General features: G+C 51.7%; 5 protein-coding genes and 1 long non-coding RNA gene across 22 annotated transcripts in view; 4 read left to right on the forward strand and 2 right to left on the reverse strand.

Moving 5' to 3' along the window:
• Positions 1-364: 364 nt before the first annotated feature.
• Positions 365-38,200, reverse strand: RNF4 (ring finger protein 4). Its single transcript, XM_059166840.1, has 8 exons — positions 38,022-38,200; positions 20,052-20,221; positions 16,345-16,459; positions 14,230-14,309; positions 4,450-4,459; positions 3,869-4,028; positions 3,180-3,228; positions 365-2,580 (listed from the first exon to the last, which is right to left on the reverse strand). The coding sequence occupies exons 2-8, from the start codon at positions 20,058-20,060 to the stop codon at positions 2,431-2,433; spliced, it is 573 nt and encodes a 190-aa protein (XP_059022823.1). The 5' UTR covers positions 20,061-20,221; positions 38,022-38,200; the 3' UTR covers positions 365-2,430.
• A 3,640-nt stretch (positions 38,201-41,840) lies between these two features.
• On the reverse strand, positions 41,841-77,258 carry CFAP99 (cilia and flagella associated protein 99). 4 transcript variants are annotated; one of them, XR_009351845.1, is made up of 17 exons: positions 76,926-77,258; positions 68,933-69,060; positions 58,785-58,929; positions 57,865-57,959; positions 56,237-56,349; positions 54,949-55,126; positions 53,437-53,517; positions 53,211-53,285; positions 52,071-52,142; positions 51,812-51,900; positions 50,939-51,143; positions 46,711-46,852; positions 46,389-46,540; positions 45,332-45,537; positions 43,430-43,601; positions 42,981-43,306; positions 41,841-41,971 (listed from the first exon to the last, which is right to left on the reverse strand). XR_009351845.1 is itself a non-coding variant. In XM_059166819.1 (16 exons), the coding sequence occupies exons 2-16, from the start codon at positions 69,041-69,043 to the stop codon at positions 43,190-43,192; spliced, it is 1,905 nt and encodes a 634-aa protein (XP_059022802.1). In that variant the 5' UTR covers positions 69,044-69,060; positions 76,926-77,258; the 3' UTR covers positions 42,961-43,189. The 4 variants fall into 4 exon arrangements, 3 of the variants coding, with proteins under 3 accessions (XP_059022802.1, XP_059022789.1, XP_059022812.1); XM_059166819.1 differs by lacking the exon at positions 41,841-41,971 and having other exon boundaries at positions 42,961-43,306; positions 56,237-56,301; XM_059166806.1 differs by lacking the exon at positions 41,841-41,971 and having other exon boundaries at positions 42,961-43,306.
• Positions 41,860-46,862, forward strand: LOC131827012 (uncharacterized). The gene is made up of 3 exons (XR_009351851.1): positions 41,860-41,948; positions 44,956-45,051; positions 46,733-46,862. It is a non-coding gene; the product is annotated as an uncharacterized LOC131827012 (long non-coding RNA).
• An 86-nt stretch (positions 77,259-77,344) lies between the features above and the next one.
• ZFYVE28 (zinc finger FYVE-type containing 28) lies at positions 77,345-180,812 on the forward strand. Of its 12 annotated transcripts, none has more exons than XM_059166732.1 (14): positions 77,352-77,758; positions 128,835-128,975; positions 137,168-137,305; positions 139,107-139,309; positions 140,889-140,978; positions 142,731-142,820; positions 151,550-151,651; positions 158,079-159,353; positions 168,557-168,589; positions 175,385-175,500; positions 176,575-176,691; positions 177,996-178,100; positions 180,029-180,132; positions 180,585-180,812. In XM_059166732.1, exons 1-14 carry the CDS (start codon positions 77,720-77,722, stop codon positions 180,714-180,716), a joined length of 2,685 nt encoding a protein of 894 aa, XP_059022715.1. In that variant the 5' UTR covers positions 77,352-77,719; the 3' UTR covers positions 180,717-180,812. The 12 variants fall into 12 exon arrangements, 7 of the variants coding, with proteins under 7 accessions (XP_059022715.1, XP_059022723.1, XP_059022734.1 ...); XM_059166740.1 differs by having other exon boundaries at positions 142,731-142,805; XM_059166751.1 differs by lacking the exon at positions 168,557-168,589.
• Positions 180,813-190,018: 9,206 nt separating this feature from the next.
• MXD4 (MAX dimerization protein 4) lies at positions 190,019-204,279 on the forward strand. 3 transcript variants are annotated; one of them, XM_059166867.1, is made up of 6 exons: positions 190,336-190,518; positions 190,622-190,721; positions 194,158-194,187; positions 199,546-199,660; positions 200,571-200,733; positions 201,045-204,279. In XM_059166867.1, the coding sequence occupies exons 1-6, from the start codon at positions 190,455-190,457 to the stop codon at positions 201,200-201,202; spliced, it is 630 nt and encodes a 209-aa protein (XP_059022850.1). In that variant the 5' UTR covers positions 190,336-190,454; the 3' UTR covers positions 201,203-204,279. The 3 variants fall into 3 exon arrangements, with proteins under 3 accessions (XP_059022843.1, XP_059022850.1, XP_059022856.1); XM_059166860.1 differs by lacking the exon at positions 190,622-190,721 and having other exon boundaries at positions 190,019-190,518; XM_059166873.1 differs by lacking the exon at positions 194,158-194,187.
• Positions 204,280-206,030: 1,751 nt separating this feature from the next.
• POLN (DNA polymerase nu) overlaps positions 206,031-281,573 on the forward strand; it is a 160,226-nt gene continuing 84,683 nt past the window's right edge. Inside the window, 14 exon segments of the mRNA XM_059166889.1 lie at positions 206,031-208,872; positions 209,663-209,776; positions 225,863-226,006; positions 237,009-237,088; positions 239,140-239,640; positions 241,767-241,960; positions 247,708-247,820; positions 253,400-253,557; positions 255,940-256,008; positions 258,668-258,728; positions 259,423-259,487; positions 272,853-272,936; positions 273,422-273,517; positions 281,370-281,426. Of these exon segments, the coding sequence (XP_059022872.1) occupies positions 225,868-226,006; positions 237,009-237,088; positions 239,140-239,640; positions 241,767-241,960; positions 247,708-247,820; positions 253,400-253,557; positions 255,940-256,008; positions 258,668-258,728; positions 259,423-259,487; positions 272,853-272,936; positions 273,422-273,517; positions 281,370-281,426 (1,617 nt within the window). The 5' untranslated portion in view covers positions 206,031-208,872; positions 209,663-209,776; positions 225,863-225,867.

The following is a 281,573-nucleotide window of genomic DNA, read 5'->3' on the forward strand; positions in this document are numbered from 1 at the left end:
CCAGAGTGGACAGCGACCGTGGTTTGGGTAGCTGAGATAGGTGCACCGCACTGTCAGAATCCCAGCTCCATCTGAGTCCCCGCTGCTCAGGGCTCCTCTCCTGAGACGGTGCTGCAGACAGCCTCACGGCCAGCCTTGCTTCTTAGGGCTGAGGTGAAGATTCTGCTGAAGGATTCCAGGGGCTGGACTTGTAGTTCCACTCCAAGAATGACCTCTTGCCTGGTTTTTGGATCAGTAGCCAGACAAGCTAACTTTCCTGCACACACTGATAAAATGTGCTAAACTGGAGGCAGACAGGAAGCACACACCTAGGGCAAAGGGGGAGAAGATCCATCCCAGAGAGCAAATGAACGTATGAAAGAAATCTGGTTCAAATTAATGGTTTTATTTCCACCTGTAACACTAGCAGGAGTCCCAAACAGACTGATGTACATGGATATAGTTTAAATGTAACAAAGAAAGATTTGAACTATGTACAATGAAGAAAAGAAAATGATTTTTCTTACCGATCTTTTCCTATTTTGCAGTTTCTAAATAGTAGAAACTAAACCTTTTTTCCCCAATTTAATTTAGTAGGAAGGAATACAACCTTTACGATCAACCATCTGTCCTTAAGCACAAAACTTAAAGATTCTGGCTGCACAGCTGTCTTGATTTCTGAAGTCTGGGTACTGCTGGAACACAACAAAAGAGTTTCCATGAAGCCCAGAAGGAACTTAATGGTAATGATGTCCAAACAGAGGGCAGACACACCCAGCATCGTGCCAACGAGAAGTGACGTCCTGCCCTCCTCGACTCCACGGAGAAAATTACTTTCATCCAAATTAACTGGAAGTGAGCCAAACAGTGAAAAAGTCAGAATGAAGACTAAAACAAATTTCTTTTCACATAGAGGAGGGACACTCCTTCAGCCCCGTTTAAAGTGAATTCTGTGCCAAGTCCCTGCTCCTTCAGAAGGGGGAACTGAAGGTCAGTTATTGCTAGCAAAGCCAGAGGAGGCCCCCGTTCCTGCCTTGAAGATGTCGCACACGAAGAGGCTGCTGGTTTGGCCTAAAACCCTCTGAGAAAGTGGGATGTGGAGACAGAAGCAGGCTGACACTGCAAGGTCTCTCCCCCATGAGCTGCCCCAGACCCTGGGCTGTGAGGGGCAGCTCAGGCCACCCCACAGCCTCCTCAAGGACCAAGAGGCTCAAACCCAGAGACTTAAGCAGAGCGTCTTATCTGGCTGCCTTGGGGAGGAGAGGCCACCATACTTGGCCAACCCAATCTATGGAGCAGTCAAAAGCCCAAAGGATCAGAGACTGGAAGGCCAGAGGAGCAGCTTCTAAAGTGAATGTCAACTGCGTGGGGATGTGGGTGAAAGCCAAAGAGCCCAGCTGATGGCAGGTGGGCCACACTCACTGCAACTCTGGGCAGCCATGACTTGGACACCAGCATGGACATGGGTGGCTGGTAAGGCCCCAAGGACTGCCATCACCTCCCAGTACTGATGCTTGAGTAGATATTAGGCAGTGGGAACTGAGGACCCAAGGGCATGTGGCAAACAGGACACATCTTATCAGAAAAGAGAGAGGATACCCGACCACATGTCTGCCCTGCTTGCAGGGCCTGTGCCAGGTGAAAACTCTGGGACATGGGTTAAGTTCCTGAGAACAGGTGGGAAATAGGACGGGGTGTGACAGGCACTGCTCCACAGGCAACGTGAGGCCTCTGAGGGGACACTAGGAGTGCTACATCTCCTGGGCTGCTGAAAAGTAGGCCAAGAACAGGCTTTATTGCACATTTCGTTCTTAGGAACCTGGGAATTGCCCTGTAGAGATTCTCTTGATCTGTAGAAGTCCCCGCACATCAATGCTAACGTGCAGGTGGGATCACGGGTGACCTTTGACTCTTGAGGGAAAAGAAATGTCCAGTGGTGCGTCTTTGCAGGGCTGTGCTCACACCTGGGATCCTCGGGCCGGATGGACCTCGTGTGGCTTGCTCACTGTGGCAGACAGACGCCTGAGTCGATGTCACTTGCCAGGGAGAGCTGCGCAGACCCACGTGCTCTCTGACCGGGGCCAGTCCCTTGACGACATTGCCAGGAGGAAGCTGGGGCCAACTTTCCAAATGGGGAAAAATTTCTTGGCAAACATGCAGGTTCCAGAAAGATGCTAGAGCCACGATTCTCAGTTCCAATGTGTCTAACTCCCTCTCTCCTGCCCTGGAACCAGACCACCCAGAGGAGCAGAGAGGAAGGCCCTAAGGAGGTACCAAAAGGGCCTAAGTGGGGGCTGGAAACGAAAGAGCAGTTTACATATCAGATGTTGATTTTGAAATAGTCTTTTCGAGCTCAGGAAATTGAGGCAGAGAACCCATGAATGGCTGTGTGGAGAACCCAGCCAGGCTGTCTGTCTGTTAGTCCACCTCTCCTGAGCAGCTCTCCACAATTCATATATATATGGGGTGGTATCGTTTGTGGTTGATCTTTTTCCTGCAAGTTGGGCAAGTGTTAGCATTCTTGAGGGAGTCACGGAGGCACTGGCTACAAAAGACGTGGCCACATTCTGTAGAAACAATGAGACGTCCATTCTGCACAATCTAGAAAACAGAAGAAGGAACAGCCTTCATGTCTGCTCTGGTTCCCGTGCAGCAGCAGTCCCCAGAGAACCTCACTTCTGCTGAGATAAGGGGAGGAAGGACCAGGCAGGTCTGGAGAACTGAAGATCCCTACCTGCTCTGTAGTGTCAGACAAGTATGAGTGGGGTCTCTGAAGCCAAGAGCAGAGGCAGGAGCCACTCTCCTGGTAGCAACAGCCAAAGAGTACTGGAGGAACCCCAGACGCCTGAACCACAGGCCAATGGAGTCTGGGGGCTGCCATGGGAGCACACGGCGGGCAGTGCTCGATGGCTCCAGGGGGCCACAGGAAGCACTAGTTGCTTCTGCTGAGGCTGGGATGGGAACACATGGGATGGACACCCTTCACGTGGAAGCTCAAGAAACACAGGGGCTACAGGTGAAGGCTGCAGGGCCCAAGAAGAAGCTAGCACAGAGATGTGTGACAGGCACAGGCCAGCCAGGCCTGACTGTGGAAGAGAGGGGTCAAATTCCATCGAAAGAGAAGACCCTCTCTCTGAAGACCCTTTCACTAAAGCCATGTGGAAATCAGAAGCAAGGAAGACACAGCTAAGTTAGCTTACCTCAGAGTACCCGTCCATGCAGATCGGACAACTGACAGTACCAGAGGGCCTAAAATCACAGTGCTTCATGTCAGTTCCTTGGCAAACTTAAACATTCAGTTACCCTAAGTGGCTTCACAGAAGCAGCCCGTATCCCTTAGCACAGGCACCCGGAGACTTATAGAAAGGCCAGCTGCCCCAAGGGAGTGCAGCAGGGAGGTGAAAGGGGAACTAAGGAGCAGACACCCAGAGGGGCCCTATCCTCCCGAGCCCCCAGCCTGTGCAATCCGCCTCCCTTGTCTGGGGCAGGAGCTCTGCCTAGCACCTCTGAGCATTCCTGCTGCAGATCACAGAGAGCCACTGGGTCGGCTCTAAACAGTAGGTGGTGGAGTGTGCCACCAGCCCATGGCTAGTCATACCACCCTGCCAGTGCCACACACAGTCTTGTCCCGCTGGGATTGGCTGATCTGGCTCTAAATCCAGACCCACCTGTACTCAGCTGTGGTGCAGCTGATTAGACAAGACCTTCTCGAGCTATGGGCTCCCAGAAGTTGTGCAAGGTCCGGTATTCCTATTACCCTACCCCTGAGAAATGCAAGTGGGGGTAGGGTGGGGAGTAGAGGATCCCAACTCCGGGGGACAAGGGATGCAAGGGGTCCCACGTGACCAAAGGTATGTGGTGAGGCAGCAGGGCAGCGGGAATGTGATACCTGAGTCCCGTGGCTGCCTCCTCTCTGGTATTTCGGGGAGTATGGGTGGTCACATACACGTCTCTGTCCCTGGAGAGCTCCTCGTCATCACTGCTCACCACACAGCTGTCAGCGTGCTCCTGGCGTGGCCGCCTCGCATTTCGCCTTGGCCGCCTCCTTTCTAAGGTGTGAGTCCATGTTCAGAGCAGGATCCCCAGCCCTGTCTCCTCACCACCCCTTCCTGCCTGGGAAAGGCCAATCCCAGGCCCAAGAGGCACAGCCACCACACCCAGCCACGCCAGGTAGGTCCTGCCCAGCTCGGTAAAGGCCACTCTTCTCTCTTCCCAGAAGCCCCATTCCTGCCATGAGCAGGTATCTGAGTGGGAGGCCACCTAAAGTCTAAGGTGGCGAGCTTTTTTCAAAACCCAGTGGGACCATAGCTCCGCAGTGAGTATGCGGTCTCCTCAGCAACCACAGAGCACTGACTATAGACGTCTTCCCGCCTGGCACTGTCACAGGCCTGGCAAGGACTTCAGCTCTGTGCCCCCCACCCACTGCCATTCTGTATGCAAACCCAATGAAAGAGAGAGGAAACCACTCACCGTCAACAATCTTTTAAAAAGGAGAAAAAAGAGAAAGACACAATCAGTATGACATAATATACCCTGTATTTTTAAAAAACTTATCTTAAATGGTAAAATTGAAACATTTCCTGTCTCAAATGCAAACTCCTCAGGGGCCCCGTAAAACCCTCCCGCAGGGCAGGAAAGGTACAGGGAGAGGACCTGCCCAGGTAGCACCAACAAGACATCTGTACACCTCTCCTCTCCAGTGAGGCCCATCCCAGGCACCTCTGCCTCCCGGCAGCTAACACACTGCAGTGTCCACCTGGCACTGAGTGAGTCTGGGAGTGGCTGGCCTCGTGATCTAGGGAGGTTACTTACCCTCTGGGAGTTGCCAACTTCCTCTTGTGGAGAAAAGAGGCACCAGTGCCCACAGCTCAGCATACTGCTGCAAGGACTAAGTAAGCCAACAACCGTCACAGGGCCCTGGGGACACGGAGCCCAGGACTGGCTCCATACACTCTCCTGGTCTGGTGGGGCCAATGACAAGAATCCTATATGTCATGTAGGCTATGCCAAGGGCGGAGCCTTACTGTGAAGAGGGTTTTCAGTGCTTATTACTGGGAACAATTAAACAAAGTAGGATGTGCAGCGACTGGTGAATGGCACACCAAGGACCAAGATCAATCTGATTCCGTGTTCTCTGGGCCTATGAAAAAGTTACAGAGAACTTGACCAGGCCATATCTAATGACTTGGAACTTACATCAGGACTATTTTTGCTACAATAGTTTCCCGCCCCACTTCGTCAACCCCCTCTGTGCTCATAAACCTGCCTATGCCAGCACTGGGAGCACCCCCTTTCCCTCTTGCTCATCACAGGCCATCCACTTCAGGTAAGTGCTCCTGACTGCCGCTCCAAGGCTTGCTGCCCACCCCTCCTTGGCAGATGCCCACATGGGAGAGCATACCAGCCTGCCCTGCAGAATCCAGAAGCTCCCTTCAGCCCAACTCCCTCGTGGCAGGGATTCTGAACACGAACTAAGAAGTTCCCCTCAGTGAGACACTCAGAGGCCAGTTTCAGGGGCTGTCAGTGTCAGTGGTGGCGGACAAGGCTGGTGTCATGGCAGAGGCCCCTCCTCCCTGACGAGGGGCTTGCTAGTGTTTCCTTGAACCCAAAGAGATCAGTGCAGATGGTGGCTTCCACCTCCTACCCTTCTGCTTGGGGCAGAGGTAACAGCTCTTATGGTAGGTCAAGGCTGAACTGTCTAGAGTTATTCCTGAAGACCTGCTCCTTTAGCCTTTTCAGTACCAAGCAGTAGCTCTTCTCATGTATTAAAATCCATTTATACTTTAAAGCAATTGGGTGGATTCGGTCTTCCAACCTGAACCCTGACAGATACAAAGAGCCATCCTGGGAAGAAGGATGGTCTAAGCATGAAGACCTTCCTTTTGCAGATGAGAACACAACCCACAGAGGGAGCTACCAAAGGTGCTCCCTCTTCCCTATAGAGGAGGCTAGAGTGTGGGACTATGAAATTGGGAGACTGGCAATCTCTTCATTGGGATTATGTACTGGAAAAAGAGCTTGGGCTGTCAGGAGGTTCAGTCCCTATGACATCTATACAAGGGAAGCTCTGAATTTAGCCAGGAACAGAAGAAAAATCTGCTGTAGGCAGAGATGATCCTAGCTTTCTAGCACTCCCAACACAGCCTCACCTCCCTTTACCACAAGGGGTCATCTGACTGGGTGTGGAGACACCTGGAAGGAACAGGATGCTGCTGGCTCCCTAATGAGCAGTGTGTGAGAACTGGGTCTCCAAAGGCTCCTGTGAGTCAGACCCAGCTCACTCCCAGGCAGTGCTGAGGTCGGGCCAGACCTGACCCCTCGGGGTGGTACCTTTGCTGCCTTGTCCCCAGGCTCAAGACAGGTGCTCATTACATAGCTACTGAGTAAATGAATGCGTACTGACCAGAGAGCTCCCCTCACTGGTGATGACTCTGTCCCCATCTTCAACACAAAAGCTCAGAAAAGAAGCTTCTTGTCCAAAGGGCAGAAAAAAACAGTGCCACAGCCTGGTTGAGGGGCACACAACACTGTGACTGGTGCTCCCTCCAGCCAGCAGCTGAACTACATCAAATTCCAGGACCCCTGGAGGTGTCCACAGGCACTTTGGAATGGCCCTTCTGCATGGATGGGACCCTGAAGGTAGCACAGCACTTCCCAGGCACAGGAAACAGAGGTGTGCGAGGTAGTGGGTGCGCTCTGGGGCCTCTGATCTGACTGAGAGGACTTTAAAAGAAACAAAACCCCTGGCAGCTGAGTTAGTACTATGGCAAGTGGCCCGAGATGAGACCCGAACATCTCACTTCACCTTTCGGTCTGCCTTCTTGACTATGGGATAAACTGCAGGTCAGAGAGACAAATGACACGTATGGAGAATGGACAATCCACAGCAGGCACCCAGCTGTCGCCTGCTTTCACATTGGGGCACATGGATTTCAGGTGAGTCACAAAGGCCCTCTGAGTTTCTGAAGCACAGCTGAGCCTCAGAACACCCGAGTAAGTGCTGATACCCATGTCACAAGCCCCTGGTAAGTGGGGGAGGACAAGTCCCTCCTCTACCAGTGGACTTCACATTCTAGGTCCCTCCTGGGGCTGCAGTCAATATGCTGGGGGAAAAAGTGGGACAAAACCAAGCAGGAGTCTGGGGTCCTCTGTGGCAAGTGGACCCCTTGCACTTCTAAGAACACCCCCCCAGCCAGAAGAAACCCTGCAAGCCACTTGCTTTAGAGGACTCCCCACATGGCTTCGCATGTTGCTGCCCTGGAAAAATCGGCCACCTCCAACCACTTTGAACGTGAGTGGCTAGTCTTCAGCTCCAACAGCGGCATGCAGCATGCAATTACAGACTCTTATTCCTGTAGCCGCGCTAGGAGTACCAGGAAAACTGGTTCTGAGAGTCACATTCCAGCTAAAGTTAGCGCTCCCTGCGTGATTCCACGTACAACTAACGGTTTCCCCGATTCCTGGACATGGGGACAGAGCCCTTCTTTCTTCATATAGAATTATACTGGTTCACTCATTCTAGCAGTCACTGGGTACCCCTCAGGCCCTCGATTATTCCCACAGAGATGGACAGGACTCTGCTCTTAGCTGCAAGGGAGCTTCCATTAAAGCACACCCTTTCAACAGGCTCTCGAATGAAGAGCTAGGAAGATACGGAGCGTAACACAAGTAGCATGACTCACTGGTCCACCATGGAGACAAACCAGAAAGACATTCCAGGGAAACCAACCTGACTTTAAAAGAAACACTCTTTGAAATAACAAAAATAATACTTTTTTGAAATTCAGTGAAGGAAAACAGTGTAAGCAAATACCACTTTCAATATCTTCCCCCTAAAACAAGCAGTTTCTTAAAGAGAGGAGTAAATCTTTTCTACCAATGAGTCACCCCTGGGAGCTAGGGCAGAGGCTGAGATGCTGCAAATGCTAATGAAAGGACGGGCGCCTGGGGGGCTCGGTTAGCTAAGTACCTGCCTTTGGCTCAGATCATGATCTTGGGGTCCTGGGACTGAGCACCATGTCCAGCTCCCTACTGGGGTGGAGTCTGCTTCTCCCTCTTCCTCTGCCCCTCCCCTGGTTCTGTACTCTCTAATAAACAAATAAAATCCTAAAAAAAAAAAAAAAAAAAAAAAAAAAAAAAAAAAGTGGTCTGAAAATCTTACTTCACCTGTTAAGCCAGGTGAAAAGAGGATGGGAAATACAAGCAGAGGTTTCCAGTAAATAGCACGCTAGTATTTCAAAACAAGATAAAAATACACATTTTTAAATAAAGAGGTATCCAAAAACACACTCAGTCAAACTGAAGGGACTACAATAATTCAGAGGAAAAAAAAAAAGCACAGAAGATTCTTGAAAAACTGAAGCTTACTTGTGAAACCTTCACCAAGAAACCAAAGCCCAGGCAGGACCTGGGGGGCCAGGTCATTCAATGAAGGCTAGCTACCTCGTGTAGGCCAGGCTCAAAGAAAGTCTAAGGAATTATCAAAGAACTTGATACATACAATGTATTTTCTGACCAATAATGCAATAATTCAAAGAACTAGTAAAAATACATATGCCTGGGTGGCTCACTTAATTAAGTAAGCATCTGCCTTTGGCTCAGGTCATGATCCCAAGACCCACTGGGCTCCTCTGCTCAGGGAGGAGACTGTTTCTCCCTCTGCCTGCCACTCCCCCTGCTTGTGCACATTCTCTCTCTCTGACAAATAAATAAATCTTTAAAAAAAGAAGAAGAGGGCGCCTGGGTGGCTCAGTGGGTTAAGCCGCTGCCTTCGGCTCAGGTCATGATCTCAGAGTCCTGGGATCGAGTCCCACATCGGGCTCTCTGCTCAGCAGGGAGCCTGCTTCCCTCTCTCTCTCTCTGCCAGCCTCTCTACCTACCTGTGATCTCTCTCTGTCAAATAAATAAATAAAATCTTTAAAAAAAAAAAAAATAAAAATAAAAATAAAAAAAGAAGAAGAAGAAGAAATCCATAACCGCGACAAAAGGAAATAAAACCTCCATATGTTTGGAAGTTAAAAAATACTAATTTGATAAATACAAGGAACTGAACATAAAATACTAGTAACAAAATCTGTACAATACAGCTTAAAAGAGATAATCTTAAAGGTATTAGAAAAGAAATGATGAAAATTAGTAAATTAAAAAAACAGCAAAATAAACTCAGGGAAAAAAAGCAGCAATCCTGAAAGAAAACAAACTTACAAGAGAAAGGCTCCACAAAGCTAAAAGTTGTTTCTCTGAAAGATCTAATAAACCTCTGGTGATACTAATCTAAAGAGAAAGAAAACACAACCAAATCAGAAGAAATGAAAAAGGAGCCATCACTACGGATTCCACAGAATTAAGATATCACAAACAAATGTACACCAACAAAAGTAAACTTTTTTTTTGGGGGGGGTACAAAATGGTGATTTATTAAGGCACGGGGACAGGACCCATGGGCAGGAAGAGCAACTGCCAAAAGTAAACATTTTAAATGAGACTCACAAATTCCAAAAAATTTGAGGCTAGGTACCTTCACAGTGGAGTTCCACCAAACTTGCAAGAAAGAAGTAACTCCAAGATTACAAATCTGGATGATAGAAAAAAGGATGCCCAACTCACTTAACAATAAAGATACCAGTACTCTGATATCAGAAACTTCCTAAGAGGGCGCCTGGGTGGCTCAGTGGGTTAAGCCGCTGCCTTCACCTCAGGTCATGATCTCAGGGTCCTGGGATCGAGTCCCGCATCGGGCTCTCTGCTCAGCAGGGAGCCTGCTTCCCTCTCTCTCTCTCTCTGCCTGCCTCTCCATCTACTTGTGATTTCTCTCTGTCAAATAAATAAATAAAATCTTTAAAAGAAAAAAAAAAAAAAAAAAAAAAAAAAAAAAAAAAAAAAAAAAAAAAAAAAAAAAAAAAGAAACTTCCTAAGAAAGATGTATAAGATGAAAATTACAGACAAACCAATCTTACTCACAAAAATAGAGGCAGAAGTCATGTATAAAATAGTAGCAAACAGAATCTGGCAATATATAAAAAGACCACAACATTTAATTAGTTTAACTCTGTTGGAGTGTTAAAATTCAACACTGATTCTTTAAGAGGAAACATGTTTTTATTTTTTATTTTATTTATTTGAGACAGAGTGCATGCTTGTGTGCACAAGCATGGGGTGGACGCAGAGGGAGGAGAAAATCTTAAGCAGACTTTCCTGAGATCACGACCTAAGCCAAAATCAAAGATGGACACTTAACTGACTGAGCCACCCAGGTACCCCAAATTAACACTGATTCTTCAATTTGCAGTCCAACAGAAAACAGAGGGAAATGAATTTCTCTAGTCTGAATAAAGGGCATAAACAATGACAGCAATAAAACCTACCACAAAGAACTTATTTTACGGTCCAAATCTGAAAGGATTCCTTCAGATTTGGGATGAGACAAGAATGTCCAGGACTGTCCCCATTTATTCAGCGAGTGATGAATTTTCTTTAGCCAGTGTGTTAAGGAAAAAAAAAAAGGTATAGTAAAGAACCAAAATTTATTCTGTGTACACAGAAAACCAAAAGATTTAGATTAAGAATTGCTACACTGAAAAAAGAATCAAGAGATAAAATCAGCTGCATTTCTTTATATTAGCAAATAAAAACAAAAAAGAAACAGAGACTTTATAATACCTTTTCTTTTTAAGATTTTATTTATTTATTTGACAGACAGAGATCACAAGTAGTCAGAGAGGCAGGCAGAGGGGGGGGGGGGAAGCAGGCTCCCTGCTAAGCAGAGAACCCAATGTGGGGCTCGATCCCAGGACCCTGGGATCATGACCTGAAGCCGAAAGCAGATGCTTTAACCCACTGAGCCACCCAGGTGCCCCTATAATACCATTTTTAAAAAATGATTTTATTTATTTGACAGAGTGAGAGATCCAAGTAGGCAGAGAGGCAGTCAGAGAGAGAGGGGGAAGCAGGCTCCTCGCTAAGTAGAGAGCCCGATGTGGGGCTTGATTCCAGGACCCTGAGATCATGACCTAGACCAAAGGCAGAGGTTTTACCCACTAAGCCACCCAGGTGCCCCTATAATAACATTTTTAATAGCTTCCTAAAATACTATGTATTTAGGAATACATCTTTTTTTTTTTTTAGTAAAGATTTTATTTATTTGACAGAGAGAGATCACAAGCAGGCAGAGAGGCAGACACAGAGAGAGGGCTCAGCAGGGAGCCCGATGCAGGACTCGATCCCAGGACCCTGAGACCATGACCTGAGCCAAAGGCAGACTTAACCCACTGAGCCACCCAGGCACCCCGGAATACATCTTTTAACAAAAGATTTGCAAAACCACCACAAGGAATACTGTTAAGACTTCACTAAGAAGAGCGAAATAACCTGCTTCAAACCACACACGAAAGCCAATTCAAGTGGGTTACAGACTCACTTATAGAAAGCAAAACAGTAAAACTCAGAATACAGAATGAATTTTTATATGGATTATTTTCAACAAATTGACAGATACAATGGTATTAAAATTAAGAACCTTTATAAATTGAAATGAAAAAGGCAGACCCCTCAGAAAAAGACACAAAACCTAACTTGGCCAGTGGCACGCTCATACTTAATCACTTAGAAAGAATTCCTCAAAAAAAAAAAAAAAAAAAAAGCAAAAACAAGGCAGAAAGGAGTGCCTGGCTAACTCAGTCAGTGAAGCATGCAATTCACGTTGGGTGTAGAGCCCATTTAAAAGATGTCTGGGAAACACACAAACACATACACAGCACACAACCAAACAGATGAGAACTCAAGGGGTTGTTCCATTCTAGATCAATTTGTTCGGCTACTGTAAAAGCTGTATACACAACATGTGTGTAAAAAGAACAGTTAAAAAAAAAGATTTTAGGGGTGCCTAGGTGGCTCAGTCACTGGATGTCTGCCATCAACTCAGCTCATGATCCCAGGATTCTGGGATGGAGACCCGTACTGGGCTCCCTGCTCAGCAGGAAGCCTGTTTCTCCCTCTCCCACTCCCCTGCTTGTGTTCGCACTCTGGCTATCTCTCTCTCTCCATCAAATAAATAAAATCTATTAAAAAAAAAAAAAGATTTTAACAGGCACTTCACAAAAGACAAAAAGAACTACCAATGAACACGAGAGGTGTTCAAAACCATCAGACTGGCCAGAAGTGGTAGTGAGCACCGCAAACACCGGTAAGAATGTGAACAAGCAAAACCCCTTTAGAAAAGTTAAGCAAAATTCAAAGATACACATGTCCTGGGATCCAGCAGTGATGGCCTTTTTTGGCTATGTAATGCCCAAAATAGAAGTTAATTTGGAGAGAAAATACCTAAGCAGAGATGTATAAAGCCTTATTGCATCTCAAAGCACTGTTTAGTTCTTTTAGTTCACTGGGCTCTAGAGTCTTTTAGAGAGTTGGAAAAAGAATCTCAGAAGTTTCTCATCAGAGGGCTCCCTCAAGTTCTGAAGTCAGGCCCTGATCAGGCGATACACAGATTCTGGTCTTTAAGATACAGAGCTAGCTACTCCCAGCAGGGCCAAAGGGGTGAAACATTCATCACTGTTGCAGGCGAGGCCTGCCTGACTCAAAATTCACCTGATGGACACTCCCTGTCCTGACTTAATACTATTAGGTTTTCCAAGTAGATATGCTTAGAGTGAGAACTTCAGCCTCACATGTATTTCTTACTGTAAATTTAAAAACTGGCATTTGAATTTATGAACAACAAAAAGTAGAGAATGATTAGAATCAGGAGTGCTTTAAAGCCCAAGCCTTATTATATTTTTATAGCTGGGAACCTTAGACCATGACCAAAATGACCAATGTATCTAAGACCGGAAAACCAGGACTCCTACCTCCCAGGCCAGCACCCCCTTGCCCCATCTCCGGCCTTGGCCAGCCATCCATTCCCAGGGCAGCTCCCCAGACCCTAGCAGTCTTGTTCTACATCCCCTGATGACTTTCCATGCCCAGGGAAACAAAGAAGGTAGGAAAGGTCAGGAAGGAGAACATTAGAAAGGGTAGTCATTAAAAAATAAATAAATAATCCAAGGCATGAAAGAGATTTCATGATGCTGGTACATCACACAACAGAAGCCAATCACTGTCTCCTTGAGGGCTAGAAGGTCTTACAAGCAGAATCTTGGCTATCCCCCTGGGGCTGCAGGTCGGGGACTGAGTGTCAGAGAAAATACAGGTTTCAACTGCCTTTCCTTTGGGGGGTGAGGGGAGAGGTGTGCAGACACACAACAGGACTGGTGGTTTTCAACCAAGACCAGAGTTTAAACCTCTAAATCTGTCAAGACAGATCCCCATCATTGCACTTCTTTTCTTTTAAAGAAGTCTTGAAGCTTCTCAGCACAACCCTACTCTGCAATTATAACCACAATCAGAACAAGCCCAGAACCAGTGGGCCCCAAAGCCAGGGGGACACTCAGCTACTACCAACCCCCATCCCCAGCAGCACCTGCCTCCCATCTGCTCCACTCTACAACTGCACATCAGATCAAACAGCACTCAAGAGTCATCCTGGAGAGGCAGACGCAGCCTTAAGGTGCAGGTCTGTGGGCTGAGCGGCCACCCGGACCCACACACAGGTACGGACCCCCACCCTGTGAGGCAGGTCTCCTTCCCTGAGGGCAAACACGGCGGGCAAGTGTGCTCTCTGTGAGGGCCCACAGCTGGTGCCACAAGCAGCTTCCAAGCCCCATCGTCCCTGGAATCAAGGAGGGACACAGGGTGCCTGCACCCTCCAAGGCAAGCTGCTTGTGTGCCTCCAGAGACCCCTGGCAGCAGTGCTGGCAGTGCTAAGCAAGCATTCTCGTCCCCACCAGCTGGGAGGGTGCAACTCACACCTACTGGGCACCACAGGGTGCCCGGCACTCAGATATAAGGTGATTCCTGACCCTCCCAATACCCTACTGGCATGAAGGGCATATTCCTCCATTCGGAGCGAATGAGCCTAAGAACTTTCCGGAAGTCACACAGCTGGTATAAAGTGCAGAACAGGCAACTCTGGGGGCTCTCCCCAAACAGCTTTAGTGCCAGCAAGCCAGGGTCACATAGATGTACTGTGTCCACAGGAAACAAAGCCCTAACAAAGGATTTTCCAGAAACACTTTCTGTCTTGGGCTCTATCTAGTCACTGAATGTCTGAGTTTCTTCGGCATAAACCAGAACCTGTGACTAGCGCCTTCAGAAGCTGGTGCTGGCTAAGGGTCCACAGCCAGGAGGGATCGCCCATCCCGCTCTGACACTTACCACAACAGAGTCATTGTGAGTCAGGTCAACAACCACAGGCTCTAATGATTCACAGGTGAGATCCACTATTTCGTCTCCGGCTTTAAAATAAAGCATTTTAACAAGCATTAGCAGGAAATTAATGGCATAACACTCGAAGCTTCATTAAATGATTAAAAATGGAGCACGGGCTTATACCAAACTAAAGCCCCCTCAAAGTATAGAATGCAGAGCATCAGGTCCAATCCCCTTTCAGGGGTGACAGCCAACGAACACCGTTTCAGAATTCTGAGTGGAGGCCTATGGTTTACACCTACACCAAGGAGAGAGGGGATCATGTCTGTGCACATGCAGACCTCATCCCTGTGGCCTCACACTGTCACACAACTAGGCCTCAGTGCCCCCACCTGCCCCTGCACAGGGAAGAGGCAGGGACCTACCTAAGAATACTGGGGGACATCCGGGGAAAGGACCAGGCATGCTCACCTCAGGGCCTTTCTCTTTGGCATGGACCTGCCTTAAACCTCCTCCTCGAGGCTGCCGCTCACCCTCAGACCTCATCAGACTCAGCTCTGCACCCTCATCAGTGAGATAGTCATCCTCATGTGGCTCTCAAGCAGGACAACAGGTTGGTGTTTACTGATCCCTTGGACTCCCAGCACACCAGACTGGACTCAGCCTGTTCCTTTGCGTGCCTCTGAGCCCTAGGATCTACTGTGGTGTCCTCGTGAGCACAGGACAGACTGGGTAGAAGCACTTCTCTGTGGCAGGTAAGAATGAACCGCAAAGGACTACTTCCATTTATATGAACTAAAAAAAGATTTATGATCATTTATGCTTCTATTATAGCACTAAAGACATACGAGAGTAGGATTTTTAGAAGTAGTACTTGTTTGGGGCACCTGGGTGGCTCAGTGGGTTAAAACCTCTGCCTTCGGCTCAGGTCATGATCTTGGGGTCCTGGGATTGAGCCCCACATCGGTCTCTCTGCTCAGCGGAGAGCGTGCTTCCCTCCCTCCCTCTCTCTCTGCCTACTTGTGATCTCTGTCAAATTAAAAGAAAAAAAAAAAGGAAGTAGTACTTGTCTGGGGATAGTTACTCGTAATACATTTAGCAATTCAAATTTGCTTTATTTTCTTTTATTAAAAAAGATTCACAGGAGTAAAACCCACAATATATCAGAGATGTTGAATATAATTTATACAAAATGACCCCGTCCTTTTAAAAAAAATAGTCCGTATACTGATATAATCTAAGTCATAGAGCCACTCTCCTCCTGGCAGACTTAATTTCTGGCTCTCACAAACAGAAGCCACAATCCCACAGGCCGTGTGTGCACAATCTGGCTTCTGCCTATAGCAGCTCCCTCCAGCACAGATGGCTCTCTCCACAGAGATGCCTTCTGGGGGAGATTCTGTGTCTCAATGAAAAAGGGAAAAGGAAAGCTGACTACTTCAGGAGGCCAAGCGAACTGGATGTACAGTTTCAAATTGAAAAGGTGGGCCCATGGGGCGCCTGGATGGCTCAGTGGGTTAAGCCACTGCCTTCGGCTCAGGTCATGATCTCAGGGTCCTGGGATCTAGTCCCACATCAGGCTCTCTGCTCAGCAGGGGGCCTGCTTCCCTTCCTCTCTCTGTGATCTCTTCCCTTCCCCTCTCCTACTGTGATCTCTCTGTCAAATAAATAAATAAAATCTTAAAAAAAAAAGAAAAGAAAAGAAAAGAAAAGGTGGGCCCAGGGCAGTCTCATCTCCCCAGCCACACATTCCAGGAAGGTTAAATGGTTAGCCCTCCTAAGCGGCTGTCAAAACCCATGGAGCTCTTACACCACCAAGGAGGGCAGGTCTTGCTCAAAGTCAGCTTTCAGTTCTGAGCAGCAGGTGAAGTCTGAGACTATGTAGGTCTTATAAAGACAAGGACAGATGCTAACTGGTGTGCAGTAAGTGTTAACTAACAGGCACTGAGCTAAGCATTGACCTTAATGACAACTCTACGCAGGGGGATTAGGACAATTCCATTTGGGAGGGTAATGGGAGGCTCAGATGGTACAGCTTGCACAAGACCCCATGGCTGGGCCCACCCATGCATGCTGCACCACTCCAGCATCCCATGGTCACAGCATTCCCGGCGATCTTACCACTTTCCACAAGTTCTATGGGTTCTGCTTCCAAGGCCATCTCAGGGGTGGAGGCTGCTTCCCGAGTTCGCTTCTGGGCTTGTCTAGAATTTACTGTGCCACCACGACGCTTTCTCTGAGGGTATCCAGGTAAAGAAACAGTCACATGAACTCCCGACTGATACAACTTCAAGAAGAATAAAAGGTCAACATGGGAATGGCTCAATTCATCAACAAGAGTAAGGACCATGGGGCACCTGGGTGGCTGTCAGTTAATGCTCAGGTCATGATCCTGGGGTCCTGAGACTGAGCCCTGTGTTGGGCTCCCTGCTAAGCGGGGAGCCTGCTTCTCCCTCTCCCTATGCCCCTCCCCAAGCTTCTCTCAAATAAATAAAAAAAAACCTTAAAAAAAAAAAAAGGTAGAAAAAGTAGGAGACCAATGAGGCAACCTGAGATAATGGGTCCTTTCAAAACTTGACATTCTAGGAGCACCTGGTTGATATAATCGGTTAAGTGTCTGACTCCTGATTGTGGCTCAGGTCATGATTTCAGGGTCGTGAGATCAAGCCTGGCATCGGGCTCTGTGCTGAGTGAGGAACCTGCCTGAAATTCTCTCTCCCTCTGCCCCCTCCCCTCTTTAAAAACAGTAACAACAAAAACAAAACTTGACATTCTAGAATACTGAATATTTAAAGAGAAATAATCCTAAACATACAGTGAATATAAACCCTATAAAATAAAACTTCTGTTGCATCAAACTATTGGTCTGTCAAAAGTACCTGACACACTATACTACACATCTCCACAGGAGCCTCTGACCCCGGTCAGGACTTGGCCAGAAACCCCTTCTTTTCACCAAAAGTCGCAGACCTGTCCTCCTTGGATGTGTATTTGGTCTCATTGAGGCCTTTTTGTTGTTTCAACCCCAAGACCCTCAGTTTCCCACATTTCCAACCACTGTAGAAAGTAGGTCTTGTCTTTGGGAATCCATCAACATTTAGGGTACTCATCAGTGCAGTTCACAACCTCACAACCATGGCCCTGAGCTCAAAGAACCAAAGTTCCCAGTGGCCACCCAGGAGCCCTGCCTTCTGGAAGGCTCAAGCTCTCAGCCAGCGGATGTGCAGTCCAAACTCCCTGCCAGCTGCTCCCCACACCCTTGGGACCTGCTTCCCGGCATGCACCGGCACTTCTGACCAGGCTGGCCCTGAAACGCAAGGGGAGAACACGCCTCGTATGGCCTTCCTCAAAGGAGAACCAACCGCCCACCTGACCCTGTCACCTTGTTGTTCCCACCCTGCATGGCCCCGGCCAATCCCGGCCCTCTGTGTTTCTGGTTCTCACTGCCACTGGGCGCACTGATGCTCTGAACTGGGGTGGCAACTTCTCAGCACTCGGAAGTGCCAAGTACTGAACACAGACACAGGAGGCCAGCACGACCCAACCTCCTTGCACACTCTACTAAGCACTATGTCTCCAGAAACTGTGGAAGGACAGACACTGCTGGCAAGATGTGCACAAGACCTAAGGGCACCCACCACTTAGCACAACACGTACTGCCCAGCCAAGAGAGAGACGCCTGACTCTTGTTGTATTCCAGCCATGCCTCAGCAGCAAATGGCAGCTTGGGGAGTGTTGGAAATTAAGATTTGGGCTTAGCAACTTTCCATGGATCTAAGGAGCAGAGAACCATCTCCAAGAGGGCCCACGGACAAGCGGCCACAGTAGTTCTAAGTTCTCCCTCCAGGAGCTGCTCTGTCCAGAGAGCTGCCACTCCAGCCTCAGCAGAGTCTATGGCCCAGTGTCTACCGGCAGGCCGAGCTGCCACCAGAAGACCAAGGCTACTTAAGTTTCCCCCCTTTCTCTCTGAAGTTGTCCTTCTATTTTCCTTCCTCTGCAAAGGACCACATGTTTCTTAGGAGATACTGCTGAATAGGACCCTTCATGCTCTGCCACAGCCACCTGCATGGTTTCTGGTCCCCTCTGAGGGAGGCAAGCAGCAGCCATGCACCCTGACCAAAGTCTAGGTGCTGGACTCGGCATATCCCGCCATGGGCACTAGAGCAACGTGTGCTCTCAAGGCCACGACCCCTACCCTACACCTCACAGCAATCCTCTTCCCCAGCAGCTCTCTCGTCCCTTCCATGACTGGACTACACAGTTCTCCCTCTCCTCAACTGGCCAATTCTTACACAGCTTTCAAAAACCTATGCAAATTTGATCTCCATTATAAGGCTATCCCTCACCCTCCTAGGACGACCATCTCAGGATTCAGGACCATCTCAGGATTCAGTACCCTCCCCCTAGCCCTCCACCCCCCACAACCCCACCTCCCTCTCCATCCACATTCCCCAGAGGGCAAGGGTGCAGGGGACTGCTAGCTCAGGGCCAGCCTCCAGAAACCCTAAAACACTGGCGGACATTTTCCCCGCTGCCCTGTTACTCTCAGTGTGGCCATCCCCCTCTGCACTAGCAGGAGAGGGTCACAGCTTTCAACTCAAACTGACCATGTAAGTGATTTATGCCATTCTGAGGAAGTTTAACCAATTTCTTAACAGTCAAGTAAGAGGTTACATTGCTCTGTCTAACCAGATCCTACCTGGGCAAGGCATGGGCTTCAGAGAGAAGGTGCCCAGACTCAGGACATCTGTTTCCTTACAAGTGAGCTGCAGGGGCAATCTGCAGATAAGGAGCCAAGGTAGGGAGTCACCTGCCTTTTAAAAGGGCAGGTCCAGGGAAGCAAAGGCCCTTTTGTATAGAAGTATCAACAGCAATCTCCGAGCACATGAGGGACTGGGACTGGTCAGGATGAGGAGCACCTGGGGGCAGTGAGTGGAAGCTATAGGGTTTCTATGGCAGTTCAGTTTCACCTGCGTGCACACGCATGGCACCTCTGGAGCCTGGGGAGAGAATACAAGTCTGCCTTTTCACAGCTGGGCCACCTGATATGAATCAGTATCTCAGAAAACAGCTGTTTTGAGTTTAGATCATCTGAGCAACTTGATCAGCAGGGAATAAGCTACAGAGGAGACCTTCAGGCAATCTTCTCTGGAGCTCAAGGGGCTCCAGGGAACACCTGTTACAAGGCACGGCCTCTGCAGTCTGATGAAAGCTCACAATATATGTACCGACTTTGGTCACTTGGTGTAAGAAAACTCTCACGAAGGATCACTAATTACCACTGTGCTCATACTGGGCCAAAAACTACACAGGGGGAAAGGAAAGAGAAGGGAAAATGTACACTAGGTTGTAAAGGATTCAATAAACCAGGGTCCTGACATTTCCACGACACCAACAGCTGCTCTGGGGATAGAAAATTCCTGAATCCGCAGCTATTACTGTGTCTTTAGGACACCACCCAAAACAGCAGACTCCTCCAGATAACTACATCTGTAGCTGCCCACAGCCCTGCACACTTTCCTTCGAGAACAAGGGTTACTTAGAGCACCTTTATGATATTCTCATTAACGTGCCCTAAGGAATAAGGTAGCTGCTTAGCCTCAAAAATAAAATTCACAAGTGGGCACCTTGGTGGTGCAGTTGGTTAAATGTCTGACTTGGGCTCAGGTTGTGATCTCAGGGTCCTGGGATCAAGCTCCATGTCTGACTCCCCAAGCAGGGTCGAGTTTGCTCCTCTGCTCTCCCCCCCACACTCCTAGGCACATTCTCACAAATAAGAAAAACAATAAAATCTTTAAGAAGAAAATTCACAAGCTGATAAAACTCACAGTACTCATTGTGCTCTTTGACTCCACCCTACAGAGAAGGAAGGAACCTATACAGAGGTTAGCAAGGAAGCTGAAAGTTGCCTGCTCTCAACTTCTCACACCCGTCGATTAGTCATCCTCTGGTGAGCATAGCTATTTGCAGCCAAGTAGATTTCCAGTATCTCGAAGTCCTGAAAAACAAGGAAAGTATTAAGGTGATAAATGCTCCCATCTGCATCATCAACAACAAAGCTCAGTCTGACCCTTTACGAGTACTTTGCTGAATACTCCATGCAAACTCACGTGCTTGCTTGAGGTTTTCTTGGGAAGCAAGCCCTCTTATAGAGCACTGGGCCACCGGGTCCCGAAGCCTGAGCTCAGACTCGTTATGCCCCCACCTCTCTTCTTTCTAGCTGTTCACACCCTTCCAGAGTCCTGTGCCAGCTGCTGGGAAATGGCAAGAGAATCTGAACTGCCACACATAACCTCGTGGACTCCTTGCAACCAGGAGGGCATGGAGTTTGAGGCCAGAGCAGAGCCCAGGTCCTCTGGCTCTTTCCACAACTTCACCACTGCCCTCTGGAGGAGCTGATAATTTAAAGGAGGAGACGAGAGTCACCTGCCCTGATTCACTCTGCATGCCTAGCTGAGACTTCTGTCACTGGCAACAGGCGAGTCAGGTAGAACCAAGAAACTGTGGACTGGGAAGCTAAGTGGGAGGTTCCAGGAAGGGCAGACAAAGCAGCAAGTGAAGAGGCTGCTAGAGAACTAAAAGGCCCTTGGACTTCAAGGGCCTCCCACTGGGAAGTGGCAGCTACCTACGTTAAGTTGTGTCAGAGATGCAGTGGAAAAGGGAGCACATGAGAAGCAAAAACATGGAAGTCAGAAGCTAGGAGTCAGGGTGTTATCAGGGTACAAGGGGCAAAGCTGGCTTCTGGTGGGGGAAGCCCTGAGCACTGGGCAAGGCTAGGGACTCAGGGAGAATCAGAACAAGGAGGAGGCTCTGCAGACACCCACCCTGGGCAGTAGTGCTCTGGACAAGGACAGGGGTTCTCAAACTTCTGCACCAGCCTCAGCAGGTCTGGGATGGGACTCAAAATTTTGCCTTTCTCACAAGTTCTGAGGCAATGCCAGTGGTGTTGCCAAGGCCCCACCACAGGAACCAGTGGACTAAGACAAGGGCCCTGGACAGAAGGAGGTCTACTTGAGAGGCATGAAGACGGCAGGAAAGACAGGACCCCTCTTGAATCCATCCACCCTGTCATCCGCGCAGCTGCTACCTCTTCCTATCAGATCTCCCGCCTCCCAGTGCCCCTTCAACCCTACCACCAACACAGCTTTCTAACACACACACAGCTGACCACAGAGCATGACAGTTGGGACTGGTCAGGCACCTCCAAACCCCTACTTGTGCCCTTGAGCTAAGCACCAAACTCTGTGCCCTATTTCTAAGACGACAAAACAGCAGCACCTATCGCAGCAGGTGTGTGTGGACTATGGGAGCTGGCAGAGCACCCAGAATGGTGCTGCAGTCTAAAGGCTCAATGGCTGTGGGCTGATGTCCCTGACTCACTCCTCGAGCACTGCCTGGGGCACAGCTCCACCCCTCTGCCCCACCCAGCTCGGGCCTGGCCTTAAGGACTGCTCCAGCTACTAACACAACACACCTAGTCGTCAACTCCCAGCCTAGCCTTGTGGAGGGAGGGAGGGAGGGCTGGCAGACAGCTCAGTACTGTAACTGTGGTACAGGAGCTAGGGGTAAGGAAACACACAGGCAAAGGCCAGGTTTTTCAGAAGCCTTCCTGACCCTACCCAGCCCCAGCCCGGCCTTTTTTCCCCAGAGAAGCCCCTCTAGAGGGACTACTCAGCCAGCTGAGCCTCCTTCTCTATTACCTGGTGGTCATCTGCTCCCCTGCCACCTTCTTTTCCACTGTGACCCTGGCTGCTTCACAGGGATGACCTCTTCACGATGTCACTTTATTGGGGCACGTGTGGCTGGTAGGCAGCATGACATCTCCTGATGCCCACACCACAGGGCAGCAGGTGCTTCCACTCAAACCGCACACATGTTCCCAAAGCAACATCTCAACCGGTAAGCCTTCCGCAGAGACTGGCATTCTGGGTAGAGGCTCAGGCTGGAAGGGACCAAGACTGCCCTCCTGCTGTGAATGGAGGGGGAGGTGCCATGACAGCCTCTTAGGACTCCCAGACCACTGAACTTTCTGGATTCTAATATCTGCGGATGTTTCGGATTCTAAGAAATATCTTACATTTGGGTATACATGCATGACGTAGCTATTTTGGCAAGTTATCCTTCTTATCTACCTCATGGTGTGTCTTAGAATTGAGAATCTTTGATAAAAATGTCACTGGCAGAGAAGGCAATCCATCTGCTGAACAATGAGAAATAATTTAATGCAAATCTCTGGCTTTGCCATAAGCCTCTTGCCTCCCACTTGGTTAATTTTTAGGCTTTCAAACATGGTTGTTAAAACCTAGTCTATGACTGTCCCAGAGGCACCCCAACTCCTTGGCCTGCACACCCTCTCTGCTCTCCAAAACCCCCCTCCTGCAGCCCCAGCAAGACCGCCTGGGAGCTCCCCTGGTGCGTTCTCACACTCCACGCCCAGGCCAGTCCAGCAATCCGTTCCAAATCCATTTGCTTCTTTTGGTTCTAGTAAGAGTTAGTGGTTAGAGGGCACAGGAAGTTGGAAGGCTGGCCTTAGAGAAATCTACCAGGGGGCTGGATTTCACCAGAAAATGGAGGTGGAAAGAAGAGGGTATTCCCAGATCGGTGTGGGGACGTGGAAATGCCATGTCTGAAACCAGGGTTGCAGGAAAGGTAGCCTTCACAGACTACAAAGTGTTCTGGATACTGCAGGGGATAGAGGACACCAGAATAACAAGAAGACTAACCACAGCTGAAGCCCAGACATTCCTTGAACTATGTGAAAATACTGCTTTCCAACACAGTTCATGTAATAGTTCCATCACCCAGTAAGAGGAAAGGTATTATTAAGGTTACCATTTTACTTTTTTAAAGATCTGAGAGAGAGCACACACCAGCGCACACACACACAAGCATGAGGACAGAGAATCCCAAGCAGACTATGTGCTGAGCGCAAGCCCAACGTGGAAATCAACCTCACAGCCAAGATCATGACCTAAGCCGAAACAAGAGTCAGGCACTTAACCCACTAAGCCACCCAGGCACCCTAAGGTTACCATTTAACCTGCCCAAAGTTCAGAACTACAGTGGCCTGGATTTAAACCAGGACAGTGTGACAGCAGAACCCACACTATTAAATAAATACCATGCCAGAATAAAATGTATTATTGTAGAAACAATTTGGAAAATGGATGTTTTCCAGGTTTTCAAATTTATTTCGTGCAGGGAGAAAGTCCTTCCAACAATAATACCATCACTCCATCTCAGCAGATGGCCCACAGTCCTTTGGTTTCCAAGGCAAACCCTGTAGTTATTCAGCATGTCCAAAGTGTGAGGGCAGGGCACAGTCTACTTTGTACCTAGCTAATCCTGTGTTTAGACACTCATGTTTACTGAAGCAAACAATGACTCAGAGATGAGAGTGGGGGTGGTGAATGGTGTCCCTGCCACTAAGAAAGACCCAGGGTAGCACATGGGACTAGGAATGGCCAGGAAGACCAGAGGCTAGGAATTCCGAAACCTCTGATAGGAGGGTTAAGAACAATTCACACCAAGTTATCTAGCTGATTAAAGAGCAGGAGTGGGGAATCTGGGTGGCTCAAGTCTGTTAAACATCTGCCTTTGGTTCAGGTGGTGATCCGGGGGTCCTGGAATCAAGTCCCATGTCAGGCTTCCTGCTCAGCGGGAAGTCTGCTTCTCCCTCTCCCTCAAATAAATAAAACCTTAAAAAGAGAGAGAGAGAGAGCAGGAGTGATGCAATAATGAACCAGGGAAGGGAGAAAACAAACAGGTTTTGAGGGTAGATGGTTTTAGTCTAAGAAATGCTGCCTATGGGATATCTAGGTAGAAAGGTGTAAAGGCAGCCGCAACACTCAGAAGAGAGATAACTGAGTAAAGGAAGAGATTTCAGGATCTGTGTGTGAAACTGGGAAGTCAGGTAGAGCAAGATGAGCCTATGAAAAGAATAAAAAGTCAGAGAAAGCTTTGAGAGAACCTTGAAGGCACTGGTCAGACAAACCTGGCATACCAAGGAGGTAGCAGCAATCAACCGGCAGAAGAGCTAGAGTGAGGCCGGTGAGGCAACCACAGGAAGCCAGCCACTGGTGACCCAGCAAGTGCAGGCCCAGTGATAGGAGTTACTCAAGAAACAAACAGGGTGGGGAGCACCTGGGTGGCTCAGTTGGTTGGGTGTCTGTCTCCTGCTCAGGTCATGGTCCCAGGGTTCTGGGATCAAGTCCTACATCGGGGTCCCTGCTAAGTGGGGAGCCTGCTTCTCCCTCTGCCTGGTGCTCCACACCTGCTGGTGTGTGTTCTCTCTCTCTCTGACAAATAAGAAAAGAAACAAACAAATAAACCAACCCAGGTGGTACTGGGGTGCACAGAAGGGAACAATGCCCTAGATGAGGACTGTGTGGGTTGCGTGAGAGAAGAGAATACAGTAAAGATGAATGGTTGGATCATAACTTGCTTCCTACCCCACACCTCAAAGGCAAGACAACCAGAGGTTTCAGAGATCTGTGTTTAGAGATCCTGTCACCTCTGGGCTCTGATGGCCAATGGGAGACTGATCAAGTCACAAGGCAGACCAAGAGGAAGAAGGGAGACCAAAAGAATCCCAGGCAAGAAGAAAGCTGTGTGGCTCGGAGCAGGCGGTGGCAGAGCGTGAGAGCCCAGACTGCCCTTCAGGAGGGAGCTAATGAGGCCAGTGCAGACTGAACGGTGCACTCAATCATTCTATCCCTGTTAGACAGAGATGAGGTTTTTCCCATGAAGTCATCACAGACACTACAGAGGATGACCCCCCAACTCTCACAAGAGTGACACACGTCATCACGTATGTGGCACATGTCTACAGACAAAACAGCTAGAAACAGTTCAAAAGGCAGGAAGTGTGGGACTGGAGCTGGTTCTCCAGCAACCGAGGAAAGGGACTAGTCTGCAGGGTGCCCAAGAGAGATCTAGGATGAGCAGCTCTGTCCAGCCCAGGCACAAGGAGCCCTCCCTCGTGACACGCAGGGCAGCCAAGACTGACACAATTAACCACAGACACCTGAGACCTAACTCTCCACATGGGTTCCACAACCACCAAGCAATTTTTTTTTTTAAGATTTTATTTATTTGACAGACAGAGATCACAAGTAGGCAGAAAGGCAGGCAGAGAGAGAGGGGAAGCAGGCTCCCTGCTGAGCAGAGAGTCCAATGCGGGGCTCGATCCCAGGACCCTGAGATCATTACCTGAACCGAAGGCAGAGGCTTAACCCACTGAGCCACCCAGGCACCCCTCTGTGAGTCCTTCTGTGGGGATAGAGGATGTACAGACAATGACAAGGCAGTTCTCATTATAAACTCGTAAATGGCCACTCTGAGACACATGGGCCGTCTCCTCTGAGTGTGAATGAGCTAGCCAGGGCAACCTCTCTATGCCAGCATGGTTAAAGCAGATAGAAGCAAAAATCTATAAAATTTCATCAGGAAATGCCAATTTATCAGATACTGGTTAGTATGATTGCCTATCCCTCCCCTTCTAAAACCATAAACACATAATCATTACCATGTTATTTTAAGTACTTCCCTAAATGGAATTTCAAAAAGTAGAATTACAAAACGTGTTAAAAAGGAAGACTATAGGGGCACCTGGGTGGCTCAGTGGGTTGAGCCTCTGCCTTCAGCTCAGGTCAGGATCTCAGGGTTCCGGATCCACATGGGGCTTTCTGCTCAACAGGGAGCCTGCTTCCCCGTCTCTCTGCCTGCTGCTCTGCCTACTTGTGATCCCTCTTTCTCTGTCAAATAAATAAATAAAATCATTTTTAAAAAAGACTATATTAAAGGCTGTTGTGTACTGCCCAGCTACTTAAAAAAAAAAAAAAAAAAAAAAAAAAGACTTAATAAGAGAGAGAGACACTTTATTTGAAAGACTTGGGGAGGGGCAGAGGGAAAGACAGAAGCCAACTCCCTGCTGAGCAGGGAGCCCGCCAGGAAGCAGGCGGGCTTCCCAAAATCCCAAGATGCTGAGATCCTGACCAGAGCCAAAAGCAGACACTTAACCGACTGAGCCAACCAGGATCCCCTCCCACCCAATTACTTTTGTAAAAAATGTCAAAAACACCCAAAGCTGGGGTGCCTGAGTGGTTCAGGTGGTTAAGTGTCTACCTTCAGCTCAGCTCACAATCCTGGAGTCCCAGGATGGAGCCCAACACTAGGCTCTCTGCTCAGTGGGTAGTCTGTTTCACCTTCTCCTCCTTCCCCCTCTCATGTGCATGATGCACACACGTGCTCTCTCAAATAAATAAAATCTTAAAAACAAAACCAAACAAACAAAAAACCCCATAAACCCAACCCAAGGCTGTTGGCAATGTACCACTGCCCAGTACAGCCTGCCCTCCTGGGGAAGTGAGCATGAGCATTAAAAGTTGCCAATAAACTTTGACATCAAAACTTTTTTTTTTAAATTTAGAGATTTTATTCATTTATTTGACAAAGATCACAAGTAGGCAGAGAGGCAGGAGGGGTGGGGGTGGGGGAGGAAGCAGGCTCCCTGCTGAGCAGAGAGCCTGATGAGGGGCTCAATCCCAGGACCCTGGGATCACAACTTGAGCCAGAGGCAGAGGCTTTAACTCACTGAGCCACCCAGGTGCCCTGGTCAAAGTTTTTTTTTTAAATACAGTAAGTTCTACTCCCAATGTGGGGCTTGAACTCATGACCCCGAGATCAAGAGTCACGTTTTCTACCAACTAAGCCAGCCCAGCGTCCCTCCAAAGCTTTTTATTTTTAAGATTATTTTAGAGAGAGAGCAAGAGAGAGTATACATGATGGGGGTGGTGCAAAGGGAGAAGGTGAGAATCTTAAGCAGTTTCCCCACTGAGCACAGAGCCCAACACGAGGCTCAATCTCACCACCCCGAAGTCATGACCTGAGCAGAAATCAAGAGTCAAAAACTTAACTGACTGAGCCACCCAGGGCCCCCCTCTGCCGAAGCTATCAACCTATCTAATAATCTGTTTATTATTAATTTTCAAAAGGATTTTATTTATTTGAGAGAGAGAGACAGAGAGACAGCAAGAGAAGGAACACAAGCAGAGGGAGGGAGAGAGAGAGGGAGAAGCACGCTTCCCACAGAGCAGAGAGCCCAATGTGGGGCTCTATCCCAGGACCCTCAGTCTCTTTTCAACCGGAGTTGAAAAGAGACTTAATGACTGACAATCCAGGCGCCTCTGGCCGAAGCTTTTTAAATGGAACCTTGATGTCACTCTCACATCAACAATAAGGCCTTCGTACTTAAGAAAAACATATACCTCTTGCTTGTCATACAATTGAGGATGCATGGTAAAGAGCCAGCAAACGCGTGGCTGGCTGTACAAGCCCTAGAGCCTGGCACAAATACTTGATCTCCCTGACTCAGTGTCACCATCTTTAATGTGGGAAAAATATCCTTTATTTTTGCAGCTCTTTTGCAAAACAATGATGCTGAATGAAAGTGCCCAGTACTGTTGTTCCTAGGACCCTGGAGACAACCCTGTTAGCCATTTTTTTTTTTTTTTAAGATTTTGTTTGTTTATTTATTTGACAGACAAAGATCACAAGTAGGCAGAGAGGCAGGCAGAGAGAGAGGAGGAAACAGGCTCCCTGCCGAGCAGAGCCCGACGTGGGGCTCGATCCCAGGACTCCGGGATCACGACCTGAGCCGAAGGCAGAGGCTTTAACCCACTGAACCACCCAGGCGCCCCCCTGTTAGCCATTTAATTAACGATTTATAGGTACCTGCTCTAGATCAGGCACCTCTCCAGGGACCAGAAATGCAGCAGTGAACAAAGAGAGACACTCATGGAGTACATATTCTAAGTGGAAAGGCAATCAGTAAGTTATGTAATAAATATGTCAGAAGAGCCAGAAACTGCAGTTCTTCCTACAAGTGGTAAGTGCTAGGGCGCCTGGGTGGCTCAGTTGGTTAAACCTCTGACTCGACTTCATTTCAGCTCAGGTCATGATCTCCTGAATGGTAAGATCAAGCCCAGTCTGAGCACTGCCTCAGGCCACATGCTCCATGGGGCTTCTGCCTGAAGAGTCCCCCTTTGCCCTGCCTCTCACTCTCTTGCCCTAAATTAATTAAACAAATCTTAAAAAACAAGCAAATGGTAAGTGCTACTGGATGAGAGCAAAGAAACCTTAATCTCAAGAAGAACTGAAATGAGCGTTTCCAGCTCTCAGTCATTTCCAGGAAAAGACTTGCTTGGTAGGATATAGCTTATCACTCCGCTTAGCCTTAGAGGGGGCTGAAAAGCCAGCACAGGGGTAGTAACAGGGCAGTCCCCTCCCAGTTATTTATTCCCAGAGGAGGCGTAGCAGCCTTGACTACTGGTCTCCCCTGAGATTTTTGCAGGAACTAGATGAAAGAAACTGACAAAAAATAAAGCAGCAGATTAGGCTTGGGGAGACAGTACTTGGGTCTTTTCCCAAATTTATCTTATGACCCTGATGAAACTATGCCCAGCAATCAGCAAAGTCCCAGAGACCTGAAAGGAGTATCAGAACCAAGGGGCCATCACACCTGCTTGGAAGTTTATCAAAGAAAATTCTTTCCTTTTCTCCTAACACAGAGCCCATCAAGGACAGCCTTTTGTTTCTACTAGAGAAAAAGAACAGCTGTCCGGATACTGAGATGGATCTACTTCTTTGATTCAGGCCTTGAGATGCAAGGGTCAAGAATTAAGAGGGAACTGGGTGCCTGGGTAGCTCAGTGGGTTAAGCCACTGCCTTTGGCTCAGGTCATGATCCCAGTGTCCTGGGATCAAGTCCCACATCGGGCTCTTTGCTCAGCAGGGAGCCTGCTTCTCTCTCTGCCTCTCCCTGCCACTTTGCCTGCTTGTGCACTCTCTCTCTCTGACAAATACATAAATAAAATCTTAAAAAAAAAAAAAAATTAAGAGGGAACTTCAGTTTTTCAAAAATCTATGAAAAAAAAATCAACAAAAAGATTATTATTGAGCCTTAAAAATAAAATTCTGACACAGACTCCAACATGGATGAACACCGAAGACATTATGTTCGGGGAAAGAAGACACAATAGGACAAATAGTGTATAACTCCTCTTATCAGAGGTACTGAGAGGCATCAAATTCAGAGACAGAAAGTGGAATGGTGACTGCTAGGGGCAAGTAAGAAGGGAGAACAGGAAGTTGTTGTTTAATGAATACATAAGTTTCTGTCTGGGAAGATAAAAAAAAAAGATTCTGCAGATGGATGTGGTGATGGTTGCACAAAACTGTGAATTTATTTAATGCCTTAATGAACCCCTAAAAGTGGTTCAAATGATCTGTTATATGTTTTACCACAATCAAAAATTAAAAATAAACTTCACTTAATATTCTTTTTCTAGACACTTTAAATAGCCAAGGTTTAGTCCATTACTCAGAAATGCTCTGCAGTGGACAGAGGCCCAGAAATATCTGTAAGGAATTAGCCTATACCTGGGTGGCTCAGTGGGTTAAGCTGCTGCCTTCGGCTCAGGTCATGATCTCAGGGTCCTGGGATCGAGTCCCACATCAGGCTCTCTGCTCAGCAGGGGGCCTGCTTCCCTCTCTCTCTCTCTGCCTGCCTCTCTATCTACTTGTGATTTCTCTCTGTCAAATAAATAAAAATTTTAAAAAATCTTAAAAAAAAAAAAAAAAAAGGAATTCGCCTATAGCAGGATCTCAGTCTCTCCTGAAAGACCCGCGGATCCCCTTACCCAAGAATCCAACACTGCCACTGGATGCAATCAGCAAGAGGTTCTTTATTGTTACGCAGGCGCCTGCGGGTGGTCAGCGCGCGCCTGCGGGTGGTCAGCAGCTCCTGCTAGCTGAGCACACCTGGCTGGGGTGGTGCAGGATTTTTATAGACAGGTACAAACAAGTTTCGGGTGGGGCTGAGCTGATTGGTTGACAGTTTGAACAGGCATACTTGGGGTCAGTGAATTGGGTCAGGGGACCGTGCGCGAAAGCAGACAAAGCAATCTTACAGAAGCAGAACTGGCCGATTAGCCCACGCATGCGAATGAAAGCACTATCAGGATATTTAAGGCCTGGTTACTATCAAGCCAAGGCCACTTTCCCTCTAATGAGGCACTAACATAAAGACAATTGGGAGTCTCCTGGTGGAATGTTACATTCCTGCTATCAAATGTCCTTGTTAGTGAGATTTAGGTCTTTAAAAGAAATTTAACTTTATTTACTTTTCCTTCTACCTCCATCTCCTTCGGTTTTTTATGGAGGGGAGGGTGACGTTAGGGCTTGAGAAACTGAGTTATGTGTCTTTGGAAATTGAGCTATTGATAAGGCTACTTCTTTGTTGTAAATCTCAAGGACATTTGTAAACCAAGAGAGACTCCTGCCTTGCAGGACTGTGATCTCTGCAAGATAACCATTTGCTCTTCTTGTAGGGCAGTCAGGGGTGCCTGTGAAATGTCACACATGTTACCAAGGGGTGTGGGTGAAGGGGGGGTGCAAGGCGCCAGCTTTTGCTTTGTCCTCAGCCAGCCTCTTGCTCCTTAGAGTTGAGGGTTTAAGCAATTTTTCATTTCTTAGCAAAGCATTAGAAGCATTATTATACAGAAGCCAGAAACAGCCGGGTTAAACACAGATTTTCGCTATTCGTTATCCTGCTATGCTGCTTGCTGACTCCCTTATCTATCGTCAGCTAGCTACAGTTTCTCAGTTAGCATAAGCTGGTCATAAAAAGAATGTTAAAACTTATAGGCTATACTATAGTTCTGACCTGGGGTCCTTCACTCCCATCCATGCCCTGGGATCCCCAGGACACACCTATGTTTCCAACACAGCCAAAGCAGACCAGGGCTCCTCCTCTTCACAAAGAAACTGTTCTTATGAATTTCTCCATAGTTTTACATGCAGGATTATGAGGAACTCCCTCCAAACACTAGATTGATGTGTTGATGAAAACCCTGGGAGGGAACACCTTAATTCTCTAACAGCAGTGTCCGATAAGGTTTTATCACTAACTGATTTGGAGGATCTTATCTTTAAGACAAAAAGCTTTGGCAGGGCAAACGAAACATTCAAAAGAATGAAAAGACAGCCAACGGAATGGGAGGAGATATTTGCAAATGACAGAACAGAGAGCTGAACTAGTATCCAAAATCTATAAAAAGCAGATTCAACACCCAAAGAACAAACAATCCTATCAGGAAATGGGCAGAGGACACGAACAGACATTTCTGCAAAGACACACAAATGGCAAACAGACACATGAAACAATGCTCAACATCACTCAGCATCAGGAAAATACAAACCAAAACCACAATGAGATGCCACCTCACACCAGCCAGAATGACCAAAATTAACAAGTCAGGAAACAACAGATGTTGGAGAGCATGTGGAGAAAGGGGAACCCTCCTACACTGTTGGTGGGAATGCAAGCTGGTACAGCCAATCTGGAAAACAGTATGGAGGTTCCTTAAAATGTTGAAAACAGAGCTACCCTACGAACCAGAGACTGCACTACTGGGTATTTACCCCAAAAATACAAATGTAGTAATCCGAAGGAGCACATGCACCTTTATAGCAGCAATGTCCACAATAGCCAAACTATGGAAAGAACCCACATGTCCACTGACAGCTGAATGGATAAAGATGTGGTATGTGTGTACACACACACACACACCCAGGAATATTATGCAGCCATCAAAAAATGAAATCTTGGGGCGCCTGGGTGGCTCAGTGGGTTAAGCCGCTGCCTTCGGCTCAGGTCATGATCTCAGAGTCCTGGGATCAAGCCCTGCATCGGGCTCTCTGCTCAGCAGGGAGCCTCCTCTCACTCTGCCTGCCTCTGCCTTCTTGTGATCTCCATCTGTCAAATAAATAAATAAAATCTTAAAAAAAAAAAAATGAAATCCTGCCATTTGCAACAAAGTGGATGGAACTAAGGATATTATGCTAAGTGAAACAAGTCAATCAGAGCAAGACAATTACCATATGCTCTCACAAATCTGTGGAATTTAAGAAACAAAACAGAGGATCAAAGGAGAAGAGAGGAAAAATGAGGCAAGAGGAAACCAGGGAGGGAAACAAACCATGAGACTCTTAATCACAGTAAACAAACTGAAGGTTGCTGTAGGGGAAGGGAGTGGGGAATGGGATAACAAGGTAATAGACATTAAGGAGGGCACACATGATGCAATGAGTACTGAGTGTTATGTAAAACTAATAAATCAATGACCTCTACCTCTGAAGCCAATTAATACATTATATGTTAATGAACTGAATTTGAATTTAAAAACAAAAACAAAAACAAAACATGGATACGTGTGTGAGAACAACCAAGAAGGTGTCAAAAGAAACCAAATCCAACCAACTCCTTCGACTATTGCTCTGGGATACCCTCAAAGTAAAACTGAGTGGCTCTCTCCACCTGTCTGACCCCTAACCTAATATTTTTAAAAAATATTTTATTTATTTATTTATTTGACAGACAGCAATCATAAACAGGCAGAGAGATAGAGAAGCAGGCTCCCTGCTGAGCAGAGAGCCCAACTCAGGGCTCGATCCCAGGACCTTAAGATCATGACCTGAGCCGAAGGCAGAGGCTCAACCCACTGAGCCACCCAGGTGCCCCTAATTTTTTTTTTTCAGCCTTGGTGGCCTGGTGATACAAACAAGGCAATTCCTAGAGGCCAGGAGCAGGGGTGTGTCACAAAGGAAACCTAAGGATCTATCCTTCCAGAGGCTGCAAACATATCAAAGACCAATGAAGCTATCAACCTCGGGTGCCAAGGCCATCAACAACTTCCCCCTCTTCCCTGGGACAAAAGTAACTGGCCACGTAACTCACAGGGGGCAGGCATGTTGGGTCTGTGTGGATGGTGCCTGAACATAGGGCCTACCAGAAAAAGCCACTTAGGAGGCTCAGATGCTTGTACTGAATCATGAACCTGGTTGGGGGGAGGGGGTGGAACTAAGAATAGCCAAGGCACAGGCCCTCCAGGTGGAGGGGGGGCAGGTGGTCAGAAGCTTACAAATGCGATTCCATGGTCTATAGGACAGCAAGGAGATGCAGAGCAGTGCCACACTGCGGCAGCTCCCTCATTTGCATACTTGGCTGGTCTTAAACAGCCCTCACCCAGGGATCCTCAACACAAGTCCTTCCCTTCCCCTCAAGGCAGATGCACAGGTGGGCTGGCTAAAGAATGCATGGACCCTGTCACCGAAGGGCTCGTCAAACCCAATTCTCTGGAGACACCAATCTTGGCAGTGGGATTCCATACCTGGGCCTGTGAGCAGCAGAAGCCCTAATCTAGAACTTCAACTCTCCTCTGACACTCTACCTAGGAAGTAAAATAGAAGTCAATGGTCCTTGTCCTCCAGGACAAATGTGGCAACTGGGATGCTTCATGAAGTATAGCAGGTTCCTGACTATGAAGGTAATGCTCTAACAGAGATGGAAAAGGGAAAAGGGGCCAGGGAAGTTAAAAGGCTTCACATGGGAGCTTAAAAAAATGACCAAGCTCCAAAAGGCCCAAAAAAGATTGCAAATGCTCCCAAAAGATCACATCCATCACCTTCAGCATAACCTCCCTTCCCTAACCCAGTGCTAACCCTTCTGGCCTCACCTGAAGTTAGACAGGTGTATTCCTAAATACACCACACAAAACAAAAAACCCACAGGACTTATGGGAAAACAAAGAAATTAGGGGTACGACATTAAAAACCTTTGTCAATGTTACACACACACAAGTTAGCCTAACAGAAGAGAAGCACGCTTCTGCACATGTTAAATGGTCAGGAGATGCATGAATACTTTATAAGGTTTGCAGTTCTTCTTTCTTTTTTTTTTTTTTTAAAGATTTTATTTATTTATTTGACAGATAGAGATCACAAGTAGGCAGGCAGGCAGAGAGAGGAGGAAGCAGGCTCTCCAGGGAGCAGAGAGCCCGATGTGGGGCTCGATCCCAGGACCCTGAGATCATGACCTGAGCCGAAGGCAGAGGCTTTAACCCACTGAGCCACCCAGGTGCCCCATAAGGTTTGCAGTTTTCGAGTTACTGGGAAGTAGGGAGAATTTTTTTTTTAAACAAAACATGTGTAACGGTGTGGCTCATACCACACACAGTCATTGAGAGAGCTGGGGGATGCTTGAGGTGTGTACTGTCTACAGTCTACGTGACTTGACTCGACTCAGTTCAATTTTTTGGTTCGTCTAGTAGTTCTCATAGGTGAAATTATAATGCACAGCAAACTCAAAATCCCCATAATGTTCAAACTGTTCCTAGTATATAAATCCTGTTGGAACAAATCATGCTTCCAAACAAGTGTTTAAAGCAGAACTGACTGTACTTTACTCTGGTATCCTGGCTGTCAGTCTCCTCCTAAGACCAGGGGCATAATCTGATCCACGCAGTCCCCTTGGCTAAAAGGGACCCATACCCGCTCCTGCTCATCCTTTAAGACCTACTTCACAGGTTCCTTACATTTCTCCTGCTCCTCCTGGTCCTAATCTAACCATTTCTTCCTGTACTCAATGTGGTCAACCTGTCTTAAAGGCCAATATCTATTGCAGTGTTCCCTTCTCTTAGCACAAACACGCTGAAATCACAACTTTCTTCCAGTGAAATTAAATGATCAAGGTGTGCCTTGATCGACTGAGGTATGCCTCAGTCGATGAAGCGTCTGCCTTTGTCTCAGGTCTCCCTCTGTCGCCCTCCCAATGCTCTCTAATAAATAAAATCTCTAAAAATTAATAAAATCTTTTAAAAAAGAAATTAAACTATCAAGCTCATTAGATGCTTGACAGAGATGGCACAGACTATCTTGAGGTGAAATGAAAGATGAAAAGGGGATATGGAGCCTTAGATTGCAAGTAAAAATATAGTCACCATCAGGAAACAAAGGAAGACTTACAAACATCATCACCATGGGAGAAAAGTAAAGAATATCTCATTTCCACATACATAACAGCTAGAACGGATCTTGGTGTTGTGGAGTTTGAGCCCCATATTGGGTGTAGACATCCCTCCAGGAAAGCCTTAGGGTCAAAATTTTATTTTACACAAGGAAGCTACTATTTTGAGACATTTTCAGGCCTTTCCTACCCTGCACAGTGTAGGTAGGAATAATAAACTTGACAACCTTTATTTATACATGGGGGAAAAAGCCCTTCCAAAGGAAATTCTGCAGCAGCACTCTACAGCCCAACCTCACCAGCTTCCTCATACTTGAACTCTGACTTTGAGATGCAGCAGTACTTGTGCTGTGGGCCTTCCTCCTCAGAGAGGAAACCTTAAAATGCCTTGCTCTATAATCCCCAAAGCCCTGCTGAGAAACAAGCTAGTTAGGAGTAGTAAGTTACAAGAGCATAATATGTGAATTATCCCTCCAGAAACAAAGTCAGCCCTGTCAAATCTACAAGAGCCAGCTAACTCGAGGACAGTGAAAGATGTACATAAATCATTTCAAAATAAGACACTAGTAACATACACACACACAAAGAACACACAAAGCAATGTTCATGCAGCATAAAACCAATGACCTTCTGCACATATCTGCATTCAGTAGCACCTCAAATCTTTTCCAGAAACTGGCAGGGGTATAAACTACTGCACATGAACCTTGCAACAGCTTTTTAAGTAAAAATCCAGTGAATAGCTCCCACGACTGGCAATCACTGGCCCGAGTTCGGTTCCCACTCCTCACCATGGTCCAAGCCATACTTCTCTCTGCCTAACTGGTCCAGAGGCCACTAGTCTCACCCATCTTTCTAAGCCATCCTCACAGTATGGTGATTTTTTAAAAAAAAAATGCAAATGTAACCATGTTACTAGAACTTCATTTAGTGATTTTTTCCCCCACGTGGTCTTAACATAAATTCTGAATTAACTTGGGGCACAGCAAACACCTTGTGACCGGGTTCCTGCTTACCTCTCCAGTCTCGTCTCTCCTACAATTTATATTTCAAACTCAGGAAATTTCTCACTCCCTCCACCCACCCTCCTCAGTTCGAGATGGAGTTGTACCATGCCTGTTCTGTCCGTGGCTATATCCCAAGCAGAAAACTTGGCACACAGAAGACCTTAAAACAGTGCTGACTTAGAATTTTTAAAGTATCCACTCTCAAAGGGGGTGAAAAAAAAAACCTTATTCTTTTTATGATCAAGCCATAGCTACCTAAACAGTACATAAGAAGACCTACGGTATTTAGGAAGCATTAACATTTCATGGAGAGGACAATTAAGAAAAACTAAAAAATGCCAGGGGAGGTCACTAGGGAGAAAAAAGGTTAATAAACACTGTATTAACGTAAGATTTTTATTTTTATTTTTTTTTTTTTAAGATTTTATTTATTTATTTGACAGAGAGAAATCACAAGTAGGCAGAGAGGCAGGCAGAGAGAGAGAGGAGGAAGCAGGCTCCCTGCTGAGAGAGAGAGCCCGATGCGGGACTCGATCCAGGACCCTGAGATCATGACCTGAGCCGAAGGCAGCGGCTTAACCACTGAGCCACCCAGGCGCCCCATTTTTATTTTTATTTTTATTTTTTTTAAGAAAGATTTTTAAATCTGAGTTGGAAGCTCACGTTTAGGCAATACAAAACCAGCAACACCACCTCTTTCTACTTGAATGTTCCCATTTCACCTGCAGCTCAGATAAAACTGAACCCAACATGTCTCCCCACACAACCAGTTAAAGCGATTCCCTTGAACGTCTCTGTCCTTCATCACTAGTGGTCCCCAAACGCCCAGTCACTGAACTTAAAGGCCTAGTCCTACACCCACAGGAAAGCGAGGTTCCAGGCCGGCTCTGCCGTCACCTAGGTAGCAGGCTGCACGACCTAGGGCACACCTCCTCAGTCTCCCCAACCACCCCGCAGCCTCGGCTGGGAGGCAGGACCACAGGTCTGCCTCCGAGACCCTAACGCAGAAGCAGAATTAAGGTGTGACTGTAAACGTCGATGGGCACGGACAAGAAGATAAAAGCCAAAGCCTCACAAAAACGGCTCACGCGGGGAAGCCCGACTCCGAACTTTACCCTTCTCCCTTGACGGGTCAAAGGACGGACAGCGGTGCTCGCCAAGCCTTGTGCTCCGGATCTCAAGCCTCCCCCGAGCCCCCGCTCACTCTTCAGGCTCCGGGTGCAGGCGCCCGAGCCGGTGCAGACGCCCGAGCCGGTGCAGACGCCCGAGGGGCGGGGCCGGCTGCAGGCCTCAGCGCTCCAGCGCCCTCCCCACCGCCCCAACGACCGGAAGCGAAGAACCTACTAAGCTCAGTCCCGGGTGGGCGCCGCCCGGGCCAGCCCCCGCCGCCCCCAGCGCCGTCAGCCCAGGAAGCTCGGCCACGCGGCCCGGGCGCACTCACAGGCCCGCGATGGCGGGGCGGCGGCGCGAGCACACAAAGGAGGCGGCGTCAGCCGGGAACAAAACCCCGGCCGGGGCCTCCCCTGAACGCCCCGCACAGGCCGGCGCCCCGGAGCGACTCCCGGCGTGACCTTGGGCGCGTCCGTCCCCCTCCCCAGCCCCCGGCTTCGCTGGCTTCGCTACACCCGAGAGCCGGGGCCGCAGCCCGCTGGGGCAGTCGAGGCTCTAGGCGAGGCGCTCGCACATCCATCCCTCTCGCCGAGCCGGGCCCGGACGGCCACGCGGACGACGTGGCGTGGCGTGGCGGGCGGGCGGGCGAGCGGGGCCGCGGTCCCGATGGAGGCCGGCCGGGCGTCCGGCCCGAGCTGGCTTGGCCACGCTACGGCGGGCCGCCGCGCCGCGGGCCTCCACAGGCCGCGAAGCCGCCCGAACCCCGCATCCGCTAGGCCCTGGCTGGCCGCTTGCTCTCCGCGAAGCCTGACTTACCGGGAGCGAGTTCGGCGTGGCAGGAGTCGTCGCCGACACACTCTGGCGAGGAAGCACCCCCGGAAGCCACCGAGGAGAAATCCTCGAGCAAGACGCCGCCGCCTCCACAGCGACCCACTTCCGCTCCTGAGGCCTGGGCTCCACCCCCGCGCACTCCCATTGGCCGTCGTCGTCTCGACTCCCGCGGTTTACCGGTCCAGGAGGTATGTTTTCAATCCTATTGGCTAAAAAAACCATCTATTACCGCTTTGAAATGCGCTTCTTTCCGGCCCCGCCCACACCCTCAAGCTCGAGCTCCCGCTTTCCCGCGAGACTCGCGGCCTGCACGCCCCCCCTCGGCGCGCAAGGCCTCTCGGGAGTTGTAGTTTACTGGGCGACTGCGGCGGTGGGCTCCTGACGTTCTGAGGCGACCGCGCGAAGCCGTATGTTATCTCGGGTCAGCGACCGAAGTTCCTCTCCTGTTAGGCTTGGCCTTGGTGAGCTGTGCTTCCGGAGTCTCTGCTGTCGGCCAGAACCCGGGCCCGAATCTGCACCAACTCCGGGGCGCCCGCGACTCGGCGTGCCAGGCTCCGGGCCCGGCTTCTGGTGCTGGCGATCCCCGACCGTCTCCCAGGCTGGCGGCGAAGACCAGAGGGACGCACAGCCTCGCCCGTCTGGGAGGGCCCGGAGGAGGCACTTAGGCGGAGCCTCTGGGAGGGCTCCCTGGAGGAAGCGACCTCGGAGCTGCGACCCGAAAGGGCCGGAAGGGAAGAGGGCTGTCTCTAGAGAGGGAGCCGGAGTGCGCAGAGATAGGCCGGCCTGTCCGGGAGCCCGCAGGCCTCCCGCTGTGCGAGGAGCAGAGCCGGGGAGTGGCGGCTGTGGGGGGACGCGAGAACCCTGTGGAGGGACCTAATCTCGGGTTGAGTCTGGGTTATCCCGAGGGCAGTGGATGTGAAGAAGGGAACCCCGGGCGGGGGGGCGGGGGAAGCACAGACCCCTGTTTGAGTCCCGGGGGGAGACTGCGGCCAGGATTAGTCCTGGGAAAGGCCACGATGCGGGCAGAGGGCGGCGCGCTCTGGGGCCTCGGGCCTAACTGCGGGCTCTGGACCCCGCCTACCTGAGTGTGAATCCCACCCAGCTCTTGCGTCTGAGCAGGTCTTCCCCAGTCCCCTCACCAGGCATATGGGGAGAGTAACAGTCCAGTGCCTGCTTCAGAGGGGTCGGTGGGGAGAGGGAGGACGCCACACAGAACATCACAGGTGCATGCCGGGCAGAACCTCAGCAGAAAAGCGGGCGGTGGGTGCCTGGAGTTGAGTGGCCAGAACTGCACTTGGACATGGATTTGGCAATAGAAAGCCTAGCCTGTCCCTCCTGTTCTGAAGGAACCCAGATCCAGGCCACCGCTGTCATGGCTGCTCTCCAGACATCCTCAGAAAGGCTGAAAAATAGGTTTAGACTCTACATGTGTAAATGCAGTTTAAAATGAGAAAGGGGAGGCCCTTGGGTGGCACAGTGGGTTAATCGTCCAGCTCTTGGTTTCAGCTCAGGTCATGATCTGACTGGTATTGGGATGGAGCCCTGTGTCTGGCTCTGTACCCAGCAGGGAGTCTACTTGAGATTCTACCCCTCTGTGCCCCATGGGCCCCCCCACCATGCTTGTACACTTCCTCCCTCCCTCCCTCCTTCTATCTCTAAAATAAATCTCAAAAAAAATGTTAAAGGGGATTTCAGCTTGTGATGATAATTAAAGATTTAAAAGAGATTAATAACTTGAATTTCACAACCTAAAGAAAAGCTAGGGTTTTCTATTTGTAACTTTATTATTTTTTTTTAAGTTCTATTTATTTCAGAGAGAGAGCCTGCGCACAAGCATTAACAGGGGCATGGGCAGAGGGAGAAGCAGGCTCCACACTGAGCAGGAAGCTTGATTCAGGACTCCATCACAGGACCCTGGGATCATAACATGAGCTGAAAGCACCCACTTAACAGACCGAGCCACCCCAGGTGCCCCTCTATTTGTAACTTTAATCACACTAAACATGTGATGTTGAGGGGCGCCTGGGTGGCTCAGTCACTTGAGTGTCCAATCCTTTGATTGCAGCTCAGGTCATGATCTCAGGGTTGTGACCTTTAAGTTATTTCTGAACTTCATTTGACACTGAACTTAGGATGTGAACATTCCTGGCTCCCTCACAGATGATGCCTTTGGCCCTAAATGTTTCCAGCTCAGAGAAAAGACGAACCTTTTTGCTTCCAAGTGGCACATAGCTGATGTAGATTCCTGGGCATCACACCAGAACCTGACTCTGTGGATGAGGTCGGAGAGTCTGCTTTTTAACTATTTGCAGAGAACCTCTATTCAAGTGAGTTTCAGGTACTGTTAGTGAGAGTTTTCTGGTTGCATTTACACAGAAAATGCACTGAAGCAGAATGTCAGATTCCTGGGTGGTCTAGAGAGAGCTTTCTTCGCCTCAGCTGCACCTGGCTTCTCTTGGCTGGCCCACTTTCCAGGGGCAGTTGGACTCTCTCAAAGGGTTTGTGAAGGGGGCACCTGGGTGGCTCAGTCGGTTAAGTGCCTGACTCTTGGCTCAGGTTATGATCTCAGTGTCATGGGATCAATCCCCAGGTCTGGCTCCAGGCACGCCTCCCCTCCCCCAAAATAAATAAAACCTTCTTAAAAAAGCTTCTTGCAGTAGGGGGAAGCCTTGGTAAGTGAAGGCCAGTTAGCCACTTCTTTTTTTTTTTTTTTTTTAAAGATTTTATTTATTTATTTGATAGGCAGAGATGACAAGTAGGCAGAGAGACAGGCAGAGAGACAGGAGGAAGCAGGGTCTCCACGGAGCAGAGAGCCCGATGCGGGGCTCGATCCCAGGACCCTGGGATCATGACCCGAGCTGAAGGCAGAGGCTTCAACCCACTGAGCCACCCAGGCGCCCCCAGTTAGCCACTTCTGAACAAACCTCAAAGCTCAGTGCTTTGAACAAAGACGCATTTATTGTTAATGAATCTACAAGTTAGTGGGGCACGGGGAGGTTCTGTTTCCGACTGGCCTCACATGTTGGGTTTGGTTCTGCTGGTTTGTAGTATGGATGAGGATGGCTTCTGCTGGGACAACTGGCTGATCTCGTATAGTGTCTCCTCCCAGCAGGCCACCCTGGACATGCTCACCCTGGGGCTTGTTCCAACAGAGCAAGAGGGAACTCCCAAGGCCACATGAGACCCAGCCTCAATACTGGCACACAGCCACTTCTGCACCCTCCTGGCCCACACAAGCCAGTCCAGATTCAAGGACTGAGGGAAACAGACTACCTCTTAATGAGAGGTGACAGGGCAGGGGACCAGGATACTGGAGACATTTTGCTGTCAATCTAGAACATAAGGCCTGTTCCCCCTCAGGCTGGTATAGTACAAGCTCTGAGGAGCTGCCCAGTCCACGAGGGCAGTTGTGGACGTCAGTGTGCACTGCCAACCAGCATCATTGCCTACAGCACCACAAATCAGTGGGGCTAGCACCTCCCCGCCATGCTCCAGAAGCCGGCCTGAGAGGTGAAGGGTTAGGCTCCCCTCCTCCTGCCACAGTGCTTGCTTTGGGCACCCATACAGACCTCTCCCACTGCAGGAACTGGCTCCACAGGGCTTGTTCATTTCAGGCCAGTGAGACTGGAGCAGATGTTCACACAATGCCTTGAGGACAGAGAGCCCTCCTAAGAGAGCCACCAGGGAGAGATGACTCTTCTTCCTCGATGTGAGGCTGGAACTGCTACTGGCTTGGAGACCAAGCTCCTGCGTCAGCATGTTTTGAAGCCCACCCCACCTTTGTACTGCCAGCTACCGGAGTTAATATGCATCCTTTGAAACTCGAAGAGCTCCCGAGGGAATCTGGACAGGCCATCGTCTGTGTATTTCCTTGAAATCAAGTGGAATGGATTTCCATCTCACATAACACTTGTAAGAAATGTCACATTTGTTTCCTTAAATGAATAATGAAATCAGTTAAATGAAAAAAATAAAATTCCAGCCCCCAGCTCTTTCGACAGAGAGGTGGGAAATTTCTCTATCAACCTGGGAAAGTCCTGTGTTTCTGGCACTGCTCAAAATATTGGGGAAGAACGCTGGTGTTCAGTCTGTTGTTTTACTCTAAGATGCCCATCTTCCTGGTCAGAATGTGCCCTGGGGTCCAGCCTCCCCCTTTGAGGTGTCATCTCCCCAACAGAGCCAAGGAGGATGTCAAGTTTGGGGGCATATCTCTCCTGGACATCTAACTACCCCGCTGTTTCCAGCCCTTCTCCCTGGGGCCGTGCCCAGACTGTCCTTCCTGGAGCTGCAGCACCTTGTATTTTATTCATGATTCTGCATTTCCACAGCAGGCTTTTGCTCAGCCAGCCTATCCTCAAGGTCATGACCTCTCCAGCCTCATGCTGGAGAGGAACCAAATCCAGAGGAACCAAAATTATGAATGTGTCCCGGTCTGGGCTCATGCCCACTGGCTCCAGTCATGCTCCTTTGGTATTGCTGAAGAAGGCTGGGTGGGGCTCTAAAGTCAAGCAGACTTAGCTTTGGGTCAAGGCTTTTGGGGCTGGTTACTTTACCTCTTTGAGGACTACTGGCCTCATCAGCAGAATGGGGATAGAGGACCGTTCCTGCATCCCCCTTGACCCCCTCCCCACCACGGCTGCAGTGAGGTTTGCTGGAGGTAAGTCCTGAGATAGGCCTTTTCCAGTGGCTCAAGCACCCGGCCACTTCAATCAAACTCACGTGCGCAACCACACGGGGTAAACCTTGCCACCAGACTCTGGGCAGAGAGTGGGGACTCCCAAGTTTTCACGTGCAGCGGTGGCTCTGGGAGCTCTGAAGAGGGACGTGGCTAATGCTTTGCGCTGCGCCCCAGGGAAGGGCGAGGATCTAGGTCAGGGTGGTCACATTTAGCATATAAAGTACAGGACACCCAGATAATTTCGAATTGCAGATAAAAAAGGATACTTTTGTTTAGTGTGTTTGTCCCACGCAGTAACTGGGCGCCTTGTATCTTGTCCGGCAGCCCTGTTCTGGCCGGGGAGCGGGGGGACACTGGGGGGCCGGGGGCGTGCAGCTGGGCGCGCGGACGGGGAAGAGGAGGTGCACTGCGCTTTCCGCACGCTCTGCTGCGCGGGCTGGGCGGGCTGCGCGGGGTCTGGGGTCGCCGGCCCGGCTCAGGCGGCCTCCTGGCGGCGCCCGTGCCCGGCAGCCGAGGTGCTCAGCTGCAGCGTTCGCAGCCGGCGCTCGCGGCTTTGCTGCAGATCCCGCCAGTGCTGTTGCTCCTGGTGCGCCTGTGGACGCGCCCCGGGAGAGGTCGGCGCGGGCCGGGGTCGCCCCCACTGCCCCTGCGCCGGGTCCATGACCTCCCCACCGTCACTGTGCGCCCAGCCGCCCCGCGCGCTCCCAGAGCTCACCCATGCCTTAGTGCGCGCAGGGCGCGACGCCGGCGCCGGCACCGACTTCAGGGTTGCCTGCTTGCGGCGGCGCTCTGCCACCTTCTCCTCGACCTTGCGCTGCAGCTCCAGCACGCGCTCATCCTGGGAGGACACCCCCGGGGCCGCAGAGCGGGCTTTCTTCTCCTCCCACCTGAGCGGGCGACAGAGCGGGCTGATCAGGGTCCCCAAACGGAGATTAATGGGAGTGTTTCAGCTGCAGGGGGGAGAGTCTCTCCAAGGACCGCTGGGGTGCCGTCCAAGGACCGCTAACGGTGCCCAGCACTATTACCTTTTTGCTCTTTGCACTTAACGTTTTAAGAATGTAACTTTGTCTATTAGCTACGGAGGTATTTGGAGCAAAGAAGTGAAAACCCTCTTTCACCTTGCGCTCTCCTTGCCACTCTCTCACCTAGAGGCAATCCCTGCTAACAGGGCTTTGCAAATCTCTACCATACTAGGCTATTTTTCCTTCCAAAATGAAGTCACATTCTACAGACTGCTCCCCGATGGCTTTGGGTTAAGTGCACATCCTGGTCCCGCCAGTCAGACTGCCCACGAAAAAGGTGCGGGTGAATCAATGCCCTGAGGTCTGCCTGCTCGCAGAAGGCTTCAGGAGCTTCCTTAGCAGGTTTGGATCCTTGCAGTCTCCCTGACACCGACCAGGCTGCACATGGGTTCCATCAGGCTGAGTCTGGAAGTGGTGAGGTCTCCCAGGTGCCTGCCACCTTGGGGACCTGCTGAGTGGCCAGCCAGCCCTGTCCCACATGGGGCCTCCTCAAATTGTAACCAGAGCAGCAGTCGCTCAGGATCAATAGTGATGGATTTTGTGACTGTCCTCCCTTCTGCCCACCCCGCCCCAGTTACACACCGTCTCTGGAGCCCTGGGTGCCAGGGCCTGAACCAGGCTATGCTGTGACAGGGCTAAGTGCCACCGGACCCTGGGGGGGGGGGGTGACACCAACCTGTGCCTGACCACCCTGCCACAGGACAGACTCGTGGAGCTGGAAAAGCCACCGTGGTGTTCCCAAAACAAAAGGGATGCGTGTGCACGTGCTCTCCATTGAAAGAGAGAAGTATGGGGTACCAGGGTGGCTCAGTGGGTTAAGCCTCTGCCTTCAGCTCAGGTCATGACCACACGGTCCTGGGATTGAGCCCTGCATCGGGCTCTCTGCTTTTCGGGGAGCCTGCTTCCCTCTCTCTCTCTGCCTGCCTCTCTGCCTGCTTGTGATCTCTCTCTCTCTGTCAAATAAGTAAGTAAAATCTTTCAAAAAAAAATAAAAAAAAAAAAGACAGAAGTCAAGTCGAGATGCTTGACAATCAAATGCTGTGTGTGAATCTCACCCAGGTTTTGGTTTAAAAAGGAAAAAAACAATAACAAACAATCTTTTAAAACCTATAGCCAACAGTCTTGAGACGCTAGAGAAACATGAACACAGAGAGGATATTTAGATGATGAGAATTTTCGTTGAATTTTCTAGTTGTATCATTGTGCCTGTGTTATATAGGACCACGTCTTTCCTTCAGAAGATGGCCTCTGAAGTGTTCAGGAGTGAAGAGTATCTGATGCCTGCAACTACTTCTAGATGGTTCTTCAGGAACAGGTAAGTAGCTAGCTAGATGGAATACACGTAAAGGCCCTACTCGTGGCCTGCATGCGATCATTTTGCATCCAAGCCCTCACTGCATGATTTTGTCACCATTTTTGTACGTCTGGAAATGATCTAATAAAATAGGAGTGGAAGAAGCTACTGGAAGGAAACTGCAGGAGGGTGCTCTATTGTGCAGGGAGAGCCTGCAGGGGAGAGGGGTGGCAGGGGAGGCAGAGGCAGGCACACCTTGTTCCTGCCGGAGTTGCTGGCCCCGAGGACCAGCAGTACCTACCTCAGGGCTGCAGACCTGCCCATGGCTGCTCGGCACAGCGAGATCTGCTCCATCCTATTCTGCAGTTCCTGGCTTCTCGCGCGCTTGCCCTGGATGATCTGGTCTCGCTTCTCTTCCTCCTCTCGCCGCTGGCTCTCCTTGAGCAGGGCCAGCCGCTCTCGAAGCTCCACCACAGACATCTCCCCTTCCAGGCCATACCCAGGGATCTGCGGGGTGAAGGGGAGAACCGAAACGGGGTTCCAGGCCCATGCCCAGACTGCACAGCCATCTCCTGTGCCCTGACCAGTCCCCTGCCCTGGCGCTGGGGCCCCTCCCCCATGTTCCATCAGTCTGGCCCCTGTGCCTAGGAGACCTCTTCCCTCTGCCCAGTAGCAGCTGTGTAACATGTCTGCCACTCAGCCTCTCCAGCCTGGGCCCCCTCTTGTGACTGCACAGCTCAGCTGAGTGCCCTGAAGGCCCCACTGTTGTTGGAGGGCCCAAACGGAGCTCACTGCCTCTCCCCAAGCTCACTGCTGTCTCCACAAGCCAGATCCTGGGGGCCTGAGCAGAGTGCCCTCTGGATTTCCCATGTGCCCCGGGATCAAGCCAGGTTCACAAACCAGCAGCCGTGGCCCTTCCGGGTCTGCTCCCCCATCACCAGATGCCAGCCTGGCCTCTTCCAGTGCCTCTCACACAGGCTTCTGGGCCCCAGTGCTCTCTTCTCAGCCTCCCCGCCTCCAGCCTTTGTGCACCTGCACTCCCCTACATTGCGCTTTCCACCTGGGCCAGGGAGTCCTGGGACCTCCTTCAACAGGAAGCTCGTCTTGTGAAGCCTAACTTGCCCACTCCCAGGGCCTCTGGCCTCTGGTTGCCAGAGGTTGCAGAGGTCTCGCTCACAGGACCATGAACCCTTGGGCCCGCCCTAGGCAGGGCAACCATAGCATTCAGTGCCAGGTGCACTACAGCTCACGGCCAGACCCCCATTGGTCTTGGTGGGACTTGTGGACACGCCCTCCCATGGCCATGCCAGGCCCAGCAGGACATGGGGAGGCTCTGCTAAGACCTGCCCTGTCCTCACCTGGGTCAGGTCCACAAGCTTTCCCTTGCGCATAGGCTGGGTCTCCAGGGCTCGAAGTTGGGAGATGAGCTCACAGCGCCGCTTCTGTTCCTCCTTGGCTGTCTCTGCACTGCGCTGCAGCAGCTCCCGGCTCTCCTCCATCACCTCCTGAACTTTGGGGCCAAGCAGGGTGCCAAGGGGGTCAGAGGGGGGTTGCCCCACCCCAGCCTTCCCTGGAGGGCAGCGAGGCTCTCACCAACCACGGTGTCTCCCCTGGGGCTGGAAGCCGGCTGGGGGTTGCAGAGCTGGGCACAGCCTTGTGGTACCTCACCCCCTGCCATACCTGTCTGCCTCCGGTCCTTCAGGAGCTTCATCTGCACCAGCTTGATGTTCTTCTGCGCCTCTGTCACCTGCTCCACCAGCTCCTTCATGGACTTTTCCTCCTGGAGGCGCCTCTCAGCGCACTGCTGCAGCAGCTCTGCCGTCTGCTCGGACAACCAACCCAGCACGGTCAGCGCCAGAGGTGCCCCCTGGAGCAGGCCTGTGTCTCCTGCTCTGTCCCTGCCCCAGAAACAGCATGAGGCCTGGGGAACAGAACCAGCCCCTGACCCCCAGTCACCTTGGAACCTGAATCTAAGCTCCTCAGCTCCTGGGAGTCCCCTGGAGGTCAGGGGAGTTTCTACCTCATCTCCTCCCTTCCTCCACTGTGGTTCTGGGGAAACCAAGTCAGAGCCACTGGGTTTGCCCCAAAGCCCACCCACCCCTGGATGCCAGGTGAGAGAGGTGGGTTCTCATTGGTTGGAAGCCCTGGGGAACACAGGACTTGCCAGCCCTCCGGGCAGCCTCAGGCTCCTGTCTTATGAGGCCCCAGGCATGTCCTGTTGGTCATCCCACTCTCCTCTTTCTCACAGTGCCTCATTAGGGCAGAGTCTTAAACAACGGGACAGGGGGTGGTTTTGCCACTTGGATGCACATGACTGGCACCCTCCTGTGTGTCCAGGGACTTCTCGCCTTTTTGGCTCCATTCTGTATTCATTTGCCTTGCACTGTGGTCTCCTGGACTGTAGCTAGCTTATTTTTGCAGCTGTATGTTTTGGGGACTATATCACAAAGCTTTCATCCATTCTACTGTGGATGGACATTCAGATTGCTTCTGGCTTGGTGCTATGGTGAATAATTCAGAACACTGTTTTTAGTCCTTAAGACACTGCAAGGCACAGCATGGGGTTTACACCTCCCATCACTGGCCCAGGGCTGCCATGGAGCGAACCAACTCCCAGCTCCAGCTGCCTGTGCAATGGGGAGCTAGCTCATCTTTAGCCGCACAGTAAGATGGAGTCAGCCTGCAGGCAGCTTGGACTTCAGGCTTAGAGATGGGGCATGAAGCAATCCTTCTGTAAAACAGTTTGCTGGCATGCATAAAAAATGGCTCTTCACCAACCTTTTCGATTTAGACCATAGAGTTAGAAGTGCTCATACAGCAGAAGGACAGAGGGCAGGCAGAGGGATACAGGAGCCCACCTGGAAGAGCTTCCAAAAGCCAAAGCTTGCAGCAAATACTATCCCATTGGGTGATAACACAAAGTGTAAAACAACTGTGCATGAGTCCCCACCGAAAGAAGTAATCAAATGAATAAGTAAGTGAGGGAGAGGAGAGGAGTCCTCCGTGCAGAGGAATTCTCTGTAGGCATCGCTTTCTGAGTATGGGCTTTGCTTACAGACCCCCTTCTGTGGAGTATCGAATGGTGGGGGAGATAATGGCAGCAGAGAGAACTGGCAGGCACGACCTTGACTAGGGGACCAAGGTCAACATCCCAGTGATGAGTCCGATGAAAGCAGATGCCCTTGAGAGCATGTGATAAGAAGAGCACTTTGCCCCTGCAGTCTTGCTTCCAAAACCCACCGCCCCAGTCTCACCATGAGAAGAACATCAGACATATTCCCATCAAGGGGCAGTCCACAGAATATCGGACCAGCTCTCCTCCAAACTGTCAAGGTCATCAAAAACAAGAAACCGTCACAGCCAAGAAGAGTCTGAGACATGACCTTTAGATGTAATGTGGGGTCCTGGGATAAGTAAAGGGCATTTGTGAGGGGGGAAATGAGCTGAAATCTTAAGGAAGTGTGGAGTTTAGTGAAGAGTCATGTACCAGTGTTGGTTACTTAGCTGTGACAAATATCCCATGGTGCATTAGGCCAGTGTCCCCCCACAGTTCACATCTACCTGGAACCTCAGAATGTGATCTTATGTCCAAGTAGGTGAGGATGCAAGGATTCAAGGAAGGACCCTCCCCGAGGAGCTTAGCAGAGAGCGTGGCCCCACTGTCACCTTGCTTGACCTTGGGCCTGGGGCCTCTGGAACTGTAATCTGAACCCTCCACACCGTGGGGCTTTGTTGTGGCAACCCTGGAGACCTGGTGTGGTGTTGGAAGATGTCACTAGCAGGACAGCTGGGTGGGAGGACACGGGAACACCCTGCACTATCTTGGCAACTTTTCTGTAACTCTTAAAACTTTTCCAAAATAAAAAGTGTATTTTTAAAAGTGCTTTCAAAAACTTGGTAATAAGTGGGGAAAATGCTTGTGTGGAAATAGGAGACGAAAAGAGGCAGGCTACTGAAATCTGTGAGGGGTCTTACATCATGTGAGTAAACTATGGACAAAGACTGAGAGAACTATGGGCGAGGAGGCCTGCCCAGCAGGGTCCCCAGGCCCCCAGCTGAACCGCATCTCGGGGATAGTACAGACACAGCTGGGAGGGAGGAGAAGAAGCAGTGTGTCCCGGCTTTCCCTGCAACAAGAGGGTGGACCAAGCACAAGACCAAAGCTTGGGAGGAAGGACAAAAGAACACAAGGTACTCATATAACTCAATAACAACAACAACAAAAAAAGCCAAATACCCTGACTAAAAAATGGGCAGAGAACGTGAACATGCTCACCTGTCAGGACGGCTGTCATAACACAGTCAAAAGACAGCAAGCACTGGGGAGAATGCGGAGGAAAGGGGACCCTTGGGCCCTTCGGTGGGGGTGCAAATGGGTGCAGCCATTACAGAAAACAGTATTTTAATTTTTCCTCAAAAAATTAAAAATAGAATTACCCAGCTAAAAAAAAAGAGACAAGAGAGTCCGGGGGGAGGGAGAGAAAATCTGAAGCAGACGCTGCGCTGAGCCACAGAGCCCGACATGGGGCTTGATCTCACCATGCTGAGTTAGTGACCTGAGCTGAAATCAAGAGTCGGACGCTTCACTGACTGAGCCCCCGCCCCACCCCCCGGCGCCCCTGTCCCATCACACACCTTAAACACATGAGTCTCACTCATCAATCACGTCTCAGTAAAGCTGTGAGAAAATGGACAAAACCCACAAAGAGCTGGTTCACAGAAGTCACAGAAATGGGTGTTAATACACGAAAACATGCTCAGCCCCACACCTCACAAATGACAGGCATGTCAGCCCTGCGTCGAGATGCCATGTCGCAGCCACGGGTTCAGGACACATCTCTGACGTCAGTACAGTGTACTGGTCCTGGGGGCCCAGCCCCTCGCACACCACCTGCAGCTGGTGATGCGGCCTCTCTGATGAGACCACGTGGCCCGGACAATGTGGACATGGCCACACAGTAAAAGCCCTGTGTTCCCTTATTTCCTGACTTAGCGACATCCCCTCGGGTTCACCTTGAGGGTCTCCCTCCTCTGACCCCAGAAGCTTGCTCGGAGGCCACACTGATGCCGTGTGGAAGGGAAGAAGGAGGGAAGAAGTGTGTGTGGGCAAGGGAACACATTCACTTCGAAGGGATCACAAGAGATTGTCCAGAAATTAAGGGAAATAAGCTGAGGGAGTAGGTGGAAATGGGTGCCGAAGAAGGGACGTTTCTCTGAGTCTATTGTTCATACCATTTTGACTTCGTATTTGCAAAAAAGGAAACTAAAAAGCAAAGAGAAGCAAACCCTGACATCTAACAGAAACAGACACAGACAAGTTCATCAAAAAGACGTTCAGGTGACGGCAGGTCAGACACATGTCTGAGGATGGGGGGCTGAGTCAGGCCACGGAGCCCACGCCACTCAGAAGCCATCTGTAAGGAATAGGCTATCGGGGAAACACAGGTGGGGGCCCCCACCGAGGCGGCCTGTCCAAGCAGGAGAATGACCCCAGATCGATACGTCTACAGCTTCTGACATGGTATCGTGGAGGCCCACAGACCCTCCTATGAGAGAGGACCCCAGATGCCAAAGTGCCACGTGTTGGCTTTCCAGAAGTTTCCGCCAGAACTTCAGGTCTTCCTTCAGTGTGGATGTGAGGGCCAAGTGACTCTGCTAGTGGGGGTGGAGGTGTCTGGGCCAGCAGAGCTGGCCTGACAGTGTACTCAGAGAGCCTGGTGGTGTCTCGGTGGAAGGGACAAACCACACATATGATGGGGCTTGGGAAAAAATGACCCAGGGTGGGCCTGCAGGTGCAACCCCAGGAGCGGCCAGGACCCCAGCTCTGGACAGCCCACCAGCTTCTGGGAGTCAGACAGGCCCGCCAGCCGGCCCCAGGTCCCCCGTGGCCCCCGCAAGGCTGAGTCACCTCCTCCTTCTTCTGGTTGGCCTTCTGCTTGTTCTCCTGCATGACGTGCTGCCGGGCCAGGATGGCCTCCTCGCGGCTCAGCTTCCCCAGCAGCCGCCGGCACTCGCCCGCAGTCAGCTCCTCTTCCCGGTCCTTCGCCTGCATCTTCTTCTGCCACTCGAGGAACTCAGAGAAGTCCCCGGCCCCGTCCACAAGCTGATCCACCCTGGGGAAAGAGGGAAAGAGGTGGGGCTTGGGTCCCCCCCGCCAGGTCAGGACGTGGGCTGGCTACCACCAGGATACCACGGGCACCCCTGGGGACAGTGGCCCTCACAGGTGCGGGGCACTCTTCACCCAGCACCCACCACATCACCGACCCGCCCGCTGTCCACCTGTCCCTGTCCTGTGCATCCAGACTTCAGCCACTTGTTTGTCTACTCACCGGACTGTTGACCTTCCCCTCATCCACCTGTCCATCTGTCGGCCACCCCCCGTCCACCCGTCTGTCTGTCAGCCATCCCTCTGTCCACTTGTCTATCCTCTCATCCACCTGGGTGACCCCCCAAACTCCCACCCACAGCCCAGCCCATGAGGTAAGCACAGGGGGTCTGCTGTGCTGGTGGTCTGTGGTGGGAGAGGGCATCAGGTTGGGGTCTGAGAAGGAGGTGACTCATGAGAGAGGTTTGGGCTGGGCTAGCTTTCTGCTAAGTCCCCTTCTGTCCCATCCATCTCCCTCACTGAGATGGATTCTCTTCCTTGGATACAGCTGTGACCCCAACACCAGCTGGCTTGCGGACCCCACCAAAGCACCACTGCTGCTGGGCCCCATTTTCTCCCAGAAGAGCCCTGCCCTGCCCCCTCCTCTGCAGGGGGGTGAGGAGGGGCCGCCCCCACCTCTGCAGCTCTTTCTCCACCTGCTGCTGGTACAGAGACCCTTCTCGGAGGATGGCAGCCGTGTTCAGCTTGACCGGGACCTCACTGGGCTGCAGGAGAGAGGACGGTGAGGGGAGACTTGGGGCAGCAAGCACCCCCTGGCCCTCTACACTTGCCCTTGCCTCCGAGCCCCTGGGCACAAAACAGGCCAGGAGGTGGGTGTCCAGGGACTGGGGAACAGTGCCCGTGCCCACCTGGACCAATCAGGAGCACCCCTCACCTTGTAGAAGGTCAGCTTTGAGGTCTTCATGATTTGGGGCATGAGCTGGAGCTGCAGCTTCTTCTTAGAGGCCTGGAGAAGTCAGCACCTGGTATTTGTGCCTGCCATGGGCCCTTAAATGCACCATGGGCAGGTGATGGGCCCAGCACTCCGGGAGGGCCAGCACTCTCCTCTCTGTCCCAAGTCCAGCTGCCCACCATGTGTTCCCAGCCCGCCCAGGCATGTGTCCCCCAGGGCATCCCCTCTGTCCTCCAGTGCCCTCTCCAGCCTCTCTAGGGTATTGGACCTCCCAGATGAGGACAGGGAAAGAGTGGGCCTGTCAGGCCTGGGGGCAGCGGTTCCCAGTCAGGGGAGCTTGGCCCCCAGGCCTCGGGACCCATCCCCCCAGCTGCTCCCCGGGGTTGGCTTCCACGACCTTTCCTGGCAGCCCCCCAAGTTTGCTCTCCACCTGCTGTCGCTGCTCTCTGGCCTCCCAGGACGGGCTCCACAGCCCCAGTGTGCAGAGCCATGGGTCAAAGGGCACCCCCTGGGAATATAGCTATCACCCCCACTCTCCTGCCTGCCCCAGGTGCTTATGGGGACCACAGCACCTCTGTGTGGCCCAGCGGGCATGGGGGTCGGGGTGCACGGTGAGGAGGGCAGGGAGGGCCCAGCTCCTAGCAGCCACCAAGAACAAGTCTTCCTTGTCCTGCTCCCTTTACTTTTCCCTTATTGACAGACATACCGGAAGTTTTGTTATTCTTATAGAAGTAGTAAGTACTCAGAATGGAAATCTGGGGACACCCAGAGAGTGCCGAGGACATGCTCCCACTGAGGTCTGGAGGGGTGTCTGCACCTGCACCCTCAGGCTGCCCTCAGCTTGGCTCTGGGATGGGGGAGGAGTGGGAGCAGCACTGTCCCAGCGTCCCAGCCAGGAGTAGGGCAGAGCCCCCGGGAGCACCGTCCCATTCCCAGCCCTGGGGAGCACTTTCCCAGCCATGTGGGGAGCACTTTCCCAGCCATGTGGGGAGCCTGCCCCTCTGTGAACTGCTGGAAGGGCTAAAGGAGGGGTTCACGGTGCTCCTCACTGATAGGGCATGGGGAGCAATGTTCTCGTGCCACCGTGAAGACTGACCCAGAGTGTGCAGGGCTGAGGGTTACCTGCATCGGAGGCTTCCCCTGGGACCGGGGCACCGCACACCGCATCTCTTCAATGTTCGCCTGCAGCAGCAGCTCCTGCAAACAGCCCCATGTGGCTCTGGCCCCAGTGGCCACACCAGTCAGAAGGGACGAGGGCACTCTCCCTCCACCTTCCCCTCCCCAACCCTCTGTACAGACCACCCCCCAGAGGGCTCTAGGAAGGCAGGTCTCAGGGCAGGCTCCTTGCCTCTGCCTTCCAGCGATTAAACCTCTTGGCCATCTCCAACAGCTGCTGCTCCTTGGGCGGCTGGTAGGTGCTCCTGGGGACCTGGTGGGATGGTGGGAGCGGAGCCAGAGGTCAGCGGCTAGTCTTGAGGGGAGCATAGAGGTGCCAGGCCACGACCAGCTGGCTACAGGTGCAGGAGGGGCAGGGCTAGAAGGGAAGCTGCTGAGCTCTGATTGGGATTCCCTGGGTGCTGGTGAGGGGAAGGAGGGAATGGAAGGATGTCAGGCCTGCAGCAAGAAGGAAGGTGGCCGAGCCTAGAGCCCAGGCCCAGGAGACAATGGAGGAGCAGGCAGGTGACTGGGTGGCCAGGGGACAAGGGAGGAGGCCGGGAGGGGCAGTTGAGGCCAGGAGAGTGTCACAGAGCCCAGGAAAGTGAGTGTCCTGGAGCCCAGGGAAGGGAAGGGAAAGGACCTGAGAAATCTCCATTGGGTCTGGTCACAGGGAATCTCACCAGCCTGCAGGGGGCAATGTCCGTGGGGGGTGGGGCAGGGACAGCCCAGAAAGCCCTGAGCTCCAGACCCTCACTCCTGGCCCTCTGCCCTGTGTGTCTAACGAGCATCCAACTACTGGAGGGACCTGACCCAGGTGAGGGGTTTACAGAAAGCTTCTCTGCGCAGACAAGCTGCAGTGACCTAAGGGTGGTGGAAGTGGGCTGGGATTCTGGGGCCCCCCAGCACTACCCCCTTATCCTCCACACAGTCCTCAACTCTGTGAGGAAGCCAGATTTGTTCCAGGAAGCTGAGTCACCACAGGTGCTTGGGGCAGGGACCACAGCACCCTGATCAGGGGATCGGCTCAAGGGGAGGCATGCCACTTGAGCAGGTCGTGGAGTTCTTGGCCCTACATGTCCTCTCATGGCCTGGATGGTTCACTACAATGATGGATGTTTGCCCAAAGATAAAGGGGACCCACAGAAGCACAGCTAGAAAGCCGATCCAACCAGAGGCAGCCAGTTCTCTACAGTCTAACCCAGATAGAGCTTTTTCCTGGTATTCGCAATACAAAGCATCCTGACTGGCAGGAGTGTCACCAAGATAGGGAGAGGGAGAAGAGAGGGAGGGGATGAGGTCTAGGCAGAGGGGACAGATGTGCAAAGGTGCTGGGGTGGGGACAGGCCCATCTGACTGGGGTCACACAGATAGATGTTATTGCCGGCCTGTGGCCTGGAGAGCACAGAAGAGAATCTGGGGATTCATGCGGCACTGTGTGTGATGTAATGGGGAGGGAGAGGTATCCTGCAACAGGCTGCAAGTCCCCAGTCCAGAGGAGCCTGAGCCCCATGGTCCCCCAGTCTCATTTCACGTCCCTGACCAGACCTCAGTATGTGGAGCCCAGGAATCTACTGGGCAGGCTCTGGATTGGCAGGAGGGGTCATCAAACACTCTTAATTTGGACCAGAGTGCCCTCAGCCCTGGGGAGAGCCAGCCGGCCCCTGGCTCACAGCCTGTGCCCACAGCAAACGCCTGCACTTACTGGTTTTGATTTGGCCACAACAGGAACTGGCTCGGGGACCGGAATGGCGCGGGGCCTGGGGACAGTCAGGTTGAACTCCTTGGGCTCTGTGACCCTGGCATTGGTCTTTGAAAGAGGGAGCTGATTGGCCATCACTTCCTCCAGCTGGTGGATCAGCTCCTGGACCTCTGGCTGCCATCTTGAAGGCAAAGTTGGGAGCAGCCACTTATGGCCACTTGCAAAGCAGGTCAATGAGGGCGTGGTCCTTGGGATCCAAAGGATGCCCCCAAGCGCCCGGAGTCTACCTCGGGGTGGGGTGATAATGGCTCCAACGCTGGCACTGTACCAGCTCCTCCCAGAGTCACACAGCAGGTGGGGAAGCAGGGTCCGCAGCCCTGTGTTCCCAAGCCATGCTGGTGAGTGAGTGAATGGGGAGCTGGAGGGACGGGGCAAGAGTGATCCTCACTGCGGGGGTCCAGCAATCTGAAGGGAGCAGCAGTGGGGATGTGGAGCTAATCTGGGCCAGCACATGGCCCAGGGGACAGAGGCCAGGGCAAGCTGGAGAGTGCTGGAAAGTTCTTGGAGCTGTGCTGTTGGTGACAGCTGGAGAAGGGTTCCAGGGGTGGGGCGGGGGTGTCCCGGAGCAAGATTTGGGCAGGGCATTGCCCACACCACCAGCCTGGCCTGTGGGGCTCCCATGAGGGCAGGCATCATGCCTTGATAGCTCCTCCCCCAGCTTGAGGACCATGGCCCCAGAGGAAGGAAGGGCCTGTCTGAGGGCCAACAGGGAGTGGGGTCTCCCCAGGTCTAGGAACGGTAGGGCTGCATGGGGCTGGGAGCAGGGGGCAGGGTACCCTGGAAGCAGGCTGACTCAGAAGTAGCTCTCAGGCCCTGCAGCCCGAGCACCTGCTGGCAGCCCTGTGGATGGACCGTGAATCCAGCCCGGCTGGGACTGAGGACTCTGAGGCCTTTCTTCTGGGGCAGGGTAGCTCCAGGGACACCCCACGGCCCCAGGGCCAGTTTCCTTCCCACAGGACTTCTGCCTCCTCTGGACTATACCTAAGGTGGTCTGCTTGTCAGAAACAGTCTTTCCGGCCCCAAGAAGACAAGGTGGACACCCCCCCCAGGCCCTATCAGAAGGGAAGCAATGGGGGGCAGCTTTACCCTGCCCTCCCATGCTGGTCCTTCTGAGGGTCCTGGCCTGCACCTATGAAACCAGCATCTGCCCAAGCCTGTCAGGGTACGTGGGGACAAGCAGTGAGGGTGGCTTTGTGGGGTGGGCTGCAGGGAGGCCCCCAGCGTGGCCCACCTCATCAGGGGGTCGATCCAGTTCTCTCTCACATGGGCGGTCTCATAGATGAGGCTCCATTCATCCTTGATCCATGAGCACAGGTTTAAGGGGTTGAAGAAGAACCCAAGGAACTAAGGGAGAAACAGGAACCACTGGGGGTGGTCCTGGGCTCCAACCCCCCCCATCCTGGACGCCAACCCCCCCATGTCCCCTCCCACAGAAAGCCAGCATCCAGAGGGTGGGTGCGGCTAACATACCATGAGAGGAGACCTAGGCAGGAAGCCTCTTAGGACAGACCCTCTCTCCCCATAACAGAGATGGATGTCTAACCTCTGCCCTCCTCCACTCTGGGGAGCTGCCCCTCACCGTACGGGCTTCTGCACACGGTATCTGGGCATTTGGGGCAGCCCACTCCAATCTTGTAGCATGCCCTGGCCAAGCAGGGCCCACCCCCGCTGGTGGGGACCCTGTGCTTGAGCCAGCTGCCCAAGACCTGCACGGCCCACCCCCTACTTTTTTTTTTTTTTTTGCTTAAAGATTTTATTTATTTATTTGACAGAGATAGAGAGAGAGATCACAAGTAAGGAGAGAGGCAGACAGAGAGAGGGGGGGAAGAAGGCTCCCCGCTAAGCAGAGAGCTCCGTGAGTGACTTGATTCCAGGACCCTGAGATCATGACCTGAGCTGAAGGCAGAGGCTTTAACCCACTGAGCCACCCAAGCGCCCCACACCCCCCACTTCTGGAGAGTTCTTGGTGGGGACAGACGGACAGTGGTCTGCCTCCCCCACCCCCACCCCGTTGGCTCCAGAATTCAAGAACGGAGTTGCCCTGTTTTCTGCAGTCTGCTTCTGCTCGCCCAGGGCAGTGATGGTGGTGGGCCCCAGGAGCGAGCTGCCCTCAAGGGATTGAGGATGTGTGCCCTGGGATGGCTCGGACCCCACTGCAGCAGGAATTTCCAGCGGCTGGGGGCTCCTAACGGCTGCTTTCCAGCCACGGCCCTCAAGTGTAACAGTTCTGGTTCTAGAAGGCACAGCACAGTTTAGCTTCTCAGGGGAGGCTGGCCATCTCGGGGAGCTGGAGGCTTTTGTAGAGCTAGCTGGCTGTCGCTTGGGGAGGCCATGGCCCCAGGAGGAGCTGTCTGCCCTGCTGAGATGAAGCTCGGGCCCTAGCCCTCAGTGAAGGGATTGCCACACCCTGCTGGGGGGCTTCTCTGTCGGGGGTCCTCCAAGCTGAAGCCACACTCCAGCTTGGAGGGCCTTGTCTAGTCAGGGGACCACTCCAGACCACTCAAGCCAGGCTCCTCAAAACAGCTGAAAGGGGAGGCCACATGCTGCTGTCCCCAAGGAGAGCTTCATGTGGACAAGGAAATAGGACGTCTGGTCACTGCTCACTGTACTGTAAGCAGTGGGCCTTAGGGACAGGTCACTTACTGGGGGCAGGCCAGGCAGCATAAGAGTCGTGTGTCGGCATTGGCCTTTGGCTCAGGTTGTGATCTCGGGGTCCCAGGATCAAGTACTGCCTGCTTCTCCCTCTGCCTGCTTGTCCCCCTGCTTGTGCGCGCGTGCGCGCGCGCTCTCTCTCTCAAGTCAAATAAACAAAATCTTAAAAGAACAAGGCGGAGACACAGGTGGGTGGAGAGGTCGCACCTTGTGCATTTTGTCCACGGGCTGGGCCTTCACAATGTCACAGAAGAGCTGAAAGCCAAGCTCCTGCAGCTGGAACATGGCCAGGTAGCAGATCACTAAGGAGACAGGGCTGGTGAGCATGGGGCCGACCCTGGGGGGTCCTCCCCCCGCCCCCCTAGCACTGGATCTTGGGGGAGTCAGCCAGAGGCCAGGGCCTGACAGGTGCACACAGGCCCCAGGCCCCACCACTGTCAGGGCGGCCGCTCCACCTGGCAGCCCGGGAAAATGACAGGATGACAGGATTGCAAAAATGAGGTCATGTCATACTGGTGAGCGTCCCGCGGTGTCCGCCCCACTTCCACACACATTAACTCCTCTGATGAGTTCTCAGAAATGCCTGAAGGCCCCCGGGTAGAAGTAAAATCATTTTGGATTTTTGTTTGTTAATTCTGAGAGACCAAGTAGCCTCGAACCAACAGGAACTTGAACTCCCTAGGCCAGGTGAGGGCCGTCCGAGGGACTGTTGGTTACACAAACGGGTAGGTCGGCCAGCGATGCACAGTGGATTCCAGCGGAGTGTCGTGGGTGTGGGCGGGGCCTAGGAGCCAACTCCAGACCTGACCTCTGGCCACCAAGCTCAGCCCCCCAGCACCCCTCAGCCCCCATGCCCTGTCCCCCGGGACAGGAGCCCTGTGCTCTTCAGTAGGCCTGGAGTCTGTGTCCGTGTCTGTCAGGTGGACCCTGGCCTGTGCACTCACAGGCATCCCTGAGGACCCAGTGAGTTGAGGGCCCATGGGAGACGCCAGAAAGCAGGAGTGCCTTGGAAACAGCAGGAACCTGAGGAGGGTCCGTGCACTCCAACTTCCCCAGGTCATCACTGCTGCTGCAAGTCTGGGGCCCTTGTCACAAGGGCTGTAGGCCTGGCCCGCAGGGACACCTACCCTGGAAGAGGCTATAGTCGGCCCGTGGGCACAACCAGCCGGCCCGCACGTAGAAGGCGTCCACCACCACGGCCATCAGCTTCCAGTACTCGAGGCACCCAGACAGCAGCTCCAAAATGAATGCCTGCTTCTGGGGGCTCAGAGTCTAGGAGAGAAATAGCGGGAGGGGGCCATGGGCCAGGGCCAGGAGCCCCTCCATGCAGGGGAAGAGCTCAGCCAGAGTACCACCCCCATAGCTGCTGGCAGAGCCTCCCACCGAGCGGGTCCGCCCACCTCAGGATGGGGGCAAAGACAGAAATAAACATGGAAATGATGCATTAAAACGAATGCCCCAAAAGGACAAATGTGTGATTTCACGAATGGGAGGTCCCTGGAGAAGTCAGACTCCCAAGACAGAAAAGCAGGATGCTGGGGGCTGGGGGCGGGGATGGGCAGCTGGGGCTTCATGGGGATGGTTTCTGTTGGGGACAGGTGGGGATGGCTGCGGAAGGTGAAGATACTTAATGCCGATGAACCTTGTGTTTAACATGGTTAAGACGGTGAACAGTCTGCCTCACATGTGTCTCACCACAGTAAGAAAGATGAAGAAGCTCTTGTAAAGGGTAAAAAAGTAACCCCCAGAGAAATAAGAGAATGGTAAGGCAGCCTCTGGGGAACTCGTTGGGTATGCGGACCAGGCGGGAATCACCAGTAATGGGGGCAGAGGGGACGGAATGTACCTGGTAGGGGGTCACGCTGGGGAGACTGCAACATTTGGTAACCTGTGTTTGCATGCGCTTATTCAAAAAAGGAATTGAGCTTTTGAAAATAAGAAGAATGAAAAGGACTGCCCGCATGGCCGCAGAGGCCTGGCATGGGGGAGGGGAGCAGGTGCTGAGGAGCCTTTCCTGCAAGCAGTCTGGGAACACGTTTTGGGCACCTTATACCCACCCCCCAACCGTGCCCTTCAGCCCAGCAATCACACTTCTGGGAATGGAAGGGAACCATCCAAAATGCAAGAGATGCCCACACACAAGAAAAGTTCAGGGCATTTGAGAAGAAAACTTTTCAAGCGTTTCCCCCCCATCATCTGCTTTGTTCTTCTCAATTTGGAACGTTGGTGCTTTCTGCCTGTGTCTGGCTGGTTTCTGTCACCCGGCTCTCCTGTGCCCTAACTGAGCCTGCCGGGATGTCGGCCTCGCACGGTTTACATGGAAAGACAAAATGTTTTCTGTCGGTGCTGGAACATATGTTTAGCTTTTCCATTTTAGAAGAAAGAAAAATAATCCTGTATCATCCTTGTACGTATGTCCCAAGCTTTTCCACTTTGGAAGAAAAAAAAATCCAGTATCGTCCTGTGCTGTGAAGTTTAGACTAATTCATACATGTTTCATATTAAACCTGCCATGTAGGGTGCCTGGGTGGCTGAGTGGGTTAAAGCCTCTGCCTTTGGTTCAGGTCATGGTCCCAGGGTCCTGGGATCGAGCCCCACATTGGGCTCTCTGCTCAGCAGGGGCATGCTTCTCCCTCTCTCTGCCTCCCTCTACCTACTCTTTAAAAACAAAAAACAAAAAACCTGCCATGTCAATTGTAATGTGAAGATTTTGTGAGCACTATGCTGCTTGGGACGCCTAAAGGTATCTGGCCGTATATGAAAGAAGTGCAGGGCAAGGGGAAAGGGTAGGAGCCTACATGTCAGTGGCGGGAGTCGCTGTCTCCCGTGGGGCAGGGATGGCAAGGCTGCCATGCCCTGATGCCCCGCAGATGAGAATGCGGCCCCAAGACTGGTCCTGCAGGATGAAGTAAAAGTTCAGACCAGCCCCTGACAGGTGCAAAGCACATCAAAACAAAGCCACCTGCAGGGTACCTGGGTGGCTCAGTAGGTTAAAGCCTCTGCCTTCAGTTCAGGTCATGATCTCAGGGTCCTGGGATCCAGCTCCGCATTGGACTCTCTGCTCAGCAGAGAGCCTGCTTCTCTCTCTCTCTCTGCCTGCCTCTCTGCCTACTCGTGATCTCTATCTGATAAATAAATAAAATTAAATAAAAAACAAGAAAGTTTTTTTTTGGGGGCAATCTATTAAATACATTTTGGTATCTCGTTGTTTTAGTTTGAATTTTTTTCTTGTCAGTGAAATTTTCCTCTGTTTACCGGACATTTATTTGTACTTCTGTGAATTACCAATTTACATTCTTGGCTAACTTTTTATTGAGACAATATTTTTCTTAATCATTTTTATGAGCTATTTTATTTTACTTTATTTTTAAAGATTTTTATTTATTTATTTGACAGACAGAGATCACAAGTAGGCAGAGAGGCAGGCAGAGAGAGAGGAGGAAGCAGGCTCCCCGCTGAGCAGAAAGCTTGATGCGGGGCTCTATCCCAGGACTCTGGGACCATGACCTGAGCTGAAGGCAGAGGCTTTAACCCACTGAACCACCCAGGCGCCCCGCTATTTTATTTTTTAAAGGATTTTATTTGGGGGGGGGGAACGAGCAGGGGGAGGGGTAGAGGGAGAAGCAGGCTCTTTGTTGAGCAGGGAACCTGATGCAGGACTCGATCCCAGGACCTGAGCCGAAGGCAGATGCTTAACGACTGAGCCACCCAGGCGTCCCATGAGCTCTTTATATAGTGAGGCAAAAAAATGTGCGCACTATTACGATAGTTATTTTTCTGAGTTTGTAATTTCTCCTTTAATTTTATATAAAGTATTTTTTGGCACACAGAGCACACAGAGGTTTCTCTTTCTTTTGGGGGGGGGTCAAATCTATCTTTTCCTTCATGGTTTCTTCCTGTTTTCATAAGAAAACAGAAATGAGACAGCCTGAGGACTCCTGGACAAGCCACAGGACGTTGGAGAGTCTGTGTCCCCCACGGGTGTGCGTGAGACATCTGGTTGTTGTTTTGGCAGACGGTGTCATTCCCACTGGTACCAGGGGGGCTGGAAGCCCAGGGACAGTGTTCTTCAGGGGGCTCTGCGCCCAGGTTTGGTCCTGCCCTTACAGGAGGGACAGCACGGCAAGGGAGACGACGTGTCTCTTCCTGCCCCACTGGAGGTGACGCAGCCCCAGGCCCCTCCAGACTGGAGCTCTAAGCTTGAGCACCACCGTACTAAATCCCTGGCCCCTCTCAGTGCCTGGAAAGGCCCCTGGCAGCAATGTTCTCACACTCATAGTTCCTGCCGGCAGCCTGGCTCACAGGCTCCGTTGCAGGCTCCTTGTCTCAGGGCCCATCCCTCCCGCCCAGTTTCTTCACTGTCTGCATGCAGCCCGTGGGGCCCCTCACCCAGCCAGCCCTCCCTGGACTCCAGAAAGCTCTGTCTGCTCCTTGTCCTCCCCTCACTTATCTGTCTGTGGCCACGTAGGAGGCTGGTCTCCTGGGCTTTGCCCAAACCTACCCCTTCCCAGCCTTTCCAACCAAACACTCTCAGCTGTTCAGAAGAAACCCCTGATAGATCCTTCTGCTCCCACCCCAGGGCCTCAGGGGCGGCTAAAGGAGCCAAGCTGCTTTTTGGCTTCTCCTCTTGCTTGTCCTCTATTTCCAACCTGGCCATCAAGCAATTCTTTTAAAATGGAAGTGACATCATGTCTGTCCCTCTTTAAACCTTCCAGAAGGAGTCCTTATTGTAGCCAGTGAGGCTTCTTCTGAGTCCGTACCCAACCCTGGCCCCACTCCAGCCATACTGGCCTCCCTCTGCTTCTCCGGCATGTAGGATGTCCTCTCAGGGCCTCTGCACCTGTTCCCTCTGCCTGCAATGCTCCTCCTTGCGCACTTGCTCCTTCATTCCCAGCAGGAGTGCTCAGGTACTACATGACCTGGGAGGTGTTCTGGACCCCACCACAGTCAGACGTCAGCCAGCAACCTTGCCCCTGCGCATACTGGCAGTTGATCGCCCGTCCCTGCGAGAATGTCACCCTGTGCTCACAAGAGCAGGAACACAACGTCCTGTCTCTATGCACTATGGTAGGGACCCAGAGACCTTGCTGAGCACAGACTGGGTGCAGAGCAGGGTCTCCATCCAGCCAGGCTTCTGCGTCAGTTTCCCTGCACAATCCCCTGACCCCTGGGCTGTGCCCACACTGGGTGTTCATTGTCTGAGAAAGCCCGAGGAAGCTCGGGGCGGCCCCGCTGGCAGGCAGGAGAGCAGTGAGTCAGCGGGGCTGGAGCGAGGCTGATGATTCTGCAGGATGCCTGCCTCTGAGGCTCAGACAACAGTGACTCTGCTTCTCATTCATTGCATCTGCATTTAGGAAGCAGGAGTCTGTATTTTTAATAAGGTCAGAGCCTTGAGCCTGTGGCTGGAAGCCCTCATGACATCATGCCCCAGGCAAGGAGGTCAGGCAGGGCTGCACAGGGCCCAGGGGTCCTGGAAGATGCAGAGCCAAGCAGTAAATGACACCCTGGTCCAGGGGTTAGGCTGGGTCCAGGGCCAGATCCTTGCCTCCAGGGAACCCAGCTGGTCACAGAGGGGAGACCGAGGCCTGGTGGGGTGACATGGGTCAGAGGCCGCTGAGGCTCCTTCTGGCCAGGCTGGCAGAGGGTTGCTGGGGCTGGGTTGGCTGGGCTGACCAGGCTTTTCCTGAAAGGAGGTAGGGCCAGGCTGAGTTGCAGAGAGGGCCCCAGTACCAGAGCTTACTCTTAACCCCAAGCTAGCCTTGGTCACAGAACCTAGAGGGTGGTGGCCATCCAGGAGACACAGTGTTGTGATACCATTTTAGGCCTCGGTCCAGTTCAGGACTCCCAAGTACACAGCTCCCGGGTGGCCCCCAGGGAGGTTAGCCAGCCCTTGGATAAGAGTTTCATGGAAAGTCCTGGGAGAGGACCAGGCCTGCGGGGCAGAAGACCCAGAGGCCTGCAAGCCTGCCCATGTTCCACCATCACCAGCTGCCTCCTGCAGGAGTTCCCAGACCGGCTTGCCTGCTGGTACCGCAGAGATAGGGCAGGGCAAGACCAGGGTCCAGGGCAGGAAAGGGGCCTGGGTGCGGATTTCAGCATGTGGCAAAATACCTAGGAGCCCTGGTCATCAGTGATGCCAAGAATGAAGCCAGGGAGAAGATCAGAGAGAGAACGTTGGGGCTGCCAGATGTCGGCACAACCCTTTCTCCCCTTCTGCTGTCCAATAGAAGAATGCTATCTCATCGTGAATGGTGTGCTCAGCCCGAATTTTTTCCAGCCCCCTGCTGATGGAGCCATGTAAAAAAGGGCTTTAATCAATGAGATTTAATGGCAGATTGCCTGGTGTAGCCTCCAAGAAGGCTCTTAGAAAGTTAGGCAGATTCACCTGGCACCTGCCTTGTGCTGTTTGCCTCTCTCCTCTTCTTACCTGGAATATGGATGCAATGTTGGAGGCAGGGCAGCTGTTTTGTGACCGCAAGATAGAGGTACATTCTAAGGAGCGCCAAGCAGAGAGGAAGGAGAATGCATTCCTAATGGTACCAGGGCCGCTGAACCCACCCTAGACTGCCTGTCTGCAGACTGCTTCCTACGTGAGCAAAAATACCTCTAATTTCTTCAAGTCATTGCTTTCTGGGATTGTCTCATAGTCAAACACTGTTTCCCAAAAGATACATGTTCAAGTAGATAGTTCAGTCGCAGAAACACATACTGTTTCAAAACTAAAATAAGAGAAATGTTGATTAGAACTACCCCAAACGCCCTTTCGCACCTATTTGGCAACGATGAAACCAGCTGCCAGCGCAGTGTGTAAGCCAGACTGGAGGGGAACAGACACTCCCTGACTGCCGAGGACACGGTCAGCTGGCTGTGTCTAGAGAGCTCACCAGGGCCCTCTCTCTCTCATGGAGAAGCTGCCTCTTCTGGGACATGACCCCAGCTGCAGAGGCCCAGGCACACCCATCAGCTCCGTGGTGCTTCTCACCCTCAAATACCAGAAAGGACCTCCAAGCCCATCAGGTAGAGATGGCTGCGTGATGGTCACAGCCAGTAGGAGGATGTTCTTGCATCCACAGACACGGAACAAGCTCCCAGGGAAGCTTCAGGGCCAATGGCCAAGTGCAGGACTGTGCGACCAGGGGCTACCAATGGCTAAAACTGTCTGAAAATTTTATACAAAAGTGATATTGCTTTTATATGTAAAAGATACCATGTAGATGTAATTTTTGACACCCATAGAGTCTCTGTGAGAGAGTCCTTCACGTCTCTGGAAGGAACTACAGGATACTGGTCTCTGCTTATCTCCCAGGAGGGCTGGTGGGGGAGGGAGAATCCTCCCTCACCAATGGACACAATTTTGGATCTTTTGGATTTTGGATATTTGATGTCAATAAACGAGGCACTGAAACTCAAACAAAAATGATTTCCTGAGCCCAGGCCTCCTGTGAAGCTACTGACCAGAAGAATGAGAACGGCATTCTGGGATGTGGCCTCTGGCACCTGCTGCCTCCCGGGCAAGGCCATGGCTGGTGATTTCAGGCCCCTGGCCCCTGCTTTCCCCCCTACCTTCCTGCACGAGCCCCCTCCCCTTCCCCTAACTACCCTCCCCAGCACCTCTCTCCCTGGCTGGGGGGCCTGGGCTGGGTGCTCTGCTGGGTCTCTCCCTGCCCTGCCTTACCCCTGAACTGTTGGACTGAACAACTGTCCAGTGCCTCTATTGCCAGCCCTGTGCTGACCATTCCCTTCTCCTGCTTAGGACTCACCTGCCTGCCAGTCCTTGCCTACGGCTGCCACGATGGCCCCGGGGTCTAAGCTTCTATGCACTCAGGCCCCACTGGGCCACCGCGCCCACATAGCGCCTGCCACAGGTCAGGATTCCACTGTCCCTGGCTCATGCAGACCCCTCTGCCCGGCAGATCCCCATTCTCCACAAGCCCTCAGGTGCTTACTCTCAAAGGCAGACCCTTGTTGGAGGCTGCTGAGACCTCATGGGCTCTGCAGAGAGCCCATGCTGTCTGCTCTGCCCAGGATGCCCTCACCTGTCCAGCCTGGTGGCCCAGCCGTCATGCCAGCTGGCCATGTGGGGTTCTGGGGGTGCGCAGGAGGGGACGGAATAGCCCAAGGCAGGACCTAAAGAGTACTGCCCCCCAGCATCCATCCCCCTTCGGGAAACTCTCAAGTCCACCCACCATCATGGTGCTCTAATGATGCCTGTTCCCAAGTGACATTAACTGTGGGGGGGTCAGAGCTGGGAGCATGGGGTGGGGCAGAGGGTGGAGGGAGGAGCTCCTCCTCATTCCCGTCCCACCCTGAGGGTCTGTCCAGGGAGCACAGGAGAACCAGGCTTTCTGGCCAGCGCAGGACGCCGGTTGGCAGCATGCCTGGTTGCTGGCACCATCACCCTCGTGCCCACCTGTCCCTGCCTCCCTTCTCCAGCTCCAGCTGGTTCCTCCATATCGGTCTCAGGCCACTCTGGAGACTGGCACCTGGAGAGGCTCAGCCCCATGTCTCAGCACCACATGTCTGAAGTGGTGACGGATCCCTGTGTGATCTATAGATCGATCTGCAGAGAGGAAGTCAGCGCACCTTCCCCCAGCCCACAAGTCCCTGGACCTTTCCCCACTTTTCCAGCCAGACTCCATCTGACCACCTCAGGTGCGCTCCTCCCCACCTGGTCCCCAGCATTCTGGCAGCCACCTGGAGTGTGCCAACCTGGCCCCTCTGTCCTTGGCATCCCTCAGCAGGCTCCCTGTCTGTGCAAATGTCCTGAGGCTGCTTAACAAATTGCCACCCACTTTGCAGCTGAAAACAATAGGAATGACAGAATTCCAAAAGTGAGATGTTGGGAGGTCGGCCCCTTCTTGGGGACCAGAGGGAGAGTCCATGCCGTGTTTCTCCCCTGCTTTGGGTAGTTTCAACCGTCCCAGTATGCATAGCTCATAGATGTATCACTAAACTCTGCCTCTGAGGTTACATGGACTTCTTCCTTGTGTCTCTGCATCTGTGCCCTGATTTCCCTCTTCTTACAACGATGCTAGTCACTGGATTTGGGGCTCATCCTGAATCAAGGATGATCTTATCTCGAGATTCTTAATGATATCTGTAAAGACGGTGTTTCTCAGTGAGGTCACATTCACAGGTAACCAGTGGTTAGGACTGCAACTTATCTTTTTTGAACCTTCTCTGGACTGCTGCCCTTCTCTGGACTGCCCTTCTCTGGACTGCTGGCCCATTTACATGCCAGGTCATTCTCTGTCAGGTGGCAGTCTTGAGCATTTGTCCAACAAAAGCAGCAGATCATACCAATTTTCTGACAACTGGAGACAAGAGTGTGTTGTCCCAGCTGCCTGGACTCGAGGTGGACATTTGAAAGGATCTGGGGGCCCAGCTGCCTCTCTGCCCGGTGTGAGCATCGGTGCCCATTGCAGAGATCCCGGGCGGCTCTCCGGGGCGCGGACGCCGTGCTGATCTCCCTCCCCACAGAAACGCACACAGAGCAGGGTGGGCGGAATCATGCGGGGCTTGCCCATAATAATCTGTTGGTTGTGGGGAAAAATGACCCACACTATTTGTTGTAACAAACGCAACTTTCTGTAACAGTTGTTATTTAGAAATAAAGACAGTAACTCCACTGTTTGTGCTGAGCAGTGGGGGAAAATTTTGGAGGGGCACAGGCAGAGGAGCCTTCTCAGAAGTGGAAGGTGAGACCCTCAAGGAAGGTCTTCCTTTTAGGACAAGAAGACTAACAGCAGTCATGGCTGCTGGGAAAGACCTGTGGCAGACAGAGAAGCTCAGCTGTGCCCTGGAGTAGCCCAAGGGGCCAGGCAGCAAGCAGGCGCTGGGGAAGCCAGTTCCTCCTGGGGCTGGAGCATTGTGGCCTGACCACCTCCCCACCAAACCTAGGCTCTGAGGGCAAGAGCTCGAAAGAAGGGTGCAGGGGCCTGGGGGGAGGAGTGTTTCCCGAGACCTGCCTGGTCTTCCCCTGAGTGACACTGGGAGCAGGCCCTGGGTCAGCAGAGTCCCAAGCTTTCTCCTGTGGGAGAGGCTCTGGTTGCTGGAACCCCTCCAGCCTTTTTGTGTGCCTACCACCCAGGGCTCAGGACCCTTCAGCTGCCAGTGCCCACCTACCCCATCCTGTCTCTGGGTTTTCAGGCTGCCATACCACAGGCAGCCCATAAAGGAGGAGAATCCCCTACCACACCCCAAGGGAAAGGGAGTCCGTCTCTGGCCTGGGGCCTGGCAAACGCTGCAGCTGAGCAGGTGGGGGGTGGTGGAGGTGGGGCCTGGTCACAGCTGTTCCCCAGGGGGTGGGTGCTAAATAGCTCCCAAGGGCCCTGGTAAAGCAATCAGAGGCAAACTTGCAGTAGAAGTTTGTGGCGTTCACACCACAGCCCAGCCTACCTTCAAGCCGCTGCAGGTGCAGTTGTTCTCAATGCTGGATGATGATGGTGGGTGGCGGGCGGTGGGCTATCCCACAGATTTTCCAATGGGACCCATGTTCCCAAAGTCCCGAAGGTCCCCTCGCAATGCACACTCCTGCTCCCTGGGCTCCGCCCTCGACACATGGCCGGCGGACACAAGGGCAGAGACCTCCATCCCAGCGAGGCCTCCGAGGGCTGCTGAGGGGTTGGGAGGGGCCAGAGCCACACCACTCCCATCCTGGGATCCTGCTGAGTGGTCTCTGTACATGCTGGAAATGGGGGTGGGCTGCAGTTGGGGCAGAAAAGGACAGGGACCATCCTGGGGCACAGGGACAGGGCTGAGTTGCCAAGGGGAAGGTCCCTTGTTTCTTCCAGGTGTAGATCACAAGAGGAAGGAGCGGTGGAGTGTGGGGTGGGCTCCTTCGGGCCTCACTGCTCTGTGGGAGGCCAGTTAGCCCACTCACTGTCCGTGCAGAGCTGCCCCAGGAAGGACGCCACTCTCCAGAGTGGTGGCCCATTTAACGTGACTCTTCCCTATTTTTGGTTTGGGATGGTACCGCACAGGTATGTCCTGGGTTGCGGAGGCCTTATTTCTTTTCACAACACTGGGGTGACATTCTGATCAACAAGAGTGCCTCTTGAGGTCACACATGGTGACCTGTCCCTGAAGGGTCATCGTTGTGACCTACAGTGACACCACGCACACCTAGGAGCTGTGCTCAAGGTCTCTCCCCAGGTCAGAAGGGAAGCAGCTGTGAGGAAGGAATTTGATGTTGTTTTGCTAGAAGGTAACTAGCTACATGACAGGTGTCATGGGCAAGCCTCGCAGCAAGCCCCGAGCTGCCCTCTGGCCCTACCTGTAGGGCTGTGGATGTCGCCTCCAAGAACTGCTCAGGACTGTCCTTCTCAGGCTGAAATTTGTTCAATTGCTCAATGACAGTTTCAATGCATTTTCCATAGTAGGCCATCTTCCCAGGGCAGGACCCTAAAAGCAAACCACTCCAGGTCACATGCTCCACAGCCTCAGCAGGTGGCAAAGGCAGCCACAGACCCCTTAGCCACAGATAGCCTGGGGCCTCTGGGGAGCCTGGGGCCTCTCACAGTGAGGGAGTGTGTTAGAGGGAAGGAGGAACCCCAGCTGGGTAATCTCGGCCCACTTCCAGGACTGTATCCCTGCAGGCCTCTGCTACTTGCAGGGCCCAGGCTGGCCTTGGGGAGCCCTCACCCACAGCCCCTGGACGCTCCCAGGCACCCAATGTGGCCCCAAGGCCTGCAACTGTGCAAAGGTAGGGATGACCCCTGGGAGTGGGGGAAGCTCTGAGCAGCTCTCAGCCCAGGTGGGGTTCAGTGACTGTCTAGGCAGCAGGCCTTGCCCAGAGGGGTGGGTAACCTAATCCCCAAAGGCTGGAGCAAAAAGAGTCCTCTGGTCACCAGAGCCAACACTCCCATTTTAAAGACGAAGGACCCAAAACCTAGAGAGAATACATAATTGGTAAGTAGTCAGAACTGGTATGGGCACTGAACATTCCAGAAACATACTATCTCCAGGAGACCGGTTTGCCCAGAGACCCTCTCTGGGAGACATTGGAGAAGCTGTCTGGGGTGGGGCTGGGCCCCCAGGAACCAGTTCTAACAGGTAACCTCCAAATTGTCCTTGGAGAGGGGTGGACAGGCCCAGCAGGGGCTCCCTCCCCACCTGCCGCCCCCCTGCTGGTCTTCCCAGGCACCTGCTGTTGGCAGAGCCAGGCTGCCAGTGCCCTGGGGACCACTGAGGCACCTCTGTTTCACCCCCAACAACTTGGGATGGCTCTAGATAGCAGCCCCCAGCTGAGGCCCCCTAGGGGAGACAGGTCAGAAAAGCAAACTGTCACTAGGGTCCCCAGGGAGATGGGCTATCTCAGCCGATGTGGCCGCTGGCTGAGTCCCCCAGCGCTTTAAGGAGAGTGAGGACCAAATACCAGAGGACGCCTCAGAGAACCTCTGACACGAAACACTGAAGCAAGCCAGCGAGAGGAGGAGCAGAGTTCAAGCCCAGATTCAAGCACACCCCTCCCAAAGACTAGCCATATGGGATCTGAGGAACGAGGAACCCCGGCGGAAAACGGAGTTCTTGCAAATGAAAATATGGCAGCAGAACTAAAGATGTGAATACAAGGGGCAGAAGGTAAAGTTGAGAAAATCTCCCTGAGAGCAAAAAAATAATGAAGTCCAGGGGCCCTGGAGGGCTCAGTTGGTTAAGACTCTGCCTTTGGGGGCGCCTGGGTGGCTCAGTGGGTTAAGCCACTGCCTTCGGCTGGGGTCATGGTCTCAGGGTCCTGGGATCGAGCCCCGCGTCGGGCTCTCTGCTCCACAGGGAGCCTGCTTCCCCCTCTCTTTCTCTGCCTGCTGCTCTGCCTACTTGTGATCTCTCTCTGTGTGTCAAATAAATAAATTTAAAAAAAAAAAAAAAAGATGCTGCCTTTGGTTTTGGTCGTGATCCTGGAGTCCTGGGATTGGGCCCTATGTTGGGCTCTCTGCTCTGCAGGGAGTCTGCTTTTCCCTCTGTCTATCTCCACACTTGTGCGTTCTCTCGCTCTAATGAATAAACAAAATTTTTTTTTAAAAAAATATTTTATTTATTTATTTGACAGACAGAGATCACAAGTAGGCAGAGAAGCAGGCGGTGGGTGGAGGGGGAGAAGCAGGCCCCCTGCTGAGCAGAGAGCCTGATGTGGAGCTCGATTCCAGGACCCTAAGATCATGACCTGAGCCGAAGGCAGAGGCTTAACCCACTGAATCACCCAGGTGCCCCTGAATAAACAAAATCTTAAAAAAAAAAAAAAAAAAAAAAGATGAAGATGCAGAAAGTAGGAGAAAAGCACACAGGAAAGCAGAGAACCTCTCCAAAAAGTCCACGTGCCAATTAACAGGCACTCCAGAAAGAGAAGAGGGGAATCAGGAGAGAAGATGTTACAGAAAGGAAGGATGGGTTGGTTTCCTGGTAGACGGGGCTCCCAAGTGCCTTTTGTCACCGAGGGAGAGAGCAGGTGGCTTCAGAAGGGACAGGATTTTGGAGTGGCCTCAGATTACCCAGCATTGAATCCATCTCTGACCTGGACAGAAGGATGGCATGTGCAGACAGGCAAGGCCCCACACCCTTCCCTGTCGGTTCACACAAGGGACCAGAAAGCAAGAGAATTTCTAGGTGATAGCAGGTGGCAGGCCAAGGACATCAGAACCCAGTACAAGGGGCTCTAGCAGGAGCCCTGCACCTGGCACCGTTCTGAGTGGGTTTTACCAAGCGCTCAGGGAAAGAGGCTTCGACACTGCCCTGGTCAAGGTCAGGACCAGTCTGCATCCTCTCCCATCTGCTGGCTGCATCCCTGGGCCCCTGTACCACCCAGCCCTGCAGACCTGACCTGGGGCTGTCCCCTCAGGGGTTGCTCCTGGGGCCAGCCCTACTTTGCAGGGACTGAAGCCAGCAGGACCCTCTCTTGTATGTGACTAGGAAAGTCCTTTCGAAACAGGGAAATGCACTGAGACCAGCCAATGGTCCTACAGAAACCAGGGCAAACTGCTGAAGGTAACGGCCAAGACCTGTGGGGGACTCTGGTGTGACACAGCCCTATTTCTACAACTGGTCTTGCCCCAAAGTGCGCATGAGTGATCAGTACCAAGGGAGTGAGCTCTGGGCACGACCTGAAGGAATCTCTGAGCCAAAGGTGGCACTGAGGGACGTGTAGCCAGTTCCTTTTCTTGGTGTGGGGCCTGGACTCTAGGGAGGGGGTCTGCCCAGATCCCGGCTCTGAGGGACCCCTTCCTGGGGTCTGGCTTGCAGTGACGGGCCTCAGGGGCCATGAAGGAAACACTGACTCTGGTGAAGTCCTGGAAGAGATTTATTTCCACCATTTGCAATCTTTGCCCTAGCAAGATTGGGTTTTTCTCCGCCTAATGCAGCTGATGGACCCAGGAACACCTTATTTTATTAGGTAGGTTCTGTGCCCAGTGTGGGGGAAAGGCAGGAGGACCCAAGGCCCCTGGTAGATCAGACAGGGGCGGTGCTACCCTCTGAGGGGAGGGAGGTTTGGGGAGGAGTGGTCTCAGGTCAGGAGAGTCTCCTGCCACTAACAGCCATCATGAACAAATCCCTCCAAGTTCTCAGCTCCTGGGGGACCCTTCCTAATCTAGGATCCCAGATCCTGAGCCCTTTTCCTGCTTCTGCTTTACCCCAGCTCTGTCCACCAGGCTTCTCACTGGCTCCCACACCCCTGACATGTGTCTCCCGAAACTTGAACACTCTTTGTCCTCTCCCTGGTGAGCTCCTAGGCATCCCAACAACACCAGATGCAAACACAGCCCCTGTGCAGGCTGGCTTCCTCCTCCCCCAACTTGTCCCTTCTCTGTGCCTTCTCTGAACTCGTCTGAACTTGTGTGACGCCCCCATGAGCATCTGGAGCAGGACCCTGCTTTCCTGCCTCTAAGTCCTGGCCCTTACTGGAGCTGGTCCCCAGCCAGTGCCACAGCTGTGTCTGCAGGGTGAACAACAGGGCACAAAAAGGTGCCAGAAGGTCCAGAAGGTGCCAGAAGGTGCCAGAAGGTACCCTAACCGGTACTCATAGTTTTAATCTGAAAGATGGCTTTGACACCCAGAGATAGATCTCCCCAAAGATCATATTAGTGTTTTTTTTTTTGTTTTTTATTTTTTATTTTTTTTATTTATTTTATTTTTTATAAACATATATTTTTATCCCCAGGGGTACAGGTCTGTGAATCACCAGGTTTACACACTTCACAGCACTCACCAAATCACATACCCTCCCCAATATTAGTGTTTTTTAAAACCTGTGCTCCCATAGATCCTATAGTTCAACAGAGTTCAGTTTTATTGTTTCATTTAAATGGAGGATAACAGATATGATAAGATTTACTAAGCAAGTAGATGTGGATGAGAACAAACCCCTTGAGGAGTTGGAGATTGAGCCTCTCTGCCTGACTCGTGAGAACATCTCGGGGGGAGCCATTCCTGGGTGAAAGAGGCACCATGCCAACATAATAAAGGCAAATAACATTCACATATTCCAGAGCTCACAAGAAAATGAGTGCAACAAGTAAAAAGTCCGTTTTTATAGAAACAATGTTAAGGATGCAGTATCTTTTATCCCTTCTCCCGGCTCTCCCTTGGGGGCGCTGCCCCTAGATGGGGTCTCGCCCTTGACCCTACCATCCTGCCTCTGCTCTGAACACAGTTCAGCCTGGAGGAACCAAGAACAGTCAGAAAAGGGCTCCCTCCCTCCAGCAGCTGATTTGGGCGGTCTGCATGCAGGGGAGCTGCTCCAGGGCAGATGACATTCCTGCCCTCCCTCCTATCCTGGAGCTGGAACATTCCAGAGAAAGCATGCTTCTAGCGGCCCTTTGGTGAGGACACAAGTCCACGAAGAGCAAGGGAACCACCCAAGCTGTCCCCCAAATCCAGAGCTGGCTTGGATAGAACAAACTGGAAGCTATGACAGCATGAGCCAGGTGGTGGCTGCAGAAGGGAGTCTGTGGGGGGTTGTGGGGAGGAGAGAGGGGTCCCTGGCTCACTGTCAGGCCCAGGGCTCCTGGGCCAGGGGATCTGCACCCTCACCCCAGCAAGCAGCAGCTGCACCAAGAAGGTGGACATCAGGAAAAGAGACCTTGGAGTTTTACATTCTCACTGAAGTTGGCCTATGAGCTTAGGCAATATGATCACATGTCTGGGTGGGAGACAGGTATAAAGTCATCTGATTCTGATACATGCTCTTAGCTCCTCGGTTTTGTTTTAATGGGGGCAAAACCAGAGGTTGGGGAGTGGCATTTAATTCTCAAGATTTAACTCCCCTAATCAAGACTTGACTGCCTCATATTTAAGGAAACTTTAAAGGTGGGCTGGACCAAAGCTTCTCTTTTCTTAGCAAATCCTATTTATAGAAAGAAATGAGACTACAGGAGGTTTAAATTCCATCAGACACAAACCAGTTCAACAGTCTCAGCCACTAGAGAGCCTTCATTTCCATAGATACCAAATTGCATTAATTCATATACATTCTTTCCCTGGCTTTTGAGCCTAGTAAAATTCTCTGAAGGATTTTTGCCAAGTCATGCTCTGAAGGCTTGTGCTCTAAGTACAGACCCCCATGGCAGGTTTTGCTGGTTGCTTTTTAATCTCCAGACCCCCTTTCCTCCTGAGTAACAAAGCACCAAGTTTTAGTTGGGTTTTTTGCTGCCCAGCTGGAAGATGACATTCTCCCACCTTTGTGACAGCTGGGTATGCCATGAAGGTGTGAGATTTCAGGAAATTCTTTCTAAAAAGGCAGAGGCATACATGCTTTTTCTCTTTCCCATCCTGCTGCCTGGACTCAGAAGTGATGGCAGGAACTTGGGCAGCCATTCTGGACTGTGAGGAAACATGTTCAAGATGGCAGAGAAGGAAGAGAGAAGAACCAAGTCCCTGGTGGCTTTCTATAGCTGCTATATCTTCCAGGATTGCCTCCCCACTAACCTCCTTTATGGAAACATGAATGATCTTATTTGGGTCACTATGATCTTGGGGGTTTTTGTTACATGTAGCTTAATCTAATCTTTAAAAATTTTTAAAAAGATGCTATTTATTTAAGAGAGAGAGAGAGACAGAGAACATGAGCGGGGTGGGGGGGCAGAGGGGGAAGCAGTTTCCCCAAGAGCAGGGAGCCTGATGTGGGGCTTGATTCCAGGACTCTGGGATCATGATCCAAGCCAAAGGCAGCCACTTAACCTACTGAGCCACCTGGGGTGCCCCTAAAAAATTTTAAAAGATTTTTTTATTTTAGGGAGAGAGAGAGCGAGAGCAAGAGTGAACATGAGCAAGGGGAGGGGCAGAGAGAGAAAGAAGCAGACTCCCTACTGAGCGGGAGCCAGACACAGGGCTCTATTCCATAACCCATAAGATCATGACCTAAGCCAAAGTCAAGAGTCGATGCTTAACCAACTCAGCCACCCAGGCACCCCTAGCTTAATCTTAAGATTAAGAACCTAATCTTAACTGATATACTCACTTCCCTGAAGCCAGCCTTCCTCCCAAGCACAGTTTCAAACTGGGAGGCATCGGGGGAAGCCTCTGCACAGCAGCAACAGCCCCAGCCTTGGAGTTGGCCAAGGACAGAACCATAGAGAGCAGGCACCCAAGTTTCTATCCCGAGTTCTCATGCTAGAAGCACTGGCTGGGGAGGAGGAGGTCTTAGGGGGAAAGATGGAGAGTCCATTTGGGCATGTTGAGTTTAAGGGGACTTGTTAGACTTCTACCGGCAAAGAATAGGTAACGGGGTCTGCAGTCCCAGGGTGATGTTCAGGCTAGAGATATACGTTTTGGAAAGGTCAGGAGAAAATGGTTTTTTATCAGACTGTGTGACTGCAGAAAATCACCCAGGGAAGGAGTGAAGAGAAGAGCTTCCAAGGACTGAGTCCTGGAGCTCTTGTGTTAGGAGGCTGGGAAACAGAGGGGACCCCAGCCAAGAAGACTGAGAAGGAGCAACCACAAGAGGAGAGTCAGGGAGTGTGATCTGTTCCAGTCAAGCAAGGTGGCGTGTTAAGGGGCGCCTGGGTGGCTCAGTGGGTTAAGCCTCTACCTTCAGCTCAGGTCATGATCCCAGGGGCCTGGGATCGAGTCCCGAATAGGGCTCTCTGCTCAGCAGGGAGCCTGCTTCTCCTCATCTCTCTCTCTGTCTGTCTCTCTACCTATTTGTGATCTCCCTCTCTGTCAAATAAATAAATAAAATCTTTAAAAAAAAAAAAAAAGGTGGCGTGTTAAGGAGGCAAGCACTTGGCCGGGTTGCCTGCTGCTGACAGTTCCAGGAAGAGATGGGGATCTGATCACTGGACTTAGCAATATCGGGGTCAACAATGACTTTGATGAAGAACTTTGGAGTAGGAGTTGGGTAAAAATCTGATTAGAGTGAAAAATCAGACCTGGAGCCCACAAGAGTGGGCTCCAGAAAGAAGATGCAGAAGAGCTGAAGATAAGAGGCAACTCAGGGTGTGTGGGTAGTGTGTTTGCTCCTTACGGGAGCAGCGATTCAGTAGTAGCTGGAGGGAGTAGGGAAGATCAACCAGGCACTCAAAAATGAACATGGCCCACCACCAGTACATAAGGAAATCCCCGAGGCTGCTTGTGCCCAGTCTCATTGACTCTCATAGACTAAAGAGCTCAGGGACCCAGAGCCATCAGAGCACTTAGCCCTGGGACCACTGATAAATAACAGGAGTCTCAGAGAGTAAGTTCTCTACCAAGGGAGACATTCCTTCCATTTCCTGCACCCCAAGTCTGCACATTTCAGAACACCGAAAGAGAGGTGCTGGGTGGGGTCAGGGGAAAGTGCGAAACTGCTGGGGGCCTGCTGACCTTGATCTGGACCCTCTCCTAAAGCCAAGAGCATAGCAGCATCTTCTCCCTCAGTTTCTACAGCTGTCAATGGGAATTTAAGTTTTTTGTATTCAACACATTTGTTTTTAGCTCTCTGCTTGATACATAATAGGTTCTTAGATTTTGGTGATTGTCTTTATGGATCCAAATTAGGGCACGGTTGGGGGAAGTAGTAAATACGGTAGAAAATCTTTATGAAAAGCACCGTTTATTGTAGCGATTAAAAAGAAAACAAAAGCACAGTTAACTTTAATCAAGAAGCTGGGAAGAAGCCCAGAAAGGTGGTCAGCGAAAGCAAGATGAGAAGCAAAAGGAGGATGAGCACCGCCTGCAGACCATGGGAAGCTACTGGAGAGAGGCGCTGGTGCTGAGGGGACGGCTGAGGGGACGGCTGAGGGGACCGGCCTCGCCCTCCTCCCTATCGGCTCCCTACCTGCTTCCTTCCCACCTCCTACCTGCGGGCCGGCTTCGCGGGCGCTCCTGCCGCCAACCTCCCGTCCCACTTCCACCCGCAGCCACAGCAGATGCCAGAGCCAGCGGGTGCGGCAGGTCTCACAAAGCCAGGCGGGTCCCCCACTTCACGCTTACTCAGCCGGGACCTCCGCCACTAGCCGGGACAGGGGGTGTGCTCAAGGGCGCAGTTTGGACCTCGTCACCTAGCAACCGGCTTGCACGCTCCGGCTCTCCCTGCGGAAAGACTACAAGCCCCAGAATACACAGCGCCCCCTGCGCGACCAAGGGCGGTGTTTCCAGGGCCCCGCCTCCCCGCAATGCCCATCGGGACTTGTAGTTTTTCGCCGTTCCCGGGAGCGCTGGGTCGCCCTCGGGGAGCGCGCCTCGGGCGGGGCGCGGCACGGCGCCTCGGGATTGGGCGGGCGGGCAGGGGGCTCGCGGCGCGTCGGCGCATGTGCGGCGAGCGGCGCGGTGGCCCGCGAGGCGCGGGTTGTCAGTGAGCCGCGAGGAGCCGGCGCCGCGGTGCCAGCGTCTGTCTGCCCGCCGGTTCGCCTGCTGCGGGGCTGCGGGTCCGCCCTGCGCGCCGCTAGCGGAGCATCTCCGACCGCGCACCTGCCCCGCGCATCTGTCCGCCACCCTCCGCCAGGCCCCGCGCTGGGCTCCGCTCGCGCCAGCCGTCCAGGCACCGCGCGGGCCCCGGCCCGGCCCTGCCCCCGCGTCCGCCCCGCGCTGCAGCCGGGCGGGGCGCAGCGCTGCGGAGGCGAGGGCCGCGGGGCCGGGTCCGCGCGGCGCGGCGATGATGAACAGGTTCCGAAAGTGGCTGTACAAACCCAAGGTGAGCGCCCGCCCCTCCTCGCGTGACTGGCCCTCTCTCGCCTGCCGCGACACCCTCGACCTCCACTCCGCTACCCGCACGCGCGGCCGCGGGACCCCTGCGGCGGGTCCCGCCTCTCCTGCCCCTTCCCCGGCGGGGTCTTGGACTCTCCTGCTCTCGCGCGCGGACCTGGGCGCTCTTTCCCCTCTGGCGCGGCAGGGACGCGCCCAGCTCCCTGCTCATCCCTGTTATGCGTGGCTCCGGGCTCGCATCCCGTGGTCCCCGGCCCGCAGCCCAAAGCGGACCCCTCCTACTTCTCCTGGGTCCCGGAGGGACCTTTCCATCCCTCTTCCCTGCCTCGGAGGGCTCCCTTATTCTTCTGCCCGCCCCCGTTATCCTGGACCCAGAATGTGCCTCCCAGCCTCCCGCCGCACTCCGGAGGAGACCCTCTCCCCACTTCCCCAGTTTCGGAGGGGACCCCCATTTTTCCTCTTCCCGGGTCCCGCTGCTCCGGACCTGCGTTCCCCCAACTAGCGCTGATCCTCCCCTCGGCCCTGTCCTTGGCCCGTGCCCACCCGCGTACTCTTGAACCCAGGGCGGGTACCTTCCTCGGCCGCGGGGTCGGGGTCCGGGCGGCGCGCCTCGCGCCTCGTTGGCTGCGCCAGTCGCACTGCGGGCGCTGCGTCCCCGCGCCGGCCCCGGCTCGTGTCCGCTGTGGCCGGCGCGGGGCTGGGGACGGGGGTGCGGGGCGCAGGGTCCTGGCCGCAAGCTGGGGGCCGGCACAGCGGGGCGGGCGGGAGCGTTGGGGCCCTGGCTGGGGGCGATACCGCTCGGGTGGGGTCACCCAACAACCTAGGGACATGGAGGCCGCAGTGGCACTGACCGATCCGAGGAACCCGCTGCTGCCCCCGCGCTGACCGCTTTTCTGGATCCGGCTTCCCCGCCCTCCCAGGCGTCGGTGGTCTCTCAGGGTGGGAGGTTTCTTTAAATCCGTGCCCTTTGGATTCGCCCAATCGGGGGAGGCAGCAGGTCTGTTTGAGAGACCGGCGCCCCGGGTCCTAGGATGAGCCCAGGGATCTGCGGGGTTTGTGCGTTCCGTGTTTGGGGTCAGAGAGTTCTCCGGAGCGTATGGTTGAGGGTTTAGGATGCCAGCGGTGCGCCTTGCTCCTCCTTGGCCTCACCCGAAGAGGAGCTGGGTTCTTCGCGGCCAGGGGCAGCCGCCTCCCGCTCCCAACCTTCTTGTCATGTAGCAGCTCCTTGTCCCTGCAACCCTGGTGTTCCCCGGGTCTGCGTGTGGTATGGGGCCACCCTGACCTCTGCCATTTCCCACCAGACCGCTCCAGGCTGCAGTTCCCCCCAGGCCAGTCTCTGTTCCCCTGCCATACTGCTGTAGGTTGCCTGGGGAGGTGGCAGGCTCTGCACAGGTTATCTGGACAAGGAATGGCTTTTTGCTTGTGTGACCTTTGTCCCCAGTTAAGGAAAATCGAGTCTGCCTGCTGAAAGGTCATTAGGGTGGTCCGCAGTGTTCTTTTTTCAGTGTGTATGCCAGCAAGGGCTGGCGGGGGAAATGTACCATAGATCAAGTAACCTGGTATTTCCAGAAACACTGTCAGGAGTCCAGGGGCTCTGGGATGACTTTCCCAACTATAGGTCTGCAGTGGCCTTGCTTCCAGGATCACATAACTGTGTCCTATTGTTGGAAGGGGAGAAAAAGTAATTCTGGGCCATATGTTTCATTAACAACTGCATACTTTCAGTGATCCTGCCTGTTTCAGTTTAGGGAAAAGTCTTTAAAAGTGGAAACTGATACTGCCCTTGAGGTTGTGCCCGGGAATTGAGAATGGTGTCCCTAGTGTTCTCTCTTCGGCAAGTAGCTGCCCTTCCAAGGCAAGGTCCAGGGACTGGCCTGGGCAAGGGAGAGAGTCGTGATGGAGAATCCAGCTACAGGGGAAGGGAGGGGTCATGGTTCATCGGGTCCTCCATGTCGTCTGGGGTCATGTTGTCTGGTATTTGTCCCTGACCCTTGGACTCAAAGACACATCTGCACTTGAGGTCTTTGCATCTGGCTGTGGCATGCTGCCCTGCAGTCAACTTGAGTTTGGGCTGTCTCTTATTTGAGATCTGTCTTTGGAGTTAAATGTCTTGATTGTTTGAAGGGGTAGAATATGTTAGGTCTCACCGCAGTAGCCTTTCATTTTTCAAGCAAAGCTCAGACTTTTGTCTGGGTTTCTGAATTGAATTTTGTTTCCCCTATCATCTAATTTTTTTTTTTTTTTTTTTTTTTTTTTTTTTTTAAAGATTTTATTTATTTATTTGTCAGAGAGAGAGTGAGTGAGAGCGAGCACAGGCAGACAGAGTGGAAGGAAGAGTCAGAGGGAGAAGCAGGCTCCCTGCGGAGCAAGGAGCCCGATGTGGGACTCGATCCCAGGACGCTGGGATCATGACCTGAGCCGAAGGCAGCTGCTTAACCAACTGAGCCACCCAGGCGTCCCATCCCCTATCATCTAATTTAACCTATTGGGCACAAGTGAGCACAGACTCAGTCTTGGGAAGATTCTGGGCTGGAGGAGCAGAAGTATGAGTGTTAGCTTTCGGGGGATGTGTCTGGGGGAGACTGTGGCCTGCAGTTAGGATTTTCCCCCCACTTTTGTATTTAGATAGATGCACAATTCAAACTGCATTCTTGATGTAATCCCTGCTTTGGTTTAAAACCTAACACTGAGCTGCTTGTTCATTACAATGCAGTGGAAAATATTCTGAAGCCAAAAATACTCATTGTTCTTGCAGTTGAAAAAAGCACTTAGAAATGCTTTAAAACATTCTGACACTTAAAATTTTTGATATCTGAATCATTAATAAGTACCTCAGTTGACTAAAAAAAAAAAAAAACCCAATGTGCAATACACTTGTTTAACATTAAAACGACATTACCCATCTCTCATTTTTCCATTTATTTTCTTTAAGGCAGTTTCTTTAAGGCAGATTGGTCCATATTACCTGGATGGTGAAAGCTGCGTGCTTATCAGCCTGCCCTTCATGATGTTGGTGATGTGCTTTTTTTGGCTTTTGTTTAAGGAAAGTCCTTCCAAGAAAGAGTTAACTAAATTAAAAAAAATTTTTTTTGAAGATATTATTTATTTAGTTGAGAGAGAGTGCAAGAGCATGAGCACAAGCAGGGGGAGTGTCAGGCAGAGGGAGAGGGAGAAGCAGAAGCCCCAGATCCCGTTACTGGACTCTATCTCAGGACCCTGGGATCATGACCTGAGCCAAAGGCAGATACTTAATTGACTGAGCCACCCAGAAACCCCAGTAATTAACTTTAAAAAGGTGAAACCTTTTGGAATAGTTGGTGTCTTCATTTGAAGGAAAAATATTATGCTTGTGTTTCTTGCTGGGTTATAAGTTTCTTGTTGATGCCCAGTTACTGTGCTAAGGGGTGAGATGGTGACATGGCGGAAGGGGTCCCACACTAGGCACAGCCAGGACGTCTTGGCCGCCGTCAAAGAGCATCCTTATGATGGCACAGGTTAAATTTGTGCTTTCCATCTTTGAGGAAGAACTGATGGGTGGGTAGGCTATGCTGTCTAGCTGGATGGGGGTTGCCCTGCTCAGCCATGCGCCCCACGGTGAGCTCTCTCATCTCACCCCCAAACCACTTCTGGGTGTGGTTCATTAATCTTCCTTGGAAATACAGTGCTTTAGTGGGCAATGTTTATCTGGAAACTTTCAGTATTCAGTATTTAAGAATCCTGAGTAATGGGATGGGTATGTGTGCTTTCTGGAAGGACTCTATGAGCTCTGTGAAGTCTGCCTGAGTGTACACCCAGATGGGGTGTTTGTGGAACTTCCTGCTGGTGGCTCTTGGCTTACCCCAGCCTCAGTGGGCTAGGGACTCCAGAGCTCTGTCCAGGGTCCCTCCTGGTTTCCAGAGTCCCTGGCCACCTAGTCCCAGCAGTGGAGCTGGCCCTCTGTTCCTTGACCACCTGGCAGAGGGGGCTGGACCGTGGGACGGCAGTGGCAGGTAGGAGCCCTCCGGGTAGTAAACCTGCAGGTCACGGAGCCACAGGAAAGGCCTCGGTTTGTGTTTGCATATTGCCTAGACTGGTCATCCTCTCAGGGCTCCTCTGCAGAGGCCTGGAGAAACACAACCAGGGCACCAGCTAACCCCAAGGCACAGGGCAGCATGAGGGGGGGTTTGCGGTGGAGGCCAGAAAGACGTGTGGTCTTCCCTCCTCTGGGGTCCTGCAGCCTCTGGGTCTGGGAGGGCAGCATCAGCGTGTGCCTCGATTTCCCTGTTGGAGTCTAGTGCCGGCTGCAGACACCATTTCAGGGGCTTGGGGTTTTAGTGTGAATGTGCATCAGGCTGCGGAAGGATTGTTTTTCAGCTGATGCGGTCTGAGTACCCAGCTACGGCTGAAGTTGTCCTTGGGGTAGCTCGCTTCCCTCTGTTTCTCTCTGAGGTGAGCTGCTGGGAAGCCAGTGTTTGGGAAACCTGGCCACGCCGGTTGTGCCAGGCCCGAGCTCCCTTTGCCAGCAGGTGCCAGGCAGAGGGGGGCTCAGGGAGTCCTGGGAAGGAGGCTCGGCAGTGCTGAGTCACAGCGGGCTTGGCTGGCCCACACACCCATCTCTGTCAGCTCTGAATTCTGAAGGCAAGGGCCCCTCCCAGAGAGTCTTCCCTAGGCTGTAGCAGCACTGAGAGGCCGCTGGCATGTGGGAGGGCTACAGAGGTCCCCTAGCCCTGCAGGGGGCTTGCGGAGCCCACACTGCCAGTGGTGCAGGCGTGACTCTGGCAAAGAGGCTCAGTCCCATTTCCCAGGCTCCACTGTGTTCCTGTGTGTGGCCTCCCTGCACCAGTCCTGTGCCATTGGCGTCTGCAGGCTGGGGAGAGGCTGAGTGGCTGCCGGGGGGGTGAGTGTCATGTCTCTGCCAGCTCTGATGTCAGCAGTTAGGGCTGCAGTTTTTGGTCAGAGCAGTGTACGAACGGGAAGTGTCCAATAGGCTTTCTGCTAAGTGGGCGGGTCACAGGCAGGGATCTTCAGGGTCGCCTAATTGGTATCTGACCTCAGAGTCCAGCAGTGGGCGTGCTGCCCCCCCCCCCCAACCCCGCTCTGAATGGGAAGCCTGCTGGGTAATTACATTCAACTTTAAGAAGAGACACGTAATTTCAGGATGCACTAGTCCCTCTCCTAAAGCTTCCAGGAATTCCCAGAACCCCAGAGAGGCTTCTTTTAAATGTGCGAGGATGTACATCTAAGAGCCTGTGAATGACTCAGTAGTCCTCTGCCATTGTTGGTGTTGATGGCACTGGGCCGCCACGGCTCCCGAGGGGTCTGCATGCGCCCATGCAAAGGTGGGTGATGGGGAGTGACCACGGCTCAGGAAAGTGGGTACCTGGTATGCGTGGGCAGCAGCCACCTCCTGGGCCTCATTGGCCTGTCATGACTGACCACCATGGCATGTGTGTCCAAACAGTGTGGAGGCCGCCGACAGGGCAGCAGAGGCTCCCACACTGGGACCTGGGTGGGAATCCTCACCCCCTCCTGCCCAGTGCTGTGCCTCAGTTTCCCCATTTGAGGTGGGGAACTTGAGGAGATCATCTTGTCAGGTGCTCATAGGAGTGGGGGCTCAGGAAGTGACCGCTATCCACATCAGTAGCACTCGCAGGTGTGGACTGAAGGCAGGACCATACATGTATCCCTTGGAGTCCACCATCACTGAGGTTTCCAGTGACTTCAAGGTCGATTTGAGCATAAAGCTATCCTAAAAGATGCATCCTGTCTCTCCACCCTCACTTTCTGTGGCCGTTGGGTACTGGGTTGCTGGGAACAGGCCCTGACTCAGGACACCTCAGGCATCCCGTTGGGCCTGGTCACAAATAATGACAAGGATGAGTAATAGTGATCCGCCTCTGTGCCCTCCTGGGGCTGAGATGCAGCCGTGTGCTCACCAGCTTCCCGGCTTTGGCTCTCCAGGGAGAAGTGGGGGCCAGGTTTTAGCCCTTGTGGGCACCACTGGGTTCCACCGTGTCAGGTCTGGCCCCCAAACCTATCAAGCCTTCTTCCTGTGGCCAGTGAGCCCCATTCCTTGGCCAGAGCCTCGAGATCCTATAGAGGACGCTGGAGCTATTTGGTGGCCAAGGCTGGGTGTAAATGACAGCTCAGGGGAGATGGCTAAGGCGCTAAGGTTTTGGAGGTGCTTGTTAACATTTGCTCTTCCCTGTTGTACAAACGAGATCTCAGACACGAGATGTTAACTTTCGCAGCCAGGACAAGGGCAGGCGAGGTTGGAACTGCAGTCTCTTTGGCCCCAGAATTCGCAAGCACCTCGGTCCTGAGCTGTGTGTTTCCTGCAGGAAGGAACCGAAGCTGTCATTGGTGTTTACATGAGTTCCATTTGATGAAACAATTGCTTTTGTACTTTTCACAGTTGGATTGCAAAGAAACTTAGATATTGATGGGCAATTCAACTGTTTGAAGGAGGAAGACAAAAATGAATGGATTTTTTTTTTTTCTTTTACTGATCTGAATAGATTAAGCAGAAGTAGAATAGAACGTTTCATATTATGGTAATTTATGTAGAGTAGTTGGGTAAGATGAATGGAAGGTTTTTTTCCTTCTTACAGTAAGTATTTTAAAAGTTCTTCCATTTCTCCTTGTTTTGTGCTGGGTGGAGGCAGGGGAATGTTGGGGGCACTGCAAGTGGGGCTCCCTTCATGGCTGAGGGGTCCTTTGAGCTCTGCACAGGGGCTCCGCTCCATGACTCTCTGCCCTGGGGGTTTTGCCGATGATCTCCCATGACCACGCCCATGACTGACCGCCAAACATCGTATGCTGGGTTCTTGGGGAAAAGGGGTTTTCATCCCCACTCGCTATGGGCACAGTGTCTTTAGGGCAACCATTTTTCCTTTGGGTTTTTCATTTTTGAGAATGTTTCCTGTGATTTTTAGGATATTGTTTTTTTTTTTTTTAAGATTTTATTTATTTATTTGACAGAGAGAAATCACAAGTAGATGGAGAGGCAGGCAGAGAGAGAGAGAGGGAAGCAGGCTCCCCGCTGAGCAGAGAGCCCGATGCGGGACTCGATCCCAGGACCCTGAGATCATGACCTGAGCCGAAGGCAGCGGCTTAACCCACTGAGCCACCCAGGCGCCCGATTTTTAGGATATTGTAATTGTAAAAAATGTCTAGAAGTCTAGAAGCAGAATCAAGTACTTTCATGTCAGATACATTTAGCATTGCATACCCATGTTTATAACAACATTCTACCAAATAGCCAGAAGATGCCAGCAGCTCAACCGTCCTCCAACAGTGAATGAGTAAGTGAAGTGTGGTCTGTCCACACGATGGAGTGTTATTTACCCAGGAAAAGGCCATACGAGTTGTTACATGGATGAGTCTTGCCATGTACTGCCACTGAAATGCACACTTTACAGTGGATAATTCAATCTTATGTGAATTTCACCTCAATACAAAAAATTTAGCAGTTCTTGAGAGTTCTTTGAGAACTGTGACATTTTTAGAGGTAATCAAGGGAAAGGACATTTGCAGCCAAGTAAGTAAAGAGTTGCTCGGGACTGGGTTTCCTGAGGGGCTTGGCACCCTTAGGCTCTCTGAAACAACCCCTACCAGGCCACTCCCCCAGCCACCTCACTGGGGATCTCATTGCCACAGATGAGGGACCCCCCGTGTCCCTGCTCCCTGTCATCCCACCCTGTGCCCTGCTAGGCCCCTCTGTCCCGGGGTAACTCGAAGACAGCAGTGAGGTGTCCTGTGTGCTAGGGCTTGTCCTTAAGGCCTACTTCTGTCAGCTTTCTGAAGCCAGAGCCTGTTCCCCGGAGCTGCCCTGGGGAGAGCCAGTCCTGGCCGTGTGTGGCACTCACACTCTGTGCCTGCTTGTGAGGGATTTCAGGGGTCCAGGTGTGCAAAGTGGGGGCGCCTCATCCTGGAGGAGCAGCCGTTGGTCAGCAGAGCGGGTGGGAAGAGTGCTGGGCATCACGCAGGGCAAGTGCCAGGATGTGGATGTGTGTGTGCAAATGGTGTGGGAGGGGTCAGGGGACTGGGTGGGGGTCCCTGCAGGCGGTGATCGGTCATGGGCTCTCCAGGGAGGGTAGGGGGCATAATGTATCCCTCTTGTCAGGTGCGAGAGTAGATTAGGTGGGGAGACCTTGGAAGCTGGGACTGGTGACAGAGGCCTGGCCAAGGCTCAGGTGAAGGGATGGCAGGCAGGAGTCTGGGAGAGAGAGGTCTGGTGGGGAGATAGAGGGCTGCTGTTTTCTGGAGGGGAGTGCAGGAGAGGACCAGTGGAGTGAGGGGCCTGGGGGCAGCATTCAAGGTGCCCATGGAATGTCCACATGAATGGTGATGGCAAGGACGGTGGACCTGGGGCTCCATGTGGCTGGCCTGGTGAGAGTGGACCCCACCACTGCTGGTGCCCAGGATTGCTGAGTCACAGATACTGAGCTGGTTTGGGTGCTAGGAGTGAAGGAGCCGGTGGCCAGGGCTGAGAGCGCCGCTGTGAGAACCAGAATAGTCACCCCGTTTTGTGGGCCACATGTGGGTGGGGCTCAGCTGCTCTCTCCTGGCTCTATCCTGTGGCCTCAGTTGGGACTGCGTGTCTGTTAGCTGGGTCCCTCTCTGTGTGGCCTCTTGTCTTCTTGGAGGCTGAATGGGGTCTCAGGGCCACAGCAGGAGTGGCTGGGCCTCCTGAACCCTGCTCTGAAGTCACAGTCTGCCTGGTCTCCAAGGGCTAGGCAACCCTCCCCCTCCACCAGCTGTGTTCAGAGACAGGGAAATCCCAGCTCCCGGGGAACACTATGCATGCTGGTCCAGGGCCTAGAGACGGGGAGGAGGGGAAGCACTGGGCTAGGGCAGATTAGAGGGGGTCACACACAAAGCTGTGGCCTTTGGGACAAGCAGCTAGGAAAACTCTGACCTCTCCTGTGCCTGGGTTGGTGCTTGGTGTCACTGGGGTGCCCGGCAGGTAAATGAAATTGTCCTGGAAACTGCTCCTGCCATATGTCTGGCGTGGAATTCATGGTAAAAAAGTTACATGACACGAGAATGTGGATTTCCCCGAGCCAGAATCAGGGGCTGAATGCACTTAGGTTTTATTTCATTTTTAAAAATTTTTTATTTTTAAAGATTTTATTTATTTATTTGAGAGAGAGACAGAGAGAGCATGAGAGGGGAGGTCAGAGGGAGCAGACTCCCCATGGAGCAGGGAGCCTGGTGCGGGACTCGATCCCAGGACTCTGGAACCATGACCTGAGCTGAAGGCAGTCGCTTAACCAACTGAGCCACCCAGGTGCCCTGCACTTAGGTTTTAAAGCAAATCCAACAGGTGCGAGAATGAAAGCACAGGGCAACACGAGGACCCTTCAGACAAGGGCCTGGAACTCTTAGCAATGAAAGAAATAGTCAGTGAATTGAAGCTTAAACACTTACCCCAGCCCCAAAGAAGGGGTCTCTCATAGGAGGGAGAGGGGTTCACTCTGCAAGTAGCTTGAGAGTTTTCAGCCACGGAGGGTGGGATGAGGGTCAAAGTGTATCTGACTGAAGGGACGGTGGTGGCAGGAGCAAGGGGCAGACTTGAGGCCCTGGGGGGCATGCAGGGAGCCAGCCCCTGGCAGAGCTCTGGGCTCTCAGGGCTGCGTCTGCCGAGGGATGAAATGGAAGACATTTTCATATGGAGGCGAAAGCGTAGCTGCCTCCGAATCCTTGCTCCAGAAGGAAGATCAGAGTCAGAGGAGGGTGTGGGAGGCATGGAGCTCGTGGCACATCCAGCCTTGTAGCCCTCACCACGTGCTGTGGAGAGGAGCAGGGGCTTGGGCAGGAGTAACCCTGAAAACAAGGAGAGTAGAATTACCAGCCAGGAGCACCTGGCGGGGGCTGAGGTCTTGATGGCTCGATGGCCCTGGAGAGGTATGTGGTGTGGGTGACCCTGCGTTAGGCATATGTGTGATCACCAGCACACTAGTTACTGAACCTGAGAGGGACATGGAAGTACACAAAAGACACAGACAATCCATCGCAGAGGGAAGGTGGGGGGCACAAAGAGAAAGCACAGTAAATAAAAAGCAAACAATAAAGCTGTGGAAATAATTGCCTATGAATGGTCTCAGTAAATGCAAATGGGGTGAACCCCACTGAAAAAGGCAGAGCTGGGATGTGTCAAAGGTAGAGCTGTGCGCTGTAGAAAGGGATGCCTGCAGAACAGCTCTGTGCAAGGGTGGGAAGGAAAGGCCCCGGAAGATACTCAGGTAACTAGCAGAAGTAAGGAGAGGCATCTCAGCAGGAGGCAAATGGGCTGAACCTGTCCCAGCCTGGGGGCCCAGGGGAGGAAACTGGGGAGCAGGCTCTTCAAGGAAGGTATGCAGCAGGCCTGGGTCTGGGAGGCCTTCTGGCCAGGGACAGAGTAGGACAAGGGAGGGGAAGCTAGGTCTCCATGCAGCCTTGCCCCGGAGGCTTCAGGGGCTGGGACGGCCCTTCAGGGTGACCTTGACGTGGGCGAGGCTCGGGGCCTTTCCACCCCTGTGGATGGGTCTTGGGCAGGGCTACCCACAGAGGGGCTCGTCCTCAGCTGGGGGTGGGGACTGCCAGCTCCTGGGGATGACCCTTCAGTTCTAGAGGTGCTTCTGGGCGAGTCACAGATACCCACTCACCTCCCTCACCAGCAAGAGGTGTTGACCTGTCTACCCTCCATCACGCCAAGAGCTCTTGGAGGGACATGGCTGGTCTAACCCATTCCTATGTGTTTGTCAGATTGACTCTTTAGCGATGTGTACTTGGAGGTGGTCTGGGCGGTCGTGGAGGTCATGCACAGGAAGCCTCCATGTATTAGAGGAAGAGGGGTCACACACAGTCCTGGCTGGGACCCTTGAATGTGGAGGATGCCTGGGACATTCTGCCCCAGTGGGTCTCTGTTACATTCTGTGGTCCTGATAATTTTAGGCTTCAGTCTCAGCTTGGAGAAGAAGGCATGATGCACAGCCACACGTCCTGGGACAGTGTTCTCCGTGGCCTTACCCTTGCATGACTCCCTGTGAACTCTGCGAGCCTCCAACGAGCCTCCATGCTACTGCGGCAAGTCTGCATTATACCAAGCCCAGCAGAGCACAGGATGAGGTACAGAGAGGCCCAGGACTGGGGCTCCTCACCTATGTGGTGAGGCCCCCTGGGAGATCATTGTTGACCAGAGGCCAGTGTGCTTTAGCTGGAGAGGCCCAGGGAAGACCCTGCTGCCCTCCTGCCCCTGCAGCGGAGGACTGCCCTTCCCCCCACAACAGGTGGAAAGTGCAATTCCGGCCTGCCACGGCTCCTATGAGCTAGGTACCCTGGGATCTCCTGTGTGGAACAGACTGAGCGAGCTCCAGAGGGCCCCCGTCTGACACTGGGGCTGCTGGTCTCTTGCACTGCCTCTTGTGTTGCTGGCTAAGCCCACTTGCAGGGGCTGGACAGCGCACTCCCTGGGCGTTATTTTCCAGCAATAAATGCTCTCAGACAAGAACTGTGCCCCTGAGAATCCCTGGCCCCAGGGCCCCCCCCAGAGAGCCTGTGTCCAAACCTCTGCCATGTGGCCCTGGGATTGGGCTCTGGCAAAGTCTGGGGGGCACCAGGGTCTGTTGAACTGCCCCAGGAAAAGAAAATTTGTGCACCCCAGGGGAGGCATTTGTCAGGCTGAGCAGGCACCGGCAAAAGGGTTGGCGGTGAGCTCACTTGTCAGACACAGACCTTGATGGAAGGAGTGCCCAGAGGGTGGGGGCACACGGCCTCTCCCCCATACTCAGACCCAGTGTGAGCTGATCCAGGCCTGGGGCCCAGTCCTGCTGTTGGCAGCTTACCTTGGATCTTTGCCAAGGATGTGCTTTTGGCTTGTTCCCATCGTAGCTTTGTTGTTGTTATATATGGTTTTCATTTTTTAGAAAATTAGGTGACATTCCCCTGACTACAGTTAGCCACTTCAAGGTGTGCAACCTTGTGGCACTGGTGTACCCAGTGCGCTGTGAGTGCCCGTGTCTACGGTGCAGTTCCTCCCTGACCCCCACCCTCCTAAGCCCTCTGACCTACCATGTCAGGTGCTCTTCTGTCCTGGACCCTTCACCTGACGGGCGTGTAGCATGGACCTCGGCCTCTGCCTCCACATTGGCGCGGGTGTCAGAAGGTCTTTTGGAGGATGAATAATACACAGTTCAGGCAGACTTCCTTTCACTTCTCCATTCATCCATACATGGACTTGGGGGCTTGGTCCTCTTCTGGGCTGTTGTGAATATGGCCACTGTATATATCCACGGACATGGTTTTCTGTGGACACATGTTTTCATGCCCTTGGGTAGATACACAGGAGCAGAATTTCTGGGTCACATGGAAACTTTAGGTCCTACTTTTTGGGGGACCACTAAGCTGTTTTCCCCATTGTGATTCTTGACACATGGAGGGGGCTCGTGGAGGTGGATGGGGCCCAGGGAGCCACGGGATGCCCAGACAGGGGACCTCTGGCTGCCCATCCTGCAGGCCATGGCCTTTGAGCTGTCTCAGCCCTGGGACACAGAGTGTCCCCATGGGGGTCTGTGCTTGTAAATCAGAGCAAACTCCTTGAGGTCGGAGGCCTGGGGAGGTCTTGTGAGGCAGCCTATGTCCTCCAGACCCTGGCCCGGGCTTGCCGGGAGCCATACTCTGCGAATCCTTGGAGGACTGGTGTGGCTTGGTCCGTGTTCCTCTGCATGACTATCTTTCTTACATGCTATTACTTTCACACCCCACTCCTGGGCCAACAGCAAGATCCCCTGGCTGGGAGCCGTGACAACCTTCCCTTCCTGGGATCCCTGCGGTTCCCCATCAGGAGCTGGGCTCAGGCACGCATGGTTGTGGCTTGGAGAGGTGACCCTTTGTCCAGTGTTGTGAGGAGTCCGAGAGTGCGTGCTGTTCATGGGCTCTTGGCACACACGGCTGCTGCGGGGCACGGGGGCTCCTGAATGGGGAGCAGGGCCCATCCTGGGGAGGTAAGGCCCTCCCAGGAGTTAGCCTACTGTCCACCGCGGAGGGTGCAGGCCAGGCCCAAGCTTGAGAGGCTGACGGAAAGTAGACTGAGCTCCCGTAATGGAATGGGAGAGGATCTGGTGTGGGTAAACAGAGGCAGGAATTTACTTAGAATTTGCTCTCTGGGACACTGCTTCGCGTGGCCCTCCTCCTCGTCCTCCTCACTGACATTTGTCTTCAACAGCAAACCTGATGCCTTCCCACCTGATTGCACTGTTTCCTGGGCGGCTTTGTCTCCCACCGCTGATTTCTCACAGGCTTGGTGCGATCCAGCAGTAACATAGACTCATAGAATCGTAGACTCGGAGTGGGGGCAGGGATGGGGGGACCCCTGCTGCTGGTGGTCACCCTTGCCGCCCAGCTTCGTTAAGGGCTGCTGACCCATCCAGAGATTTTGGTGACTGTAGAGTAGAGGCTGCAGGAGGGAGCTCTGGAAACAGCCCTTCCTCTCCCTGCTTTCGGAAAGTAAGGGGCCAGGGTGGGGCTGGGGCCCAGTGGAGAGGGTGTCCTGAGGGGGGCAGGGCCCAGCAGAAGGGGACCCTGGCCCTGTAGGCACCAGACTCACATTCCAAATCCAAGCCCCAAAGTCCCAGCTGCCTAGAAGCCTTGCTGAGTGCAGGGAGGTGTTAGGCGTTAAAGGGACCTCACCCTCCCTGCAGGGCCGTTCCCTGGGTGTTGTGCATGTGGATGGAGGTCCCTGCTCTGTCTGGTGCCCATGGCTGGTTGTCCCTCCGTCCTCCACTGAGGAGGGCTGTCAGCATGTGGAGGGCTGATGCCTGCTCCCCGCCCAGCCTTGCCACAGGCTCTGGCATTCTAGTGTCTCTGGTCCTGCGTGTGAGCTGAAACTTCCTCCAGTGTCCAACAGGGGACTTCAGAAGCTGCTACTCTCCCTCCCTACTCAGTGGCATGTATGGTCTTCATGCATTGGCGGGCATCTCTTGAGAGAACAGATAGAGCCACAGGAGGCCATATGGGCTGATGGTCACCCCACACAGCTGGATTGCAGGAGGCTTTGTCTGAAAGGTCTGTCTCTTGAGGTGGGAGGAAGGGAAGGGCAACAACCCCCACCCCCAATTCCTCATTCTGGGCCAGGATCCACTGTAGGACTCGTGGGTTTTGGAGCTCCGTGGAAGAGGCCTGGTGGAACCTGGGTCTGAACTCTGACCCTGGACCCACAGGACCTTAGAGCTTTGCAGGATGGACCTTGGAGGGGCAGAGTCAAGGAGGAGCCGGAAAGGACAAGGTGGGCAGCTGTGGAAGGAGGGGCATCTGCTGAGGATGGCGAGGAGGCACTCACTTTGGGTCTGGGTTTCCTGCTGCTGTGGCCCAGAGGAGGCCCAGACCAAAGAGAGTTTCGCCCTCTGATAATTCCCCCAACAGAGCTCTCTTCCTTGGCCTTGAACACACAGGGGATGCTGGGTGAGGCCACATACCATGGAAACCACCTGTACTGCCCAGAGGGTTCTGGACACATGGCCCCAGGCTGTGGGGTCTGCCCATGTTGCATGCTGTGAGGTGTGTCACTGGCATGGTGGACACGTGCTAGGGTGCAGGAACAGTGGATGTGGGATGTGGCTGTCTTGGACGTCCCGGACACTGGACGGGCTCGGGCCTCAGCTGAGGACAGAGTGCTTACTCCGTGTGTAGCTTCTGGCTGGGCAGGCACTGTCTTTGGGCGGGAGACCTCCCTGGCAGCAGGCGTGGGTGTGAGGGCTATGGCGGGTAATGTTCTTAGAAAGGAACCTTGAGTCGTCACAGGTGCCCGTGCAAGGCAGGCACATGAGCTATAGAGAACTCGACCCTGTTCTCTGCCCTAAGGAGGTGGAGGGTGGGGGCGGCTGGTGGACCTGGCCTTGAAGCTGGTCAGGGGTTCTGGGAATAAGATCCCACTCCACCAGGGGAACACCAGCACCACCTGGTTGTTCTCGGTTCTGCATAACCAGCTGTTACATGTGGATTGTGTTCTCCTAAATATCTGGTTTGAGTCCTTACCCTTGCACCTGTGAATGTGACCTTATTTGGAGACAGGGTATTTGCAGACGATCTGGTTAAAATGTAGTCACTCGGGTGGGCCCTGGATCCACCATGACCACGTGGAAAGAGGAGCTCTGGGCACTAGCATATGTGCAGGGAGAATGCATGTGAAGATGAGGGCCAAGATGAAGGCCGAGATGGATGATGAGTCTGTAAGCCAAGGAACGGCAGAGATGCTGGCAGAGAAGCAGCTGGGGGGAAGGGCCTTCTGGGGGAAGGGCCCAGAGTCCCCAGAACTGTGAGAGGGTCAGCAAGAGTGGCCTCTGTGACAGTGGCCCTACTGAACTGACACAGGCTCTGTGACTGTACAGATCAGGGCTTAGACAGTTGGCTGCTCTCTGGGCCTGTGGGTTGGATCCCAGCCACTGGATCAGGGATTCCAGTACATTCCATCTGCTTCCATGCCCCTGCATTTGGGCTCTGTCTTTGGGCCACAGTGTACCCCAGTGCCTCAATTCTGGGACTTGGGGAAGAAAGCCTGTTGGGGTCCATAGTCTCATGGGTCACCCCGCCCCCCTGCCCCCTGCTGTCCTCTGGCCTACCCTTGGCCAGGGTGGCCACACCTGCCCACCCCAGCTGAGTTCCAGAGGCAAGGTCCTATCTGGGGTTGAATTGGCATCTTCAGGAGCCGTCTGCTGGGCATCCACTGAGCCCTGGGCTGGCTCCATGGCTGTGCCACCCAGCCTGCACCCACCTGAGCCTTGTGGACCCCACGGCCACCCCACTGTTGCAGCACCCAAGACAGTGAATGTCTTCAGTAACCCGGGGTCTGTCCCCTAATGCATTCCCCACTCGGTTGCACCAAGAAGTCCCCCGTTCGATTTGGAGCGCATACAACCACACTCCTGTCTCCCAGTTGGAGCTGTGCCCGGCCTGCATCCCCACCAGGCCCCCTCCATTTCTGTGTGCTGCTGCACTGCCATTGGTCACATCCTCAGGACATGCCTGCTGGCAGCCACCTCCCTCCTTTGTGGACAGAACAGGGGCATTGATCCATCAGGATAAACAGCTTGGCTCTATGGCTCGGGTCTTGCCCACTCTGGCAGAGTGGGGGTGGCTGGTGACCTCTGCGATGCTCACTCTGGAGGTGGTTGGGGACACTGGGTCGTGGTAAACTCCTGCTTCTTGACGCCTGCATTTTAACAGCCAGACTTTTAATGGGTCAGGAGACTCATTTTTGTGTGTGCTTTATCACACAATTCATAGAAGTCGTTTGATATTTCCAAACGTTCTTTGATGGACCAACAAGGACTAAACTCTGAACCGTGGGGCCTTCGGTGTAGGTGAGTAAGGCCAGTGGTGCTCGGCCTGACCTGTGGCTCTCAGAGGCATTTTGAGGGTCTGTGACATCACCGACATGAGCCACTGAAGGTCAGAGCGGTGGGCCTCCATGAAGGAGCCAGCAAGACCCACGGTGCTGGGCTGCAGTGGTGAAAAGACCCGGAAGGCTCCCAAGACCTCCCGGGGGAGGGACCCTACATAGAAGCGGTTAGCACGGAAGTGGAAAGCAGGGGGCGGTCCCAGCCCTGTGCACCAGGTGCGTGTGTGCCCCTGACCCCCACGCTTCTGAGCACTCTCCACAGGCTCTTTCCTGGGGAGCATGATGAGGCCATGCCTCAGTGGGCCGCCTCTGAGAACCTCCCCACAGAGCCTCCCTCTGCGCTGTGCTGGAGAGGCTTTGATTCGAGAGGCAGAAAAACTGGCTCTGCGGGACCAGGTGACTAGAGCTTGCGGCTGATGTGGCTCACACTCAGCCCAGTTTGGGTTCAGACAGCAGCCTGGGCTTTGCTCGGAGCTCTGTCCTGGGGAAGGAGCCCTGACAGGTTCTTCCCCAGACTAGGCATCCAGGCAGAAGGTGCTGTGGGGAGGCTCTGTGGCGAGACCCTACCTGTTGGCCTCCTGTGAAGCATGCGCTTGGGACCTGAGTCACACTGTGGAGACACATGGGGGTGGGAGAGGCAGAGGTCTCTGCAGGCAGTCCCTATAGGCATTCGGTGTGACAGAAGGGAGGGGCGAGCCCCTCCTGACCTTCTCAAAATGGCACAGAGTTAAGGTACTCATTTGTGAATTTGAGAAACATTAATTGGGTGTGAACAGTGTGCCGAATATTGGGCTCAGTACTTGACAGAGAGAGAGCAAGACATTAGAGGCCCCAGGGAGTAAAACTGGGTGCAGGTGGATGAATGGCCAGCGGTGGCTCCAAGGGCGGCGACTCGGGACCCTCTGAGGTGGAGCGGGCGCCTGCTCATGGCTTTAACAGCTCTACTGAGTGTCTTCAACACCGTTGCACTATACACGTCTCAGATTTTACGTCATGTGTGCTTCACCACAATGGAGAAGGTTTTTCTCAAAAGGGCAACGTGTGGGGTCCCGGGGGGTGGTGAGCAGCTCAGCATCCTGACAATGGTGGCAGGTCATGGCACCCCGTGGGTGCAGAGGTGCGACCCTCACAGTGTGATTGTGGCCCTGGGTGGGGTCTGTCGATGCCCCACTCACAGTGCTGGTCTGCATGGTGTTACCTCCGAGGGAAGCGGGTGAGGCATGCACAGACCCCTCTGTGCTGTTTCTTATGATCACATGTGAACCACAATTGTATCAAAATTAGAAGTTCGATTTTTAAACAGGTCTCTGGAGGTATAATTGAGATATAATCGACTGCATATGTTTAAAGTGGACACTTGGATGAGTCTTGACATTGGGACACACCATGAAACAGCCACCCAGTTGAGACAGTGGACGTGATTGCCATGGCACACATTTCCTCGGCTCCTCTGTGCTCCCGCTGTTTCCCCCCTGCCTCCCCCCACCCCCAGCCTCAGATGAGTGCTGGTCTTCTTTCTGACACCATAGGTCAGTGTGAACTTTCTGTAGGGAAAAGGAAGGGCTTATGGCCAAGGACAGTGGTGAGGACCCCTGATCCTGCCCCAGGGAAGGCCAGACTCACCAAGCACAATAAAAGAAGCTTCTTGAAAGTTCTTCAGCAGCAAGGTGATGCTTTAGGACCGCGCTGTGCACTGAGTCCTATGTGGAGTCCTGACCCCAGTGTGGCCGGATTTGGAGAAGGGTCGTCCCATCCCCAAATGATGTCACGAGGTGGGGTCCTGTTACCATAGGACTGATATCCTTATAGGAAGACCTTTCAGTCCCGTACTCTCCCATGTGCAGGGATGGTGAGCAGTGGCTGTTCACGAACCAGGAAGTGCGTCTCACCGGGAACCAACCACGTGGGCACCTTGACCTTGGGCTTCTGACCCATGGCTTCAGAACTGTGGGAAATAGAAGCCTGGTTTGGCAGACCATAGATAGAGGGTGGTGTGGAAGTATCCGCTGTGACGTGGTTTCACTCCCACGGGGAAGGGGTGCAGGTTCCTCTTGGGCAAATAGTCCAAGTCCTGGCATTGGCTGGTGTTGATTTGCAGACCGGCTACCATTCGTGGAGGGCGGGGGGAGGCCAAAGACAGAGGTGGCCACCCCGGGTTGGCAGGTGGTAGGGTTAAGAAGCAAGGGGACTCACTCAAAGGCTGGTCTCTGGTCCACGAGAAAAAGAGATCTCTGTGCCCAGCTACCCGAGCCTTAAGGTTCATAGAGAGGCCAAGTGGGCTCAGTCACCGTGCCATTGGATGGCCTCCGCACATTACCATCTTGAGGCCTCATCCTTGGGGTAGCCTCAGAGTGGGGAAAGGCAAGCAGAGTGCACCTTCCTAGGACCGGGGAGGGAGTGAGGAGCCTCCAAGTGCCTGGGTCTAGCTCCCAGGTCAACTGGAGGTCACGTGCTCTCGTCCTTTCCATGATTTCCTCCAGTGGCTGGGTTTCAAGTCCCTTGCTCTAGGACGACTGGGCCTCCGTCTCCATGTGGAGCTTGCCTTTCAGCAAACAGCGTTAGGCTCTTTTTTGTGGTGGTTCAAGGGTAGGACAGAGGGACGGTGGTCCAAGAGAGTGGCAGACTCCAGCCCAGCAGTCACAGGGAATGTGGGCTACATTCCCTTGGTCTCAACAAATCTCAGCCCAGCCTAGATCTGAGAGAACCTGAGAGACTCCATCTCCTCACAGGAGGAGAGGCATGAAGCACAGGGTTGGGGGGGCTGCATTACTGTGGACAGTCTACCTCCCAGCCCTGGGCACTGGACCTCATTCCCCTTCTACACTGGATCTCTCCCAACTCCCATGCACTGGATCTCCCCTCCCCCTGTGCCCTAGGTCTCCCCGCAACCATACACTGGATCTCTCTCCCCTGTCCACTGGGTCTCCCCTTCTTCCTATGCACCAGATCTCCCCTCTCCCCTGTGCACTGGATCTCCCCTCCACCCTGTGTGTTAGGTTTCCCCCCCACCAGACAATGGTCTCCCTAACCCCAGCACTGGATCTCTCTCCCCTGGGTCTCCCCTCCCCGCTGTGCACTAGGTCTTCCCTCCCCCCTGCATACTGGGTCTCTCCTTGCCATGCACTGAATCTCCCCTCACCCACATATGCTAGATCTCCCCTCCCCGCTGGGTCTCCCCTCCCCCATGTATAATGGGTCTCGCCTCACCCCTGTGAGCTAGGTCTCCCCTCCCCCATGCACTGGACCTTCCCTCCCCCCTTGCACTGGATCTCCCCTCCCACTGTATGCTGGGTCTCCCCTCCCCACTGTGTGCTAGGTCTCCCCCTCCCCCTTGTACACTGGATCTTCCCTCTCCCTTGTGCACTGGATCTCCCCCTGCCCCTACTTTGGACGTCACCCCCTTTGTCTTTACAGTGTTGTTCCCTGACTCCTGTACTGGTTTCTCCATCTTCTAGATCATTCCCCTGGAGGTAAAACCCTACTCTGAACTCCTCTCTTTCTAAAGCAGCAGCCAGGTCACCAGTCCTCTCGACCTGAGGTCCCACCTGCTCTCCCCTCCATAGAGGTCCTGACCTTAACCCTGTGCCCTCTGTGGTATGCTTCCCACCACCCCTTCTCCAGCCTGCTTCCCCAATAGCCCATCGAGACCACAGTGCTGACCACATCTGTGGCCCGTTGTCCTCATCTCTTCAACTACTTCCTTCCCTAAGTGTCTGGGACACCACATCTTGGTCTCTGTCCTGTCTCACTGGGGCTCCTCGCACTCCCATCCCACCGGTTCCCCAGCCCTGAGCCTTGTGTGCCCTGACCTCTGCCTAGGGCACCAGATTCCTGATACGTTTCTCGCTCAGCACCTTCACTGGGAGGGACACTATCTAGAGACACTATCTAGGGGAAGGCTCCTGCCCTTCATGCGGGTGCTCAGGCCACACCTGGAAATCAGCCCAGTTCTCCTGGTCTCAGAAGACACGTCCCTGCCATCAGCAGACCCCGTAGTATGTAGTACTGTTCAGCCTGTTCCCAGGAGTGTGGCTGTGCTCACAGCACACTATTCCCCTTCACCCAAGGCGGGAGCAGCCCAGTGTCTACCCGCAGACAATGTGGTCCATCCGGACAATGGAATATTCCTCAGCCTGATATAGGAAGGACAATCTGCCACCTGCCGCCACCTGGTAAGCCTTGAGGATGCTGTGCTCAGTGAGAGCAGCTGGCCACAGAAGGACAAGTCCTGTAGGATGCCACTTGCATGAGGTACTTAGAAGAGCCAAAATCACAGAGATTGATGGGCTGCCAGGGCTGGGAGTAGCAGGAATGGTAGACACTACTGAATGGGCACCAAGGTTCAGAGTCACAAGATGAGCGAGTGCTGGGATGGATGGTGGTGATGGCCTTCAGCAGTGGGAACGTGTTTAATACCACTGAGCTGTGCGCTTAAAAACAGCCAAGATGGGGGGCACCTGGGTCGTTCAGTTGGTCAAGTGTCTGCCTTTGCTCAGGTCAAGATCTCAGGGTCCGGGGATTGAGTCCCACTTTGGGTTCCCTGCTTGGTGGGAAGTCTGCTTCTTCTTCTCCCCTGTTGCTCCTCCTGCTTGTGCTCTCTCTCTCTCCCTGACAAATAAACAAATGAAATCTTCAAAAAAATGATCAAGATGGTAAAATTTATGTTATGTGCATGTTACCATGACTTAAAAGAAAAAGTAAAGTGTTTCTGATGCCTCCTGCATTCCTAGCCACCGTTGTCTTCCCTGGATTATTACAGGAGGCCCTAACGTGTCTCCCTCTCTGCCCTGGCCCACTGCCTCACCCAGGCTGTTCTCAACACAACAGCTGGAACCAGATTTTTTTTTTAGGATGTTATTTAATTGAGAGACAGCGTACAGGCAAGGGTAGCACCAGAGAGCAGGACAAGCAGACTCCCCACTGAGCAGGGAGCCCAACTCTGGCCTTGATCCCAGGACCCTGAGATCATGCATGACCTGAACTTAACTGACTGAGCCCCCAGGCACCCTGGAACCAGCTTTTAAGCACACACCTTCATGTTGCCTCTCTGCCCAGAACCCTCTGTGACCCCTATCTTAGAGATACACCTGAGGCCTTCCGGGGTTGGGCTCCTCTGACCTCCTTCAACTTCCCCTGCTCCCCCTGCCCCAGCCCACTGGGGTCTTGCTGCTTCTGGAGCACACCTTGGGGCCCTCTGCCAGGTGGCTCTCCCTGCCAGGTTTCACTTTACATCCCACCTTACGGGAGACACCTGTTTTCCCTGTGATCCAGCGGTTCTCGGGGTGACTTTGACCACTAGGGAACATTTTGGGATGCCTGAGAATGTTGTTAGTTGTGACAACTTGGAAGTGGAGTGGTGTTCTGGGATCTAGTGCCTAGCGGCCAGAGATGCCGTCACCATCCTACAGTGCAACAGGGCAGCCCCATAACAAGGAATTACAGCCCTGAATATCAGCGCTGCCGGGGCCGAGAACCGCCACTCTGACACCCTCCCCCTGCTTCAGCTCTTTCCCTACATCCTGCTGTTCCCTGGTCAGTGGTTGTTAGCTGAGGTCAGAGGCCGTCCCTAAAGTCTTGGATCTTCTGGCCTGGTGTTCTCGGTGACCTTGCTGCAGGCAAGCTGGAGTGGGACTGAACTTCAGGAAACCCCTCTGATTCTGGCCCCCTCATGACAAGGAAGTGTTCTCGATTCCAGCCCTGGGCCAAGAGATGGGAGCTTTGGGAGCCTGGGTGAGTGAGCGGTGGGACCCAGGTGGGATGCTCCCCAGGGCAGAGGCCTACATGTTCTCATTCTCCCTCCCCCAGCCAAAGGACTGAGCCCATGGAGGAAGCTGCTTGGACCCCCTTGGAGACCTAGGGGTGCCTGCCCAGATCCCCTGGCCCTGGAGTATGCTAATCCCAAATGGAGGGGGTGCAGGAGGGGACCCAGGGATCAAGCAGTTAAAAAAAGGCGACTGCATGTTTTTATTGTCACCTGCCTTGGGAAGGAAGCAATATGGTTAAGTAGTTTTCATGATATATCAGGTATTATGTCTGAATTCCTCTCTTATTAATCTTTTAAATCTGGACCAATGGGGTGCCTGGGTGGATCCATCCTTAAGCATTTGCCTTTGGCTTGAGTCATGATTTCAGGGTCCTGGGATGGAGCCCCACATTGGGCTCCCTGCTCAGTGGGAAGCCTGCTTCTCCCTCTCTCACTCCTGCTTATATTCCTGCTTTCTCTGTCTCTCTGTCAAATAAATAAATAAAATAAAATAAAAAATCTGGACTGAAGAAAACACTGAACTTTGTAGTTCTCTCCCAACTAGGAAATGCTGGGCAGGTCAGAGGCAGGCGCCTCTACCAGGATGGGCTTCACAAGGTCGGAGAGCTCAGGCTGGTTAGGGAATGCTGAATCAGTCCCCAGGGCACACGCTCGCAGTTGGTGTCCACCGCAGCCATAGGCTTCATTTCATTCTTGGAAAGAGGTAGCAGCCTCTCCTCCTGAGTTAGGGTGGACTTTCAAGGGGAAGGTCATGAAGTCTGTCCTTTCCTGGGGTCAGGAGGAGATTTCTTGATCTTCCACAGACCTGTTGTCTGCACAGCACCCAGTCTGTGCCCCCCCCCCCCGCCCTGCTCTGGGTGCTGGGTCTGGTGGAGAACAGAGGACAGCACCTGCCTACTCACAGAACTTGGACACCTCTGACCTGAAACAGGGCGATTGTGCCACATCTGCGGCCAAGTGTGCCCAGCATGGGATTGTCCCCAAGACTGCAGACCCTGCCTCCTAGACAGCCAGTCCCCTCTGTCCTGGGACTATGAGCTGGACAAATGCTCTTTGTTGGAAAGAGTGTTGACATGTGGAACGTGTCCGTGCACAGAGCGGGAGCCATCAGAACTGCACGTGGTCATGACCTTCCATGGGGTCAGCCGCCTTATGAAGGGAAACCCTTTCCCTCAAGTCACACAAGGCTCCACCTTCTCCCACTGAGCTGGTCACAGAAAGATGTCATCTGGCCCAGGTCCTGGAGGAGGGGGGTCTGGGACCTGCTGGAGTCTGATGTGGCAGAGTAATGACCCCCAGAGATGTGCATATCCCAATCCCTGGAGCTTGGGGACAACTTAGGATACACGGCAAAGGGGGATGAAAGCTGCAGGTGGGGCTAAGGTTGCTAACAAACTGACTTTTTTTTTTTTTTTTTTTTAAGATTCTTTATTTGAGAAAGAGAGAGAGAGAGAACACACACAAGCAGGAGGAGGGGCAGAGGGAGAAGCAGGCTTCCTGCTGAGCAGGGAGCCCAATGCGGGATTCAATCCCAGGACCCCACGATCATGACTGAGTCAAAGGCAGATGCTTAACCACTGAGCCACCCCGACGCCCCCCAAGCTGACCTTAAAGCAGCAAGACGGTTCTGGATTATCCAGTGAGCCCCGTATAACCACAGGACCCTTAATTATGGAAGAGGGGGCCCAGAGGGTCAGAGGGAGCTGTGACCATGGAAGGTCTGAGAGACACATCATTGCCAGGTTCAGAGATGGACCCAGGACAGGGTGGCCTCTGGCAGCTGGGAAGGGCAGGGACACAGGTTCTCTCCTGGACCCTCCTGATGAAACAGCCCTGCTGACCCGTTGATGGCAGCCCAGTGAGGCCCAGGCTGGAATTCCATCTCCTAGAACTATAGGGTCATAGTTTTGTTTGAAGCCATGAAGGTTGTGGTGATTCGTTACATCTGCCTCTGGGGACATGGGCACACAATAGGGGCTGTGTGAGTATGGTCATGGATCCATCCACTCAGCCAGACCCTCCTGGGGCGTGGCTGGGTGCTCCATGGGGCTCCACACAAGGTGTGGTTACAGAGTATCAGCTTGGTGAAGGGCAGAGCGCCAGGATGTGACAAATAGAAAGCCAGTCTCAAAATATCACATATGCATGACGTCCTTTTTATAGAGTTAAAAGCAACCAAAAATACATTCAGGACCACATATGGCAATGAAGCTGCTTTAGTGGGGCTGTGTGAGTCAGGATCTAGGGAGCAGGTAGCTTAGTGGGGAGGAGGGAGGGAGTGGGGGCTGTGGGGAGTAGACGTGGGTGGTGGCGGGGCTCTACCTTCTCGTGGGTGGTGGGCCCATGGGTGCTCATCACAGGATTTAAAATAACTACTGAGCCATAGCGAAGAGATGGCCATCTCCTGGGGCTGTGTGGCTTGTGGGCTGCCTCCTTCCAGAGAATTCCCAGCCCAGGAGTTTTATTTTTATTTCCTTTGAAAGATTTGTTTATTTACTTGGGGGGGAGGAGGAGCAGGGGGGAGAGTGTCCAGCAGACTCCCCGCACCCTAGAGCACAGAACCTGAAGCGGGGCTCCATCCCAGAACCACGAAATCATGACCTGAGCTAAAACAAGAGCAGGATGCTTAACCCACAGAGCCAGCCAGGCACCCCAGGAGTTTTATTTTATTTTATTTTATTTTTTAAAGATTTTATTTATTTATTTGACAGAGAGAGATATCACAAATAGGCAGAGAGACAGACAGAGAGAGAGATGAGGAGAAGCAGGCTCCCTGCTGAGCAGAGAGCCCTATGCGGGACTCTATCCCAGGCCCCTGGGATCATGACCTGAGCCGAAGGTAGAGGCTTAACCCACTGAGCCACCCAGGCGCCCCACCCCAGGAGTTTTAAATGAGTGTGGCCAGTAGCACCGTGCATGACACAGGGCAGCTTTGTGTAGTCTTGTTCTGTAATTAGCAAGGGGAAGGCAGATGAGGGAGAGGGAGCAAGGTGTATCCTGGGCAATGGGCTGTAACTTTTGGGGTGCCCTTGGAGAGCCTGCATTCGGGGGCTCTGCCCAAGAGAACCGACTCACCCGTGCGGTTAATAACATGTGTTTGGGGGTGAGAAGGATACAGACTTCCATCCTTTCAGGAGGAGCTTTGCAAATTTAGTTGTACTAGAATAATCGTGTACTCGAGGGTCAGCAAGTGGGGTGTTGTTGTCACGTTCACAGTGAAGGATCAATGTGTGCTGTTTTGCTGAAAGATACCTTTTTTGCCTCCTTCCCCCAACCTGACACACGGTAAGCCCAATAAAGGAAGTGATGTGATATTAATACGATTTTCTTGAGAGTCCTGCCTGTTCCATACGTTTTGGGTCTGTTTCTCATGGTCATTTTGTTTCTTGTGTGGAATTTACTCGCGCGTTAGATTCCTGGTCTGGCCAGAGAGCGATTACTGGGCACTGCTGCATTAGGTCAGGTTTCACAGCCCCGTTCCCAGCCCCGGGGAGCCCGACCAGTGTGTGGGGGGCACGCTGGCCACTCGGGGCTTCTCAGGACATGTTACCCTGGGTGATTCCCCCACAGGGGACTGTCATTGTTAGATTCAAGTGAAGGTGAAATTGAGGTGACGTAAACTTTTGGACACAAACATGTCCGTGGCACTCAGTGCATTTGCAGCGTTGGGCAACCACCACTTGTCCAGTTCCAGAACGTTCCCATCTCCCGAGCAGGAAACCCTGTGTCATTGAGCCGCCCAGCCTCGGGCAACTGCGCAAGGAGCAGCTGAAATGATTACATTTAGTTTTACAAAGACTCATCTCTTGCCATATATTGAAGAAGGATGGAGGTGAGCAGCCTGGTAGGGCCACTTGCTGGGGCTTGGACCTGACCTAGCAGCACCACGCTCCTGCCACGTGACCTTGTCCAGTGGCTTGGCCTCTCTGTGCTGCGGTTTTCTGCCCTTGAGAGGAGGCTGTTGGGGGAGCGGGATAAAGCCTGGCCCTCCAAAGATGCCCAGGGAATTCACGGGGCGACATGGCTTCCATAAGACAGGGGTGACCCCTAGAAACGTCATGTCACTTTGACGTGAAAATCAGTAGCCCACAAAACAGTGTAATGTTCATAGCTCATGAGAGGGCTGAGGTCACAGGGCCCCGTGAGGTCCTGGGCCCCGTGAAGATGGTGGGTTTCACTTCCTCGATGTGTGTATGTCCTCGAGCCAGGAGGGTGTCACATGGGCCTGATCTAGTCCTAGATCCTGGCACAGAGAATTCATATGTAGGCCGACAGGCAGCCTGAGTTCCTGCGGAGACCAGCCCCCTCGGGGGAGGCAGGAGCCTGGAGGAGGTGGCCACCAGAAACGTGGGTAAGAAGGAGGCCACAGGAGCTCCCAGGTTCTTATAGCTGAGTCTTGGCTGTGATGACGGGAATCCCGGGGCTCCCTTTAGACCCTTGGGCGCTGGCTCTGAGGCTCTGTCCTGTGGGTCTTGGGTCCTTTCAGGCAGATGTGCTGAACTGAAGAGAGATTTTCTCTCTATCTTAAATCTTTTTAGAAGAGAACGGACATATATGAGATCCCCCCCGAGGAGACAGATTCGTAGATACAGAAAGAGTGGGGGGGAAGGAGTGGGGGTGTTGGTGTTTCTTGGGGGTAGTTTGGGAAGATGAGAATGTTCTGGAGCTGGAGGGTGGGGCTGTTCACAACCGTCAGCCATACACTGAAGAGTGGTTAAGATGGTAAATTTTATGTGGTACATATTTTTCCCCTATCAAAATGATAGTCAATCTCCTGAGATCTACTCGGTCTAGAACAGCACTGTGTGTTTTGGGGTTGGTGACATACTAGAAGCAAACACTACAGCAAAGGCCCACGTCCGTGGCGTGAGGATGTCGCACCATATGTGGTTGTGTCAGACACACGGGGATGTGGGCTTCAAAGCCCGGCATGCTGTAAACCCCAGAGCTGCCACCAAGACGAGGGGCTAGAGCGTAAGGAGGAAATAGCTAGTCTGCCACCATGGCGGCCTCAATGGAGTGGCAGAAGTCTCCTCTGTGCAGGAGGAGGGCAGGAGGGGATGGAGGCCCTGGGACCAGTAGGAAGCAGGCACAAAGTGCAGCTCCCTGGGAGACCACCACCTGCTGATTACTTGGGAGGGTGCTCTGTTCAGCAAGCTGGGGTGGCCCTGGCTGGTCTCAGCACATGCTGGAGTGTCCTCGGACAGCCCTGGTGTCTGCTCCCGCCCCCCTGGGGGTAAGGAGGGCCCATCTTGGGTGAAAGGCCACAGGGGCTTGCATCACAGATGGTCACCTTACCAGCATCAGGCTTCTGGGACACACTGTCCACTATGGGGGCTGTGGAAATGCCACAGCAGCTACTGGCTGTCCACCTTGCCAGGCTCCAGGCTCCAGGAGGTCAGCGCCCCCTAACAGGGTGGACACAGAGCCTGTCCTCACGGTTGGGCTGGGCAGTCTTTCCCTGGACGTGGATGAATCCACAGGCAGGAACATTTAGGCCTGGAGGGAGGGCTGTGGGCAGGAGATGGCATTTACCCTGTGGGGCCCTCCTCTGGGCCTGGGGGTATTGCTGGGCAGAGGGACAGTCTAAGAGCAGCACCCCCTGGGGGAGGACGGTCCCTGTGGGCTGAGCTGGCCTGGGCTGAGGGTTCTTGTGGCCACTGGAGCCTCCATCCAGAAGGCCCCAGGGCCACACCTGCCCTGCCTTGGGCTTCACGGCTCTCTCCCCAGGAATCCGGGATGCTTTTGAATGGCCAGGCCCTGCCCACAACTCAGGGTTGTCCTGGCTCTGCCTGGACTTCTGGAAATTTCTCTTAGGGGCCCATGGCCTTTCCTGCCCGTCCTAGAGGAGCCTCTGCCTTCTCTCTGCTGAGATGTCCAGTGCTGAAGATTGTGTTACTTTGACCCCGTCGCTGGTCGTGGACACGGGTTCCTCAGTGAGGTGGGGGTGGGGTGCCTGGCCCACACCAGCTCCAGTGATAGGCCTTGCAAAATTTACCTTACAAAAGGTAAATAAATACATACACAAATAGTAATTAAAAAACTAGGGCCATGTGAGGAGAGCCCCGGGGTCCCCAAGGACGGTCCCCAGGGTCTGCACCCCCAAGTGGAGGCTGTGGGCGCTGAGTGCACCCGGCTCCCTCTAAGCCCTGCGGCTGGACTCCTCCTCTGGGTGCTGTATGAACGGGACAGGTTACTTTCCTATTAAGTTCGAGGTTCCTCTGCTTCCTCTGCAGAGTGTGTGTGCAGGGGTCTGGGCTGTCCCGTCCTTGTGCCCGAGCTGCTCTGGGCTGCCCCTGGAGTGGAGCTCAGAGACCTTCAGCTAGTGCCATCCTGTCCATCACCAATGTCCACTGCACTGTTTGTTACTTCAGTAAACTCAGATTGTTGGCTGAGCGGGAAGGAGGCCATCTGGAGTGGGTCTCAGGGCTTTTGGCCACGTCTCTCCTGCTCTCCTAGCCTTGGGTGACACTGAGACAGGAGATCTCCAACCAGTCTCGTGGACCCTGGGTCCCCGGCATTTTCTCTGCCTGAATTTTCCCCACCAGGTAGATGAGCTCAGGGTTGGCATTAGGACTGGCTTTCAGGACCTAATTGGGAAATAGATGTTGTAAAACCTTCTTCTAATTTGCCTCTCCTGATGAGATCCGTGTTTAATATGGTTGTAATGGCCAGTTTTTGTGTGTCTTGGTGCCTTAAATTTATGTTCTCTTTGAAGAGAATTTCGGGGGAAGGACCCTGAGCGATAACCCAGTGGGCCTTGCACAGGGGTGGCGGGCGGCTGGGAGGGCTCCCACAAGGACGGCCCACTGCCCATCAGAGGCCACACCTGCCTTTGCAGATCCTGCCTCAACTGTGCCCTGAGGACAGGAGCCTTGCTGTGGCCAGTGCTGGCACGAGGAGCTGAGCTGTGTCCAGGCCTGGGTGTCCAAGGGGCCTCTTATCTCTCACTTGTCGGTTCTGCTGTCCCACAACCTTCTTTGAAGCCAAAACCCCTGGATCCTTTCCTGCACAGCTCTGAGGCCGAGTGAGCAAGAGCCAGGTGATGGCCACTCTAATGGATGGTCATGGAGGCATGCGTGTTCTAGCCGTGTGGCAGCTCTGTTAGCCGGCTGAGGAGACCACCCCACCCACACGTGCAGCCTCTAGGCCCAGTGCTCCCTGAGTCTGGGGGCTCTTCGGACCAGCCTGCCCCAGCCAGCACCCAGAGCCTAGCGTGTTCCTCCCTGATAGCCCTGGGGCAGGTCCAGGGGGCAGGCAGAGGGGGACATAAGGAAAGCAGACAGGATTGGAGGGAGCCGACCCCAGGCTGGGGAGGGGAAAGCTGAGCATAGGTCAGGGAGAGGCCATGGCACAGACCAGGGAGGAGGCAGACACCGTGGGAAGAGCTAAGGTGGGAGGCATGGTTTGGGGGGGCAGCCCCATGGGTAATGGGGGAAGGGTGGTGCCTGTGTGAGGTGAGGGCACCCAGGTGAAGGGGGGAGGGTTCAAGGAGGTGAGGCCAGCCTGTTCCTGCAGGGCAGCCAGACATTTGCTGTCCCTCCTGGTCACTCAGAAGAGCCCCAGCTGCACTCTCATCAGAGCCTTCCCAGGTCCCTGTGTCCAGTGTAGATGTCTAGCCTTTTCTTCTAGTGGACAGGGCCATGTCCACCAGATACACGGGGAACCGGTTGGCAGCCCAGTCTAGGCAGAGGCCTTGGTTGTGGTTTCTGCTCGGATGGGTCTGGACCTGGGGGGCTGTTCGAGGATGGACAGGCTCCTCCAAGGTCATTGGGGGCAGTGTACTGGGTTGGGAGCTCATTGTTCGATGGACAAGGTCTCTCAGTGGCAGCAGTGAGTGCAAGGAGAGAAAGCAAGGAGAGAAATCGTGGGTGTAGTTAGATGTATGGGCTCATCAATAAGTGAGGAGCCATTCACTGTTCTGGCCCGGATGAGCAGCCCACCACGTGTGTTTATGGGGACACTGAATCATGGCTATGTGGAGGGAGACCCCAGAACTCCCCCTTTGCAAGCTCAAGACCCTTAATCAGTCCAATCCTGACTCTCCCTTCCCCAAGGGCCAGGTGGGTCCTTGGCAAGCCAGGAGCTGGGAGCACAGGGAGGACTCCCCTTTCACAAGCCTGAGGGAAAGAGGGGGAGCATGGTGTCCTGAGAGAGTTCAGACAGTGGAGCTGGGGAGGATCACTGGGGAGGATCACTGCAGGAGGTCGGAGGCCGTGTCCCTACCTGGAGGGCTCCGCTGCAGGTGGTGGGTGCCCCAGTCTGTCCCCTCGCAACAGTGGCTTGGTCCTTCCCAGCTCAGGGCCTGGGACACTGAAGGAGCCCAGGGAGGGTACATGGGTGATCCCGGCCGTGCTGGGTACCCTGTTGCTGCTGAGGCCAGTGGGCCTGCCGCCTGTGGGGCCTGGCCGTGTCCCCTGGGCCCTGCCATCTCTGCACTGGTGGCGGTCAGCACATCAGGGGTTCTTGGGTGTGTCTTCCATACACCCCAAATGCTCCAGCTGCGGTTGCCAGGAGAGCGTGCAACATCAGCTCCCTATCCTCTCTGTCATCTGGTTATGGGGAGTCTAGCCTGTTGTCTACATACATCAAATCCAACACTTACTTATCTGTAAGAGAAACAAAATCAAGTTACCGTCATAGTAAGTTCTAGATAAATTAAATGTTTCCCTATAGGAAAAGAAATCAGAAAAGTTGGAAGGCCGTGTGCACAGCCACATCTCTGTCCCATGGTAGGAGGGCTCAGGGAACATGGGAGAGCGGCAGGGAGGCACGGGGCAGAGTGAGAGACAGCCCACAAGACCCCTAGCTGTGTCCCCAGAAAACTGCCACAACGTTGGAAGACAGGTGGCAAACTGTTGGCTTTAGTAACATGAAAGCTGTCACAACACCTCACAGCCCACAGGATGGCTGCTCTCGGAGGAGCAGACACCAACAAGCCGTGGTGAGGACATGGACCAACGGGAGCCCCGTGCACCGTGGGTTGCAGCCGCCTTGGAAAACAGTGTGGAGAATCCAGGATGAGCCCATGGCCCAGCTGTTCCACATCTGGGCGTGTTCCCTGGAGAATGGAGAGTGGGGTCTTGAACGTAGGTCCCGCTTGGCCCTGTTGCTCTAGCATGTTTGGGAACCCCTAATTTGGCAGCTGTGAGAAGGGACACGTGTGCACCTCCTGTTAGCATTCTGCTGCTGGGGATGCGCTTTGAAGAAATGCATGGAGAGACACGAATGAGGTTGTTTCAGGTGGTTTTGTTCATAATTGTTCATAATTCCCTTTGGAAGCTGTGTGAGGTTGGAGCAGAAACCATGCTGCATGGCCTTGGAGCACGTGGCTTTGGATCGCATGGCGTGGGGAGTGGTGAGAAACGGTGGGAATACGATGCAGTTTTTATTACAAATACGTGCGTGTGTGTGTGTGTGTGTCATACGTGTGTGCTGGGAAGTGGCTCAGGATGTGCCTCGGAAGGCTTCCACAGTGTCCCTGGCGACGGTGATTTCGGATAGTTCGCATTTTCTCTGTAGTTTAGTGTGTTTTTTGAAGACCATGTTATACCAACCATATATTCTATATATGAAAATTAGAAGAAGTAATGGAAGGATTTTAGGTATTTCTTCTTGTCCATTTTTCTTCCCAGAACCTGTCAGGGGCTGCTGGACCAACAGGGCAAAGCCAGTTTCCCCCAAGGAGAAGGCTGGTCCACTGTCCAGCAGCCCCTGCCTGGGGCTCCCCAGGTTCTGGGGCTCAAAGCCTCCTTGGGCTGGGGCTTGCTCCCCTCTGCTCCTCGTGCCAGGCCATGCCCTCCCTGCCAGCTGCCCCCACAGAGGTCAGGGTCATCCGTGTGGTTGTGACAGGCTGGGCATTGTCCTGGAGCTGTTGGCTTGGGGGGCGGGGGCAGCAGAGGTGTGTCCCCAGGGGGCTCTTAAGCAGTGCCTCTGTGGGTTGCTGTGTGACTTGGCCTGCGGGGCAATGTCAGGGATGCCTGCTGGGCTGGTTTTGGGGAGGAGGCCACCAGACTTGCCTGGACCCTGTCTTTGAGGCTCTGAGGTCTTTCAGGGTGGGGTTTGCTCCCCACCTTGGATGGGTGCAGGACAGACGCCCTGAGCAGCCCACGGCCGAGGACTGAGCTGTCTCTGCCACACCTGGAAAGCCATGTTGCTGTTGGCTCTCGGCACAGAGTGGGTTCAGATCGGCAGGGGTCTCGCTCTAAAAACTTGAGGTGAGTGAGTGGTCTCTGTCTCCTTAGCCTTTGTTGAATTAAAATTTGTTTTTCTTTAAAAAAAAATTTTTTTTTTAAAGATTTTATTTATTTATTTGACAGAGAACACAAGTAGGCAGAGAGGCAGGCAGAGAGAGAGAGAGAGAAGCAAGCTCTGCACTGAGCAGAGAGCCCGATGCGGGGCTCGATCCCAGGGTCCTGGGATCATGAACTGGGCCTAAGGCAGAGGCTTTAACCCGCTGAGCCACCCAGGCGCCCCTAAAAAAATTTTTTTTAATAAAGATTTTATTTATTTATTTGAGAGAGAGAGAGAGAGCATGAGAGGAGAGAGGTCATTGCGAGAAGCAGACTCCCTGCCGAGCCAGGAGCCTGATGTGGGACTCTATCCCAGGACTCCAGGATCATGACCTGAGCCAAAGGCAGTTGCTTAACCAACTGAGCTACCCAGGTGCCCCTAAAATTTGTTTTTCCAAAGTTAATCCAGTCATTCATTTGTTCACAAGTCTTGATTTTGTTTGTCAGTGCTCCTCCTGCGACCCTCTCGGGCTTGGCTGTTCCCTGCCCCGGTGGCCATCCCACTGGGCTTTGAGGGGTGGGCTGCCTCTGCTCCTGGACCTCCTCTGCTCCCTGCTGCGCGTCCCTCCTCCTGTTCTTGCTTGGATGTGCCCTGACCTCAGACTGCACCCCCAGAGTTGGGTGTCCCTGGGTGGCAAGCACTTGGCTCCGTTCTCCCTCTGGGTTGGGCAGTTATTTGCCTCTGACCTTTCCCAGATAACTCTTCATCTGTAGGGGCCGAAAGCTCTCAAGACAGTTTTCTACAAAGCCAGTTTCCTCTTCCCCGATAAAGGTTATTCCTTTCAGAAATTTTCTTCTGGCAACAGTGCAACCTGGCTGCTCAGAGTCTCTGAGGACCCCTGAGAAGGTCTCTGCGTGGCTGACTTGTTTCTGAGTCTTGGCGGCCCTCTCCACCCGCTGTGTCCTCTACCCCAAGGGTCCTCCCGAGAAACCGCTTGTGCTCTGAGCGCAGCACGCAGACGGTGACCCACCTGCCATCGCATCTGTGTGCTGGTCCTGCCGGGAACTGGAGCCAAGTGTTCCTGTCTCTGGGGAGGTGCTCTGGATTCAGAGCTCCAGTGGGACAGTGAGGCAGGCATTCCATGGGGCCATCTTACCCTATGCAGGAGGAGGGGCTGTCCTTCGCTCCTTCCTGGGGACCCATGTGTTCTACTTCTCAGTGATAGCAAAGCATTGACTCAAAGGAGGGTCTACAAGTCCTTCCTCAGACCCTGGTTCCCGGTTCTCTGTCAATAAAATCGAGGGTGCGTACCTGAGATTCTCGGACTGTAGTTGTCCATGGCCTGTCCTACAGACTCCGGCCGAGGACAGGTGTTCTGGGCTCATGCAGAACCAAGAAGGAGGCTCATCCTTGCAGCGGGAGCCTGTCTCCCTGGGCAGTGAGTGACATTCGCAGGGAGGAAGAGCCCGATGTGTTTCTAGGGGAATTTGTGCATGGCATGGTTGCTCGCTGGGATGCGTCATGTGCTTGTGCCGTGAGGACCAGCTGTGGACTGATACTCGCAGTGATGGTAACTCAGTCCAGAGAAAACGTCTAAAACTCAGTCTTATGATCCCAGGAAATTTAAAAAAAATTCTATTTATATATTTATCAGAGGTGTGTGACAGGGATCAAAAAAGACTTCGGGGCATAAACACATATTCGCATAAAACAACAGGAAGAGACGTGGACTCAAGAGGATGGAAGAGCCACGTGTCTGCTTCTCTGTGCTTGGTTGTGTCTTAGGGACGAGGCAGACGGTCACATCGGGGGGGCTGTTGGGGTCCACGCAGGGTGGGGTAATTTTATCATCAACGATTATAATGTACCGGTAATCAAACCTCTGTAATTTTGTTAACTTTAGCTGAACATTTTTAAAAAGATTTTATTTATTTATTTGAGAGAGAGTGAGCTCAAACAGGCAGGGGGGCAGAAGGAGAGGGATAAGCTGACTTCCGCTGAGCAGGGAGCCCGACGTGGAGCTCGATCTCTGGACCCCAGGATCATGAATTGAGCCAAAGGCAGATGCTTCACCAATGGAGCTGCCTGGGTGCCCTTAGCTGAACATTTTAGCCGTCGGCCTGGTTTTGCCAGATTCTCCTAAGAGGAGAGAGCTTCCTTTGTGGGGTCCCGCATGGGTGGGGGCATCTAGAAGCTGCAAATCCATGCAGTGCCCCCACCAGCTCTGGACAGAACCTGGCCTGCTGCCATGTCCTGTATTTGGTGGGTGGGGAAGCTCTAAGTCCTACAGTGGCTGTTAATGGTGGTGGGTCTTGCCGGTCCCTGGAGAGGCCCCCTCACAGCGTGTTCTCCACTCTCTGGCCTAGCAGGACTGTGCGCTGTTGGGTCTCAACCACATAACCAGCCCCCATCTAGCACCCCTCCTTGTGGGATGGCCCCCACAGGTTCGGGGTGACCGTCTGCCACCAGGAGTGCCTTCCCAGAGGCTCCCCAGGATGACCCAGAGCCCACAGATAGCTGGAGGAGACCTGCCCCTTGGAAGAAGAGTCCCTAGCATGGGCTCCTGATTCCCACCTTGGGGGTCTCAGGTGATATGGGGAAGGGTGGGTAAACCCTGCCATTGCCTCTCTTGTTTCCTTTGAAAGAATCAAGATCTATGGCCTGTGTGAGCTCTGGAGGTATTCTAAAAAGGCAGTTGTTTCCACCAGCCTTAGACACACGCTTGAATGTGGGCCTGGGGCTGAGCGGGGCGAAGAGGCAGCTGCGGGAGCTCGGGTTTGCTCCTTCTGCAGACGCTTGGTGCAGCTCCTGCCATATGCTGGCTCGGGCGCCAAGCGAGGAGCGCTTGGGCCCTTGCATCCACGGTCAGTTGCACAGTCCGCCTGTGGTCAGTCCAGGAAAGCAGGATGAGGGGATGTCCAGAGTGTCCCCCGAGTGCGGGATTATGGCATGTTCCCTGGGGTCTGATAAAGCTCTCCTAAGAGTCGGGGCAAGAGAAGGGAGGAGAAACACTGACAGAAAAGACCAATTTGAAAAAAAAGAAAAGAAAACAGCAGCTGGGAATTTCCCCCAATGGAAGAAAGAGGAGAATCCTCTGGTGAAAGGAGACGGAGTTCGAAGCAGGAGAAACAACACGAAATCCCGTGTGACGTCTATAAAACTTGGAAACACGGAAGTGAAAAATCTCACAAGTTAACCGAGAAAAGACAGGATATCTGTAAAGGATGGGGAAAGCATGGCGGAGGTCTGTAACAGCGCCTGACCGCAGACAGAGGAAGCGTGGCCCACAGTGCAGTGTCTCACCCTGTGACGGACTCTTGTACCAGACAAGGCAGAGCTGCTGCTCGGACACCCAATGGTGAGCTCATAGCAAGGCCTGTTCCTAACAGATGCTTGGCGGCAAGATGGAAAGAGGGCTTTCAGGGAAGCTGGGGCATAAAAGGGACAGCACTGAGGATGGATGTGCCTTCAGTGTAGGTGTAATTAGCTACTGATCATTGCAGAAATTGTATGTGTCTATAGTGGAGGGAAGGGACGAGTCCCAGAGTAGAGCTGTCCTGAGGAGATACGGCACAGGCCTCAGCTGAAAATTTTTAAGTAGCTACATAGTGAAGAGAAACAGGCAAGATTAATTTCAACAGTACATTTTACTTAACCCAATAGATCTGAAATATTACTATTTCATCATTAATCAACATACCAACAAGGAGACTTGGACATTCCCACGAATGTCGGGAGCCGGTGCAGGAGGCCTACTCTAAGAGCCGTAAGGGACTGAATATGATTGGCTGTTCATTTAGGTCCACTCTCGCGGGAGGTGCATGAGCACTGCATTGTGATTGGGTAACACTGCCTGTATAAAAACGCATGCGCCGAGGGTAAGGAGAGGAGAAGAAAAAAGCGATTAAAGAAGAAGGTTCGCCGCTACGTGAGTCTCCGAGTCGTTCTTGCGGCCGAGAGCGACACACGAACATCTGTGAAGTTGGCCTGTTGGCCACACTGTCAGCACATCTCCACTTCAACTGGCCCTGGGCAGGTGGTCCTCAGCTTCCCGTAGCAGGATGCGGGGAAGGGGCAAGGACCAGGAGCCCTGGGCGCAGAGGGCAGTGCCCTCCTCACGGCGGATGCACCTTCATATGGGTCGACAAGATGTCAAGGCACTGGGAATTTCATTTCTTAAACAATAGAGAAAGAAAAGAACTTAGCAGGAGAATTTTGTTTTGGAAGCTCAGAATCTTCTGTGGGAGGATTCGAGCCTCTGTGCGTGCATCCACTCCCCCATCTGAAAGCCTCCCCGGGTCAGCAGACTCTTGGAGCCAGACTGGCCAGTGGGCCTGTGCCCTGCGTGTTCAGCACCAGTGGCCGGGGCAGGGGTGGGGGGCAGGGGGTGAAAACGGGGCTCCTGACAAACTTTACAGAAAGAAGGCCAGGCTGACCCAGATCGGAGTGCAGCTGCTGTGTCTGCCGGCAGTGTCCATGTGGATGTATTTTAAATTCTAGGTTTGTCCCAGGGGTCTTCTGGGCGTCTTTCCTGCGAGCACACAAAGACCCATTTAAAAGCACAGATTCTGACCGGTGTCTGTCCTCGTCTTCAGAGGCTTCTGAACGGTAATGGAGGATGTACTTTTTTGGAGAGATCTTTGCATCAGTTCTGGTTTTCTGTAGATTTCTACATTCAGTTGTCCCTGCGTCTTTTTCAGTGGATGGCTGAGCCCGTGAACAAGACAGACACATGGAGGGACTGAGTATCTACCCTAATTTTAGCGTAAAAACACTGCTGTTTGCTCCTCAGGTTAGCACTCTTGAAGACCTGGGGGTCGGAGGGGTCTTCTGTGGCTCTGGTGTTGTTTTGTTCCCCTCTTGCTGCCCACGGACATGGGGCACTGGCAGGAGAGGCCTGCGGGCCACACACATGGTTAGGCACTGGTCCAGGCTGCTAGGTGGTCAGCCCTGGGGAGAAGCCTCAGGGAGGGTGGGCTCTTGGGAGTCTGGAAACAGGGTTGGTTCTCCAGAGACTCTGACAGAGAAGCAGGTCCTTGTCTCTTCTGGATTCGGGGGTCTCCAGGCATTCCCAGGCTCACAGACACCTTGCTCCAATGTCTTCCTCTGCTTCCCATGGCTTTTCTCTGTGTGTAGCTCCCCTTCTCTTGTAGGGACACTTGTCCTTGGATGGAGGACCCATTCCTGATAATCTAGGATGGTCTCGTCCCAAGATCCTACCTTCCTGCCATCTGCAAAGACACTTTTCCAAAGAACTCACATTCTTGGGTTCTCCATGGACTTTGAGGCCACGTCATGTGGATAGGAACGATTTCTGGGGTCCCGGGGCAGGTGATGGGGAACACCATTGCCTTGTCCCAAGGAATCCCTTTGGGGCCAGTAAGCATGTTCCCAATCATGACAAAGGTGCGGCGTTGCCTGGTTCACACCAGCCTTTGGCTTTGGCTTTGGCTGCAGCAGAGGGACCCTGGTCCCAGCAGACAGAGGCCCAGTGTAGACTGCGCCCTTACACAGCTCTGGGGAAGCAGATCTGGTCAGGCCAGAGAGCGTGACTGCCTTCCCTTCTCTGACTCACATGCAGAATGACAGGACACTGTGAGGAAGGATAGTGACAAGAATACTGACAAAAGGCCAGTAAGCGTAGGAAAGAAGCTGGACATCCTCACTTGGCAGGGAGATGCAGATCAAATCTTCTCACCATGGCTGGAGGCTGGAATCGAAGTCCCAGAAGCCCCTGGGGGGCTGCCGAGGCTGCAGAGAGATCGGGACCTCAAACACAGCTACCGTGGGATCGTCACGTGGTGCCGCCACTTTGGAAAGCAAGCTGGCATCTCCTCGGCAGCACCCAGAGCTACCACATGACCTGGAGTTCCCCTCTAGGGTTCGTGCCCAAGACCAACAGACGCTCACATCCTCACAGAAGCCGGTTCCTGGCGGCACTATTCACCATCGTCACCACGTGGGAACAGTCCACATATCCACAGACCACTGAGGTGGCTGGCTAGCGCCCCTAGGGAGGGGTGACACACGCCACAGCATGGACGGCTCTGGAGAACGTGCTGAGGGGAAGAAGCCAGGCACAAACAGCCACATCTTGTATGATCCATTTGCACGAATGGGCCAATCTGCAAACACGGTAGATCAGGGACGGGTGGAAGGATGACTGGTGATGGGCGTGAGCTTCTCTTTGGGGTGATAGAGGCCTTCTAAAATTAGCTCGTGGTGATGGTTCCACAAGCCCATGAATATACTGAAACCCCTGATTTGCATACTTTAACTGGAAGGATGTCGTGGGATGTGAGTTCTATCTCAGTAAAACTGGGTCTAGGAATGCCTGGATGGCTCAGTTGGTTAAGCCGCTGTCTTTGGCTCAGGTCATGATCCCAGGGTCTTGGGATAGAGTCCTGCATCCAGCTCTTTGCTCAGCGGGGAGTCTGCTTCCCTCTCTGCCTCTGCCTGCTTGTGCTCTCTCTGACAAATAAATAAATAATCTTTTTTTTTTTTTTTAAGATTTTATTTATTCAACAGAGATTACAAGTAGACAGAGAGGCAGGCAGAGAGAGGAAGGGAAGCAGGATCTGCGCTGGGCAGAGAGTCCAATGTGGGGCTCAACCCCAGGACCCTGGGATCATGACCTGAGCTGAAGGCAGAGGCCTTAACACACTGACCCACCCAGGCGCCCCATTTTTTTTTTTAATATTTTATTTATTTGTTCAACAGACAGAGATTACAAGTAGACAGAGAGGCAGGCAGAGAGAAGAAAGGATAAATAAATAATCTTAAAAAAAAAAACTGGGTCTAAAAGCCAGTTTTTTTTTTTTTATTTTTTATTTTTTTTTTTAAAGATTTTATTTATTTATTTGACAGAGAAATCACAAGTAGATGGAGAGGCAGGCAGAGAGAGAGAGAGGGAAGCAGGCTCCCTGCTGAGCAGAGAGCCCGATGCGGGACTCGATCCCAGGACCCTGAGATCATGACCTGAGCCGAAGGCAGCGGCTTAACCCACTGAGCCACCCAGGCGCCCCTAAAAGCCAGTTTTTTATCCTCTTTTGGAAAGGCGTGGCCAGGCTTATAGTTCTACCCCGTTGGAGTTGGTTGTCCACAGACCTTTCCAAGTAGCTCCCGCGGGGCCTTGCGTGATGTGTGGTCAGAGGGTCTGGGTCCAGGGTGGCAGCAACCTCTGGGTTATAAGTCCTTGGATCAAGGAGGGGCAGCCCTGGTGGGGCTTCCCAGGGGGTTCATTAACCCCACCTGCTTGGCCAGGGAGGCCTCCCTCGGTGTTGGTTTCTGGTGACATCCTGTCTCTTGGGTCCTCCCAGTGGGACACCCTTTGGAATTCCATGTTCCCTCCGACCAGCGTGTTCCCAGGACCTACATGGGGATCCTTGTAGTGGGACAGCCTCTCCTGATCCACTGTGAAGCTGGTATGCCCAGGACTGGGGGACATGTATGGGCCAGGGGTTTGGGCTGACAATACAGAGAGCAGGGTAGCCCAGCTGCTGTCATAACCCACCTTCAGTAATCCACTTGGTCTCAAACTTGGGACCCCTGTTTGGCCCCTTTAATTGTCTTTAAATGCTTCTCAGTTTAAACAAACAGGCTCAGTTCACGTGTGTTTGGATTTAGTAAGGCACCTCAAAGTCCTTTTGAAGGAGAGGACGAGTCATAAACAAGCAATTTAAATTTCTGTTTCCCTTGGGTAGATTCCCACCCATCCTGGAAGCTGAGAGGACCACAGTCCCCGGCCCTTGCTTCATCTGGCTCCCAGGCCACTGTCAGCCAGGCGGGCCGAGCACAGGACTCTGTCCCACAGTGGGGGTGCAGGAAGCTGGTGTCCCCAGGGGCCCTGGGACTGTGTGCCATGGCTGCTAGCAGTGTGGGAACAGAGGTGACTGTCATCCTAGCAAGTTCACTGTTCAATAGCCTGTTTTGAAAATAACATGCATTTGACAGAAAGTTCAGAATGGGTCTCCTGCAGTTACAAGTCATAGCTGTCAGGTGTCGCCTGTCAGTCTGGGGACGCAGGGCACCCTTCCCTCTGTGGCTGGGCCGATGCCTGTGCCCCTCCCCCCATGGTTATAGAAGAGCTTCTCCCAAGGGGTATATAACACTACCCCCCAATTCAGCATTCCTGGTGTGTCATTTGTTTGGATGCTACTGGATTGTGAGGTTTGCGAATCCATTTTCCTTCTGAAAACCATTTACTGTATGCTCAATTGTCTCCAGGCGCTGCATCTGGTTTGACGCACAGACCAAACACTGCAGCCCAGGCCCAGGTGGTCTCCTGGGTGCCGCAGGGTCCCTTGCCTGGCTGCTCCCCCTGAAAGGAGAGTGTCCGAGCCCACCATGCAAGGGCCTGCGTCTCAGGAGCATCTCCCTCTGCAGTGTGGGTCTGTCTCCAGATTGGACTAGAGCATGCTTCTATGGGTTCTGAGGGGGCCGTGGCCATGCCCCAGGGCAGGGACCCCTTGCAGTCAGAAAGCTTGGTCCTGAGCTGTTCCTCCATGCCCTCCAGAGTGGCCTGCTGCTGGGGAGCGGCTCCTCCAAGCTGACCCATCGTCTGGGAGATAGCAGGGAACTGGTTTATTGGGCATCTAAACTGCTCCTGCAATCTGGAGTTTTTGGGGTACTAATGTAGCCAATCATGTGGGAAGGGGCAGAGTGCTGGGTTAGCCTCAGGGAGGCCCACTGTCCGCTTTGCCTAAGAAGGTCTAAAAGGTCATTTGGGGCAACACTGGTTAAGGTGGTAAAAGTATCTTCAGCACAAATTCAGTGAGTTCAGAACCATCTCCATCTCAGAGCTGATGTGTGAGCAAGATTTCATGACTGTGTTTTGCTGGAATAACGGACCCTAGATTTCATGACAAGTTGCCCCCAATAATCCCTTTAAGAGGATGTGGAGTGATCCATTGTAGGTGTCCACATTCATCCTGGGGACCCTCCTTTCAGGTGGATGTGCTGGGGTGTGTTTCTAGAGACCTCCGGGAGGTCACCGTGAAGCTGGTCTGTTGTATCCACCCAGCTTCGTTTCCTGAGTGAGAGACTGCATCTGGGTGCTGGGTAGCCACTACCAGAGGGAGTGCCCGCCCTCTCCTGTATCCCTCTTGCAGAGGGGAACCCCCACTGTGTCCATCCAGACTTCATTCCGCAGCTGGCTCAGCAGAGGTCCTCTTGTATTTGGGTGACTCTCCAAGCTCGCTGACCCACCTGCCAGCCCAGGACCCCAGTTGGAGTGACTTGGGCTGGTCCTCCCCTGGGCCCATCAGGAACCCCGCCTGTCTAGCCCCACTTTACCTTCTTTGAGCCAGAGTGGGGAGAAGGGGCTGTTGGGGCCTGCCCCTTCTTCCAGGTCTCTGAAGGCTCAGGGATTGAAGAGGGACCTGGAGCTGGGAGGGCCTAGGGCTGGCCGGAGGGGCCAGGCTGCATTTCTCCCGTGGGTGGCCACCTTGCCCAGATGCCTGCCTGAGCAGGAAGGCTGGATGCATCTGCACCTGCAGCTGGTTCTTTCCATGAGACCCGGTGAGAGGCCGCCAGTATCCATGCCCTCCTGCATTCCTCCCGCTGCTCAGCTTGCTCCCTCGGCCACCGGACCCTCCCTGACCTCCCCGAGGGCCTCTGTGAGGACTGAGGCTCACTCACCGCACACTCCCAGGTGATGCTTCCCACCGCCAGGCTCTGCGCCTTCCTCCTTCCCCGAAGCTGCCCACAGCCTGCCCTCCCGGGCTCACCTGGACACCTGCACCCTTCCCCCTCGACCCTAGTGCCCATCCCACATGCCCTCTGTGTCTCTGCTCCCCACCCTTCATGCCCTGCCCCTTGTCCCTGTGCCTCGCATCCCAGTGCCTGGAGCCCCACCCCAGTGTACTGCAACAGTGCCGCTTGTCCCAGTGCCCTATACCCCAACCCCCAGTATGCCTCCCCTCCAACCCCCGTGCACTGCCCCCCCTGTCAAGGGAGGGCTCAGAAAGAGAAAGAGGCAGGGGCATCGGGCAGGAGGCCCACCCCAGAGCAACCCCAAGTGTGCCTGTCTGGGACCTGGGTCCCCCCACCCGCCCCATCAACAGGAGATCCAGGGACCAGGTGTGGGGGTGGGGTGTCTCCTGCTCTCACTGTGGGTTCTTGCTGCCTCCTGGGTTGTTGAGGTTCCCCGCCGGGCTCTGTTGGCTGGAGGTGGTGTATGGTCAGCTGTTTCCGGAAGGCGCTGTCCAGTGGAAAGCTCAGGCTGCTCTCAGGGGATGGTGCTGTCAGGAGTGATGTCATTGCATGCCTTATTTTTTTTTATCACCCTGGACAGCTTCCACTCCGTTGCTTTCCTGATAGTGATGTCGCCTGATGACTCCTCCCTGAGTGTCTGCTGTGCCCCAGGTACTGGCCAGGTACTCTGTGTGCTTTAAGCCCATTTTGTAAATGACAAACTGAGACACAGGTGCCCACAGTCACCACCCAGCAAGTGAGTGAGCTCCCTTTGAACCTGCAGCCCACCCTCGACCTGAGCCCAGCACATCGCTTCTAAATTCTGTGCCCAGCTGGTTCATCTCGCCATCTCAGGCACACACTCCTCCCCATGCCACTGGGGGTCCTTGGATTTCTCCAAACCGTGATCAAAACAGCCTGTCTCAGTCACTATACCGTAAACTATTTATTGATGTGAGTCATCAGTCCTTCCTGGGCAAGCATTTGGCCTTGTTCTGCTGTAAAGTGCTGTGCCCTCGAGACAGCACGTTTCATGGTGGCCTGGCTGGTCCCCACACCACTGGGGACAGGCCATCTGTGGCTCGGGTCAGGCTGCAGGTGCATATGGGGCTGGCCCTGGGTGGGGTGGTTCCTGGGATCCGGCAGTAATTTTCGGGCTACAGCCGGGGATGGGGCCAGCCTCTTGGTGTAGATGGAAGCTCCCTGGGCATTCAGAGTTGTCATGTGGTGTCCATATAAGTGGGCCCACCGTGGGCACAGAGCCTGGACCCTGAGCCTCCGACTTGACCCCAGTGGGACCCACCAACTTTCTATCAGGGCCACTCGGTGGATGCCCAGATGGCAGCTCTGTGTGACTCTTGCCCTTAACACCCAGCAGGAGCCAGCAGGGAAACTAAGTACAGGAAAAGGCCCTTCTTTGTCAGGGAGGTGGGAGAGAGGTGGACTGTCTCTTGGATACGTGGTCCTGGGTGGACCTGTATACCTCTTTAAGCCTAAATTCTCCCCTGTGCAGATTGGGGAACAGCCCTCACTTGCTCTTAGGGCTGTTGGGTTATGGAAATTAGGTAATGTATGTGAACTCTCCATGGTTTCCTCTGTGATTCCTCTGCACCGAGCTCTGCCCACCAGGACCTAAAACCTCTGGAGCCTTGCCAGCCTCCTCAAGTCCCTGCAGAAGCAGCTGGCCCCCTGGGGGGCTCCTGTGGCAGGGGGCCACAGGGATGGTGACGGGCCCAGGGCTCAGCTCTGCACCTGAGCCTGACGGCCACAGGGAGGGAAGGGTCCTGAGTCCTGAGAGGGAGTGGAGTGGGAGGGGCCACCAGCAGGAGTTGTTGCCCTTGGTGGGGGCTGGGAGGGTGGGGGCAGGTCAAAACCCCTGACAGTCCCTCCTGGTGACTGGGCAGGCTGTCTGCACACACACGCCCCCCACTGGGAGACAGCCAGCAGGTGAGTGGGGATGGGCACAGGAGTAACTGGCCACCTGGCATGGGGGGGCCAGAGGGCAGGGCCACTGCCATTTGACAGCAGGAGCACCTACCTGTTTGGGGCACCAGAGCTGCGGAAGGACAGCAATGTCTGGGGCCTGGCCTTCCCCGGGGTGTACTGCGATGGAGGCAGGGCCAACTTTGGGGGCATGGGTCATGGCTGCCAGTCAGCCAGACCTTGGTGGGGCCAGAGGGTGAAGACTAGCAGGGGGCCAGGGTCCATGTTTGGAGGCAGGGAGGGGTTTTGGACCTGGTGACTGCAGTCAGTGGGTTTCCTTAACAGTCCACTGTGCCCAGATCCTGCAGGTCAGCTGGCCGAGTGTGTGGGGGGGACCACTGGGGAGGAGCAGTCAGATTTAGCATGCTGCCCCTGGGGCTTTTGTCTGGTTTCTCTGAAGCATCCTTGCATCTGTGGGTTCCAGTGGGGAGTCCAAGGCTTTACTGGAAAACTGGCCAAAGAGAGGCCCAGGGCTGCGCTGGCCCGAGGCCCCTACCCTCACCCCTGAGCAACCTGGGCTCAGTCCAGTCAGAGCCAACCTGGGGTCTGCTGAGGTCTGGAAGGCTCTCTTCTGCTGAGTATTGGGGTGGTCGGGGCACGTGGGGTGGTCTGTCTTAGGAGCCAGTGTTTGGATACCAGCTCACGTCCTGGGACAGCTGCCGGGGAGGGTGGAGGGTGGTAGGCAGGGCCTGGGACTCCCCACACCATAGCTGGGCTGTGCTCCATCACTGGGCTTACACTAGGGGATGTGGAGGTCTGGCCCCTTCTGGTCTGGCCAGGCCACCTGTCCTGCCATCTGTCCTGCCCACCTGTCTGGCCATCTGCCTCCTCTTCTCCTCCCCATTGTGCAGCGTGGCTGAGGCTGGGGGGCTGCTGCTCTGGATTGAACAGGGGGCGTCCCTGTAAGGCCCTCCCTCTGCAGTGCTTACCTCTTACTTGGGAAGCAAAGCATATGAATGGGATGGGAGCCTGCACCACACTTACCCCTGCCTCCTCTTTCCCATAAGGCTGCTGGAGGGTCCTTAGTATGAGTGACTTTGGGCTCCATCCTGTCCAGCAGGGCGACCTTGGATATTCCTTTTCCTCAGGAGCTTCAGAGTCTCCATGTGGGTGCTCTGCAGGGAACTGGGGGCTCCCGCCCCTCAGGGGAAGCTCCCAGTTCATGTGTTCTGCTCTAGCCCAGCCAGCCAGCCTGGAACCCGCTGGGATGCGCTCCAGCATCATGAGGCAGCTCAGCAGGGCACATGAAACAGGGCGGATCTCTCCTGTGGACTGTGTCCCCTGCCACAATGCAGAGCAGGTTTTTGAATGAATAAATCATTTCATCAATTTTATAAAATTAGTTCTGAATTATTTTTTCAAGGTTTTTTATTTCTTTATTTGACAGCGCGCACAAGCAAAGGGATCAGCAGGCAGAGAGAGAGGGAATAGGGAGCCTAATAAGGGGCTTGATCCCAGGACCCCAGATTGTGACCTGAGCTGAAGGCAGACACTTCACCACCTGAACCCCCCAGGCACCCCTCTGAATTAGTTTTTGCACTTTGACTTAGTACTTCTTTGTTGTTGCGTGTTTTCTGTTAGTGGTCACCTGACCTCCAAAGCCAGATGTTTCCTCCGTGAGCTTAGTTTTGTCTCCTTGCAACTGCGAAGACCTTCACCGCCCTGAATTGATTTTGAGAAAACATTGACACAGTGCGCCAAAAAGGACATTCCCACCAAGTTCTAGAATTACTCTCTTACCATTCTTATTCCAAAATAGGGTGAGTTCTTATTTATACTGATTGGTTCTCTTTGGTGTGGACATTTTCCTTAGGGACATTTAAAAGCGTAATTTAAAATTGAATTTTAAAATTTTAAAATCAGAGAGAAAGACAACTTGTCATGTCCCCAGACGCAAATGGAATTTTGTAACTTGTGTTCATTCATTTCCTGGGACCCTCCCCCTACTCAGCCCCCCGACCCACAGCCTGGAGCGTTTATCTCCCGCAGCACCTGGCAGACTGCTGACCCTTCGTGGGAGATACCAGACCCGAGGGGGTGGGAGCAGGAGCCCAGGGAGTGGCTAAAATTTCCAAGTAGCATAGACGTTTCTAGTTTCGATGATAAAAAGACAAGCACTAACTGTAAACCATTTTTCTGAATTCTCTTACTCTGTTGCATGTGTGTATGTTCACAATTCTTTTTTAGCTGAGGGACAATACCTCCGTAGGTCTGGTTTTAAGGTCTGTAATTCACTGAAATGCAGTTCCCAGGCAGCCGATTCTGTACACTTGCCGGGTGCTAGGGGCGGGGAAAGCGTGGTCCTGAGGAGGCTTTTGCCTGTGCAGCTCTGGGGTGCACCCAGGGCTGGGTGTTGCTGTTCACTTTTCCTGTGCCTTTCCACGCACGTACGCACATGATGCACGGACACATGCCTCACATGGACGCAAGTGGTACTTGTCACTTGCTCCAGAACATAGAGCAAGGTGTGTGTGCGTGTGCCTGCGTGTGTGTGTGTTTTTGTGTGTGTGTGTGTGTGTGTGCACATATGAGCTGGAACCACGAGGGAGACCCTCTTGATGCTCAGCCCCCTCCTGGGGGAGGGGACGGCCAGGTCAAGGCCGTGTGAAGGGCAGAGCTTTGTCTTCCATGCCCGCTGCCCGCCAGCCATCACCAGGCCTGCGGTTGTTGCTGCCACTGGCTGATGCTTGCCAGCCTAGAGCGGAGAGGGTATTTGGACTTGAGGTCTGCTTATTTGGTGTGCGTATTTGAAATTGAGGTCTGCTTATATGTGGTGAAGTTTTTGCCGCCAGGGCAAAGGCTGATTCAGAGTTATTGTCTGGGCAGTTTTGGGCCCAGCCCCCTGCATCGTGCCCTCTTTCTCAGAGCAGAGACTTGCTTCCTCGCGGTGTCCTTACCCAGTGCCCTCAGTTAGTCCCGGCCTGGGTGCTGAGCCAGCCAGTGTCTCATCGGCTAGCAGTGGTGGACTGGATGCCGCAGGAGCAGGTGTGGGGAGGGCTTTTATCCCCGGCCCTGGTGTGTGTTGCCCGGGAGGGTTTCAGGCCAGCGCCGTAGGAGGTGTACCTGCTTTGCCTCTGCTCTCCCTGCCCTCCCACCCGCACTGCTGTGAGGGAAGCTCCTGGGTGTGGGGCCAGAAGGAAGCCCGTGGTCTGTGGTGACTGGGGTCCTGAGCAGGGTGTCAGGGGCCTAGGCTTACTGCCAGCAGAGTATGGCCTATGTCACCGGCCAGCGGTGACCTCAGCCCCTTGCCACAGCCCCTCTCCAAGGAGGGATGGCCCCTGTGTATCTAGTAATAAGGTGCTATTTGAGCCATTTCCCTATTTCCCTGGGACAATGCTTGTGGTACCCAGTGCGGCCCAGAGGGAAGCTGGCAGCCCCCGGGGGAGCCAGGTCACCATTCTGGGGCCTCTGTTCTTCTCCTCCTCTTCCTTCTTCTTCTTCAAGTTTCAGGGTGGAATTTAGTGATTAATCAATTGCACACCCATGCTCATCACCTCCTGTGCCCTCCTTATTGCCCGTCATCCAGTTATCCCATCCCCTCACCCCCTCCCCTCCAGCAGCCCTCAGTTTGTTTCCTACAGTTGAGAGTCTATTATGGCTTGTCTCTCTCTCTGATTTCCTTTTATTCTGTTTTTCCCTTCCTTCCCCTGTGATCCTGTTTTGTTCTTAAATTCCACATATGAGTGAGATCACATGGTCTTTGTCTTTCCCTGGCTGACTTATTTCACTCAGCTTAATACCAGGGATGCCTCTGAGAAGCAGAGAGCAAGGCCTTAGGGCCTCATCTGATGGTCAGTGGCCTCCAGTCAATGGCCCTGAGGCTACCCCACCCCCTGCCCGCCAGCACCACCACTGCCCCTCCCTGGGACTCCCCACCCTTGGGAGACGGGCTGGGAGATGTCTTTGAACATCAGTGGAACAGGAAAGAGGCAAAAGGTATTTGCCCAGCCCCCAACCCCAGTCCTGTCCCTGGTTGATCATAGAGGGGAGACTGGTTACTCTCCTAGGTGTGCCAGGAACCAGGGCAATCAGCTGAGCCCATCGAGGGGCTGCACTGGCTCCCAGGACCAGAGAGGGCATGAGAAGGGGGCACACTATTTTTTGGGGTGTGGATCTGGGTCTGTCTCATCTCAGGCTGTACCCCGAGCCCAGCATGCCTGGCCGAGTGCTGAGTAAGTGGCTGGAAGAGCAGGCGCTTCCCTCCGATACCAGTCCTCCCTGGCCCTGCCTGGGTCACCTGTCCACCTCCGGCGCCAGTCAGCGCGCTGGGCACCCCGCTCCATCTGTCTGCCACATCGGGGGGCTCCTCCCTGGGCCAGCCTCAAGAGCTGACTGAGTCAGGCCCTTGAGGACCCAGGCCCCTGAGGCGGGAAAAGCCTCTGTGGATGACCACACACAGGGGAGGGGCAAAATGCCAGGGCCAAGGGCAGAACCTGCGGTGGGAAGAAAAGGGCGACTAAAATTAGGAAAATAAGTTATCCTACGTTTAACAAGATTAGGTTATAAACACAACCATGTGGTAGCTCCTGGGTCACCTGTGCAGTGTACATCCATGTGATTTTTTTCCAGCAAATTTGGGCACCTGTGTGATTTGGTGTCTTTCCTTCTTTGTTTTTCTCTGTATGGTCATGAAGAACGCCATTTATAAAAATACCTTCGTGGGATCCATCACTTTTAGTGTGGGTTTCTCCTAATCCTGGAAACTCAGATCAAAGGGAAGAGGCCATGCCTGCCTGAGGCCAGAGGGAGCAAGAGCAGGCTGACCTGTGAGGGAGCAGCTGGTATGAGGGGGCTGGTGTGTGAGGGGAGCAGGCAGGTGTAGAGAACAGGCTGGTGTGTAAGGGAGCGGACAGGTGTGAGGGGAGCAGGTGGGTGTGTGAGGGAACCAGGTTGTGTGTGAGGGGAACATGCCTGTATGTGAGAGGAGGAGGCTGCTGTGAGGGGAGCAGGCAGGGGTGTGAGGGGAGCAGGTGAGTGTGTGAGGGGAACAGGTGGGTGTAAGGGGAGCAGACAGGTGTGTGGAGGTGGCGGCTGGTGTGTGAAGGGTGGGGCAGGTGTGTGGGAACAGGCTGGTGTGAGGTGAGTGGGCTGGTATGTGAGGGGAGCAAGCTAGTGTGTGAGGGGAGCAGGCGGTATGTGAGATGGGTGGGCTGGTGTGTGAGGGAAGCAGGCAGGTGTGTGAGAGAGCAGGCCAGTGTGTGAGGGGAGCAGGCAGGCATGTGAGGAGAATAGGGGGGCATGAGGGGAGTGGGCTGCTGTGTGAGGGAAGGGGCGGGTGTGAGGGGGGCGTGTGTGAGGAGAGTGGGCTAGTGTGTAAGGGGGAGCAGGTGGGTGTGAGGGGAATGGCCGGTGTGTGGAGGGAGTGGGCTGGTGTAAAGGAGAGGGTGCATGTGAGGAGAGTGGGCTGGTGTGTGAGGGGAGCAGGTAGGTGTGAGGGGAGCAGGCAGGTATAAGGGAGCAGGTAGGTGTGAGGGGAGCAGGCAGGTATAAGGGAGCAGGCTGGTGTGTGAGGGGAGTGGGCAGGTGTGAAGGAGAGGGCACATGTGAGGAGATCGGGCTAGTGTTGAGGGGAGCAGGCAGATAGGAGGGAGTAGGTTGGTGTGTGAGGGGAGTGAGCAAGTGTGGGGGGGGAGCAGGCAGGTGTGTGAAGGGAGTGGGCAGATATGAGGAGGGGCGCAGGTGGGTGTAAGGGAGCAGGCTAGTGTGTGAAGGGTGCAGCAGGTGTGAATGAGCAGTTAGGTGTGAGGGGGGGAGGCTGATGTGAGGGGAATGGGCTGGTGTGTGGAGGGGACCAGGCAGGTATGTGGAGGGAGGGGGCTGCTGTGTGAGGGAGGGGGTGGATGGGTGAGGGAACAGGCTTCTGTGTGAGGGAGCAGGCTGGTGTGAGGTGAGTGGGCTGGTATGTGAGGGGAGCAAGCCAGTGTGTGATGGGAACAGTGGGGCATGAGGGGAGTGGGTGGCTGTGTGAGGGGAGCCGGTGGGTATGTGGAGGGAGGGGGCTGGTATGTATGAGGGGAGTGGGCAGGTGTGAGGGAGAAGGGTGCATGTGAGGAGAGTGGGCTGGTGTGAGGGGAGCTGGTGGGTATGTGAGGGGAACAGGTGGTATGTGAAGGGAGCAGGCAGGTGTGTGAGGGGAGCAAGTGGGTGTGAGGGGAGTGTTCTGGTGTGTGAGGGGAGTGGGCAGGCATGAGAGAGAAGGCGCAGGTGAGGAAGTGGACTGGTGTGAGGGGAGCAGGTGGGTGTGTGAGGGGAAGAGATGGTATGTGAAGGGAGTGGGCTGGAGTGTGGGGGAAGTGGGCTGTTGTGTGAGGAGTAGGTGGGTGTGAGGGGAGCAGGCAGGTAGGAGGGAGTGGGCTGGTGTGTGAGGGGAGCAGGCAGGTGTGAGGGAAGTGGGCTGGTGTGTGAGGAGTATGTGGGTGTGAAGGGAGAAGGCAGGTAGGAGAGAGTGGGTTGGTGTATGAGGGGAGTGGCGGGTGGGGCGGGAGCACACCAGGGAGCGGAGTCAGGACAGTCCAGTCAGGGGAGCAGGGAACCAGGGTTTTGCTCGAAGTGGGGTGGGAGGCGAGCCCCTGAGGAAGGGGCTTCCTGCCACAGAGCACTGGCATTTTCTGGTGTTATGGGAACCGGGCTGAGGTCCTAGAAGATTCTAGAGGGTAGAACAGGTAAGCAACCATTGATGGGTTTTCATTAGAGGCAGTTGTGCTGTGTTGGTCTGGGCCAACAATAAGCAGTTTTCATCCTCCCGGGGATGTCTGTAGTGTCCTTTCAGGGATGCAAACTGCTTATTCAGAACTGATCCCATTATGCCCCTGCCACCTGGACCCTGCTTGGGCCCTGCTGTCCCTAAGCCCCGCATCTGAGTCTTCCCAGCATTGGGAGATTCTGCTGGGATATTGGGCTTCTCTACAGAGGGGCCATCCCCTGGGCCCCGCCGCCAGGGTGGCCTGCTGAGAAGTTGGGGTGGTTCAGGCCGGGTGTGGGGCTTCTTGTGAGGGCTGAGGCTCCCATTGACGCCCATGCCGCTGTCCCCCACAGAGGTCGGACCCGCAGCTGCTTGCCCAGTTCTACTATGCGGATGAGGAGCTGAACCAGGTGGCCGCTGAGCTGGACAGTCTGGATGGGCGGAAGGACCCCCAGCGGTGCACACTGCTTGTCAGCCAGTTCCGCTCCTGCCAGGTGAGTGCGCCTGGGCCCACAGGGCTTGTTGCAGGGGGACTGAGGCTTTGTCACCAGCTCACGTGCAGTGAGCACACATCAGGGTGGCCTGGGGATGGTGCCAGGCAACCCTGGGTCCAGCTACACCTGAGCTGTGTGGAGAGCCAGGCGATGAGCGCAGCTGGCACAGGGCACCTCGCAGGCAGATATTGGGAAGGCGGGATGAGCGAGAGCCAGCAGGGTCTCAGCTGGGGTGCTGCTAGCACAGGACTGGGCTGGGCTGTGGGGGTCCCATGTAGAGATGGGGTTTGGGGTCTCAGGGGGTTGCACGGTTGCAGCCCTGGAAATGATGCTAGTAATGTCTTCCCGGTTGAGCCTATGACCCGTGTGAGAGCCTAAGGCGTGATGTGGTTTTGTCAAGGGACAGTCAGTGCCTTTCACAAAGTTCTGGAATGTCTTGGTGTATTCTACCCATAAGTGTGGCTGGATTCTCTCTGGCCTGGGAGAGGAACTGGGGTTGTGCTTTCCAGATCACAAGGAGCTCGGGATGCCATGGGGAGGGAGGCCGCAGAAGCCAGCACCCCACTGCGGGTTTTAAGCTGTGGGAGTCAGATTTTGGTGGGAGGAGCAGGTCCTAGCTGGCCTTAGGATGACCAGGAGGCCCTCCCCACTTCTGGGGCACTGGAGGGGCCAGAAGGGTCTCTGGACTTGCCAGGCCATCTCCCTTTCCCACCAGAGGATCTCATTCCTTATGCTTGCAACACACCGACCTTGCAGTTGGAAGACCTCCTTCCAGCATCCCCACCTGCGCCCCTGCCTATGCCTCCACCCCTGTCTATGCCCCCACCTGCCTGCCCCTGCCTGTGCCCCCCACCCCTGCCTTCCCCCGCCTGCACCCTTGCCTTCCCAGCCTCCCACCCCATGCCCCTGCCCGCGCCCCGCCTGCCCCACCACAGCTCTGTGTCCCCTGCAATGGACTGGCCAGTTCACAGGCTGATGTAATTGCAGGTTATGCAAACTGGGTGCTTCGCGGATCCTCAACTGAACACAAACCAGAGAAGAAAGCTGCTCTGGAATTAGGCGTGGACAAGGCAACTCTAAGGGAGTCGAGAAACAAATCCAAAAAGCTAGAAGGATCTTGCACAGGCGTCTTTAATTTCTCACTGCTCTCTTAACACTCCTGTGTCAGGGTCCCGGGACCAGCCCAGGTCCGCTCACTCCCTAGGAGGACACAGGGGACGTAGCAGGTAGTCGTGCTCACGGCCGGGGGTTTATCCTGATGAACACAGACCAGGCAAAATAAGCGAAGGGAACAGGTACAGGGTGGGGGGCTTTGGGAGACGAAGTTCAGAGGAAACAGGCGCCAGCTGCCAGCATCCTCTCCCAGGCAGTCAGGTGGGACACGCTCTGTTCCCAGCAGCGCCGTGTGACAACACATGTGGGGTCCCGTCTCCCGGGGAAGCTCATGAGAGACGTGAAGCAGGGCTCTTACCCAGTCTGGTCCCACAGGCCCCTCTCCCTGGCTCAGCCCCAACTGCAGATCCCTAGGAGGAAGGGGTGTAGGGGCCGACTGCAGTGTGGGTGTGGACAGAGTGGGTAGCTGGGAAGGCCCCCACAGGCCAGGAGCCCAGATCCCTGCCCAGGGCCGGCGCTGCACGGTCCTCTCAGAGGACAGCATGGGCCTGCGGTCGAGCCCCCAACACAGGACAGCACACTCAGAAATGGTGGCCACGCGTCCCGGGCCAAGGAGAGTAGAGTCAGCAGGGATGCCGTCTTGTACGTGCTATAACTTTATAAACACAACTCACAGTATTTGTTTTATTGGCCCCTTCCAGGCTATGGCCTGTGTAAGGGCTCCTGGCTAGTGAATTTCTACAAAGCTCAGGCATCTCAGTTGGAAAGTGTCTTCATTTCTAACGTTTGTCTTAAAACAACACATTTTTGTCTTTTCTGCTTCTGACGCCTGCTCCATGTTCTATTCCCATGGTGATGCTGGGTTGTTTCTGTGATTGCGCGTTCATTCATTCATTCATTCATTCAATAGCCGTCACTTGAAGACCGTCTGCCTCTGTGCAGAGGGTGATCAGTGCCCCAGAAGTGAGGTGGGCGTGGAGGGGGCAGGCCTCTGGGGTGCTGCTCGTACACAGGCCCGTGTGCCGTTTCGCGCAGAGTCTGGGGACCTGCAGTTAAGATGCAGAGCTCCGAAAGGTCAGAGGCACTGCCATCCCAGGCGGGTTACTGAGGCCAGATTTAGGGGCCCTAGGCCCCTGATGTGCTGGGCACCTGTGAGTCTGTCCCGGGCAGCATGTGGCCGCCACTGCCAAGCACTGGGAGGCCGCGACTTTCTGAGCTTCGGGGCTGGTGGCTCAGTACTACCAGTGAACCTCTCCTTGTCCCACTGTTGGCTGTGACTCTGGCCTTGGTGACAGATCCCTGAGTCTTCTAGTCTGAGTGTCTGGGGGTATCTCATCTCTGGGGGCCCCATCAGCCCAAGTACAGCCCTTGGCTGGGCCTGGGATGTCTGTGTGGAGCTTGCTTGGCGGCTCAGTCTTCCAGGTCACATGCAGGTCTCTGGCTGGCTCCCATTCTGTTCTGTCCGAGGCAGCGCTCCTGGCTTGAGGGTGGGCCTGTACTCGGGGAGCCTAGTCCTTCTGGCCTGGGAGCTTCGTCTTCCACAGGGCATGGGGGCGGGTCTCCACAATGGTCCTCTGGGTGATGGCCTCACCTCTTAATTCCTGATGGGAAGTCTGATTCCTCTCACCAGTGAGTCTTGGGGGCCTCATGCACCCCAAGTCCTTGGGGTGTGGTATGTCAAACCTTTCTGCCCCATAATGGGTCTTTTAGGTGTAGTGTCCAGGCAAGTGCCAAGTACAGAATAGATGCTCAAAGAACAGGAGCCTCCTTTTCTCTTCTCACAAGAGTGATGCTGTGAGAAGCACGTGGGCTGGGTTCATAAGAAGCAGCAGGAACCAGCTCTCTGCGGGTGACATGCAGAGCAAGGGGGGGGGGGCAAGGCAGCGAGGGGCTGGGAGTCGGTGAGGTGGAGAAGACCCGGGACCCACACAGTGGTCCCCGCCCCTGGCTCTAATCTTAGGAGTCAGAGTCCTTCATTTTCACCTAAATAACCTTTTACTTTGTGAAGATTGTGGACTGGGGCATAGTGAGTATGTGGGCGGATTTCTGATGACATTTGCATGTCTGTGTTCTTTCTGGCTTTAGAAACTATAAAGGATTAGAAATTGCAGCTCAGGGGTGCCTGGGTGGCTCAGTGGGTTAGAGCCCTACCTTCGGCTCAGGTCATGGTCCCAGGGTCCTGGGATCGAGCCCTGCATCAGGCTTTCTGCTCGTCAGGGAGCCTGCTTTCCCCCACTCTCTCTGTCTGCCTCTCTGCCTACTTGTGATCTCTGTCTGTCAAATAAGTAAATAAAATCTTAAAAAAGAAAAAAAAAAGAGATTGCAGCTCAGTAGGATGATATGAATCCTGGATTGTTGTGATGGGCTGAATTGTGTCCTCCCCAAATTCATACATTCAGGTCCTAACCAATCTTTAAAGACATAATTAAGGTAAAATGAGGTCAATAGCATGGATCCTGATCCCATCTGACCAGTGTCATTGTAAGAAGAGGAGATTAGGTCATAGAATGCAGAGGAACAATCATGTGAGGACGGGGGAGAAGACCATCTACAAGCCCAGGAGGGCGGCCTCAGAGGAAACCCGCCTCCTTGCACCTGGGTCTCTCAACCCACCCACCTCCACCTGCTGCTCGGAACCAACCTACCTACACCTGGGTTTCAGAACCCCGCCCACCCGCACCTGCATCTCATCTTGCAACCGCCCACCTGTATAAGTGCCACTGAACCTGGCACCCCGCACCAGGGTCTCAGACTCCCGGCCTCCAGACCTGTGAGGAATACACTTGGAACTGCCAGGTGTGGTGCTGTGATGGCAGCCCCGGACACGAATGCAGTGAGATTTGGATATCGTGGCGCAGATGGGCTGAATTTGTCCTGGATGGGATTCCGGCATCATCATAGACCTGTTTTTCCTAAGGCACACCGTAACTTTTGCCATCAAGCGAGTATAATTGCAGATGTTTCAGTGAAGAATGTTATATGGCAAAATGTGCGGATCTTGTGCCCAAGTGTAGCTACAAGTGTGGTCATGGAGGTGCCTTGCTGCAGGTCTGTGATGTGAGCGGAGCTGCACTTGGTAAGGGACACCCTCGAACTTCCCTGTGTTGGAAGGGGCCCGTGCCCACTGTGACAGAAGGGGGTTCTTGGGGAGAGAGGCATCCCTGGTGTGCCCTGACTGCACACTCCAGCCTCCTGTCTGGTGTGTGCTACATCTGGGGGCTGGTGTGACTACAAGTCTGCATTTGGGGTCCCAAGATCTGTGCCCAGGAGGGACTGAGGCCAGGGGACCCCAGGGGGCTGATGACCTCTTGCCAAGGCAGGGAGAGCTCCTCGCAGCTTTTTTTTTTTTTTTTAAGATTTTATTTATTTGGCAGAGAGAGAGAGAGAGAGAGACAGTGATCACAAGTAGGCAGAGAGGCAGTCAGAGAGAGAGGGGGAACCAGGCTCCTTGCTGAGCACGGAGCCCGATGTGGGGCTTGATCCCAGGACCCCTGAGATCATGACCTGGGCCGAAGGCAGAGGCCTTAATCCACTGAGCCACCCTGGTGCCCCAGCTCTTGAATTCTTTGAATTGTTTCCATATTGACTTTTGAGAGTTCTTTATTATGGACACCAACCGTCATCTGTTTATGATTCACATTATTTTCTCCCAGTCTGTGGCTTGTCTTTTCATTCTCTGCCTAGTTTTTTGAAGGACATAAGTTTTAGATTTTGTTGAAGTCCAGTTTACCCTTTTTTCCCTTTGTAGGTCATGCTTTTGGTGTCCTGTCCAAGAATCTTGGTCATCAGATCAAGAACCCAAGGTCATCAGATTGTCCCCTGTGTTTTCCTTTAGAAGTGCTATACTTTCAGGCTTTACATTGAGGTCTGTGATGCATGGTGACTTACTGTCAGTATTAGTGTGATGATTGGACACATGTTTTTGTGGTTTTTTTACAAATGAATTTTCTCTTGTTCTAGTATCATGTGTTGAGAAGACTATATCCTTTCTCCACTGAAAAGTGTTTATTGCACCTTTGGGAAAATCAGGTCTCCACATGAGTGAGGGGTCTATATTCGGGCTCTCTGTTCTGTCCCCTCAATCTGTCTTCAGGCCAGTACCATGCTGTCTCAATCACGGCAGCTCTATACTGTGTCTTAGAATCCCGTGGTGTCAGATCTCCAGTGTTTCTATTTCAAAGGTGTTGTGGCTGTTCTAAGTTCTTTGCCTTTCTGTATGGAATTTAGAAACTGCTAGCAGAGGTCTATAAAAAAGCCCGCTGAGCAGGAGTACACTGAGTCTGTAGGTCAATACTGGGGAAAGAATGCAGTTTTCCCCACTCAGCATGGCACTAGCTGTCACAGGCTTTTCTCAGACATGCGCTATTAGGCGGAGTGGGGATCCTCAGATTCATGGCTACTCAGGGCTGGAAAGACAGAACTTTGCTGCCGTCTGACGCATACTCTTCTAGTGAGAAAGCCGGGGTCCCCCTTATCTTTGTTCTGCGTGGGTAGTGTCTTTTTGTCTTACTACTTGTAAGGCCTTTTTTTATTGGTTTCTATCCATTTCATCATGCTGCGATTTGGTATAATTTTCTTCGTGTTTCTTGCCCTTTGGGTTCATTGATCTTCTTGGACCTTGTGTTTATAGTTGTCATTAAATTGTACAAAAACTGGCCATAATTCCTTCAAATCTTTTTCCCATCCCGCTCCTTCTCTTGGGTCTTGCATGATATGTCTGATATCCTGAAGTCTCATTTCTTTCTTGGGCTCATTGGAGAGTTTCAGTTACTTCGTGTTTAGTTTATTGTTATTTTCTTCTGAAATGTCTGATCTGGGTTGAATATTGTCTGATGTGTTTTTTTTCAGCTCAGATATTGTAATTTTCATCTCAAAATTAGCTTGTGTCCTTTTTATGTCTTCACGGTCTCAGCTAACTTTTGGAATGCATGTGAGTCACATGTAAGGGCCATCTCCATGTCCTCCAATGGCCACTGTGCCACCTGCCTCAGCTAGGCTTGATTTTTCTTTTTATCATGTGTCATATTTTCTTAATTTTTTGCAAGCCTGGTATTTTATTTTTAATTAAATGCCTAATATTGTGAGTCTGGTCCTTCTGGGAGCTGAATATTTTTGTATTCCTATAAGTCTGTTTGACCTTAGTTTTGTAATGCAGTTTGGTTATTTATAAATGGTCTGGTCCTCTTGGATCCTGTTTTTTAAGATGTTAGGTGGGGTCAGAGCTGAGTTCAGTCTGGGGTTAACCACCCTCCCCATGGAGGCAACACACTTTGGGTGTTCTGCCCAGCACCCTGTGAACAGTGCTCTGAGCTCTGGCCACGGCTCATGTATGGCACCTGTACCCCCTTCCTGGTCTTGCCGGCCTGTGTCTGTCCCCTGCTCTCGAGTCTGCAGGGTTTCCTCTGGACAGCTCTCTCTCCTCTCGATTCTAACTATCCTGATCCCCCAGACACTCAGTTCTTCTCTTCAGTGAGGGCGTTTGCTGGGTCCCGCTGGGGTACCCTCTCTCCAGACTGGGACCTGAAGGGTTGCTCTGGGCCATGAGCCACCTGGTCACAGCTCTCGCCTTGCCTATTTCTCTTCTCTTGGGGCCACTTGGCTGTGTGATGGCCAGTGTCTTAAGAACCACTGTCTTATTTTCCCCATGACTGTGGTTATCGATTTGGTTCCTATTGCTCTGCATTGGCTGGAATCAGAGGTCCCCGCAGATGTTTGCTGGGCACTGGGGACCCAACAGAAAAAAGGAGCCCTGCCCTTGCCCTTGAGTGGTGGTATCCTCACGGACCAGCAGGATGTACAGTAGATGCAAGCATCACGTGGGAGGTCAGAGCCTTGGCTCTTTCTAGGAGCTGATATTGACTGGGCGCTCCCAGCTTTTGAGGGTGCTGACTATTCATTAGTTTGTTGAATCACAAGAAAGGGGCCTTTCTGCCCAGAAAGCGTTTTAAAAAGAACTCATGGTACTACCGCTTGATGCTGGTCGAATTTTATTCTGATTTTTTGTGTTGTCAGAGCTCAGGGTGCTGATGTTTTACATTAGCAATGTCATGCTTCCCACGTGTGGGGACTGTTTGTATCTGCTTCCTAACAGAAATGAAAGTCGAGCCTCAGAGGGTGGAAAGGAGGGGTGTTGAGATATAAAATCTCTAAGGGCAAGAGCATCAGCTAGAGTCATCTTTCTGGAAAGCCATTTGCTGGGCTGTAACCTGAACCCATAACTGTAAGCGCACTCTTGACTCTTGGAAACGCGTGGATCCTAAGGAAGTCACTGACCACGCCAACATCACACAGCGCAGCTGTGACCATGACGCTGGCACTGCTTCTGGCAGTGGAGATTTAGAGATGCCAACCGTGGCTGGCAGACTGGGAAACGGCTGCTGCTGGGTGTTACAGATTGTAGCTCATGCCCTCCTGACAGCCTGGGGACTGGGAATCATGGTGTCCTTTTCTGGGCTGCCTGGAGGACCAGAGAAGTTAGGCAGCCTGTCCCTGGTCACACGGCTGTGAGGGGAGGATTGAGAGTCTCCACCGCCAGAAGGCAGGGAGCACCTCTTCCTTGCTGGCTCACTGATTTGCTGGTTCCAGAGGAGTCGAGGTATTGCAGCCTAGATGGAGTCAGGCCGTTTGTGCTGGCCTGCTCCATCTACGCAGGAGTAAACCGAGGTCCAGAGAGGGTGGCGGCTTTGCCTGGCCTGACTGCAGAGGGTCTGGAGCATTGTGTGGCAGGTCTGAGAAGGCCAGTTTTGCCGCTGGTATTGTTCCCTTACAGTAGCTGTCCAGGGATAGTCCTCATGGCCCGGGCTGCAGGGAGCCTGACTATGGGTCGGCAGCACGCGTGGGCTCTGTGAGTGTGAGCAGCGGGACCAGGCAGGCAGGGGGACCTGGCTGTTTATTCTCGATGCTCCTGGAGCATATGAACATTGTGTAGCCATCTCAGAGTGAGCTGGGGTGTATTACTGTATCAGCCTCGTAAGCTTCAAGAACAGCATTGTGCCCCATCTGTGTCTCGTATTTTCCAAGCAGCCTGACAGCCACCAGCAGCAGCGTGTCTCAGCACAGTCTCTCCGATTCTGTTTCAGGACAACGTGTTAAACATCATTAACCAGATCATGGACGTGTGCATTCCCCAGGACCGGGCCCCGCGGGATTTTTGTGTCAAGTTCCCTGAGGAAATCCGGCATGACAACCTGGCAGGCCAGCTGTGGTTTGGTGCTGAGGTAGCGGGCAGCGCCTGGGTCTAGGGTCGCAGTTTGGGGCGCTGTGCAGCTCCCCTGTGTGTGCATCTGCAGTGGTTAGGGACCTGGGGTCACCCCTGCAAGGGGTCAGAACCCACTGCTGGGGATTACCGACAATGCGTTCCGAGCCTAGGAGGACTACTTTGAGGGTCTGGGAAAGCCCTGAGACTGCTCCCCAGATCTACACATATGAACACAGACATGAAGCTTCGTGAGCAATTTCTGGGAGGTTCTTGGGCCCCCAGATGTGAGGGCCCACAGGGGTTCTAGTGTCGAGAGCAGAACCTCCCTAGCCCACTGTTGGGGGACATCCTTGCCCGCGGGGTTGGGAGCTGCACTCAAGGCCTGGCTGGAGCCACCCCTCACGCGCCCCTCACACCTCCTTTCTTGTCTCCCATTGTGGGGACTGCAGCCTAAGAGGAGGGTGGCTGCCCTGTGGGACAGGACCCATATTGCCCCAGTCATTGCCTGTGCCCCCACCTTGCCACCCCTCCCTGGGCCATGCTGAGGTTTGCAGCCTGATGCCGGTGAGTCCCTGGGATACGGCATCTTCCTCCGGGACTGCCTGGCCTTGGGCCCCCTGCCCACTGCCCCACTGCTCTGACCCCCTGGGTGGGAGGGCATCCTTGCCCATGCTCTGATTGGTGTGGCAGGTCCCAGGCAAGCTGTCCCACTGCCTGGTCTCAGAGTGGGCCCCAGAGACAGGGACAGCTATGTGGCCTGGATATGAGGCAGGCCCCATGCCCAGGGATATTCAGGGTACTGTCTCCCCAGTGCGGGCTGGCCCCGGGGCCAGCCAGCTCCACATGCACCTCCAGAGGGGTAGGAAATCAGTAATGCTGAGCCCTGCCTCCAGGAAAGTGCTTCTTTCCCCGGCTCATCTCTGGGTCACTGCTGACAAGGTTCGCTGTTGACTGGTGTAGGCCTGAGGCGGGCAGGGGGCCCCACATCACCATAGCCCCACATGGGGATCACATGGCCACCCCTCAGCCAGGACGTGGGTCTGATAAGCACCTGTGTCCCTGACATGTAGAACACTCCGGGGTGATGCACACAGCCCACTTGGCCTGTGGTCTGCCCCCCCCCCCCCCCGCCCAGTATAGGCGTGGGTGGGTCTGTGGGCACAGAGGGACCCTCTGTATTGCCTAGCAGCTAGGAGTCCCACACTGATGAGTCTCAGTCAGCGGAAGGTCAGTTAGCATTTGTGGAAGTGAGGTGTTTTTAATTGCTAGGAAGGTCAGTGGTCTCGGGGAGCATGGTTGGCCCCGAGGGCCTCGTGCCTGAAGTGTTGCCCCGAACGTGGTGTTGGGGCGTCCCTGGTCACCGAGCTGTGGGCTGGGTGGGAGGGGACAGGCGTCGCAAGACTGGGCCCTGAGCATGAAACCCCATACCCCAGAGTCCTGGTTGGACTTCCTCTCCTTCTGGGTCCGTGTGCAGCCCCTTACAGGGGGCGTACTTATCAGCATGGACTTGTTGGGGTCTGGGTTTGGTAGAGACCAGGAGCGAGCAGGTGCAGCATCTCGAGACGCTTGTCCTAGGGTGTGAGGTGAGGGTATTTCCAGGAGAGGAGCCTCAGGGAGGGGTCTTGGGAATGACAGCGCACCCCAGCCTGTGCCTGCTGCCCTGCCTCTCTGTCCCACCGTCCTCAGGGCTGGCCGTTAGAGCATCCGCTCTCTGCAGTTCAGAGGGGGGACCCCCGCCAGTGGGACTCCAGGGGCCCCCCTGGAACTGGAGCTGACGCCTCTCCCCCCGGGCCTCTCCGGACCCGCGTTGTCACCCACAGTGCCTGGCCGCTGGCTCCATCATCATGAACCGTGAGCTGGAGAGCATGGCCATGCGCCCGCTGGCCAAGGAGCTGACCCGCAGCCTGGAGGACGTGCGGGGCGCCCTCCGAGACCAGGCGCTGCGTGACCTCCACACCTACACGGAGAAGATGCGGGAGGCGCTGAGACACTTCGATGTCCTGTTTGCTGAGTTCGAGCTGAGGTGACTCTGAGGCCTTTGCCTCCTGTGTCTGGGGGGACATCAGCCCCAACGCACCAGTCACGATGTTTCCCATGGGATGGATGTGCGGAGTGGGTAGCCAGGGCGGGTTCAGGGCCGGTGGTCTGTGTAGTGAGCCCTGGACCCATGAGGCAGGGGTGTGGGGGTCAGGCTGGGTGACCTTTCCAGGGGTCCAGCCCACCTCCTCTGCCTCTCCCCGATGCACCCCAGCACGAAAGAGCCGGGAGGCGCCTGCCCGTAACAGTCACCAGGAGTGGATATGCCAGCCTCCACCCGTGCTGCCGCCCGATGCTCTGCTGCTCCCTTCCCACCTCGCCTCCTGCCTCACCTCCCGCTTCGCTTCCCGCCTGCTTCCTGCCTCTGACCTCCTGCCTCTGGCTCTCACCTCTGCCTCCTGCCTCGTCTCCCGTCTGTGCCTAGGCTCACCGTGCGGGGCTTGGTGTTCGCAAGCTGCCCCCTTCACCCCATCTGTTCATCTGCCCCCGCACAAACACCACGAGCATCACCTCCCCTCACCTCCATGTGCTCAGACCCCGGACACAGTGGAGCAAGGGAGGGGTGGCCGTGGCTCCTGGACGTGGGGACTTCAGCTCCCTGGGGTGAGGGCAAGGTCACCTCCCAGGTTTGGATTGCACGACACCCTCCATCACCACCCACCCGGTGCCCCACCCATGTCCTCCCGCCTGCTGCTGTCCCTAGCCTGGGGAGCCAAGGCAGAGCCCTCCCCCTTCTCCATCCAGTGCCTCCCTCCACCCCCAAACCCCTCCAGGCTGCACTCATCTGCTCCTTCCCTGTAGGACACAAGCAGGGTCTGGGGGACTCCTCACACCCAGCACTGGGGGGCAGGCACGCCACCAGCTCCCACAGATGCGGAGACGATCGCGGTTAGGTGTGAAAAAGTGGGACCCCAAATCCCCATCCATGGAGGTCCCAGTTAGCACAAATTGTCCATCGCATAAGCCGGCAAGTGAAAGACAGTGCCCTCCAGGAGGCGGGAGCACAGACTCTGGTTTTCCTTCTGTATCCTTTTCTGGCTTCCCCAGGTCCCAAAGAAACTTTTATTAACAGGAGAAAATCGGGGCTTGGAAGTTAGGATCAAAGAGACGTGTCCTAACCTGGGGAGGGGTGGGACATGGTGTCTCTTGCCCAGGAGGCCCCTGTGCCCCACCCGGTGTGACCACCCCCACCCTGCGGTCTTCACCCACCTGCGCGTGCATCCATCCACTCACTCACACTCACGAAGGTCGGCACCCAGTCAGGGACATCACAAAGCAGGCAGTGCCAGGCCCAGGGCGTGCAGAGCCCAGGAGGGGGAGGGCCATGGTTTCAGGTGGGACAAGGCCAGGGTTGAGGGGGACCAGGCGGGGCAGGGCAGGGGGCGCAGGAGGTGCTGGACTAGGCCTCACCCTGGAGGAGGCTTGATTTCAGACACAAATCGTCAGGCCTCATGCCGGAAGCTGCTCATGTCTGAGGCATGTTTGGCTTTCATATGAGATGCCATTCTTTTTGGGGGGACACTTGGGTGGTGGGGCAGCGCTCACCTCCCTGGCTGTGTCTGCAGCTACGTCTCAGCCATGGTGCCTGTGAAGTCTCCCAGGGAGTACTACGTGCAGCAGGAGGTCATCGTGCTGTTCTGTGAGACCGTGGAGAGGTGAGGCCACCCCTGACTGCCACAGGGTCCTGCTCCTCCCTGGGGCAGCTGCAGGGACAGGGATACCTCTAGCCACCTTCCCCTTCCAAGTCCGCCTTCCCCTGGCAAGCACACCTACAGCTTCCTTTCTCAGCTGCACCATCCCTTCCTCTGGGCCCAGAGGGCTCTCCTGCCAGGGACTTCCCTGGTAGAGCCCTGGAGCAGCCCCACAAGGCAGCACAGAGAGCTGGACGCCTCACCTCCTTGCCTTCCTCACCTCTACACCTCTGTACCCTCCACACCTCCATCCCTTCCTAACCTTCACTCCTCCTTAACTCCTCACTTCCTCACCGCCTCACCTCCACACCTCCATCCCTTCCTAACCTCCACATCTTCTCAACTCCTCACCTCCTCAATTCCTCAGCTCCTCACCTCCACACCTCCTCATCTCCTTGCCTCCACACCTCCTCACCTCTATACCTCCTCAACTCCTCACCTCTATACCTCCTCACCTCCATGCCTCACCTCCACACTTTTGTTCTTTCCTGACCTCTTCACCTCCACACCTCCTCCACACCTTCCTCACCTCCACAACTTCCTCACCTCACCTCCACACCTCCCTGCCTTCCTGACCTCCTCACCTCCACAACTTCTTCACCTCCACACCTTCCTCACGTCCTCACCTCTACAACTTCCTCATCTCTACCTTCCTTAGCTCCTCACCTTCATACCTCCATGCCTTCCTGATCTCTATACCTCCACACCTCCTCACCTCCACATCTCCCCACCCTCTCACCTCCATACCTTTCTGGCTTTTATACCTCCACACCTCCTCACTTTCATGCCTTCCTCACTTCCACTCCTTCCTCACCTTCATGCCACAACTCCATACCTATACCTCCTCACCTTCCTTACCTCCCCACCATCCTCATCACCCCTTTGCCCTCATCCTCCTCTCCCTACCTTCTCATTTCCTTACCTCCACAGGCCAGGATGGAGCCCTTGCTGGGTTGGAGGTCTCCTGAACAAGGTTTTGCTGATTGAAACATCAGTATTCTTGCCATGCCTTGGACAGTAATTGAAGTCAGAATTTTTAGTGGACTTTGGGACTAAGATATAGCCTAGAATGTTTTGCTCGTCTGACTAGCGCTATGGTATTAGAGAAGTCTTGAAATTGCCTCATATCACTTCGTAATTATAGTCATGTTATTCGCTGTTTATGTATTGAAATACATTTCAAATTGCTAAAAAATAAGATGGTAGGAAAGACCTTGTCCTTGGAACCATTGTGACGTGACTTGAGCAGTGCCAGCTCACTGAGTGTAGAGAGTCACTTGTATTTGCCTGGAGCATGAGACTAAATCCAGCAGAGCGCTGTTCGTTCCTCAGGAAAGTGTTAAATTGTGTGGGGCGGTGTTTTTGTTCCACGTTTATTCTTGTCACTTGAGTTGCTTCAATTTTCTGGCTAAGCAAGCCCATGGCAGGATGAGCTTCTGTGTTTTGTTTGCTGGACACCATCGCTGCCCTGTGGGCCCCTCAGCAAGCACACCTTGCCCCTCCCTGCACCTTCCGTCCCAGAAGTGGGATTGGGCAGGTGGAAAGTCAGGGAAGGGGAAGCACCAGCCATCTTTGCTTGGGCCTTCTGGAGCAGAGCATGGCCCCTGTCACCTTCCTGGCCATCAGCTGAGCACAGATGCAGGTGTGGGTGGAGCGGGCCATGGTGGGTGTTGGGAGGGCAGGCCTCACCCTTCTTGCTCTCTGTCCCTCGGCCAGGGCCCTGGACTTCGGGTACCTGACCCAAGACATGATTGACGACTACGAACCGGCCCTCATGTTCACCATCCCCAGGTTGGCCATCGTGTGGTGAGTGTTCTCCCGCCCGGGATAGCTATTGGGCGGAAGCCTAGCAGGACTGTGGAGTGAGACAGTGCTGGGCCCCTTCTGGTGTTGATGGCTGGCCCTTACACCCCCAACAGGTGGCTGCTAGCCGCCCGCGCGGCACCAAGCAGGCCTGCTGTCGGCCCTCACCAGGTGTTCTGAGGGTGAGGGAGGGACCCCCCCCACCCTAAATAGTACGAGATGGCCGGACACCCAACACCCAACGGCACAGGTGAGATGGACAGTCACCTAACTCACAGCCCAAGGCAGGAGCGCCCCCACACCACAAAGAGCCACGTGGGGGGCATGCAGGAGCAGAGTGCCCAGCCCAGGCTGTGGGAGGAAGCCCCTGGCTCCCGTGGGGGGACGTGATGGGCTTACATGAGTCATTCACAGGCTGGAGGGAGGTGGGGGGGGCATGAACTGAGCCTGAGCAGGTGAAGAGCAGGTGGGGTGCAGCTGCTCTGGCAGTAGGGAGGGGGAAATGCGCGCTGAGGCAGAGCCTTCCCTACTGGGTACAAAGCATGAGCTGGAACTCAGGAGCAGGCCTCTGGGGTCTTGTGGGTTTAGACATGTTGGCCAGCACATGGGGTCAGGCCTTATGTTCCCCAAGGCAGGATGTGTGTGGTCAGTGGCAGAGTACTTTGAGCTTCTTGAGGCCAAGGTCGGGTCAAGGTCAGAGCCTGGGTGTTCTGGGCTCGGCCTGGGGCTTCTCGCCCAGACCCTGACTCCACGGCAGGGACCACCCTTGCCTCTTGCCAGGTGAGGGGGCGTGGGACAGGTGGTCACAGGGGAGCCCAGTGGAGAGGCCTGTAGGTCTGGCCACCCTGGAGGGGCCCCATGGGCAGCTGGTGTGCAGGTGTGGAGCTGGGCAGAGAGGGGACCAGAGTCCTAGGGACAGATGCTGTTTGCAGATGCAGTCATTGACGAAGCAGTCTGGGAGAGTGTGGGGTGGAAGCAGAGGCCAGGACTGGTCCAGGCATCGGCCCCCCTCCTAGGGAAATGGGGATGCAGTGGTGGGAGTGGTGGGGGGCAGGATGGTGCAGCAGGATGAGGTCAGCTTCTGGGCCAGAGGGGCTTCCCTCAAGCAAGTTGCACTGCATGTAGAAGGCATATGGGGCCAACAGGGACGCTGGAGGTCAAATGGCCAAGACATGCCAGGTACAGTGTCTCAGGGGAGACACCAGGTACAGAGGCTTGGGGGAGGGAGAGCTGGAAAGAGGGGTTGAGACTCAGGGAAGCCTGAGCATCTCTCCTTGACCTGACTGTGTCCTTGGAGCTGCCTTCCATGGCAGTCTCGCTACCAGGACCCCTAGCCTCCACCCCTTCCTTTTATGTCTCCTTTCCTGAAGCAATCTTCTCCCCAAGTTTGCCTGTCAGGGAAAGCAGGAGTGCGTCCCAGCGCCCCAGAACACACACACTTTACAGTTGCTTTAATCATTAGAGTCTGAGATTCTGCCTTCACCTGAAGCTGAGCGGTGCAGAGGACAGATGTCCCCTGGGACCAGCTCCGGTGGTCTGGCCTGAAGTGGCCCCTTGGTGGGCCAGGTAATTTTGTTATATCGTTATTTGCTTTCTTGGCAGCGGCTCTCTGCGGCCAAACTCATGCCCAAGACAAAGCTGCTTCGAGCTAGGGCCTTGCTTCTGTGGGCCTGGGCCCCGGGTTGGCGAGCCCCTCCCATGAGAGTGGCCTTTGTCCCCTCCCTCTGCGTCATGCAGTTCACAGCCCCTTTTCTGGTAGCGTGGAGACCCTGGCCTGGAGGTGTTTCCTTTTTTCTTTTTTCTTTTTTTTTTAAGATTTTATTTATTTATTTGACAGAGAGAGATCACAAGTAGGCAGAGAGAGAGGAGGAAGCAGGCTCCCCTGCTGAGCAGAGAGCCCTATGTGGGGCTCGATCCCAGGACCCTGAGATCATGACCTGAGCTGAAGGCAGAAGTTTAACCCACTGAGCCAGCCAGGCACCCCCTATGGTTCTTTTCTAAAATGCCTTGGCAAGTGCCTTGAAGCTCAGGATCCAGTGCCCCCAGCTCTGAGCCTGCGTCTGGGATTTCATCATGCTGGCTGGGGGTTGGGGGGCGGTTCCCACCATGCTGGAGGGGTTCCCAGGCTGGCCACCTGACTGTGCACAGGGGTGCTGGTGTGGGCGCATGCTGGCCAGCCTGCCCTGTTGAGCTATGTGGCCTCTTGGAGGCTCCCCAGCTCCATGGGGCTAGGCAGCATCTGGGATCGTGGGGACACGAAGGCCTTGTGCTGTAGTAGACGGAACCTATCCTCAGCTTCATGGAAATGCTCAGACTCTCCCAGGCACTTTAAAAATACAATCCATTTACAAGAAAGGCGAGGCATTAGACAGCCTGAGCACTTGGGCTCCAGGTTCTCACACAAGCCTGCTGAGCGAGGGCGGTCAGACTTCACTGGCCAAGCCATCAGCCCTGGCCCAGACCTGGTGGTCATGGGTCCATTCTCTCAGGCCTTCTCACTGAGTAGCCCCCCAAGATCACTTTTCCCTGACCAGCGTCACTGCGCCCTGTGTGCCAACTGCAGCTGCCCAGTGCATATCTGACTTCTGCTCCTTCTCTGTAACCCTGGTCCTGGGAAGGAAAGTGAGGGTCCCACGGCTGGGCCTTTGTCCTTGTGCCCCTCTCCTGGCAACAGTGTGTGGGGGCCTCTTGGAATCCCCCAGGACAGGCGGAAAGGCTCTGAGTCACAGTGAAGGTAGGCTAGTTTTGGAGTTGGAGTGAAGGGAGAGCAGGTGCAGGGAGGCCCGCTGGGAAGTAGGAGCAGAGGCAGGGACCCAAAGCCCAGAGTTGAGGGAACAGAGGTTCTTGGCTTGGCTGTGCCTGGAGGGAGGCCGCACGATGGCCCCAGGGCCACCTCTGACCCTCATGGGCCCTCCCTCAGAGCCAGGCTCTGCGTCTGGGGCTTTAAGGTATACGAAACTGTAACTGAAGTTCTCCATCCTATGGAAGGAGGGGTAGAGCAGTAAGCAGCTGTCCCCAGAGCCTCCCCCTTCAGGGTCACTCCAGGACTTGCTGGGTCCTGTATCTGCCCAGTGAGCCTATGTTGAGCCCCTGCTGTGTACCTGCCCTGTGCTTATCCCCAGGGATGCCAGGACACCTCTGGGGCAAGTGTACAGGTAGGAGAGATAAGAAGTTGCTGTGGGTTTTTCTGGATGCTGGGGTAGAATAGGACCCGGAGCAGAGCCCCTCTAGAGAGGACAAGAGCTGTGAGCATGAGGGGCGGGTCCCCAGTCCTGGAGCAGAACCCTGGAAGCTGGGGTGGGAGCTGGTCAGGCGGCTGCAAAGGGGTGGAGGCAGCACCTCTGGCTGGAGGAAGGGGGGGTGGGTCATGGGTCACATGCGGCAGGGAAGCCAACACTCTGGAAACAGCAGCCTTCAAGGGTCACATCTGTGCTGTGGGTTCTTGGGGCTCCAGGTGACTCTCAGAGAGCAGTGAGAGCAGAGGGGGATCTGGGCGTGAGGCCTCCCTACTGCACCAGCACCCCCTCCTGCCTCTAGGAGCTCCAGCCCCTTCCCACCCACCCTGCTCTGAGCTCTCCCAGGAAAAACTCCCCCTCGAGGTGGCATGGCATCTGTGGGCCCATCACAGGTGAGGAGACAGGTGTGGAGCGGCCGGATGGGGCCCAACCCAGCCCTGCTTGTGCCTGATGACCACTGAGCTTTGTGGCCCTGGGGAAGCCCCCCTGAGGTAGAGGCGGTAAGAGGAGCTCTGGGAGATTGGCGGGGATTGGGGGAGGGCTCTGAAGGGGGGGGCCTGGAGGCTTAGAGGAGGCTCAGGAAGAGGCTGGCCAGGCCAGGTGCTGGGTGTCCATGGGGCTGGACAGGGGTTTGGTCTTGTCCACGCCCACTCGGGTGCCAGCCCTGAAACCCTGCCCCCCCCCACTTCACCTGTGCCCCTGGGCCAGGCCCCCGACTTAGCATCACATCCTCACTGGTCACTCTACTTCCTCTCTCTCATTTTCACACTCCCTGCCACCCACATCTATCCTGCAGTCCTACTACCAGAATTTTCCAGAAGTTGCTGCCCCATGGGGGTCTCTGGCCTCCCATTGTTTCCTTGCCCACGTGCTTCACCACCAGAGACAGCCCCCTGCCCAGTCCCTTCCCAGTCTTCCAATTGCCACACAACCTTCCTGGCCTGCAGCCCTTCTCCCACAGGTGCTCACCTCTAGCAAGGTCGTGTGTGTACTCGAGTGTGTAACTTAAAGTGTACAATGTACTATCACCATTAATTTCAGAACATTTTCGTCCCCCCAAAAGGATACCCTTCCCTCCTTAGCTGTCACCTTCACCCCCTACAATCCCGCCTGCCTAGCACCAGGAGACCCCAGATCTGTTTCTGTGTCTGTAGGTTTGCCTGTTTGTGATGTTTCATATAAATAGGATTTGTGTTATTTTCACATCTCCCCATGTGCCTGGAAGCGCTACCCTAAGGGGTGTTCACGGGCTGTTTTCTCTCAGAGGCCTGAGCACTTGGCGGGTAGCGGCACAACTTTTGCAGAATTTGGTTGCATTGACTTGACAGGGCACCATCTGTATTTAAAGATTTTTACTGAAGTTTATTTTTAATCATGAAAATCTGAGGGGCTAGATATCCAGAATTAAGGGATTGTTTAAAAACAATACTTCAGGATGCCTGGGTGGCTCAAACGGTTAAGCGTCTGCCTTCAGCTCAGGTCATGGTCCCAGGGTCCTGGGATCAAGTCCTGCATCGGGCTCCCTGCTCAATGGAGACTCTGCTTCTCCCTCTCCATCTGCCTCTCCCCCTGCTTGTGCTCTCTCTCTCTCTCTCTCTCAAATGAATAAATAAAATATGTAAAAAAACAAAACAAAAAACAATACTCCAGGTGTTTAGGTAACATTGGTGAAAAATCCCAAAAAGCCATGGAAAACGTCCCTAGCGTGCTATGAAAAATTATACCAAACACTGTGTCTCTACTTAACATGACCTCTTGACATGGTAATTATAACTTCTGTAAACAGAATCAAAGCAATAAATGTTAATTTTTTTTAGTGTGGTAAAATAGACATAACACAAAATTTACCACTTTCACCCTTTTTGAGTATACATCAGCAGCAGTTAGCACATTCACACTGTTGAACCACCCTGTCCAGAACTTTCCCATCATCCCGAACAGAAATGCTGTTTCCACTAAATGCTAATTCTCTACTCCCTCCCCCGGCCCCTGGTACCCTCCAGTCTACTTTTTCTCTGTGAGTTTGACTCCTCTAGGGACCTCATATAAATTGAGTCATTATACAATATTTGTCCTTTTGTATCTCGGTTATTTCACTAAGCATCATGTTTTCATGGTTCATCTACATGGCATGTAGAAACTTCAGTATGAAGAATAGTCCATCATATGTAATTAAATATTACTTTAAAGAAGAAATTTCCAATAACATCCTAAAGAAAAAAGTACTGAGGAGTAAATTTAACCAAGGAGGTGGAAAACATGTACACTGAAAATTATAGGACATTCCTGAAAATAGCTAAAGACCTAATTAAATGAAAAGATAGCCCATATTCATGGATTAGAAGGCTTGCTATAGTTAAGATGGTGATACTTCCCAAAGTTATATATAGATTCAATACATTTCCTATAAAAACTACCTTGGCCTTTCTTTTTTTGCAGAAATGGAAAAGATCCTCAAATTCATATGGAAGCTTTGAATAGCCCAAACAATGTCGAAAAAGAAAAACAAAGTTGGAGGACTCGTATGTCTCGATTTCAGAATTTACTACAAAGTTATGATAATCCAAAGTGTGGTACTGTCATAAGAATAGACGAACGGAAAAAAAATCAAGACAACAGAAATAAGCCAAATATCAATAGCCAACTGGTTTTTGACAAGGGGGCCACGGCCATTCAATGAGGAAGTTAGTCTCTTCAACAAATGATGATGGAACAACTGGATGGCTGTATACCAGAAGAGCAGAGTTGGGCCCTGTAATGATTAATTTTATGTGTCCACTTGTCTAGGCCATAGTACCCAGATATTTGGTCAAACACTAGTTTGGATATTGCTCTAAGCTATTTTTAAAATGAGATTAACATTTAAATTTTGATCTTGAGTAAGGTAGCTTACCCTTCATAATGTGGGTGGGCCTCGCCCCATCAGTTGAAAACCTTAAGGGAAAACAGAGTTCCCCAAGTGAAAGGGAATTCTACCTCCAGACTGTCTTCAGACTTAAGCTGCAGCATCAACTCTTCCGAGGCTCTAGGTTTCTAGCCTGCCCTCCTACTCTGCAGAGTTTGGACGTGGCCGCCATCCACAGTCATGGGAACCAGTTCCTCAAAATCTCTTTCTCTCCAAAATAAATAAATAAACCCAACAAACCAACCAACCACCCAAGCTCTCCCCCTTCCCATGTACACACACACACACACACACACACACACACACACACACACACACATACTACATTTGTTCTATTTCTCTGGAGAACTCTGACTAGTACAGGAGGTAAATCTTCACATTCCCTGGCTTGGCAGTAGATTCTTAGATTTGATACAAAAAGCACGAATGACAAATGAAGAGATAGGTAAATTGAACTTCATCAAAATTAAAAACTTTTGTGCATTAAAGGACATTATGAAACAGTGAAAAGGTGACTAGAAGAATGGGAGTGGGGACTCAGATTTCCTCTCAGGCTGGGCATCTGCCTGGTGCCCAATCTAGCCAGCCACCCATCCCTGACTCTGAGTGTGCCCAGCAACCCTTTCTCCCTCCATCTCTGCCAGGCTCAGCCCTGGGGGCTGCCTTGCCCTCCTCAGCAGTGGCAGGAGCACCGACCTCTGTGGCCTGGGATGGTCCTGTGCTGGGAGCCCTCCTAAGTACTGGTTTTGTTTCTGAGTCTCCAGACCAGCCAGTCAGCCCCGGGCCTTGTTCTCAGGGCACTGATGGGGCAGCCAGTGTCCTTCCTGGGACCCAGGAGCAGAGTTAGGCTCCCTTCCTGCCCCCTTTGCTGCTTTCTGAAGGACAAGATTGCCAGGAAGCCCGGGCAGGGCCCCTTTTCACGGCCTTTGTGTCGAGAACACTGACTCAACGATGAAGTTAAGGTTCTATCTTGGGAAGTTGTCCCCCAAACACTGTTAATTTAACTGGAACTGTCAGCTTGTGTCAGATCCATAAAACATACTGGAAGGAATGGAAGGCTGGCCAGGTTGTCCTCTGCTCTCCATCCAGACCTATATCCAGGACACAGCTGCTCCTGGCAGCCCCAACCCTCCAGCTGCCAGAGGAGGTAGCACAGCCCATGATTTTCCTGTGACTTTTGAATCTTCCTTTGTGCACGTGAAATCTAACCTTTTAAAGGGAAAACAGTCCATTCAGTTTTACCAATTTCTCTCCCTGTACTGGACATGTTCCTGAGCCAACGAGGACTCCATGTTGGGTGGTGATGACCTGACCCCAGTGCAGCGATGAGATTCTGTTCATTTGCAGAGAGAGACACGGGGGCAGTTCTTCATTCATGCAAACAAATCTGCGAGTCCCTCCCCTGTGCTCTGACAAGGATGCAAGGAGTAGTCACTGTGTGTGTGTGTGGGGGGGGTCATTCCCTGGGTGGCCCCTCGATGTGAGCTGTCTGGTCTTGGGGCCCCAGGAGGAGGTACCCCCCAGAAGGGTCCTCCAAGGATGGTCTTGCTCTAGGAGAAGCAGGTCTGGACAGGATGGTGGGCATGCTTGGGGCTGGGCAGTGCATGGCAAGATTGCCATAGGGAATAAATGAGGTGCTGCCTGTGGAATGGGGACCTCCTGGAAGGGCATCTGAGCAGAGCCACATGGGGCTCAGCCATGGGACTGAGGAGAGAGGGTCTGTCCTTCCTGGGGGTGACAAGGCTGTCTCCAGGCTTGAAGAGTGAGGGAGCAGGAGCCAGACCTCTACAAGGGAAAGGGGGCTTGGGGACAGGCTGGGCAAAGGTCAGGGGAGCCACGAAGCACACAGCTCACTGTGGGGGACCTCCCAGGGTTCCAGGTGGGCAGGGCTGGCAGTGGGAGGTACTGCATTGTCACAGCTGGTGTGGTCTGGGAGGCAGGAGAGGCTGTGGTCAGGGAGTTGGAAGGACTCAGTGTGGAGCCGGGTGAGTGAGGGCCGATTCTGGGAGTCCAGTGGGAGGCTGGGAGGACAGCTTGGAGGCACGTCTGGGAGAAGTCCCACCCTATTTGCGACAAAGGTCCCTGAGATGCTCCTCCGGCCTTTGTGGGACCCCGCCAGGGCCCAGCCCCCAAGGCTCAAGTGTCTGTGTGCCTTGGTGCAGAGCTATGGGTGCATGGGTAGCAGGGGCCCCGGCTCTCACTTTCCACTTTCCCGTCACATCTATGGTAGGGGCACCCCACTAATTCACAAAAGCTTCTGCATGTGTGTTACATTTAAACACAAAACTGAAGTTTCCATTTCCAAGCAGTTAGTTTTAGTAACAAATCTTGATGCTGATTTTTTTGATTACAGCAGGGATGTGAACAGATAAATTTTTATGATTATTTTATGATCCCTCAAGTGAACATCCCCTAATCAGCTTCAGAAGATGATCAAGTCTGGCAATTTTCAGTGCATTTTTCTAAATGTATTTAATATTCAGTCACAAGAGGTGAGGTGTGTGTGGTCTCAGAGCCCCTGGCTGTGTTCTGGGCTTGTCCTGGGGGGGCTGCAGGGCCTCACCCCATCCTGGCTTTTGTCTTGAATGCAGTGGCCTCGTGGTCTATGCAGATGGACCTCTGAACTTGGACCGCAAGGCAGAAGACATGTCCGAGCTATTCCGGCCCTTCCACACGCTGCTGCGAAAAATAAGGTGGGAAGCGGCTGCTCCGGGAGGGCGGGGGAGGGTAGGGGGGGTTGCTGTCGTCCCTGTTGGGCCCCAGCCCTCCTTTCTGTGAGGACAGGTGGGTTCTTCCCGGTCCTCTCTGCTCCAGGCAAAGGTGTGCCTTGGTCTTCGTCTGTAGTTACTGGTTCATAGTGTTTCAAGCCCCTGTGTAAACCCACATACACCCTTGTCTCCCCTCAGAACCCAGCTCTTTGTGCTTGGGTAACAGCATGACCTTGGGCACAAACTGCCAGTCACATGACTGCAGCCACCATGCTGAAAGCTCTGGCCCTGGGCCCTCTGTGCGAGAGGGAGAGGCTGGGAAATGGGATGACACGGGTGCCCCCCCCAGGGCCACACAGACTGCAGGGGAGGGGTGGGCCCTGGGAGGGCGGTGACAGGGCTGCGGCTGGGGCCCATGCAGGGACGGGTGCTTGCTTGGGCTTTCGTGGGTGCTCCCACCAGTATAGAGGTGCCCTGCAGTCTTGAGCACAGGGCTCCTCCCCTGCTGTGACTTGTCCTGGCTCCCCCAGCAGTCCCGGGCAATGGGTCCAGGTGGCATTGATGTCCTCGGCCCCCTGTGTGCTGCCCTGGTGGCCTGGAGGTGTCTGCTGTGGGTGACTGTCCTTTGCTCTAAGGGGCTCCCCTCGGCTTTCAGCAACAACAGGCCTCAAGCCAGCCTCCTCCATCTTGGGCCTCCCCACAAACCCTCATTTCCCACTGGCCCGGAGCCCTCCCAGGTGGCCCTGGACAGATGGCACAGCAGGAGGCTGTGGGCCCTTGTCCTCTGAACTCCTTCTGGCCCCGTGGCCTCAGACTCCAAGGTCTTTCTTACTGTGGTCCCAGTCTCTGTAAGCTCCCTTCTGTGCTTTTGGTGGAACTGATGACCCTGTGGACTTCCATGTGGACTTCCTGGGTCCAGCAGGACAGCCTAGCCCAGGGCAGCCAGCGCTGGCTTCCCTTTCCTGATGCCAGTTCAGGCAGACAGCTGGAGAATCCCCTGCTCCCAGCTGCCCTTGGCCCCTGCAAGAGCCAACATGCTGTGAATCAAGATGGGAGGGAGAGGGGTGCCTGGGTGGCTTAGTGGGTTAAAGCCTCTAAACCTAAAGCTCAGGTCATGATCCCAGGGTCCTGGGATCAAGCCCTGCATCAGGCACTCTGCTCAGCAGGGAGCCTGCCTCCCCCACCCCTCTGCCTGCCTCTCTGCCTACTTGTGATCTCTCTCTGTCAAATAAATAAAATCTTAAAAAAAAAAAACAAGATGGCAGGGAAAGGCCCAACAGGGTGGTCCTTGGAGAGTCACTGGCCCTAGGGGTGGGTGAGGCACAGCCTGGGTCCTGTGATAGGTGCTCTTTCCAGATGGGGGACACTGGGCACTGGGACATGGGCAGGGGAAACAGTCCAGAGCATCAGAGACAGGTGCAACATGCTCTGAGGTCTGACGTACGTGACTGGAATTAGAAGGAAGAAAAGAGGGGCACCCAGCTGGCTCAGTCTGGGTGGGCGGGCCTGCCACTCTTGAGTTTGAGCCCAATGCTGGGTGTGGAGATCACTTTAAAAAATCAAATCTTAAAAAAAGAAGAAGAAGAAGAAGAAGGAATTTTCCAAAACTGAAGAGAGATCTCTGCCCACAGACCCAGGAAGCTCAAGAACTACAAGGAAGACAGATAGAAGCAGACTTAGTATATCAAAGTAAAACTGCTGAAAACAGAGAAACAAATCTTAAACGGCCAGAGAAAAAGGACATATTTCTGGGAAAAGAATGTAAGATTGATAGCTGTCTCCTGAGAAATGAACAATGGGAGCCCAAAGGCAACGGAGTGATGCTATTTCAAGGGCTGGAAGAAAACATCCACCCAGCATGAAGGCAAAATGGTGAGTTATTGAAAAGCAAACCTGAAGGCATTCAGCAGTGGCCTGCCCACGGAGAAAAGCTAATCGGAGTTCCTCAGGCAAAGGCAAACGCCCAGATACAAATGTGGAAATGCAGGAGAGACTGAAGGAGTCGGTGTGGGTGGGTAAGAAGTGTGCTTTGTGCAGAACGATCACCACCATGTCTTGTGGAGTTCAGATGACACATAGCATCGTTAGCATTTGGAAATAAAAGCAATGTTTTGCTACATTAATTTTTTAAAAGAAGAAAAACTGAATCATTTTGAAATTGCAGCATAAGAATTTGAAAAATTCAATACCTATTTTATGATGAAAACATCAGTGGTGATTTCCTTAATCTGATAAGAGAGAGAGAGAGATATATACACACACACATGAAGTGGAAAGATATATACACACACACACACATGAAGTGGAAACCGTACACAAAAATGACAGAGAGTGGACCCAGGACAGAAATGTGAGAACTGAGACAATAGAACTCCTACAAGACCATCTTGGACAAGTGCTCTATCACATTGCATTTTTTAAAAAGATTTTTATTTATTTATTTGACAGAGAGATCACAAGTAGGCAGAGTCAGGCAGAGGGGTGTGGGGGGGAAGCAGGCTCCCCGCTGAGCAGAGAGCCTGATGTGGGGCTCGATACCAGGACCCTGAGACCATGACCTGAGCTGAAGGCAGAGGCTTAACCCACTGAGCCACCAAGGCACCCCTCATGTTGCGTTTTGGAAATTATTTCTTGGACAGGATACCAAAGGCACAGGCGACAAGAGGAAAAAATAGACAAATTAGACTTGAAAGTTTTTAAATTTTGTACAACGTGAGACACTCTCAACAGAGTAGAGAGGCAGCCCACAGGTTGGAGAAAATATTCTCACATCTTAGAATCTATAGAGAACCTCTAAAATTCACCAAGAAAAGCCAAACAACCTGGTTCAAAAGAGCAAAGGATTTGAAGAGACATTTCTCCCAAGAAAGTGTGTGAGTGGCCAGCAAGCTCTGGAAAAATTGTTCATCACTCCTTGTCCGATCAAACTCACAATGAAATTGTACCTCCAACCCAGTAGGATGGCTCTTTCCAAAACTAACAATCAACAACAACAACAGAGGCCATGTGTTGGCAAGAATGTGGAGAATTAGAATCCTGTGCCTCATTGGTGGGAGTGCAAAATGGTGCGAATGCCATGGAAAAACATTGTGGAGGTCCCTCAAAAAATGAAAAATAGAATTGTCAGATGATCCAGCCATTCCACGCCTGGGTATATTCTACAAAGAGCTTGAAGTAGTGTCTCAAAGAGACATGTGTCTAGCTGTGTTCCAAGAAGCATTATTCACAACAGCTAAGGCATGGAGGCGAACCAGGTGTCTACTGGTGGATGAGTGGAGAAGCCAAATGTAGCCCATCACACAATGGAATGTTATTCAGCCTAAAAAGGAAGGAACTCCTGACTCCTGCCACCACACGGATGAACCCCAAGGACATGCTTGGTGAAATAGACCAGCCACAGAAAGACAAATTATGTGAGATTCCAACTCCACAAGGGACCTGAACTAGTCAAAATCGTGGAGACAGGTAGCGGGTGGTGGGTGTCGGGCTGGGGGTGGGGAGCGTGCTGTTAGTGTTTGTGGGGACAAGTTCAGGTTTATAAGATGAATGTGTTCTAGGAGTAGATGTTGGTGATGGTGGTGCTAGGATGTGAATATCACTGAGTCGTCCCTCAAAATGGCTAAGATGATAAATTTCACATCATAGCTGTTTTAGCACAGTAAAAAATTTAAATATTACCTGCAATAATGTCAGTAAATATCAGCTGCTTCAGCATCTATCTGCAGTTGTCTAAGGCCTCTGTTGAAAGTCACAAGAGGTTACTGGCATGAAATGTTAAAGACGTAAAGAGAGAGCGATTCCAAGTCAAGGAGTGGAGAACTTAACATTGCAAAGGTGTCCGTTATCTTCCAATCCATCTATGAATTTAGTGCGGTCTCAATCAGAATCTTACGAGGTTTTTGTCTCTTTTGGTAAAAATTCACAAACTAATTCTGAAATTCATGTGGAAGTGCAAGGGACCAAAACTAGCCAGAAAGAAGATCGCTAGAGAGAAAGAGCATTATTTACACATTCTACATGCTGGGCTTTGGTTCTTTCCATAAATGACCCTGGTGTGACCACGCTTGTGAACACATGTGCATTTCTGCTGTAGATAGTCGTGCAGGGCCAGGAGTGTCAACAGAATGGAGCTTAGAAACAGACCAACACATCTGGGCCTCCCTGATTGAAGACAAAGGAGACACAGCCCGGCAGTGGGGGGGTGGTTGCTGTTTTCCAATAAATGGGCTGAGTCAGCAGATATCCACATGAGGAAAAACAGGTCTGGATCCTTACCACAATCACCCACAAGAGTCAACTCCGGATAAATTGCACGTGGGAAGTAAAAACAATGAAGATTTCCGAGGAAAACAACAGGAACATCTTTATGAACTTGGAGTAGCAGATTGCTTAAACGGGACAAAAAAGCACTAAACATAAAGGAATATGTGATTTATTGAACTTCATTGAAATTAAAACTTCAGTTGTTCCGCAGGTACTGTTACAAGAATGAAGGCGGAAAGCCCGAGAGTTGGAGAACATGTCCAACAAAGAACTCAAATACAAAACATAAAGAACTCCTGTCGATCTGTAAGAACAACAGAAATAACCCAACTAAAAACAGGCAGAAGATCTGAAAAGGCTTCACAGAGGGCACTGAGGAGGGCTGCCAAGCCTGTAAGCTGCTCTGCCCTTCATCAGTCAGCAGGCTGAGCAGTTTAAAGTGGAAAACCCCAGGAGTGCCTGGCGGTGCCAGCGAATGGACCACAGAGCCATGAGCGGAAGTCTGGAGAGCGCAGCGGGAGCCCCGCATCAGGGCGCAGGCGTGTTCCCTGGACGCACCCCCTCTGAGCCCATGCTGCAGCAGGGCGCACGCATGTTCCCTGGGCGCACCCATGTTCCCTGGGCGCACCCCCTCCCAGTCGCCTACAGGTTTTTCAGGGAGGCACTCAGAGAGGGTGGCTGGAGCATCCAGAGCCCAACAGGTGTGGAACTGATTCCTACCCATGAGACCAAACCATCCAGGACACTGAACCTAACCAACCCTGACCAACCCTACATTACCAGATCCAACAAGACAAAACCAGTAGAACCTTCTATTGAATTTGAATTTCAGATAAACAGTTTCTGAGTGCAAGAATATCCCACATACTCCCCATTTGGGGCATTCCTATTCTAAAAAATATTCATATGCTTAAGAAGTACTTGTTGATTAGAAACTCCTATTAAACTGGGCCTCCTGCATTTCCTCTGGTGCTTCATACAGACATGGTGTTGCCAAACCATGCCTGCCTCTAGAGTGTGGATGGCACGTCCCCATTTATGCAGGGCGACTGTCTCAGTCTTTGGAAGTCAGGGTGCTGGTGATGGCAGACGGGTGAGTGGGAGGGCACGTGAGGGCCTGTGAGCCTGGTTCACAGTCCACGGTTGGATCAAGGTGCTGCCCGCATGGGCATGCTCAGTTTATGAAGAGTCGCAAGCTGTGCGTTTCTGGGAAGTACATTTTTCTGGCGTTTCCAAGACTGCACGGGGCTCTTTAGCCTGAACTCAGACCTGCACTGGCCGAGAGCATGGCACATTCACGTAGACCTGCTTGAGATCCATCCCAGGCGTTGCCACATTAACTTCTTCAGGTCGTTGGTTTGGTGCCCCTTCCTCCAGGAAACCTTCCTGGGTTAAGCCTCCTGCTGGTAGGCATTTTTCTTTGTTGTAGTTGCTGTAGTTGTGAGGCAGTCATCATTCACAGAAACAGTGACTCTTCCAGTGTAACCTCCAAGGGCGAGACGTGCCTGACCCATGCCTGCCTGTCTCCCCACCTGGCACAGGGATGGTGCTTGAGAACATGTGCACAGTGAGAGCCTAGAATGGGAACCAGCATTTTGTTTTCACTCCTAGAAGGTTTTCTTTTTCTTTTTTTAAGATTTTATTTATTTGACAGAGATCACAAGTAAGCAGAGGCAGGCAGGGAGTGGGGAGCAGGCTCCCTGCTGAGCAGAGAGCCCAATGTGGGGCTCAATCCTAGGACCCTGAGACCATGACCTGAGCTGAAGGTAGAGGCTTAACCTACTGAGCCACCGAGGCGCCCCGTAGAAGGTTTTCTTAACGTGATGATCAGGTCCCTAAGAACCAGGGCAGCCTTGTTTTCCACAAGAGTTTTCAGAGCCTCACTTTTGAGAAAGACGCCTCGAGGGAAGGCAGTCATCCCTCCCCACAGACGTGGTCTGACCTGCAGCTGGGGAGGATCCCTGTAGAATTGTGCCACGTTTCCTAGTGCAGGAAGTATGTGCCCTGTGCGCTTCACTGCCAGGGGCTGATCCCTTGTTGCTTCTCTGCTGATGCAGACATCAAGGGTGCTGTGTCCATCTGCTGTCGGCCAGGGGGCTGCTGTGGCCTTTGGGATCCTTACCTGTGGTTTTTGTCTTGACCCTTGTAGGGACTTGCTGCAGACCCTGACAGAGGACGAGCTTCACACACTGGAAAGGAACCTCTGCATTTCCCAGGACGTGGAATTCCCCATCCGGGCAGACACCCCGGTACCCCCCGCCCTGACACCCGCCTTTCCCCACTCACCCCTCCCCACGGAGGAGCTGCTCTCAGCCAAGGCCAAGACCCCGGAGGCAGAGCTGGCCTGTTCCATGCAGTATGACAGCCAGGAGCTAGAGCAGCTCGACCGCATGGTCCATAGGGCAGGGGATGAGATGTCATCCCTCCTCTCCCCGCCCAGCGCCTGCCAGTCCCCCGCACACCGGCCAGGGGTGGAGGGTAGCCCCCGTGGGGAGGCATCCCCAGGCAGCGCTCGGCTGCGGCCGGGCAGCGACGAGGAAGAAGGAAGGGTATTTTTCATGGATGACGTGGAGGGGGCTGCCGAGGCCCCAGGAGGCCCATCTGGGTGGGCAGGCAGTGCCCGCGCTGACCCCCAGGAGAGAGGGCCAGGCGGAGGGCACACAGAGGCCAGAGGTAGCGGTCCCTCCGAGGCAGAGGAGGGGGACATGAGCAATAACAACGACGTCCCTCATGACAAGATGTGGGCGCTGGGTCCCAACTCCTGCAGCTGCCTGGATGCGCAGCCGCACCTGGATGGCTGGGAGGGGGGTGGGGACGCTGCGCAGACGGCCGAGATGATTGCCCACCGGACCGGGGGCATGAAGCTCTCAGCTACTGTTATCTTCAATCCCAAATCAACCCCTGCAGGGGGCTCTGCCGTCACCACCCCGGAAGCCTCTGAAGACGGCATCTCCCTGCCGGGGCCTGTGGCCCAGGGGACACACAGTGGCTCCCACAAACTCAGTACTGCGGCCACCAGCTGCCTCCTTAACTCCTGCGTATGCTGCGGGGCCTGCGGTGGCGGCAGGGAGGACAGCGCCGCCCAGAGTCTACATGACAAGTGTGGCCCCAGAAGCGTCATTAGCGCCTCTTACGTGGGCTCTGCCAAGGCCAGCGCCAAGGGCTCTGCTGAGAGATGGGAGGAGGCCCGGCCTGTGCCGGAGGCATTGCCCTTAGAGGATGCCTCTACTTCCAAGTGCCTGACACACACCTCGGGGCCTCTGCTGGACACAGTGGACAGGTCACCTGGAGCGGCCAATGGTGCCAGTCCAAAAAGGGAGCCTCAGGCTGGACCGCCAAACTCAGGGCAGCCGTCGAAGGCCAGGGTGGAAAATCAGCAGGGAGAGGTGGCCGAGGAGGAGCCTCAGCGCCTGTCGGACTCCAGGTAAGAGCTGGCTCTAGCCACGCCCAGGCTCTTCTCCTGGTATCCAGGGCTCGTTCCTGAGGTGTTGCCTGCAGGGCTCTCAGGTTGGGGGGAGGCCAATGTGGGAGTCAAGCAGCCAGTAGCAGCCTGCTCGCCTAGTCCAACAGAGAAATGTCCCCAGTGAGCCCCGGGCCACCCTGCTTCTGATGTTACAGGCACCTTTCAGGTGATGTGGGCCCAGTGCCAAGCTCTTTGGCCACCCCCTTGGACTGCCAGGGCCCATCCCGGTCCCAGGTCATCCTCATCTGTCCGGGGACTGGGCGGCGGCCACCTCTGAGGTTGCTTTCCACATCACTCACTGTGGGGGCCTCGGCGAGTGCCCACCTGCCCGCATGGCTACCCACCTCACCTGAGGATACAAGTTAGACCAGCGGGTGCACAGCAGTGGGCATGGAACCCTGAGGGCTGTGCTGGGATCCTGGGTCCGCCCTCTTATGTTCTCCCGCAGTGCCTCCAGGACTCTGTCTTCCTGCCCCCTCCCCTCTTCTCCCCAGGGGAGCTCCTGTGTGCTCCTCCCGAGGCAGGGAACCAGGAAGGGTGGGCCAGGGGTGGGGGGCAGTCTGCAGGGCCCTGGTATCCACCCACCTCTTTTGCCTCAAGGCCACTCTCCCTTCCCTTGCTCCCCACACCCTGGACCTTTCCCGGTGAAGCAGATTCAGTGAACATTCCCTCATGACTACCATGTGCCTACTGCAGGCTCTGCACTGGGAAAGGGGGCATTGGGTCACCCTGACTATTACATGGTCACAGCCCCCAGCCCTGTCCCCTCAGTGGGGCCTTGCCTGCTGGGTCTGCTGGCCGGAGGTGGGAGGATGGGGAGAAGGTTTAGGCCGTACACAGCCCCTGTGGCTGCGATCCTCTGGCAGCGTGTGACAGGTGCCCACATGCCCCGTGCAGCTCTGCGTGGGGTCTGCCATTGCTCCCCACCCCTCCTTTGCCCCCAGTGACCACTAACTTCCTCTCTGTCACCACGGACTTGCCTCTTCTGGATGCTTCCCATACGCAGAACCCCACGCTATGTAAACCGCACACCTGTCTGTTCCATGAGCGTGAGGCTTCCAAGGCTCATCAGTGTCGAAGCAATCGTCCACGGCACTTCTTTCCTCTCTGTGGCTGGATAATGTCCCGTTGGACAGACAGACTGCCTTCCATCTGTCTGTTCATCCACCGGTGCGCGGGTGTCATTTGTGCGTTTTTCTGTTGCCATGCAGAACTGCGTCCACACTCTGTGTGCTCAGAGGTTTCCTTTCCTCTAGGTGTGTGGGCGGGAGACCCAGAGGGTCATACACTGGTCCTACAGTCATCTCTCAGAGCCGGACGTGCACAGGGCCCCTGTTCTCTACCTCCTTGCTGCTCATTTTGGCCGAGAGCCGGTCAGCCAGCCCCTTTGTCCTTCCAGCAAGCACAGTCACGGGGTTGCTTTCAGCTGCCTCAAGACCATCGCTCTCTCTGCGACCATGCCACCGGTGTCAGAGTGCTCATTTGACCCCACTGAGCACAAGATGTAGAGAGATGGCCGTTGACATTTAATCGTATAATTATCTCAGATATTTGTTTGGTTCCCATCAAATCTATAAAATAAGGTAGATCCAGAGAAGTTTATCTCTTCACCTTGCTCTTCTTAAAGGTAACAGGTTTTAAGTTTTTTACAGCTTCCCTTCCAATTTTAAAAATATAAGCAAAGATGTACACACGTGCATTCTCTCCCCGCCCCCACCCCCAGGGCCTCACCCTGCAGACACTCTCATGTGCCCTGCTCTCCTGGCCTTGTAACTTGGAGGCTGGGCCATCGTAGTTTTTGGAGGTGGGCTCCCTGTCCCGTCCAGCCGCGTGACCCCCATGGGGCTGAGCCAGCGTGCCCTCAGGCAGGTCTTGCTGCTGGCCATGGGGTTGTGCCAGACTCTGCTGCTCCAGACAGTGCAAACATCTTCTATTTCTGATAAAGCTGTTTTTGAGATGCAAGCCCAGCTTCCTCGGCCATGTCTAGAGGAATGAACTATTGTCACAAGCTGCTGGATGGCTTTCTTCCTTGGGATCCTCTGCAGAGTTGATTATTGGTAAGTGAATCATTCTTCAGCAAGGATGATAGGAAATCATCAGAAATTCTTCGACAGGTATGTTGCTTTTTCAGTTTTTGACCTGCCTCCCTTCTCCAGTCCAGATGGTAGACACCTACTCTGTCTCCTGCTCTCCCAGCATTTCCCATGGTGGACACTGCTCGTTTGCATCACAAAGATGACTTCCCGGGCCCTATCCAGCTTTGCTCAAACATTGAAGCTGAGCTGAGGAAAGGAAAGGGAAGGCCTACTGTGGCCTTGAGACAGCGCCACCTTCCTGGGGAGCTTCCAGAAGGTGCAGAGGGCCTGAGGAGGGAGAAACGTGGCAGGTGGCTGGTGATCAGGACAGCCATGCGTCTGGGCCAAGACTTCGGACAGCGGTGGCCCCCCATCCCACGCCAAGGGCAGCGAGAACCGGGCCAGCCAGGTGTTAGCACGTGGTGCCCATGGTCTGCCAGCTGCAAACACATCAGGATCATCTCTCCCTCAGGTCACAGGCTGACCTCATGGAGTGTGATCTAACGCTAGTGCAGGCGTGACAGAGCAGGGAGACCCTTAACATGGACAGACACAAAAGACCAGTCTCCCGCAGGCGGAAAGTTTGCCAAGATTCTAGCATAGAGATTCCTGGATGTCTGGGGTGCTGCTCCCCTCATGATGTCTAGAGGCTTCACGATGGAGACCACAGGGCTCAAGTGCAGGGACAGGGGCTCATTCCTCCCGTTCTGCAGACAGGGAGGCCAGTGTCCTGGAGAGGCAGCTGGCCTGTAGCTCCCTGCCTTTCTGCTGGCCCGCAGGGGCTGCCGCAGCCCCAGGGGCTGGCAAGTGGCCAGAGGAGGGAGCATCAGGCATGGTGCTAGGCTTGCGAGCTCCCAGCCCCACGGTCTGGCCAGGAGGTCACTCAGGGGCAGCCTCACTCCTCTGTGAGCGACACAGAGCTGGCCCAGGCAGGAAGCATATGGAGCTGCATCTCCCTGAAGACACAGGGAGCGAATTCCATGGTGAAGCAGAAGCCTGATGGAAGGACGAGGCACTGGGGGCTGTGCCAGATTAGCCAGAGGGTCTGGGCCAGAGAAGTGTCTTCTGGGGTGTTCCCCCAGGCCCTACAACATGGGCCAATTCCATCAGTGCCATCAGTGCCATTTCCAGGGTGCTGGGTCATGGCCCCCAACAGAGTCCTTGGCAGAATGTTCTGGAACCATGCATCCCTCAGCTCTTTTATTGGCTTCTCTCCTACATTTTCAGGAAAACTTAAGATCTTTTTAAAGGGAAAGTTAGCATTTTTCAAGAGCTTATTGTTCCCTGTCTAGATTTAACTCACTGTTCCAGAATCTTCCATGCTCTTGAAGCCTGAATAAGCCACTTGTCTACAGCACGGAAGCTCAGCCTGCCTCAAATCTGTTTTTGTTCTTTCCTAGGACATTTGACTAGAGCGTCTCCATCCTGTTGCTTCTTTAAAAAATTCCACAGGCTCGCTTTTTTCTTATAATAAACATGGCCCCGTTCATTGTAGAGACTTTGAAAAACATAAGAAGAAAAACAAAAGGAAATAAAAATTACCCCGAATCCTATGAGCAGTTTTAGTTTTTTCACGACGTTATGATCATTTCTCTGGAAAGTGCTTGAAAAACACTATTTCCGTTTAATTCTACTATATCCTAAGGACATAAGGACATACCTAGTTTATTCTATGTTTTCCCACGTCTGTATGTCTTTCTGTGTTGAGCTGGTCCTATGGCCCCTCTGCCTTAGGGATCTGTGTTTGCCCCTGGGGTTAAGTCTTCAGAGTAGATTCTTGGTAGGGTCACCACGCCAAAGGCGTAGAAAGTCTGTGGCGTCTTCCTGCCCCTTGCCGCCACATACGGTCAGATTGCTCTCCAGACATATGCCGATGTACCAATTTGTCTCAGCGGGTGCCCCTCCCCCCTGTTGAGACTTGAGAGTGAAACACGAATCCCTGGGTGTGGTAGTTGGCTTTCCTCTGACAGTTGGTACCCCCCCCCCCCCCGCCCCGTGCTTCTTCCTTATCCGTGTGTGAAGCGACTGCTCCTGTTTTCCAGCTGGGTTTTCATGACTTGTTTACTGATTTGAAAGCATTCCTTCTGTCTGGTGTGTCTGCTGGGGACAGATTTACCCCACGTGCTCCTTGCCCACCGATTCCATGTGTTGATGTCCTTTGATTTATAGAAGCCTTATATAGAAGTTATATTTATGAAAATTCCAGAGAAGCCTTGTGGTTCTTGCTTTGCATATTTTCTCTGGCTGGTTGTGCACCTCCCAACCCTCCTTGCCCCCAGGCCAGGGCATTGTCTCCTCTTTGGCTCCTGCCCTGTGGCTTGCTTCATTCCACCGCTAACTCTGACCCATTTTCGGAGGTCCAGGGGTCCTGCTTTCCAAGACCATCTCTGAGCACTGGAGAGAGCGTGACTATCAGGGCTGATGGCCATCCTGACGCTCAGGCAGGGTTGCTCCCCTGTCCCACGTGGAGGCCTGCTCTGCAGGATTCGTTCTCCAGCTGCATTCGCGAATCTGGCTGGCGGTCCCCCTGCATCTCCCTCATGCAGCTGGTGGGCCTCCCCGGCTGTCATTTGGGGTCGAATGTTAAGAATCTGGGAGGGCTGTCCTCAGCACAGGCTTCTGAGCCTCTGTCCTCAACAGGCGATGTATGCTCTGACCCAGTGTTCCATCCCTGCAGAGGGGAACAGCTGACACGCCTCCCCTGTTGTACCCCTCACCTGTCTGGGTAGTGGTGTCAGAGGCCCCACTTCCCCGCACCTACAGAGGCAGTGGGAGGCTATGTGCAAGGGAGGGAGGGCACCTGTGGCTGGATGCTTGACCTCAGCCTCCCTGAGCCTCTGTTTTGTGGGCCACAAAATGGGCCAACAATGGTCACCAGCTCAGGTGGGTCTGGGGGAGTAGCTGAGAAGCCACGGAATGTTGCTCCTGGTTGTTACATTGCGTTTTCCTTGTTATTCATCTTCATTACTCCCTGTTTCTCACCCATTATTTCCTCGGTGCGTGGCTCAGGGGTGTTACTGTTCCTTGCTGTCTTGCTGTTCGAGTCTTGGCTTTCCCTCCCCATTGCATCACTGGATTTCACTGTTTCCAGCCTTGTTCCCACTCTGCATGGGTGGCGTGACCACTGGCAGGGTGACTTGCAGCCCTTGGAGGGACTGTCCCAAGCTGATGGGCTGTGGACAACTCCGGCCTCCAGCCCCACCTCTGCCTGATCTTGAGTCTCCCCTGGCTCCTTTTCCAGTTGATGCCTTGCCTTTCTCTGTACTGTGGCTCTGTCATGGACCCCCCCACCCCCACTGAGCTCCTCTGTCTGTTGCCGGGGTTGGGACCCAGGTTCAGGGGCGTCGGGCCCTGGGGATGCCCAGGGTCCAGCCCCCAGCTGGCATCCTGTGTTTCCTGGAGCCCCCTGGGCCCCAGTGACCCACCTCCCCAGAAGGAAGGAACCATTTGACATCGCTGTCTGAGACCCCATGGACCCTGGCCCTGCCTCCATGGCCAGCCCAGGGAAGGGCGGCATGTGGCTGCACAGACCGAGCTTCCTCCAGAAGCATGTGGTGAGCGGGGAGGCCTCTATCAAATGGAAATCTTCCCCAGAGGCAAGGCCTCCATCACGTGGAAAACTTCCCCAGAAGTGGCTCTTCTGATGTGCCGTGTGCATGCCTCCCCCCAACAGCTTTCCCTCTAGCAGATGGATTCAGGTCAGCTCCTCTGTGCTGGGATCAGCCCTGCCCCCGGTATCTTCTGGCCACCAAAACCCGGCAGGGCGTGACTCCCTTCCCAGTGTATGATCCATAGCCTCAACTCCTGATGCTGGTGGTGGGGCTGGTTGGAGCTGCCCCGGGGATCGAGTCCTGAGCCAGCACCTTCAAAGGGAAGGGGGTGTGGGTCAGGCATGGGAGCAGAAAGGACTGTGCTGGCTGGGCCAGTTGACCACTCAATGACCTGAGATGCGGAGGAGCGGTTTCCCAGCCGGGCCCGCCTGCCGCGTGGCTGGTTCTTCCTGGGGGCTTGGCAGAAGAGCAGCTCCAGGATGGTGTGATTGGGGGCAGAACTACCCCAACCTCTCTCTGGCAGCTGTGGGGCCCTGGGCTTGTGTCCACCCCATTGGGACACACCCATCATTGCCCAGAGCTGTTCTGGGGCCGGACTGCTGGGTGTGGGCCGTGCTGCTGCAGCCCTCAGTCCCTGGGGCAAGTGTCTCCTCCGCTGTGCAAAGAACTCCGAGCTCTCCCACCACGTCTGGTCCCTGGAAAGAAAAACAAGAATGATTGAGCAGGTTAAAAATAGAGAAGGACTTGGAATTAATTTGACTCTTGAAAAGCAGATGAGGCGTGATGACTGTTAGCAAGTGCACGGCCGAGCTTGGGCAGGCCGGGAGCTGAGCGCAGGCATGCGGTCAGAGGGCAAGTCAGGGCCGGGCTCTCACCTGAGCCCCTCACAGGCACCCCCCATGCACACTGCAGCAAGCACAGTGACTAAGGCCCAGATCGCTAGAACCCCACAGGCCCACTACAACCCTATAAGGCCACGGGGTAGGCTCGCACACGGTAAGCATTTGAGCAGGGGTCCTGGGAAGGGTGCTGCCCTTCTTGTTGACGGACCTCCCTGGTGTTAGGGTCCTTATTACAAACTCCCAGCCAGGGGTGGAGCTAGCCTGGCTGAGGGGTGGCCGTGACTACCTGGTGAGTGGGCACCCAGGACAGCTCCATCCTGGCCTCTGCCCCCTGGTGACCCACCCAGCATGACCTTAAAAGGCCCCCCTCATTCCAGAGAGCTCCTTCCTCCAGGCTGGCTGCCTCCCTGAACCCCACACTTCTCAAGTCCTCTCACCCTAATGCTCTCTCTGCCTACTGCTCTCTCTCACCATCGTCAGCACACGACTGGGCCCCTCCCTCTCTTTCCTCCACCGGCCCCACCTGTCCTTCCACTGGTGCCTGCATAAGATGGAGAGTGACAGGTGGAGTCTGAGGCAGCCCCTGCAGTTGGAGCAATCAGGGGAGGCCTCCCTGGGGCGGGGACATTTCCAAGACCTGAATGGATGGCATGGGAGAAGGGAGATGTTCCTCAGGCCCTAGGTCCAGCAAAGGTCAAGGTGCCAGATGTTCTAACCCGGGCTGTTCCGACGGTGTGAAGTAGTGTCCACTGCGGTTCCAGTCGGCACGCCCTTGAGGACTAGTGACACTTAGTGTCTTTTCATGTGCTCGTTTGCCATCAGCCTGCCTTCTTTGGTCAAACATCTACTCTATTCAGATTTTTTGCTGTTTCTTTCATTTGGTTGTTTCCTTGAGTTTTGAGAGTTCCTCATTCATTTGGGGGTACTTTATCAGATATAATTTGCAAATATTTTCTCCCAGTCTGTGGATTGTCTTCTCATTCTGAGTGTCTTTTGAAGAATAGAAGTCCTTAATTTTTATGAAGTCCACAGTTTGTCAACTTCCTTCTTTCATGGATTGCAATTTTGCTGTCATAGCTAAGAATTATTTTTATAACCCCAAATGACAAAGGTTTCTCTTCTAGAAGCCTTATATTTTTTGTTTTACATTTAGGTCTGTAATCCATTTGGGGCTACCTTTGTATATGATGTGAGGTACGGATCAAAGTTTTTTTTTTGTTTTGCATAAGGGAAACCAATTGTTTCAGCACCATTTGTTGAAAAAGCCCATCCCTTCTCTACTGAATTTCTCTTCCTCAGATCAGTCAGCCACATGCATGTGGCTTTATTTCTGGACTCACTAGTCTGCCTCATTGATCTGTCTGCAGGGACACCAATACCACACTGTCTTGATTATGGTAGCTTTATAATGAGCCTTAAAATCAGGTAGTATAAATCTACAACTTCTTTTTCAAAGTTTGTTTTGCTTTTTCTGTGTTCTCTGTATTTTATGTGAATTTTAGAATCAAGTTGTCAATTTATATGAAAAACAAAAGCAAAACCAAAAACAAAGCCTACTAGGTCTTTGGAATTTTGTTGAATCTACAGATCAACTTGGGAAGAATTAACCCCTTAATAATATCAAGTCTTCCAACTCATGAACGTAGTACACCCCTCCTTTTGGTTAGGTTTTTAATTTTCTCAGCAAAGTCTCACAGTTTTTATTGTAGAAGTCATGCCCATCTTTTGTCAGGTCAGATTAATTTCTAAGTATTTTACAATTTTGATGCTATCATAAATGATATTGTCTTATAATTTTGATTTCCAGTTTTGATGGCTAATATAGGGAGCTGTATCTGAGGGCTGTATACCAGTGTTGTCTCTTGTGACTTTGCGGAACTCCCTTCATTACTTATAAAGGTTCTTACAAAGATTCATCAGACTTCCTATGGATGATGCTGTCACCTGTGAAAAAAGCCAATTTTATGTCTCCTTTTCCATTGGATGTGGTTTACTTCTTTTTCTTGCATGTTTGCCCTAGCAAGGACCTCTAATACAATGTTGACTAGAAATGTTGACACAGGATGTTTTTGCCTTATTCTTGATCTCAGAAGGAAAGCATTTACTATCTACTGTTGGCTGTAGGATTTTCATAGTGCTCTTAATCAGGTTCAGGAAGTTCTCCTTTATCCCCAGTTTGCTGAGAGTTTTTATCAAGAATAGATGGCTTGGGGCGCCTGGGTGGCTCAGTGGGTTAAAGCCTCTGCCTTTGGCTCAGGTCATGATCCCAGGGTCCTGGGGCTCATGATCCCAGGGTCCTGGGATCGAGCCCCGAATTGGGCTCTCTGCTCAGCAGGGAGCCTGCTTCCTCCTCTCTCTCTGCCTGCCTCTCTGCCTACTTGTGATCTCTGCCTGTCAAATAAATAAATAAAATCTTTAAAAAAAAAAAAAAAAGAATAGATGGCTTTTCTGAAATGCTTTTTCTCCATCTTTTGTGATCATATCATTATCTTTTAGCCTGCTAATGTGATAAATGGCATCGATGGATATTCAGATGTTAAGTTAACCTAACATTCCTGGGAACCTTACTTGGTCACTAGGTATTATCCTTTTTATGTGCTGTTGGCTTTGATTTACTAAAATTTTGTTAAGAATTTTGCATCTGGTGGTGAGGAATGTCCGACAGCAGTTTTCTTTTCTCTTGATGTCTTTTTCAGGATTGGGTATCAGAGCAAAGCTGAGATCCTGGGGTGAGTTGGGGAGCAGTCCCACTTTTTCAATTTTCCAGAAGAGTATGTAGAGAATGGGTACTATTTTTGCCTTGAATATTAGTTAGAATTCACCAGTGAAGCCATCTGGGCCTAGAGTTTTCATGGGAAGCTTTTAAACTATTGTTTCAGTTTCTTCACTAGACATAGATTTATTCAACTACCCATTTCTTGTTTGGTGAGTGGAGGAGCTTATTCACGTAATCCTGGGTCCCTGCTCTGTCCTCTTGACTTCCCCCTCAGACAGGCTGATGCCAGACAGCTGGGTGTTGGGGTGAGGGGTCCCTCTGCTCCTGGTCTCTGGAGTCCAGGCCAACTGCCCCAAACCCTGCCCCGTGGCTGGCTCCTCGCACCCCGACCAGTGTCAGTTTTCTAGGTGATCTCCGCACTCTCCTGCCTCTGGTCCTTGCTTGCTCTTTGGGTCACCATCCCCTCCCTGTGTGATGCCATTCCTCCCATCCCTGCTACGCTATGTCACTGTGTGCCTTGGATGAAACTCATGGGGTGCTTTGCCCAGTGGCCTGTCAGGCGCCACGGCTGCATGTCCTTGCCATCCTTGTTTCACAGATTTGAAACAGGCGCTCAGAGCCCCTCAGCAGGGGGAAGTCCTTCTCATTTGTCTGACTCTGTTTGGAGGCCAACTGCAGAACCCTGGGCCTATCCCCAGAGTTCAGCCTCGAGTTTCAGGTCTGTGATATAGTCCATCCTCCTGGCTCCCACACCACCTCCCTTAGGCTGTAGGGTGTGACTCGGGGTCCTTGGCTAGGGGAAGCATACCTGCCCTAGCTTGAGTGAAAATGAGGGGTTGCCAAGAGTTGGAAGGCAGCCGGTCACAGCAGGATACCCTGAGATTTGGAGGGGGACAGCGGGGCTCACGTCCAATCTCCCACATCCTGGGCTCTGTCCTTCAGACTTCTGCCCCTGCCAGGGACCTCTTCTGGCCCCTGCTCCTCAGCGTGGTGTGGCAGCTGTCCAGCCCATCTCTCAGGCACAGCCAGAGCTGGTCCCCTGTAGCAGGGCCCATGCCCCCATCCCAGACTGTGTGTGCCATGTGGATATTCGTGGCTATGGGGGCCACCCTGCCAGACTCTGCAGCTCCTCCTGATGCCCCGCAGCCCCAGCTTTGGGAGGTGTCTCCTAGGAGCTGTCAGGGACAGAGCTGTCGTCTCACAAGTGGACAAAGCTGGACATGATGGTGTGCCAGTGTCTGGGGACACATGGGACCCACCAGGGCAGCTGTGGAAGAAACAGAGAGTCTCCATGGCAACGTGGGAGGCAGCAAGGCATCAAATGCTCCCCAGCATGGGAGGAGGATATGCACCCTGTTTCACAGACCTTCTTTGGGTCCCAGCAGGCTTGGGGTGACTCCAGGCACAATGGACCTGCATGTTGCCAGGCTCTCCATCCCTCTGGACTCTAGGAAGACTGGCCTGGGGGGGATCTGTGTCTAGGGAAGTGACTCTGAGGGACACAGGCACACCACTCTGGCCACGGCCACCCTGTCTGTTAGTTGTTGGGCTAAGAGGGCTCAGCGAGGGCCAGGGGCACTGGGCAGTGGGTCTACTGTGTGTCCTCCCTGTTTGGGGAAACCACTCGTCCCTTAAACTTCTTCAGTCCTCGGGGCTCTGCAGAGCATCCTTTAGTGATGAGGGATTCACCAAGGCTTCCTGGCTGTCCCCCACAAGTGTTGTGGGACACTTGAACTCCTGTGTCCTTCTTGATGGATATCATCCATAGTGATGACCAGAAGATATTTCCAGGAAACCTGATCCCAGATCGTGCACCCCCTATGGCTGTGGTGGTCTGCCCCTGCCCCCAAGGGCCCATGTCTGAGTCCTGGCCCTCACCCTGGCCAGGGGGGACCAGACCCCTTCCCAGTGGTGTCGGACAGCCTCACTCCTCCCCAGAACTGGCAGGGAGGGAGCAGTAACCCTAGAACCAGGATGGGGAAGCAGGTGGGCTTCAGCCTGGTGGACTGCAGTGTCTCCCTGCACAAGGGTCTCTCTTAAACGTGCACACACCTGGCATCTCAGTTTTAAACCTTTTCACATAAGAGTAAAACATAACAGGATTCATTGTTAAAGGAATGCACAGATAACAGACAAATAACTGACATCTTTTGAAAAAAACGAGGCTACAGAGTGACTGGTTCTCGAGGTAGGTTTGAAGGGCAAGCGGAGTCAGGCCTGGCTGCCAGTGGGGTCACGGCCAGTCATGACGGGGGCACAGCAGGGCATGGCTGGCTGGGCCATAGTGTGTGACCTCACAGGAGATGCCAGAAGGCAGCTTGGGGCAGGGAGGTTGTGCGGCGTGTGTGAGGTGGCTGCTGGTCACAGTCGACCCTCAGTCCTGTCCCTCTGTCCCTGCTGGGTAACTTTGGAGGAGGGTTTGGTCTCGACATCGTGACCTGGGGTGGGCACTGTGCCCGTCCTGACTGTGTGCTCACACACATGCACATGCGTTCTCAGGGACATGCACGTGCACGCACAGATGTTCTTGCTCTCATATAGGCACATTCAGACTCGCTAGAGCACATTCACACACACACACATGCACACACATGCACACACACACACATACACACACCTCTGCACTCAAGCCCCCATAGGAGATTCAGTGGGTGGGGACCCCCCTCCCCACTGGCAGGGCCCCAGGATGCTGAGGGGAGCAAGACTATGCCCTGGGCCCCAGCTTTTGAGGCAGAGGAGGTAGAAGACTTACCTCCCACCCCAAGGGCCACGTGGCCCTATGCCCCCTGCCTTCCGCCCACCTCCAGTCCCATCCTGTGTGCTGGAACATGACCCTCACACATGCTCCTCCCCACTTCGTGTTCCTGTGGCCACTGCACAATTTGTGGGAAGAACGCAGCAGACAAACACGTCCTGGCAGGGCGATTTCCCTAGAGGTTTAAACACTGATTATGAGCTTAGACTCCCTTGAACTGTTCGAGCCATAATTATGTGTTTCGTGGGACTGCCTCTCCAGAATGCCTGGCAAGCTCCAGTGGGCTTCGTTGGCGGGAACCGGCCATGTCCTTGGAGCCTGGACAGCGCTGCCTCTGGCCGCCACTCTCTCATGTGCACTGATGCCCTCCACATGTGATCGGCCTTTTCTCCCTGGACCAGTCGGTGGTGATTCTACCGTGCGTTCTGTCTATAGGAACAGTTTCTGGGCCCAGCAGGGCAGAGATGGACCTGGGGTTGGATTGCCGGTTCTGTGCCCAGAATGGTTTCCCCGGGGAAGCAGGACCAAACTAGGGCACACCGGGCTTCAAACAACAGGAAGATCCCATGTCACAGTTCTGGAGGCTGGAAGTCCGAAATCGGGCCATGCTCCTTTTGGAGGCCCCAGGGGAAGGGCCTTATCTCCTGACCTGGCTCCTTGGACTCCCAGCACTCACGGCCATGTGGCCACGTCCCTCGGTCTCCCCTCCATCCACACACAGCCTCCTCTCCTTCTGTCTCCTCTGCTCCTCTTAGTGGGACCCTTGTCATTGGATTTAGAGCCTGTCCGGGCAGTCCAGTCTCAGGTCCTCGGGTTTGGGGTGGGCACATCTTTTGGGGGCCCTCCCACTCCTCCTTCATGGTGGGGGGCGGGGAGCATTCCAAAGCTGTGAGGCATGAGGAGGTTCTGCTGGTGGCTCCTTTTCCTGAACTCCATCTAGTGTTCCAGAGAGAAAGCGTTCATTCCCACGGGGAGCCCTCTTCTCATTCTCCCCCACATCTAATGAACGCAAACTCTTTGTCCAGCAGGTAAAGATTGGAAGGTCAGTGAGGAGCGGGAGCAGGTGGGGCTGCCTTCAATGTTGGGCGTGCAGCAATGAAAAGAAGAGAGGGTGCTGCCGGGCCAGACTTGCATTCTCCCAGAGTGAGACAGAGTCAGCACACACATGCTAAGTCAGGGTGCTGAGTGTCCCAAGTTGCACAATGCAGGGTAGGGGCAGGAAAAGAGCTGTTGGGGGCAGGGGTCCTGCTTGTGGTCAAGGAAAGGCCTTCCAGCAGAGCATGCCAATAAAGGTGTCTGGGTCTGGGCCCAGTGACATCTATGCAAAGGCCCTGTGGCCAAGAGTGTGTTTGGCTTCTCTGAGATAGCAAGGAGGAAGTCTGAGAAGCATAAGTAAGTGGCAGGTATGGGAAGGGAGGTTGACAGAGAGGGGTCCAGATTCTGCCAGGGCCTATAACCTTCAGTAAGGATTTTTGCTTTTTCTTGGACTGGAAAGCAGGGGTGGAAGATTACAACAGAGGAGGGACATGTTCTGACTTCTGTTTGGAAAGATTCTTTGTTCTGGGCCTTTGGTAATCTTGGTAGGAGCTGCAGCTCCTCAGGGTGTCCCCTGGCATGTCCAGGGGTGTTTAGGCTTGCCAAGTCCTGGGTACTGAGCTCCTCTGAGGCCTCGGGTTCGTCCTGCCTCTGTGAGTCTCTCAGGGCCCGCCCTGTGGGCATGCTGAGCTGGGCAGGGCTCTGCAGGAGCCCTGGGGCCTGGTCTCCAGACAGTCCTCACTTTGTCAGCCTGCTGGCTGGGCAGTACATGGGAAAACGGGGTCCCCCTGTAGATGTGAGTGCCCCTTTGCCTTCAGCCTATATGGTGTCCACAGAGGGTCCAGTGCCCACTGTTGGTCAGCACTCTGTCTAGCAACTGCCTGTGGACAATCAACACCCTTCTGAAGGGGTGGCCCTGGGCAGTGCCCAAACAATGGCCATCCCTCGGGGCCAGGCAGACCCAGACAAGACCCTGGCTCAGGTCCCAGCTGAGACCCCGCTTCTAGTTCCGGTGGTCTCTCCTTTTGCTCCCCTCAGCCCTTCGAAGCTGACTGCCTGCCTAGGATCTGCCTCTGTGTGGAGTTCGGTGTCTCTCTCTCCGCTGACCCCCCCGACCCCCACTCGACCAGAGTCTCAGGCTCCATGGCCTCCACTGTGTGGCATCAGAGAGCTTTGGTGTGCAGGCCGCTGCTCCAGTCTCTAGGAAGACATCCCAGCCTCTGGGGTGCCAAGCTGTGGGGCTGGGGCTGCAGAGCTGAACCCCAGGGGCACCCACTCAGTGGCTGACTCCCGCCACAGGCAGGACTGTGGTGCCATCTGCTGCCAGACGCGCTGCCTTTCTCCCCAAAGTCACATGCATTCTGATAACAAAAGTAACCCTTGCTCACAGAAGACACTTGGGAAAAAGATAAACTTCTCCATAGTCCCGCTCCTCAGATAAACTTGGTGGTAATGCCGGGATGGTCTTCCCCATGTCTCACCAGGCACATACGAGGTCTTTAACTTTAGAATACGACCTTTTCACTTAATCTGTCAACGCTTCTAGCATCTGTCCTTCTATAAAGTGGAGATTGTGTGGATGGGACCTAGTTTGTTGAGCCAACCCACTGCTGATGGACATTTACCTTACAAGCTGTTTCCTGAATAGGAGTTTGCGACATGATTATAAGAAAAACCTTCCTTTATTCTTTGAAGTGTACGCTTGACTGATTCTTAACATGTTTGCAGCTATTCACACATTTTTGTCACCCGATAAAAAAAACCCCATCGTGTCCCTGAGCAGCGGCTCCTTCTCCCCGCCGCCAGCCCCGCCTTCTGTTTCTATCCATCTGTCTGCTCTAGACATTTCAGATAAACGGAGTCACACACTGTGACCTTTCATAAGTTGCTGGGTCACAGCTTCCTGTCTTCCCACTTCCTCCTGATCGTGCTGCACGCACGGCTCTCTTCCTTCTACAGCTGAATAGTGCTTCCCCGTGTGGAAGGACCACGGGTGTTGGCCAGCTTCTCTGTTGATCTACGCTTGGCTTGTGCCCACCTTGGAGCTCTTGAAAATAATGCTGCTGTGAACACCTGTGAGCCGTGTTTGTTTGGGTCCCTGCTCCCAAATCTTCTGGGCAGATCTGTCACTGACTCCGGGGATCGTGAGTGGCAGCAGACATTGCCCATCGTGAAGTCCCCACCCACTTACCTTGCGTGACTCCCTATCCTCGGGGGCCTTGTCCACGGAAACCATGCAGCTCAGGAGGAGACAGCTGTGGTTCGTCATCTGGGTCCCAGCAGAGCAGGGGCACGTCCAGCCACCGCCTGCCGGCCGTGGCTGCTCCACGCTCCAGGGAAACACTTAAAGCTCGTTAACGAATGTTCGTCATGTTTGAGGACACTGGGCTAGAGGAAGGGGGCCCGTGGAGCCCTGGGGCCCTGTTCAGGCCTGTGTCCCTCTTCCATGGCTGGGGGTGTCTGTGCTTTTCCGTGGCATAAATTAAATTTAAGCATAAATTAAACGTCAGGGACAAGGCTGACGTTAAGCATATATTAAACGTCAGGGACAAGGCTGGAAGGGAAAATGGGGAAATTTTCTTAGATTACAGGATAGAGGAGTAGAGACAGAAGAAAGGAAGGGAGTGATGGAGGAATTGAGCGCTCCCCCCAGGTGGTCCCACTTAGCCGCATCGGAGAATGGAGTGCGTGGTGAGGGCAGGACCCCGTCTTCATAACAGAGTCCCACATGTGGGGGCTTGGAATGACAGAAAATCACCCCCTCACTGTGGAGAGGCCAGAAGTCCGAAATCTGACCAGTCCACCCACCTCCAGACCCGGTGCCGGGTCCTTCCTGCCTCATCCAGCTCCCTCTGCCCACTCAGACTCGTTGGGGCGCCGTGGGGTGCTGGTGACATACTGAAGCCCGGGAATCTTGACTTCCGTGCCACGAGAGTTTAGCTCTCACTTGTGGGCTTTCAGGCTCCAGAAGTCCCTGGCCATGCCCCCCATGCACCCCATGTTTCCTTCCTCATGCAGTGGCTCCACGGACCAGGCCGGGTTGGAGGCCGCCTCCTCGACCACAAGAGAGAAGATCCGGTCCAGGTTCCATGGCAGCCACGACCTCATCCACCGCCTGTTTGTTTGCATTTCAGGTGCCCAGCTGGGTGTGGGGTGGGGCAGGCGGCACCAGGCTGTGGGGCTCCTGGGGGCTTGCCCACCTGTGTCATTTCTTCATCCCCAGCCCAGGGGCAGGGAAGAGGGCTTCATTCCTCTGCAGGCCCCCCAGCTAGGACTGGGGAACCCATGGCTCCCATGGGGCCTTGGCGGCCTACACGGGGAGGTTCTGTTCAGTTTGTGGTTCAGGCTTAGTGTATCCCGCCTAGTTTTGTTTCCCTCTCTGGGGATGTCTATACCGCCTGTTTGGTCCACCCCCGACCCCCGGGGGTTCAGAGGCACATGAGCTTTTCTTTGGCTCTCTGTTTAATGAACACATTCGTGTGGTTCACAGTATAAAAGTGTGCAGCACTCTCAGGCCTCCCGCATGCCCTTCCCACCCCCACCTTTGAGGGCTGGGCTCCAGCTGGCCTGCTTGGCAGGAGCGAGGCCCGTGGCCTGATAATCCTGCAGAATCAGGGTCATGCTGGGGGGGAAGGGCCCCACGGCCACGGCCAAGCCAGGCCAGGTGGGACCAGGAGGACCTCGGGTGAGTCTGAGCTCTGGTTTGCATAGGTTTGTGTCAGGAGTTGGAGGGACATCATGCCCAGCAGGTGCACAGAGAATCCTCTGGAAACACCGACTGCAGCACTATCCTTGGGATGGGTCGCTGGGCTCCCATTTTGGTGGGATGCCTGCAGCTTCTCCCTCACTTTGCTGTCCCTGGCAGCCGGGGCCACCCCCACAGAGCTAACCCAGCACTGCTTTCCACCGAGAGGGCCCTCATTTTCAGAGAGAGGAGACCTCCCAAGGTCTCTGCAGGGAGGGTGGGGCGAGTGCATTCCTGCTAGGAGGGGGCCGTCTATGTGGTCACCCCTGCCACCAGCCTTCCCTGGACTCTGGAGCTTTGACTATGGCCAAACTGTGGCCCAGGGGCTGGGCGGCCCCCTCTTGCGCTGAAGAACATGTGTCAGTCCCGGGCTGTGAACTCTGGCCAGGATCACCCAGCTCACAGCCCTGAGCCCCCATAGCTGGTTGGCCTGACCTGCTGTCCGTTTGTCCTTCTCTCCCAGGGGTGGCCGACCAGCTGCAGACGAACTATGCCAGCGACCTGAGGAGTATTCTCAAGACCCTTTTTGAGGTCATGGCCACCAAGCCGGAAACAGATGACAAGGAGAAGTTAAAGAAGGGTGAGTGCCCCCAAGGGCATGTCCGCCCCCCCCCCCCACCGCGCCCCAGGCCACACACTCCCCCTGAGCACATGAGACCCTCCAGAGCCATCCAGCCTGCCTTTCCATGGCCCACCGCCCACACGGAACTACCAGCACTGCCAGGCTCTCCACTACATACCAAGGGGCACAGGTCACAGGCCCCACAGGTGCCCTGGCAGGTTTGCAGGTGCTCCCAGCCTTCATGCACAGGCCTGTGTGTGCAGCACCTCCTGCTGTCCCTGCATGCCCTCCAGCAAGGCTGTTGACTTCTCAAGGCCAGCAGGCTGTGGAGAGGTTGGGGGGTGGGTGCCAGACAGTGAGACCTGGACGTGGCACATCCCAACTGCGTTGACAGTGGGAGCCCAGCCCAGGGTCAAGGAGGGGTCCTAAGGCCCCACCTCATGGGGGGAAGTGGCCGCCTGGGACCTCCCTCACATGTTTAAAGATCCCCACACATCCTAGCACAGACACACACTCACCCTCACACATGCACACACTCTAACTGCACACAAGCTCACACGCACACACAGCTCTCACATGCACACGTGGATGCACACACACACTCTCATGCAAGTGCATGCGCGCATGCACATACATACAGACAGACACACACACACACACACACACACACACTCCCACATGCATGGGGTGGGGTGGGGCCTCATCCCTGCTGGCCCTCCCCTTGTGCTAGGATGAGATACCTGTTCTGGGTGAGCTGCCCATCCTCATGGGGCTTCTGGGTGCATGAGGCAGCCTGCCCAACTGGAAAGCCCGCCCCCACCCAGGAGGGCACATCCTGGCTGCAGGTGGGCAAGGAGCAGAGTTAGTCCTGTGTGTTGTCCCCTGCTCTGCCTCCTGGGAGCCGGGCCACCGGGCTCTCCGGGAATTTGGGGCAGGGCTGCTTCTGAAACATCACGACTCAGAAAAGGTAGGTGCCATGGACCAGTCCTGCAAGCAAGGATGGTGGGCTCCTGGCTTCTGGCTCCCAGCCCCCGTCCAGGCCTGGTCCCCCTACTGCCTCGGTGGTCATAGCCCTGGGGGACCTTCCACACACAGACAGTGCAGGGGCTCTGGGGCTGGCGGCCTACAGCAGGGAGCAGCTACAGACCTCAGGGCCCAGAGCACAGCCTGCTGGGGCAGTGCTGACTCACCCCTGTGCTGGGGGACTGCGTCTGGCTTTGGGGGAACTGACCCACTTCTGGTCTCCTGTGGGTGGGCCTAGCAGGGAAAGGAGCTTGCCCGTCAACCCCACCCCTTCCTCTCTCCCTCCCTCTCTCTTCTAGTCACCCAAAGCCTACGGAGTGCAGCCTTGGAGGACTGTGCGCTGTGCCAGGAGACCCCATCATCCTCTGAACTGGCCGCCAAGAGCAGAGATGGGGACTTGGAAGGTGTGTGTGAGGTCTGCGCCAGGCCCCAAGGTGCTGCATGCTGGGCAGGGAGTGAGGAGCCTGTCTGGACTGGCCACCTCTTTGTCTGGACCCAGAACCCATGAAGGCTCTGTTTCTTCAACTGGTGGTCCCTTCCCAGAGGCCCTCTGGGCCTGCAGTTGCCCCTAGGGTGAGCTCATGGACCCCCTTAGCCAAGTCCTTTGGCTGTGGCCAGAGGTGGCTGAGCCCACCTGCACCCACCTGCCCACAGAAAGGGTCTCACGTGGCAGCTATCTGGCACCTTTTTCATAGGGGACTGCACTGTCTGGTCAAATGGGAGTCCCAAGCCCCTTCTCCCTTTTTAGACTGGAGGTCAGGCCTGCTGGGGGCCCGGTGGCTTAGTGATCAGGGAGGGAGCCTCCCGGGAAGGCTGGGGGCACTAGCTACCCTTCTGTGGAGAGGGGGTTGCCCACGAGTTTTGAAGGGGCTGGACGCCTAAGAGAGGAGTGACAATAGATGGAGGCAGAAAGGCCTGGCTAGGTGTCAAACAGGATCAGGGCCGAGGAGGCCAAAGCTGACCCCGCCATAGGCCAGAGGTCATAGCACTCCTGGTGCACCTGGCCTGCTGGCTGACCCTGCAGGTCCCTGGCTCAAGGCCTTCCTGGTGTACCCCAGTCCCCTACGGGTGACTGAGGCTGTGGGGTTGGGGTGTCAGGAGCAGCACAAGCTCCTCACCTCTACCTTTCCAAAAACCATGCACAAGGGTATCTGTCATAGGAACTTGGAGCCCCTCTGCTCAGGAGTGACTGTAATGAGCTGCGAGCTGCAAGGTCTGGCATTGCCCAGTGCACAGGAGTGCATCTGGCCTTATGTGCCTGTGCTTAGGGCTAAAGTTGTGATCCAGGAGTTCCCTGGGGCCAGCCTAGGATTCGACACGGAGTGGAGGATGGGGGCAAGCACAAGATACGGCCTCCCTGCAGGGTGGGGGTGAGCTGACTGGGCCCAGAATGGAAGGCCGAAGAGCTGGGTAGGAGGCAATTTGGGGTCTGTGCAAGCTAGCAGGAAGAGGGGCAGATTCTCCAGGGTGGGCAGGAGGCCAGGAAACCCCAGGCCCTTCCGAGTTCTGTTTGGAGGCCCTGAGGGTGGGGCTTAGGGACACAGGACAATGTCCACTTGAGCATCAGGCTTGGGGGTTATGTGAGGCTGCAAGGTCCACCTCTGAGCACACACTGTAGTCTGAGGAGGGATCCGAGCTGCTCTTTTCCCCAGGCCATGGATGCTGGCCTCGGGGCCTGGCAAACCACAGTCAGTTTGTTGCCCCAAATGGGAGGACAGTGCCTGTCTCACTGCGTTTGGGAGCCCGCTTCTCCCCGTGCTGACATGCCTCCCGAATTCCAGAGCAAACCTCCAGAGGCTTCCATCAGCCAGGGCCAGGAGCAGTCAGCTGGGACAGGGCCCACATGCATGGAAGGGGGGGTGGCCTCTGGCCTGAGCCTGGCCTGCAGACATGTCAGAGAGGGGATGGCTGGGGGTCTCCCTGGGCCTCTAGGACCCCAAGAGTCTGAAAACCGCCCTGGATGGGCAAGGCTGGGGGCGTCTGAGGCCCCCACAGGGTGCACCTAGAGCTGCGCTGGGGGGTCGATCTCTTCGTTTCTCAGCTACCACCTCTGCCCAAGGGGTCTGCCAGGCTGGGTGCTGACAGAGAGAAGATAGGGAGAAGACCATCTGGGTGGACACTCCCAACCCACATCCTGAGTGCTGGTGGCCTGGCCGGTGGCACAGCACAGTTTGTCGCTGGGGGCTGGTGCACAGGCGCCGTCCGTGAGGCCAGCGGTTTCCTGAGACCGTAGCCAGCAGCGGGAGTCCAGGGACTGTGGGGAGAGAAGGAGGGCAGCCCGCCATCACTGCTGCAGGTCTCCCTTTGGCTGACCTCATTCCCACTGTCCCAGATCCACCGGAATGGGTCCCCGACGAGGCGTGTGGCTTCTGCACAGCCTGCAAAGCGCCCTTCACTGTCATCCGCCGGAAGCACCACTGTCGCAGCTGTGGGAAGGTGAGCGGTCCGGTTGGTGGAGGGCGTCCCTGTGATCCGGGACAGGCTCTGGGCCTTCCCCTGGGCTGTGCGGAGGTTCTAGAGGCCAAGACAGAAGCCCTGGGGACCTGACAAGGCCTCTGAGGTCTTTGTGCAGGGGTCCCTGAGCCCTGGGCCCTGCTCTGACCTAGCCCCCAGGAGTTGAGGCCCCCAGCTCCCCCACAGCCTGGGTCCCCGATGGTGTTGTCCCTAGCCACTGCAGAGCTGGTGGTGCAGGAAAAGAAGGTGGGAGTGGTGCCCGAACCCCCTGCATGAGCCTGGCCTCCTGGGACGGTGACCCAGGCCAGGTTTTTCTGGAGGTCCCGGCAGCACTTGCACAGGGAGGGCGTGGGAAGCGCCCCCCCGCAGGCACAGGGTTGAGGGCTGTGGAGGCCCCGGGCTCACTGCCCACGCGGCCCACCCCTCCACCACAGATCTTCTGCTCGCGCTGTTCCTCGCACTCAGCGCCGCTGCCACGCTATGGGCAGGTGAAACCAGTGCGCGTGTGCACGCACTGCTACGTGTTCCACGTCACGCCCTTCTACAGCGACAGGGCGGCCATCTGACTCGCCCCACACCTCGCAGCTGCCAGGGCCCTGCGACTCCCGAGCAGCCGCTGGCCGCACCGGGATCGCTACGCACCTCTTCAAGCGCTGCCTCCACCGCCCCCATCCCTGCTGATACCTGTGGGCCCCCATTCTCCCCCCACACGGAGGGCCCACGTCAGGGGTCAGCAGGAGTTCCGGCAGTGGGGTGGCTGTCTGGGCGGGGGTGGGCACTCCGGTTCCCAGGTCCCGCCCCCATCCCTCCGAGAGGCTGCCACGAGGCCCAGCCACAGTAGAAGGCCCCTTCAGAGCTTGCCCTTGATCAGGGAAATGGGGTCACACCTGCGGCCAAATCCTGGGCAGATGGGGTGCACCTCTAGGAGAGGGGTCAGGTCTCAGTTCCCTGGGCACTTACCCTTCTTTCTCCCCACCTGGAGCCTGCAGCTGCCTCCTCACTCCCCAGTGCACCTGTCCCTGCTTCCCTTCCGGACCTTGGCCAAACAACAGACATCTGGGTTATTCTCAGAGGGGGAGGTGCAGATGCACAGCCAGCCCCTCTAGGCCCGCAGGCACCCACTGCCCTCGGGTGCCTGCCTGCTGATGGGATGGGGGGCAAACAGCCGCCTGCACAGCGCTGAGACCCAGGTCCCCAGGTTCTCAGGCCCCGGGCTCCCAGGGCAGAGGACAGCCGCCCACCCACTGCCACCACCCCCTTCCCTCTGTTCCCCCCACCCACCCCCGGACCCCAGGCTGAGGCAGCCAGCCGCCCCGCACCAGACAGCTCAGGCTGAAACCTCAGGCTTCATGCAGTGATGGCTGCAGCTCTGTTTTTAGAGAGATGGCACACGACTGCTTCTTTTATAAGAAAATCCAGCTACTGCGGCATAGTGGGCGCACATGCACAGAGACGGCTTCTTGGGTATACAATGGAGGGAATATTATGTATTGAGATTATTTTTATTTTCTAAATGCTGTAATTCGAAGCCATTTCCATAAATCTCTTTAAGGATTGCAGACACTGGTTTCTGATGTGAATGCAGACTTCTTTTTCTGTCTGGGAGGCAAAGGTGTTCTTGCTAATACACATTCTCTCCTAGAAAGCTCGGGATGTCTGCACTCTTGTGACGGATGAAGGGCTCCCACCAGTCTTTAGGAAAGGGGTGACCAGCCTGTTCCACTCCCCAAAAGCCCCATCCCATGCCCTGCCTATTTGTCTAGCCCCTTGTCTCATGTGTCCTCAGCTCTGACCGCTAGCCTGTATGTTTGTGTCGGAGGGGGGCTTCTCCACTCTGGTCCAGGGCTGGGCCACCTATGCCTTCTGGAGTGCCCTGGGGAGAATGCAGGCCGCCAGGCTGCACCCTGGGGTTGCCATGGCAATGGTGTCTTCCTCTGCTTTTGGAGGCTAATCCCTTGGGAACTGGGTGCCCAGTCCCTTGGAATGGGGGAATAGCTGGGAGGAACCCAGTGGCCACCAGATCCACTTTCTTTCTGAGAGGTAAAAGAGTGTTTAGAATTTGAAGGCTCCCTAGGAGCAGTCCTGAGTCTTTCAGGAGCAGAATAGAAGGGGTATCAGGCTGCCCACCTGGACAAAGTTCCTCCCACCCCTGTGGGTGGCTGTAGCTGATGTTGCCGGCTGGACAGTGGTGCCTTCTGGAAGGTCATGTGCTGGCAGGGGACGGGGAAGGCAGCCCGTGCTGCCACTGACCAGGAAGTCAGCCTCTTACAGGAGAAGCCTCTATGGAGAGACCCTGTAGGGTCCCCATTCCTCTCCTCAACAGGCACCCACAGTTGTCACCTTCCAGACTTAAGATGTGACAGGCCCTCCTCATCTGCCAGGTCAGGCTGGGAGGAGTGGAGACCCAAGAAAGAGGGTCTGCCTGCCCTTGGCACAGACAGGGCCGCTCTCCAAAGGGAGAGGCCTAGGCCCCAGGGATACAAGGGAGCTCTGCATGTGGCCAGGAGCCAGGAGGCCCTGCATGTCAGACTTGGCCTGCCTTTGTGCACCCCCACACCCGGCTGCCCTGCAGGGAGGTCTTGGACCACGGAAGCTGCCAGTGAGGGTAACTAGCTGTAGCGTTTGTTCAGGAATGAAGACGGTACTGAATCATTAGACTTTCCATGCTAAACCAGGGACGTATGATCACTCTACCCTTCTAGGGCTAGCCACACTCTAAGGGCAGAGCCAAGACATGGTGGGCAGGGATGAGTCCAACACAAGAGTTTTCCACTCAGGAAGGTTCTAGGAATGACCTGCTGCCTGCCACAATAGGGGCTCAGGATTGGGAATCCCTGGGGGAAGGGACAGGGAGAGAGCCAAGAGCTCCAGGTTTGGAATCAGCCTTGCAAGCTGGTCTTGGGCCTCGAGCACACTAGCCTTCCTGAGGCTCCCATTCCCCTTTGTCACCATTGCTGTGGTATTCCCACTGCTGTTTTCTAAGCACTCTACTCCCCTCGACACTCCCCCTGACACTCCCCTGTGTGGCAGGATCCCTGTGTCAGGTAGAGAAACTGAGGCTCACGGAAGTTAGTAGGCGGTGGCCACAGCGGAAACAGAGTGCCCCAAGACAGCCCCACCCGCTGTGCCTGAAGAGCCACTTCTAAAGGCCACTCTGGGGACAGGGGCACCACCAGTCTCAGAGCGCTCACCACACCCCTGTCTGGCATCCAGAGGAAGGCTGGGGGGCTGCCAGGAAGCGGGCACACCTGGGTCTGTCTTGCCTGCCTCACCCCTCTCGGGCTCGCTCAGGCCCTGGGGAGAAGGCCTTGTATGCTCCCCAACACCGCCACCGCTGGCTTCCTGGCAGCAGGCAGGGGCCCTAGGCCTGGCTGGGCCCCACAGGTACTCAGGACCCGGATGCAGCCTGCCGGTGACCGAGTCAGAGGATGGACAGTCAGAACTGGGAGCACCCAGTGCTCTCTGTACCCACGGGACTTCAGGAATCCCTAGAGCAGGGAGAGCCACCCTACTCAGCCTCGGGGCAGGGGGGTGGCATGGGGGTGGGAAGAAAGGGGACACCCTGTCCACTCCTTCCTCCTCTCGCCATAGGTTCAGCTTTGTCCAGAGCCCCCCCACCAACTCCCACACCCACACCCTGGCCTCTGGAGGGGCCCTGCTGCCCGCCCCCACTGGTGGCATCTGTCCCCACAGACATGTCCAGATATAGCCCACCTGTCTTCAGGCCTGGACCACCTCTCCCAGACCACAGGTGGGCAGCCCCGAGCACCAGCTGTGCGGCCCTGGGGTGGGGTGGGAGCACCAAGAACAGGGCCATTTAGAGTCCTGGATGCTGAGGAAGGTGACGGGACAATATCTCCAGGAGGTCCCTGGCAGGAGTGGGATGGGGCGCTCCCTTTCTCCTGGGGCTGACAATGGGGCTAAGGATGGGGCTCCCTCCAGGGTCCTCACTACAGCCCATGATGGCCACCAGGGAGCGCCCATCCCACAGCCTGCTCTTCCTGCAGGTCTAGCCTGGGGTGGGGCGGTGGGGTGGGCACTGTGGCCACTGGAAAGCTGCTTGCAGCGGCTAGGGGGCTGGGGGCCAGCAAGTACGACACACAGGACAAACCCCATCTCAGATCCGTCTGGGAGTGGGGAGGAGGCGTCTTGCCTCCTCAAACCTCCAGGGCTGGGACTGGGGACTGATAGTCCCTGCTCTTACGGTTCCCTGGACTCTGCATTGGGAGCTGGGGGGAAGGTGAGCAGGACCCAAAGGGCCTGCCCCTGCTGCTTCCCTGACCCAGAGTCCTGGAGGCGGTTAGCTCCTCAGAGGCCACTCCTCCAGGTGGCCCTCCCAGACAGCAGCATCACACCCATCTCCCAGGCTCACACACATCCTCAAAGCACAGTCTGGGGGCTCTTTGCAGTGGTCAGGGCAAAACTCTCAGGGCCTCTCCTGCAGAGAGGGGAGGGGCAGAGCCCAGCACCAAGCAGTTAATCAAAGGGGACGTCACCCCGAAGACTTAAAAACACAAGCATGGCTCTGTCTTCTGCTGCTGTGCTCAGGGCGCCCCAGGGCTAGAGTCTGCCCCAGAGCTGGGCAAAGATGGGCACCCAGATGCCCCAGACCTTCCCTGCCCTTGGGGGCCTGCAGGTCCAGAGTAGGGACACGTGCACTGGTGAAGCTGGCTGGGCCTTGGGGGTGAGGGGGTATCTGTGGAGAATGGGGTGTCAGAATGCCCCCAAGGGTGTGAGCAATGGGGGTACTCCTGGCAAGGGCGGAGCACATACAGCAGCTCAACTGGGTCACTCTAGACACCAAATTCCAGCTTTGTCCTGAGGGCACTGGGGAGTCATGGGAGAGTTCTGAGCAGAGCAGGGCACAGTCAGAATTGTGGTTGGGACACCTCACAGGGAGATTGGGTGGGTGGGACAGAGGCCAGGGTCCCATCAGAGGTGATAACACGCCTCCCATCACACAGGGCCCTGCCGGGCTGTGTGGATGGAGGTCTGGGAGGCCTCAGTGTCCTCCGGAGGCAGCTTGGGCCACACTTGCCAGAGCCCAACCCTATGAGTCTAGAAGCTGCTAGATGACCTGGAGCCCAGGGGTGGGGGCTGGGGCTGGGTTTCCTGGGCTCGGACCCTCAGGGCCTCCAGCCTAAGACTAGAAGATCTCTACCCTAAGACCATGTGTAGCAGCCAGGTACAGTTTAGAAGGCCTGGAAGAGGTGGGGAACAAGCCAGAAAGGCCTAGGGCAGAGAACCCAAGAAGGTGGTACAGGGAGAGGGGTTTTTGGTGTGAGCCTCAAGGTTTCTACTGTTTGTGGGAGGGAGACCTGCCCATCTATTCCAGATGTACTCTCCCTCAGACAACAGGGCTCACAGCCATCAGGGGCCTGGAAGCAGCAGCAGGGCTAACCCCTGCCCCACCTGGTCCCGAAAACGGATGAGGTCGCTGGCCCCAAGCCATCAGTTTTCCACCCTCTGGCTCAACACCACAGCAAATGCCTGGGTCTATACCACATCCCACCCTCAGACCTTTTTTTTTTTTCTCACTATAAACTTTAAAAAAATATATTGTTTTTGGATATCTTGGTTACAAAAAAAATTTCATTTAATTTACAATTGTTTAAGTGTCTAGGGTCATCAAGCATAGCGGGAAAACTTGTAAAGTGAAAAATCTAGTCCAAAGACTGTTCACAAATACAATAAACTATTTTCTTATTTTAAGTTTAAAAATAACATTGACAGGGGCGCCTGGGTGGCTCAGTGGGTTAAAACCTCTGCCTTCGGCTCAGGTCATGGTCTCAGGGTCCTGTGATCGAGCCCCGCATTGGGTTCTCTGCTCAGTGGGGAGCCTGCTTCCCCAGCACCCCCACCTCCACCCCTGCCTGCCTCTCTGTCTACTTGTGATCTCTGTTTCTCTGCCAGGTAAATAAATAAAATCTTTTTAAAAAATAACATTGACATTGTGTTAGCTCTGCACACATTTAATTATATCTTCATGCATCTTGATATCATCGCTACCCCCTTACTGTATTCTGGAGACCGTTTTCTCCTGAGTGCTAAGCTTTGTAGAAGGCCCCAGACGCTCAGAGGCCGGGCCTGGTGCCCATGCCTGGCTGGCTTGGGCAGCTGCCACTCCAGTCCAGTCCAGTTCGACGGGGACTCTGATGCTGGCCGTGGTGACCTGGCAGGCCCTGCCCCTTGTCTCCGTGTGTAGGGCCAACGGTTAGAGGCACTTGCCTATCAGGGATGATGTTCGTATCCCTGCCACTTTCGGGGCATTCCTTTGTGCCCTGCCCACTGCTGCCTGGGTCTTTCCATGGATCCTTCTTTCACCCCAAAGCCACCCCGAAGGTACTATCTGCTTTTATAGCTGAGAAACAGGCTGAGAGAGGCTAAAGTGAGCTGGCCAAGGTCTCGTGGCCAGACTAGAATTCAGGGACGATTTGGGGGAGGGATGCAGGGAAAAAAGTCCCCTGGACTCCCCTCTGGTGCTGGTGCACACTGGACATCTCAGGGCAGGGGAGCCAAGGCTTCTGGGAGGCTGGCTGTCATGCTGGGCTGGACCTGGTCCTCGGATGACCCCAGGCCACGCTCTTTGTCCCCCCACACCACGGTCCCAGAACCTGCCTGCTAGGACGTAACCAAACATGGCCTCTCCCCCACTACACCTGCCATGGGTCAGGTAAAGGCAGGCTGTGGGCTGTCCAGGCAAGCAGGCAGCCCCTCACTCCCAGAATGCTGGCGCTGTGTACCCAGGTGGGAGCAAGGAGTTCACCCCAGGGACGGAGTAGGCAAGGAGAAGGTGAAGCCAGGGGTGGGGCATCCTGGAAGCAGGAGGAGGAGACTTTGGAGAAAGAAGGGCCTTGAACACCTTGTCCTGAGGGTAAGGTGTGTGTGTGGGGGGGTGCTTCCTGGTGCCGTGCTGGGAGCCGTGGGTATGTTCCCAAGGTTGTGAGGTGGAGATGAAACTCTGGGTCCAGAGAAAGGGAGCCAGGGCCCAGTAGGTGTGGAGGAGGCTAGGAAGCAGCTTTCTAGAGGTTTCTTTCCCTCTGATGTCCTTAGGGCCTTAAATCCCCTCGTGGTATCCTAGGGGTGGGGAGTAAGTCTGCCTTTACTGAGCTCCTGGGCCAGAAATCCTCATGCCATCCCCTCAATACTGCAAGAGGTGGGTACTCCCATCCTCCTTTTATAGCCAGGGGAGCTGAGGCTAGGGTGAGGGTGGGGGAGGAAACCAAGAAAGGTGGGCAGAGGGGGCCTTCCAGCCAAATTGGGACATCCCTTCTGGATTCAGGCCCCACTCCTTCTCTTAGAGTCCCTATCTGGAGCTCTGGGATGGACCGGGCTCCTCTAAAGGACAGGCAGGGGAAAGAATCTGTGGGATGGCACAGTGACGGACATGTGCACTGGTGCAAGAGGGATGCACAGTGGAGGGCCCCTGCAGTGGGGATGCTTGGAGGGTGCTCTGGAGTGGGGAGCAGGAGAGGTCTATGCCCCTCTTGGGCTCTAAATGGAGACAGAGGGGCCCTAAGAGGTCTGCGTCCTTCCTCAGGGCCATGGACTTGGGCTGGTTCCCGCTGGGACAAGGCCCTGTGCCACAGCGGGGCAGGAAGGGCTGGGCAGGCATGAGAGAGGGGTAGGTGAGGTGGCAGCTGGCCTAGCCTGGGCTCAGGGAAGCCTCCCTGGAGCAGGTGACACAGCCCCGTTGGAGACCTGCCCTACAGAGCCGGGCTAGGGGTGGCACAGGTCCTGGGCAGCTTTGGACCCTGGGCCAGCCAGCTGTATCTCTGCTCCCTGCCATCCCCCGCCCCCGCAACATACCCGAGGAGGGCACATTGACACTTGTGGGTGTGGAGCCTTGGCTGGCCCCAAAGATCAGCACCACCCCACCCCTGTTCGTCCCCCACCCACCCACCCACCCACAGCCCCCAACCTTGCACCTTAGTGTCTTCCCTGGGGGGCTGTCTGGTCACAAGGCTCCTCCCTCATTGCCCCCTAGGCCTGGGGTCCTGAGGCCTCTGCCCACACCAGGCCCTGGCCCTCCTGCCCAGCCCCTAGTTCACGGCCGACTTCTCCCCTCGCTCCCACACACTGCTAGCCCTCCAGTGCCACCAACACTCACAGGCACTGTTAGGCCCCTGGTGTTGCTGGGAGAGGGGACCCTAAAACAGCCTAGCTGCAGATGAAGGCAAGGTGGGGCCGCCCTCTTTTCTCTCAGGCTGGGGTGCATTGTGCATGTGTTCCCGTGGTCACACCTGAGTGCTTGCTCTGCGGGCTGAGACACACAGCAGCCTTCATGCCTCCTGGCAGTTTGTAGGGTGGGCCTTTGGCAGGTATCATGGACAAGCTGCCAGCTCTAGGACTGGGGCAGCAACCTACCCTTCACATAAGCAGGGATGAAGGGACTCTGCCACTAAGGGTGAGGGATGCAGGGACAGAAGTCCCTTAGGATTCCCCTCTGGTGGGCATCTGCAAAATGCTGACCACCAGCTGGTGAGCCTGGGGTCCTGCTTCCTATACCCCTGAACTCTGCAAGCCTCTGTGCCCCCAGAACTGGCACCTTCCTTTACCCTGTGCAGCATGATCCAGGGCTCTGTCCTGGATCGTGAGGCAGGAGCAAGAAGGGCTGGGGTTCCTGTCAAGGGGTTGTCTTAATGTCCACGCAGAGCTGTCTAATGGCAGTAGCTGTGATCCCTGTTGGCTCCTGCTGAGCTCTGCTGGGAAGGGTGGGGTGTAGACAACACATCCCTAACCCCATTTCTCAGGTCACGCAGCTGTAGTTCCCACCCCCAGCAAGTAATGTGAGGCCAGGAGGGGTCTTGGTCTCCATGCTCCTGGGTTACCAGGCCCAGGTCACATTTAGGGTAGCGCTCATCTACCTGCCCCTGGGATTGCAAGGAGACCCTGGCCAGTCCCCCCACACCTCAGGATTCCTGGCTTACCTGTAAATTGGGGAATTCAGAAACTCCCAAGGGAATGCATATGAAACCTCTAGCAGATCCCAGGACAGGAAGTGCCGAGATGTTTAGTTTTGGTTGTTTTGTTGGCAGCAGCAGTACCCCATGTTGAACTCTGGGCAGGGTGGTCAGGGTCCAGCTACCTTATGCTCACACTCTCCAACCTGCCCGACCCTCCTCAGGGGTTCCCAGGCTACTAGTCTCAACAACTAGCGAGAAGGAAGACCGAGGGGACCCAGGGCCAGTCTGGGGCTGCGTCCAGGCTGCCAGTTCCCACGGAGCCAGCTGAGGGGCAGGAGCCACTAGGGGCCATGCAACAGCCGGGAGCTCAATGAGGGCCTTGCTCCCCTCCCACAGAGGGCAATGCTCTTCCCCAGAAACCGCTTCCTTGGCCAGAGGGGACCAATGCCCGGAATGTCTGGGAATGTGCCCACTCTGCAGACCAGACGGGAGCACGCAACCGTCCACTCTTGAGGGCCCCTTCCTCCCTGGGCCTCTCCCTGTTGAGATGCGGCTCAAGGAAATCTGGCTTTGGGCGCTGATCCTCTACGCCCCTCTCCCGAGCTCCGCCCTTCGCTGGGGTCACTCTGCGTCCGGCGGGAAGCGGTGTCGTGCGCAGCCCACGCGCCACCCCCGAGGAGACCACGAGGTCCCGTGCTCCCGCGGAGCCAGAGCTGCGGCGGCTGTCCCCGGGCAACAGGTTCTTGCACACGTTCAGACCCCACGGACCTGCCAGGAGCACCCGACGCTCCCCGCACCCTAACCGACCCTGGGGCGCGGGCACCACGCGTGAGGTCCCACGGCTCTTCGCTTCCTCTCGGCAACGCGTCGGGCCGCGGCGCCCTCATTGGCCGCGCGCCCCGCCGCCGCCCATTGGTCCGCGGTCCCTATTTTACATAGACCACTCTGGGCCAATCGGCGCATGGCGCCTACTTAACATGCACGCCAGCCGCCAGTCAGCGAGCGCGGGGGCCGGGCCACCACGTGCTGTTGCTAAGCTTGGGCTTCTAAATTGTTACTACCGCGGCGGGCCTATCGGAACCGAGCTTAGCATCTGTCAACATTCTCGGCCCGGCCTGAGGCGTTCGGCCAGCTCCCATTGGCCCCGGCTCGGTCCAGCGCCCGCCCCCGGGGCAGGAGCGCCGGTCCCCATTGGCTGCGCCGGCCGCCGCTCGCCCTTATGTGTCAATTTGAGGGCCCGAGGCGGAGGGTGGCGGCCGAGCGCGCAGGGAGTCGGCGGAGTCGGGGAAGTGGGGCCGCCGGGCGCGCGGGGCGGGCGGCGAGCGGAGCCGGCCGGAGAGGGCCGGGCAGCGGCCGCCGCCGTCCCGGAGAGCGCGGGCGTGCGCGGGCGGGCGGACGATGGAGCTGAATTCCCTGCTGATCCTGCTGGAGGCGGCCGAGTACCTGGAGCGCAGGGACCGAGGTAGCGCCCGCGCCCCTTTGTGCGCCGGGCCGCGGGCGGGCGGGCGGCGGCGGCGGCGGGGCCGGGCCGGGGCGGGGCCGCTGACCGCGCCGTGTGTCCGCAGAGGCCGAGCATGGCTACGCCTCGGTGCTGCCCTTCGACGGCGACTTCGCTAGGAAGAAGACAAAGGCGGCCGGCCTGGTGCGCAAGGCCCCGAACAACAGGTACCGCCCCCCGCGCGGCCGCCCCCCAGCCCGGTCCCCGAGGCGCCCCTCGGAGCGCCCCCCTTCGCCGGCCCCGACCCCCGCTCCGCGGCCTCGCCGCTGGCCGCGCGCCCCGGCGGCCAGCCTGGAGGAGGAGGTGCGCCCGGGCCGCGGCCACAGCCCCGCCCGGCCGGCCCCGCCCGCGCCGTCGCCATCTTCCCGCGGGCCGCGCCTCCTCAGCCTCTCGCGTAAACAGTGCCACGCGTACAGCTCCCGCGGCTCGGGGTCTCCTCCCGCAGCCGCTCCCGCTCCCGAGTTGTTCCGGACTTTTCCGGCCACGAGAAAAGTTGTCGGGGGCACGTGCCGCTGCCCCGCGAGTCCGGGGAAACTGAGGCTCAGAGCACAGCAGCGTGGGATGGCCCGCCCTGGCCTCTGCTGGTCGCGGGAGGGTGGGCCGCATCTCTCCTGGTGCTGGGCCGAGTACGCCCACCCCCGGGGGGCCCCGACAATGAAGGCGCATGGAGGCCCTGCCCAGGGCCCCTACCCCACCGCGGAGTTCATTCTCCTGACCAGTCTGCTAACATTGGTGGAACCGCGGCGACAAGTGCAGGGGCCCCCTCTTTGGGACAAGAGGCCCTTTTGAAGGGGAGCCGGAAGAGGTGCAGGCCGCTGTGCAGCGGCCCTCCCCCACCTCCCTTCTTTTGGCCTTGTTCCCAGGCTGGAGAAGCAGAAAGCTAGGGTGCACATCCCTGCGGAGGGGGAAGGACCCCGAGCTAGGGCTCCGTGGGGTTCCACTCTCCCCGCTGCCATGAAGACCACCCCACACCTGACAGTGCCTGGGGGCCTGCTTTGGCTCTGGACCATGTCACCAGGCGGGGAGCTGGGCTTGCAGGGGGCTTCAGGGCCCCTTGGCAGAGGGTGCGGCTCATTTCTGTGGCCTGCCCGTTCTTGGGAAACAGAAAGGCTGGCACAAGGACCCATCTCCTGTGATGTCCTGGCGTCCTGGGCCTGGCAAGGAATTGGTTGAGTCTCCATCTCCCTGGCTGGACGGGCCTCCCAATGCCAGGCCCTGGCCCCCTGCTGAGGATAGTTTGGGAAGAGATATGTGAGGGGGGCACCCCGGCCTCAGGCCTCCTGGATAAGCCAGCCAGGCCCCGCTGTTGGCTCTCACTGCCCCTAAACACCCTGGGGCCCATGGAGAACTCCTGGGCATGACCTTGGACTCCCACGAGGTACCCAGAGTTGATCATCAGAATCCCAGCTAAGACTCTGGGGGCTTCGGGGTGCTGAGTAGGTCAGGATCTGCTACTGTTTGCCCAACCCAGGACAGATGCGTTATTTTTATCTGCATGTGAAGGCTGAGGAAACAGGAACAGAGAAATTGAATTCCTTGCCCGGAGCCACCATCCCATCCCTGGGACCCCCATCCTGAGGTGGGGTCCTGGCCTTCTCCATTCTGCCAGGCAGAGACCTTCAGGGCGCTGGGGGGAGCCAAGGTGGTCTCCTGGGCTGCAGTGCTCTTTGCTGTTCCTCTGGGCCCAGACCGGGGGCAAGGACCAAGCAGGGCCTAGAGAATCTGGGGCCCTGACTTGGCTGGTGGGGCAATGCCACCCTGAAAGGCGTCTTCGTCTCACCATGATGAGGGAAAAGGATGGGCACTGCTGGGACCAGGGTGAGGAGGAGGGCGGGAGGGCAATGTGTGTGTGTGGAGGCCCCACAAGTCCCAGGAAGGTCTGTGGGGGACAGTGTTTCAGCAAGAGGGAACTGGAGCCAGCCTGCTGGGGTGCAGGTTCTTGGAGAACATGGCCAGGAGAGTACCTGCTTGGGGCTGCTGGCGCAGGGTGTGAGCCAAGGGATGCCAGGAATGTACCTAGCAGAGCCCCAGCCTGGGGTCCCCCCTCTCCCCAGGCCCAAGGAGGGTGTTCCTGGGACCCATGTTACAAACCTGCCATAGGTTATCACAGGTGTCTGGACCAGGGAGGGGCCCCAAGAGGGGCTCTGGGCCTCTAGCTAGCCAAGGAGTGACCCCCCCCCTCCAGGATGGGGTCTAGCCCGGCCTGGAAGGGAGTGGCCAGATGCAGCTCTCTGTATCGAAGGACACTCACTGACCCTTACATCCATATGTGAGCAGACCTCCAGACCCACATGGAGGGACTGTGGTTCAGACCTTGCGGAGCTGATGGCTTTGCTCCCTCCTGGTCCTGGCCAGTCCCGGCAGAGGTTGAAGCTCCCTGCCTGGCTCATGTGACCAGCAGGCCCTCCAGGCTCTCCTAACACTGCACAGGGAGGCCCCGGGGCTGACTGCCCTGCTGAGCAGAGGGGAGGCCTTGGGCCCTACTTGGCTTTGGTGGGGAAGGATGGGCAGGCACTCCGGCTTGTGGGATGGGGATGGGCGACACACTGTCCACAGTTCTTGGAGCAGGAGAGTAAGGGCAGGCAGGCAGAGGTCAGTAGAAGCTCCCGAAAAGAGTGAGGGGTAGGGAACACAGCACTCAATCTGGGTGTCCCCTGAGGTGGACATAGGATTGCCTGAGTGCCCTCTGCTCACATGCGAGGCAGCCAGGCAGGCCTAGGAGCCCTGGTTGTCCATGGAGTCCCCACCTGGACTGAAGGATGATGGGAGCTGGGAGATTGGCCCTGTATTACGGTCCTGCAAGGCATGTGCTGTGGCCCTGCCAGCCAGGGCACTCAGGACTCTGTACTCCTGTCTGGATGGGCCAGCTGGGCAGAGCTTGAGCAGCAGATAGGGTCCCTGTACCCAGACCATGGCCCCAGAAGGAAGTGAGGGCCAGCCTCATTCTCCCTCCTGCCCACTGGCCTGGGGAGCATCCACGTGGTGGAGGCATCCTTATGTGCTGATCCTTTTGGGGCTTGGTCTCCTCTGTCCCTGGGTGTCCCCAGTGCTACAATGAGCTATGACGATGCAGGTGGGAGAGACCAGCAGGGTGAGAATGGTGCTCCGGCTGGGTCCAGGCCAGACTACCCCGTGTCTGTGCTCACCTTCCCTTGACTCTCTGTGCTAACTCCTGTAGTTCCAAAGATACCGCTGGCCTCTAGGAGAGGGGAACAGAGAAGGCTGGTGGCTCAGGGCCTGGGAAGTCTGGGGAGCACAGGGTGGGTTAGTCCTAGTACTCCTAGTACCTTCTGGAAGGGGTCTTGGGCCCTCCTGCTGGCCAAAGCCCCCACAGGCCTCCCGAAATAAGCCAGGTAGCCCTAGGCACCTCTGGATACAGCTGCAATTCTGTCTCCTCTCCTTGTCACTTAGTGCCAGTTCTCCCACCCCTGTCTTCACTAGGCAGCCACTCTCCTGCACTGGCCCTGCCCAGCCTGAGGCATCCTGGGGCCCAGACCCTTTCTGCCACTGTTGGCAGGTCCCCAGGCCCCCAAGTTATGCTGTCATTCCTGTCCTGTTGACCAGGCAGCAGAGTGAGCTCTGTCTTTCTGTCTCTCTAAACAGGTCTTCACACAATGAACTAGAAAAGCACAGGTAAGTGATCCCCTGTCCCCCACTCCTGGTCCCCCCTATGAGTCGCCTGATGCATCCCCCCCCCTTCTGCTGTGGGGATGCTGTGGCCAGAGCCCCATGCCTCCTAATGTGTCCTGGGTGTGGCCTATGGTGCTGCCAGGCTGGGGTCCTATGCCAGGGGTCCGGAGATGGGGCCCCAGGCGCTGCCTTTGGAAGTTATGAGTGGGGGGCACGGTCTTGGAGCAGGACCCCCTGTGCTGGGTGATGGTCAGGCCATGCTCTCTGGAGGAGGAGAGCCATATCTAAGCCCCTTCGGGAGCAGCATGTGAGCCCTTAGGATGCCGGCTTCCAGCCAGGAGGGTTTGGCTCTCTTAGTCTGGGGTCCCCTGCACCCTGGGGCCTGTCTTCCAATGAGCTCCTGCTGGTCTTGTGCGGGGCCACTGGGAAGGGTACCCAGTCTCTGGCCACATGGGCCTGAGGGGACGCTTTGGTTCAGGGTGGGATCCAGGGGAGCCCCCTTCATGCCCACCTACTGGCTGTGAGTCTGGGTCTATGCTCGGTCCTCTAGGGAGTGGGAGGGCTTGGGGAGAGAAGCAGGGCAGGGCAGCACTGTTGCCAGAGCTAGGTCCCAGGGCCCCTCCCTGTCTGACCCCAGCTTGGGTGCTGTAGGCCTGGCTGTACCCTCAGGGGCTCCTTCACCCTGGGCCTCCCCTGAAGTAGGGACAAGGCACAGACAGGCTCAGCCCTGCAGACAGGGACCCTCCTGGATTTCAGTGGGGCGGTGGGAGCTGGGGGTGGGTACGGAGGCCCTGAAGGCAAGAGCTGTGGTGCCAGGACCAAGGGACGGCACCTGAGCTTTGCTCCCATCTGTGAAATGGGCCAGCTCTTTCCCCCCTTCTTGGGTCAGCGTGGGAGGGGGGCTTCTGCATACAGCTGAACTCGCAGCCTGCTCTGGGAAGGCTTGGAGCTTGGCCAGTTCTGTGTGTCCTCCGCCCGCCCCTGCTCTACGCCTACAGCAGCACCAGCTTCCGCTCCCCTGGGATTCAGCCCTCAGCTGGGCGGGCGCTGGGCAGGGACAGGACGCAGTGTTCTCTGGAGGAACTGTACTTCCTGGACTGGTCCTGTGTTTGAGGGGCTCCCGGGAGGCCATGGAGGTGGGGCAGGTGCAGGGGCCCTGAGAGCCAGGCAGGCCCCAGGCTTGCTCCTTGGCTGGAGGAGGTGGCCAGTCTCTGCTGAGACCGGGGAGGCTGGACAGACACATGGCGGGGGGTGTTTTGGAGAAGGCTTCCTAGGGTGGTGCCTGGGAAGACAGCCCCTCATGCAGACAGAGGGGACGAGGCCGAGGGAGGGTGGGTGCCACGGGCATGGCTGCCCTTGACCCTGGCCTTGGCCTCAGTCACCTTCTACCAAAGCTCGCCCTGACAGGCTGGGCCTTGGGGTCTTTTTGAGACACAGAAGCTGGATAGATGGGTGACTTGAGATCTCTGTCCACTTCCCCATCCCAGTGCAGGGTCCTGTTCCTGGCTAGCCAATAGGCAGCTGTGGATAGCCATGAGGAGCCCCTGGTGGGGACTGGGGTCATGGCTGTGCCTGTGGCTGCCCAGCGCTGATGGCAGGATGCTGCTGGCCGCTGGCCACAGGAAGGAAAGAAGCACTGGCTGGATCACCCAGCCAGCTCCGGGGAGAGGGGTGCACAGGCCCTGGACATTGCCTTCCCTGGAGGTGTGCCTCCATTGGGCCTGTGGGGTTTCCCCTTGCCTGTTTGAGCCAGCCTGGTCACCCTCAGGCCCATGCAGCCTGGCCCTGATCCTCCTCCCAGGCCTCGTAGGAAGCAGTTCCTGCGGGTCTGCTAAGGCTGACACTCCGCTGCTGACCCCAGGCAGCCACGGAGGTCAGGTGCTCCCAGGCAGGGTGAGGCTCCTGGCCCCAGCTCCAGGCTTCAGCCTTTGTGGGTGGAGGTATGGAGCTCCCACCACCTAGCACAGGGGCTCACAATCTTTATAAATCCCCTGACAAGCAGAAGGTGCAGGTGAGCAGGAGGAGCAACTGGGCCTGTGCTTGCCTCCCTGCCCCCAACCCCAGCGCCTGTTGCACCCCTCAAGGAAGCCACAGTTCACTGCGTCTCTCTTTTCTTCAAGCAGCTCAGTGCGTGGCCCTGCAGACACTGGGGGACATGGCTCAGGAGCTCTGGGTCTTCCTCTCGGGAGCGGGGATGGGGGTGGGGGCTCGTGGTGAGAAGCTAGGAAGGACCTGTGTCCAGAGCTGGGCTGTGGCCGGCAGCCAGAGACTGAGCTGCTGTTAACACTAATGCAGTGATTCCCAGAGGCAGGTCCTGCCTCCTGAATCCTACAGGCTTCCTTCAGGAAGTGGTGAATTTTCAAAGCTCCCAGGAATGCCAGGACAGCCACAGGGCGCTGGCGGTGAGCCGGGGGCACTGTGGCAGCCTTGGAGGAGGGCTTGGCTGGAGCCAGAGTAGCCCTGGGCGGCGGGGCCTCAGCATCGCCCCCCCCCCCCCCCGCGCTCCCCACAGGGGCAGACCACCCGGGCCAACAAGGGTGGGGACCTGCCCGGGCCCCAACAGCCCGTGCTTGGCAGAACTGGGTCCTGGCCCCACCGAGACTGCAGTCCTGGCCACGTGCCCTGGGGACTCGGGCAGCTGCATTGTCTAGTGCTCAGCATCGCACGGGGATGATCCCGCAGACTGTCTTTGTCCCTTGAGGAGGCTCTGCTTTAGGATTTCTAAAACAGTCTGTCCATGTCTATGATGGATGCTCGGGGGACCCTGGTGCCCCTCCTCTCCCAGAGAGAGCCACCCTAGGTGGCTGGGAGGCCACCTGCACCCCCCCCCCATGGATACTAACGTGGATAAGAAGGGGACCTTGTTATCCACTGTTTCATAACTTGACCTTTCACCTGCCACCACGCGAGCGCTGTCCTGTGTCAGTGCCTTCGCCACCGCTGCCGTCCCTGTGCCGACACCGACACGTGGCTGTGCTGCCCGTGCTCTTAGCTGTGGCCTCTGCTTCGTGCCCCTCAGCTCTGCAGCACACCTTGTCACCCTGGGGTCTGGTGCGAGGGTTGACCAAGGTTTCAAGTTGCTGCCATGGCCATTGGGTGCGTAGTCCCTGTTTGCTCCCCTCCCCCAGTGACCCCACGACGTGTCTAGCCCCAGAGCCAGCCAGTCTTGGCAGGCAGGCCTGGATGACGGCCTCCTCTGCGGGGCTTGGGTTTCCTCATGGGCTACGCGGCCGACTGGGTTTCATGTTAGCTTAGTGCTCTGTGTTCTGCAGCTCGCCTGTGTGTGTCCTTCGCCCATTTCCACAGTAAGGTACTCCTCTTTTTATTTTCGATGTGTATGAGCTCAAAATGTCACAAATACTAACCGTTTGTCTTTTATGTGTATTACAGATATTTTTCTGCTGTTATTTGTCTTTCAGCTGTGTTTTTTCTTTCTTGTACAAATTCTCTTTCTGATTGTAAAAGTAATATGTGGTATTTTATTTTAGCATAGAAAGACTGAAAATACAAAAACAAAAAACCATAAAGCTAAAGAAATAAACGTTGCCAACCGTGTCACCCGGAGACGCATGCCTCCTGTTCTTCATTGTGTCCTGTTGCGTCTCTCGTGTGCGTCTGCTGTTTGAGTTTCTTAAACAGTATTGGGTCCCTTGTCACGTAGGTGGTTCCATACGCTGAGCACTTGTGATGCGAAAATGTGGAGTACACCAAAGTGATGGTGGGACTCGGGGTACTTTCCATTTATTTTTCTTTGTCTTGATTTGCAGTTTTTGATTCTACACAAAGATCACATACTGCTTACCTAAGCAGTAGATTGTTAGAATTGCCATTTGCTGGAGTGCAAATGGGCAAGCCACCCCCCCAGCCATGAACGGGGCAGGACAGCAGGGCCCACGGTGGGAGGGTGGCTCCCCGGCTGGTGAGCCCTTCCTTGTGCACAGAGCAGGGTTGGCAGCCTGCCCCAGTGTTCCTAGCCCTGTTTTCAGTGGGGGCAGCGGGCAGGGTCCTGGAGCCCTTTGGAGGTACGGGAGCAGAGGTTCCCAGAGTCCGGGTGGCCCTGCTGGTGTGCCCCTCCCCAGCCCTGTCTTCCAGTGGAGGTGGGAGCTCATCTCTGAAAGTCCTTCAGCCTTGAGGCAGAGCACAATCTCCGTGCCATGTCCTGGAGGTTCTTGTGGACAACTTCTAGGTCCCAGGGTGCTGTGGGCTGGGGGGGCTGGGAGTTGGGGGGGTTGCTCTGTCTCGTGGGAGGGTGCCACAGGGGCCTGGGTGACAGGCATAGGGCCTTCCTTCTGCAGAGAAGGGCTGCTTTTGCGGCTCTGCCAACAGGCTCCTGCCCGCACCTGGCTGCCCCTTCTCCCAGGCCTCGGGTGCCCCCTCAGTTCGCTGTCCTCCCAGGCTCTGCTGCAGCAGGGGGCTGTGGATGGGCAGGGCTCTGGCAGGCTGGGGACGGGATGATAGCCGGAAGTTGGTGAGGGAAGGGGTGAGTGGACCAGCAAGCTGTCAAGGCCTCATACAGATGCCCCCCTGCCCTCCAGGAGCTTCTCAGAGCTGCAGTTGGGCCTCCTGCAGAGGCAGGGAGGGTCTGGCATGTGCACATGGCAGAGGCCCCCTGGCCGTCCTCGTGGGCAGAATGTGTTTCAGGGTGAGCTGTGGCCACCCCCAGGGTCTCTGCCAGCCAGGAAAAGTGGTGATTCTGATGGGCGGGACCTGGGCCAGAGCCCCTCACCCAAGGCCCCTGTGTGAACAGTGTCACTGAGTCTTATGAGGGTGGCTGGGTGAAGATCTGCGTTTGTCTGCATGGTCACAGGGACAAAATTTGGAAGGAAGCAGCCTCCTCTCAGGGGCACCAAACTCAGGGTGGGAGGGGGCTGCTCCTTGGCCCTCCCTGACCCCAGTAGACTTGTATTTCCGTGGTGACATGACCAGAGACCACCCTGAACTTGAGAAAGTGGAATGCCAGTCTTACCTGGAGTCCCCTGGGCCTCTGGGAGCAGCCCGAGGAAGGCACTAATCTCACCGCCGCAGGTCGTCCCCTGGCCTCCTGGGTCTCCTGTGGTGGGTGGTGACCGCAGGGTGAGCCAGGGTTCTGAGGCTATGCCCCAAGGGCTGTGCTGGGCTGGCTGGCTACCTGGGCCCCAGCTCTGTCTCGGGGAAATCCAGAAGGTGGGTAGCTGGCTCTTTGGGGGACGCTGTCAGCCAGGCTGGGAGGGGAGCCCTGCAGAGGGACCCTCAGCAGGTCCATCCAGGAGTCTGGCTGGCCACCTCTCATGCCCCCAGACCTCTCAGGCCTTATGTTGCCACCACTGTAGTCCCCCTGGCTCTGCCTCCCTGGCCTTGACGGTTTTGTGTGTTCTCTTTCAGACGAGCCAAACTAAGGCTCTATCTGGAGCAGCTCAAGCAACTGGTGCCCCTGGGCCCTGACAGCACCCGCCATACCACGCTGAGCCTCCTAAAGCGGGCCAAGATGCACATCAAGGTGAGTAGGGTGGCACCCCTACCACAACCTCAGCCGACCCCAGTCTGTCCTGTACACCCTAGGGAGGGACCAGGGGCCTGACAGGGAGCTACCTAGCAGGTATCCACTGGGAACCTCTGGGGTAGTGGGGGCTTGGGGATGCTGAGGGTGGAGGGGGGCACAGGTACCTGCTGGGTTTTATCAAGAAGTGTTGGAGGGGTGGAGGATGTATCCATGCCGGGCTGGGAGAGGTGAAGGTGGGTGCAAATGGCTCCTGGGACCCTGGGCTATGGAAGAGAGGTGGGGGCAGGAAGGCCAGGAGTGGAAGAGGGCAGCCCAGGGGTGTTGGGAGGTTCTGGGTAGAGGGTGGGGTTGGTCTCCTTGGGCTGACAGAGGGGGTAGATGGAGTGAGCTGTTTTTGGGGGTGGGTGGGCCTCGAGACCACCTGCTGGTTTAGGAGTCGAAGGTCCCTCAAAGGACCCCTCAGAGCCTCCAAGCCAGCACAGGCAGGGGCGCCCTGGGGCAGGGAGCTTGAAGAGAGGCATGGAGCAGCCAGCTTGTCAGAACAGAGTGCTGCCCTCAGGGACAGGCGGCGGGGGCGGGGGGGGGATAGCCACAGTATGGGGGGCAAAGGGGGCAAGACCACCGAGGGCAGGCTGTCCTCCAGGAGGCCACACCAGCCCAGGGCCCCCACATGACTTGGCTTGGCCAAGTTGGGTCATGGCCATGGGTTTTCTGGAGCTGGTCGGCAGATGCAGAGCCTGGGCCTGGGAAGTAGTGCCTTCCGTAACCCCTGGCAAGTCAGGGGGCAGCCCGCGGGGCTGGGGTGGTGTGAGAATCTGCTCTGCCCAGGTCTCTCGGCCCTAGTTCCTGGTCCTGGTCCGGTGGGTGGTTCCCCCACCCCCACTGCTCATAGCATCCCCACCCCCAGAAACTGGAGGAGCAGGACCGCCGGGCGCTGAGCATCAAGGAGCAGCTGCAGCGGGAACACCGCTTCCTGAAGCGGCGGCTGGAGCAGCTGTCCATGCAGAGTCTGGAACGCGTGCGCACAGACAGCACGGGCTCCGCCGTCTCCACAGACGACTCTGAGCAAGGTGGGCATCTTGGAGCACCCCAGGCGGGGAGATGGGAAGGGGGTGGGCTTGGCCGAGGAGGCAGCCCTGGGGAGGCTGGGGATGACAGCAGATGCAATGAGCACTCAGAGTGTGGACAGACAAGGAGGTTGAGGCATGGAGGGCAGCGGGCCTGAACTGCGAGCTCCCTGTTCCTCCCTAAGCCGTGGACCCAGAGCCCTCACACTCCCATCTGCGGAGCCTCTGCTGCCTCCACCGAGGTCAGCCCTGGCTTTGAAGGGAGCCCCGGCTGGCGCCTCCATTGCTGATCCTGCCCCTTCTGTTCTCCCCAGAAGTGGACGTAGAGGGTATGGAGTTTGGCCCCGGAGAGCTGGACAGTGTTGGCAGCAGCAGTGATGCGGACGACCACTACAGCCTGCAGAGTGGCGGCTGCGGCGATGGTGGCTACAGGCCCCCATGCCGGCGGCCTGGCCGCCCTGGCCTTTCGTAGGCCCGGTGCCCTCGGCTCCTCGGCCCGCCTGCCGACCCGGCCAAGTGCGCCAGCCCTCCAGTCCTCGAAAGCCTCTCCACGGGCCCGCTGCCGTGCCATTCTGGAAGCTCCAGCTGCCACCTGGGCTGCCTGCCTCCGCCCACCTGCCGGTCAGGGCCCACTGCGCCGCCCATCCCTCCCAGCTGGGCAGGGACCCCTGCAGGGAGATGGGGCCCAGCTCCCACGTCCCGGAGCCCAGCGTAGCTGTCCACGGTCTGTCCTCAGATTCCTAATCATTCCAGAAGTATTAAATATCATTGCTGCAAATCTCGGCGGGCACCGTGTGAGGGGCTTAATGACCACTGCGGGGAGCTCAGACCCCAACCCTGGATCCCAGGAGAAAGGAGTGGACCGAGGAAGGAAGGAAGGAAGGAAGGCGTGGCTCTCCGTCCATCTGTCCATCTGTCTGTCAGTCCACATAGGCTCCTGAGGCCTGGACAGAGGGACCCATGAAGGGCGGGACTCGGGTGAGCACCCTGGGGCAAGTGGGTGGAGAGGGGCCTTTGCACCCTATAGGTGTCAGGAGCTAGGGCTGGATTCCTGGGGGCAGGCCAGGCCACCCCGCCCCAAGCTGGGCAGCTTCTGCTCTGGTAGGTCCCTCAGATGTACACATGCACATGCCTAGGCACACAAGCACACATGCCCACACGCGCACATGCAGACACACGGGGTCTGGACCCAGAGGGCACGCATCTTGGGGAGGTTGGCCTTCAAGGCTCATCTGGGCACATGCTGGCTCCAGGCCTGTGTGTGGCTCTTCCCCCCAAGCCTGGCTCCCCTGCCCGGTCTGCACAGGGCGGGGTCTCCCTTCCCAGGGGCTGGGGTGCACTGGGGCAGCTGCCTGAAGCTACAGAGTCCTCAGGAGGCTTTCTCATCTACCTTTAAAATAAAATTTTTGCTGCACTGCCCAGCAGCCCTGAATGGGGCTCCCAGGAGAGAGGCTTTTTCCCCAAAACGAGAAATGTTTTTAAAAAGAGAAAAAAGCTCTAAGGACTCCCCGCCAAGTGACATCAGCGTGTGCTGCCTCAGTTTCCTGAATGAGATTTTTGTACTCTATTTTCCTAGCCATTGTTGTGTCCTTGTTTGCTGAGGGGTGGGAGCGACACAGCGTCTCAGGGACTCGTCTTGTCTGTCACCGTTGTCCAAGTGTGCCTTGTGTCCCGTGTCTGGCCCCACCCCACCCACCACCACCAGCATCTCCCTTGTGGCCCAAGGGGTGCCCCTGGCCCACCCCGCAGGTGCCCTTCTAGCTTCCTCCCCAGGCGGCAGCCCCTCCTGGCAGCCACAGCCTTCTGTGGGTGAAAGACTGCTGGGCCAGTCAGGGGTCGTGGGGACGGCTCTCTGTCACCTGGCCCCCGTTGCTCGGGGCCTGCCGGGCAGCCTGGCCTCATGGTCTCCCCTGTCCCCAGTTTGACCCTTCCCTGCTCCCCCTGCTTGGGCTGAGGGCTCCAGATTTCAGATATTGGCAGCTGATGGAGATAGCCCTTCCCCCTGGGTAGCTGGGCTTGGGCATTAGGCAGCTTCTCCTGGCCTTTTGTTCCCGAAGTCCTCGTCCATACAGCAGTATTTGGGTGGCGTGCTGTGGGGCTGGCCCGCAGCTGCGTCTGCTTCCCTCTCTGGTGCGTTGTACCCAATTTCTGGATTGTGGAGAAAGTATGTGTTTGTTTTTGGTCACGCCGATGGACACCCCTGGGGCGGGTGGCCTCCCGAGGTAGAAAGGGGTCCTTGGAAGCAGCTCTGGCACAGAACCTACCCCGCAGGGGCTCGGGATGACGTGGAGAGCAGGCCCGTGGGAGGCAGAACACGAACTGGGGAGATTGTCCTGATATCTTGCTGGTGGTTGCAAGGAAAACGATTCTGTCAGCATCTCCTTCCAGCTTCCCTGAGGGTCCGGAGCCCAGACCAGCTTCTCCCATCTGCCAAGTGTGCCACACAGTGCTTCTTGTGAGCACCCAGCTGGCTCTGAGCAGGGTAGGAGGGCCCGAGTAGAAGATCCTGTTTCAGGAGACACAAGTCTAGGGCCCTGAGATAGTCTGCGCTCTCAGATCTTAAAGCACTAGCTCTCCCAATAGCTGGCAGCTCTGCTCCCACCCCAGCCAGCACAGTCCTCCCTGAGTGACCAGCTGGGGCCCTCAGCTGACCTTCCTGGCAGTTCAGCCCGTGGCTTTTCAGGCCATGGTTCCCATGTGGGCCAGGGAGTTGACCTCACTGGCTACCTAGGGGCACTGTGGTCTGGAGGCCCCTCCCCTAGCGAGGGTCCAGCACTAGGGGTTGCTCACACATGCTTTCGCCCCGCTCCCTCCAGCTCCCTGGTTTTTGCATAGGTTAGCTGGTGCTGGTGGCCAGAGACCCAGAGGGGGCCCAGCTGAGGCCACGTTGGATAACCGAGCATCGTGGAGTCTGTAGGAAGCAGATGGGACCCAAACAGGGCTGCGGGGGAGTCTGTGACCTCTATCCATATGCCCTCCAACACCTGTGTGGGCCATTGTGGCCCTCGGTGGCTAAGGTTTGGGTCCCCACCCTCACTGGGAGTTGGCCCTACACCAGGCCACCACTGCCCCAGTGCAGACCCAGCTGGCTGGGGAGACTTCAAGACAGCTGCTTCTCCTTGGAGCTCTGGGCCTGCCTCTGTAGTTGGGGTCTTGGAGGCCCAGCATCCCAGTCTGCTCTCCAGGGCTGATGGACCCATGTGCCCAGCTAGAGCCCTGAGGGCCCCCGCCCTCCTGCCTGCCCCAGACAATCCCCATCTGCTGAGTGAGGCAGGCTTCCCCCATTCTCCCAACCCTTGCCTCTCTCTGGGCCAGCTAACCTGGGGCTCCCTCCCCATGGCCATGTATACAGAACTCTGACCCCGGGCCACATATAGGGCAGGTTCTGTGCCAGAGTCTGGGGCTGCCCAGGGGGCCTGGTGCTGGCCAGGTCCGTGCATCACGAGATCCTTGCCGGAGAGAATTGGGTCACCCACCTGCCTGTTTACCGGGAGGGACTGTGCTGTACCATTCTGTCTTTGTAATATAAATACAGATTTTTATACCTCATCCCTGTGGCTTCCAGTTCTTTCCATCACCATATTTGGCTCCCCTCCCCTCAGCCTCCATGGGGAGCCTGAGCCCACTGGTGATCTTGGCAGCCTTCACTGCCCTGTCCCCAGCTTCTGCTTTTCAGGAGGCCCTACAGACCGCCGTCCTTCCCCACTGCCAGCCAGCCACCACGGAGACATCACCTTCGCTGCTGCCTCCAGTCACTGGAGTCATTCAACTTCAGTTGAATGAAAGTGGAACCCCACCCCGCCTCCACCATCTGCCAACCAGGTGCCCTTGCCTCTGGCCTTCTGACTTTGCTCCTGGCCCTGGGGTGGGGGCACTGTCTTGTGAGGACAGCTGGCCCATGGGGTGGTCAGCCTTAGAGTAGACAGCAGGTGTTCTTAGCCACATGCGCTTTCCACACGGCTGCTGTTGGCTGGCAGGGGTACACCCTGAGTAACCTTCCTTGGACCTGTCCTTGGTGTCCCCAGAATATCCCAGGCATGGCCTCTGCCCACTGCTGTGCAGGGTGGGAATATGAAATGGTGTGGTCCCAGCACAAGGCAACTAGGGGACAAAATGCTCGGGTAGTGGGGAGATGGGTAGCCAGAACAAGACTTCCTCCCCCCACCCCTGTTGCGCGACTGCACACTGGAAATGGCTCAGTGATCTCCTCCAGCAGGTTCTGGGGTGTCTGGGAGAGGACCTGCACCGACCTCCACCCTCCCCCAGCAGGAAGCAGTACTCACCTCTTGAACTTGGATGAGTCCCCTGGGAGCACCTCTGGAAGACAAGGGAATTCCTACTGAGAACACAGCTGGGCTTGGGGTGCGAATATAAATGAGCGACTTTTAAATTCCAAATATTGCTAGAACTTTAAATCTGCCACCTCTTATGGAGCTCAGAAGGGCTCCAGCAGCTGTGCTAAGCACTCTGTGAAATCAGAGCCCGCTGTCCTCACGACAGAAAACTGCGGTTCAGAGCAGGTACGCACCTTCCCCAAGTCATTCCCTGAGTCTGGGGGTGCCTAGGAATGGACCCTAGTCCTCAGGGTAAGCCTTCTGGCCACCAGAATCCATCTCCATATTCTGCCTGGATTATAGGCAGCTCCCCTCAAGGGGAATGCCTGCCTCCATGTCAGCCTTCCTGCCCAAGCTCTTGTTGGCAGGCAGAAGGACCTCAGGTGGTCTTGTTTTCCCCACCCCCAAAGCCTTCAGAATGAATCCCAGGGGACTGCTTTCTCCCCATCTGCTCCTGCACCTTTAATGCTTGCTTCCCACTCTGACCCTTGCTCCCTTCCATCCCCACACACTCACCAGCCTCCCAGCTCCCAGTCCCCTCTCTGACCTGCTGCTATGTGTCTTCCCATCACACTTCTGCTAGGATTAGGGCCCCCAAAATTGGGTGGCAAGGCTCTTTTCATGCCATTTCCTTTCCTCTGTTCCCAGTCCCTAGCTACCCCAGGCCCCCAGTGCAGGCTAACTGCATGAAGATCTTTCCAGAATGTAAATGGGATTATGCCACTTGCCCCTTTAGCTCCCAGTGGCTCTCAGCTGCCTCCTTGTTGCCTTCTGCCTCCTAAGTCTGTCTGGAGGGTCTTCATGAGCCCCTGAGCCCATCAGGCCCCTCACTGCCCCCTTCCTCAGAACCCCTTTACCCCCAAACTCTTCCCATCCCTAGTTGAACTATCTTGGTGAGCCCCTACCCCCAACCTGTTCCTGAGTTTTTACTTTTGTTACATGAATATCAATGTGATGGAAGACAGAATCACTTTCTTCACACCCTCTTCCTTGATGCCCTCTGCATTCTTCTGACTAGGCAGGATTAATAGGGAGAGTGAAAGTGTCACTTTCTTGCTCAGCTAGATGCTGAGAGTCTCTGGCCCTCCTGGCTCCGGGTTCTGCCCTCAAGGCGGCTCTCAGCCCCTCCAGGAGCCAGCTTGCTCCTGCTCTCCCCCAGGCCCGGGAGCCTCTCGGAATCCATCTCTGGCCACCTTTTTGTCACTTTTGTTACTGAGAATGTCACTCCTCTGCCTGGAAAAGCCTCCGACTCCTCTAGTTGTTTGAGAATGGAGCCCTGCCCATACCCAAACCTGCATCTAAAAATAAGTGATCTTTATCATCAGACTTCTATCTAGTATTAGACTATCTAAAAACATATTGTCCAGAACCTAGAATACTTTTTAGTATCAGCAGGAGAAAGAAGATTTCTACAGGAAGGAGATGAGAAAAAGCAATCTGCAAGTCCACCATGGCTCACAGCTGGGCGTGGAGGATGCTGAGGGCCTGGCCTGCCCCCTTCCACCAAGGCTCATCTGTGGGTTCCCTTCATCTTTCGACTCTGTAAGGACCCCACTAAAACCCCGAACGATTTTGATTGGAGCAAAGAAACCTCATCTTGGAAGTAAGTGTGACCGTTTTGCTTCTTCAATCCCAAGTGCAGCCGGAGTACAGGAATGCCCTGATGAGATTTCAAAGCCAGCTTCAGGGGCTTCATGATTAAGCCCACTGTATGTTGTTTGTACTCTGGGAGCTAATAACATCGCGATTTCTACTTTATGTTTTTATGGCTTTATTTATTTATTTTTTGGCCCCACAAACATCTTTCAAAGTAATAATCATGGTCAGCAATTCAAAGTTATATGGAGAATTTGTGGGCCCAGGAAATGACCCAGGAGTTGCACTGAAATGTAGGATTATAGAACACCTTCCTATGCCTTATCCTCCTGTCCCTTACCCTCCTGTCCCACCGGGATCTTTCCAAAAAGCAGCCCTTTCTCCTCTAAGTTCCTCTTCACAGTCTATAAACATCCCCAAGTTCCTCTCATCTGAAAACAAAACAAACCCAAACCCTTCCCCCACCCCCTCCCTAGGGTAATTCTGCTCCTCTCTCTCCCCCAAACTTTGCCGCCTCAGCGAAATGTCCTAAGGCGCTGTCTGAACAGTCTCCACTTCCTGCCAGGCGGCTGGACTCCCCTGGGTGGGGGGAGGCAGGAGTCCCCATCTCTGCCCCCCAGGTCAGTGGCCAAGGGGAGTTCTCCTGGTCCATGGGCTCCAACCTTGCTTCTGAGTTCACCAGTCTCCTCCCCTGGTCCAGTCCCAGCTTGTTTCAGGCGGGATATCAATTTCAATGTTTCCCCCTGTAATCTTTGCCTTTCAGATCATTTTAGGCTTTATTCCCTTTCAGAAGAGAAAATTTAAAAAAAAAATGAAGGATTAATAAGTATCTTCCACTCAAGATGCATCCATGATTTCTGCCTTAGACCGTTTTTTCCCCTCCCCGTAAAAAGATTAAGAAAAATTATTCAGAAAGACTTCTGCCCTTCCATTTTCCCCCGAGACTACTTCGTCTCGTCTCGGACAAGCGACCATCAGGTCATTGGATGCTGGGGGTAGAGAGAACCGACTCGGGGGTAAGGACAGGGCCGGAAGCACGTACATCGGGAGGTCAGTCTGTGTAAGACTGGGGAGGGAAACGACTGGCGGTAGGGATGCAAGTGGCCGCGGCCGCACGCCCAGGGCAGCCCCGCAGGTGTGACCGCTCCGGGCTGTAGGGCATCGGCGAGGTGCGCACGGACTGCGGAGGTGGGGTGCAGGGGTCTCCCCACTCGTGGACTGACCACCCACGTCCTCGGCCTGGGACAGTCCTTGGAAACAGCTTCCCTCTTGATTGACCTTCCACATACACTACCATGTACGTTTCTATATTTTCAACTCTAAGTTGTATTTTGAGGGGCGCCCGGGCGACGCAGCCGGTGGAGCGCATGCCTTCGGCTCGGGTCATGATCCCAACGCCGCCAGATCGAGGCCCGCATCAGGCTCCCTGCTCCGCGGAAAGCGCGCTTCTCTTTCTGTCGCTCCCCATTCCCCATGCTCCTGCTCTCGCTCTCAAATAAATGAATAAACCTTTTTTTTTTTTTTTTTTTTTAAGTTGTGTTTTGAAAAACGGGATGTAGAGAAGTCGGCTTTTGCTTCGAGGCCCGGCGAGAGCTCGTGGATTGCGGGCTTTACAAGACACCGCTCAACGCCGAAGCCGGTAAAGCGAGTCAGGACAGCCCAGCCAGATCCGCCCCAGACGCGACCCGCCAGCTCGGGGTCCCGCAGCGCATCCGCTCCCGGGACCTGCCGGGGGCGCGTTCGTCGTAACCGGTCCTGGCGGCCCCGGGCTGCGGCCGTCCGTCCCTGAAAACGGCCTACTTAGAGAATGCGGGTCTGGGGAACTGGACGGCAGGACCGCGAATCCGCCCGCGCTGAAGCACCGGTCCTGGGACGCCGACCGCCGCAGCACTCCGGGCGCCAAATCCCGACTCGCCCCAAGACCCCCACCCGGGCCTGCGCATCCTGGCCCCGCCCCTGCGGCAGGGAGCCAACCAGCTCGCCCGCAGCGCGGGGCGCTAGGCCGGGGGGCGGGACAGCGCCCTGCTCAACTCCGCCCCATAATCCCTCCCCTCCAGGCCCGCCTCTTCCGACGCCGCGCCTGCGCAGACGGTCAAGCCACGCCCTGCCTCTGCCCCGTCTGCGCGCGCGCGGTGGCAGCGCTCCCGTGAGGCATTGCGAGACGCGGAATGCGGCGGCGGGCTTCTGAGGGACGCGAACGGAGCTTCCAAAGGTGAATGGGCCTCTCCGTTCCGAGGCGTGGGGCTGTGGGAGCGGCGCCGATTTTTCTCTCCAGGCAACCCTGGGGACTCCTTTCAGGCGCGCAGGTACTTGCCCGCGCGGCACAGTCGGGGTCCGCAGGGCTTGGAGCTACGGACGAGGGCGAGGAGTGCGAATGCAAGCGAGAGGTGGGCGTCGGCGGGGAGCGCGGCGCCCGGGAGAGTGAGTGGCCTTCCGGTGGGGGGTCGAGGCGGGGGCGGGGCAGGGTCGCGGGCGGGTCCTCTCGGGCGGGCGCGGGGTTCGAGGGCCGGCGGTCTGGTGCTCTTTGGGCGGGCTGGGCCGCCGGCGGCTGGTCTCGCGCGGCGGGGGCGGGGCCTGGGTGGGGGCGGGGCCGCGGGCGCCGGGGCCTGTGCGGCTGGGGTCTGCGGTTTACCTTTAATGCTGGTATGTGTTACTGACCTGCATCCGTGTCGCACGTGCGTCTGTGCGGCTGGCCACCGTCCGTGGGGCTCCTTTAGGGAGGTCATCGTGGTGGTTCGGCGGGGCGTTGGCTACAGACCCGCAAATGCCCATGTGTTTTTACCACGGGTGCTTAGTTCTCCGGGACTCGTGCCCTGGCGGGTACTTGGTGCTCGGGTTTGGGGTTATTTTGCTTTAGTTTTTTGCTCGGAAGTACAGTTGAGCTACACGGTTGTGTAGTTTTGGGTGCTCGGAATAGCGACCTGATACTTGTGCACCTTGCGAGACGGGTGTCGGCCCTCACCACACAGCGTGACAGTTTTCTTCTTTCGTTGAGTTTTAAGGTCATTGCGAGGGCGGTTCTTCACAGTCTTGAGCCCGCCGTTGGCTGCACTAGCTGGACCGTCTGTGGACATCGGTTCCTGTGCGAATGGCTGGTGCTCACTGAGTCGCCGGAGGTTAGCATCTTGTTGACTCTGCCTCGGGGACGTTACCTATTTGTTTTCTTATTTGGGAACGGCGGGTTGGGGGAAGAGGCTGCGAGCCACAGGCTGGCTTGGACTGTTTTAGACATATTTATTCTGAATTAAAGACTGAATGCATGAACTCATCTGCTCCGTAAGATACAATATCATAGTTTATTTTGTTTATCTTCATCAAACATTTCAGCTATAACTCCCTCTGGGTTAGATGGTTCCCAGATGTTGTCATATTTATCAGTATCGTCCATTTACAAATACAGTTATTTTATTTATGGTCTAATACTTGTTTTTCCTCCCCCAGGAGAAGTCAAATTCTAAAAATATTTTTTCCCTTCTCTATGGACTTAACATAAATTTAATATTGGGGTTTATTTTCTAACTATCAACATAAATCCATATCCATCACAAAGAAATTGGGTATTTAAACCATGAGTTGTGGAAAAGAGTTTGTGGAAACATTAAAAAAAATCAATTATCCTAAAGCTGATACTCTTAATGGGGAAGATTTTGACTGGTTGTTTGAGACTGTTGAAGATGAATCATTTCTGAAGTGGTTTTGTGGGAATGTGAATGAACAGAATGTATTGTCTGAAGAAGAATTGGAAGCTTTTAGCATTCTTCAAAAATCAGGCAAGCCTATCCTAGAAGGAGCAGCATTAGATGAAGTTCTTAAAACCTGTAAGACTTCTGATTTGAAGACATCTGCCCTGGATGACAAAGTGCTAGATAAATTAGAGACTGAGGTTCAGATTCTGCAGAAATTAAAGAACCTAAAAATTCAGCGACGTAATAAATGCCAGTTAATGGCTTCCGTAACAAGCCACAGATCTCTGAGGTTAAATGCTAAAGAAGCAGCAGCCACTAAAAGGCTGAAGCAGAGTCAAGGAATTCTGAATGCTATGAATACTAAGATAAATAGTGAACTTCAGGCGCTTACTGATGGAGTTGCTAAATTGATGATGTTCTTCAGACATTCTAATTTGGATCAAGGGACAAACCCACTGGTGTTTTTATCTCAGTTTTCCTTGGAAAAATATCTAAGCCAGGAAGAGCAAAGCACAGCCGCGTTAACTTTATATACCAAAAAACAGTTCTTTCCCGGTATACACGAAGTAGTTGAAAGTTCAAATGAAGAAAATTTTCAACTGTTAGATATACAAGCACCATCTATTTGTGATAATCAAGAAATCCTTGGAGAGAGACGGCTAGAGATGGCAAGGTTGCAGCTAGCCTACATTTGTGCTCAACATGAGTTAATTCACTTGAAAGCTGGTAATTTAAGCATGAAGTCAAGGATACAGTGGGCAGAGGAGAATCTTCATAGCCTCTCTAGCAAGGTAAACATGAGAAATGAGATTGGATTCCTATAGTAATTATTGCTCATAATGGAAGACGTATTAATATCACAGTACTTTAGGAAGGAAGATGAAACAAGTACATTTGTAACAGAATGTAAGAAATTTAAGTTACATTTTCTTATTTTGTGTTTATTCAGTGCTTAGTTTTGATGTGTGTCAGTGTTTTTTTTTTTTTTTTTAAAGATTTATTTATTTATTTATCTGATAGGGAGAGACACACACAGTGAGAGAGAGAACACAAGCAGGGGGAGTGGGAGTGGGAGAAGCAGGCTTCCTGCCAAGCAGGGAACCCGATGCGGGGCTTGATCCCAGAACCCTGGGATCATGACCTGAGCCGAAGGCAGAAGCTCAATGACTGAGCCACCCAGGTGCCCTGTGTCAGTGTTTCATACAAATAGATATTCGTATCAGTGGAGGGCAAAAATAGTAATTATAACCCCATCGCAGTAGCTAATTTTAAACAAAGCACTTTTTCTGAATTTGAAATTGGTGTTGGTTCAGACTCAGAGGACACTGAAATTCCTCTCTTTCATGATGTTTGGGTAAAGAGCCTTGTTGCTTTGTTATGGGTATTCTGCCTTGTTTGCTCCTTGTTTGGTGCTGCTGAAGTCAGGGACCCAATTCAGTGGACTGAAACCCTGACTTTTTAGTTGAGAATGTACAGATGTAGTGCACATATCCAGCTGGACTCTTGGAAAGCTTGCTGCCTTGGTAATTTAACCCCTAGATAACTGAGTGAAAATATAGCTGAAACTGAATATGAGCACCAAGTTAGTTCATGTAACTGACACAGACTTTAGAATAATGTGTGAAGTTCTGTCACTCTTTACAAGTGCTAAAAATCAACTGACAGACTAGGAGAATAGCTACTGGGATACTTTTTTTTCCTTTTAAAGATTTTATTTATTTATTTGACATATAGGGATCACAAGTAGGCAGAGAGAGACAGAGAAGCAGGCTCCCTGCTGAGCAGAGAGCCCATGCGGGTCTTGATTCCAGAACCATGACCTGAGCCAAAGGCAGAGGCTTTAACCCACTGAGACACCCAGGCACCCGATAGTTTTTGTTTTGAGAGAAACTTAGTGTACATATGCATTTGGTGATTTCTGCGCTACAGGGGGTGTGTTTTGGTAGCCATTACTGTATATATATGGTAGTAATAGTATTAAAACTTAGCAGTTTACTTTTGGCTTAACCTACGCTTTCCCTTTTTTAAGCTGTGATTTTGGCTTTTGTTAACATGAAATTAGTTTTTATTAGCACAATATCTGATAAACTAAAATGGAAGTAAAATTATGTTAAAACTTTCAACTTTATACTTCTTGGTTTAAATGTAATTGCTATTTCTGTGTAGGCTCTTGGCAAAGATAATTTGGATGCTAAAATTTCTAACTTGAAGAGTGAGATTCTGAAACTCGAAGAACAAATCTCTCATATAAAAGATAAAAATTTGCCTGCTGTGGTAAAAGAGAATGCCCAGTTATTGAATATGCCAGTTGTAAAGGGAGATTTTGATCTACAGATTGCTAAACAAGACTGTTATACTGCAAGACAAGAGTTAGTTTTAAATCAATTGATAAAGCAAAAAGCCTCTTTTGAACTTCTACAGTTATCATATGAAATTGAATTGAGAAAGCACTGGGACATATATCGTCAACTTGAAAATTTGGTTCAAGAACTTAGTCAAAGTAATAGGATGCTCCACAAGCGATTAGAAATGCTAACAGATCCATTAGTATCTCAGCAGATAAATCCAAGGAATACCATTGATACCAAGGACTATTCTACTCACAGGTGTGTATCTTTGTTTCTTTAGTCATTTTTTGGTTTTTGTGAAATACTGTAGAGAGTTTGAACTAATACTGTGGAAGTTTAAAACATTTTTCGCTTTCTGTTTTTGGCCCTCTGTACTCTTCTTTCATTTTTCTCACATATGACTCGTTCATTTTGAATATTTTGCTCCCTTTTCCATTCATTTTAAATCTGGGAGTAGCTGTTTTAGAGCTGAGGTGGATGGGTTGGCGGAGTGACTGTACAAGGTTTTACTCACCTTTAGGCACCATTATTTAGATGCCTTATTTGAGATTGAGGCAGGAGTTTTAACTACTGGGAGTTTGAATACAGCTTGGTGTGTTGAATAGAAACACACCAGTATTGCTAGGCAGAGAACTGATTGCATTTAGAGAAGGTGTCAGCAGAGAGAAGAGGGGAAACTGACTTTGTTTTTGGTCAGGTGAATCTGTGAAAATGAATGCTCCCTCCCAGCCTCTTCTGGATGTCAAACCAGTTGATGGTATAGGGATACAAAAATTAGAGGACTAAAGTAGTCAAAGTCCTCAACAATCTGGATCTTACTCCTGATTTTTTTCGAGTTGTAGAGGAAAATCATCTATTCTTTTTGTTTTTAATATTTTATTTGTTTGAGAGGGGGAGAGCAAGCACAAGCAGGGAAAGGGACAGAGGGAGAAGCAGACTCCCTGCTGAGTAGGGACCGGAATGTGGAGCCCAACGTGGGGCTGGATCCCAGGACCCTGGGATCAGAACCTGAGCGGAAGGCAGACACACAATCCCCTGAGCCACCCAGGCGCCCCTCCTTTTTTTTTTTTTTTCTTATTAATGAGGTGAGGGACATGGAAAGGGTGACACTGACATCATGAGTTACGAATAGTTCCCCCTGGACGCCTAGGTGGCTCAGTTGGTTAAGCAGCTGCCTTTGGTTCAGGTCATGATCCCAGTGTCCTGGGATCTAGTCCCACATCGGGCTCCTTGCTCAGCAGGGAGCCTGCTTCTCCCTCTGCCTCTGCTTGCCATTCTGTCTGCCTGTGCTCGCTCTCCCTCTCTCTCTCTGACAAATAAATAAAATCTTAAAAAAAAAAAAAAAAAAGAATAGTTCCCCCTGAAGTTGTGTAGTCACATCCCACAAGAACAAAATCCACAGCCTTGGACTTGAACCAATTTTATGAAGTCTGTTGCAACTTGTTAAAATAATTGAAATAATTTAAAAAATACATATTTTTGAAATTGAAGAAAAAGAACAAACCTTTTTGGTCAGAAATATATAGAAAATTCTGCCTCACATTTTTCCATTTGTTCCAAAGGATTTTCTGCCATTAATGTTTGAAATGTTAAAGTGGCCTAATAGTTCATTAGGAATTTAATTCAACAAATATGGATAAGACTGAAGTAGCAAGTTTACTATTTCTGTAGCTCTTTATTGCTTACTTTTTTTTTACGTTTTATATTTTATTTTTAATTTTTTTCTTTTAAATCCAGTACCATCCTAGAATGATAGGTATGTGACGTGAAAAATTTAGTGTCAGATGTTGACCTGACCCAGGTATCAAAAGACAGCCGAAATCAGACCTGGGTCTTCTGTTTCAACTTCATTGCTATTTCTGTTATATCACACTTATGTTCTGTGAAAAGTGTTTTTTTGGGTGGTATTTCTGAAACATACTTTGTTTGAAATAGGGTAATGGCAATTAAAAGTAAAAAAATATATTTAAAATTTGGGAGATGAGAAAGTGGGAAGCAGGTAACAGTAATTACAATGTGTATTTCTGTAATGAGATAGTATTTTCTTTTTCTTTTTCTTTTTTTTTTAAGATTTTATGTTTTGACAGAGATCACAAGTAGGCAGAGAGGCAGGCCGAGAGAGAGAGAGAGAGAGAGAGAGAGAGAAAAGCAGGACCCTTGCTGAGCAGAGAGCCCAATGCAGGACTCGATCCCAGGACCCTGAGATCATGACATGAGCTGAAGGCAGAGGCTTAACCCACTGAGCCACCCAGGGGCCCAGTATTTTATTTTTCTTAAAGATGTTATTTATTTGAGAGAGAGCATGATAGGGACAGAGAGAGGAGGAAGCAGACTCCCCGCTGAGCAGGGAGCCCGATGCAGAACTGAATCCTGGGATCATGACCTGAGTGGAAGGCAGAAGCTTAACTGACTGAGCTACCCAGGTGCCCTGTAATGAGAGAGTATTTTAGCTGGAATGTTTTTGGTTGTTTGATTTAGCAGTAGACAGATTAATTTTTTTCCAGGTTAATATTTTTAATCTGTTACATATCCACAAAGATACCCAGTACTCAATATAAAGATTATAATTTTGAAAATTGTACTGATTTGAGAATTTTCTCCTATAATTTTTATTTTCAAATTTTAGGCTTTATCAACTTTTAGAAGGAGAGAATAAGAAAAAAGAATTATTTATAACCCATGGAAACCTGGAGGAAGTGGCTGAGAAATTAAAAAAGGATGTTTCTTTAGTACAAGATCAGTTGGCAGTTTCTGCTCAAGAACATTGTTTCTTTCTGTCCAAACTGAATAATGATGTGGACATGCTTTGTGACACCTTATATCAAGGAGGAAATCAGCTTTTGCTTAGTGATCAGGTGGGTACTCACCATTGTAACCGAAGATGCTGTAAGAAAAAAAATATGCTTGTTGTAAAAGATGCTAAAGACAACGTTAACTTGAGGAAAATACTACCCCAGATCCTGTTGCCCTACTATAAAACTTATTTTTTTATATCCTATTGTTTGTTCACATATAAATATATTTTTCAGATTATTTTGATCAATGTACATAGAATTTTTTTTTTTTTTTTAAAGATTTTATTTATTTATTTGAGAGAGAGACAGTGAGAGAGAGCATGAGCAAGGAGAAGGTCAGAGAGAGAAGCAGACTCTCCATGGAGCTGGGAGCCCGATGCGGGACTCGATCCCGGGACTCCAGGATCATGACCTGAGCCGAAGGCAGTCGTCCAACCAACTGAGCCACCCAGGCGTCCCTGTACATAGAATTTTTAAGAAGAAATTTTACGGGGCGCCTGGGTGGCTCAGTGGGTTAAAGCTTCTGCCTTTGGCTCAGGTCATGATCCCAGGGTCCTGGGATCGAGCCCCGCTCTCTGCTCAGCAGAGAGCCTGCTTCCCTTCCTCTCTCTACCTGCTTCTCTGCCTACTTGTGGTCTCTGTCTGTCAAATAAATAAATAAAATCTTTAAAAAAAAATTTTTTTTTTTTACAATTTCAGACTTAAAAGGTTACATAATGTTTACACTAAAAATTTAAAGAAAAAATCAAACCACCCCTGTATTTTACCTGTCTCAACAATTAGAGGGCTTTTACCTTTGAAATGCTCTGTGACAGCTTGCTTCTCCTAATAGCATTTCTCTTCCTTCATCAAGGAGAACTACATCTAATTATATCATTTGCTTGCTTTTGTTTATACTTTTATTGCATATATATATTCTTAGATTGTATATATATATATATATTTTTTTTTTTTTAAGATTTTATTTATTTATTTGACAGAGAGAGATCACAAGTAGGCAGAGAGGCAGGCAGAGAGAGAGAGAGGAGGAAGCAGGCTCCCTGCCAAGCAGAGAGCCCGATGCGGGACTCGATCCCAGGACCCTGAGATCATGACCTGAGCCGAAGGCAGCGGCTTAACCCACTGAGCCACCCAGGCGCCCAGATTGTATATATATTTTTAAATTCTGTTTATTTGAAAGAGAGCATGAGCGTGTGCATGAGTGGGGAGAGGGGTAGAGGGACAAGCAGACTCCCCACTGAGCAGGGAGCTTGGATGTGGGATGTGATCCCAGGATCCTGGGTTCATGACCTGAGCCGAAGTCAGGCACTTAACTAACTGAGCCACCAGGTGCCCTGCTAGACTGTATATTGTTTAGTTTTAGATGTTTTTGAAGTTTATGTATGTGGTTTCTTATATCTATTATTTACTAAGATGCTGAGTTTCATCCATGTTGCCATATGTAAAGCTCTAGTTCATTTATAGTTTTTTGTTGTTGTTGTTTTAATCTATTTATTTATTTGAGAGGGAGTGCACATGTGCACGGGGAAGGGTCAGAGGGAGAGAATCTAAAGCAGACTCCCTGCTGAGCTTGGTTGGGCTCCATCTCACAATCCATGAGATCAGTGTCTAGACTCTTAACCAGCTGAGCCACCCAGGCACCCCTGTAGTTTTCTCTTTTATATAGTTAGTATTCCATTTTATGAAATCTGACAGTTTAATTATCTATGTTGACAGACATCTAAGTTATTTTCAGTTTTTGCTATTGTAGATTGTATTGCTGAAGATGACCTTCCTAGGTGTCTCCCAGCTGCACACGTGTGCACACGTGCACACTCACATTTTTTTCCATATAAGCAAATTGTCCCAGCGCCATTTATTGAGGTGTACAATAAAAATAAAATCCTTCTCTTTCTGGTGAAAAGAGCTGCTTGTGGAATAAAAGATTCTTAAGTGTTTTTTGCCTTCCTATCCTTGCGTTAGACACTATGGGCAGGGCCAGTTAAGTCTAAGAGTCTTTGGAGGACCCAGGTGATTCCTGTCTGGCATGTATTTCTATCCAGGAGCTCTTCCACTTCTGGACCATTCTGGTCTCATGATTGTTGGTGTACTGTGAGTCCTTGGCTTATTATGAAGGAGGTCTCCCATTTGATGTTCCATGTTCTGTAGACCTTGGACTGATTTTTCTCCCACTCATCTTGTGAATCTCAAGAATCGTAGGTTCTGGGACGCCTGGGTGGCTCAGTGGGTTAAGCCACTGCCTTCGGCTCGGGTCATAATCCCAGGGTCATGGTATCAAGTCCCATATCGGGCTCCTTGCTCAGCAGGGAGCCTGCTTCTCTTGCTGCCTCTGCCTGCTTGTGTGTACTTGCTTGCGTGCGCTCTCTCTCTCTCTCTCTCTCTCTGGCAAATAAATAAAATCTTTAAAAAAAGAAAAAAAAAAAAAGAATCGTAGGTTCTGATTTTCCAAGATTGGCAGTTGCCCTAGAGTGAAGCTACTCCTAGACTTGTCTTAGCAATGTGGGATGTTTTATGGACTTAGAGCTCCTTTTCTTGTCTTGTTATTCTTCATTGATTTTAGGAAGCTTTTGTTTTGTTAATTTTAAAAAATATTTCATTTAGCCTTTTACATTTTTCTTTTTTTTTTTTTTAAAGAAGTTTTATTTATTTATTAGACACAGAGATCATAAGTAGGCAGAGAGGCGGGAGGTGGGGAGGCAGGCTCCCTACTGAGCAGAGAGCCCGATGCAGGCCTTGATCCAAGGACTCTTGAGATAATGACCTGACCTGAAGGAAGAGGCTTAACCTACTGAGCCACCCAGGTGCCCTTTCACTTTTTTCTCATGGGAGGATTTGGATAACTTGCCCGCCTTTCCTTGGAACAGGAATGCTTGTGTTTAATTTTTTAAAATAAGGTTTTTATTGTGAAATACAGAAAATGTAAAATTATAGCTTTAACCATTTTTTAAAAAAAGATTTTATTTATTCACTTGACAGAGAGAGATTACAAGTAGGCAGAGAGGCAGGCAGAGAGAGAGGAGGAAGCAGGCTCCCTGCTGAGCAGAGAGCCGGATATGGGGCTGGATCCCAGGACCCTGAGATCATGACCTGAGCCAAAGGCAGAGGCTTATCCCACTGAGCCACCCAGGTGCCCCAGCTTTAACCATTTTTAAGTGTACAGTTCGGGGGCATTAAGTACAAAAGTACATACACAATTCAGGGGCATTATGTACAAAAGTACATTCACATATTGCACAACCATGACCACTGTGCGTTTTCATAGCTTTTTCATCATCCCAAATAGAAACATTAAACAGTAACTTTTCTCTCCTTCCTCCCCAGCCTTGATAACTTCTATTCTACTTTCTGTCTCAGTGAATTTCCCTACTCTAGATCCTAATTGTATGATTAAGTTTTATCCATGTTTTAGCATGTGTCAGAATTTTATTCCTTTTTTATGGCTCAGTAATACCCGATTGTTTGCATATAGTACATTTTGTTTATCTGTTTGTCTATTGATGGTCACTTGGGTTGTTTCCACATTTTGGCTGTTGTGAGTCCTTGAGTATATCCCTAGGAGTGTAATTGCTGGATCATTTGGTAATTCTGTATTTTATTTTGTGAGGAACTACCTAACTTACACAGCAGCTGTGTATCTAAGTTTAAAATTGTGGTGAATTATTATCCTGGTGGTTTGAATTACAGTGAATTGAACCATTTAGTATTACATAATGATCTTCTCTATTCTTAACTGCGCTTTTTGTCTTACCATTCTTTTATTACTAATATTTCTATGCCATCTTTTTTTGGTTAGTATTTGAAGGTATAAGATTTTCACCTTTATTTACACATCTTTTTTATTCTTCCTTTTTACTTAGAATTATGAAATAAACATTTTCCCTCTGAATAATTTTAATTACTAATATTATAGTAATTTTTGTAACCAGTCCACTGTTGAGTATTTTTTGGTAGTTTTCATTTTTTTGTTTGCTCTTGAATGCTATCACATATATCTTGTGTATATAGCTTTTTGTTGTTGAATCCTTAATTTGGATGAATTCTTGGAAGTAGGATGATTGAGTTTCTAAGGTATGTACTTTTTTTTGGGCATTTGTTGCGGACGTATTGCTTTTCCGAGGGGTCACACCTATTTTCCTTGTTACCAGCACTGTTTAAATGTCTACTAGAGACCATCGATCATATGGTATGCCATCATTTTTATGAATTGCTTAAAAAAAAAACCTTTCTGTTAAATAGGCATGATACGTTTTTAAAGATTTTATTTATTTATTTATTATTTTATTATTATTTTTTTAAAGATTTTATTTATTTGACAGGGATCACAAGTAGGCAGAGAGGCAGGCGGAGAGAGAGAGGAGAAAGCAGGTTCTCCGCTGAGCAGAGAGCCCGATGTGGGGCTCGATCCCAGGACCCTGGGATCATGACCTGAGCCGAAGGCAGAGGCTTTAACACACTGAGCCACCCAGGCGCCCCAAAGATTTTATTTATTTATTAGAACACACGAGAGCTAGAGAGAGCACAAGCAGGGGAAGGGGTAGAGGGAGGAGCAGGCTCCCCACTGAGCAGGGAGTCAGATGTAGCAATCGATCCTAGGGATCACAACCTGAGCTGAAGGCAGTCACTTAACCATCTGAGCCACCTAGGCATTCCCACACAATACTTTGTTATTGAGAATTTTTATTGAATACTTACTAGAAGATATCTTTTAGGTGTGGATAGATTTTTATCGTATCACTCTTGAATGTACACATTAAATGAAATATACACAGTTAAAATGGTTAGGGTGTTTCAAAGCTTCACACTTAACATGCAGTTCTTCTATGATATTTTTGGACTCAAAGTAGTTGTCTTTATTTTTCTATGCTATTCATTGAGAATATTGGTGTTAGCAGAAAAACTAATAATCCAATTTAAAAATTCTTTTAAAAATTCTTGAATAGAGCTTTCTCCAAAGAAGACATACAGACAGTCAACAGGTATCTGGATAGTTGCTCAGTGTCACCCATCATCAGAAAAATGCACATCAAAACTGCAATGAGGTATCACGTTATACCTGTTAAGAGTGGCTAATAGTAAAAAAGCAAAATTGGGGCACCTGGGTGGCTTAGTCGCTTAAGTGTCTGACACTTGGTTTTAGTGCAGGTCCTGGGTCCTGGGACTGCATCCAGCTGCTTGAGGTTTTGCTCCCTCTGCCCTTCCCTAGCTCACCAGCTTATCCATGTGTATGCACTTTGTCTTTCTCAAATAAATCTTAAAAAAAAAAAAAAAAAGGCAAAATCAAAAAGTGTTGGTGAAAATGTGGAGAAATTAGAACCCTTGTACACTACTGGTAGCAGTCCAAAATGGTGCAGCCGCTGTGGAAAACAGTATGGAGTTTTCTCAAAAAAATTAATGATCCCTATGATCCAGGAATTGCACTTCTGGGTATTTAAACAGAAGAACTGAAATCAGGATCTTGAAGAATTATTAACATTCCTACATTCATTGTAATTATTCCTAATAGCCAGGTTATGGAAACAACTTAAATATCTACCAGTGGAGGAATGGATAAAGAAGATGTGATATATACACACAAAGTACTATTCAGCCTTAATAAATAGAAATCCTGTAATATGCGACAATATGGATGAACCTTGAGGAAATTATGCTGAATGAAATAAACCAGTCACAAGGACAAATAATGCATGATTCCAGTTACAGAGATATCTTAAATAGTCAAACTCAACAGAGGCAGAGGGTAGAACGATGGGATTGGAGGGGGAAATGGGTTGTTAACCAACAGATACAAAGCGTCAATTATGGAAGGTGCATGCATGCTCTAAAAAGTTGTGCCTGTAGTTAGCAGTACTGTTGTACTCTTATAAATCTGTTAAGGGGGAGATCTCATGTTAAATGTTTTTATCAAAATGATTTTTTTTAGTGTTGATGATAAAACATTTCTTACGAGTGGCTAATAATTACATGATGCTCTCGATTATAAATTGCTATGGGTTTCAGATATTTTAAAATGTGAAAGATTGCATCCTAGAATCACTAAAGTATGGTGATTCACTATAATCTTATTGAGAGTCATCATTTAATGTTTTTCTCTAACCCAGTAAAATATAAAAATGTCTTCTGTATAAATTTTAATTTTCACTTTCATTATTAATGAGGGATATTTTTCAGTATCTATAGGAATATTATTTTAGCAACTATTAAGATCTTTAGTAGTGAAACTGAAGGTGAGATTGTAGTTTCTCATTCAAGTTTACCAAGTTTTTCTTCAAGGGAACCAACCACTTAATGTAAATATTACTTGATTTTGTTAAAGTGTAATTGCTCTCTGAAACTGGCATTTATGACTGGTGTAAAGCAGTCGTTCTTGGATTTGTTTATTAGAATCACCAGGGAGCCTGTTGGAGTTTGAGTAATTTAGTGTGGCGTGGGGTGCAGGCATTTGTATTCATAACAAATATCCCAGGTGATCCCCATGCTCGTGGACCACGGTGAGAAGATGCAAAAGGTTGAGATAGAGCTTTAGATTTTCTCTTTGGTGATAGTGGCTGGAAATTTACAGAAGTTGAATACATGATTAGAAAGCCATGGAAACTTGTTAATAAATAGCTTTTGGTGTTAGGAAGTGAGGCTGTATGTTAAATGTAAAGGGTCTGGCATGTCTAGGTTCTTTTTCTTCTTCTTCTTCTTTTTTTTTTTTTTTTTAAGATTTTATTTATTTATTTGACAGACAGAGATCACAAGTAGGCAGAGAGGCAGGCAGAGAGAGAGGAGGAAGCAGGCTCCCTGCTGAGCAGAGAGCCCGATGCGGGACTCGATCCCAGGACCCTGAGATCATGACCTGAGCCGAAGGTAGCGGCTTAACCCACTGAGCCACCCAGGCGCCCCTCTTTTTCTTCTTCTTATTATTTTTTTAAGATTTAGGGGTGCGTGGGTGTCTCATTCAGTTAAACATCTGTCTGCCTTTGGCTCAGGTCATGATCTTGGGGTCCGGGATTGAGTCCCACATCTGGCTTCCTGCTCAGTGGGGAATCTGCTTTTCCCCTCTTCCTCTTTCTCTGCCCCCTGCTTGTGCTCTCTCTTTTTCTCTCTCTCAAATAAATTAATATTAAAAAAATAGAAGATTTTGTTTACTCATTTGAGTTAGAGAGAGAGAGCATGAGCATAGGGGAGAGGCAGAGGGAGAGGGAGAAGCAGGCTCACTGCTGAGCCAGGAGTCTGCCAGGGGGTTAGATTCTAGGACCTAGAGATTATGACCTAAGCTGAAGGCAGATGCTTAACCATCTGAGTTACCCAGGCACCCCTTTTTTTTTGTTTGTTTTAAAGATTTTATTTATTTGAGAGAGTGAGAGAGAGAGGACAGCAAGCAGGAGTTGGGACAGATGGAGAGGGAAAAGCAGTGGCGTGTTTAAGTTCTTAAGGAGGAGAATTACATGGCAAGTTGGGGTTGTTGAATGTTACATGTAATTCTATCTTCTGTAACACTGTGAAAAAAAGAAAAATGGGGATTTCTGTTGAGGTGATTCTTTTATCGGTAATTGCTTCAGTTCAAGACTTTCTCAGCACCACTTTTATCTAGCATAGACCAAGATTAGGCTAAAACAAGGTGCAGTCGATTAAGTGGAGTATAAACTCCATGAAGGAGATGGTGTTCTTCTATCAGTAGTCTCTCAAACAGTGCTTGGCACATGGTAGACTTCTGGTAATAGGCTGAATGCATGAATATGCACTACAGTGTACGTATCAGGGACTCTTCCGGGAGGAACAGTTTGCTTTGAATCCCTTAAAATTACCTATGGAAAGCTGTTGCAATTGATTTTACATAGAATTTATATTAAACTTGTGGATTTTTAGGGGCACTTGGATGGCTCAGTTGTTAGGCCCTGCCTTTGGCTCAGGTTATGAACCTGGGGTCCTAGGATCCAGTCCCACATTGGGCTCCCTGCTTGGTGGGGAGCCTACTTCTCCCACTTCCCCTGCTTGTGTTCCCTCTCTCGCTGTGTCTCTTTCTGTCAAATAAAAATCTTTAAAAAACCCTTTTAATTGAAGTTCATTTGTCATTAAAATCATGGGAGAAGCGGATGCCCTGCTGAGCAGGGAACCAGACTCAGGGCTCCATCCTAGGACCCTGAGATGAGATACGTCCTGAGCCAATAAAGACTGAGCCACCCAGGTGCCCCTATTGTTTGGATTCTTTGCCTGTAAATTACATTTTAAATTTATAATTGCTATTACAAATAGAGCTTTTATAGTAAAAGCATTTTTATTTTCTTTTTAGGAGTTAACAGAGCAGTTTCATCAAGTTGAGTCCCAACTGAATAAGCTAAATCATCTTCTTACTGATATTCTTGCTGATGTGAAGACAAAGAGAAAAATTCTGGCATCTAATAAACTGCATCAAATGGAAAGAGAATTATATGTATATTTTTTAAAAGATGAAGATTATCTGAAAGATATTGTGGAGAATTTAGAAAACCAGTCAAAGATTAAGGCTGTTGGTCTTCAAGATTGAAAATTACTAAGAACTGAATCTTTACTAAATATGCTATGTTTTAATGTTTTATATATTAGGAAAATAGATCTAATAAACCCTACCAATATTTTAAATTTGAGGGCAATGGAATATTTCATTTAATTCAAGTATCACATTGGTTTGTTTTTTTCTGTGTATAGTATGTTCAAAGTACCAGTGCCTTCTATGAATTGAACATTTGCTTGGTGGCATGGAGTTCTGGTAACTTTCTACTTACAGGGAAAGAATATTATTATATAATGTAAATATTTCTTAATAGAAATAGTTCTCTCTCTCCTTTATTATTTTTTTAGAAATAGGAATTTTCTACTGTTAAATATTTTAAACCTTTGTAGAACTTAGAATCAGCATTGTTAAACCTATGGACCTTAATATATGGAATAGCCAAGTCCCCTTGTATTTGGTTATAAAGTAAAACTCAGCCACTGAAATTGTAATTCCTGTAATTCTCTGCTGTAGACTTTGAATTTGAGACTCTCTGCTCCTGTTTGTGCCCCAAAGAATGTCAGGTGTCCTTTGACCATTGTTCATTTTAGTAGCTGGGTCCTGGGGGCTCAGAATTTCTACAGGACAGATCTTAATAGTACTTGGAGTTCCATGTGACTTACTCATTTTGAAAATACCATACAAGTGGTTTCTTGGAGGATGTATAATGCTATTTTAATCAGTTTCTCTGGAGTGAAAATACTTAAGTCTTAGATTGTTTAGTTGGGATACAAATATATTATTTGGACAATTAGAAATTATTTTGAGTAGTATGAAATCATTTGAAGTAGCTTATTTATCCATTATAATATCAAATGCTTCTTGAGTACTTGATGTATATGTGGCCTGTGATACATACAATATAAGATTTATAGAGGAACAAGAAGCTAGAGTATTACCTTCAAGAATATTCCTAAAAAAAAAAAAAAGAATATTCCTGCTCCAGAATATATTGCCTTTTTAATATGGAATGCCAGTCTAAAAGCTATGCATTTTAGGTGGTATTTGTGGAATTCTTTAATTATATCCATCAGAATATGGGTATATTTAGGTGACAGATAAGTCTTGATAATTTTTATAATCTTGAACAAAAATATCTTGCCAATTATAGTATTTTTACATTATTTAAAAATTTATATTTATTAAATCTAAATATGCATGAAAAATTTATAACATTTTGTCTAAGATTTTGGTATTAGCTCCTCATGGGCGACTCGTTCCTTTTTAAATTTTTTTCCTATTCTACAGTGGAATAGAGAATTTATTTCAATTTTTTCTTTTCTCCAGTAATGTGGAAAAATATGTCACCTGGTTTCCTGGCTCATGAAACAGCAAATTCTGTTCAGATTTGTGCCAGAGAGGATAGATGTATGACCAGCTACTTGATGATTTGTACTGTCTCTTCCAGACCTTTACTGGCTCAGCCCAGGGGCCAGTAGAGTAGTATGCACAAGATGATGTCAGGTTGTGTGTCTATCAGATAAATTACCTAAGTCCATTAAATATTTTTATTTAATTAAATTTGATTAAAAATTAAAATAATTTTTCTGTAATTAGATTTGTATATTTGAAGATCATAATAGCCATTGGTTTCAGAACTCAGGAAGTAACATGAATAGGTTGCTTGCTTCAAAATTGTTTGACTAGAAAATGTATTCTTTGTTCCCTGTTTACCAGGATATTCCAGGTGAGCTTCTGTCTTGCTGCATTCTTACTTTTGTATCATTGATTATGGAGGCAACTGCTACCTATTTTCTGTGGTCATTATTAGAGTAATTTGTATGAGTGCCTCTGGCTGTAATGTGCTGCTTACTTTGAAGTCTCAAAATTAATATGTGGATGTTTATCTTATGTTTAGGATTTATGAAAATGGAAAATTATAAGGCATTTGTAGGCTTTGATCTCTGTGAGATACCACTCTCCAGTGTTGCACAGAAGATCATGTCTGCTATGCATTCAGGTGATTTAGTGGAGTCTCAGAATTGGAGAGAGAATGAAAAGAGTGAGTAATTTTCTAATCATCTTTCTATCTTTTGTTACCTTGAATGTTAATTGTTTCTTAAGATTTGAAAAGGAAACAGCAGAATTGTTCTCAGGAACCTTCTATTGTGTAGGGAGGTTTTTGCTACAGACAAGTGGAGCCTGGGTCTTGGTTTATTCTCATTCTGTTATGACTGAGCATCTCACTAGAGTGCACATTCTCTTGGCCCTTACTGCTTTAAAATGGAAACACTGTCTTCCTTATCCCAGACATTCCTGTCAGACATTTCCTAAGAATCCGAGTCAGCTATTTCAGTAACCTCAGAAGAGCTAGGCTCTTTCACAGTGTCCCTTGCTTCGGCCCTAGGCTCTTGGGTCATTGATGCACATGGACGTAGTACTCCCTTGCTGTGTGTGGCAGATGGGAGAAGGGGGTTTGACCGTGTGTCTCTCTTACACTGCCCGAGAGCTATGAGCTCTCAGGTGTGTGTGTTTATGATGTCACATAGCAGTGGCGTGGGCGCACAAGTGTCACTGAGACTTTTGGAACACCAGTTCTTTGTTTTACTTGCAAAGCAGTTTGTTGTTGCTTGTGTCTTAATATTTAAGTCTGGGCCAATAATTTGTCATTTCTTTTCTGCATAGTAAGTTATACGTGAGATATAATTGAGTGTGACAAAGTCATTGAGAGCATTGACAAATAAGTGCAAAAGCTGTGTAAGTGTAGTTTCTTTTTTTTTTTTTTTTAATATTTTATTTATTTATTTGATAGAGAACACAAGTAGGCAGAGAGGCAGGCAGAGAGAGAGAGAGAGAAGCAGGCTCTGCACTGAGCAGAGAGCCCGATGCGGGGCTCGATTCCAGGGTCCTGGGATCATGACCTGGGCCGAAGGCAGAGGCTTTAACCTGCTGAGCCACCCAGGCGCCCCAGTTTCTTGATTAAGATATAGTAGCACCAAACTTTGCGATCTGTTCGTATTCAGGCATCTGTTGTTCATGAGTCTCAAAATAGAAAGTCATTGGTAAATGAAGTGCTAGGAAGTTTTGGATATGGACCACATACCTAGCAGTTGATAATGTTTTGGGGGATGGGGGTGTGGGTAGCAAAGAAGATAAATATTTATAAACATCGAAGAGTTTTTTCCTTTATTCTGTATACTTTTGTAAAATAGCAGTGTGCACTTGACAGAGGTGGAAATGTACTTTCCTTTAAAAACTGATAGGAATAAAAAAGAAATAGTGATAGCAATAATGAAATGCCTCTGGTAGCGTAAGTGTGAGTCTCACTTGAGAAAGATTTAGGGCCGTTAGCCCATCTTGTGAACTCTCTTGTGATGCTCTTCAAATACCCTATAAAATGTAGTTTTCACAAATTTATTGAGAGGTGATGGGGAAAAGATACTATTTTTCTTTTAAGTGTTACTGGATTTGGAAAAATCGCATACATTTCACAAAGATTCTGTATTGTCTGTTGCTGAACAACGCTGTTACTACAAACTTAGTGACATAAAAGAAGGCATATTTGTTATCTCCCAGTTTTTGTGGGTCAGGAGCCTGGGCATAACTTGGCTCCATCCTCTGCTGGGCTAGAATGCGGACATACCTGCAAAAGCTCAGATCTTATCTGAAGCCCAAATGGGAGGCATTTGCTTCCAGTTCACAAGGTTGTTGGCAGATTTAGATCCTTGTAGGCTCCTGGGCTGAGAGCCTCGGTTCTCCCCAGCTCTTCACTTTAGTAACCCACCCTCCATTCCTTTCCACGTGGTTCCCCTGAGGCTCAGCTTTACTGATAGCAGCTTGCTTTTTCTCTGGTGAGACTACATCACAGTCTTCTGCAATGTGATTGTGAACTTCTGTCACAGGTGCTGTACTGTGTGTGTGATGAGTAAGCCAGAAATCCCACCTGCACTCAAGGGTGTGAGTACTAGGAGGCAGGGGTTGTGGGACCACCCTGGAATCCGTTTGCTACAGACTTCTCACCAGTTTTAGTTCTTACTTAATGTGGATTTAGTTAAGTTGGGTTGCTGGTGGATTGTTGATGCATGATGCTGGACCTGAGATTTAGTTGCTTCCTGGACTCTAGTCACACACTGAGCTGTGATTGTGTCACACCCTTATCTCTTTTTAAATTTAATTTAACTTTATTTATTTGAAAGACAGAGATAGTGACAGAGATAGCGAGAGAGCACGAGCAGGGAGGAGCTGGAGGAACAGGCTCCCCGCTGAGCAGGGAGCCCAACATGATGGGCTTGGTTCCAGGGCTTCGGGGACCATGACCTGAGCTGAAGGCAGATGCTCAGCCCACTGAACCACCCAGGCACCCCGACCCTTACCTCTTAAAAGGAGAATACTGTAAATCCGCATTTCATTTTTAAAGCCCATTTTGTACTAAATAAATATAAAAATCGAATTCATAAATCAGTGAGAGTAACTACAGATATTTGTTATTACAAACAAGTAAAACCAAACATTAGTGTTATATGTCACTTCAGGGTTTACATGTCTTACGTGCTGGGCTGAGGAATGTCAAGATGCACACCCAATAAGGGTTGGATTGTGTACGTCTTCTTAGTTATTTGTCAGAGAGAGAGGCAGGCAGACTGGCAGGGAGAGGCAGAGGGAGAAGTAGGCTCCCTGCCGAGCAAAGAGCCTGACTCAGGACTCTATCCCAGGACGCCGGGACCACAACCCAAGCTGAAGGCAGCCGCCCCGACTGAGCCACCCAGGTGTCCCAGAGTGATCTTTATTTAAAACCCCTATGCTATGGGGCACCTGGGTGGCTCAGTCATTTAAGTCATTTAGGTTGAAAGCTCAGTCTGCTTTCAACTCGGGTCATGATCCCTGGGTCCTGGGATCTGACCCCATGTGGGCTCCCTGCTCGGCGGGAAGCCTGCTTCTCCCTCTCTCTCAGCTTGTGTTCCCTCTCTCGCTGTTTCTCTGTCAAATAAATAAAATCTTTTATGAATACATACATACTTACCTGTTCTCTGCTGTGAAAACACAAAATATGCAAAAACTTAAACTAGTTTAACGAATGAAGATAAAGAGGACTTCCGTGTCCTTGCATCCAGAATCTCGAAGTTTCTTTCTCTGTGAGAACTCCCTCTCTGCTCAAGGTAGGCATCGTCCTGACCTGTGGCTGTCTTTCCCACTTCCTGACCACGGGCGTTTTGTGTTGCTCCAGAGTACTTCTGGGGCAGAGATTACTTGTATTCCATGCCAGCGTTTGTCCTGCCCTTCAGACTACATGCTCTGTCTCCTTGCCATCGGGTGTGACCCATATGCCTGTTAGTGGGATGCGTGCTCAGGTGGTGTGTGTCGTGTCCAGGGCAGGACTCTATCTTGCCCTCCAGTAGGAACCCTCCTTTTGAACTCTGCACTTGAAGCTGTGTCCTGGAGGATTGCACGACGTGTCGGGAGCACCCCAGTCCTGGAGAGGCTGCATGAAGCATGTCCAGCCAGCTGAAAATACTCCCCTCAGAACATGAAAGAGAAATAAACTTTGTTCTTCCAGCCGTTGTCTTGTTGGGTCTTTTGTGACTGTGGCTTAGCTTTGTACTTCAATCCATGCACCTTTAAAACTACATTGAAAAGTGAGTTCAGGGCGCCTGGGTGGCTCAGTGGGTTAAGCCGCTGCCTTCGGCTCAGGTCATGATCTCTGGGTCCTGGGAACGAGTCCCGCATCGGGCTCTCTGCTCAGCAGGGAGCCTGCTTCCTCCTCTCTCTCTCTCTGCCTTCCTCTCTGCCTACTTGTGATCTCTCTTTCTCTCTCTCTGTCAAATAAATAATTAATTTTTAAAAAAAGAGTTCATTTCACTTAAATTTTTTTTTGTCATTTGATGGGTCAGTAATGTGGTTGAAAGCTTTTGGTAATTATGAGGGAGGAGTTTGCAGGGCGGCCCAGGGTTACCAGCTGACCCGTGGCCATGTCCAGCGCTATATGGAGGAGTCATCACGTGTTATTAGAAGATGTCTCTGATTTGTCTGAGTAGCTATAGAAATCAAATAACGTTTTCTGGTACAATTGTTTTTTATTTTAGTAGCTTAGATGTGAATTTGGTTTTCCAGTAAAAGAAAAATACATATATATGTGTGTGTGTGTGTGTGTGTGTGTGTATTTATATATATGTGTTTATAACATGTACATATATGTATGTGTGTATTTTTTTTTTAAGATTTTATTTATTTATTTGACAGATCACAAGTAGCCAGAGAGTCAGGCAGAGAGAGAGGGGGAAGCAGGCTCTCTGCTCAGCAGGGATGCTGAGGCAGATGCGGGGCTTGGTCCCAGGACCCTGAGATCATGACCTGTGCCGAAAGCAGCGGCTTAATCCACTGAGCCATCCAGGCGCCCCGTGTGTGTGTATATTTTTACAGACATTACAAAGTAATACAGTTTGAGACCCCAACGGAAAATATTCATGAAAATCCAGTTCATTAATGTGAAGGGTGTCTTTATCCCACCATCCAATAGAAATCCTTGCGATTTCAAGGACAGATAACATAAAATTAAATGACTAAGCAGATCTGTCTCGATTATGTTCATTATAGTCAAGAGTATGATGGATAAACATGTATTATTTTTATTTCTATGAAATAAACATAAAATCCTTAGGTCCAGTCACTTGGCAAGCCCCTCCAGGTGTTGGATGTCAATCCCTACTGCCCTCGTACAAGCCTGCCTTCCTTCTCACTCGGATTTTGGCAGTGGCTTCCTCATTGCTGTTTGCCTTCATTATTGCCCCTTGTCTTGCCTTCATGCCTTTGCTAGAACTAGCTCAGCTCTTGTCCCTGCCCTCTGCAGATTCACCTACAGAAACATCCCATGTACTCAGAGAGATCCCTGCTTGCCCTGTTCAGTCTTGTTTTTTTGTTTTTGTTTTTTCTTTTTTTCCCCAGTCTTCTGCCCCACCACCTCCCTCTCTTACTTTACACCCTAGTCAGATTTGGCTGCAACCTCCAAACATGACATTTTCCAGTATCATCCTCTACTTAATACTTTTCTTTCTCTTTAATTCAGTTCAGTGGTGAGCAGCATTTTACAAGGTCCTGCTCAAAATACTTTTTGTGGGGTACCTGGGTGGCTCAGATAAGTGTGTGCCTTTGGCTCAGGTCATGATCTCAAGGTCTTGGAATAGAGTGCCATGTTGGGCTGCTGGCTCAGTGGGGAGCCTGCTTCTCCCTCTCCCTGCCCACCCTGTTCCTGCTCTCTCTCAACTCTTTTTAAAAAACTCTCAAAATGCTTGAGAGAGAACGCATGGGTGAGGGGAAGGGCAGAGGGAGAGGAAGCAGACCCTCCCATCCCCTGCTGAGTGTTGGACTGAATGTGGAGCTCCATCTCAGGACCCCGAGAACATGACCTGAGCCTAAATCAAGAGTTGGGTGCCCTGCTGACTGAGTCACCCAGGCCTGTTGCTCAGAACACTGCCACCAGCATGCCTTTTTAATGTGAACTGCACTGCGTTCGCCTGCAGCTCCAGTGAGCACACTGAGATGGACGGCTTGTTTGGGTGGACTTCTAACTGCTGGTGTGCTTCCAGCTATGAGGCGGGCTGAGCTGCTCTCCTTGAATGCTGCCACAGCTGGACTCACCTGTGGATTCCTCTCATGGATGTGTAAGAGCTTTCTACACACAACACATATTGAAGGACTTTTTTTTTTTTTTTAAGATTTTATTTATTCGATGGAAAGAAAGCATATGCAGTAAGAGCAGCAGAGGCAGAGGGAGAGGCAGTCTCCCTGCTGAGCAGGGAGCCTGATCTAGGACTCGATCCCAGGACCCCAGGATCATGACCTGAGCCGAAAGCAGACGCTTAACCAACTGAGCCACCCGGGGGCCCCTTGAGGGACTTCTTTTATATATGTTGTAAATATTTTTCTCGATACTTTGGGAGGGTTTTTTTGTTTTGTTTTGTTTTTTGTAATAGTTAGGAAATTCTTTTAAACAAAACGAAAATAATCCCACATTTAAAAAATATTTTCTTTAAATGCTTATACACACAGGTAAGTAGTGAAAGGGTTCATCTGCACGTTGTTTTCTTAGTTCGGACTTAATGCTGTGTTTGTTGAATTCTCCCCTTGTTACTAACCCAAGCTATAAACTTAGTTTTTCCCTTTTATGTTTTTGTCCATTTCTTTCTGTGACTAATTCTAGCTTGCATATGTGGCTGTGCTGTGCCATCCAGACCCCTTTCCGCCTGCAGTGGGGTTGACTGACGTCTTCTTGCAATGATACTGTACGGGAGCATCCCCTTCACTCAGTCCTTCCATCCCCCCATCAACTTCCTGTGGGCGAAGCTCAGTCTGGTTCCCGGGAACCTGATCTGCTACAGTTGTTGCCAGGAGTGGTCTGAGCACACAGTGTTGTGGTATTTGACTGGCACTGATGACCATCATAGGTGGTAGGCAGACTAGGACTGGCAGCAGTGCAGTTGCAACTTTGGGGATGGATGGTGTGGCAGACAATGGTATTGGTGGCTGTGGCTAAGAATAATAAATCCTTAGGAAAAAGACAAGGGCTGGGCGCCTGGGTGGCTCAGTGGGTTAAGCCGCTGCCTTCGGCTCAGGTCATGATCTCAGGGTCCTGGGATCGAGTCCCGCATCGGGCTCTCTGCTCGGCAGGGAGCCTGCTTCCTCCTCTCTCTCTCTCTGCCTGCCTCTCTGCCTACTTGTAATCTCTGTCTGTCAAATAAAATAAATAAAATCTTTAAAAAAAAAAAAAAAAAAAAAAAAAAAAAGAAAAAGACAAGGGCTGAGAGTGATTAGCGGTTAAAGGCTAAATGTGGTAATCAGGGGGCTTCCCTAGTAGTCTACAAAGAGACCACTCAGCCAAAGACCAGTGCTTAGTCCTGATACTTGGAGAGCTCTAGAAAAGGTTGGCTTCTCAGCCTAGGCAGGTGTGCTACCTCAAGGTCAGGGCCTTGATCAGGAAGAGGGACCAGACCCTGAGATCTGTCATGGGAACATGTGGATCGGCATGTTCAAATCCTGAATCCCAGATGCCTCTGGGGCATGCAGAAGTGTCTACTCTGTTAAGGCAGTGTCTCATTTTCCCGCCATTGCTGAAGACCGTACGGGATGCTTGTTGTAGAAGGAGGAATTTTTGCCGCCTCTCCTGGCCATAAGTCAGCAGCCTAGCCAAGAAGGGCCAATTGGGCCTGTTGAAGCCCATGAGACATGTGCCAGTCAGGTGAAACAAACCATAGGGTAATTTGAACAGGGAAAGGTACAGCATGTTAGCTAGTAAGGGGATTAGCTACCAAGGAGTAAAGAACTATACACAGTAAAGCAGACAGAGCAGCTCCCTGAGGTAGAGGGTTGAAGGAATAAACAGTGGGAATGACTTGCATTTCATGCACTAGTCTGTCACCTACTGTCCCAGTACAAGCACCTGGGGCTCTCAAGTGGCCATAGGTGGGGTGGAGGCCTCGCCTGGACCCAACGATTGCGCTCGCACTCACCAAGGCTGATCTAGTTACTGCCTCTGCTGAGTGTCCAACCTTCCAACAACAGACCAAATACCATAGTAATAGCATCCTTTGAGGAAACAGTCACTTGGTGGCAAGTTGATGACACTGAACCTCTTATCCCCCTAAGGGTGCATTGATCCATTCCAGGCATGGCTTTCCCTTTCCCGTTTGCAGGGCCTCAGCCCTGTGATCCAAGGCCCAGAGCCTTTGATCCACTAACAGTCCCACAAGCATTGCATTGGACTTGGGCACCCACTATACAGCAAAGGAGCTGCAGTGGGCACGTGACTATGGGACCCAAGGGTTCCCTCAGCTACACACCCAGGAACACCACCCCAACGGAGGAACCTGTAGCAGGTGCAGCGTGGAGGAGTTCCCTCCAGAGGGTGGTGTCCCCAGTATGTGTTATTAAGGGGCCTATACAAATCAAAAGGGCGATGTGAGAGTGGTCCGGCTTATCATCACTTCCAGGGCTCCAGTCAATAAATCTGTCTCCCCCAATACCTCTGGGTTCTGCAGAATGAGACTTTACTGTCAGAGGGGAAGTCCCCCGGGGATACAGGAAGAATACCATTTAAATTGAAGCTGCAGCAGTTGCCTTGTCTTTTTAATAGTCTTAGGCCAAGAGACGTAGGCAGGGCGTGTGGTCCGCACCTTGCTTGGGATGCGTCCTGGTCATCAGAAGTCAGGGTTGCTGTTACATGATGGTGCAGGAGAGCATGCACTTGGTCACCTCTGTCCTCTGTCCAAATCTCATGGCCAGTGCAGTGACCATGGTGGCCAGGAGCTTACACCTCTCAGGGATGAGAGGTTTGGGTAACTCCATCGGTCAGGTAAGCCACCTAGACCAGCAGAGGAGCTATGCTGGGTTGAGGGGATTCTAGAATGTGCATTAGAACAGGGACACGAATCTTCTTTATAGCTTTGAGACTTGCTGCTGTGACCAGGGAATGCAGGTCATCCCATTAACCTTCCCTTTAAAAGTTTCCCCCAGTCAGAGGCCCACCAGAATCCTGAAGGAGCTGCTTTCAGAAACGTATCTGCAGCAAGTGGTTGGGAGTGGTGCGGTACAGCAGAGGACGGCATTGAGCCCTGTGGATGCCCAGGCTCCTGCACTAGGACTAAGCTATTCGTCACCCCACCGGCTGGGAGTGTCTGCCTGTCTGCTCACAACACAGCCTCTCTGGGTGGCTGTCTCGGCTGCACATTCCTTTCCCGGGGGCAATCGACACAATGACTGCTTGGTGCTGGCTTATAAAGTCCCGCCCCCTTGACCCACTGGGGAATAACTCTACAGGCCACCCAGGTCGCAAGCAGGCCTCTGAAATGACTCCCGGTCCTCCTGTCATGCTCTTGTACACGTTGATCCTGAGAGCACTCCCCCAATAACCTTTCCAAATGCAAACCACTTCAGAGTCTGCCTCCTGGGGACCAGGCCTGTGCCACTGGGTGTGTATAACATACATACAAAAATGGGGAGATTCAGTCATGGGTTGCAAAAATGAGATATTTTCACAGATTCTGCATCTACAAGGCAGCCAATAAAGCTCTAAGTCATTCTTTTCAGTGGTTGTGTGCTTCATGGTGTAGATGTTACATAATTGAATCATCACCTTCTCTCGATTGGTATCTGCTTTGCTTTCAGTCCTTTGCGGTAAACCAATACACTGCCATAGATGTTTTAGTTTAGACCTATTTACTGTTGCATATGTTTCTATGAAACAGCCAATAATGAGGTTGTTTGGTTAAATGATTTATATACTTCATACCTTTGTTTTTATTGAGGTTACACACACACACACACACACACACACACACTCTACACACAAAACACATACATTCTGAGTTTATAACTCTACATTTCACAAACCGAGCACCCCTGTAACCTTCACGCAAATCAAGAAACAGAACATTAGTAGCAGCCTGGAAGCCCGTCTTTGCCCTCTTTGGGGCAGTCCTCTTGCAAATTATCACAAACGATGCATGTTTTAAATTTCAATAGGTGTTGACAGTTTGCTTTCCACGAAGATTCTAGCTATTCACATTTTTTTTCTTCAAGATTCTATCTCTTTGACAGAGATCACAAGCAGGCAGAGAGGCAGGTTGAGAGAGAGGAGGAAGCAGGCTCCTCACTGAGCAGAGAACCCGATGTGGGGCTCAATCCCAGGACCCTGGGATTATAACCTGAGCTGAAGGCAAAGGCCTCAACCACTGAGCCACTCAGGTGCCCCTAGCTATTCACATTTTTACCAGCAATGCCTGAAACTACATCTGTCCATTTCTGGTTGGTTCCCTGACCACCAGTGAGTTTGAGTATTATATCATGTTTCTTGGATTTGCTAATTTGTGTACTGCTTCTTCCTATCTTTTGCTAATTTTTAAAAATTCAATTGTCTTTTTTTTTTTTTTGCCAGTGTTTAAGGACTCTCTGTAAAACACAGATATCATCCCTTTATCATGTTTCTTCCAAACGGTTTTCCCAGTGTGTTCTGCTCTTTCAGAAGCAGTGCTGCTATCCCTATTTATTAATCTGTTGTTTTCTACTGAATTGAGATGCCATCTTTGTTCTGTAGTAGCATCTCATAAAGCCTTGGGTCAGTTTCTGCATTGTCTGTTCTGTTCTAGAAATCTTTTGACTCTTCCTATTTGAATACAACGTGAATTTGATTGCAGGGGCTAAAGAGTATGTTCTGATAATCCAGCAAGGCGAGCCTTTTATTGGTTTTTAACTTACCTTTTGTATCTGTTTTCAAATATTTAATATTTCATATGCACTTTGACATTTTTTTCAATTGAAAGAGCTCTATAGGGTCTCTAATTGGAATTGTATTAAAATTGTTTTTGGAAGAATTGGACATTTTGTGCCCATTTGGATGCTATGTCTTTTCATTTGTAGAGATCTAGTTTTATGCCACTTTATGAGATTTTAACTTTTCATCATTGAGTGCCTCATGCCTTTTTGTTAAATTTATCCTTTGTTCTTTCTACTGCAAAGATTCCCGCTGTTTGCATTTCTTGGTTGTTATTGTTGCTGTAGAGAGAACATAAATCACAGTGCTAAGAGCACGAACACCTGAGTCATGTTGCCTGGGGTTGAATGTGGTTCCATCACTTACTGTTCAGCCCAGGCTTATTAATATTAAAACAAAATTTAAAAGAGAGGTTTGTATTAATGATTCTTTACCGAACCTCTAATTGTTCCATTGCAATATTATTCATTATAGGAATTTCCTCAAACCTTTAATACTTTCAAGGTTTCCACAAAATGTTGAACTTGGGTTTTCAGACTCCAGTATTCCAGTGGAAATATCAAGTAATAATTCTAATAAATGTGTCATGATTATGTGGCTCTGTCTCCAGATAATTTGAAGATCTGTTACATAAATATTTATTGCAATGGTAGTATACATTTTGGGTCTGAATATTATTTCACTGTTTTACGTAAGTAAATAATGAGTAAGTGACATGGTTGTAGAGGCCACTTTCAATGTTTAGCTAATTATATGACTTAGATTCAATGTTTCTTTAATGCATGTTTCCTTTTTGTGTTTTTAGAAGCTGCAGAAGTGGTAAACAGTTCCTGTAATGAGTATAGAGTACTTCTTGAAAATGAGAATCAATCACTGAAAAAAAGGGTAAATCATTGCAAATATGATTAATTCTAAATAACTTTCACTCGTTCAGCACATGCTTATTAAGTGTCTAATGTATGCTAGGCACTGTGGCTACCACGCTTCAGAAAATCAAGAATGGAGTTCTTCTCTGGGAGCTCACAGTTGAAATTGCTGGATGGGGGAGGGAAAGACACAAAAGTGCCATGACCCCACAGGATGGTGCATTGGGTGCCATGGTTGGGGTCAGTCCCAAGGACAGTAGGTAGGAGAGACCACTCACCCAGTTTTTGTGCTCTTTTTTTTTTTTCTGGTGGGAGGGGGGAGCGTAGTCTGGGAATCCTCCTGAAGTGTGAAAATTCTGCCTGAGTTGACATCTACAGGATGATCAGGAGTCCCATCTTTAGAGAGTGGGAGGGGACTTGGCAGAAATGTTTAGGTTAGGAAGAAAGCTGGGGCTGTGGGACAGCTGAAATGCAGAGAAGTTTCAGAAGGAAATGGACACAACTCTCCATGGGTGAGCTGTGTAGTGTGGGCCTGAGGGGAGGGGAAAGAAGAGGTCATCTTACCAAAGGCCTTGTACGGGAGACACAGTGGCCAAGAGAATAGGTTCTGGGGCCAAAACTGCTTGTGTTCAAAGCCTCGCCTAGCTCAGTCTGACTGAAACTCCCTGTGGTAAAGTGGGGATGGCAGGATCCACCGCGGGGTTAACAGGATCATGGTTTGCCCTGAAGCTGGGGGAGAGGCCAGCAAGATTTTTCTCTCAGCGCTTCTCTGGTGTGGCCCTCCCATCATCGGCTCACCAATGTTTTGCTGCTTTTCTCACAAAAGAATTTCGAAAAGCCCATATACCTCATGACATATATTTTTAAAAGATTTTGTTTATTTGACAGAGATTGAGAGAGCACAAGCAAGGGGAGGGGCAGGCAGAGGAAGAGGGAGGAAAAGACTCCCAGCTGAGCAGGGAGCCTGGTGCAGGGCTCCATCTCAGGACCCTGGGATCATGACCTGAGCCAAAGGCAGACACCTGACAATGAGCCACCCAGGTGCCCCACCTCATGACATTTTTAAGTCGATATTTAAAATATTCAGAACGAGTTTGAAATGTTTCACAGTATATAATTCCTGGTGTATTGACATTTAAAAATGATTACATTGTCATTAAAATAAAACCCCTAGAATCTAAATACTGTACTCTGGTAGCTTAATACCCACAAGCATCCCTTTAAAAACAACATGAGCAAGATATTCTTCAGCAATCTAGATTTTTGTATTTCCTTTTTGCTCTTCAAACTCCTTTTCTTGTATCCTCTTCTGCAGAATTATTAACATAATATAACTTTACGCTTGGAAGTCTTTTCTTGAAACCATGTAATATTTCTCTGTAATTAAAACGGGAGTATAAACTTAAATTTTCTGTGACCATATGCCAAATACTGAAACATTTTCCTCTGAAATTATTTTTAAAATTAATTAATATACATTTGTTTAAAACAAATACAACACAAATCTGAAAAATAAGCTCTTAATATACATTTTATTCTAAATGAATATAGTAATGAGATGGGTAGAGATTCTTTTTTTTAACCCTCGGTTTGTGAATTTATAAATGAATATTGCAGAGTACTAGATCAAGACAGGAAGAAGATTGCTGTTGAGCTATAGTTTTAAAAATGTTAGTAAACAGAGGAACATATTATCAAATAGTTGTGGTGATTTCATTTGTTCTGTAAGTGGCCTTTACCTGGAAGTTGTAAATCACTCCTCTTGAGTGTTGGGCGCATCTGAAACATCCTCCCATCCATGGCACCTATCGTTACGTACTCCGGGTATGGCTAGAGACTTCTGGGACTCCTGTCTACTCCAGCCCTTGGTTCAGATACGCACTTCTACCTGGGCTGAGAAAAATTACTGCTCTAGAAGCTACTATATTGTTTCCTTCGAAAGTTTGATCACAGATAATGTGAAGCTGTGTCCCCACTTTACCTTAGACAAAGCTTACCAGAAATTAGTTTGGTTTATAGATATGTCTTAAGAATCTACATTCTAGTGAAATATTTCATGTTTTTCTACAGAATCTGAATTCCTCTACAAGCCAGGCATCAGGTGTGTCCATCAAGCTCTGTCTTCCCACCTCCAGTATCAGACTCACAGATCAGCCATCAGCTGACCAAAAGCAGAAGAACATCAGCTCATTGGCTCCTCCCAGTTGTTTCATTCCACAGTGTAACCAAGAGGCTTTGGTCCTACAGAAAACAGAGTGTAAAAGAAAGCATTTCCTAAAGGAAAATAAAAATAATGAAGAGAAAGAAATGCCTATGAATCTTAAAAGAAAATGTAGTACATGTCATTTTTCAGGGAAAACAAGTAAACATGTGGCATTGGAAGAAGGTGTTGATGAGGTTGAAGCCCACTTACACTGTGGGAATGCAAGGGCATGTGGAGACCATTTTTGTGACATTAGGTATTTGGATGATTTGGAGAAAAGCCAGCTGGTTGAGATGCTCAAACAGGCAGTGGCCATGGTCATAACGCTGATATATGAGGATGGTTCAACCCAGCTAAGAGCTGAGCAGGTTAGTGAACAGTGTTTGGTTTTGTTATTTCTTTGGCACCATAAAAGAACCCCGTTTTCTTAGTGTCTGATTTGATAAGAGAGCTATGAATAAGATTTGAAGCCCCTCCTCCCCCCTCCCGCCCAGGGCTGAGTGACTGGTAATGCATAGTTCTATTCAGATTTTTAAGAAGCTGCCAAAATGTCTTCCAGAGTGGGGATGCCTTTTTAAGCATTCCAGCAGCAACATGCCAAGGTTCCAAGCTCTCCACCTTCTTGCCAATCCTTGTCTGTCTGGTTTTAGCTGTTCTAGCGGGTGTGAAGTGCTATTTCACTGTGGTTTTAAATCGCGTTTCCCTAATAACTAATTACCTTGAACATCTTCTCATGTGCTCTGTGGTGAAATGTCTGTTCAGATCTTTTGCCCATTTTTAAATTGGGTTATTTGTGTCTTATTTTGGATCTGTAAGCCTTCTTTCTATATTCTTATATGAGTCCCTTGTCAGGTCTGTGATTTGTAGATCCCCAAATCTGTGGCTTATTTTTTTCAATTTCTTACTCATGTGTTTTGAAACACAAAATTTTAAAAATCTGATGAATTCCAATTTACCAACTTTTTTTTTAAGATTTTATTTATTTGACAGACAGAGATCATAAGTAGGCAGAGAGGCAGGCAGAGAGAGAGGAGGAAGCAGGCTCCCTGCTGAGCAGAGAGCCCGATGCAGGGCTCGATCCCAGGACCCTGGGATCATGACCTGAGCCGATGGCAGAGGCTTTAACCCACGGAGCCACCCAGGCGCCCCTTACCAATTTTTTCTATTGCTTGCACTTTTGTTTTATATTTAAGAATGCTTTCCCTATCCCAGGTCTTAAAGATTTACTTCTGTATCTTTTTTTTTTTTTTTTTCAAGATTTTATTTATTTATTTGACAGACAGAGATCACAAGTAGGCAGAGAGGCAAGCAGAGAGAGAGAGGAGGAAGCAGGCTCCCTGCCGAGCAGAGAGCCCGATGTGGGGCTTGATCCCAGGATCCTGGGATCATGACCCCAGCAGAAGGCAGAGGCTGTAACCCACTGAGCCACCGAGGCACCCCTACTTCTGTTTTCTTTTAAGAATTTATGGTTTTCAAAAAAAAAAAAAAAAAAAAAAAGAATTTATGGTTTTCACTCTTCCGTTAAAATCTGTGGCTCGCTTTGAGTTCATTTTTGTGTGTGGTGTGAGGTAAGGGGCACAGACCAGCCTCTTGTGTGTTGAAATTTATTTATTTATAATAGAATAGGGGAAAAGAGCACATGTGTGCACACGTGTGGGGGTTGGAGCAGAAGGGGAGAGAGAGAGAAAAAAAGAAAGAATCTTAAACAGGCTCCAGACCCAGCATGGAGCATGATGCAGGGCTCAGTCTCACAGCACTGAGACCATTACCTGAGCCGAAGTCAAGAGTCAGATGCTTAACCGACTAAGCTACCCAGGTACCCCCTGGTAATATATTTTTTTTTAGAAAAAGATCAGTTTTACATGTTCACTGAGAGTGTGTAGAAATACAATTGATGTTATGTTTTAATCTTGTTTCTTGCAACCTTGCTAAACTCTCATATTGGTTCTAGGAGTTTTTTGTTAATTCCTTTGGGTTGTTTTTTTTTTTTTTAAAGATTTTATTTATTTACTTGAGAGAGAGATAGTGAGAGAGAGCATGAACGAGGAGAAGGTCAGAGAGAGAAGCAGACTCCCCATGGAGCTGGGAGTCCGATGCGGGACTCAATCCCGGGACTCCAGGATCATGACCTGAGCCGAAGGCAGTCGTCTAACCAACTGAGCCACCCAGGCGTCCCAATTCCTTTGGGTTTTTATGCAGACATTTGTGTCATGTGTAAATAGGGATGGTATAGTTCTTAATTTCTGATTTATATGCCTTTTATTTCCTTTTCCCATTGTGTTACACTGGCTAAGGCTTCTGCTATGATGTTGACTAGGGAGGAGACCAGATTTGAAGAGTAAGATCATGGGTTTGGTTTTTGGCCTTGACTGTCATTAAGAGAGCTGTTTATTTACAAATTTAATTGCAGACCTTTTGTCTCTGTTTAATTGTAAGACATACCTTTCTTGAATAAATACATTGTGTTTAATTTGGAAACTATTTGTATTCACAGGCTCTGGTTCCCTCTGTTAAAGGAATTGCAGTGTTACTACAGAGCCATGTAAACAGCAGTGGTCTTCTGGAGGTCTCAGCCTCTGACAGTGTCCTGAGGGAAGGCTCCACACTCCATGAGCAGTATATCTACCTTGAAACAGAGCAGTCCTCCACTGGGGGCCGAGAGCAAGAAGCATATAATCAGTTTGCCAGGTCAGAAATCTCCCACTGCCTTACTTCCTGCGTACATGTCTGCTTCATTGGGTTCAATTGAAAGCCTCCCAAGCTCAAATTATTTAAAATTTAGAAGTTTTGTGTGGGTACGTGAAAATAAAATGGATCTAAATGACAGAAAGCTCTGCACACACTGGCCTGCTTTCCCTCAGAGAGCTTCTGGAATAAAGGGTCTGTTCTTTCATGGGAGCCCCTCCTGGATTTGAAACATCTCAATGAGAAGTTAGTAAGAAAAGGTTGGTCCCAAAGCCTGAAGATCTGCTGCTGTGACCATAGTCCCAAATGATTTTCCTTATCTCACTGCCTTATAGTGTTAGAAAGTAAATTGTCCTCAGTACCACATAATTTCATGTTAGTTTCAAAGCTTCATCCTGTGGAAATAGTTAGGATATAGCTCACTTGGATCTGCCCCTTTAGAATGGGACAATTTTTAAAAAGATTTTATTTATTTATTTGACTGAGAGAGGGAACATAAGCAGGGGGAAAGGGAGAAGTAGGCTTCCTTTGGAGCGGGGAGCCCAACGTGGGCTCGATCCCAGGACCCTGGGATCATGACCTGAGCAGAAGGCAGCCACTTAACAACTGAGCTACCCAGGAGCCCCTAGAATGGGACAATTTTAGAATGAGCAGGATGTTTGAGCTGCCGCGTTGTGATCCTGAAAAGCCCTGTTGTGGATTCCAGCCTCTGCCCTCCTCACAGCTCTTAGCAGGAGTTGTCAGCCTGAAGGGGTTTCTGTCTTGGGTGGGGACATCCACTTCCGGCCTGCCCAGCCCTCTGAGTCCCAGCCCCTTAGCTGCTTAGTGGGAGATCCTCGAAACTGCTGTCCGGATGAGGTGTTCACGGGGCCTCAGGGCCTTGGGGTGAGAAGATGGGGTCTGGGCCTGGCCCTGTGGGCCTCCTACAGTCTCACTGGGCCGTGGGGGAGTTGTAGGCAGTTGCGGCATCAGTGTTGTCTTGGTGAGGAGTGCCAGGGGCCAGTGCTATGGCTGGCCCAACCCTTAGAGTTCTTAGCATCACAGGACACAATTCAGCAAAAACCATCAGGGAACTCTGAGGAACAAGATTCATTACTCACAGGCCCTAGAGGGTACACAGCACACCAGGGGCCACACAGCAAAGTCATAGCTAGAAAAAGAGAGGGTGCAGGCTTTGCCTTTAGTACAGTGTGAGGATGGGGGTGTGGGCGTTTCAAGGTTTTTCTTTTATTGGCTAATAGAAGTCCTAAAAGTGGGAGTTAGGGTTCAGGAAGGGAGAAGCAGGATCAGTCACAGGTCAGGTGTCTAGATGCCCCTGGCCTATCTGGAGGGGGACCTTCACAGGTGGGGGTGGCTTTGTTCCTTGTTTGAGTGTTTTGCCAATGGCTTGTCATACAGCAGTCAATATAGATGCCTTTTGAAATGAGTGCCTCAACAATCATAAACTTAACATCAGGCATCTGTACTGCAGTAATTTTTGGTGAGAATGGGACAACATATGACTAATAGAGCAACCTGCTCGCAGGAAACCCATAGCCTTATTTTTACACTGCAATTAGGCAGGCCTGTTCTGTGGAAGACCTCTGTGGGAATAGTCCTAATGTTTGGATGGCCTTTTCTGAATTTTGGATGTATGTATCCCACTCAGTGCTCTTTACTTGGACATCTGACAGTCCTCAACACATGCAAAACAGAGCTCCTGTCTTCCTGAAACCCACCTCTGACAGCCTTTGTGGTCAAGGTTAATGTCAGCATTTGCTCTCCATGAGCTCAGGCCAACAGTCTTGGCATTTTCTTTAACTTCTCTCTTATTTTCATCTAAGCTCTTAGTACACCCCTCTGGCTCTGCCTTCACAGCACAGCTAGCAGCTGACTGCCCTTGCCCTCTGCTGCTGCCATGTGGTGCAGGCCCCCCCTGCTCCTCCTGACATTGGACCAGGCAGGGGCTTCCCAAGGGCCTGCTGCCTCCACCTGCCCCTTGGCCTGTTTTCCACCCGGCTCCCAGAGAGGGTTTGCGCACTAAGTCAGGGCACATACTCCCTACACAGAGCCCTGCGACAGCTCCCAAAGATGCCTGCAGGTCTGCCCATGGCCCCTCCCCAGGCCTGGGAGCTCCTCTTCCCCTGCTCTCGCTGCACCCCAGCCTCCTTGCTCTCCCAGAGGGACTTCCTTGTGCCACTCTCCCCCAACCCTGCAGCCTGCTCCCAGGGGTCCACAGGGTGTGCTGCCCCATTCCTCTGAATCAAAAACCCCCACAAAACACAAAAAAGCGAACTATGAAAACTTGAGTCTACAGAAAGGAGTGTAATGAGCTCTGTATACACACCCATTTGGACCAAACAGTTACCAAAGGTTTTTCTGTGCTTCCTTCATCAGCCCCTTTTCGAGGAGAAGGGTAGGGAACAGGGATTAGGGAAAATCCCAGACAGTTGTTTTAGCCCCCAGGGCTCAGGAGGCAGCTGTAAAACACCTGGGCTCTTCTTCACCTGGACACAATGCTGTTCTCAGACTTAGCAAATTTAATACTCAATCCACATTTCAGGTTACCTGAATTTTTATTTTTATTTTTATTTTATTTTTTTAAAATATTTTATTTATTTATTTTACAGACAGAGATTACAAGTAGGCAGAGAGGCAGGCAGAGAGAGAGAGAGGAGGAAGCAGGATCCCTGCTGAGCAGAGAGCCCGATGCGGGACTCGATCCCAGGACCCCGAGATCATGACCTGAGCCGAAGGCAGCGGCTTAACCCACTGAGCCATCCAGGCACCCTTACCTGAATTTTTAAATGTCCTCCTACACTCGATCTACTCGGATCAGGACCAGCATGGTCACGTGTGCCATTTCTTGTCTCCGACCTCTGACCCCATCTTGCAGGAGACCCCGTGTCCTGGGCTTACCTGTTTTGTGATTGTGGGGTTCCTTGCCTTGTTTCCCTTTCCTCCATATGTCTAGAGACTAGATCTTCATCATGCAAGCCCCATTATCCTGCTCCAGCTCTTGTCTCAAGGGCACTTCCCTGGGTGGTGCTGCCCACCTCACGCCCCATCTGCGGTACAGCTGGATGGTCAGATTTAGCAAATAAAAATGCAGGATGCTAAGTTTGCATTCCAGATAAACAATTTTTTAGTATAATTATGTCCCAAGTGTTGGAAGAAACATTCTTACAACTACAGGCATACATCTCTAAAAAAAAATTTCTCTATTTTTTCAGATAAAAATTTTATCTAGGATTTTCCTGAACATCACATTTGGCTGGACGCCCTGCCCTCGATCTGGCTACCTTTTGCGATGAAGTCACGTTGTCCTCACATCTGTGACGTTCTGATGGAGCTGTGGGCTGAGTGGTGTCAGCGTGCTCTTTCTGTTGTGAATGTCCCCATAGTGGTCGTTGAAATCGCTTTTTAAGTACTCCCAGAAGATGGTGATTTTTTCTGTGTTTATCATTTCTTCCACATGTATTGGGTAAAATTTTCTGTAGAGAACTTTCCCTCTTCAAGAGGACTTTTGTTCACCTTACCCCTCAAGTCTTCCCTGTGGTGTTACAGCATGGTCCATAGGCCTTCCCTGCTCAATGTGCATAGCAATGCTCCCCCACCCCGCCCCGCGCCCACAGTGCACATCCCCCCTGAGGTGCATGTGTACAAAACGCCGCCCCCATCACCAGGGATTTTTATGTCTTGCTCATTCCTGTGTCTCCACAAGCCAAGGAGAATGTGACCGAGCATGTGCTTCACAAATATTTATTCAGTTGGATTTTTGGATTAATGAATATTAAGGTTTAACTTTTGTAAGTTCCAAGACAATTATATGAAGACACGGCTTCACATACCTTAAAATTGGAAGTAATAATCCCAATTCCATGATAGTATGTTGGAGATTTAAAATGAATTTAAATAAATCACATTTAAATGGAAACACACATAAATAACTTTTTTACACAAAATGTATCGAATAGCATTTATTGCAAACCCATGCAAGGTCTTCGTACACACCCGCAGTCTCTTCGTCTTCACATTAACTGTACATGTTGGATCTTGTTAGTTCCAGTTTATAGATGATGGAATTGAGACTCGAGAAATAGCCATTAGTCAGTCTTGAGCTTTCCAATCAGGCTTCCTCTTTTAGACTCAAGTCTAACTTTTTTATATTCTGGCTGCCTTTTTGCTTGCAAACATGACACAATCGACTTCCATAACTGAGTTACAAAACACACTGTGTTTCAGCCACTTTGTCTTACAGGACGCTCTTCTTGTCTTACCTTGAGATAGAAACCCACTAGCCTGCATCTCTTACTAGTGGGTGATTCCGCAGTTCTTAGGTGACCTGAGTAGGGACTTCTCATCTGCAGCAAACAAAGGCATCAGTGTGGAAGTGCAGCTCTTCGCACCTGAAATCTTCCAGCCCCTCTCCCCTCTCTCCTCCCTGCACCCTTCTAAGTCTGTAAAGCCAGACCCTCTGTCCTCCCTACCTGCCGGGCCTCCTCTTCCAGGGAAACCCCCGTGAAACCACACAAGAAAATGCCAATGCCCGTGCAGCAGGCAGAACAGAATCTAACCTCTTAACCTCTGTTGGCTCTGTGTGCCGAGCTGAGTGGGCTCCTGCTTTCGTTCTCCCTCAGCCACATGCAAGACCCTCATTAAAGTACAAATACAGAGTTCCTATAAAGGAAGATTTATAGTGCAGGTCCTGGCAGCAGCAAGATAGGGGATTGCTGTGAAAATTGTTTAGCCACTCTGAGCCTTAGTTTCCTTGTCTGTAAAGTGGACCTAGTGCCTGCCTAACAGGGTTGTGCTAAGATTTCAGTATTAGCAGTCCTTTGAAGTGTTTTGCATGGTGTCGTCATGGTTAGTGCTGTAAATGATGACTCTTAAGAATCCCATATCCAAGGGACGCCTGGGTGGCTCAGTTGGTTAAGAATCCCATATCCGGGACGCCTGGGTGGCTCAACGGGTTAGAGCCTCCGCCTTCAGCTCCGGTCATGATCTCAGGGTCCTGGCATCGAGCCCCGCATCGGGCTCTCTGCTCAGCGGGAAGCCTGCTTCCTCCTCTCTCTCTCTGCCTGCCTCTCTGCCTGCTTGCAATCTCTGTCTTTGTCAAATAAATAAATAAAATTAAAAAAAAAAAAAAAAAAGAATCCCATATCTGAGGAGCTCACAGTGCAATGGGGCAAGCCTACTTTTAAGGTAAATTACGTACAGATGTGGTCCCGGCTGCGGCTGGTACATGAACAGGAGTAGAGAAGGAACAGAGAAGGGGCAACCCCCTGCGTGCGAAAGGGGCAGTTTGCAGAAATCGAAGGAGGAGAATTGCAGGCAAGAATGCAGCATGTGGTGTGGCCCCATACTGTGAGAGGATGTAGCACTGTGTGCTGGTAGAGGAAAGACAATTCAGTGGGAGCCGAGGGCAGAGTTTTGGGAGTGTGTGCTGGGAGAGCAGGCAAGAGAGCCATACTGGGGAGCCTGTCAGGGGTCCAGAGAGTGTGTGCTCCAGTCAGGAATGCGAGGTGTGACTTTCCACAGGGATGGGCTCTGAACAGCTGGACGGCCTTTCTCAGCTTCATCATCTCTAAGTGCAGAGAAGTAGCACCTTCCCACAGGATCCCACTTAACCTCCATGAGCATCTTAGAAGAAGAATGTCTACACGGTAGTACTAGCAAGTGATACCTGTCAGTAGAGCAACAGAACTATTTTACTCTAAGGTCAGAGATTCTAAATTGTCTGAATCAGTGAATTTCTTTTCATCTTCCAGGAAAGTTCTGTTTCAAATCCTGAAATGTAAATGTCCTGTTATTTGTTTTAATGCCAAGGACTTTGTGCGAACAGTGCTGCAGTGTTTTGGTAATGATAGCAGCTGGAAGCATGGTAAGTTTTAGTTTTTATAATCTCTTAAAATGAACTCTCCAGCAGTGATTCCTCCTGAGAATGAGACATGGGGAGGCAGGGACAGGACAACTCTGGGGGCCTGGCCATGTGGCTCCAAAGCCCCAGCTGTGCAGCCTTGTGCCCCAAGGGTGAAGGGGCACTTTCCCTCTGTGTTTTAGGTGGTTTGATTTTTTTGCAAATATATATTACTTTTTAAAATTTAAAATAAGAAAGAAGTGACTTATGCAGAGTGGTCAGATGGGGTGTGTTGTTACTATAAATAGTTTATAAAGCCCCTACGAATTAAACTAAAGTCTAAGGGCACCTGGGTGGCTCAGTCGGTTGGGCATCTGCCTTCAGCTCAGGTCATGATATCAGGGTCTTGGGATCGAGTCCCAAATCGGATTCCTTGCTCAGCAGAGAACCTGCTTTTCCCTCTGCCCGCTGCTCCCCTGGCTTGTGTGCGCGCTCTGTCTCTGATGAATAAATAATTAAAAAAAAAAGAAAAGTAAGTAAAGTCCAGGCACATGAAAATATCCTCAACATCACTCATCATCAAAACCACAATGAGATACCACCTCACACCTGTCAGAACGGATGGAATCAACAACACAGGAAACAACAGGTGTTGGTGAGGATATGGAGAAAGGAACCGTTGTGCACTGGTGGAAATGTCAGCTGGTGCAGGCAGTGTGGAAAACAGCACGGAGTTTCCTCAAAAAGTTGAAAATAGAGCTACCCTGTAACCCAGCAGTTGCACTACTGGGTATTTATGCAAGGAATACAAAATACTAATTCAAAGGAATTCATGCAGCCCTAAGCTTATAGCATCATTATTTACAACAGCTAAGATACAGAAGCAGCCCAAGTGTCCATGGAGAAGATGTGGTGTAGCTACACACAGTGGAATAGTACTCAGCCATGAAAAAGAATGGACTCTTGTCTTGTGCGATGATGTGGATGGAGCTAGAGAGTATCATGCTAAGTGAAATCAGTCAGAGGAAGACATATACCATATGATTCACTCCTATGTGGCATTGAAGAAACAAACAAGCAAAGGGGAAAAAGAGACAAACTGTAGAAGATGTTTACAAAGTTTTCTTCAAAAACTCAGAAAACTGAGCCGTAGGCAGATGCTTAACTGACTGAGCCACCCAGGTGCCCCTAGACTTCAGTTTAATTCGTAGGGAATTTATAATCTATTTATAGGGGAAAAAAACAGGAGAGAGAATATATAGATTAAAAAAAGAAACAGGGGTGCCTGGGTGGCTCAGTGGGTTAAGGAAAAAAAATTGTTTTGATTGTACAAAATTTCCAACATGTACAGAATTACCTGTGATACAATAAGAAACATATATTTAGTCTTTGTCCCTGCTTCCTGGCACATGGTTTCTAAGGCCCTTGCAATCCCCAGAGTGCTAAGAGTGTCTTTTGTGTGCTAATGAGAGGAATAGGAGCTGGGGACCACTAGTCGGCTTTGGGTTGGGGCAGTAGACAGAATGACCACATCAGGCTTAGTCATTTCGACTTCAAGTTCCCCACCCCCACCCCCGGGGACAGAGAAGGGATGGAGAGGTGGTCTATCGCAGTGGCCAGTGATCTCATCAATTGCATCCAGGCAGTGGAGCCTCCATAAACCACCCCTGCACAGGGGATAGTGGGGAACTGGAGGGCTCCCAGGTTGGGGAGCATGTCTGAGGGCTGGGCAGGTGGGAGCTCTGTGCCCCCTGCCTCACACCTTGCCCTGCGTGTCTCTTTCATCTGGATGATCCGGAGTTGTGTCCTTCATGATACATGGGTCATGAGTTAGTACAGGTGCTTCCACAGTTTTGCGAGCCTGAGCAGGAGGTCATGGGAACCCCAATTTATAGTCAGTGGGTGGGAGGTATGGGAGGAATCTGAAGCAGGGGTGGTCTTGTGAGGCTGAGTCCTCAGCCTGCAGGTTCTGCACTCACGGTAGCCAGTGTCAGAGGGGTGCCAACTGTCAGATGCCCTCGCTGGGTGCCAGAGGTGGTGTTGGAAGGCAACATGGTACCCATCATCCAGCTTCAACAGTTTCCAGCTTATGTCCAGTCTTCTTTCCTCTGTATCTCCTCACAATTCCAAACCCCTGCCTCCTGGGTTAGTTTGTAGCAGATTCCAAGCATCTTATGATTCCTCTGTAAATATTTCAATTATGTCATGGAACATGAGGGTTTCATTTTTAAAATGATGCAGTCATCATCTCCCCCAGATTAGTGGTAATCTTCCAGTGTTACTAGATATATCTGGTCAATGTGTGCGCTGCCCCCCTTGTCTTTAAATATCATTTGTGTTTGTTTTTATTTTCTTATGGTTTATGTGACTTGGGATCCAAACAAGAGTTAGGGTTAGGTTACCCTGAAGCTGGGATAGGTGTGATATGCTTCTTGTTTCTTTCTCTCTCTCTCTTTTTTTTTGTGGGAGAAAGAATCTTTTTTTTCTTTTAAGATTTTATTTATTTATTTGACAGAGAGAGAGAGAGAGAAAGAAACATCACAAGTAGGCCAGAGAGGCAGGCAGAGAGAAAGGGGAGAAGCAGACTCCCTGCTGAGCAGAGAGCCTGATGTGGGGCTTGATCCCAGGACCCTGAGATAATGACCTGAGCTGAAGGCAGAGGCTTAACCCACTGAGCCACCCAGGTGCCCCTGTTTCTTTTTTTTTTAATCTATATTCTCTCTCCCTGTTTTATTTTCCTGTAATTACTTTGTCCTTGTGGATGGAACCAGCTTGTTTATCGAGTAGGATTTCCCAGCATTGGATTTTTCAGAATATATTCCTTCTTGCTGTTTAACACATTCTTCTTGCCCTTCTATTTCTTTTTCTTTCTTTTCTTTCTTTCTTTTTTTTTTTTAAGATTTATTTATTTATTTATTTATTTGACAGACAGACATCACAAGTAGGCAGAGAAGCAGGCAGAGAGAGAGGAGGAAGCAGGCTCCCCGCTGAGCAGAGAGCCTGATGCGGGGCTCAATCCCAGGACCCTGGGATCATGACCCGAGCCAAAGGCAGAGGCTTTAACCCACTGAGCCATCCAGGCGCCCCTTGCCCTTCTATTTCTTATAAATTGGCAGTTGGATCGAAGGCTTGATCAGATTTCAGGCCTGATTTTGGGGAGAGCAAAACTAAGTCATGACCCTGACCCTGACCATGACCCTAGGTAGTAGTGGGTCCTTCTGTCAGGAGATAAATGATATCTGGTTGTTTACCTCTTTTGTGGTGTTTGAACTCATTTCATATGTTGAATCTACCTCTGTGCTCTTTCCTATTTATCACTTTATCTAGAATCTATTTCCAATCTCATTTCTTTTTTTCTTATTTAAATATGATAGACAGAGATCACGAGCAGGCAGAGACAGGCAGAGAGAGAAGGAGGGGAAGCAGATGAGCATTCTCTCAGCAGAGACCCTGATGTGGGGCTTGATCCCAGGACTGTGGGATCATGACCTGAGCCAAAGGCAGAGGCTTTAACCCACTGAGCCACCAGGTGCCCCTCTCATTTCTTTTTTTATATCCCTCTTCCCCATCATCTGTATGTATCACATCAATTGCCTTAGTGTGTTACCAGTTCAGCTTTTACTTTTATTTTTTTCAGTTTCTGTTTATGAATTTTTTTGTTTTATTTCCCGAACCCTTTCATTTCTTTGTTCAGTTCTTATTTTTCTTTTTTTTTTTTTTTTTTTTTTTTTTTAAAGATTTTATTTATTTATTTGACAGAGAGAAATCACAAGTAGATGGAGAGGCAGGCAGAGAGAGAGAGAGGGAAGCAGGCTCCCTGCTGAGCAGAGAGCCCGATGCGGGACTCGATCCCAGAACCCTGAGATCATGACCCGAGCCGAAGGCAGCGGCTTAACCCACTGAGCCACCCAGGCGCCCCAGTTCTTATTTTTCTAAGCCCTCTCATTTCCACATATTTGTAGTTCTGATTTATTTATTCTTCATTGCTTTTATCATTTTCTCAGATTTTCTTAGCTCTTTTTAAATCTGTCTCTTTGGCCTTTTTCTTTCAACTACTGGCATTTTCTCCACGGTGAGGGGTCTTGTCCTGGGGGCTTGAGTATGTGAGGCAGAGGAGTTGACAGGAACCAGCCCCCAGGCCCTTCCTGTGCCATCACAACTTCCCCAGGAGTTTTCAAGAATGTTAGCAGAGCCTTAATTTTGGACCATTAGAGCTCTGAAAAGGCAAGCAGAGTGAACTAGTCTGCCAGATCAGTTAGCGTGGCCACATGGTGTTGGGTCAGACCATGGGCAGCCAATGTGGGTGCAATTCCCAGAGCACTTGCCCATGTTGTTCCAGCTAAGGTTCCAAACGTTGGGGACTTCCCAGACACCAAATAAAAAAGTCACAATACCGGATCCATTGACAAACAGAAACTTCTTAGACAGCATAATTTAAAGATGCCAGAAGATATAATATTTAGTGTGTTGTGATCTAAGACTATAATTTTGTTTAAAAGCAAACTACTTGTTTTTAATGTAGCATTATTCAAAATGTTTAAGTAAGTTGGGGCACCTTGATGGCTCTATTGGTTGAGAATCCGAGTCTCAATTTCAGCTCAGGTCATGATCTCAGAGTCCTGAGTTCAAGCCCCAGATTGGGCTCTATGCTCAGTGCAGAGTCTGCTTGGGATTCTCTCTCTCTCTCCCTCTACCCCTGCTTGTGCTCTCTCTCTCTCTCTCTAAAATAAATAAATAAATCTAGAAAATATAAAGTAACTTAAAAACACAGTTTCTTAGAATTCAGATTCATCTCTCAGTTTATTAGTTCCCCCCTTTTATAGCTTACCTGTCAATGTTTAAAATACTCTGGCACTAAAACTTACTTAGCAGATGTCGTTTTTGTTTTTCACAAAGCATCTTCCCATATGTCTCACAGAGATGTACAGCAACCTCTTCCTGGGTTTTTGGATAAGAAATCTAGTACTTAGGGACAGTAACAGCCCAAGCTCCAGGGGTGGCATTGTTTTACATACCCCAGTGCGGCAGAGATCTGGGGGGGGGGGTGTCTCTCAGGTTTTCCTCTCATCAGGGGAAATGCCCCAAATGCCAGGCATCTCTGTCCTCACATACACTGCCCACTGCTCCGCACCCTTGAACTTGGCAATGAGGACACTTATGCTCTTTCTTCAGCTCACAAGACTTGGGCTCCTGGACACCCTGAAGAGGGGTTAGGAGCACCTAGGAAGACAGCCCAGTGAGAGGTGCAGGGTTGGAAAGCTGGGGAGCAGGGGCGGGGGGCTGATGGGGGAGAAGAGGCCAGAAGAGTACCGGAGGGTTCTCATCACCACCTCTGAACATTTGTGAGAGGTCCAAGTTCCATGTTAGTTTAGCCCCCCTCTTCGGCTATCTGGGGTCAGTTCCCCATGGGGATTGCCTGTATGGGACCTAGGTCGTGGAGGCTGCTCGTACCAAAGGCTCTGAGTTCCTCAGGAATGGTGGAGCATCATTTTGGCACTCAGCTCTATAACTAGATGGCAATGCTATTATTATTATTTTGACCCTTGAGAAAAGGATGGTTCTTCAGTTTTTGTGGAGTGATCAAATGGCCTTTTTCTTTGTAGTTGTTCATTTTGTAGGGCTTGATCCCAGAATTGCTGCCTGGCTTATAGATCCTGGGGATGCTTCACCCTCTTTTGAAGATTTAGTGGCAAAATACCTTGAAGGCTCCATCTCTGTTAATGTGAACAGCACATACGGGAATTCCTCAAGAAATGTTGTGGTAAGTTGTGTTAAGATCAGGTTTACCAACTTAGTCAACCCAAATTTTTTCCTTGAAACTTCTTCCACTTCATACAGTCCTGTAATAAAAAGAACATTGCTGACATTCATTTTCACTTATTCTGTACAAATGCTTTTTACTCTGATGCTTCTGGTGGAGGATATTGAATTAGGATGGGTGACTTCTATTCCTTCATGGAACTAACTCCCTGGGAAGTCTGTTCATAGCGGGATTCTTCTAAAAGGACTCTCTGGGGTCAGCGAGCCACATGCTCTGTGTCCATGAGCTGCTCGTAGTGCTGGTGGCCCGGCCACCACACAGAGGCTCTGGCCACACCTCACTCCATGTGCCCAAGTGGGTTTTCCCGAGGCCTGTTCTGGAGACACACCGATTTGTTAGGAACTACGTCTGCAGTAGCCATGGTACTCATGGCTCTGGAGCAAAGTCCCCGAGAAGGGGACCCCCAGCTGGGCCACTCTCTTGAGGCTTCCTGTGTGCAAATCAACAGCAACACGCTAGACGCACGAGTGGGTGAGTGTACAGGGGCTCAGGGAGCACAAGTACTGGCCGTGGGCTGGGAATCACTGGGGCAGAGTGGCTGGTGAGGTGAGGGCCCTGAGCCTCTGGGAGGTCTGCTCGCTCCTGCCCTTCATCCTGTGCCATCTGTGAGGGAGGATCTGAGTCATATGGGGACTTGAAGGTACAAATGCAGAAACTTACTGCGCCTTAATCTGAAGATGTGTCTGAGGAATATGGGGGAGCTCACAGACTCAGAGGGAAAGCAGTAACAGGCTGCAGAAGACATGAGCCCTCAGGCCCCAGGCCCAGCAGTGAGCCATTTGTCACTTTTGTTGAAGACCCACAGGGAGTTCCTTCACTGTGCCACATGTCTGCCCCTTGGTGGGGGTAGAGGACATGAAGGTGAGTTCTACTGATCTTATGATGCTGGGAGGGGAGCTTCCTCAAAGAGTAGCCGAAATAGGGATGTGCCCACCTCCGCACTACCAGTTCCAGTTTATAGAGGAGAAGACCAAGGTGCAGAAAGATCAATGTGTATGCCATTGCCCAAAGTCAAGTTGAGGCTGTGGTTCAAAGTGTGCACTTCTGACTCTAAAGTCTAGTTTCTTCCTAGTGCATCTGGGGATGGGAGTAGCCACGGTAACAGAGCAACAGCCACAGAGGTGTTTTTGTTTTCTCCCTGTCAAGGAGCCAGGGCCCCACACCCAGGCTGTAGCAGCTGCTCACGGTGCTGGGGACCCTACCCGTCCCACCACTGCCCATGTGCTGTTGCCTCACCCAGGGCCCTCGGCACACTGCAGGAAGAAAAGCAGGGGCCCCTGCGAACTCGCACTTGAATCTCTTGACTTGAAATGTGTCCACTGTGAAGGCCTGCAGTGCGTGAGGGGTGGGAGGCGAGAGCCAGGCCCACTCTGTGCTGGCTGAAGAGGTGACAGGAATTATCTGGGAGAATGCAGGAGAAGTCTGGGCCAAGGGAGCAGCACGGGAGCTGGAGGGAAGGGTGAGATTTCGAAGGAAGGTGTGGGGTAGAGGGGTAGCTGTGTCAGGGGCTCTTTCAGGAAGGTGCTGGTACCCTTTGGAGCTCGGTCTTGTCCTGGTGGAGCCCTGGCTGGAGAACCACTCATAGTGGGAGGCTCATCATGAGGTCTCCTGTGGGAAGCTCATTCAGGCAGGAGTAGACATTCTGCCCCGATACCAGTCATGCATGAGAGCCAAGGCTGGGGATGAGGAGAGTGCAAAGGCCAGACTACATCAGCCCACTGCTGGCTCCTCATCCTGGGGTTTCTCTGGCTTGGGGCCTTGAGGCCAAAAGTGGAGTGTGGGGAGTTGTTTGGCAGAGCGAGTGATCCGGCAAGGAGAGTCAGGCTGTGTGTCGTGGGCTGCAGCCCTGATCGTCCATGCTCAGGCCTCTGGGGCTGATGTCTGGGTGAGGATGGATGCTGAGGTTGGCCACGTGGCTCCTCAGCCTACTGGGGCACGTGGGGGGTACGCATCTGTCTCTCCACCGTGTGATCTTTGCACCGTGGACACTCTGCAGTTCCTGCAAAATGAGGAAAAATCCGGGTTTGGGGGAGAGGCTCCAGGTAGCTTGCACTTGCCTGGTAAGAAGGCTGTTGTGTAACGTGGGAGCTTGCCCATGGGAGCTATTTGGTGAGGCCGCCAAGAGAAAGATTCTGCCTTGGAAAGACTGCCATGGCAGTCTGCCATGGAAAGACTCATGCCACCTAGCTAGTGGCATGTCTGCCATGGAAAGACTTATGCCACCTAGTTAGTGCCCATTTCTGTGGGTTGTGTCCCTCCCTGGATTTCGATGAACATTGCTGCAAGTTTGCCTAATCTTTCATTCTTTTGATCTTTTAAAAGAATCAGAATGTACGTGTGAACCTGAAGACACTCTACAGACTTACGATGGGCCTTTGCTCCCAGCTGAAGGCAAGGCATCTCGTAACTTTGGTCAGCAGGCACTCCTCCTCACTGTTCCCCAAGAGCATCTTTTACTCCCATCCATGCTCACAGCTGTACAGAAAACAGAGCAGTGAATCCTCAGGCCAAGTAAACTTGTGCCTCACTCATAGAAGGACAGGCCACATGTTGGGAACTGGAGGGGTATTCTTTTTTTTTTAAGATTTTATTTATTTATTTGACACAGAGAGAGAGTACAAGCAGGGGAAGCAGCAGCAGAGGGAGAGGGGTAAGCAGGCTCCCACTGAGCAAGGAGCCTGATGTGGCACTTGATCCCAGGAAACTGGGATCATGACTGGAGCCGAAGGCAGTTGCTTAACCAACTGAGCCACCCAGGTGCCCCAAGGACTTGGAGTTTTTATTTTTATTTTATTTTTAAGATTTTATTTATCCATTTGACAGAAAGAGATCACAAGGAGGCCTCTGCCTCCTTTTTAAGTGTGATGAAGGTATTTTAAACTTTTTTTTTTTAAAGATTTTATTTATTTATTTGACAGACATAGATCACAAGTAAGCAGAGAGGCAGGCAGAGAGAGAGGTGGAAGCAGGCTCCCTGCTGAGCAGAGAGCCCGATGTGGGGCTCGATCCCAGGACCCTGGGATCATGACCTGAGCCGAAGGCAGAGGCCCAACCCACTGAGCCATCAGTGGTGCCCTGGACTTGGAGTTTTTAAAAAATGTTTTCTGTAGGCTAATAACTGTAGCATTTTTAAAAAGCTACCAAATGAATTGAAATATTTCTTTTTTAAAAAAAGTTTTTATTGGGGCGCCTGGGTGGCTCAGTGGGTTAAAGCTGCTGCCTTCGGCTCAGGTCATGATCCCAGGGTCCGGGGATCGAGCCCCACATCGGGCTCTCTGCTCAGCAGGGAGCCTGCTTCTTCCTCTCTCTCTGCCTGCCTCTCTGCCTACTTGTGATCTCTGCCTGTCAAATAAATAAATAAAATCTAAAAAAAAAAGTTTTTATTTATTTATTTATTTATTTATTTATTTATTAGAGAGAAAGGGAGTGCATGAGTAGGGGGAGGGGCAGATGGAGAGGGAGAAAAATTCTCCAGCAGACTGGAGGGGGCTCCATCCCAGGACCCTGTGATCATGACCCTGAGATCATGACCTCAGCCAAAGTCAGATGTTTAACCCACTGAGCCACCTAGGTGCTCCTCAGCTGGGATGTTTCTAATGTTGCCATTGACATAAAAGCAGAGCATTTATTTTAGTTTAATAGTAAGATGGACACAGCTCTCCTCAGTCTCATTGGGAAGCAGAGGGCATTCACAGGAACAGTCAAGAAGAGTTGAAGGAAGGGACTGTGTGTGGATGCAAGGCCAGGAGTAAAGGGCCAATAAGGGACAGAGAAGCATCAGGGGACAGGCACTGCCTGGAAGCTTTTCCACCATTGGGCCTGGAGGGGAAGCTGTCACCAGGCTCCGGGGAGAGCCAAGGCCCTGCAGAGGCTGCTGGTCAGGAGCTGGGCTTGAGGCACTGTGGCCGCAGGCCCAGGACTATGGGCTGCTGGGAGGGGTCCAGCGGGAGAGAGGAAGCCCTTTTTTCTTCCCTACTAACACAGCCCAAGAACTGAGGAGGTGGTGTCTTGGAGCACGTCAGCCCATCCCCGAAAGGGCTGGGGCAAAGTTCAGGGCTTGGGGCAGCGAGGACTCTAGTGAGGGCACAGTGGAGGTGTAGGTGAGGCAGAGGGCTTTTGGATGGCAGCAGGAAGGGACACACATGACAAAAGCCCTGAGAAGAGACATGGAGACAGTCTGAATAAATGCAGAGATGTTTCATACTCTGGGAGGAGGTGACCTGGTGACCTCATATAAAGATTTCACCTCTCCCCACATTAATTTCTAAAGCCAATTCAAAAACCAATGAAAATTCTAGCTATACTTTTGGGAATTCAGTAAACCTATTCTGAAGTTAAATGGAAGATTAAAAGCTTAAAATACTGGGGCACCTGGGTGGCTCAGTGGGTTGGGCCTCTGCCTTCGGCTAGAGTCATGATCTCTGGGTCCTGGTATCAGGCCCCGCATCAGGCTCTCTGCTTGGCGGGGAGCCTGCTTCCCCCACTCTCTCTCTGCCTGCCTCTCTGCCTACGTGTGATCTATGTCTGTCAAATAAATAAATAAAATCTTAAAAAAAAAAAGTTTCAATACCTTCATCACACTTAAAAATGAGAAAGATTTGGGGGCCCTGGGTGGCTCAGTTGGTGAAGTGTCTGCCTTCGGCTCAGGTTCTGATCTCAGGGGTCCTGAGATTGAGCCCCTCATTGGGCTCCTGGCTCTGTGGGGAGTCTTCTTCTCCCTCTCCCTCTGCTGCCCCCCTTGTGTGTGTATGCTCTCTCTCTCTCAAATAAATAAAATATTTTTAAAATTTTAAAAAATGAGAAAGATAAAGAGAATTGGGAATGGGGCTTGGCCTACCCTATATTTCTAAATATCTCTATGAGGTCTTGGTAAGGAAATAGGATATTTGAAAGAAATAGGAGTTCTACTAGGAAGGAGGATGACAGGAGGGTGGCTGTTGGGTGGAAGTTGCCTGAATTTCACCTCAGTGCTATCAAGTAGGCTGTTCAGCCCAGTGCAGACAGAAATAATTTAAAAGTAACATTGGTATCATTTCTTCCTACAAAACAGGTTTATGGATTATGGCAACTATTTTGTACTTTGGAGCTTCCTCTGATACCAATTTTGGCAGGTAAGGTACCATAAAGGTGACAGACAGTCATGTTTCTAGGGAATTCTTGACACTGTTTGAGAGCAGCTGTTTCTCTCTTATTAGGGTGGGCAGTGTGTCATGGGAGTGCTTCGAGGCAGCAAGCCCTGTATTCCCCTCTCTGTAATAAGAGGGGTTGGAGAGCATCACCTGTTGATCTAGAAGAACGAGACGGTTCTGACCTCTCAGTCACATGAGGTCCCTTTTACATCCTGGCCGAGCGGCAGCCCCATGCTCCTCAGAGCAGCAGTGTGGAGCGAGCCTGTGGCATGTTCTGCACAGCAGTTGTTCGTCCTGGTGGTGTACTGTCAGTCCTGCCCTTAGGGACAGCACCTAGGACAGGGGGTGCGAGCCCTCCTCTGCCTTTGTCTCACAGCCCCCACTTGGCCCAGGTCCTGCTGGGCACTAGGGGAGCCAAGCCCAGCCCAGTGCTCCACAGCCTGGCTGGCCCGAGATGACTCCGTCCCATGTGGCCATTCAGGGAGTGTCCCCACGGCCCCCACCGCCACTGCTGGGCTCCAGCATTGACCCTCACAGATCGTTTGTGGAGGTGGGACGCAGCAGGCACTGTCATTATTGTCCTTGTGAGGGAGTAAGTCTTGCTCCCCGTCTCAGAGGCTTTCGTGGAGATAACTCATTGATGCAAGTTTGATCTGCTTTGGTGTTTGAATCACAGTGATGGAGAGCCACAGCATTCGGGTGAACAGAGGAGAGATGGAGAGGACTTCAGCCCTTCTGGGGGTGCGTTTTTATTTCAGAGCCAGGCTGCCTGTTAGCTCTTTCCTGCCTGTAAGTCCTTTCCCCCCCTTCTCCATTCCTCACTCACCTGGCTTGGATGTATGTTCAGGGGAGCACTGGCCCCTGACCAGCCTTAAACAGGCACATAGCTGGGAGCTCGCTCCATGGTGCACACAGGATATCATGGGTCCTCCGGCTTCTGAAAGGTCAGGTTCTTCTCACAGGGACACCACCTATAGTTTGGTGAGGGGAGTTCATGGATTTCTTGGGTTCTTGGTAAAAGCAAGAATAGGGGACCCAGGTGGTTCAGTTGGTGAAGCATCTGCCTTTGGCTCAGGTCATGATCCCAATGTCCTGGGATCGAATTCTGCATCGGGGTCTGGGCTCCCTGCTCTGCGGGGAGTCTGCTTTTCCCTCTGCTGATCCCCCTACTCATGCTCTCTCTCTCTTTCTCAGATAAATAAGATCGTTTTAAAAAGCAAGAAAAAGGGACGTCTGGGTGGCTCAGTTCGTTAAGGCGCTGCCTTCAGCTCAGGTCATGATCCCAAGGTCCTGGGATCGAGTCCCGCATCGGGCTCCTTGTTCAGCAGGGAGCCTGCTTCTCTTGCTGCCTCTGCCTGCCTCTCTGCCTGCTTGTGTGTACTCTCTCTCTCTATCCCTGGCAAATAAATAAAATCTTTTTAAAAAATAAATTAAAAGCAAGAACAAAATTTTTAAAAATGAATGTGAAAAATTAAAAATACAGAGGGTGCATGGAGATGCATAAAAAAATGCATTAAAATGCTTCACGTAAGTTATTTTAAGGGAAGCTCTGGTATAACCATCACCTGAGTCATAGTGTAAAATTTCCAGAAGTGCTGTGTGCCCTTTCCCCATCAGAACCCCTTCCCGCTGCCAAAAGTAACCTCTGCCCTGACTTCTGGAGTCACTACTTATTGCTTTGGTTTCCTTTCCACCTCAGTGCCTCAGTGGCTTTCCTTTGGAACTATGAGTTAGGGGTTATCTGATGCGCTCCCTTCACCCCGAGTCTCAGCTCTACTGCTGTCCTGTGTGGCTCGGGCTTTGTCTTCCTTCGCCCGCATCCCACTGTGGACAGCATCTGGGGTGTGGCACGCTGCTCCACTGAGCATGTCCGCTGGGCCCTGGGCGCAGGATGGTCTCCTCAGCTTCAGGAAGCAGCACTGAGTTGCTTTTGAAAGTCACACCACCGGGAGCACACACGGGAGGGTCCTGCCATTGCACAGCCTCACCTACATGGGGACCTCAGGCTTTTCAGAGCAACCATTCTGGCGGGGACATAATGGTATCTCAGTAGAATTTTGGTTTCTATTTTCCTGACTACTGATGAGATGGAATAGCTTTTAAAGTTATCATTGGCTACTAGGAGTTTCTCTTTGGTAAAAGATCTTTTTTCATGTTTCTTACCCATTTTCACATGGAGTGCTCTGTCTTTCCCTTACTAATTTATAGGACATCTTGATAAACTCCAGTTACAAGCCTGTCACATAGACCTTCTCCCTCTCTGTGTTACCTTTTTACTCTCCTCATGATGTCTTCTGACAAATAAGAAGTTCCTAATTTTTAATGTAGCATAATTTACCCATCTTTGGTTAGTGCTTTCTGTGTGCTGTTTAAGAAAGCTTTCCTTATGTCAAGCTCATGAAGTATTCTCATGTATTATGTTTAAAAGCTGTTTTTATTAGCCTTTGCATTTAGGTTCATAATCCACCTGATTTTTTCTTCTTATGTACTTTTTTAATTGAGAAAGACATTTCCTACAGTGAATAGTACAAATATTTTTAATTATTATGATAAAATCTAACATTTAGCATAAAGCTTACCATCTTAGCAATTTCTGATTAGACAGTACAGTGGTATTAAATACATTCGTGTGCTTGTGCGGCACGACTGCCATCCATCCCAGTCACTTCGCACTCGCCCCTCCCCACCGCTCCCGACAGCCACCATTATGCTCTCTGTCTCTATGATCTGACTGCTCTGGGTACTTCATGTAAGTTGAATCACGCAGAATTTATCTTTTTGTCACTGGCTTATTTCACTTAACATAATGTCTTCAGCATTTATCCTGGTTTTAGCATGTTGCACTTTTCTTCCTTTTCAAGGTCAGATGTATGTACCACATTTTGCTTACCATTCATCTGCCAGAGGAGGCAAGTGACTGGGTTTGCTTCCGTGTTCTAGCCATTGTGAGTAATGCTGCTATAAACATGGGTGTATAAAGAGCTCTGTGAAGCCCTGCGTTCAGTTCTTTTGAGTACATATCCCAAGGCAAATTGCTAGATCTTACAGTAATTTTTAATTTTTTGAGGAACCACTGTACTTATTTCCACCATTTTGCACTCCCAATAAGAGTGCATAAGCGCACTTTCTCTACATCCTCACTGATACCTATTGTTTTCTCAGTTTTTTGTTTTGTTTTGTTTGTATAATAGCCATCCTAATGGGTGTGAGGTGGTATCTCAGTGTAGTTTTGATTCTTATTCCCCTAATGTTTAGTGATATTGATCATCTTTTCATGTGCTTACTGACCATCTGTGTATCATCTTTAGTAAAATGCCTATTCAGGTCTTTTGCCCATTTTTAAATTAGGTTATTAATTTTTTCTTCTTGTTGAGTTTTAGGAATTCTCTATATACTCTGGATAGCAATTCTTTTCAGATATATGATTTTTAAATATTTCCTCATTTTTATGGGTTACCTTTTTACTCTGTTGATAGTGTCTTTCGATGCACAAAATTTCTAAGTTTTCATAGTCCAATGTAAATTTTTTTTTCTTTTGTTACCTTTGCCTTTGTTGTCATATCCAAGAAATAGCTGTCAAATACTATATTGTGAAGTTTCGTCCTGTGTCTCCTTCAAAGAGTTTTATTGTTGTAGGTCTTACATTTAGGTCCTTGATACCTTGATTAGGTCCTTGAGTTAATTTTTATAAATAGTACAATGTAGGGGTCCACCTTCATTTTTCTGCATGTGAATGCCCAGTTTTCCCGCACTATCTGGGAATAGACTTCCTTATTAGTTTTAAGACTATTCAGATTTTCTATTTCTTGGTGATTTAATCTTGATGGGTTTTGTGATTGTTGATTGAACTTTTGTGTTTCATCTAGGTTATCCAATTTGTTGGTGTATAGTACTCTTTTGTAATTCTTCTCATTTTTGTAGAACAATGTCCCCACTCTCATTTACATTCTCCATTGAATGTTCTTGGAGTGCTTGTCCAAAATAATTTGACCATATTTGCAAGGGTTTGTTTCTGGGCTCACGACTCTATTCTCTTTGTCTCTATGTCTGTCCTATGCTAGTACACACTGTTTTGATTAGTGTAGCTTTGTAGTCAGTTGTGAAATCAGGAAGTATGGGGCCTCCACATATGTTCTTTTTTCAAGATTGTTTTGGCTATTTGGGGTCTCTTGAGATTTTGTATGAATTTTAGGATGCATTTTTCTATTTCTAAAAAAAGGTCTTTGGGATTTTGATAGGAATTACATTGAATCTGTAGATCTCTTTGAGTTGTTTTGGTAAATCTTCCAATCCACAAACATGAGATGTATTTCCATTTATTTATTTATTTTTAAATTGATTTCAGCAGTGTTTTATCGTTTTCACTGTATGAGTCCTTCATCGTCTTTGTTAATTCCTAAATATTTTATTCTTTTTGATGCTACTATGAATAGAATTGTTTTTGTAATTTCCTTTTCAGATTGTTCATGTGTAGAAATACGGCTAATTTTTGTGTGTTGATGTTGTATCCTGCTGCTCTGCTGAGTTCCAAAGTTCTTACAGTTGTTTGGAGGGTTTTTTGTTTTGTTTTGTTTTATTTTTTGTTTTTGTTTTTTTTAGGTGTGGACTCTACACATAAATGGTGAGTTTTCTATACATAAAATCATATCATGCAGAGATAAATTTACTTCTTCTGTCCAATGTAGATGCCTTTTTTTTTTCTTGCCTAATTGCTCTGACCAGAACTTCTGGTACCATGTTGAATAGAAGTGGTGAAAGCAAACAACCTTGCCTTGTTCCTCATCTTAGAGGAAATGCTATCAGTCTTTCTGTGGGTTTTCTTTTTTTTTTTTTTTTTTTTTTTTAAGATTTTATTTATTCATTTGACAGACAGAGATTACAAGTAGGCAGAGAGGCAGGCAGAGAGAGGAAGGGAAGTAGGCTTCCTGCTGAGCAGAGAGCCTGATGTGGGGCTCAATCCCAGGACCCTGAGATCACTACCTGAGCTGAAGGCAGAGGCTTTAACCCACTGAGCCACCCAGGCACCCCTCTGTGGGTTTTCTTATATGGTTTTTATTATGTGGAGGTAATTCCCATCTGTCCCTAGTTTGCTGAATGGTGTTTTGTGTTTTTTTTTTTTTTTTTTTTTTTTTTTATCATGAAAGGGTGTTAAATATTGTCAAATGATTTTCGACATGATCCTCTGTTTTTTTTTCCTCCCTCCTGGTGTTGATGTGGCATATTACATTGATCAGTTTCCATGTATGGACCCATACTTGCATGCCAGGAATAAATCCCACTTGGTCATGGTATATAGTCCTTTTAAAATATTATTACTATGTTGTTGAGGGTTTTTACATTGATATTCATAAGGGTTGTTGGTCTATCTTTTTCTTGTATCTCTGTCTGGCTTTGGTATCAGGGTAATGCTGGCCTCAGAATGAGTTAGGAAGTGGTCTTCCATCCTCTTCATTTTTTGGAAGAGTTTGGGAAGGATTGGTGTTGGTTCTTCTTTAAATGTTTGGTAGAATTCACTCATGAAGTTAATAATCTGGGGCTCTTCTTTGTTGGGAGAAGAATTATTGATTCAATGTCCTTATTAGTTTTAGGACTATTCAGATTTTCTATTTCTTGGTGATTTAATCTTGATGGGTTTTGTGATTGTTGATTGAACTTTTATGATTCATCTAGGTTATCCAATTTGTTGGTGTATAGTACTCTTTTGTAATTCATAGTACTCTTTTGTAATTCTTCTTATTTTTGTAGAACAATGTCCCCACTCTCATTTCTGATTTTATTACTTTGAGTTTTCTCTTTTTTTCTTAGTCTACCTAGTGAAAACTTGTCAATTTTTAAAAAAATTTTTTGAAAAACTTTTGGTTTTATCAGTTTTCTCTACTGTTTCCCTATTTATTTCCTTTATCTCTATTCTGATATTTATCATCATCTTTTTTTCACCTTGGGGTTTAATCTGTTCTTGTAGTTCTTTAAGTTGTAAAGTTAGGTTACTGATTTCAGGTCTTTCTTGTTTCTTAATATTTATAGCTATTAAATTCCCCTTTAGGGGCGCCTCGGTGGCTCAGTGGGTTAAGCCTCTGCCTTCGGCTCAGGTCATGATCTCAGGGTCCTGGGATTGAGCCCCACATCAGGCTCTCTGCTCAGTGGGGAGCCTGCTTCTTCCTCTCTCTCTCTGCCTGTCTTTCTGCCTACCTGTGATCTCTGTCAAGTAAATAAATAAAATTTAAAAAAAATTCCCCTTTATTGCAGCTTTTGCTGCATCCTATAAGTTGTGATATATTGTGTTTTCATTTTTATTCATCTCTAAATAATTTCTAAATTCTCTTTTGAGTTATTCTTTGATCCTTTGATCATTTTAAAATAATTTATTTTCCACAGTTTAGTGAATTTTCCAGTTTTCCTTTTTTTTTTTTTTTTAAGATTTTATTTATTTTTTCAACAGAGAAAGATCACAAGTAGGCAGAGAGGTAGGCAGAGAAGAAAGAGGAGGAAGCAGGCTCCATGCCAAGGAGAGAGCCCGATGTAGGGCTCAATCCCAGGACGCTGGGATCATGACCTGAGCCAAAGGCAGAGGCTTTAACCCTCTGAGTCACCCAGGGGCCCCTCCAGTTTTCCTTTTTTTTTTTTTTTTTTTTAAAATCAAAGCTTTATTTTATTTTATTTTATTAATTAATTTATTTTTTAAGGATTTATTTATTTGAGAGAGAGAGAGAGAGAGAGATCACAAGCAGGCAGAGAGAAAGAGGGGGAAGCAGGCTCTCTGCTGAGGAGAGCCTGACACGGGGCTCTATTCCAGGACCCTGGGATCATGACCTGAGCCAAAGGCAGAGGCTTAATCCACTAAGCCACCCAGGCAGCCCCCCCCCCCCCCAGTTTTCCTTTTGTTATTGATTTCTAACTTCATCCTGTTGTAGTCAGAGAAGATGTTTTGTATAATAACTATTTTTTGATATATCTTGAGCCTTAATTTGTGGCTTAAGATATGGTTTGTCCTGGAAAATGTCCCGTGTGTAAGTGTATGTGGTTGTTGCGGGTGGTGCTCTGTGTGTCTGTTGGATCTCATTGGTTCCTTGTGCTGTTTAAGTCCTCTGTTTCCTTATCTTCTCTGTGGCTGTTCTACCAGTTATTGTGAGTGGAACTATTATTGTAGAATTGTCTATTTATCCCTTCAATTCTGTCATTTTTTTCTTCATATATTTTGATGGTCTGTCATTAGGTGTGTGTTTATAAGTGTATGACAGTTGCTGTATGTGTCACATACATGTCATCCTTTGTCTCTAGTAACCATTTTTTATTTAAAGTCTGTTTTTTCTGGTATTAATATAGACATCCCTGCTCTCTTTGTGTCACTATTTGCATATCTCTTTCTGTCCTTGTACTTTCAACCTGTCTGTATCTTTGAATTTAAAGTTTGTCTTTTGGGACACCTGGGTGGCTCCTTTGGTGAAACATCTGCCTTTGGCTTAGGTCATGGTCCTGGGGTCCTGGGATCGAGTCCCACATTGGACTTCCTGCTCAGCAGGGAGTCTGCTCGTCCCTCTCCCTCTGCCCCTCCTTCTGCTCATGCTCTGTCTTTCTCAAATAAATAAATAAAATCTTTTAAAAAATAATGTTCGCCTTTTATGGACAGCATGTAGTTGGACCATATGTTTTTATCTATTATGCCAATCTCTGTCTTTTGATTGGAAAGTTTAATCCACTTACATGTAAGTAATACTGATAAGGAGGGACTCAACTTCTGTCATTGTGCTGTTTTCTATGTGCATTATACATTTTTTTGTCTCTCATTTTCCTGTATTACTTCTTCTTTGTGTTTAGTTGCTTTTTTGTAGTGAATCATTTAAATTCCTTTCTCATTCTCTTTTGTGTATATCCTATAGCTATTTTCTTTGTGGTTACCGTGGGGATGACATTTAACATCCTAACATTATAACACTCTAATTTGAGTTTATTACAGTTTAGCTTGAATAACATGCAAAAACTCTGCTCCTTTACAGCTCTATCCCCACCCCTTTCAGTTGTTGATGCCACAAAATTATATCTTTATACATTGTGTGTCTCAAACATAAGCTAATAATTTTTTAAGTGCATTAGTCTCTTAAACTATTTAGGAAACATGACTTGGAATTATAAACCATCATTACAGTAATATTAGATTTTAACTCATAATTTTTTTTAAGTATGGAGAAAATAAAAAGTGCAGTGACAGATTGTTATTATAATACTAGCTTATATAAGTGCCCACATAGTCACCTTTCTTGAGATCTTTATTTCTCCATATGGCTTTGAGACACTGTCTAGTGTCCTTTCATGTCACCCTGTAGGACTCCTGGAGCATTTCCTCCAGGGCACATGTAGTGATCACATCTCCATCAGTTTTTCTTTATCTGGGAATATTTCAGTGTCTCCCTCAGCCTTGAAGGACAGTTTTGCCAGATGCAGGATAGTTGGTTGACAGTTTTTCCTTTTAGCACTTTGAAAATACTGGCTCACTGTCTTCTGTCCTCTAAAGTTTCTGATGAGAGATCTGCTCCCTGACGTTATTGAGGATGCCTTATATGTGAGGACAATTTTCTCTTGCTAATTTCAAGATTATCTGTTCACCTTTGGCTTTTGAAACCTTGATTACATTATGCCTTGGTGTTGATCTCAGTTCTTCTTACTTGAAGTTTGTAGAGCTTCTTGGATGTTTATATTCATGTATTTCATCCAATTTGAGAGGTTTTCAGCCATTATTTCTTCCAAGTATTTTTGCTGCCCCTTTCTTCCTCACCTCCTTCTGGGATGCCCACAATGCATATGCAAAGCATATGCATCTGCTTTACGATGTTCCACTGGTCCCTTAGGCTTTGTTCACTTTTCTTCAATTTCTTTTCTGTGTGTTCCTCAGCCTCAGTAAGTTCCATTACCTTGCCTTCAAGTTCATTGATTCTTTCTTCTGCCTGCTCAAATCTGATGTTGAGCCACTCAAAGGAATTTTCTGTTTCAGTTAATATACTTTTCAGCTCTAGAATTTCTTTTTGATTTCCTTTTAGGTTTTTTTCTCTCTTTGTCATTATTTACATTTTGCTCACACATTGTTTTCTTAACTTTCTTCACATCCTCCTCCTGTTCTTTGAGCGTCTTTAAGACAGTTGTTTTAATGTCTTTGTCTAGTAGATCTGCCATTAGGTCTTATTCAGGGACAGTTTCTGTTGATGTTTTGTTTTGTTTTTCCCTTTGAATGTGGTACTTTTCTTTGTATGTCCTGACATTTTTTAAAAAGATTTTATTTATTTATTTGTCAGAGAGAGAGAGGGAGAGTGAGCACTGGCAAACAGAGGCAGAGGCAGAAGCAGGCTCCCTGCCGAGCAAGGAGCCCGATGTGGGTCTTGAACCCAGGATGCTGGGATCATGACCTGAGCCATAGGCAGCTGCTTAACCAACTGAGCCACCCAGGCATCCCTGCCCTGACATTTTTTTTTTTTAAGATTTTATTTATTTATTTGACAGACAGAGATCACAAGTAGGCAGAGAGGCAGGCAGAGAGAGAGGAGAGAGGAGGAAGCAGGCTCCCTGCTGAGCAGAGAGCCTGATGCGGCTAGATCTCAGGAACCTGGGATCATGACCTGAGCTGAAGGCAGAGGCTTTAATCCACTGAGCCACCCAGGCGCCCCTGCCCTGACATTTTTTATCGAACATTGGACATTTGAATCTGATAATGTGGTAGCTCTGGAAATCATATTCTACCCCCCACCACAGGGTTTGCTCTTCTATGTTAGTGTTTTTGGTTTTGGTTTTTTTTATTGCCATGGGGTGTCTCTGTGCTGAAGATCAGCCTGAGGGGCAAGCTTAAGGTCTTCTCATGTTTTTCCCAAGATTTTTCCTGGGTATACATGGTCTGCTTCTAATTTTCCCTGCTTCTAATTTTCCCATAAGCAGTAGTGTTTGAACATCCTTGTCTTTAATTTCTGGCTCTCAAAAGGAGGAAAAATAAAAAATGAAAGGAGATGCAAAAGAGTGCTGGCCCTTTAATTCCCCTGGAAGTCTGTTCAGCTGGAGAGGGAGGGTCTTACAACAATGTGGGGAGGGGCTACAACCATGGCTGCCTGCCTATTTATCTGCACTTGTGTTATTAAAATCGGCAGTCAGAGCCCAGATCCCTGTTCTTTGCAGGACAGGGTCTTTTTGCCCACCCTGGCTTCTGCACACTGTTCCAGAAACGTGGATGATTGTCTGCAGTGTGGTTGGTGGTGGAAGATGGGGATGGGTAGCTGCTACCATGCTAAGAGCTGAAATTGACCAGAAGTAGTTGTAATTTACCTTCCAAGCCTGGAAGTTGCAAGCGGTCAACAGACTCCGGAGTCTGGGATGGTCATTGCATCAGATGGTTTCTGCCCCTGCAGCTGTGGTCCAGGTGGGGAGGCAGTTTCTCACACGTGCTTCCTACTTTTTTCCAGAATCTCCTTGGTGTAAATTTTAAGTGTGCAGCTTGACATGTTTTTACACACATACACATGCATGTGACTCCACCCAGAGCAAGATATAGAATATTTCCAGCACCCAGAAGGCACCTCCTCCTGTCACCTCCTCATCTGTACCCCCAGAGAGAGCCATTAATCTGACTCTGTTCATTGATTTTGAGCTTCATGTAAATGGAACCACACAATGTGGGATCTTTGGTTCTGTCTTTTTTTACTCACATTCTGTCTTTGGGATTCACTTGTTTGGTGAATTTAGCAGATGTGTGTTCCAATGAGACTTGCTGTGTAACACCCATTTTAGAATGTGTCTTAGCTTCCTTACACCCTTCTCATCGGTAAGCACTGTGATCACAGTGGCTGTGAATATTCATGTACATAAATGTGAGTGCCCCTGTCTCCTGATTTTATGTCTGGAAGTGGAATTGCTAGAACATAGGGTGTGTGTAGGTGGTAATAGGTACTTCCAAAGACTTCTTGGAATTGGTCATGACCTTTTCCAATTCCATTTGCTACATCCTCACCATGCACACTGCCAGTCTTTCTCACTTTACTTGATCTGATGGGTCTGTCATTGTATATTTACAGTGGATTGTGTGGATTTACATTGTGGATTTAGTTTGCATTTTCCTGATGATTAATCATATTGAGGACCTTTCCCTAAGTTTGGTGGTATTTTGGATGTACTCTTTCGTTATCAATTTTGCAAAGATTTCACTCACTCTGAAATTTATGTTAACTGATTTTTTTGTATTGATTTGTAAGAGTTCTTTATATATTCTGTATGTGAGTCCTTGTAATAAATTCTGTATGTAAGTCTTTTATAATATATATTGAAAATCCTTTCTCCCAGTCCAGAGTTTGGCAAACAATAGTCTGAACCAAATTTATCCTGTGGCCTATTTTCATATGGCCTACAAGTTAAGAGTGGTTGTTACAGTTTTAAAAGACAAACATATAAAGATAAAGAAGAATACGGTGACAGGAGCCATATGTGCCCCATAGAACCTAAAATACTTTCCAACTCAGTCTGTGTCTGTGGCTTGTCTTTTCACTCTCTTAATAGTGGTATCTTTTGGTGAACAGAATCTCTTTATTATAATGAAATTCAGTGAACCATTTTTTCAAATGTTTAAGAATTTTTATGTGCTGATCTCTTTTGTATGCCTTCTAGTAAAGATATTCTTCTGTGTTTTCTTCTATAAACTGTATTATTTTCAGCATATCATCCATTTCACATTAATTTTTCTATGTGGTATCAGGTATCATTAAGATTTTTCCCCCCAAGTTGATTTCTGTTTTTTTCAGTTGATTAAAAGTGCCATTGTTTCCCCCCACCGAATTACAGTAACATCTGTGTCATAAGTCAGATCAATACTATCAGAAGTTCAGAGAAAAGCAGAAGTAAAACCGCTGGAGCACTGAAGTAGTAATTAGCAAAATTTAATTGTACACAGAAAGACAGTTTACAAACCAAAACAAGCCATGGAGCAAGGCTCAGAGGTCTGATGTCATAAGCCCCTTATATGGTGTGGAGGCAAAGACTGGCTATTCTTCACAGTGGTGGACTACTGCAGTAGGATTTTGGGGAGCACAATTTGAGATTCACTTATGATTTTCAGAGGCACAAGCAAGAAACAACCCAGATCAAGTTAGCCTTGCTGATCTCCCAAAAGAGACTAACTGGAGCATTACTTGTAGGACAAGATGGGTTTCATCTGCTTAGGGAATTTTCAAGGCTGGTCTCAGTGTATGTTTGATTTTTGTAATGTGGATCTTTTTCTGGACTCTGTTTTGTTTCATGGGGTTTTTTGGTCTATCCTGTGCTAATACTGCCCTGCCTTAGTTATGGTAGCTTTGTAATAATACGTCTTCATACCCTATGGTATGTCTTCCATCTTTGTGTTTATTCTATATGGTATTGTCTAGTTTTAAGTTCTTTGCATTGGCCATATAAAATTCTTTGATCTACTTTTTAAAAAAATCCTGTTGGAATTTTGATTGTATTTTCATGCATATGACAAAGGACTCCTATGCAGACTATAATAGAGAACTCATATCAATAAGAAAAAACCAGTTAACATAACTTTTAAATGGGTGACAATTTGAAATGAATTTACTCATGCGGCCATGCAGCCAGCACCTGCGCCTAGCTGAGCCCCACCCGAGGTGCTGATCCACTCCAGTGTGCTCTGTCATGCGGCAGCAGGTAACTGATACAAACTCTCTGAAAGGAGGGCTTGCCATGCCCGCTTTGTGGCCTGACTGGGCCTCCAGCCTCTGGCCCCACAGCCCCACTGGGCTTCCCCCTTGTTCTTCCTGCTGCTTTGCAGTGTGTATCTATTCCCGCTCTGAAGAGATGCTTGTGTTTTGTTTTGTTTCTTTTAGGAAACTATCTTTTTGTTTTTCTCTGTTTATTTATCCATTTCTTCCCGTGCCTGAACACGGGTGCATCATTGTGCAAGTTTACTGTGCCGTTTTAACTGGAAGCTCACACAGTTTGTTGATGGAGTTTTTGTTCCCTAAGGTATGGCTTACTCCTGAAGGAATCCATTATCTGTCCTTTAATGCTCTGCTCCTTGGTTTCTTTTTCTCATTTCTTTCTTTGACAACCAGGTTCTGGCATACTTTAACCGAGGCACGTGCTTCTGGCTTCTTTTCACCTAGATACTCCTTTTTTGTATCAGGTTCATTCTGTTCCTAACTTCTCTGGACCATCTTTGTAACTTCTTTCAAAATGTCGGCCTCAAGGCCGCCCTCTTCTGATGAAGGAGAGAATGCAAGTGATAGTTTACCGGGGTGGATTGGTTTAACCCCTGCTCTATTTTCTTTTACAATTATGTTTTTTTTTTAAAGATTTTATTTATTTATTTGACAGGCAGAGATCACAAGTAGGCAGAGAGGCAGACAGAGAGAGAGAGGGAAGCAGGCTCCCCGCTGAGCAGAGAGCCCAATTAGATCATGACATGAGCTGAAGGCAGAGGCTTAACCCACTGAGCCACTCAGGTGCCCCATTTTTACAATTATGTTTTTAAGTCCTGGCTGCCTGCTACTTTTCTTCTGATGGAAGTGGCAAGGGGGTGAGGGCTTACAAATTCAGCTCTGCCCCCCCCCCCCGCTGTACTGTGTCAGCTGATGCAGAGGACATGCTTAGATTGTTTTTCACCTGGGCCATCCATCCCTCCCCCACCTCAAGCCAGGCTGTGTTCTGTGTAGTTGGATGTGGCAGTTCAGAGCATGGTCCCTGGTGCCCCCTGTGACTGCTCTCTCCGCTGGGTGGGAGGGACCTACAAGGTCAATGGTCCTAACTCCTTTACCGTGGGACACCTTGGATGCTTTCAAGTTGGTGGTATGATGCTAGATCCCTTTTCTAGGAGTAATATTCCTAGAAAATTCATTCTTCCCTTATTTTGGTGTGTTACTTCCTATTTTGCTTCTTTCATTTTGCTTCCTGAGGTTTAGGAGAGGATGATTCTGTGAGCCTGAGGTTTCCACTGTGAGTCAAAGGATATATTTTTAATATACATTTTGGTAAACATTTGGCTATTTTTAATTCTTATAATAACTTATGTTGGGAACTATTTGATGAGCAGATAAAATAATCTTAGATTGTGAAAAACATTAGTAAGATTATATATCACATTCACAGTCTCGTCTCAAGGAACTGGAGCAAGAAGCCCATTTTGTTGCAGGAGAGCGGTTTCATATAACAAGTAATAATCAGCTTCGAGAGGTAAAGGGAAATTTTGTTTCTTATAAAATATACTTCTGGGGTGCCTGGGTGGCTCAGTGGGTTAATGCCTCTGCCTTCGGCTCAGGTCGTGGTCTCAGGGTCCTGGGATTGAGCCCCGCGTTGGGCTCTCTGCTCAGCCAGGAGCCCGCTTCCTCCTCTCTCCGTGCCTGTCTCTCTGACTTCTTGTGGTCTCTATCAAATAGATAAATTAAAAAATCTTTTTAAAAAATACTTCTTAGGGGTTAAAGAGAGATTTAGTCTTAATTTATAAATATTATTTTATGTTTATTATCTGGAAAGTATGTAAGTTGTTCATGTTTTCTCACATTGAGATTCATTCCTTCAAAGCCTGCAAATCCAAGAACAGTATGAGATCAGAATTTGAGTGTTTGTAGCATCTAATTGGGTGGGCCTTCTGTGGCTGTGATGTTCAGTTTCTCTCAAAGCTGAGACCTGTCCATCACGTGTCCCTGCTTTTGTTGAAGATCCTCTTTGGCAAGCTAAAACTGCACCTGCGGAGTCCCAGGGAGACTCTTCCTAGAACAGGGCTGCAGAAACTCCCATCCACGTCAGAAGCTGTGGTAAGTTCAAAAACTGTCCCCTTTGTTTTTGAGACAGTAGCATGCCTCTACCATGTGTGAGTCACCCTCAGGCCTGCTTGTCCCCCTGCAGTGGGCTGTGCAGCAGGTGCACCCCGCAGGGCTGCCCTCCTAGTTTGAACCATGAGGAAAAGTACAGTTTTCTGGAAGCAATCCACCAACTTCGTCATCTGCAAAGGACAATTAGGTGGAATTTTGTTCTGAAAACAAATGGTTGTCAGTCCAATCATAGCCTCTTAGAAGTTAAAGGCTGCCACTCCTTTTCTAGATTTATTTATTTATTTATTTATTTAAAGATCCTATTTATTTAAAGATCCTATTTATTTATTTGACAGTCAGAGATCCCAAGTAGGCAGAGAGTCAGACAGAGAGGGGGAGGGGGAAGCAGGCTCCCCGCTGAGCAGAGAGCCCGATGTGGGGCTCGATCCCAGGACCCTGAGATCAAGTCCCGAGCTGAAGGCAGAGACTTAACAACTGAGCCACCCAGGTGCCCCTAGATATATTTATTTTTAAAAAAATATAGATGTGGAAGGTTTTTACTTTTTTAAAAAAAGATTATTTATTTATTTATTTGTTTGTTTGTTTGTTTGTTTATTTGTCAGAGAGAGAGAGAGGGAGAGGGAGAGAGCGCACAAGCCAGGGGAGCATCAGGCAGAAGGAGAAGCAGGGAGTAGTCTGCTTCAGGACTTATCCAGAATCCTGAGATCGTGATCTGAGCCAAAGGCAGGCACTTAAGCAACTGAGCCACCCAGGCATCACCCTAGATTTATTTTAGAAAATTTGAGCTACCTTTCCCTTAAGAAGAGCCTGTTTGATAAACAGGGAGGAGTGAGAGTCTGCTCTGTTGGAATGAGACACTGGGTGGCTTAGTGGGTTGAGTAGTCCTCAACTTTGATTTTGGCTCAAGTCGTGGTCTTGGAGTAGTAGGATCAAGCCCCCAGTTGGGTTCTGCACTCAGGAGGAATGTGCTTGGGATTCTTTGCCTCTCCCTCTTCTGCTTGTTCTGTAAGCTAAATCAATGAATCTTTAAAAGATAAATGTTTTTTTAAAAAATGGACGAGTATAAATAGATGTTCAGAATCCAGTGAGTAAGATTCATGAGGGCATGCAGAGTAGACATCAATAAGTAGACTTGGTTTTTGTTGTTGTTGTTTTTGTTTTTAAGATTTTTTTTTTTTATTATTCATTTGAGAGAGAGAATGACTGGGGGCATAGGAGTGGCAGAGGGTGAAGCAGGGAGCAGGAGGTGGGGCTGGATCCCAGGACCCCGAGATCCTGACCCAGGTGCCCCTGCAAGTGAACCTGGGTTGCTACAGTGAGAGCCAGCTCTGGGGGCGCATCTTGTGCTCTGCGTGCTGCATTCAGCGTCAGACTTAGCCGCAGCCTCCCTCCCTATGCACATGGCCAGTCCAGCCCTGCACGTTCTGCCCATGTCTTCCCTGCTGGAGCCCTGTGTCTTCTGACAGTCCCCATGTGCAGCCCTTGGGGTCCTGGGGGCAGTTCTGTGCATCACAGACATCTGCAGAGTGATGTGTCCCGAAAGGGGTTTGAATTTGCCTCCTTCGGTGCCCCCTGGGTGGAGACCCCTCATCCTTCCGCATCCTTGGGAGCCAGTAAGGGGCAGAGCAAGGACAGTGGCATTGGCTACCACATCCTCCTGCATGGCTAGGGCATGCTGACTCCTCTGTGCCTCAGTGTCCTGATCTGTAAAAGAAGGATAATAACAGTCCTTTCCCTACAGCAATCTTGTGAGTTTTCAACAAGTGTGTGTATGTGTGCCTGTGTGTGAAGCAGTCCTTAGGACCATGCCTGACATGAGCTCTCAGAAACCAGCAAGTCCTGACTGTAATTATCAGCTACTTCATCCAGAAACCTACAAGTCACCTTGGATCTTCTTCCAGCCTCACCTGCAGCAAGCCTTACCGTCTCTGCCTGCAAACATCAGTCTGGAATTGGCTCTTTCAGTCCTTGCAGCCACCCCCTCAGTCACCTCCCACTCACAGCCTGGCACGGCCCCCTCGGCCGCCTCCCATCTGCTCTCCCCCTGCTGTTTATGCATCAAGTCCAGGCAGAGCCTCCCCTGATGTACATTCCAGGGGCTTTCTGTGACCCCTAGGTTCATGTCCAGGCCCTCCAGTGTGTCCATAGCGCCTTCTCAGGCCCCCTCGCTCCCAGCGCTCCTGAGCAGCACACTGCTCTTCGCAGGTTCCGCGCGGGCCCTGTGCCAGTCTGCAGCCTCTTCTAGAGTTTGTGCAGTGGCTTTCAGGGAGGCCTCCCCAGGCCACACAGACAGCAGCAAGGCCCCTGGCACGACCTGTGTCTTCCCCCAGACTGGTTTCCTGTGCCTAAAGTTATCTTAGCTCCTGGTGGGCTTATCGCTCTAGGCTATAAGCTCTGCAGATCCAAGCCCAAGATTGACTGTTTGTCGCCTCTCCAGAGCCAAGCAGCCCTCACCAGCATAGTTGTCTGCTGTTAACTCACGGAGCTCAGGGACCGCATGGAGCAGGCTCCATCCCGCCAGGGAGACTCGGGCCTGGATTTCACACCCAAGTGGCAGAGGGCCACCTCCTGAAAGGTGGAGCAGCAGCGGTAGCTGGGAAAGCCGCATGCTTGGCCTCATGGGGCCCGGAGCTGAGGGTCTCGGGCTGATTTATTCTCCATCCTGGCACCAGCTGGCAGTGTTGCCCTTCCCTCTGCTGCTCTTTAGCTCTTCCAGGTACCTGGCAACTAAGGAGATGGAACTCTCCTCTGGTGTTGGTGTGCTTTCGCGTAGATTTTTTACAAAGACATGATCGAGGTAAATCATACTAACCTCTTTTATTTAACTGACCAAGGCATACTACTTTGTGCATTTTAAAAAAAGATGAACTTTTACTAGGGAGCACATGTACATGGTTCCAAATTCAAAATGAAGACTCCTCTCTTCTTTCCTTCATCCTTTCCGTTCCCCTTCCTGTGGGGAGGGATGTGGACTTCAGGTGAAATGTGTAGCCTCAAACAGTTCAAACAAGAGCACAACTATGATCTTAGATACGGTTTTATTAGGCGTTTATTTTTATTAAATCTTATATTTTATTTCACAGCAATATTGAGCAGAAGGTACAGAGAAGTTTCATATACTGCCTTCTTTCCACGGCCAGCACACTCTCCCCGCCACCCTCTCTCCCACTGTCAGCACCCCCCCACACTGGGACCATTTGTTACATTCAGTGAACTTCCACTGACAAGTCATCATCATCCAAAGTCCATACTATATCTCCAGGGTCACCCTTTGTGTCATACATTCTATGGGTTTGGACAAATGTGTAATGACGGGTGTCTGCCACTATGGTATCATGCAGAGTACCTTCACTGCCCTAAACACCCTCATGCTCCACATGTTCCCCCTTCACCCCACCCCTGCCCCAATATTTTCACTGTCCCCATAGTTTTGCCTTTTCTAGAATGTCCTGTAGATGGAACCCATATAGTGTGCAGCCTTTTCAGACTGACTTCTTTCCCTCAGATTTGTGCATTTCAAGTTCTCCATGTCTTTTCCTAGTTGATAGCTCATTTCTTTTTTTTTTTTTTTTTAAGATTTTTATTTTATTTGACAGAGGTCACAAGTAGGCAGAGAGTCAGGCAGAGAGAGAGGGAGAAGCAGTCTCCCTCCACTGAGCAGGGAGCCCAATGCGGGGCTCGATCCCAGGACCCTAAAATCATGACCTGAGCCGAAGGCAGAGGCTTAACCCACTGAGACACCCAGGCGCCCCTGATAGCTCATTTCTTTTCAATGATCCATTGTCTGGATGGACCCCGGTTATTACCCATTCACCTACTGCAGGACATCTTGGTTGCTTCCAAATTTTGGCAATGAGGAAGAAAGCTGCTCTAAACATCTGTGTACAGGTTTTTGTGTGGACTGAAGTTTTCAGCTCCTCTGGGTAAATACCAAGGAGCATGATTGCTGGATCATATGGCAAAAGTATATTGAATTTTTTAAGAAACTGACAAACTACTTCCCAAAGTGACTACACCTTTCTGCCTTCCCACCAGGTGGATGAGAGTTCCTATGGCTTCACACCCTTGCCAGCATGTGGTGTTGTCAGGGCTTTGGATTCTGCCTGTCCTAACAGATGTGAGCTATGTCCTGAAAAGTCAGGACATACAAGGCAGCCTTGTTAATAGGCTGTCACTGGGGATGCCTGGGTGGCTCAGTGGTTAAGCCCTGCCTGCCTTCAGCTCAGTTCATGATCCCAGGGTCCTAGGATTGAGCCCCACTTTGGGGCTCACTGCTCTGCGGGGAGCCTGATTCTCCCTCTGCCTGTTGCTCCCCTCTGCTTGTGCACACGCGCATTCTCTCTCACACACAAATAAATAAAATCTTTTAAAAAATGAAGAAATACGAATTCATTGAAGGAAAAATGAAAAATTATGCAACATACTGAAAATGACTATAAAAAAATAAGCTGTCACTGCAGTGTGGGGACAGAAATCTCTGTGGTCCAGGTGACAGGTGTGAAGATGGAGTAGTGGACGAATTTCCAGAGAATTTCTGGAGCAGGAAGGAACTCTGTGAGTGAGAGTTCATGTGAGTGTCAATAGAAGATTGTGGAGTAGCTCTTGGTTTTCTTAGCTGTGCAACTGAGCAGAGAGAAAATGCCACTACCCAGGGAAAACTAGGAGAGGAGCAGTTTACTGGGCAGGGGTGGGAGGTGGGGTATCAGTCAGGCATTCACTCTCAGACATATTAAGACAGAGGTGTTCACAAGACACAGGCACGGAGATATCACGGGAGCAGTTGGGTCCACTGTTAGTCTTGTGCTGGAAGTGGTCAGCCAGTTTTTAGTAAAATTGCCCTGGGATGGTAATCCCCTACCCTGGACAGAGCTTTGGAAAAACATTCACGACCAGGCTGACAACTGAACCACAGAATTGTGTCTGCCAGGCCCAAGCATGTTTTTGAAGCTCCCGGCTGTTTCTCATAAGCCAGCCAACATTGATAAGCACAGAACCGAATGCTGAGAAACTGACACTTAGAGGTCAGGGAAAGAGGAGGCGCCCACAAGAGACTACGGAGTGGCCATGGGGAGAAGGGAGCTGAGAAGAATGTGCTGTCAGGAGCCAACACGGAGCATGTGATAAAGCTCCCTGGCCAGTCCGTGGCTGCAGAACTGCCTCTGATCGCAAACCAGCGCTGGTAGGGCTTGCTCCACGGTTGGATGAGATCAAATACTTATATCTTTCAAGCGTTCTCAGACGGCTCAAGTAGAGATATACAGAGAGACTGTGGTTGGAAAGTTATTTTGTGAGTAAGGTATCCAGATAAGGGGAACTAGTCCATCTTAAGCAATTTTCTTTGCTAAGTGTTTTCATGTACTTCCATGCCCCTGGGGATAACTTTGCTAAGTAAAGGGCAATTCTGGATCGCACTGAGGTCAGGTGCCCCCCACCCCGGGCAGTGCCTACTCCCACAGCACCAGCTCTCTGGTTTACAACTGTGGCCAGCCAAAACCCTTGGGTCCTCAGTCTTTATTCAAACAGACCATGATACAACTTTATGCCTTACACCGTTAGAGGAGTGTATGGCCTCAGTTACCCCAGCCTGGTCTATAGACTCAGAACAATCTTTTTTTCTTAAGATTTTATTTATTTGACAGACAGAGATCACAAGCAGCTAGAGAGGCAGGCAGAGAGGGGGGAAGCAGGCTCCCCGCTGAGCAGAGAGCCCCATGCAGGGCTCAATCCCAGGACCCTGAGATCATGACCTGAGCCGAAGGCAGAGGCTTTAACCCACTGAGCCACCCAGGCGCCCCTAGATTCAGAACAATCTTAGCAGCAGTATTTTGGAGAAGCTGGCAAGCTGATTCCAAAATTGCCACAGAAATGCAAAAAACTAAGAGCCAGTGTGATCTTGGAAAGCACTTCTGGAGGACTTAGTCCATTGGACCTCAAGACTAACCCTAAATCAATGGGGATTGCCAGGAACTAAGTAGCACAGTGTAGTGTCGACAGGAGCATGAACAAATAGACCAGCGGACCTTGTGTGGGGAGTCCACACACTCGTATGATAGGCACGATCTCTGAGAGGGTGGCTCTGCAGAGCAGTGAGTAAGGACGGCTTGTTCCATAAATGGCCCTATTTCACAGCATACGCAAAAATAAACCCCAAATGAGCTGTACATCTAAATATGAAAGGCAAAAACAACAAAGACTATAGAAGATACCATAAGGGAACATCCTCAAGACCCTGCAGTAGGTGAATATCCCTAAGAAGGATACAGGATGCATTACCCATGCAGTAAAAGACGGATACATTGGACAAGAGTAGAGTTTAGAATCTCTGTTAATGAAGAGATTCTATTAAACAAATAAGAAAGTCACAGAGGGCAGAGAGATTTCCAGTAAATTTAATCGGCTGAAGAAACTGCTGTCCAGAATAACAAATACCCACAAATCATTGGGGGAAAAAAGACACACAAACCAATTCTTTAAATGGGCAACAGACATGAACAGGGGTTTAATGAGGGAAGATACCTACTTAGTCAATGAGCGTGTGAATATGGTCCTACAACAGTCGTCATTGAGGAAATACATACACAACTACTGTGCAGTATCACAACACAATTACCAGAGTGGCTAACATTAGCATTGGGACATGTGTTAGCAAAGATGTGGGGCAACTGGATCACCCACCATACTGACAGGGTACAGATGGGTGCCTTCACTTGGGAGAACTGGCTGGTGGTGTCTCTGCTGTGATTGGCCCTGCGATTCCATTCCTCTCTGTGTTTCTACTCAGCAGAACCACGGACATTATGTTAACCAAAATCCAGGCTCCAGAGTGTTCACAGCAGCACTAGTCATCATGGCCTGTAAACAAGTTATTAGTGTCCATCAAGGATAAAACCTAGTTGTCCTACATTCACACAGTTGAAGACAGGAGTACAAGTAAATGAAATGCTGCTTCATACAACACAGATGAATGTTAAAACCACCATTCTGAACAAAAGCCTCACACAGTGTCTGTCCCCTTCCTTTGATACGAAGTTTGAAAGCTGGGAAAAGTGGCCTTCATGGTGGAGGTCAGTGTGGTGGTTACCTACAGGGGAGGGGCGGGACGCGCAGGGCATTTGGGGTGTTCTGTGTGCATGGCCTTACCCCAGCGTGTTCACTTTGTGGTAATTGAACAAATCATGTTCTTATGATCTTGAGTCATCCTGAATGTAATATTTTGGCCTTTTTTTTTTTTTTAAGATTTTTATTTATTTATTTTGACAGAGAGAGATCACAAGTAGGCGGAGAGGCAGGCTCTCCTCTGAGCAGGGAGCCCAATGCGGGGCTGATCCCAGGACCCTGGAATCATGACCTGAGCGAAAGGCACCTGCTCAACTAACTGAGCCACCCAGGTGCCCCATATTTTGGCCTTTTAAAATTAGTTAAAATCCGTAATCCTATTCTGAGATTACCTCCCTGACATTATGCCCGGATAACTGTGATTGAAATGTTGGATGTTCCTAAACTCTTGAGTTACACATTTGGAGGTATTTTCTTAGTGTATTCTCCTGTATGGTATTTTGCATATCCTGGATTTGGATTCCATGAATTTAATCTTGGAAGCAATCTTATTCCAAGCCTGTGTTAAGGGCCTTTAGCTCCCATATGGACGGCAGTGATTTTATAAGGGATTTAGATTAAGACACTTGAAAACTACATTTATTATGAATCTTCACTTTGGAAAATATGGTCAATACGACCATTTATTACTAGGACTTTCTCCAGCTGAAAATAAGTGTTCAAAATGTTAAAATTAAATGAAGGAATTATATTGGTGACATTTATTCTCATTTTTCAGTTAAGTGCTCTGCAGGACCTTCATCCATTACCCAAGATAATTTTGGAATATAGACAGGTAAGTTTCCTTTGTGAGTGAGTGAGTTGGTGAGGGAGGGGGCCATCTGGCACCGGCCCTGAAAAAAGCCATCAGTCCATGATCATGGCAGTAGCGCTGGCAGTGTTCCAAGGGGGACAGAGCTCATTCAGGTGACTTGGTACCTGC

Source organism: Mustela lutreola, chromosome 1 (assembly GCF_030435805.1).
Source record: "Mustela lutreola isolate mMusLut2 chromosome 1, mMusLut2.pri, whole genome shotgun sequence".
Taxonomy (NCBI): Eukaryota; Metazoa; Chordata; class Mammalia; order Carnivora; family Mustelidae; genus Mustela; species Mustela lutreola.

Excerpts from the sequence above, each read along its gene's own strand:
- MXD4 (XM_059166860.1), top strand. The coding sequence starts at position 190,034 with ATGCACGCCAGCCGCCAGTCAGCGAGCGCGGGGGCCGGGCCACCACGT. Across the intron at positions 190,519-194,157 it reads CCTGGAGCGCAGGGACCGAG|GTCTTCACACAATGAACTAG; the intron begins GTAGCGCCCGCG and ends CTCTCTAAACAG. Across the intron at positions 200,734-201,044 it reads CACAGACGACTCTGAGCAAG|AAGTGGACGTAGAGGGTATG; the intron begins GTGGGCATCTTG and ends TGTTCTCCCCAG.
- ZFYVE28 (XM_059166732.1), top strand. The coding sequence starts at position 77,720 with ATGATGAACAGGTTCCGAAAGTGGCTGTACAAACCCAAG. Across the intron at positions 128,976-137,167 it reads GCCAGTTCCGCTCCTGCCAG|GACAACGTGTTAAACATCAT; the intron begins GTGAGTGCGCCT and ends ATTCTGTTTCAG. Across the intron at positions 168,590-175,384 it reads AGCAAAGCTGAGATCCTGGG|TGGCTCCACGGACCAGGCCG; the intron begins GTGAGTTGGGGA and ends TTCCTCATGCAG.
- RNF4 (XM_059166840.1), bottom strand. Across the intron at positions 3,229-3,868 it reads GAGGCAGCCACGGGACTCAG|GCCCTCTGGTACTGTCAGTT; the intron begins GTATCACATTCC and ends CTGTGATTTTAG. Across the intron at positions 2,581-3,179 it reads GCATGGACGGGTACTCTGAG|ATTGTGCAGAATGGACGTCT; the intron begins GTAAGCTAACTT and ends TCTGTTTTCTAG.
- CFAP99 (XM_059166806.1), bottom strand. The coding sequence starts at position 69,043 with ATGGCCTACTATGGAAAATGCATTGAAACTGTCATTGAGCAATTGAAC. Across the intron at positions 58,930-68,932 it reads CGACATCCACAGCCCTACAG|ACTCTGAGCCCCCAGAAGCA; the intron begins GTAGGGCCAGAG and ends TTTCTCTCCTAG. Across the intron at positions 45,538-46,388 it reads AGCTTGTGGACCTGACCCAG|ATCCCTGGGTATGGCCTGGA; the intron begins GTGAGGACAGGG and ends TTCACCCCGCAG.